General features: G+C 33.9%; 19 protein-coding genes and 2 long non-coding RNA genes across 42 annotated transcripts in view; 9 read left to right on the top strand and 12 right to left on the bottom strand.

The window, feature by feature from the left end:
- Window positions 1–2,993: 2,993 nt before the first annotated feature.
- Window positions 2,994–34,561, bottom strand: LOC105256391 (DDB1- and CUL4-associated factor 11). 2 transcript variants are annotated; one of them, XM_011266246.3, is made up of 10 exons: window positions 34,269–34,561; window positions 5,603–5,696; window positions 5,148–5,397; window positions 4,834–4,980; window positions 4,578–4,762; window positions 4,402–4,494; window positions 3,995–4,241; window positions 3,636–3,788; window positions 3,441–3,547; window positions 2,994–3,190 (listed from the first exon to the last, which is right to left on the bottom strand). In XM_011266246.3, exons 1-10 carry the CDS (start codon window positions 34,343–34,345, stop codon window positions 3,047–3,049), a joined length of 1,497 nt encoding a protein of 498 aa, XP_011264548.1. In that variant the 5' UTR covers window positions 34,346–34,561; the 3' UTR covers window positions 2,994–3,046. The 2 variants fall into 2 exon arrangements, with proteins under 2 accessions (XP_011264548.1, XP_011264547.1); XM_011266245.2 differs by lacking the exon at window positions 34,269–34,561 and adding an exon at window positions 6,413–6,559.
- LOC105256392 (SCY1-like protein 2) lies at window positions 13,141–31,433 on the top strand. 2 transcript variants are annotated; one of them, XM_025408075.1, is made up of 17 exons: window positions 13,141–13,692; window positions 17,063–17,281; window positions 18,715–18,849; window positions 19,498–19,728; window positions 21,433–21,553; window positions 22,089–22,172; window positions 23,153–23,298; window positions 24,011–24,256; window positions 25,053–25,198; window positions 25,300–25,450; window positions 26,038–26,278; window positions 26,837–27,005; window positions 27,447–27,628; window positions 28,076–28,129; window positions 28,284–28,525; window positions 29,615–29,761; window positions 30,668–31,433. In XM_025408075.1, the coding sequence occupies exons 2-17, from the start codon at window positions 17,129–17,131 to the stop codon at window positions 30,698–30,700; spliced, it is 2,481 nt and encodes an 826-aa protein (XP_025263860.1). In that variant the 5' UTR covers window positions 13,141–13,692; window positions 17,063–17,128; the 3' UTR covers window positions 30,701–31,433. The 2 variants fall into 2 exon arrangements, with proteins under 2 accessions (XP_025263860.1, XP_011264550.1); XM_011266248.3 differs by having other exon boundaries at window positions 29,615–29,874; window positions 30,668–30,747.
- Window positions 34,562–37,248: 2,687 nt separating the features above from the next.
- Window positions 37,249–39,087, bottom strand: LOC105256390. Its single transcript, XR_889590.3, has 2 exons — window positions 38,471–39,087; window positions 37,249–38,394 (listed from the first exon to the last, which is right to left on the bottom strand). It is a non-coding gene; the product is annotated as an uncharacterized LOC105256390 (long non-coding RNA).
- A 122-nt stretch (window positions 39,088–39,209) lies between these two features.
- On the bottom strand, window positions 39,210–41,114 carry LOC105256388. The gene is made up of 3 exons (XM_011266243.3): window positions 40,988–41,114; window positions 39,892–40,896; window positions 39,210–39,662 (listed from the first exon to the last, which is right to left on the bottom strand). The coding sequence occupies exon 2, from the start codon at window positions 40,891–40,893 to the stop codon at window positions 40,135–40,137; it is 759 nt and encodes a 252-aa protein (XP_011264545.1). The 5' UTR covers window positions 40,894–40,896; window positions 40,988–41,114; the 3' UTR covers window positions 39,210–39,662; window positions 39,892–40,134.
- A 161-nt stretch (window positions 41,115–41,275) lies between these two features.
- On the top strand, window positions 41,276–83,449 carry LOC105256387 (septin-7). 9 transcript variants are annotated; one of them, XM_011266242.3, is made up of 11 exons: window positions 41,276–41,601; window positions 45,356–45,357; window positions 69,272–69,743; window positions 71,732–71,939; window positions 72,040–72,292; window positions 72,515–72,704; window positions 73,036–73,201; window positions 74,122–74,163; window positions 75,926–76,061; window positions 76,339–76,502; window positions 78,056–80,801. In XM_011266242.3, the coding sequence occupies exons 1-11, from the start codon at window positions 41,589–41,591 to the stop codon at window positions 78,213–78,215; spliced, it is 1,806 nt and encodes a 601-aa protein (XP_011264544.2). In that variant the 5' UTR covers window positions 41,276–41,588; the 3' UTR covers window positions 78,216–80,801. The 9 variants fall into 9 exon arrangements, with proteins under 9 accessions (XP_011264544.2, XP_011264543.2, XP_025263989.1 ...); XM_011266241.3 differs by lacking the exon at window positions 41,276–41,601 and adding an exon at window positions 44,227–44,535; XM_025408204.1 differs by lacking the exon at window positions 41,276–41,601 and adding an exon at window positions 54,886–55,395 and having other exon boundaries at window positions 78,056–78,215.
- A 10,308-nt stretch (window positions 83,450–93,757) lies between these two features.
- Window positions 93,758–95,880, top strand: LOC105256385 (hydroxymethylglutaryl-CoA synthase 1). The gene has a single exon (XM_020029116.2). It carries the CDS (start codon window positions 94,457–94,459, stop codon window positions 95,822–95,824), a length of 1,368 nt encoding a protein of 455 aa, XP_019884675.2. The 5' UTR covers window positions 93,758–94,456; the 3' UTR covers window positions 95,825–95,880.
- A 653-nt stretch (window positions 95,881–96,533) lies between these two features.
- Window positions 96,534–101,595, bottom strand: LOC105256384 (ras-related protein Rab-43). Its single transcript, XM_011266232.3, has 5 exons — window positions 101,087–101,595; window positions 100,479–100,563; window positions 100,167–100,265; window positions 99,932–100,089; window positions 96,534–99,845 (listed from the first exon to the last, which is right to left on the bottom strand). The coding sequence occupies exons 1-5, from the start codon at window positions 101,303–101,305 to the stop codon at window positions 99,735–99,737; spliced, it is 672 nt and encodes a 223-aa protein (XP_011264534.1). The 5' UTR covers window positions 101,306–101,595; the 3' UTR covers window positions 96,534–99,734.
- A 325-nt stretch (window positions 101,596–101,920) lies between these two features.
- LOC105256383 (complement component 1 Q subcomponent-binding protein, mitochondrial) lies at window positions 101,921–104,326 on the bottom strand. The gene is made up of 5 exons (XM_011266231.3): window positions 103,974–104,326; window positions 103,224–103,374; window positions 102,943–103,145; window positions 102,615–102,703; window positions 101,921–102,164 (listed from the first exon to the last, which is right to left on the bottom strand). The coding sequence occupies exons 1-5, from the start codon at window positions 104,200–104,202 to the stop codon at window positions 102,015–102,017; spliced, it is 822 nt and encodes a 273-aa protein (XP_011264533.1). The 5' UTR covers window positions 104,203–104,326; the 3' UTR covers window positions 101,921–102,014.
- Window positions 104,327–105,487: 1,161 nt separating this feature from the next.
- LOC105256382 (replication protein A 70 kDa DNA-binding subunit) lies at window positions 105,488–110,324 on the top strand. The gene is made up of 13 exons (XM_011266230.3): window positions 105,488–105,660; window positions 105,729–105,776; window positions 106,071–106,276; window positions 106,364–106,518; window positions 106,633–106,723; window positions 106,816–106,978; window positions 107,081–107,285; window positions 107,716–107,828; window positions 107,907–108,073; window positions 108,943–109,177; window positions 109,541–109,624; window positions 109,706–109,900; window positions 110,051–110,324. Exons 1-13 carry the CDS (start codon window positions 105,616–105,618, stop codon window positions 110,171–110,173), a joined length of 1,830 nt encoding a protein of 609 aa, XP_011264532.2. The 5' UTR covers window positions 105,488–105,615; the 3' UTR covers window positions 110,174–110,324.
- Window positions 110,325–115,485: 5,161 nt separating this feature from the next.
- Window positions 115,486–157,336, bottom strand: LOC105256381 (synaptosomal-associated protein 25). 8 transcript variants are annotated; one of them, XM_025408023.1, is made up of 8 exons: window positions 157,207–157,324; window positions 156,171–156,567; window positions 148,004–148,261; window positions 147,264–147,305; window positions 128,371–128,419; window positions 123,631–123,748; window positions 122,829–123,102; window positions 115,486–117,160 (listed from the first exon to the last, which is right to left on the bottom strand). In XM_025408023.1, exons 3-8 carry the CDS (start codon window positions 148,103–148,105, stop codon window positions 117,098–117,100), a joined length of 648 nt encoding a protein of 215 aa, XP_025263808.1. In that variant the 5' UTR covers window positions 148,106–148,261; window positions 156,171–156,567; window positions 157,207–157,324; the 3' UTR covers window positions 115,486–117,097. The 8 variants fall into 8 exon arrangements, with proteins under 8 accessions (XP_025263808.1, XP_025263806.1, XP_025263804.1 ...); XM_025408021.1 differs by lacking the exon at window positions 128,371–128,419 and adding an exon at window positions 136,956–137,004 and having other exon boundaries at window positions 157,207–157,323; XM_025408025.1 differs by lacking the exon at window positions 115,486–117,160 and adding an exon at window positions 117,167–119,057 and having other exon boundaries at window positions 157,207–157,328.
- A 947-nt stretch (window positions 157,337–158,283) lies between these two features.
- On the bottom strand, window positions 158,284–162,862 carry LOC105256380 (zinc finger protein 2 homolog). 3 transcript variants are annotated; one of them, XM_011266227.2, is made up of 12 exons: window positions 162,522–162,862; window positions 162,245–162,446; window positions 161,745–161,807; window positions 161,580–161,654; window positions 161,246–161,328; window positions 161,000–161,138; window positions 160,624–160,924; window positions 160,259–160,361; window positions 159,913–160,176; window positions 159,299–159,620; window positions 158,727–159,070; window positions 158,284–158,629 (listed from the first exon to the last, which is right to left on the bottom strand). In XM_011266227.2, exons 2-12 carry the CDS (start codon window positions 162,255–162,257, stop codon window positions 158,381–158,383), a joined length of 1,956 nt encoding a protein of 651 aa, XP_011264529.1. In that variant the 5' UTR covers window positions 162,258–162,446; window positions 162,522–162,862; the 3' UTR covers window positions 158,284–158,380. The 3 variants fall into 3 exon arrangements, with proteins under 3 accessions (XP_011264529.1, XP_011264527.1, XP_025263931.1); XM_011266225.3 differs by having other exon boundaries at window positions 162,245–162,434; XM_025408146.1 differs by lacking the exons at window positions 161,246–161,328; window positions 162,245–162,446; window positions 162,522–162,862.
- A 550-nt stretch (window positions 162,863–163,412) lies between these two features.
- LOC105256379 (ataxin-7-like protein 3) lies at window positions 163,413–166,376 on the top strand. Of its 3 annotated transcripts, none has more exons than XM_011266222.3 (3): window positions 163,413–163,863; window positions 164,432–164,788; window positions 165,239–166,376. In XM_011266222.3, the coding sequence occupies exons 2-3, from the start codon at window positions 164,572–164,574 to the stop codon at window positions 166,072–166,074; spliced, it is 1,053 nt and encodes a 350-aa protein (XP_011264524.1). In that variant the 5' UTR covers window positions 163,413–163,863; window positions 164,432–164,571; the 3' UTR covers window positions 166,075–166,376. The 3 variants fall into 3 exon arrangements, with proteins under 3 accessions (XP_011264524.1, XP_025263941.1, XP_011264525.1); XM_025408156.1 differs by lacking the exon at window positions 163,413–163,863 and adding an exon at window positions 163,935–164,096; XM_011266223.3 differs by lacking the exon at window positions 163,413–163,863 and adding an exon at window positions 163,935–164,117.
- A 917-nt stretch (window positions 166,377–167,293) lies between these two features.
- Window positions 167,294–168,871, top strand: LOC105256377 (replication stress response regulator SDE2). Its single transcript, XM_011266221.3, has 3 exons — window positions 167,294–167,488; window positions 167,770–168,569; window positions 168,700–168,871. The coding sequence occupies exons 1-2, from the start codon at window positions 167,387–167,389 to the stop codon at window positions 168,559–168,561; spliced, it is 894 nt and encodes a 297-aa protein (XP_011264523.1). The 5' UTR covers window positions 167,294–167,386; the 3' UTR covers window positions 168,562–168,569; window positions 168,700–168,871.
- A 41-nt stretch (window positions 168,872–168,912) lies between these two features.
- Window positions 168,913–169,634, bottom strand: LOC112637759. The gene is made up of 3 exons (XM_025408165.1): window positions 169,536–169,634; window positions 169,393–169,450; window positions 168,913–169,168 (listed from the first exon to the last, which is right to left on the bottom strand). The coding sequence occupies exons 1-3, from the start codon at window positions 169,632–169,634 to the stop codon at window positions 168,960–168,962; spliced, it is 366 nt and encodes a 121-aa protein (XP_025263950.1). The 3' UTR covers window positions 168,913–168,959.
- Window positions 169,635–169,864: 230 nt separating this feature from the next.
- LOC105256415 lies at window positions 169,865–185,985 on the top strand. Its single transcript, XM_025407991.1, has 14 exons — window positions 169,865–170,086; window positions 170,354–170,420; window positions 170,826–171,063; window positions 171,377–171,567; window positions 172,024–172,122; window positions 172,424–172,736; window positions 175,584–175,648; window positions 177,320–177,724; window positions 177,854–178,563; window positions 182,786–182,867; window positions 183,169–183,344; window positions 184,309–184,639; window positions 184,876–185,150; window positions 185,575–185,985. The coding sequence occupies exons 1-14, from the start codon at window positions 170,069–170,071 to the stop codon at window positions 185,929–185,931; spliced, it is 3,327 nt and encodes a 1,108-aa protein (XP_025263776.1). The 5' UTR covers window positions 169,865–170,068; the 3' UTR covers window positions 185,932–185,985.
- Window positions 185,986–187,087: 1,102 nt separating this feature from the next.
- On the bottom strand, window positions 187,088–192,824 carry LOC105256414 (protein FAM161A). Its single transcript, XM_011266295.3, has 9 exons — window positions 192,606–192,824; window positions 191,160–191,730; window positions 190,625–190,831; window positions 190,244–190,408; window positions 189,524–189,742; window positions 188,862–189,110; window positions 188,143–188,265; window positions 187,911–188,055; window positions 187,088–187,514 (listed from the first exon to the last, which is right to left on the bottom strand). Exons 2-9 carry the CDS (start codon window positions 191,717–191,719, stop codon window positions 187,116–187,118), a joined length of 2,067 nt encoding a protein of 688 aa, XP_011264597.1. The 5' UTR covers window positions 191,720–191,730; window positions 192,606–192,824; the 3' UTR covers window positions 187,088–187,115.
- A 990-nt stretch (window positions 192,825–193,814) lies between these two features.
- On the bottom strand, window positions 193,815–198,451 carry LOC105256375 (transient receptor potential channel pyrexia). The gene is made up of 5 exons (XM_025408163.1): window positions 197,982–198,451; window positions 197,410–197,592; window positions 196,913–197,189; window positions 195,811–196,188; window positions 193,815–195,603 (listed from the first exon to the last, which is right to left on the bottom strand). The coding sequence occupies exons 1-5, from the start codon at window positions 198,293–198,295 to the stop codon at window positions 194,149–194,151; spliced, it is 2,607 nt and encodes an 868-aa protein (XP_025263948.1). The 5' UTR covers window positions 198,296–198,451; the 3' UTR covers window positions 193,815–194,148.
- Window positions 198,452–200,480: 2,029 nt separating this feature from the next.
- On the top strand, window positions 200,481–206,687 carry LOC105256376 (transient receptor potential channel pyrexia). The gene is given in 7 exon segments (XM_011266220.3): window positions 200,481–200,619; window positions 200,686–200,972; window positions 201,450–201,632; window positions 201,853–202,129; window positions 203,800–204,177; window positions 204,374–205,732; window positions 205,734–206,687. Coding segments are annotated over 7 exon segments (2,778 nt in total). The 5' UTR covers window positions 200,481–200,520; the 3' UTR covers window positions 205,929–206,687.
- Window positions 206,688–211,892: 5,205 nt separating this feature from the next.
- On the bottom strand, window positions 211,893–215,709 carry LOC112637732 (transient receptor potential channel pyrexia-like). The gene is given in 6 exon segments (XM_025407990.1): window positions 211,893–213,357; window positions 213,360–213,693; window positions 213,905–214,282; window positions 214,473–214,749; window positions 214,966–215,148; window positions 215,510–215,709. Coding segments are annotated over 6 exon segments (2,682 nt in total). The 3' UTR covers window positions 211,893–212,047.
- A 6,614-nt stretch (window positions 215,710–222,323) lies between these two features.
- Window positions 222,324–234,303, bottom strand: part of LOC109610364 — a 12,183-nt gene continuing 203 nt past the window's right edge. Inside the window, 11 exon segments of the mRNA XM_020029111.2 lie at window positions 222,324–224,447; window positions 224,658–225,035; window positions 225,236–225,521; window positions 225,721–225,903; window positions 226,268–226,569; window positions 226,639–226,827; window positions 230,561–232,189; window positions 232,389–232,766; window positions 232,976–233,252; window positions 233,457–233,630; window positions 234,015–234,303. The exon segment at window positions 234,015–234,303 is cut by the window's right edge and continues 37 nt beyond it. Of these exon segments, the coding sequence (XP_019884670.2) occupies window positions 222,897–224,447; window positions 224,658–225,035; window positions 225,236–225,521; window positions 225,721–225,903; window positions 226,268–226,569; window positions 226,639–226,827; window positions 230,561–232,189; window positions 232,389–232,766; window positions 232,976–233,252; window positions 233,457–233,630; window positions 234,015–234,303 (5,636 nt within the window). The 3' untranslated portion in view covers window positions 222,324–222,896.
- Window positions 226,880–230,255, top strand: LOC112637760. Its single transcript, XR_003122707.1, has 5 exons — window positions 226,880–227,323; window positions 228,177–228,263; window positions 228,340–228,403; window positions 229,129–229,314; window positions 229,981–230,255. It is a non-coding gene; the product is annotated as an uncharacterized LOC112637760 (long non-coding RNA).

The following is a 234,303-nucleotide window of genomic DNA, read 5'->3' as shown; positions in this document are numbered from 1 at the left end:
AATTAATGCGCTTATTGACCAGGTAAAGCTGGTGGAGGTATTCGAGTGTATTACATCATGCTGGTCCGACTGAACGTCATAGAATGATTATATCCCTTAAGATTCCTCTAATTAGTAATAATATCTTCTAATATAGTTAATAATAATATACTTTGCCAAAGAATACATCCCTTAAGAGATAATAAATCATAGTTAATTATATCCCCTAATATAGTTAATAATAATATACTTTACCAAAGTAAAATTTGCAGTTCCCAGACAGCAAAATATATACTTGCTATATAATGATAATTAATTGTTATAGATAATCGTCAAGTATATATATATATATATATATATATATATATATATACACATATATAACAATGTACCCTGATATGTTTCCCAGCCATTCATTCACCGAAAATTTGCCGTCTAATGAAATTACAGTCAGGCAATGTGCCCTTTTTTAAATGATTTTAAATGACAGAAACGGGTAAATAGCAACATATATACATTCTGCATACACATGCATTCGCATTTAAACACATTCACCAATACGTATGTATATATTATCCCTCCTACACTATTTCCTAATAGCGTATATCGCTCTTTAATCGCGTAGATCGTTCTGCATATCGAAATCGAACTTCCACCATTGCAATTAATTGCAATCGCATCTAAGGACCATACTATCTCATTTGTCTCAGGTTATCATTATCTGTATTCAATTATACACCGTTCTATCGAAAGATACGTTCCTGCAGGTCCGAAGTCCGAATTCTCAAGATTGTGTGATTCTACACAAAAACCATAAACAGGCGCGGACCCAAACAAACCGCTCATCGCAGTCAGTGCATTGACCTTACATCATAATTCTGCCGTTTGTAAATATCGTCTGTCAAATCGTACACATGATTTAAGAAAATAAATAATTCGAGGCAATTTAGATGATTCATTCTCTCTTCGGATATATCTTTTTATCTCAATCCTCTTTCTCGAGATAGCTTTATTCTTACATTTTGTCGTCGTAATTGCGATGGATAATTGAAAAAAAGAAAAAAAAACGGAAGAATTATAGCATAAATATGTCATCATTTAGAAATTAATGCAGTACCATTTATATCAATTCCTCTCACAGAGGTATGCATAAATCCGAATAAGTCTTGTGGAAAAATCTCATTCAAGGTTCTCTTGATATTAACACTCAAGGATCGTTCGGAAAATATATCGCCGCTTGTGTGTACTTCGTCTATTGACAATGGATTTCAATTTGACAAGTAAAACTGAAGACGAACAGAGTTTTTGGCGAGACGACACTTTCTTCAAATAATTTTCATAAATCATTCAATGTAAAAACATAGGAAAAAACGCATGTATGGCTTCTGCGTAATTTTTTTGTCCCGAGATAATTAGATTGCTGTACATTTAAAAGAAAAAAATCTTCTTCAGGTTCCAATAAATTGTGCAACGCAATAATAAAGATTCCCTCGCGTGCATTCAATAAATCTTAATATAGAAGACAATCTATAAAATTCTTCAGAGTATTAATCTATATTCGTGTTTTACTAGTATGAAAATATATATCAACGTATCCGTAAAAAGAAATAAAAAACTTTTCACGCGCATTCTTGCCAAATTCTCGTATCACAAATGTCCGCGTATAAATATAATCTAATATACATATAGTAAAATTAATTTTTGAAAAGAATATTTTTCAAAAGAAATTAACTTTAAAAATATTTTTGAAATTGTGCGTATGTGCGTATACAATTCTACATTGTGTAAGTGCAATAAAAAAATTATTTAAAAATTTTGAAATGATTCACAATGATATTAATATACAAAGTTATAATTAATAATCGGTATTGTATTAAATCAACATTATATTTTTTAGATAAAAATGTACATTAATTACGAGGGCTTAACAATCAGTTTAAAATTATGGATCGCCTAATTAGTCCCTTATTTTTTAGTAAAATTATTAATTAGTTAATTTTAAAAATTCCAGACATACAAAAACGGTTTTCTCTCTTATTACGTCATAATTTTGATAATTTTAAGCTAATTGTCTTCATACCCTGAGACAATTCTTATTTCAAAAATATATGTACAAATTAATACATTTATATTTAACATCGCAGTAAAATAATAATAAAAAAATCGCTTGTGTGTGCGTACTTTAGAGCTTTAGAATAATTATTGCGCAGTACAAAACGAAAGTGTTTTACGACATATTATTCTGCGTCAAAGATAATGCAAAATTTAACTTTAATCGAAATTGGAATATTGTGCGAAAGACAGTCGTATTTAATAATGAAAGCACTGAAGTTTGTACTTTTATCAGTAATATCGCATATTATAATCACGTGAATATTTCTTTATACAATGTGAAATGATAAAATAACTACTAATTATATAGTATTATCTTACTAATAGAGAGATCTTTTGCTTTTTCAACACAAAAATCATTCCTTCTCTTATTCTTGTGCGAGCAGAAGCTCGAACCTTTATTTGAATATCTAACCTGACATTAAGTAGCATTTAATAATATGCTAAAAATTGTGTTCTTCTTTATTTTCTTTCATTCATTTTTATACTTTCTCATCTCGACAAAAGAAGTTAGGAAAGCATGGAATTATTTTTAAAAAGATAATTCCATACTTTCCTAATTTCTTTGTCGAGATGAGAAAGTATAAAAAGATAATTCCATGCTATACCTAAAACTATTTTTTTTCAAAAATAATAGGTTTTGAAAAATAAGATTTACTGCTTCTCTCTATTAATATAAAATAATCAATCTTGAATATCTTTCTATTAATGAGATCTTGAATATCTTTCTATTAATGAGATAATAGTAATGTAAATTTCTAAAGATATGAGGAACATTTTGAAGATAATTTTAGTTTGACTCCAGTGCTATGTTCAAATATAATTTGAGCATAAAAATCACAATAACAGAAAAATGTAATGTAATTATTATGTAATATAATTAGAAAAAGAGTTATATATAATTAAATATATGTATAACAGAAAGTCTTACAAATGTTGATCAATTATATTAGAATTAGCATGCTCTTCTTTGTTCAGCTATTCTTTCACTTCGCCGTAACTGTGGGACATTATTAACCATTACTTCTTCATCCTCTTGATTATTCATATTGATATTCGTTTCATCCCTATCACTCCATTTAACTATTTTACCATCCCACTATGAAATATAATTATAAATAATAAATTTCACCATGATAATAGTTTATATCTTGAATAGTTATATATGTAATATTAAATATATATTAAATATAAGTTTTATGTAAATGTCCAGAAAATGAAACTCTCAAATAATATTGCAAAGAAACATTTTCCAATTTATTTTTTCGATTTAGTTTTTAGCAATAGTTGTAACTTTGTTTTTCTTTATTTTGAAAAAGATATCTTTGCAATGAGAGAGATTTACTTACAGATGAGGTATAGATGTTGTGATTATAAGGATGCCAGCTAACATCACGGACGCATCCCCTATGACCTCTTATATTGAGCACTATTTTGCCTGTTAGAAGATCGTATACTGAAATTAAAAAAAAGAAATCATGTAATATATATCAATATGCTCATGTACACAATGATTTTACATGATTAACAAGATCAAAACTTACTAATAAGTCGACCTCTCGAGTCTCCTGTGGAAATGTATTTTTGACCAGTTGTAATATTTGGTGAAAAACGACAACGTATTAGTGTTTTACGGACGCAATGACCGTAATATGTCATGACACTAGTGTCACCGTCTAAAACTTGTGGTTCTCGCACTGGAACAACAAAATACATATTTATTATATAATGATAATTGGTTATTACGCATATATTTGCGCATATATATGTGACAATTGTGGATAACAATCAATTATCATTAGAAGTAGCTTAAACATATCTAAATATAATTTGAAAATAAAAATAATGACTCTCCTAACAATTTTTTTTCTTTTTAATTTATATAGCTACAATAAATATTTACTTATTTCAGGCATACGCTGCCATCGGTAGTCCCAATGCTGACGATTGACAAACTGTCTAGCAATTTCTTCAGCTCTGTGACTGGAGCATTTGCGTATGTCCCATAACTTAATACTTTGATCTTTTGAATTGGATATCAAATATCGTCCATCACCACGTGAATCGATGTGCGTGATTCCATTATTATGGCCAACCAATACTCCAACGGGACGCGAATTTGTTTCGCTTATCAATCTCCTATCCCATACCTAAGTAAAAAGACATTGAAGACTAATATACAGAGACTTTTTGAATAATTGTAATTTTTTGGAACGAATATTTTAACGCGCTCAATCTCTCTCGCGATGCTTATGCTCAACTTATGTTACTATAGAAAAAAAGAAAGAAAAATTCTTGGGTCAATTATACCTTACATAATCCATCGTCACTGCCACTGTAGAAGATTTGTGAAATGTTGTCAGCAATAGCTACAGTATTTACATCTTTACTATGACCAGAAAACTGTAAAAATTAATGATCAATGTAAGGCCAATATAAAGAATCGCGAATACGCCTTCTTCTTTCTAGCTAATAATTCTACAAACCCGTAAAATTTGCCGATTACACTCGCGGTCATATATATAAATATATCCGTTATTGGCGCCACCGAAAATTTCTCTGCCATCGTATGAAAATACTATTGAGAACACACAAAATCGCCGATCTATCGGGCTTAACTGTAGCTTTTCCAAGGCCCAATTTCTGCATCCATGGAGAGAAACTTGATAAACTGTCAAAAATACAAAAAAAAAAAAAGAAATGCTTAAAAGCCCTAAACAAATATAATTCTAATATACTTACGACTTTCCGACCAGCTCGAGTATGCGATGTGTCTACCATCTGGAGAAAACGCTATGTCTAAAATACTCCAACCCACGTCGCATGCTTGGATTTCCTTGTATAGGTCAATTCTATCGCCACATGTATGATACATCTGCAATCGTTTATCTGCAAAGATTTGCACACTGAATATAAAGCAATCAATAAATCTTATTAAAGGTCATAAAATTGCAAGTGTAATTTTATGACTTTGCAAAGTTCAATCAACCATTTATATATGAAATGCATGAAACTTTTCACATAAAATAATACATGATAAGTAAAATAGAATTTACCTTGAGTAGCGGTGATAAAAAACTTCCCATCCTTGGAATATAAACCACAGAACACCTTAGAATTATAATTCTTTACTATACATGGTTTATTCGGTAAAAGACTATTTCTTAATCTACATTTTTCATTTGTCGTAAAACTATCAGGCTTAAGGGATCTTCTTTGTATCACAGGTATGATGGACACGTTCTGTTGGTCAGAACTATATGCTATCCCAGATGCCTGTCTGGTGATATAATTTATATCATTTTCCTAAAAAGCATCCCACAAAGTTACAAGTGCAAATTATACAAGATATGCAAGGTAATTGATATCAAGAATTGAAAAAAATATAAAAAGTAGTAATAAATATATATCAAGAAATTTGCTCCTGTTTTTTAAAAAAAAGAAAAAGAAGAATATTTTTCAAACAATATATTCAATAAAAAATAAAGTTATTCTATAGTAGATAACTCACCACTAGCCTGGTTGTATCTTGAACAAATCTCTGATTTGAGGTGTTCGCAACTTCATCTTCGGATTCATCAGACCTATCCTCTATATTGTTTGCACTGAGAAAGGGAAGATAATGATTTAAGATAGTATAATTATGTAATTGTGCAGTGTACATTCTGTGTTTCTAAATATGCACTATGAAGTAGCATAATAGTACGTGATACAGTGCACACCGAGAGTGAGAGACAATATAACTATGAGCATTTTTCAACAAACGACACATAGGATACAGTGAATCATTTCACCCTTGTTTACACTCGGCAATCAACAAGGATAAAGTGATACACTGTCTAAACTTATTTTTCTATAATCTGAGGGAAAAGTTATTTGAAGTTACTCCCACTCAGCAGATGAATGTCTATGAATCACTGATTTCTCGAAGATAAATTTGAAGATAATATTGTTTAGTAATATCAACAAAAGTGTCTCCCGAAGAAGTTAAAAATTCACAGAATTTGTTCTATCTATCTATCTATCTCTCTCTCTCTCTCTCTCTCTCTTTGCGCACGTCTTACCACTACTCGTACTACCTATGCTCGTAAGGTATAGAATAATATGCGTAGAGTATGGTGAATGGACCCTGATAGAGCCAATGTATAGAGTTCGATAGGAATAATTATCCGAAATATGTATGTCGCATGACACTGAGATTAGGTTAGGTCAGGTTACGATTGACAGGTGCAGCGTACGAATGTGACGCGAGACGCAGGCGAGGAAAGATCTTTCTTGTTTCTGTTCACAGACTCGATCAGCGATCAGGATCAATGATTACCGGCAGATGTAACCCAACAAGGCGACACACGCGATTCGAGGACGAGAATCGTAAAAGCACGTGCAATTCGCTATCATAGTACTAAGATGTGGTCAGCAAAATGGAAAAAGATACGGCGTGAAGATGGCTACTCCCTCTCCCTCTCTTTCTAACCAATATTAGAGCGTTGAATAGAAAGTGACAGATTGACCGTCTTCTTCACGTCCCATCCTTCTCTTTCGCTTTTACATATGGATAGTGCAGCTGGTGCCCTATGTCATGAGGGCGAGAGAGACAGGCTCGAGAGGTCAGGAAATAGCGCGCGCGAAAGAAGGATCGATGGTGAAAGTCTATACAAACGGACTTGCATAATACGTGCGATATATATATATATATATATATATATTTGTTTTCAGTCCGACAAAAAAAGTTTCTATTTATAAATTATTTATGTAGACATCACCCATAATTGCGATACATAATTGAACACAATATAAGACAACAAATCTGTGACTATGTCCCAAGGAGAACGAAAAAGTCAAAGTAATGTTAATTTGATGTCACATTAACTAAAACATCACATTTTAGTCAATTTGACATTAATATGACGTCAAATGATATTAATTTGACTTTTGTATCCTCCTTGAGGTTACACGTCATTCTTCATCGGGTTTAATAACAGCTGTTCTAAGGCTGGCCAATTACAATTATTCTATTCTTCAAAGGAACAGCTGATTGGCCAATCCCGGATGTATGAAGATATTAATGGCTATGAAAAGTTTTAAGGCACCTTTTCATGTTCGATGCTCGATACTCGATATTCATTTTCAGCGTCAAAGAACATCACATGACTAAAAATAAAGATAATTTATCATTTTTTGATCACTTGATGTCTTTTGAAAATGAGCGTCGAACGTTTCATGAATTTGTGCCTCGTATTTTTAAGGTTATAAATAAATCGACCAATCATAGTCAAGCATTTTCATAACGTAATAAAAATATTTGACTGTGATTGATCAATTTATGATCTTATGATTACGAATAAAATATTTTCATCTGTCATACGGCCTTAAAAAATGTATAAATATAATTTCTAATCGACTGAAGTTTAAAGTTGTGAGTTCTATAATAAGTGTGCTCCACTTGATGCTATTTTTGCTTCAAAATTTTCGCTTCTTCTTGATTGGTTTATTAAACGCTTCGAAGTTTCGCCAGAAATGTAGGTATCATATAATTCAAAACTTTAATGACTTCTACTAGTCGCTCTTTGAGTCGCGAATATTAGTATATGCAATTATGTATAAAAATAAACGGATATGACATAAAAACAGTTAAGTAACGAATAATGTTTATGAATATATTGCGATCAATTGCGATCATCAAATGGAACGCAACTTAAATAAATCTTTAATCGCGCGAAAAGCAAAGCGCGAAAGCAACATTAAAAATGTTCAAATAGCTAATCGCCTGCGTTCTATGTGAATATTATGCATGATTACAATAGACTTGGTCGCACTCTCTTTTAAGTGGCTTAAAAATATTAATAAAATGAGACAATAGAGAGTATGCAGTCTAGTTATATTTAAGTCTTTGATATTAAAAGACGCCATGTTTGAATATAAAAAACATGCGTTTTCTTTCTCTCTCTCTCATTTTCTCCATCTACATATATCCAATATATTCAGTATATATCGTACATATAAATAAATTGTTGATATTTAACAAGATAACAAGATAACAAATAACTCAAATATTTTGGAGTTATTTAGAACTCAACACCGTAAAAAATCCGCGAATATTGGCATCATTTTTCTAAATTTCTCGTTTTTTTTGTTTGATTTTTTTTTTAGTTTCTGCAAACGCAAAGTTGATTTTAAATCGTACAACCCACGCAACCTCGAAACAATTTCGTGATTTCGTGCAACGTTGAACTTCTCTTATTAATATAAATAAATTTTTATTTCGCGTATATATTTCGCTCGAATTTCGCGTATTGTATTTATCGGCATTCAAATATAAACTGTCGGTGATTTCGGGATTCGCGGTTTTTCATTATTAAACAATTTAATGCATTTGTCAACATTTATCTATCGCTAAAGTTCACCTTTTATAAATGTAGAACAATTTGTAATAATATTGCATAATAATTTGCAATAATTACAATTTCAGAAGCGATAAAATGTAGTTTTTTTCAACATCGGAATCCATATCCATTCAATTCAATTGATCAGTACATTCAGCTCGATTGAGAATTGCATGATGAGAACAACATATTGAAATTGGAAAATTCATGATCTTTAAAATAGCAAATCTTTGCTATTATATTTATAATTATTGATTTAATAATATTTCCATCGATTTAATTTCTATTTTTGGAGAAGTATCACGCTTGTGAACGATATGTAAATTTCATAATAATAATAATCATAATAATGAATCGTGTATGTGTAATATATTAATACATTAATACATTAATACATTAATGCATTATAATGTATTAATACATTAATTTTTTTGTCTCAAAATGTATTCTTTGAAAATGCATTTCGCGCAAATTGATTCTCTAATGCTTTTCGTCGCGATACTTTTTTTATCTGATTATTTTTTGCAATTTTTTCCATAATGATTTCATGAATTGCCCTTTCTATTATCTGTTATCGTAAAACAATATCTCGCGAGAACGCGTGCTCTTGAATCTTCCCGGGAAGACTTCGTTTCTGATTATGCAAATCGAATCGTATTTATTATCGCATATACTGCGGTAACTGGTTCAAACTTTAGAAACGTACTAGAAAGTTTAAGATAAAGGTAAAGGTCGCGAAAGACGGTTTGCTAAAAGATTACAGTTACAAGATAGTGATATTAAAAGAAATTTATGTGACGTGATGGGTGAATGTATAAATTTGTATTAAACTTATGACTTATACTTTAACATAATCCGGATTCTACGCAACAAGGCACCGGAAAATGATAATTAATTTGATACAACGATGCGGTTAATTTTGCGGTTAAGTAATTCACGGTCGGATCAATATTTCAATGCTATTATATTTTTATCGATATATCCGCACAGTTAATATTTCGACATTTGATAGCGAATGATAGCTTAATATAATATGCATTCTGTGTTTATTGCACGAAAATTCTTTTCTTAATTTTGCATAAATTTTTGTTTTTATTGTTGTTGTTTTAATTTTTATATTATTCTTTTTCAAAGATTTTTCCCTTGATTTGGCATCAGAATCTTTTAATAAAGCATCTCTGCATTCATGTTTTGAAGTTTAATTTACGAAACAAAGGAAAATGATAAATGCACTTTGTAATAAACAGATAAAGTCTTATTACTTAACTAAATTCATTACCGATTGCATGATTGTTGTTAGAAGAAAAAATAAATAAAACTGTTTTTTTATGCTTTATTTTATTTCTTTACAAGAGAAAATGTTGGGAAAATTAATTGTTGTGTGTATTTTAATTAAAAATAAAATATGATCGATTAAAAATGTGATGGGTCGCGTCATTTCGTTATCATACATATTACATAGGTAAATGGAAATTCAAATTTAATCATTTATAGAGTAAACAAGGATTTTGGGGGCGGAAAATTATTACCTCACGAGAACAAAAGGTTAAAGATTAATAGATTAAATAATTAGATATTTACTGTTGTCCAATAGACTAAGTCTATTATATTCAATAAATTAGATAATATCAGAGATGATTGTGGACATATAAATGAAGGCAAAATGAAAATTCTTCGTGATTTTTTCAACTCACGTTGCAACTCTTTTGTCCACGACCATTTGTTAAACGGAACATCTTAAAGCCGTAAAACAATTTTTTATCTTTTGCCAATTTAAAATCAATTTTCTAAAATTTTTAGATTTTAATAACTTTTTTCATAAATGATTGAGAAAAAAGGATTTATTTTCGCGAAAACCCTCAAACTTTGAAAAGCCAAATGGATAACGAAACTAAAATTTTTTAATAAATTTTATTAAATTTATTAAAGTACGAAAGAAATGAAATAAAACATAGTCTTTCTCAATCTTTTCCTTAAATATTGATTTCAGATTGTCTACTGAAGCTAAAATCTGTCATTAAAAATGTATTCAGTAATTTTGGGTGCTGATTTATTTTTTATATAGGGAAAGCAAATTTCGCTTTGGGAATCGCGTCTATCATCGTTCAATGATGCATCATCACTTTCGGCCTTGTCGATCACGGACGGGAGAATCCTAATAGCGTTAGCAAATATTGCGCCGCTATTTCCGATTGTCCTGCGCGTAATCGTATCTGTATAACGGTTCGATACGAGCGGAAGCGTCCGTTGCTACTGTCCGGACGTGAGCGTCCTGAAAATGGTACTTGCGATAATGCGTTTGATGCACGGTGAATTTGAATCGCGCCCTAATTTCATATTCATCGCAATAATTTACAGTATGGACTGCTCGTTCGTTAAAAATACCTTGTAATACGAATAATTTTCAAGAGCCCATCGAAAAAGCTCCCTCTCTCTCTTTCTCTAATCGCTAATTGCTTCAGAGAAATCACGGGATATTATTCTTCTTAATTTGAAGAGCGAACTTTACTTTTCCAGAAAATTTCAATTTAAGAGGTTGAATCCGATAAAACTTTCAATATTGATATTCGAAAATCGATGGCAAATAATGAGGTAGCTCGACGCTTTATACAGAAAGTGTAGGTGTCAAAAATCCGTCAATCCATGAATCTGTCTAAGAGACATATCGAAATATGTATTTAATTAATTTCGCTCTCTGTTTGTGGATGCTAATAATTGAGTCTCGAATTGTAAATATCGATGCTTCAGGCACTTACACCTACTTGATTATATAATTACAATTAATTCTATTTCAGAGCACGAGTACCACGAATCTAGCTTTGAGCAAGAAGTATACTATAAATATAAATTTCACTGGATGGCAAATATTTCAAGCAATAAAAAAATACGCGAACTTGTTACGAATATAATAATTAATGATTTATAATTTGATTTATAATATATTGAATACAATTGCACGGAAAAATCGATATTGCCAGTTTTTCGATTTTCGAATCGCGGAATATATTTTTTTTTTATTTACATGTATAACAAAGATAACTGAATTATTAAAAAGTGCGAGAAAAAAACAATGTATTTTTGATTCAACATCCCGCTACGTGGAATTTTGTTTTTCATATTCCTTTATAAAATGACTGCACTCGAATAATAATATTTCGTGCAATTGGTTTCTCTCCGCATAACTGTGCCCAATTGAATTACAATTGAAGCGAGCCGACATTGCGCTCGCGCGCACGATTAATTCGGGCGTGATTTTACGAGAGAGTCCGAAATCTCATTGGGACACAAATTTGCCGGCCGACACGCCGACAATCGTCAGAGAAAATGGGTTTGATATGGAGGAGATCCGATCGTGCCGGATGTACAATAGACGCCGCGACACAATAGCACGATTACGACGAAATTAGATCGGTCCATTGATTGGTTCGTTGACTCGCAGCAAACTTGCTACAATGCGGAGAGTTATAGATACGACCGTGACTCGTATTTCTGATGGAGCGGCGCGTGACGTCAGAGTATATACGCAACGAGATCCGAGGAGTTCAACGCAGGAACGGGATGAGCCCTTAATTTATGAGATCCATTTCGAGAACGCGATTTTGTAATATATTTCCGCAACTTTCAAATTGGCATCATTTTTTTGCGCCGCGCCTCTCTCATTCCTTCGCAAACCTTTTTAATTGCATCGCATCAACATTCCACATCCATAAAAAATCCAGAAAAGAAATTCAAAAACCTCACTCTAAATTTAATCGGCGCATTAAAATATTATGGAAATTTAATTTCGCAAAATCCCATTTTCTTTCGAATAAATTTTATAAAATTAATTAAAATTTAAAATTAATTAATAAAATTAACAAAAATCTTATTTCTTACATCAAAGCTATTTAAATCGCACATTCTCTTTTAATCTTTCCGACACGTTTCAAAGTCGCATCTCGACAATGACAAATGAAGCAAGGAAAAATCGAAAAATCGTGAGAGTTGTGAGTTTTTGGCGCAATCAAATGGAGTATTAAAGAAGGATCATTGGCTCGCTCTCGTCAGATTCGTCACTCAATTGATAGATAAATTAGAGTTGGATCAGCTAACCAATCAGTCAGCGGACAATCGCTCATCGTTATGTGACGTCTCGGGGGTAAAAAGGGTGGTCGAGTGTATTGATGGCAGGCGAGCAGACAGGCGGACAGGCAGATAGATAGGTAAATGGGTAAGGCAGTCGAGTAGGCAGGCATACAGATAGGTAGGTAGGTAGGCAGGCAGAAACGCAGGCAGAATGCAGGCAGGTTTTTTTCGACGCGAGGGAGGAAATCTCCCGCATCAATCCTCGTTCTCCTCGCCTTTCTCCCCCAATTCTTGCATCTCCCCCGCGCATATATCTAACACCTACCTACCTACTTTTCTACCTACCTCCCTACTACCTACCTACCTATCAACCTATCAACCTACCAACCTACCAACCTACCTACCCTGCAACCCAGACCTATAATTTCCAGGCAACGAGGAGGCCTACACTCTGAGCTCGGGAGCCGGGCGAGGACCTGCCAGGCGCCGGCGGAGAGCCAGGAGGCGGAGGGCGCGCGCGCACGCGCGTGATCCGTCAGCGACGACGTCGACGTCGCCGTCGACGGCGATACGCCGCCGCTGGAACGGCTACGGTGACAAGAGGGTTCGAAGAGGGGAAGGGGATGGAATGCGGGGAGAGGGGAGAAGGATCGCTGTTTACAGGATAACAGGATCCTCTTCTGCTCCGATCGCGCCAGTCCATCGTCGCGACGCACCATCGGCGCATCCCGTCGGCCGCGGCGCGGCGTCCACGACCACGCACACACACACAGGGGCACGCGCTGTCAGCGCGAGAGCTCGCCCCCTCCTCCCTCCCGCCCGCCCCGTCTGTCAACCCCGTGAGCGCGCGCGCGCGCGCGCGCGAGCCACGCGCGTCGCGTCCGTCTACTCGCTTGCGAGTTCGCGCCAATCTTGGATTACTAACCCGATTACTAACCTTCCCGCAGTCGCCGTCGCCGCCGCCGCCGCCGCCGCCGTCAGCGTCGTCATCGTGCTCGTCGTCGTCGTCGTCGTCGTCGTCGTCGCCGCCGCAACCGTCGCACCATACTGTGTCTCTTTTTCCGCTTCCTTATTCCTCCTCTTCTCGCGACAAAGAGAGAGCCTATGTACGGTGGTGTGCTATCGCGCGTTTCCCGATATCGTTCGGCAACAGGTGAGTCACACACTCTCGCGCTCCTCGTCCGCCTGTCTATCCGTCTACTGCCTTTTATTTGATTCTCCCGTATGCGTGGCATCGTTCGTACGTATCAGTGCGCGTTCGCATAATTATGTATATTACGCGTACGATAGTGCATTATCCGCTGCGAGCTCCTGGGGGTGTCGCGCGGGGTCGCGGGTCTTCCTTGCTATATCCGGATATCGCGTTATGGCTCCGTTTGCGATCGCGCTACCCGCGGGATTCGCGTTTCGCATTTGCGCGTAGAAGCGCAAACGGAGGAGTGCGCGAGAAGGATTACGCGCGGGACAGGGGCGAGATTGGGGTCACACCGGGAATCCGGCAGGATAACGCGCCGCACGTCGCCGCGGGGGGAGAGCCGAGCCTCCAAGATCGGGGGTGCGATTAGAGGGGTGCGCTTGCTAACGTTAACGGCTCGCGCGCTTATATCGATTCACCGGAGCGGATAACGCCCGTTAACGACGATCCGACGAAAACTTCTGGCCTTTCGAGATCGCGGTGGCGGGATTAAAACTGCCACCGCGTGCATTAATTGTCGAGAAGCGGAGAGAAGGGTTGTCCTCTCTTCCTCCCTTTCTCTCTCTTTTTCTGTCTCATCGTTTTCCCACGAAAGTGGAAGGAAGAATGAGAGACTAAAGCAAAGGACATTTATTTCAGAAATCATATTTCCTGCATGAGAGTCCTTTAAAGAAGAGAGACACTCAAAGGAGAAAGAAATATACTCCCTATCTTTTTTGATATATAATATGCTTGTTCCTCTTTTTCTTTTTCTCTCTCTCTCTCTTTTTCGTGATTTTATTTATACATAATTTATGTAACAAGCTCTTCATACTAGATTTTCAGTGCTTCCAACTCTGGAATCATATTTAAATCAGGATCAAGTATATTTATTAATAAAATTTGATTAATTAATAATAAGCGTGCATTCGCGCGATTAATCACGTGGTATGATAGACAAATTGACCGCGAAACGTTGATAAATTTCGACAAGTTCGATGTCTTTAAATTCTGTGTAATTAATTGCTCTGGAGAAAGAATCTTTCAACACTCTCGTCGTTTAGATAAACAAATACAACGTACACACACATGTCATTGTTCATGTTATTGTCACGTTTTTATTTGAAGATTAGTACGACAGTTTCGGAGGGTTTATATTTTCGCGTTGCTAAAAAAGCGATCTCTATTTTTATACAATGAAAAAGAGCGAAGATTAACTCTAGATATCCCTCGAACATTCAACATCTTAAAAATTAAATTTCATAGAGAGAAGAATTTCATATTTTTCGCAAAATTTATTTTTCACAAAATTTATATTTAAATGATTATTTATTATGAAATGCAGACAGTAAATGTCAGTTATAAAGAGATAAGAATATAAAATTTTCCCTTTTACTTTTTGATCATAAATACCTAACTATAATAAAAATATAATAGAAGATTCGCGTCCAGATCTTTATGCTCGCGTATTTCTAAGGTGTAGGCGTATAAGGAGCAATAAGTACGCGTCATTTATGTCATTTAGTGAACGAAACGATCGCAGAACGAATCCCTCTTTGCGAATTTTAATTAATTTCTGATATACACGTACGCGCGAGAAATTTTCGCACCGTTTTTTCGTCTCGAAATAAATATTATTTTTACGCAGAGTTATTTTGTATACAAGTATCAGACTCTCCGAGCTTTCAGCTCGAATATTGTGCTGATCTTTTTCGTTCTATGAGCGCTTTCGAATGATTGAACGTGAGTAATCGACAACGATTCATCGATTTTTCTTGAAAAAGTTTCTTCATCCTTTCTTGTTATATCCGAATATTCTGAAAACGACACGAAAAAGCTCGTATTTCTATTGTCGAGGAAATCCGACAACGATCTTCACTCCTACGCGAGAAGTGCGAATAATAACACCCAATATCTCTCCTTGCGAAGGACGAGAACGCTGAAAAGTCTCTCCGAATATCAAAATATAAATTTTAAAATTATGAAAAGAGAAGAGTTGTAAAAAATTCTATAGTGTCTTTTGCACAATTTCTTTTTTAAGAGAATTTATACTTTTCAAATAGATATAGAACTGGATAGTAAATATCAATTTAATGAGAGAGAGAGAGAGAGAAACATTTTTCTCTTTCTCTCTTCCATTCTTTTTTATTTAGTCACGTATGATTCAAGAGATTTCTTCTTTTTGAAAACGCTTATTTGATATTGTAAACATTTAATTTTATTTAATATTCCTTCTATTTATAATATATAAATGTTTAAAAAAAGCTTGAATATTTCTTCCTTGATAAAAATATAATTTGCTCAATTTTTGAGATTTAGTTGTGTGAATGTTTAGCTCGCGAACATTATATTTTGCTGCAAATCGCGGTTAATATTTTGCTGCAAATCGCAGAGGTGTTTCAATATTGAACTTACAAGTTCAATATTTACGAGGTTACTTAACATTCTCGGATGAAAAAACGAGTTTGCAAATTAAGCCGCAAGCCGTAAATAGGCAACAAAATCTCATTTCAGTTTAATTTTGAAACAGAACTTTCAATGTCGATAATTAAAAAGTTTCCATGATACTACCTTCAGGTACATAGATATACGCACAATTCACGATCCAAAGATTTCACAGGTATTTGGACATTCTGTGCAGCATATAATACCATCAAGAGAAAATTTAATTAATCATGAAGTACAGAGGCTTCCCGGATTAAATCCTCAAAAGAAAAAAAGAAAAAAAATCGATTATAATATATCGTAGAGTGCATCTTTTAGAAAGTTAAATAAAAGTAAATTTTATATCGTCATGATATATAAAAAGAGGAATATGTGAAAAAGCCAATCAATCGATTAAAAAATTTTGGATTTTTTTTAAACATTTGACATAAATTCCAAGTCCTACGAATCCACCTATTAATTTCTTCACTTCTCTTAATTTAAGACAAAATTTCTCTTAATTTTCTCGATTTAGAGAAATTTAAAAATTAAAAAGTCTCGACTCTCACCTTCCAAAATCAGAAATTCAACAATTTCTCTCTCATTGATATCTCATTGATATCTCTCATGATTTCTCTCGTCGATTTATAGAAATTTTTCACGCAGCAATGGTTATAAAATCAACTTAATTTTGGCGAATCTCTCGGCGATCTTTCTCATATTACACACGTAATATGAAATATAGAGAAATCTCGCGAATATGTACCACGGCGATATTCCATTGTCACGAACGTAGAGATTGTTTTCGCGATATTACGCTTCGGTCTTGCTCCCTTTTCCCTTGACTTGCCCTTTATCCCTCCGGCGAGTTATCCAACAATATCAAAGAGACTTAACGCGCTCAATATGAATTTTGGCTTGGCAGATAATAAACGGACGAGGTCGACGTTGATCCACTGAGGGGGTCTTCGCTTCCTGGTGCCGCATCATCATGTTCGCGAAATCCAGAGGCAGTAGCACGGCACCATGCGACCTGCTCCCCGATCCTATCCGCAACACGTATGAGATTGGCAAACAGTCTGCCACAGCCGGGCCGGAGAACGTCTGGCGTATCTACGACGGCTACCGGAAGAAGGACCGAATGGTAATGAAAAAAAAAAATCGGTCGGAAAAATGGGGAATTTGATAATACTTTGTTCCTTTAAATTAATTCGTATCAAATCACGAGAAGTCAATCATTTATAGAGAATAAAATGGAATGTTATCGCAGTTTCATCGTAAACCCTCCGAAAGATTTATTGAGAATAAAATGGGAATCCCCTTCTTTCTCTGTGGAAATAAAATGTTTATTGAAAAGTTCCGTTTCGACAGTAGAATGCTGTTCAGTATTTACCGATTGTATTCTTATATCGAAAGCTATTTTCCAGATATCAGAGAGCATAAAGATTGTAGAAGATTTATTTAGATATAGAGAATACATTGATATATTTATATATTAGTTTTTATAGAGTAAAATTTTTTTTCCAGAATTTTAAGAAACACATCTTTCCCGAATGGGATTAAAACTCTTTCTAAATTAAAAACAAACTTTGCAAAGTCAGCAAAAACTCCGCAATTTTTTTACATGAGACGAAAGTAAAACACAGTAAAAAATTGTGCGTCCATTTGTTAAAATTTTTTTGTGTTACCACGTATTGATTAGTAGTTTAATGTAATATTAACATACAGCTTATATGTTATTATTTTTATAACGTTTTCATGTGTTACATTTATGTCAACTTCATAACTTAACACTTTGTATATGTCTCTTAGAAATGAAATATTATTTTGAGTATTTTTAACATAATCATTTTAAACAATCAACATGTCTCAAAGTCAGTTTAACATTCTAAGAAAAGTTAAAATCTTCAAATAATCTTGAACTTTGACATACAAAAATAATCAAATTTACTAGAATCAAATGTTTCTATTACAAATAATTTTAATTAAAATAATTATTATATGTTAATGTTCTCAACATTTCTTACGAGCTATTGAAACTATTTTTTCATGTAATTTTCAATTAATTTGTATGTTATTTTTACATTACACTTAAAATCGCAATAACAAAAATAAATGTAAAGTATTGTGTCAATTATATAACGTTTTCAATTTGCCATTAAATAACATATGACGAATGAGTTACTTTAACTTAAAATTTAGAGTGGACTTTCTAGGACATGTGAAAAATGTTATGATTAAATTTTATTTTTTACTGTGTAATAATTGCATTAAATGGCTTAATTATCGTTAAGGACCGATCTCTTTCGAGATATGTCTCAACACCTTAATCGCGATTCAATCTCCAACGATAGTTTACTCTAGAGAGAGAGACACACACAAGGAGAGACGATTGAATCGCGGATTAGAGGTAATCCAATTCGAGAAATCGATTTTGAAAGCGATCGAACGGTTGAGAAGCGCGAGAACAAGATCAGTTCGTATCCGGGCGATTCTCACACTTCAATTCCGAAGATAAATTCTTGTGGCTACCGAGAGAGGAGTTCGCGCGAAAAAATGGCGATTGCTCGCTTGCAGGAGGTCTCAATCTTCCTGTTCGACAAGCGTTCCGTGGAGAAGCTGCACAAGCCGAAACGCAGGGAAACGGTCACGGACATCCTGCGCGCAGGTGCCACTCAGATGGAGCGATACTCGCATCCGAAGCTCCTGCAGGTACGTAAGCGACCCTCGCGTATTATATAGGCCAAGGCGAGGCGCGAGAACTTTTCCTCTCGTCCTCCCTTCTCGTCCGGGTATATTTCACGAGTCGACTATCAAACTGAAATGGTTTCGTCGAGAAGAGCGACAAGACGGACGATGTTTCTGTGCAAGTTTATTTTCCAGCTTCCACGCTTCTCTCTGACATAATGCAAGATAATTGACATAAGTATCGTCAGACTAGTTATGCAATTTTCTTTCTAATCCTTACATAAAAATATATATAAAAAATATGCGCGAGGAAATCAATCGAAGAAGCATAAAGAGGAATCGCGAGAGGAGTAGTTCCTTGAAAAGCTGCGAAGAAGACGATAACGAGGAAGCCAAAGAAATGCGATCTATCCCGCTTTCTTTCTAAAAGACGGGAATTTAAAATATGATATACACACACACTAATCACAAGTATTATGCACACGCATACACCCACACTGTCAAACGTAATTGGAAACGGAATCTATTTGGAAACGAAACGAATTTCGTCAATTTATTCCGAAAGGTTTTCGGTGGAAATGTATTAAATGCATATCAGCGCGTTTTTCATCTATTTTCAAGAGCTATTTACATTCGGTATAAATCGATGCGCTATATTTGATAATCACGTAGGCGTACAAAGTGGAGGAGTGCGCGGATACGCTGGCCTTCGCGTCGGAGCCGGTCCTGGCCAGCCTGGCGAACGTCCTGGCGTACAAGGAGCAATTGGCAAACACGCTTGCGGCGCAGTCCTCGGGGCCGATGGGCAAGCAAAACCACCCGCCGGCCACGAGCCATCATCGCTCGACCTTCGTCAAGGAGTACGAGCTACTCGAGCTGGAGGTCAAATACGGACTGTTGCAGGTAAATAGAACGCGTCCCGCGCGAAAACCTCTTCATAGAAAATTATTTTTTCTTTTTCAAAAAAAAATTGTCCTTACATTTTGCAGATATATATTTAATTATTTATCTAATGAAAAATCTCTCTCTCATAGATTGTAAACGCATGCTGATAAAAGTTTGCACTCAAAAAGCGCAATTTTATGACATGTATATTGAAAGTATATTAAAGGTAGAAACTCTATTTATCAAAGTACTTTTATATTTTCTCATGGTAAAAAATAAATATTTAAAAAATGTACTTGTATGTATTAAATTGTATGAAAATTATTAAAACAGAAAGAATTATCTCGAAAAATATTATTGATAAATTTTTTCCAGCATAAAAGATGAGTTAAAAGTCTTCAAACGCTTAAAATGCTTTTTATTGGTGGTCAATCGAAACAAAATAGAAATTCTATTTATGTGTGAAGTGCTCTTATATTTTTTCACAATAGTAAAAGTATATAAATAATAATAGATAAATAGTAGTTAAATGTTAGAAAAATATATTTGTATTAAATTATTAAGAAAAAGATTATATTGTCTATACAACATTTAGTAAAAAGACAAATTACGTAAAAAGAGAGACAATTTTCTGTTTAGAAAAAGAATGCTATCGGATGCAAACGCTCTGCTTTTTTTTTTGTTTACAGTATTTCCGGTAAATCAATTTCCGCGAATTTTATTTCTTTCATTTGCCTCTATTTTCACGATAGAGGAATAGACGATAATTACTTAATACTTTTCGTGGCTCTACAAATACGGGGCACCGATAATGGGGTTCGTCCATTAGCAGTTAAGTCGTTCTAAGCGTGTAAAACGAGACTAGGGGAATAACGAACTAACGTGGCGTGTTTTTAAGCTCTCCTTTCCGCCTACGCTGCTTCGTGTACGATATTTGTTTCTTTTTCGCTTTAGTCTCTCTAATATTTAATGGATATACGATCGTAATATAAGTTTTCAACAAAAAGGTATTCTTGCGTTATATTGTTACGCTGGAATGCGGTACGGGCATACATTGAACGTGAAATTAAATGTCAAATCGCGCGTCAAATTTGCGCGAAAATAATCGATTCCCTCAATTCGGAGCGGAAATTACGCGATCGATCTCTTTCGCGCGGAATAAAAGAGGCAGGTTTCGAAATGCACGAGTACGCATGCACGACCGTGACATTGTGCGTAAGCACAATCATAACGTAGACGCAATAACGGGGGTTGCGTTGCGGAAAATTAAGTCGAATCCCGACGCATGCGTTTACGGGGGGGAGAGGGAAAGGGTGATCAGAGCGAATTTTCTCAAAAACGAGTTTCTGGTTGTAACCACGAGAAATCAACTCCATCACGGTGCTACTACCACTGGCTCGACGTAGCTCTCATATAATAGAATGTATTACGAAGCTTAATAGAATACTTGATGCCCTTAACTCTCTTCAAACTGCAACTCAAGCTTGCGTCACCGTGTTACAGCAATCGCGTTTAGCAACGCGGTCTAACGACTCGGATCCACAATTATATCTTTAGCGAAAAGTAGATGAATTAAACTTGATTGAAACGTCGTCGAAAAATTATGTCAACATTTTTCGGGGCGAAAATAATGCTAAAATTATGTCATGTAGGAAAAAAAATAATAAATATCCTCGCAACCTCTGTAAACTTTGTAAACTTTTCTCACTTTTCTTTTGACAGATCACAGAGGCTCTCTTATTCCTTCATGGCAACTGTAAATTTCTTCATAGAAACGTTTGCCCGACGAGCATCATCATTACGAAGAGGGGCACGTGGAAGTTGTCGGGATTCGAGTTTCTCGGTGAGTCTGCAATCTTGTTATCCCTCGTATAAAAGATCAATTTCTTAATCAAAGTTTGGCCCTTTTTTGTCAATATCAGCAATACTTCACTTAATAAAGGAGAATAAAGGATAAGCGTCACATTGTGCTTTTTCTCAATTGCTCAATATTAAATATGATAAAATATGATTCCTTAATAAATAAATATATAATGAGAACAATTTATATATTTTATTTATATATTAATTATTTATATATTTATTATTAATTATTTATATATTTAATATTTTTATATAATTTATATATTTTACTTACAATTTATATATTTATATCATTAAATTAAATTAAATTAAAAATTATTAAATTAAAAATTTATATTATTGAGTTGAAGAAAATTTTGTTTTCATCAAGTTATCTTATATTTATTTATTATAGATTTTAGAGAATATAAAAAAAGCTAATTATTATAGAAATAATTGATACATCGGCCAGACTCTGATAGCAATAGATGGCATGATGCAGTTTATCACTTCAGAATGCGTTTCGCTCTTGTTAGATGCGGCCAAGGAGGTACCGATAACCGTGCAATCGTGGACGAAGCACATGCCGAAAATGACTCAGCCCAATCTCGATTATATAGGTGAGGTGTCGTGAATGGCCGTGTCGTTAACGTACGCCCACGCGCTGTTCCAGTAACGTTGTTTCGAGTCACTCAACTTTACTTAGTAAAATCAATGAGTTTATATTTTGTCGCCACTCAACGCGATTAAATGCATTCTCTCGAGCCTTCGCTTAAAACCGAGTAATTGATTTTCTTCGTAAATACAAGTGGCTCTTCTATAAATAGAAATCCTGAATATTACATCCTTATAAATAGGGATTTTTTTTTAATCTCTTTCAAATGAATGAAATTTCAAACATTTTTATGCAAGATAAAAATCTTCATGTCGAGAATATGCGTTTAGTATCACAAGCACAATTATTTACTTCCCCCCTCTCTCGTGTTTGCGCGCGCGACTCTCCTGTTAGATAAAGCAACTTGGTATTATACAATTGTATTTAACTTTGAATACGCGATGAAAACAGAAATCTAATTATACAGCCATTACAATAATGTAACGATCCCGCGTTTTGTAATTCGGTTGAATTGTACTGCTCGATGAATACATTCCGCTCGAACGTTTGTATATATGTATATCAGAGAATGGCAAAACAGATTATTACCGGACTCGATATTAATATTAAAAGGAACGAGAGGGAGGGGCGCAAGAGGGAAAATTGGAAGCCCCGGAAGCCAGTCGAGTTCATTATGGGGAAAGGGGATTTCTGTATTTATATACATATATACATAAAAAAGAGCGAGGCGGGGGAGGAGGATATGCGTGGGAAATAAGCTCGGTATCAATGGAATCGAATGTAACTGTTGAAAATTTTAATTCCGCACCTTTGCACCCCAAGGCTTTAGATTGTATGAAAATTCACATCGAAAAGTCACATTAAAAATTGCTGGCAGCAGTTTTCCGACTAACGCTCTCTCTCTCATTTGCATTGTTAATTATCCTTTCGCGTCTCGTCGACCTCGTCGACATCGAGTCTGTCTGTAAATGCAACACGTTGCAGCGCCGGAGGTGCAGCAGAAGAAGCTCGGCAGCTTTTCCAGCGACATGTACAGCTTCGGTATGACGATATGCGCGATCTACAATCAGGGCCGACCGTTGATACAGGCGAATCACAGCTGCTCGGATTATCTCAAGCAACTAGAGACTGTAAGTTAATTTGTCCGCAAGTCGGAAACGAGATGATTCTCTTAGGAATGTCGAGAAGGATCTCGCGGATATTCTTTGAAAGGATTTAACCTTCGGGACAGACAGAGAGATTTCCCTTCGCGAGGATTCTTCATCTCTCCGATTCTCGCATAAATAAATTTCAGTCTTTAGTTACATCTTTTTCCCTTTCTGAGTTTTCCACCGCAATTGCATAGCACAACTGCAATCGTATCATAGTTGGCTAATTGGAAAGTGAAAAAAAGCGCGTCTGCGTACAATTTATTTGCTGAAATTCCTTTTGCGAGATACCTATTTGTTTATATAAAAAATATTGATTTTATTCTATCCAATAGTTTCAAATTGCGTTTTTCGTTAGAACGACGTAGTATATTGTTTGTTGCCACGCTCTATACTTCAATTCACAATTTCATGCGATATTTCAATCGTCAAAAGAGTAGCTGCAATTTTCAAAAAAATTCTCGACACAAAAAATATTTAAAAAGCCATCGACTACCCGCATTATCGCACAGTCAATCCTTCTACTGTCCCGTAAATCAATATACGATAATTACACAGAGAGCAATATTGTTCCATAAAAAGCCCGATACATTTCACAAACATAATACACTTTTACTATAACATTCAAGTCTCCTAAAAAAATAACTCGTCGGATTAAACAAGTGTCGCGTTATTATTCCATCCCATCGATCAGCTCGACGATCAAGTCTCCGTCATCTTACCACTGGTACCGATACCCCTGCGAGAAGCCGTAACACGACTCATGCACAAGGATCCCGAGCAAAGGCCTACCGCGCAAATATTGACCATGATCAAGTTCTTCCGGGATCCGTTTGTGCATGCTCTACAGTTTCTCGACGTCAGCAAGATGAAGGACGTGTCGCAGAAGGAACACTTTTATACGACGACTCTGAGGGAACTGCTGCCCTACATGCCGAAGGTACGCGCGAATATTGCGGCATTAATTATTAATTAATCAGGAAGGACTTGCGGGGTGGGAAAAACTCCCGGGACGGGAAAACTGAATCTACAATCGCATTTACGTCATTGCAAGCATCCCAATTGCGTGTTTAATACGTGGGATTTTGATCAAAGATGCTTTAGAGTCTCTAATTTTTTAATCATGAGATACTTCCTTTTTATTCCCGACTGCTGCCAACGGTTGGCAAAGGAGGGGATATGCGTTTCACCGAGCTCGGTTCGGTTCTTACCGCTTTTCTCGATAATAATAACATAGTTCGGTGTCATCTTTTGCACATCAGTTTTTAATTAACCAAGAATGATTTAGAACATATAATTATCATTCTTTATTCTATTATTTTTCTTTATAATTTTTTACTCCCGACTGCTGTCAATCTACGGTTGACAAAAGACGAAGGGAATATGCGTTTCACCGAGCTCAGATCGGTTCTTATCGCTTTTCTCGATAATAATAACATAGTTCGGTATCATCTTTTGCACATCAGTTTTTAATTAACCAAGAATGATTTAGAACATATAATTATCATTCTTTATTCTATTATTTTTCTTTATAATTTTCTCAGTTCCTTTTACGATACAATCATGGAATGTACGAATGTTTTGATCTTGGGGAAATGGAAAAAAAATATAACACACAAAGGAAATTAGGAATTAGCTCTCCACACGTGGGAGTTGTAAATTCGACTTCGCTCGCTTCGAGAGTTACACCCTGATCGCGCACGTTTCCGCACGTGTCACGCGAACATTTTCCGCAGAAACTCTGGTATCAGCACATCTGGACGTATCTTCACGCGGAGCTGCAGACGCAGGAAGTGCTGTCGGCCGTGTTGCAACCTATGCTGTACATCGTTCAGAACAGCACCAAGGAGGAGTACGACCAGATCGTGTTCCCCACGCTCAAGTACGTACGTGAACGAGGGCGGAAATGAGCGCGAGACCGCGCGAGATAGGCACGTCTCGTCTCACACCTCCTCCATCTTTCTCCTTCTCTATCTTCCGCAGACCACTCTTCACCAATCGAAAGTCGATTCAGGGAACCGTGACTCTACTGGAGAATCTGCACATCATCCTGGAGAAGACGCCTCAGGAATACGAGCGCGAGGTCCTCTCGATGCTGTACATGTCCTTTGAGAATTCGACTATTCAAGTACGAGTGAGTAAACCATCAATTTCACGCAAGAGTTAGGAAAAGTAGAGATATCATCGAAAAATATGTTGGTCCAACTAAATTAAATTCAACTGCTAAACCAAAAATTCTGATATAATGTTTAAGAAATTAAAAAGGATTTATAATTTGATGTAAAAATTTTTACAAATTAAAAATTACAAATTAAAGCAAATTAAATTCAACTGCTAAACCAAAAATTCTGATATAATATTTAAGAAATTAAAAAGGATTCATAATTTGATGTAAAAATTTTTACAAATTAAAGCAAATTAAATTCAACCGCTAAACCAAAAATTCTGCTATAATGTTTAAGAAATTAAAAAGGATTTATAATTTGATGTAAAAATTTTTACAAATTAAAACAAATTAAATTCGACTGCTAAACCAAAAATTCTGATATATGAATATTTAAGAAATTAAAAAGGATTTATAATTTGATGTAAAAATTCTTAATTTCCTGAAAGTTTCTATTTGAAATCACGTATCGATTCAGGATCCTAAGAATCTTTTTATATATCTCTAAAAGATAATCCTTGTATTAATCACACGATTTTGTTTGGTTTATCTACTAGATGGCCGCGTTCGTGGCTGTATCGAACGTGACGAGTTATCTTGAGGACGACGCCATACGTAACGTGGTGCTCCCGAAGCTGTTGGACGCTTTCGAAAACAACTCTGCGGACGCGCGCGTATTGATGGACGTGGTGCCGCGCATCCTGAGCCGTCTCGAGAAGCAGAAGATCATCGACTGCATCCTACCGCTCCTCTGTAAAGTCAAACTGCAAGAGCCCGAGATCGTCGTGCGGGTTGTAAGTAAGTGAAGTAAAAGCGAGTATCACACACAAGCGTGGATCTAGTACTTTATACATCATTTAATAGAAGCCTTTCTCAATAATGATCATCAACTCGTGTATTTTACGAGATCAAAAAATGCATAATTAATTTCTTTAAAACGAGATAAAAAGAAGACACGTATCTCTCTTGCGTTTGTTTGCTTGGAATGAAAAGCGTTCGAAAAAATGATTCAAAGTTTTATTTTATTGTTATTATTTATCGAGGCAAACGCAGTTATTATTGATCATATGAAGCTCGGGTAAATATGCAATATTTAATAAAATGGATCTCGAAATGAATTGTCTGTTAGGAAGAAAAAAAATTGACCAGAGACCGTTTTAATCCGTAATGAAGTAAGGGAAAAGAGCCTGTTCTCGACAACGTGGAAAAGAAAAATAAAAAAATACAAACGAAAGGAAAGAAAAAGAAATAATAAATGATCTGTGTGGCAAAGAGACAGGTATCCTCATTTCGAGAAAGAAGGGAAAAACGGCATACAAACCCTAAGGCTAATCGCTCTCGTCCGTTCGTGTTTAGATATTTACAGGTTGATGCTCACCGACAAAAAGTACGGCTTGTCTGTCAATTGGATGGCGGCCCACGCGATGCCATCGTTGCTACCGCAAACCGTGAACCCGGCGTTGAATCTCGAGCAATTCATCCTGCTCCTCGAGGTGCTGCAGGACATGTTGAACAACATCGAGAGGCAAGCACAATTAACGCTAAGAGCGAAAGTTGTAATTAAAAGTGTCGGTTGAACGGGACAACAACAACGCGATTCTCCCTCTAATTATTATGAGAATAAACGGGAACAAACGAGCTCTTGTACACGCGTTTAATGGCGTGTGCGAAATAATTGCAGAATTTTCTCGTCGGAAAATTAATGCATAAAATTCATCCAAGTATTGATTAAAAAAAGCAAAAGCCGACTGACATTTTATCGCGATGCAGCTTGTTATTCCGCCGAAACAAGGATCTCATTCACGCCACTTAACTCAATTACGGATATTACTTGGTGTAATTAATAAATATCGCCGGCTATCAATTCATTAATATCGGGCATTTGTCGATACACGTATAATGCATCTGTAGAATTTATCGAGTAACAGCCCGAGCTCTCTTTCTCTCTCTCTTTCTGCCATTGTAGAAATCAGAGGAACAAATTGACGCTCGACAATCTATCGCTGCCGAGTCCGGACAAGTATCGACCCCTGCGACATCAGTACAGCACCGATAACGTGCACGTGCCGACGTTCAACATTCCGAATTTGCGTATCGAGCAACGCAAGACCTCGTCGGCCGAGGATATGGCCAGGAAGAATAGCATCGGTGCGAAAATATCCAGGGGATATCGAACGTCTCCTTTAATCGTCATCCGGAGTTTTTTACGCGCGAGCCTAAATTTCGCGCGATGAAAACTTTCGGAGCTCTCTCGTGCAGCCTTTAAATTTTCCAACTCCTAATACACTTAACTTAATGTTTCTTTCTCGAGTCATAATAGCTAAAAGTGTACTTTCGATGTTTTGTTTTACTACACTTTCTTTCACGGCGAAATAGCACTCTAGCGTGAAGGGTTTTCATAAATACTATTAAAACCGTGAACGGTAGTTTATATAATAAATTCTCCCCGTCTCTTGGTAGCGAGAGACGAGACCACGGGTAGAAGACAGAGGAGACACGAGTCCATTAACTTTATCTGATATTTATGATAACGATCCTCCAAGGGATCATGTGACCCGCGCTTGTGATGCTAAAAAGGTATTTCTTCGCACGCAGGTTCCATATCAACGGCGTCTGCGGAAAATATGGCGCGGAAAAGTTCGATGGCTAGTAAGTGGAAATATTGGTAGTTTTTTCAGGAGCCTCTTCTCCCCCTTCCCTTCAGCATGAAATATTAACGCGACCCTCGAGAGGGGGGAGGGGGCTTGATATGAGCCTCGAAAAGCGAGGGAGATCGATCTAACCGAATCGGATGGTCGTTTAGCGATGTTTGGCGGATGGTTCACCTCGTCGTCGGCCAACGATAACAACTTCCTGCGAGTGGGTAACACGTTCACGAGTAGACGCCTGTCAGACAACACCCTGATGACACCCAAGATACGGATAGCGCCGTCCTGCGCGAGTTCGCCGGGAGCGACGCCCGGAAGCGGCCTGCCGATCCGTCGACACTCCAGCACCGGTCCCCAAGAACGACGTGGATCCAATATTAATTTATCCCCGCCTACGGTACGTATGTGTGTTGTATACAGGGTGTCCCAGACTTAACGAATCAGTCGTTCCTGGGATCATTTGATTTTTTTTTTCAAACTACTGTCGCATCGAAGACACAATCGCGCTCACTGCAGAATCCCATTTTTTATTTTATGATTTTATGATTTTATGATTTTTATGATATTTTTTTTAATTTTTTGATCCCTCTATCGATATCGATATTATCGATGTATGTGGGCCTCTTGCGCTAGGAGAAGCCGATTGGTAATCTTTAATCTTTTGTAGCGTTGAAACTATGTCTTCCTCAACATTTTGGTATTAAGATTTTCGTTTCCAAATGATCTCAGGAATCTACCGTTAATTCGTTGAGTCTGGGACATCCTGTATACACATGTAAAAGTTGCCGCACGTATCATTTACCGCGCCTACTTTAATTCGCGGCGAAACGTATCGTTGACACGCGACGTAACGTGTAGTAAAGGGAAGGATAAGAATCGTAGTCTAGAGATAAAGAATGAATATACATGAGAATTAGCGACAGAGATGCTTGCAATCGTGAAACGCGGAGGCGTGTAATGATACTTCTAAGATGAATCAAATTGTAATCCTCTTCCTCCCACGATTTCAGAGAATCAAGTTTGCGCTGATTCTCTCGCGGAATTTTATCTATCGTTTAATGAGGCACATCGAGGTTTAAAACTAGTGTGACCCAGTGACATTTTTGCGTGAGCTTGGGAACAATCGGAAAGCTACCTGCCGCCTATAAAAGCGAATCCCCTCTATTGATCATGCCACGCGATGTAAAACAGAAATAAATCGGAGCCGTTAATTGATCGCCGCGCGGTATGCATATTAATGCGCCAAGTTAGCATGAGTAGAATCGTGACTTACACACAGAAGCTCCAAGAATGAGTCGGAAAAATCAATATCTCTCGTTTATTTCGCGTGTAATGCGACCTAATAATTAATCCCGCGAGGCTCAATGCCGAGTCGAACCTGTCAAATCGAATCTGTCAAATCGAATCTGTCAAATCGAATCTGTCAAATCGAATCTGTCAAGTGGAATCTGTCACGTGGAATCTGTCAAGTGGAACCTGTTCGCAGGGGGGCGGGATGCCGATCACAAGTAGCAGCGTGCCATATCTGCTCAGTACGAGCCTAAGCAGTATTCGTGGCTCGAGACGGCCGTCCGTATCCTCGACGTCGTCGCAGCAGGGGATCGGGCTACTGCAGCAGGTTGGCTCCAGCATGGTAAGACAACTACCCCCCATCTGCCTGAACCTGAACGGACCACCACCACCACCAACACTCTCTCCATCACTCCAGCTACCGGGACAGCATTCCCACTGACCCTCCGTTACAGTGTAAGGATATTCGCTAAGACTTTGCTCCGTTGCTTGCCGCTTTCTCTCTCTCTCTCTCTCTCTCTCTCTCTCTCTCTCTTTCTTTCTCCGTCTGATCACTCCCACACGCACCTTCTCCTTAGATTAGATTCTCTCTATTCTCGATTATATATAATTAGGGGAAACCGTCGCGAATATCGAAATATTGATCAAAGTTTTCTGCTCGTAATTGATGGTAATCAAATGCGAGTAAGTTCGGGAGGAATATCAAAGTTTCAAGTGTACGCGTTTTCTTAACGTACAACTAATTGTACTGTAATTATAAAGTTTAATAACTTGATATTCGTTTTGCGTTCTCTCTCTCTTTTTCTCTTTCTTTCTCCAAAAAATAACAAATTATAATTTCCCTTCTGACCTTATCATACCATGAATTAATTTTTCAACACGAGAGACGCAAAAAATACGTAAGAATGTTATTTTTCAGTCAAAATGAAAAATTTAAATTAACAACGGAAGAGATCTTAGATCCGGAGATTTTAATTCATATAAAAAAATTTAATATATATATAACAAAATTTTTATTATTTAATATATATAATAAAATTTTTATATAAAAATTTAATATATAATAAAATTTTTATATAAATTTTCTACGAGAGCGCTCATCCTGAACGAGATTTCTCCGAGGCCTGCGCTTTCTAAGATCGATCGTTAACGCGGTTCCTCTTTATTCTCGCGACGTGCCTCGCCAAACCGATACGAGAAACGGCGAAGCCGTAAAGGGATGTCCTCCCTTCTCTTTCCTCTGTTGCAGTACCAATTCTTCAATAGGCAGCCCGAAGCGTGAAGTGCCAACGATTGTCACTGAACAAAGATCGGACAAGATCGCGGTGGTTGTTGAGTCTCTAACTAGCGCGCACCGATCCACTCGCACGCTCGGTCAATCATAAGGAACGGAGAAGCGAGGAATCGCGGATTCTCGCGAGGACAGGTCAACGACGACGCCGATTCCCTTTTAATTAGCCTCGGGATCCGGGCAATAGACGCGAGCCCAGATCACGAATTAGTGAGACCATAGATGTAAAAAAAGAAAGAAGAGGCAAATTGCAGGTACGTAAAGGTGCAAGTTAATGAGAAAGCGATTCTCGCACGCATTCCAGCCACGCTCGTGCGAGATCTAATATACATACGTAGGTATATTCCTCGGCGGCCAAGATCGCGAATTGATGATCGCAAATTAATCCGGAAAGAGGGGGAGAGAAACTTCTCCTCTCTCTCTCACCGAGTTAATATTCGCACCGCATATGTTATCTTGCCGCCAGCATAGTGGCGACGAAGGATTCAGGGATATGCGGTTCTGGAGAGGACACGTGTAATGAGCGATGGACATACGGGGTGTATCAGAAGTCGCCAACTCTGAAAAATTGGCTCGATATTATAACGTTCGAAATTATCGATGTTGAGAGAATATTCGGATAATATTAACATTTTATCTGTACAATATTTTGTGTTTATTAGTTTCGTCCGTTCTTGTATATGTATATTGTAAGCACGTATAAAAGCGTACCACAAAAAATCAAAAACATATAATATATATATCTGCACGAATAACATGAAATATTTCTATATCATCTCGAATTTTTAAATAATTTTAAACAAAATAATAAACGTATAATTCGTATAATTTATAATAAAAAAAATTGTCAGATGCAAGAAAAAAGATTTTTGTTTTGAACAGTATTTAAAAACGTAATTTTTTAATACTGTTTGTATTGTATGCACAAGGCACTTGATAAAGTGTTAATATATATTAATATTTAAATATTTTATATACAATATCATCTAATACATGCAATATTTCATAATTAATGAAATCGATTATTAACATGAATTATTAATTACTATATACATATTTCTTGATTATTTTACCTCTATTGTTACATAATAACTCTCATAATAAATTTACAATTTTAAAAATTAAATTCTTGTCGCGCATTTGAAGCTTATATACCGTCCGATTCTGAACTTGATATATCTGGGTCAAACGTCAATAATGAACTCTATAAAGTGACATAAGATAACTCGAGACGAATGTGAATTGGGAGCTAAGAACATCACGAATTTACATTTCGTAAAAATTGGAAATATAGAACGCGACTTCTGAAACAACCTGCATATCGAGTCAGGAGACACTTCCTATAGAAATATGCACACAGTACCAAAGAAAAAAAAAGAAAAATACAAAAATTAATATACACATATATCTCTCTATCTTAGCCACGGAGAGACAAAGGAATAAATATTTTTCTCGTCGATATATATTTGTCTATGTAATAATCTATAAAAGTATCGTAATAACGACGTGTGCGCGAGTCTAGCCACACGTCAGAGTCGTCAATTGTTGCACTACACAATCACTAAATCTTAAGATAGCTTTTATAACTCAGGCGTAATCGGGTAACACACTTTAGCTCATTTTCGACGATCTGTAATTCGCGATAGAAAATTCGGCAGATTATTCTATTTATTATTTTTTATTATTATTCTATGTCGCGTGTAATAATAGAAAATTTGGAAGGATAAAATATGTATATTATACATATGTACATCGTATAATTTGCGGTATATAAAATAGATTTCTATCTCTTGAATTTTATCGTGAATTATAAATCGTCTCAAATGGGTTTCACGCACGTACGCACGAACGCACGCACATATGTATGTACGCAATCGATTGAGTTTTTTGCCATACATGATGTAACTGTGTCGCGGAACACGAAATCGCCCATTGAATTATTGCACACGCGATCCAAACTAATTATATACATATATATGTTAAGAAACAAAACTTTATTATTTACGATCGATGATAATTGTAAATTATTAACATGTTAAAAATAAAAGTAATAGGCCCAAAGTACTAAGGTTTACTAAGTGATAAAAATGATAAATAAGAATCGAAACGTGGTAATTATAGCGCAGAACAAGATTTTTATTTTTAATGTATCACAAAATATATATTCAATTTCGTTAAATAATATACATTAAATAAAACATTAAACGTTTTTTCATCCATTCATTTTCAACGTAATATTTTTATTGATATCAAAAGAATGTCGAATAATAAAAATAAAAATATTTTGACATGAAAATTGACATTAATATTATTATATTGAAGAGGATCAAAAAATGATCCGAAACATTTATATTCATATATATTCTTTAACGAAATTGTAAACAAAATATATTTATATATTGTAATATATTAAAAATAAAAAGTTTTTCTTGCGCCCCAATTATCGCGCTCTGCTCTTATTTGTCGTTTTTGGTCATATAGTAATAATTGTTTCATTATATTTTGTCTGTCCATCTTCGCGTATGCAAATGGACACGAGAAATGTATATACTTTCTGTTCAAAAAATATTTTTCTCGTTACTGTTAATTACATACGCGCGAAGAAATGAATAAAATTTCAGAATTCATATGCAACTTTATTTTTTCAATACTAGTTTATTAAAAACTCTCGCAATTAAATTTTATTTCTCGAATTTATATTCTTTCGAGAAATTATTATTTTCTGATACTTTTTTCGAAAAATTTCAACAATCAAGTGCTCGGACAATCTATATGTAATTATTTGTACATTAATTTGTAAATTAATTTCATAAATTGTAAATTAATCTTTTGGTTGTAAGCCAAAGTAATCTTTCAGCAAATACTTCTTCGCCCGCGCGACGTCGCTTTCTCCGCGTAAAAAACTGTTATTGTTAGATTGCGATTTTTTCACGTTGTGTATACGTATTTGGTTGCGTGCATGCGTGCGTGTGCGTGCGTTTGAAGGATTTTAGTAGCAATAAGATTTTAAGGACTTCTCGAGTAATAAGTTTCCTTTATTATCCTCGATGTGACATTACTTCTATGCGCGCACGCATCTTTTACTCTATCTCCCATTTTGTCTCTCACTAATTATCAATTTATCAGTCATGAAAAGTAGATTGACAAAGAGTAATTTAAATCTTAAACGTTTACACAGCGACGGATTAAACATTTTGGCGCCCCTAGGCAGCGTACATTTTGCCGCCCCTAATCCAAGGTATAGTCGCAGTGTCAGATGTAGAACCGGAAAGCAAAAAAAAAAAAAAAGTACAAAATATGTATCAATTTTCTGTTACCCCTGCATTAGCTGGTGAAAACATAATATATTTTTTAATATTTTCACGACCCCAGACAGAGGCGGCGAAAATTTTCTGTCTTTGAAAATTTGCCGCCCCCTCAAATTTGCCGCCCTAGGCAAATGCCTAGGTTTGCCTCTAGTGTTAATCCGTCGCTGCGTTTACAAAATATTTCGTTGGGCAGCTCTATTTGGCACCAACACGTCACAATATATACTTGTATGTAAATAAGATATACATACTAGTATATAAATCCTCCATGAAGAACATCCATACCCACATTATTCATAAGTAAGACGAAGTCCAACAAAAAATCCATAAGTAAGATGTCCAAAGAGAGTGTGTAGTTAACGATATGTGTGCATTCGCGCGCGACCGGTCACGTCGTCTAACAATAAAGAAACTAATCATCGGAACAAATTGATCGGAACTTTGGCGATTTTAATCTTCGAAGGACTACGTCCCTGTCTTTCGATTGCAAAACAAATATACACAGAGGTCATTATTCATACGTAGCGACCACCAGTGAGAAATGGTTGGAATCTACATCAATTCGACATCGATTCGATAAATCATTTGTCAAATCGATGTCGAATCGATGTCGAATTGATGTAGATTCGACCAACATTTTTCACTGGGTCCGATCCTTCGATGCTTGATTATAACTTCCGCGAATAATTGCTAGCAATCTCTTCGATCGTACTCGAATATTTTGATACAGAGGTTTTCGGAGAGTTCATGTCTATTTGCTGAACAAATATAATCTCGATTCTTATCGCGCGAAGTGAAAAATCGAGAGATCTCTCCGTACGAAGAATGGAAACGTTTCAAACAGTAAAAAATGAAACCTTTGAGAAGTGAAATTTTATGATTTTTTTGAATTTACTTCCCAAAATAATTTATATTAATAATTCTTCAAACGCTTGTTTATTGGAGCGTTAATTGTAAATTTAAATTGATAAGAATCATTCTAGGATCTTTATAAAAATCTCTCTCGCTCTCTTTTTCTTTTTCTAAACATAATTACCATAATTGCTCTATCCCTTCATTTTGCAGCTATATTATATCTGTAAGCAAATTATACACCAAAAGATGAACAGGAAAATATATTTCAATGTCCATATATTTTTAATGGACGTGTGTAAAACTGTAACCACAAAATTAATTCGCAATTAGATTTATCGTTTAATGAAAATATAAATTATAAAATTTATAAATTTCGATTTTGATCTGAGACTATATTTGTCTCTGTTTGTATTGCATATATAGAAAAAAAATCTTACAACGCGTTTAAGAGAAATATAGAACACATACACGTATATATAAAGATTAAAAGAAAGAAAAAGAAAGAAAAGAAAAAAGAACAAGAAAGAGAATTTATTTCCCAAATTATTTTAATATTGAAAATTCGAGGAATTTTTACTTCCCAAAATAATTCGTTTTAATCTTTTATTCTTTCAATGGACCATTAATCGTAAATTTAAATTGTTAAAAATCACTTTAGAATGAAAATCCTTCTCTCTTTCTTTTTTTAAAATTCTCTGTCTCTTTTTTTAAACATAATTATCTCTGCTCCATCGCAGCTACTTCTTCCTATGTCTTTAAACAAATTATACATCATATGATAAATGAAAGATTTTATTTTATATATATCTACAAAACATGTGTAACCACAAATATTCACTCGCACAATTAATTTTGTCGTCCAATGAAAATTAAACGTTAAATTTCGCTTAATTTAATCTGTCTCTCTTTTATACTACATATATACACGTAGAAAACCTTACAATATGTTTAAAATAAATATGGAGGTCATACGCGTGTATATAAACATTTAAAAAGAGAAAAAAAGAAAGAGAGAGAAAGAAAAGAGAGAAAAAAATATGCGAAAAAGAATCTATTTTTGAAGTTATTCAAAATTATTATTAGAATTTTGCAAAATTTACTTCCTAAAATAATTCATTTTTATTTGATACTTTCATGCTTTACATGAATATTAGACTTGATCATAAATTTTGTGTAAATTCCTTATTTGATTCCAATTAATTTTTAAATGCTTGTTCATCGAAACGTTAATTATAAATTCAAAGTGGTAAAATTCGCTCTAGCATAAAAATTCTTCTCATTCCCTCTCCTTTTCTTTCTTTCTCTCTAACTATAATAATTACTTTCGAGCTATGATTGGCAGCCTTTGCCAAGCGATGCTTATACAATAATGAGAAATAATAGCACAAACATTTCATCATTTATTTTATATACGATATATGTTTATAAAACGTGTTTAGTCAAGAATAAACATTCATTTGCGCAATTAATTTTGTTGTCTAATGTAAATTAAACAATATATAAACTTAATTTGATTTGATTCTATCTGTATGTGTTGCATACTAGAAGAAAATCTTAGTAGACTTAAAATAAATACATAAGTCGCACGCGTATAAGTAAACATTAAGAAAAAGAGAGAGAAAGATGGAAGAGAAGAAAACAGGAAAGTATATGATTAATAAATTGTACTGCGGTTATGTAATTTAATAAATCATATAATTTTTATAATTCATATTTTGATTAATTCGATTTTTAATTGTATATCTATGTTTATGTTACATAGAGAGAGAGAAGACTTTTATCCATATACATATACAGCGCGTTCAAAATAAACAAATATAGAAATTATTGGCACATTAAGGCATTGAGAGAAAAAGAAAAAGAAAGAGAGAGGGGAAAAAGAAGGAAAGAAATCATTTTTCAAATTGTTAAATATCGAGGAGTAAAATTCGATAAACATCAATTTGAAAAATAAGATTATTTTTTTAAATATAAAAGAGAGTAGATTCGAAAATCGGATTATATTCGTATTGGATTTTATATGTGCAAAATCCATTTTTTAATCTTTAATCCGGCGTGAACGATTTTCATTCTTCGCGCGAGAAACGTCAAAGTTTCATCAATCTCGTTCCAAACACTCATGGTCTACAGTAGTCTACACAATCCCAAAGAATCTCGTTTTTCGTGTGGTTACGATTCTAACTAATGGCATAAGAGATTATACAAAGTTAAGTGTCCTTAACGTTAAGCACACATTTGGAGAAAGTAACAAAACGAGGTCGAGAGACGTCGAGGACGCGGCCGCGGACTCGCTCTTTCGCTCTTCCACTTCTTCTTCTTACGTACTTTAAAACAGGCAGACAATGATAAAGAATAGAAAGATATCGAAGTGTGTTATTCTATCAACTACGGACAATCACGGACAATCATTTACACGTATCAAGATAGATGTGTGTGATACGCACGACACGTATTTCGTTTAAGTAGAGACGCGTTTGGACGAGAAAACCAAACTCGTGACTTTTATCGCCAAGTAAAATATAGCGATTTTAAATGCGAAATGATCGATAAGCGACGATTATCTGTCGAATAATCGCTGGACCAAGTATATACTACAAATGCTATTTTCATCATCATTAATTTCACACAAAGTTCGACGTTTGTCGTTCAAATTAAATGGCTACAAAAAGAAAAGATGTAGAAAATTGGTGCAATAATTTAAAGATATCTAAAGATGAAGATGCTTAAAGATCTTTCTTTCCAACTCTGAATCTTATGACTATGATTGTTGACAGATTTTCTTCGCCTTTCGAAATTTTCGAAATTGATCGAATTAGGAGAAGCTAGGTATTGTACTAAGTGACACTGCAGCTTGTCGATTTAATTCGATATTGCTCACTCGTCTCGCTCTCGTATTGCTGAAAATACAAACGCTTGCGATTGTCGTAATACCAGAATCGATCAACATTGCGCCCAGGGAGACATACAATCAAATTAATACACATTCTGATGTTGATCGACACTCATAGCTCGTCCGAACGCGCGTGCATTGAGAGAGACGGTTCTCCTACAGTACATATATATGTATACTATCGATTTTTAAGAGTATCAACGCACAAACTGTCCCGTATTATGCAAGGGGCGCGTTTAGGCGTCATAGAATGGGCTCGGGTCCTGTATCCTTCGATGATGTACGATTTATTTATGAATAGTTTGTAGTCTATAAAATGGAATTCTCTCGCAGATCGAGATAAACATTGCTAGTGGAATTTTTGCATTTTGGAAAAATCGAAATGCTATCATTTCAGAGTCCCCATTGAATTCTCGGGGCCCGAACATTATTCCGCAGGGCCTAAAAGCGTCGGGATAAACATGCCGTTATGGTACAACTATAATTATTTGTCCTTTTTCTTGATTGTACACTTTCCCTTTAGATATCTTCGAGACGATCTTCATTCATAGATTTTTAAAGACAATTTCGCTTTCGTGAAACTTCCCGTCTGTCGCATCTCGTTAAATCTTCTCTCGATCCGTCTCATCGTGCTATGAGAAGCGAAAAAAAAAATATCTCTATCTTTTTATCTCTTATTGGCTTTAATTATATCACAATAATACTTACGAGATGATCAATTAATTTATACGTATTGATTGAGAATCGACGATTAAAAAAACGTATATTATAAAACGCAGATTTCGAGAAATCCCGTTTTTAAATCAACACTCTTCCTCTTCTTATTCACTTCTTGTATTCTTACATCTATGATATAAAAATCGCTGAGGAATTTTTAGAGAAATCTTTGATCGAGACTTTAGAAGATGAAAAATTTTTTTACTCGGCATTTCTCTCAAACCGTCGAATTCTGTGAAAAAGAATCAGCAATGAAGAAAGTTGAAACTCAAGCCAGCTAACGCGCGTTCCGTATAATAATTACATGCAAAACTAAAGGGAAAGTACTTCCTAATTATATACAGACGACGGAATATTAACTCTTTGAGATCGGTCGTAGGATCGAGTACATTTTTGAAATCGCAGTGTTTCGTAATTAGTGTGTGGACGTAGAGGAAGAGAATTAAAAAAAATATATATACACACGCAGCACCTCCAGAATTTAAATCGATAAGAGATGTATAGATTAATATATAAATGTGTATAAATGAGAATATTTTTCAACGTAATTTGTCGGACGACTTTTTGGATGTGTGTTACGCTCGAAAAAAATACTTTGCGCACACGACAACCGATCCTAAAGGGTGTATCTTTGCTGTGTACCTCTGATTTGTACCAATTCGATCGGCTTTATTCCCCTCCCTCCCGTCCCGCGGAATCGATCACGCGCGGATAAGTATTTATCGGCGCGTTTCCTTAACGCGGATCACCGGATTATTGTCAGTATAGCGATTCTCTCGCGTAGTAAATGGAAAAAAAAACAACAAAAAAATACATCACCGGCGAGTGAAGTGCTCAACAGAATAATCCCCGTCAAGATTATGTGTTCAGAGAGGATACGTTATACTCTATACGACGTCATTAACGATAAGATAGCCTTCAGAGGTCTATATTCAGAGAATGATATAATCCTTCTACCAATTATACATATATATAGATATATATATATATAATTATAAATGTATATTTCATGTATTCGTTTTTAAAAATACAGTAAAACCACGTTGTGTCGACACAATGTTCGAACGATTATCTTGCACGTGATCTCGTACCTTTTCCGTCTGTTTAGACAAGAATATTTAATAGATTGCGACTTTGTTAAAAAATCAAATCATATCTGGAACGTTTATTATTCTTTAGCCATCTAAAAAAACAAAAATTAAATAATATACATCGCTGCATAATAATTATATATATTGTGGAAAGTATCGTATGTCATATATCTGATTTATATATGTATGTATTAAATATATGTATAAATCAGAGATTATATTGAATATATAATTGAATATATATATAATTCGTATTTCTTTTATTAGGAAAAATAATTTGTAAATTGTATATAATTATCTAATATAAAAATAGACACTTACAATAGACTGTGTTGGTTTTATTATGATGAAATTATTTCTTGTTGATATACAAGAACCTCTATAAATGCAATTGTTTATTACAGTTCTCAATTGTATCATAACGCATCCCTTAGTTGTCAATTGTATCATAACGCATACTTTCTTCATCTTTTATTGTATGTGAAAAAATGTCATGAGATAATAAGTTGCCCATCTTAATTTATCTTTTTAATTTTAAAATTTGTCTCAAACAATTAATAAATTTTATAATTGGGCAAGAGCTTTTCTCTTAGCGATGTCATAATATAATTTTACATATACTCTTGGAGAATACCTTGACATTTGTATTTTAGCTTTGATTAATGCTATTTCATCGGGCGTTAAAGAAGATAAAAGCCTTTGTATTGTAGGTGTTTTTTCGTATTGTTCAGCTTGTTTTTTAAGTCGAAGTAGTACTAATTTCTCAGCCATTAATTTCCGTCGTTTTCTTTTCAATGCTCTTTTTCTGCAACATAATTCAAATCTTTCCGTTGCTGGATTAGTTTGTTTTACATTAGGCTTATCCGGCAAAATTGGTTGCAGTTGTTTACGAAGATAAGATCCAGCGTCTTCTGGAATATCTTCGAATAATATAATTTCTGGCGTTACCATTCCTTGACTTTCCGTGTTCAAATTTTCAAGAAACATGCTCGTCTCTGCGTCCAATGTTTCCGATTCAGTCTTAATTTCCGATTCTATTGTACTAGAATTGCAATTATTAGCAGCAGGCTTGTTTGGTATGTTTAAAGAAGGCGCTCTGCCGCGCTTCAATTTTCTCACTCTAAACGTCACTAGATAATCATCATCGGCAAAGTGCCGATAGCACACGGCACATTTGCTTATCTGCTCATCGGTCAGATGTTGAATCTTCTCGGAGTATATTATGTTCTTCCATTTCTGGAAAAGGACTGGATTCTTGGGAATCTGGTGAGACGGGGCATCTCCGCCCGATGGGCATCCCAAGACGCAACATACTCTCCCCATAATCTAAAATAAAAACTATGTAGATTTCATCGATAATCGGAGATATTTATCACTTGAACATATCTATTGCTTTATCGTTCGATTAAACACTTACGTTAATCACAAGTATATATTTATCGCTCAAAAGTGTCTCCAAACAATTCAGTCTATAACCTCCAAATGCATCATTATCCTCGAAACCGCTTTTTCCCGGTTGTTACTCGTCACGTGACCGGCGTTTGTTTTCACGAAACGCGACAGATGGCGCCCGTGATTTTTCTCTCTCAAGTTGTCACTCGTCGCGTACGCCAGGGCGGCCAATCGCCGCGCCGCATTCGCGCGCATGCGCACGCGACGTCAGCGACACTCGAATCGCCGTGCGAGGTTGCTCTACGCGAATATTTGAAAAGTGCGAGCCGAATCGCGAGCGTCGCGGCCTCGAGTCCTCGGTCTCTGTCACGTCGCGTTTCCCTCCGCTCGCGTTCCCGGAGTGATCGCCGAAAAAGTGACCCTCGTCGCGTCGCGTCTCTCCTCGTCTCTCGCGTGGCATGCGAGGAAAAGGACGCCGGTAGAACGGACGGTTTACCCGCCTCGTCGTCCTCGTCGAGGAGCGCAGGATTATGATCGATGAGCTGTGACGGGATCCCGGTGGAAGGACCACGACGGCGACGACGAGGACGACGACGACGACGACGGCAAGGACGACGATAGCGACGATGCAGCGAAGTGGTAAGCGATGAACGGAATGTCAGGTCGACGGCAGGTGCGAGATACGCCGACACCATTTTGGGCGCCGTCGAAATTTCGCCGTCAATAAGGCGCGCCTGGTCGATACACGCCGCGGACCGACCTAACCTACCGATACGCCCCGCGTCTCAACTCATTACCGACAACCCTGATTAATTACGTCTCTCGTTAGTCTCTCTCCCTTTTGTCTCTCCCCCCCCCCTCCCCTTGTACGACATCTCCCTCGATCGCAAGAATTGAGTAAGAGATTGCTTTATTTTCGGAGCATCAATCTGATGCCATCAACGAGCGTCCGTCCTTTTCTCTCTCCTCGTTTCTGGAAGCTGTAATGTCCACTAATTGACCAGACGCGTGTAATTGACACTGAGAATTAATTTGACAGTAGTCTATTTACAGTTCGTATTTCTTTACGAGTTGTATTTATTTCTCTCTTTCTCTTGTACTGTGATTGGATTTTAACAGGTGTCTCGAGACAGGTGTCTTTCGGAGACTCTTTGTTTTCATTATATATTATTAATCATAACTTTCTATATTACTTATTACCAACATATTTCATATCTTTCTATATTAAGTATCAACGACTTTTTTTTGTATAAAAATATTATATCCATGAGTGGCTTCCCCAGGAGATAGCGTTTTAATTATCTTTTAATTATTTTTGCTATTGAAATTATTGCAGACAAAAAGTCGCGAAATAAATTGAATCGAATAATTTTAGCTAGTTGATACTTGATTCATTTACAATGGAAAATCGAAATAATTAACATTCCAATTAGCATCATATAAATATCTTAAAATTACCTAGAAAAACTTGAAAATAAACATTTTAAATAAAGCCTGAAAAAGAGCGATATTTATAGTTGCCTCTTGCATAAATTTTACTTATCTATACAAATGCGCATGCATATAACACATACATCAGCACGTGTGTGTGTGTAGACATAAAAGTTTTTTATTCATAAAAAAATTCTATGAATACTACTTTAAGAATTTGAATTGATTTTCTTTATTATTTCTTTGCAATATCGATTTCTCTTACTCATTCGTTCAACGAAGTACTAAAAAATTATTTCTATTTGTATAATATATTTCTCGCCCGATTAGTTTCCCATTAAGATAAGATTGTCATTGCCTGCTGTTGGTTCTGCATAGATAACGCTCCGCTATTTTCACGGACGCCTGTTCCCAATCAGTTATAAATCGGACATAAAAACCTACGCTTGACATATGTAGTATATTCATTACATATAATTCATCTCTGTAATATATATTTTATAATTATGTAATATGTGATTTATGCTATTACAATTTTTTACTGTAATGCGATTACATATAATATATATTGTAATTATATATTATAAATGATTCTCTCTTAAATATTTTTTTTTCTTACTTTTCATAAATATTCTTCAATATAAATACATAAATTAGTAAAATTATAAATGAAGAATAAATAATTATAAAATAATAAATAAACTAGTAAATAATAAATAAAGTAATAAATAAATAAATATACTAGATAAAATAATAAATAATAAATAAAATAATAAATAATTATAAAATAATAAATAAAGAATATTAATAAAATGAAAGAAATATGATGCGATAAAATATTAACGTAATTTCCCCTAGAGATATTACACATGTTAAAACAGTCGAGATTGACCTGACAGGCATCGCAGGGTTAAAGAATCAATTCTCTTAATCGATTAAGAGAATGCTGGGAGGGAATGCGGGAGAGGAGGAATGTAGGAGAGCGATGGTGGAAGGAAGAGCAACGTGTGCGAGGATGGCAGAAGAAGCGACTTCTTCGTCGCGCGCGAAAGAAGCTCCGGGCGATCGCGAATCGCCCGAGTCGATGTGCCTTTAGTGCGAATCGCGTATTCGACACGCGAAGACGCGATCATTCGCGTATCTCGTGGCATCCCATCGTCTTCCGCATCGTGCAAATAACGAGGCTATCGTCAGTTCTATTTTCTATTTCGCATCTTCCATTCCTTACGACGATTGGAACGATCGAAATTTGCGACAAGCTTCCGCGTCTCTTCGCGATAATCGAAGCGAGAATTTTAATTCGTATATCTCGAGATAAATGTAATAGATTCCATCGTTTCTGCATCCGTAGAATTCTCAAAGGCACGGATTTTCTTCGCGATAGACCCGTCTTGTCGAGCGCAAATTAAATTCTTAGATTTGTATCTAATCAATAATTTAAATTGTAAGTTGTGGAAATAATAATTATTGATTAATTAATTGTATTTATACAAGAATTTATAAAAAAAATTTAATAACTTTGCGCGACGCAGTTTATTTATACACATTTTATAGTTATACATTTACAGTTATAAAATATATATATATATATATATATTTACATACATTTTTACACATATATATTTTATACATTTTTATACATATTTTTTATTAAATGAAAATATATTACATAAAATAAATATATTGAATAAAAATTTTACAAATATAAAAAAATTTATATAAAAATAGTGCAAAAGAAAACATGAAATTTTTGAATTATTAAACCTATGAGTGGGCAGATCTTTCCTGTCAAGTGGCAGTCTAACGATTATTTATCAAATGTCAAATCAACGTTTTTCGACGATCGCGCATCTGATCGCTTGATCGAGACATTAATTAAACCACTATTCTTCGATTTCTTCGACTTGATATATCCGACATGCCTAGCCTAGCTGGTACATTGTATGTATCGCGCGATATTTAAAATCCAACCCCGGGAATCGCCGTACTTTTTGGAAAATCTATTTCCGTCGATGGCACCCCTCGGTGCAGCGCGCGTGGCCACGATTCGGACGATTCATCGCGATAGAATCCGACGATAAGACAGAGATATCAGACGGATAATCGGGATGGAGACTTCCACAATCGCTCTGCACGATTCACGTAAGAAACCTGCTCTTTTCGTATACCCCTTTTTCTTCTTTTTTTCTATTTTTTTTCTATCTTCACTTTGAAAATTATCGATTGATATTTTAAATATTATGAGGGCAAGAGAAAGAACTTTTTGAATATAATTTATTCCTGAGGCTTGATTTAAAAGAAAAATAAATAAATTGATCCCCAAAGATCATTATTTAATTTATAATATAATTATATAATATAATATAATATAATATAATATAATAATATTATATAATATAATATAATTATTTAATTTATAGTTTAGAAGAAAACCATTTTTTTAAACGCATTTTAGCAACGTGACACATTTTCGAGAAATATATAGATATTTTTTTTATAACATTTTTTTTTTATAAAAATTAGCAACCAATCATAATTAAAAGAAAATATTGATAGAAATGCGTATAATTGGACAAGATTATTATACTAAATAAAAAAACTAATAAAAAAACTACTTAAAAAAATATTCGATATTTATTTTATAAATAGACAATATTCAACAACGGACAGTTGTAATAAAAATGCCCCAATAGTAAACAAGCACAAAAAATACAATTCTAACGTAACATTTCCTCCCTTTCCTTTCGTGTCCCGGACGATCCTTGGTCTTTATCGTCCTTATCGCTAACCCGGGTCTCCTTTTCCTATCTATCTACCCCGCTTCCCTATCCATTTTTCTGGCTTGTTTCCGGTGCTGCACGGATGCTGGATGACCACATGGGCAACGTCGACGATGACAATGACGACTACGACAACGACGATAACGTCATCACCGTCACGGTCGCTTCGGACACCACGACAGCGGTGAGTCCCTCTGTCTGTCTCTCTCTTTCTTTCTCTCTCTCTTTCGCTCTGATAAGGCTAGTCGCATTCCGATCGTTGTACAAGTCGGCTTCGTGTTCGTAATATTAATACCGTGGTCGCGTGAGTTCAGTTTGCACGACGATCGCGCGGACCTCGAATCGATCGAACGAGTGTCACGGTGCGACAGAGAAATATTTCGCTAATTTTTCGACGAACGGAGTGTCAGTTCTACACAGTTCTACACGATAATCGCAAAACTGTCGAATGTGTATATCCGACATGGGCAGATTAGTTTAATATGTATGGAATTATTATTTATTTAATTGGAAATCTTTAATTCATCCATCAAAAACAGAATTTATATAAATTTACAAAGAAAAATTGTGTGTCTCTGTGAATATACACTAATCAACAATAAATAGGGAGCACTTTTTGAATCCTAAATATTGGACATTCTTTTTGAAGAATGTTGATTTCAAAGTCATGTAGCTCGGTCAAAAAAAATCGTAGGAAAATTTTTAAAAAAGCGTTTTGTAGGCAAAATGTTGCAGTTTATGGAATTTTAGTTGAAATTTTTTCTCGAGAAAATTTTTTTTATCAAGTTGCAACATGTTAAAAATATATAATTTTAAAGAACTAAACAGTGTGTTCTTTTTTAAAACGCAAAATAAAGAAGATAAAAAATTTTAAAAAACCATCAACTGCCGCGTTAAATTTGAAACTTCAAGCTTCAAAATGCTTTTTTAATTTTTTATCTACGATATGATTTTTTGATGAGTTTCAGCGGTTTGAAAATAGCTCAATTTTTAGAGTTCAAAAAGTGTTCTTTATTTTTTTTGACTAGTGTATAATTTTTATATTTTTATCTCGAAAACTTTTTTCAAAATATTTAATTTAGAAAAAAAAATATCATTGGAATTTTCGTGAGACGATTATCTATTTTTTGTCTTCCAGTCTTGTATTATAATCTTTTGTATCATCAATTTCTAAGGCAGAAGTTACAACACCGATGTTTTCCTACGACTCTTGGAGATAAGGAACAACTAATATATTAAGCGTAACATTATACAAAAAATTCTTCGTGTCTAACCAATAATTCAAACCAATAAACTGTATTGAAGTTTGAAACACAATGATTAATTTATAAGTTTGGTATAATTTTAATAAATTAATGATGCGATTTAACAATTTTTATACTTAATTTTTATTTTTATACTTAATTTTGTAATAAATATAAAAAAATTATATAAGCAATACAAGGATACAAATTTTCTAAAAATATTTTTGTCATATTCTCAATTATTTTATAAACTTTGAAATAATAAATATTTTCACAAAATTTAATTTACATTTTATCACAATCAAGCTACATAAAAAACAAATAAAGTTTGATGTATATTCAAAAGTTTCTTTTTTACACATAATAAAAAAACAATTCTATTAAGTTTCTTTATTTTACTGCACTGATACATTTATTATGTGCTAAAAGTAATAAATGTCGAAATTAACAATTTTCTGCATAATGTAATATGTAATTTCTGAATATTATATTATTATATGTAACAGAATGACCAGTAACATCCTATTGAATTGATCAATTTTTACTTTATTATTTTTTGTTATACTATTCTTCATCAGTAACTTGAGAGCAACGTCATAATTGTCAAAATCTTTCATCCATGAGCTTGTAAATGAAATAAGTTCATAAATGATTGCACATTTCACGAAAATTTACTAAGCTTTTATCTACACATATAATAGAGAGAATGGTAAAATATAACGTATCAAATTTCTTTACGAGCTTCTGATTTCACGGAACAGCAACTTATGAAATTTATCGTTCTGTCTCCAAACCGTAGAACAACATTCCGGTTTTGTACAGACGTGTCGACTTAAAGCTGCAAGTAGATAAAATTTCTATCCCGGTGGATTTTTACTAGCCAAGCCCGTTTCGTTATCAGTTTCGCGCCAACGATCAGGATCGATCGAATTGCGAGAAAATCGCTCTCGAGTAAATTTCTGATCGCGTTTCCGTGATCGAATCAACGCGATTTCTCTGGACACGATAGTGCGTTTCCTATACACGACGCGAACCGAGTTAGTCGAGCTAAACTATTGATGAAAGTGCGATATATATTGTGAATCAGCGAGTTACTATTTGACGATTGGCGAGCAATCGGATGAATGATGTCGGCGACGGACCCGTCGACGAGACGCCGTTTGAACCCGGCCGTTCTCGCCAGATATAATTGCCAAAAAAACAAGGAGTCTCAACAGGTAGTCGTAGTGTCATCATTCGCGTCACAATTTTTTTATTGATAATATACTAATAGAAAGACAGCTATCTTGTGCAAATGTTACATAAATATTATATAAATACTTGGAAATGTGACATTCTAGCACATACATTCGGAAATTTATCTGCACATGTATGTGTAATATATATATATATATATATATATATATATATATATATATATCAATTAATATTTATTAATTCGATTTATATATATATAATTATTTCAATTTTATATATATTGTATATTCGTATATATATTTTTAAAATTAAATTTGAACCTCAAAATAAGTAAATTATATAAAATATTACATATGTAGGGTGTTTCTTAATAAGTGTGAAAAATTTTAGGAGATGAGTATTGGCGAAAATTTTAGGAGATGAGTATTGGCGAAAATTAAGGCTTTTTCATATAAACATATACTCCTACATCTCTCCCTGTGGAGTTACATTTCTCCAAAAATGAGAGTAAAAAATTAGGTTTTTATTTTTTAGATTTTTATTATAATTTTGTTCCAATTTTCCCAACATTTACTCTAATTTTATTTTTATTTTAAAATTTAACTTCTCGTAATTCGAAACCTATACTACTTAGTACACGATAACGTATTTTTTTTTTCTTGAAAACTACTGATTTTATGAAAAAAATAAAAGAAATAAAAAAGTTTCTAAATAAATCAAACTTTTTAATGCATATGTTTAGATAATCATATTGCGACCCATTAAAAAGTTCTAATAAAATTAAATAGGGATTGCTAGCTTCATTCCTTTATAACAATACGGGAGACTGAAAAAAATATTGATAAATAACCTTTTTACTAGTAGAAAATATTCACCTAATTTCATTTCTTTGTTTCAAATTTTAGAAAAAAATAAAAACTTAATTTTTATCCCCATTTTTGGAGTGTAACTTCACTATATGTTTATATGAAAAACCCCCCTTTAATTTTCGATAAAGAATCATCTCTTAAAATTTTTCGCACTTATTAAGAAGCACCCTGTATATATACATAAAATCGAATTAATGGATATTAATTAATACACGAACTAATTGATATATATTATATATTTGGATTATATGATGCGTTGTTTATATTATATATTTGGATTATATGATGCGTTGTTTATATTATACATTTGGATTATATGATGCGTTGTTTGGCGAAGAAATGATTTCGAGAGAGTTTCCAGCCGACTTATTGCGACGCATTGTCGCGAGTTGCATTCCACTCGAGACGTCCTTTTATTCTTCGTCCGCCTCGTCCGTTCGAACGTGTACGTACGCACGTACGCAACGCGACACGCGTGGCTAACAGTTCGGTGCTCTTATTAGCTCGACGTCCAATTAAGGCCGCAATCGACATGCTGTCCGGGCATTTCGCTATGCGTACTTCCTAGTGGACGCGTTAGAATAACAAGCGCAAAGACAATGCGCTTGATCGCGGGAGCGTTGACATCGCGAAATCGAGACCGACGTGCTCGAATCACTTAAAGCTAATCGACGCACTCTCGTCGTTAGAAGTGGCGCGCGATCATGTTCCATTACAACGCGATGCGTGTTCGTTGACAGAGGAGCGATCGCCTGATAAGATCATCTCTGATCCTGCACTCCTTTCGAGTTTAATTCTCAGTCACGAAAGCACGCAAGATTCTCGTCAAAAGTTGTCAAGATCTAAATAAGTGTACATGCCAAATTACTGTTTAACTAATAGCTCAAATCTTCTCTCTTTATCTCTAATTTAGCCAATTAATTAGTTGTTGAAGAACTTATGAATTGCGTTTGTGAGCATGATTTCTATTCTGGATCTTGTTGTGGGAGTATTTATAGCTCAAGAGGCGTATTTAATATGTGAAAAATAACGAACACAATTTTTCCATCAGATATTTTTTTCAGAATATTATGAAGAGGTTTCTATTTTTCTCAGTCTCTTGTTACTATTATAACTTTTTTGTTATTATTATTATATGTAACTCCGTTATTGATGTCCTCTTGATATTTGATGCCAGGACGCACGTGTATGAATATCATATATCGAGGATATCTAATCAAAGTAATTCTAACCGCGGTAATTTAATACATAATATATCATTGCATTTTTAATCTCATTAATTGAATAAATTAAATTGTCGCACACCCAGACAGCACACATGTCCAAAAGACATTTAAAATATTTAAAGACGTCTTAACATCCTCTAGACGTTTTTAAGACATCTTTTGGTCTTTTTGTGCTGTCTGGGCACATATTTCTTGCACGCATTTTTCTAAATAATTGCACGACATGAATTTTACATTTTTGAATATTATAATTAAATATTTGTGAAAATATATAATTTTAATTATAATATTATATTTAAATATTTGTGAAAATTTAGTTTCGAGATGAATAATTTATTTATTTATTAATATAACAATGTATCTAAATACTATAACAATTTTCTACAACTGCATTCGTAACCAATTTGTTTACGTTTTAATAAAATTAATGAGTGTCTGCAAAATATGTCAAAGAACAAAATAATCCAAGTTATTACTTTATTAAATTTTAACAAAACACATTAATTTAAAGATGCCTTTAAATGATTTTGCTGCGTAAAGCAAAGAAAGTTGTCGACGAACGAAAGCAAGAGTGTTCGCTTCAAAGCCTTAGCAAAGGTCCAGTCAAGCGACTGAAAGGACGCGACACTACAATATCGACGCTGGGTGTCGATAGAGCTTCGCTCGCGCGCCGTCAGCGTCGAGCGCGCTGACTGATCTGCGCGAGTGACCGACGACGCGTGCGCCGTCGACGTCCGCGGCTGGCCGGCGCATGCGCGCTACGACCACGAATCGCGCCGCGGCGGCGCACAGCGTCTTCTCCCCCCTCTTTCGCTCTCTTTCCCCTCGCGGCAGCTGCGTCAGGCGTGGTCGCCGCAGTACGTACGAGTCGGTTGTAGGGAGTGTGTCGCGCGGATCGAGCTCTCGTCGAGGACGCGTTTAGTGCAATTTTGTGACGTTTCGTTGGTGCGGTGATCAATTATACGCGTCGCGTCGTCGCATTCGCGTCCTCCCTCTGTATTCGCGCGTGCGGGACGCGTGTAAAACGCGATGAACGGCCAAGTGAGAGTGAAAACGCGGCCACGCTCGACCGGCTCGCCGACGGCGTGAATCATCGGCAACGCCGGCTCCGACCCTCGGGAGCCCGCACACAGTGCGACGCACGTTATACAGTCCCCGTTTCTTTCCTTCTCGCTCCTTCGCGGGCGTGCGCGCGCGCGCGCGCGTGGTGTGTGTCTGTGTGTTTCCTCCGACGCGTTCTCTGTCCCGTCCTTCTTCTTTCATGCGAAAAAGACCTCGCGCTACCTACGCAGCGAACCTTAAGGTTTTTTAGTGTCGATCACAAAGGACATAGGTTAGTAGCTTGCTGCTCGTCTTGATTTTCATGCTCGGTGCATGTGCGACGGCCAGGTAGTGTTCTCGTTGGGAATCGCGTCGATATCGGTTCGGTAACTGGCTATTTCGAACATGAGAACTGGAGAGAAACGTTCCCTCTCCAGAAATTTTCTCGATATTTATTCTCGAGAACGAGGGAGATCGGGCGAACGGGCAGGCTATTGTTTCCGGTTAACGAAATATTGACTCCATTCAAACGTCAAGGACGGAAACCGGTGTAATTTCGATGAGTCGACGTTCCGATGGCGTGGACGCGCGAAAGTGACCTCTATGTTTACTTGCATGTCACAATGGAAACGCGGCATGGAATTTATTTCTTTCCTGTGTATTTATGTACACAGGAAAATTCATCGAAATTATGCCGCTCTCTCTTTCTAAACTGCAGCGAATCAGAGCTGCCCTGTTGCAACAGTCAAATTGATATTATTTATCTATTTAATTAATTCATATTTATTACAAAATTAATCTTAATTCATTTCAATATAATACTAATATTTTTGATTATTTTAAATATAATTCTAATCATTTTAATTAATTTACATTAAAATTTTGTATACAAAAATCCTTTTCAAATTTCTGAGAAATCTTTTTACATTAGAAAGAAATCTTAATTATTTATTTAATTTTGATTAAAATTTTCGTTAACCAGAAGAAGTAGCATGTCTCAATTTTGTCTCGTATTCATGGAGAGATCCTTTCTCTTTTCGATCGCGACCGATCATTGAAGTTAAACGATGGGAGTAATTTTTTTTATTCCGATTAATGTTCGATTTCTTTTATTTTGCAATACATTCCTAATATCGTAGTCATGCGAGTCGAAAGATACAGACAGTGTGAGTCAACATCGACCGATTATGCGTAAATAATCATTGCACATGAATTCGAGCGTGGAAGAATTTAAATACGAGGTGTATGTAAACAAAATTCACAATCTTTTTTAATATTGAATTGAGAATGCAGTCTCTGTAAAAGACACATAGTATATTTGCTTAATTAAGTTTGATAGTTGAGAATATTGAATATATTTACTATTACATTAAGTAGTTTTTATTGGCAATAAATTTTCATTAGAGTTAATTACATGCTTCGCATAAATCAATGGAATACGTTAGTATCTACGATATTCAATTTATCAATGATAAGTTTCTTGAAAAATTGAAAGATCTGTCTTTATATAGTCGATCTATAATTTGCGACAAAATTGAAGACAGAATTCTAATTTATATATTTGCAATGTATTAAAACATTTTTCGTAAAATATGTACAAATCAAAATATTAATATATTACATTGAAACATATAACATAATAAAATAATAAAATTATTAATAGAATTCTGTCTTGAATTTTATAATATTTTATAATATATAATATATGTATATTATATATTATATAATATTATATAAAATTATTTGCCTAAATTAATTAAATTAATTCCAGTAATTTATAATTAATTTAATTAAAATAATTTTTTATTACATGTTGAACTTTTTAAAAAAAATATTTATATAAAATGATATCTAATCTTTTGACAATATTTAAGGTTTGGAGAGATATATGGCTGCATTTCTAGTTCGATATCGAAAATATCAGTAACATTGCTTTCTCATGTTTCCTTGTCTTTGTGGATCGATTCCGAGTAATGCCACGTTTGTTCATACGAGATACGAAACCGAAACGAGAAACACCGCCTCCGTCGTCGCCCGATTATCCTCGCGGAATATAAGACAAGTATGGAACTAGTCTCGTTACGGAACACCATCTCTCTCGTGACGAGGATAAATAAAACCGCATCTGGTATCGACTTTCAATGTGTTCCGACGCCCCAATCGAGAGGCTTCTTTCTCTTCTTCTACCTGAAAACATTTTTGCCAGAGGAATCATTCGACTCAATCGCGCGCATTGAAAAGCTCACTTTTCAATACAGCCGGATATATTAAAGCTTCTTCATAATCTGATTTTTTCGCCGAGAAAAGTAGCCAATATTTTTACAAAACACTACAATTCTCATTTTTTTAGAATTAGATTTATAATTTATTACAAATTATATTATTTATTATAAAATTTATTATAAAAAATTTTATTATAAAATTGCGTGTGTATATATTTTAAAATATATACTATTTTTTTGTCAACAAATCAGATTACAAAGAAAAATAATAAAAAAATAAATACATATATAAATTCTCTATTTTTACGTATATTTATGACAAATTAATAATGATGCTATTCATTAATAAAACAAATTAATTTTACAAATAATACAATAGTATATTTAAATACGTACGTAAAAAAATGAGATTTATCTGTGAATTTCATCGTGAAATAGATTGATCACAGTTCATCGTGAAATAGATTGATTACAGTTTTCCATTATCGAACAAGAATCGGAATAACAACGTTATCTCGTACTTATAGGCTAGTTAAATAGGTTAGCTAAGCGTTTCTCAAATAAAGTTTCGCAGGAACAAATTAAAGCTCTTCTCGATTGGCGCGTTTAGTTTTGGAATGCACAGTCGATCTACAATTTACGCACGTTGGTGCATTTTATACGTCGTTTGAATCATCCTTGTGCATCGATTTTTTTTTTATGAACCTGGACTCTGTTTCATAAAACTGCATATCGATAATATGAGACATATATACTAGTGTTGTAACTAGTAATCCGAGAATATGACGTCTAGAGATTAAATATGTTTTATTTTTGTTATTATTGTATTTTACGCATTTATTTTTGATATTAAAATTAAGAGTCGCGTTTTTGTCAAAATTTCCTCATAATTTTTAATAATTTCCTAATAATTATATTTAGAAAAAATCATTAAGTGTTGCTTTTTAGAAGATAATAAATAAGATAATAAATAGATTAATAGATTAATCACATTCCAATTATAAAATTATAGATTCTTGTAAATTTAGAAATTTGTAAATATAACTTAACTATGACGTGAAACGTGTAATTAAAGATTAAAAAATAAACATAATTACTTTTTAGATTATCGATTTGATTATTCTGATTTAATAAAAGTAAAATAAAAAGGTAATATTTTTTACGCTCTGTTAAAAAAATATATAAAAAAATAAATAAAAAAATGTACAATTAATAAAGTAACGATTTTCTACCTGGATAATATTGCGAAAATTGCAGTTTTATGAAAAATCGAGACTTGCCAGTAACTCTTATATTCCACGATATTAATCCTTAAACCGAAATATCTCTAAGACTCGGTGATGAATTAATAATCTTTTTAACATAATGTGCGCATATATCGTCGTTACGCTATTATGTACACGCACCGGCAGGAATGGTGTCCCGCTATGCTTGTGTTGACGCTCACTGACGTCACACTCACACAAGCGAAGCACGTATGTACGCATGTACATTATATTATATAAAGAGAAAATTATAATTATTATTTAATTTAATAGAATGAATATGCCGGTGCACGCGGTTGAACCGCATTTTAACTCCGTTAAAAAAAGAAATGAAAAATATATCGACACCTTTCCTGCCGGTGCGTGTACACATAATGAATGAATGACATATCATAAATTATTCATATTATTTCTATGACATATCAATAAATTCATATTATTTCTATGACATTCATTTCAAAGAACGCAATCGAAACATTCCGAGTAGTCTCAGAGATCGCACGTTCGCTACCAGAATCATCCGATGAAAAATCCGACTCTGACAGATGACAGATGACATTACGCGCTCACGTGTCACCACACGTGTGTACATGACATAATTACACGAGAGCGAACCTGTTGACTATCTCTCCGATCTTTCGGTTCAAGGGTTAATAAGTCCCCCTCCGAGAGCCTCCCGGTGACGATCCTCCGTCGGAGAGACGAGAAAAGGAAGCCGGAGTAGCCCGCGTACGTCTGTAGCGGGGTGACGGAATGTCGGCCACGGAGAACCAGAACGGCACCGCGGGCGGCGCGCAGAGCAACGGCATCAAGACGCCGTCGGCGTCGTCGTCGTCGTCGACGGCGTCGTCCACGGCGTCGTCGGGCATCTCGCCGTCCGGGGGCCGCGGCCTGCCCAACAACAGCAACTCGTCCTTCCTCTACAGCAACAGCACGATGCTGAGCCGCGAGAAGGCGCGGCAAGTGCCGCCGCCGACCCTACCCAAGTATACCTCGAGCTTTAACGCCGGCTCGAACGGCGGTGGCGTCGGCACCGCCGCCGAGCGGCTCAGCAGGGACCGCGAGGCCGGCGGCAGCTACAGGCTCGCCAGCATGGACAGGCTGGCCATGCGACAGAGGCTACTGGACGGAGAGAAGGCGAACGGCGAGCCCATCTCGGTAAGCGCGATGCGAGGGCGAGTCGTCAAATATGCATACGGATTGTCCCGCGAAATCGGTAGCATCGATTGGGGTAGCGCGGTTGGGAGCTTCATTCGGTTCAGATCGGAGTTCTCTTTTCGAAGAGTTTAGGAAATTTTTTAGGATTGACAGAGAAGTCCATCCATCAGGGGGTGCAGGAAAAATCATATACCGCAAATTTCTCCTATCCTGGATTTTCCAAATAAACTATAAATATTATAGATATATAATATATTATAAAATGATTAATATATGTGATGTGGGAAAACCGTATATTTATATTATAAAATGATTAATATATGTGATGTGGGAAAACGTATATTTATATAATTTTAATATAAAAAGATATGTTTGCTTTAATTAATAAATCATCATTAGTCATATAATTTAAAGAAGAACAAAGTATAATAATAGTTTTTTTTTTATTTAAATTAATATGTGAAATATATTTTTAAAATAAAAAAATATAAATATCACTAAATTTTATATTAATTTTTAAGTTAATGAGAAAAATACACACAACAGAAAAATATTTAATTAGTGACAGAAAAATCTTTATCAATATAGATCTGGTTTCATATTTATCATTCAATATTTTGAAAAATTAATTTATATTATTTCCTACACCGATTTTTAATCTATTTCGGATTTTATTTTGGATAAAACTAAATTGGAAAATTAAATTGGAAAACTTTTAATTTTAATTGATTCCAAATTGGCTAACAGTTATGTAAATTGACAACAAAATTAATTATCATTTTTACGAAGAAATCTTTATATAGTACTTTCTATCACATTCTGGCATTCATATTTTTAGATTTTCTATTCGATTATCGTTTTTAAAAAATATCAGGAAAAATGAATTTTTGCCGGATTTTTCTGGTATATATCAGTTATTTTTAAATAGTATGGACTTTATCCAAAAATGGGGAATTTTTGAAATCTTGACTCCTTTAGAGATATATTCCGATATATACTTACTGATATACTACTTCTTGGAAGAATCTGACAATATTTGTACACGTAAAAATAGCATCATTTTGTGATAAGCTGTCAATCAATTATTAATAATTTCGTGATATGCTATCTTTTTCCTTATTTTTTTTAATAAATTGCTATAATATCATTGTAGATTAGATCTGTTACATCATGAAATCGTATATATAATGTTGTCAAAAGTAATCTGACTGAACTTAATTTTGTAAGTCTTATATGAAGAATTGATTTCGTAAGTCTTATTTGAAAAATTGATTTTCTAAATTATTTTATGATTTTGTTACGTAAGTGAATTTAATCCTTAGTTTGTCGGATGTTAAACGTGTTACAACATTTGTTTTCTGAAATTTTTTAAACATTTGCTTTTCCACTGAAATGATGATGACAGAGTCTCTGAAAGATATGCAGACATGATTGTTTTACTTGGAAATACTATTAAAATAATTCTTTTATATGTCTTTCGCAGAAAGTCATTTTCAGTTATATAAATTTATTATTACTCATGATTCAATTTTATTCTTTAAAAACAGAGTTTTTAAAGTAAATATATATATAGTGATATGTTTATTGATATGTCTAAGGACTTTCGATACTCCAACTTTTACGATAAAATTCTCGAGAAAGTACCCAAGAAATTTTCAATCAATTTTATCAAAACATCACTTGTCAAAGTATCATTACGGAGTACAATTCGTTTATACTGTTATATCACCGATAGTCTCCCAAATAAACTGACAGACGAAAGATGAAAGCTAAAATCTTACGAATCATAATTTTTTCCATCAAGTAAAGACGCACATACACAGTAAAAAATAAAATGTTAATCACAACATTTTTCACATGTCTCAGAAAGTCCACTCTAAATTTTAAATTAAAACTCATTCGTCGTATGTTACTTATTACAAACTTATAACTTATTACAAACTAAAACCGTTAAATAATTGACACAATACTTTACATTTATTTTTGTTATTGTGACTTTAAGTGTAATAGAAAAATAACATACAAATTAATTAAAAATTACATGAAAAAATAATTACAATAACTCGTAAGAATTGTTGTAGGATATTAACATATAATAGTAATTATTTCAGCTTAAATTATTTGTAATAGAATTTGATTTTAATAAATTGATTATTATGTATGTCAAAGTTCAAAATTATTTGAAGATTCACTTTAACTTTTCTTAGAATGCTAAACTGACTTTGAGACATGTTGATTGTTTAAAATGATTATGTTAAAAATACTCAAAATAATATTCCATTTCTATCACATTTCTAAGAGACGTATAGAAAGTGTTAAGTTATGAAGTTAACATAAATGTAACAGATGAAAACGTTATAAAAATAATAACATATCAGTTATATGTTTACATTAAAGTACTAATCAAAACGTACTAATCAAAACACAAGAAAATTTTAACACATGAATACGCAATTTTTTACTGTGTATAAATATTCATCGGCGTAGATTATGACGTGATCTCGATTTGAGAATCACTGTCGAGCAACACATGGCGAAGGAGGTAGACCTCCCTCGCCGATGCTTTTCGGGACCGAAGGGTGCGCTCGTAAGTCGAGGGTCTCACCCTCGTATGTGCGCCAATCGAAAAATACTTGTAATTCGTGAGTCATACATAAAGCAGAGACGAAAAGATACACTGTTAGCGTTGCGGCTTATAAGCGGCGCTACGTTGCTGACTCACTATGTGTACGCTTCGTATTTAAATCGTGAGAACGAGTTTTTCGTCGCTCTCGTACGTCTTATTGCGCTACGTTTATCACGCCAGTGTTTATCGAGAGGATCTTATGAAACGGGTCTGAAAGCTCTTACCAACTGATCGAATAGTGAAGAGAAATAAAATATATTAAAATGTAATCTTGAAATGAAATTGACGTCTCATTATATACGTATATATTTCGGACGATTTTATTTTTTTATATTTATTGTTGGAAATACGTCTGAAGGCTTTTACAAATAAAAATTACTAATCAAGCTATGAAGAGAAGCTGAAGTATGTATTGAAATATAATCTTGAAATGAAATTGACGTCCTATTTGGATCTTTATTTTTTTACATTTAATCGCTAAAAATTCTTTTTTTGAAATTAACTTTTTTTAACGATCTAACGATTGCGAATAAAAAACTTCTGACAAATTAAACTTTATAGGAGAAAATATAAATTTATTAGAATCTAAAGTTCAGAGAGAGAGAGAGAAAGAGAGAGTTATATTATAATAATATACACCATTTGAACTGAATGGATTGAAATTGGAAGTTGACGTGCAATAAATGATAATCTCGTTGGAACGTTTTCGAGTGTACTAGAGTTGTCAACCATGAAAATGATTTCGATTGAAAAAATAACTAGGAATGAATGAAAATGAGGAAACATAACGAAGTGACGAGAGGACACACAAGAATGCTAAAAGTGTCATTGAAACGTCTCGATCCCAAAAGAGGAAGATTGTCGAAGAGTTCTCTCGCGAGGGCTAATCGCTCTGACACATTTTTACGAACGGAGAAACACAATATATCCCTCCGATAACAACTTCTCCTCGACGAGCGAGAGATAAAGAAAAATACACACACTCGCGGGGAAAGGTCTCGAACAATCGCGCCATTCAAGTCTGCCGATATATCCGTACGAGTTATAAATTCTCCCTCTCTATCGTGACAGTCCGACTTTGTTCGTGGCAGAACGATGTTTTTTTTTTTATTCGACACCAAGCGTATTTCATGTCCATGCTTTATTGTTTCATGCTGCGATCTTTCGTTTTATACATGTTATATACCTAAAGTTATACACATGTTATATACATGTTATATATCCAAAGTTCTTTAATAATAATAATATAAAAAATTGTATAATTTATATTTATATAAGATGGTATTTATAAGATATATTTATTATTCTCTCTGAAATTAGTCCAGTATGAAAACTTGGTATACTCGAGTCATTAAGACGCATTGTCTCACAGTCAGATTTATGTATTATATTTGTGTATTTCATAATTATTTGCATCATTGAAATAATATATAGATTTAAAAAAGTATAGATCATATATATTATATATATATATATATATATATATATATATATATATATATATAGATTGAAAATAATATATACATTAAAAAAAAATTAATTTTATTTGCGAAACCTCTATCTTATTTTTTACTTTAAATAAACTTTAACATAATTTTATCTGATTTTTAATTGTAAATATTAAAGAAAGATAGAAGAATTAGAGAGATGATTGCACGACGGGATAGTGTATAATAATAATTAACTTTTTCTACGGAACAATCTTTTCTAGACGAGAGCTAATTATGAATCAATGATTAAGAGAGTTAATATGTCGCGGTTAAAGGATAATTGAACTACGTTCGCGAAACGACCTGGTAATTCATTCTTGAAAGTCTATTACGTCGTGAAAGAATGGCACGATTAAATATGAATAATCGCGAACGGGATCGCATCGCGGATCGTCATGCACTGCCCTTTTCGAGACAAAGGAAACGCGCTAATTACGGTGATCGTGTGTCCAGGTCGAGGACACGTGTGCAGCGCCTGACGCGACTGTCTTAAAGAGCGCCGCTCGTCTTTATTGTGCAATCGACATTGCGTGAAATGAAAGCGATGCATTGACTGCGTTCGCTTTGTACTCTTACGCGCTGTGAGCATCATTCTGTCTTTATTGCGCATCGAATATCAAACGAAGATAGAGCGATGCTTTCAGCGCTAAAACTGTCAAAACGAACCATTGTCGCGCCATTGTCGGATTGTGCACGTATTTTGTATTGTCTGATTTGTAAATGTTATATACTTGTTATATATTTGTTATATATTTATTATATGCTTGATATATACTTTCAGCGCCGCGTCGCTAACCCAATTCCGCTTCCCACAAAAGCGAAACTGTCCTTGCCCTGAATCCCTGGCTTTTCAATAATTAACGAATCTGAACTTTGGAATTTTCGGAATTTTATTGTTGAAACTTTGTAGAGAACTTTTGTTTAGAAAATAAAGCCGTGGAATATCCGCGCTATTTTTAGAATTCGAGAAACTGTAGAATAATAAATGCGCTAGAACTAGAAATAAAAAAGGGACGACTATTATAATCGAAATGCAACAATGGATCGACAAAAGAAGATCACTCCTTGATTAATTTATATTTAATTCTTGTAGAGAAAAATATATACTTTGGAATTATTTTTTTTTGTTTCTAACAGGGTTCTATTTGCAATAAAAAACATATATGCAAATATGCAAAAAATGAATAGAATTCTATCTTGAGAGAAAATTGTTTATTGAAGAGAATTAAAAAATTTTAGCCTAGCTATTGTAATATTTCTTATATTATTTTTCTATTCATTATTTTATTGTTTCGATTATCTAAAGCAGATTCTCTTTCTTGACATTCTGCATGCAAATATTATTACGGAAATATTCTCTCTCTTTCTCTCTCTCTCTCTCCATCCCGAGTACGACAGATATCCTTTGGATGCGCGCATAATCGAGTCGCTGCAACTCGATAACGACTGTCGTCGGCTGTCTTTTGCGCAAGAGAAAGCATCGGAAGCATATGCACCTTTCCCTCTCTCTTTCTCCCTCTCTTCCTCTCGTCAACGGGCGTTGCATAATGAATCGAATCCACGACTACAGTGGCCCAGATTTATGGCACATCGAGCGTTTATTCTCGTACGAGCGTTGAATTCTTCATGTTGCCGTGCAACACGGATAGAGAGAGAGGAAGAAGGATGATAATTGACACAAATGACGAACTCTTAGACGTAATGAAGCCTAAGTTGCCGCGAATAAGGACGCAAATCCGTCTCTTCCGCTTCCGCATCGAGTTCATCGAACCGGAAGATTCCCACGAAAGGTTTTTTTTTACGTCATTTTCGAGTCGCGGCTACTCGATTATGCGCGTATCGGGATGCTACCTGTCGTAATTCACGTGTAATTCCCGGGCTTTTGTTTCGAAATTGACTCGAAACGATCGATTATTTTCGATCATTGAGCGTTTTCTTGATCAATATGATCTTACGAGCCTTTGATGAACATCATTAATAGGGAATTATGAGGAAAAAATTGAAAAGAATTTTTTAATTGCTTGTGAAAAATAGACATTCATTTTTCTCTTCTGGGTAATCATTGAAGCATTAATTTTCTTGATCAAAAGCGTTATATACAGGGTGTTTTTATAAATATATACTTCTACATCCTTCCCTGAAGTGAAGTTACATTCCTTTAAAAAGGAGGTAAAAATTAGGTTTTTATTTTTTTCTCAAATTTGAAACAAGTTAAAGAAATGAAATTAGGTGGATATTTTCTACTAGTAAAGAGGTTATTTATTAATATTTTTTCAGCCTCTCGTATTGTTATAAGAGGATGAATCTAGCAACCCCTATTCAATTTTTTATTAGAAAAAATTTTAATTTTTATATGAATTTTATTAGAAAAATTTTTTATTAGAAAAAATTTTAATTTTTATATGACTTTTTAATGTTTATATGAAAAACTCCCCTTAATTTTCGAGAGAAGAATCATCTCTTAAAATTTTTCGCACTTATTAAGAAACACCCTGTATATGTATCTCGAGACTAATTTTCGCTAATTTCCAGATTGCACGATTCAGGACGCGCTATAAGCAGAAAATATCGTATCAACGGTTTTCTTCGAAGAGGCGGCTCGATCGATCAATTTCGTCCGAGGTTTAACGAGCATACATGTGCAATCAATACCGAGAGACGGTGTAATAATTTCGCGATTAATAAAGGGCTCTTAGAAAAGAGACCCCTCGCGATCGAATCGTCGATTACCTCATTAATATTAAAACGATTGGTTTTCTCTTTTCTCTCTCTGAAAAGAGAGAAGGAGAGAAGGCGCACACGTTCATTGGAATTTTATGGATACTTATTATACAGGCAAATCTATATTTACTTGACTAATCTCATATCACGGCGAAATTTACGAGAGTTCTTCCAACGTGTCGAAATGACATGATGCATTCTTCCAGAAAACGATTTTCCGTCGACAATAATTGGAGGCATTTAAGTCACTTTTATACACAGTAAAAAATTGCACATCCATGTGTTAAAATTTTCTTGTATTACTACGTTTTGAGTAGTACTTTAATGTAAAATTAACATACAACTGATATGTTACTATTTTTACAACTGATATGTTACTATTTTTTTTTCATGTGTTACATTTATGTCAACTTCATAACTTAACACTTTGTATATGTCTCTTAGAAATGAAATATTTATTTTGAATATTTTTAACATAATCATTTTAAACAATCAACATGTCTCAAAGTCAGTTTAACATTCTAAGAAAAGTTAAAATCTTCAAATAATCTTGAACTTTGACATACAAAATTAATCAAATTTACTAGAATCAAATGTTTCTATTACAAATAATTTTAGTTAAAATAATTGTTATATGTTAATGTTCTCAACATTTCTTACGAGTTATTGAAACTATTTTTTCATGTAATTTTTAATTAATTTGTATGTTATTTTTACATAACACTTAAAGTCACAATAACAAAAATAAATGTAAAGTATTGTGTCAATTATTTAATATTTTTAGTTTGTCAATAAATAACATACAATAAATTATTTTAACTTAAAATTTAGAATGAACTTTCTGGGACATGTGAAAAATGTTATAATTAATATTTTATTATTTACTGTTAACAATATCTGAACATAATTATACACATGTATACATTACATTATAATAATTATTCGTTATTTTACATAATTATTTACTCGTTCGTGAGAATATAAATGGCGAATAATATTATATCCGAGCAACTCCGAATACATTCCGGTATACGTAATTTAGCCTGGTAGTATCACCTGTCAGTATAGGCGTTAAACGTAGGTGTTACGGTATCATTTATTATCAGCTTCGCTCGAGTACACTCGCGTGTTTGTCCCCGTTTTAACAATTAATGGAGCTTACGATATATTCAGGCGCGTGGTTATAGTAACCAGGCTATTAAAAGAATACTCTTGCAAATCATTGTCATAGAAACGTTGCATAATTTCCTTTTTCTCCCCGATGATTGATTAGAAAGATAATGTCAAACGCGTTTGATCTTGAAAAAGATATACGATATAAAATATTTAATATTTAAAATAATATATAGATAATATTTAAAATATTTAATAAATATTTTAATTCGGCAAAGTTACATCTCTCGTAGAAGAAGCTAAGGAAAGGGAGAATGGATGAAGGGAGTATAAATATTTTTCATATATATTTATACTTGCTTGTTAAAAATTATATTGCACACTAATTATTGGAAATTTTGTCGCAATTAACGTCGTTAATGAAAATTAGACTCATTATCGTTTTCTTTTCTTTTTCTCTTCTGCTTGGTATAAAAAAATCTCGGTTCAAATGCCACGTCTCTCCAGGGACGTTAGCCATGCTCTTGTAGGTTTTTTTGCTCGCTCTTGAAAAATCAAGCAATTTAAAAATAATTCTATTAATTTTTATCCAAATATTCGCAAAGTATTATTTGCAATAATACTTTTTCGTGAATATCATCCTTTTTTTTGGCAAAACTGTCAATTTTCTTGTCTGCTCTAACATCTTAACCTAGCTACATCCCCCCCTCTCCTCTCCCTCCCTCTCTCTCTCTCTCTCTCTCTCTCTCTCTCTCTTCTTTTCTTTTTCTTCTTTGTTAAAAACAACGAGCACGTGCCGCCGTGCAAACATAACGCGGTCGTTAAGGTGAAAGTTCATTCGCCGCTGATCATCATCAGAGCGACGGGTGCGTCAAAGAAGATGAAAAGAAAAAGAGAGAGAGAGAGATTCCATACGAGGGAGGTTAACGAGACAAAAGCGTCGAGGTGCCTTACGATGCACTTTCCACGGAATCGATCTAATCGACTCACCACGACGACGACTCGCCACCACCCGGTGGAGAAGCGGTGGCGATGCCTGGTGGTGGAGAACCTCGCCGAGAGAGAGTATTGACCTACGACAGGGGTTCCCAAGTCTGGGAGCCGAAGTTGGGTCACGAAGAGGAAAGAAGAGGGATGCTCTCCTCTGGGTCGAGAGCGCAAGGGGGAGGATAATGACGATCGAAATTGGAACGAATCATCGGGAAACGAATATGCAAGAATCCTATTTTGAGAAAAGTACATCTTCGAAGCTCCTGTCTCTCGTTTCACGGAGTACGGTCTCGATCCTAATGGATCTGTGCACGATTACCTTGGAACGTACAAGAGATTGTTATCTTGATGTGCGCACTTCTGCAATCTTCTTGTTGCACGTGTTTACAGCTTTCGAACATTGATTTTTACACGACTGCTTTTATTTTAATATGTATCTTGCGGAGATACCGCGCGAGGGAAAATGTAGCTGCCCCAGAAATCGAGATAGTACAAACAGCGGATTGTATCTATCTCTCGGAAAGTTAATTTCAAACTTTCAACTTACTTACGAGAGTTAAAATCCCCCGAATGCCTCGTTCAAATCTTTTCGAGCTTTTTTCAACTCGATTGTACACACAATCTAATTGTGTCTTATCGAACAGAGATATTCACTAGTCTCTAACGTAAATAACATTAAATTCTCGTACGTGCGATACGCTCGCAGGAGAAACACCGAGATACTCCACCTCCTCGAGATTTCGTTGCACATTTTTCACCGGGAAAACATTTTCGAGTGTATTCGCGAAACCGAGTCGAAGTTTCCCTTTTTTTTTCCCTTCTGTACACGTGTGTTTTTATTGCACATGGTGTCCCGAAAGGCCGGTCTCTTCTCCGAAAGACTCGTCGCGAGCTTTATATTCCTGGCATGATGCTGCGATGCGCTGGACCGGTTTCTGTTGCTGCTGCTGCTGCCGCCTCTGATGGTCCCCCGTTTCCAACGTGCGCTCTGTGAACAGAACGGGCGAGGTAGCGCCAGCGGCACAGAATGCGCTCTTCCCCGCGGGGGATGACTCCCGGTGCACTATGTCATCGTTTCTCCCGACGAAACAATAATTACGAGCGACGTGTGTGCAGAGAGTGGCTCTCGGAGAGCCTGCGAGCCACGAAGATTGATCTCACACGCGCTGATTAGAATGCGATCGACGATGCGATAGCGCTGCTGTGAGATGTTCTTTATGCTAGACGCGGATGTGAATTATTTCTTCTTGTTTTTCGAAGCTAAGAGCTGCGCGAAAAAATAAGGCTTTTTTTAAACGATATTTTATTTAAAAATATTCTCTGTAAAATATGTGAATCCCATTGATTTGATTTGAAATTAAATTAATTTTGCAATGATTTTATTTCGTTATTTTTTATGTTAATAGTGCGGAAAAAATATACATGTTTTTCTGCTTGTCATTTTCGATTCGCTCGGCTCAAACACGTCGTTCGGCAAAATATGTGAATCCCATTGATTTGATTTGAAATTAAATTAATTTTGCAATGATTTTATTTTGTTATTTTTTATGTTAATAGTGCGGAAAAAATATGTTTTTCTGCTTGTCACATTCGATTCGCTCAGCCCAAACACATTGTTCGGCTTCACGATATCTCGCGAGATATCATCCGGCAGCTCGCTTCTACAACAAAACTGCGCACTTTAAACTACATGCTGCACTCCATTTGTCGCTTCCCGCCGTTCCTCTCGCGGCATCCGTGAAATGCTCTTAAAGCGCAATCGTTCGTACGTTGACTCCGTCGAGGGAGGCGTCCGATAAGCGAAAGAAAGAATTTTCACGCCTCGCGAGAAGATCTCTTTTTCTCACTCTCACATGTGATTTCTCTCGTGTTTTTCACGATTGTCTCCCGAATTCGGATGATGAGTCCAGTTTCCCAAAATTTCTCAAGTATGCCAAATTTTATCCGCACAGAAATGCTTCATAAATAACATATCTTGTAAAAGATTAAGAATTTATTTTTTCTTCGTTATTCTCGTGTGATAGTGATTATAAAATATTATCAATATTTCCTAAAATTTCTCAAGTATGCCAAATTTTATCCGCACAGAAATGCTTCATAAATAACATCTCTTGTAAAAGATTAAGAATTAATTTTTTCTTCGTTATTCTCGTGTGATAGTGATTATAAAATATTATCAATATTTCCTAAAATTTCTCAAGTATGCAAAATTTTATTCGCACAGAAATGCAATAAATAACATCTCTGTAAAAGATTACATTTATTTTTTTCTCGTTATTCTTGTGTGATAGTGATTATAAAGTATTATCTCTGGACGAGAAAAAACGCTTCGTGTCGAATAGAAAACATTTTCGAAAAATTGCACGCTCATGTGAAAGAGAGGAATGATTCAAGCTTTCCCCGATTATTCGGAGCGTGATATCAAACGGAAATGAAATAAAAATCTCGCAGAGGATTTTGTAAAAAATAGGCGCTACAATTTTCATAGCACGCGGAATATATCTCATTTCTATTTCTATGCATTTTTATTAAGATTGTAGAGCTCGATGAAAATGCAAATAAATGGCGATTGCGAAATCGGAAAGCAATGTGACTGGTGATTCAAGTTCATTAACAGGAACGTATCGACGCGGTAGAGGACGATGGTCTCTTGTCCGCCTTCCTTGACCTTACACACGTTATGTTCACCGCGTGTGCATTCAGATTATCCGATTCATTCGTATTCCACGATCGGCGTTCAAGTGTAACGGAACACGCGGCGTATCGCGGTTTCCTGTACCGTTCCCTTATACGTCTTGACACTCAAACGATCACCACTTAGGCTCTATATGACCAATTGTACGAAGGAAGAAAAGAGCTGGAGTAACATTAGCGGCATAGATTAAAGCTCTATTCAACAGAGATATCTTGAATTCTCTTTATGTGAAAATTAAAGTTGCCTGAGGCATTTTAAAATAAAAACAAATAAATAAAATAGAAATTTTAATACTATTATTAGTAGAAAATTTTAATTTTTCGTAGCATATAAATATTAATTATATATCAGGACAATTCAATTATATATATATTTATTAAATCAATCAATTATATATCTATTAAAATCTGGAGAAACATGGAAAATCTGGAAATCTCAGGAGTTTATTTTATTTCCCGTAGAAATCAGGGAATTCTCATGGAATTTTATTGAGACTCAATTTTTTTTTAAATTGTCTTTGGCAATTGTTTTAAATTGAAGCAATTTTCTTTCGCCAATAAATCAAGTTATGAATTATATGTTTAAAATTATATATATATATATATATATATACATTATATATATACATATCTTTGTTTAATATTCAATGTCTTAACAAAATATTGAATATGCAGTATATATTCCTTGTAATTTTTAGAGAAAAGAAAATATGCAAGTGAAAGATGTTTATCTTGCGAAAGTTATTCAATTTTTTTCAGTGTATTTGCAAATCTAATACTTGAAACTTAAATGGTTCTATGTTTCTTTCATATAAGTGAAAAGCATTAAAAAAACGCGTACAATGAAGAAACTTATTTTAGAAAGTTCGCATCAAAAATCTTTAAAATAACATTCTGTTTACCTGGGATTTTAAACAAAAATATCTGAAATAGGAGAATTTAAAGAATTTTTTTATCTAATTTGGAAATAGACATTTTAATGTGTAAATTTCAAATTAACTTTTTTAACTATGGCGCATTTTTTACCGCTTCAAATTAATCGATAAGCGAACAATTCCTGCTTTTTTTGTTGTCTGCCAACAAAATGAGACTTACCAATTCCTTTTTTTTAAATCTTAAAGCCATCTTGTATATCCTTGATGAAAAAGATGGATTGCTCGTTGCCGGTCTCCGAATAATGTTCGTTATTTAGAAATTCTGGCTACTTCCGGTTCGGAAGCGTAAGACACTGCGGTAGCGGAAGCCGTTCGACCGTCCGTCGTCGGCTGGCATTGCAATATCGATCGCTATTCCACGGCACGGCGATGAGATTTTATCGCTTCACGGTACTTTTGCGAATTTACGCGTTTCACGTACGAGTAATGTTACGGTCGAAGTAACTTATGGAATTGCCCGATGTATTTATGAAACGCAATTTAACTTTTCCTAAAAATAGAATAGTAGAATGCGAGAAATGTTCGTCTCCTCCGCGTTAGCATTTGAATTGAATTGAGACCGGAAGTCGATGAAACGATCGAAACGTGTCTCGATATATTTCTTCAATTTATGTAAATTTTCTTTATACTCTTATAAAGCTTCTAAGTTCTTAGTTTTATTTATTTATAATTTTTTATTAATTAATTAAATTTTTTGGAAATGTGTATGAAAAAAAATGTAACTAGAGTATAATAATTAGTGCAATTGAGAGAGAAATCTACTCGTTATAGAAAGATTCGTATATATATAAATATTTTTTCACTTTTAAAAAATTTATTATGCATATATTTCCAAAATTACATTTTATAAAAGCTAACATGTTCTCATATCATTCTCATCTAATTTTTGCATTTAAATATTATAATTAGAGCGGCTATAGAGAGATTGCACAGAAAGAGCAATCTTCTATTTCTTCTTTCTATCTATAAAAAAAATCATATATGTATATATCATTTTTCATGCTTTTAAAAAATTTATTATACAATTACATAATGATAAAAATTTATACGAATTAAAATGATTACTCATATAAAATTAAAATTATAATTTAAATATATACATTATAAATACAATAATAATTTAAATTATTATTAAAATTATTATTATAATGTACTTTGTATTATTGTGTCTGTATTATTGAAATTATTATTATAATGTACATATTTAAATTATAATATTAATTTTCATAATAATTTTAATTTATACAAATTACAATTTATTTTATATAAGTCTTTCGAAACTGACATATTCTTTTTTTTCTGCACAGATTCAGATGAAGCGCGAGCAATTCTTCAAGGGCGAGAGCGGGGGAATAATCTCGTCGCCGTCGGTGCCGTCGGTGCCGCCCCCGCAGCCGCCGACGCAGACCCCGGGCTCTCAGGTGAACAACTCTTCGTCGTCAGCGACGAACGCTACGACGGTCGGCGGTTTAACGTCACCGAACACGGCGCCGGTTTACTCGAGCGGTGTCATCACGGCGAAGCCGCGATTGCCGTCCACGGTCTCGACGGCGATCCCGAACGATCCCTCGGAGGACAGCAACAGGCGAGAGTGCGCCCGGACCGCCGTCTCCAGCGCCAAGGACGACAGCAACAAGGAGACCGGTCTGCATCATGCGCGACCCACGCCGCCCACCAAGCCCAAGGAACTCGACGGCTACGTCGGCTTCGCGAATCTGCCCAACCAGGTGTACAGGAAAGCCGTGAAGAAGGGTTTCGAGTTTACCCTCATGGTCGTAGGTCGGTAACGCGCGATTTAACACGAGAAGAAATATATAAGCGAAAGTTTTCAAAGACGCTGTTCTATTTCTCTCAATTTATTTTGTACAACGGGAAGGAAAATTTTGATAAGAGTAGTTTTAAGATAGTTCAAACTATTGTTTATTTTGTATTGGAAGGTGGAAATCATTTTTACGTTTCATAGTTGAAAATGATTTCTATACAAATGTCTAAACAATGCAATTTATATAAATATAAGAAGGCGGGAAATAATGAGGGACAGATGTAATTATCTCTGCGTTCTCGGGTGTTGCATTATTGACGTCGAGAAACGCGATCCTGGACATTGAAACGTTCATTATGCGGCAGCGGAAGAACAACGACCGTCTGTCTCGCTCGAGAGTCGCTCAGCCCGCGCAAAAGGACAAAGGGATCCGTTTCTTCGGCGGCAATGGCAATGGTATTTCCATTTCGTCCAGAGTATCATCTCGCGATGCAATCTCCCATCTGCCAAGCACGTGCTCTCCGAGTTCTCTCTCTCGTTCTTGGTTCTCCCTCGTTTGCCGGATCAAGGCTGTCGTCGAAGTTCAGCGGTTCTCACATTGAAACGAGTCCCTGAGGTCCGCTTTCTCGGAGCACGCCCGCTCTTTCATCGCTCGGCGAATATTTCTACGTCGCATTATTTATGCAAATGAATGGTACCGTCAGTCAGAAAGAGAGGGAGAGAGAGAGAGTAATTCGTGGCAATAACACATCTCGTAGTCGACGTCGACAACTTTGCCGATTGAAAAGAGCCATAAATCATTAATTGCAGCCTCTGCAGTGTCTACTGCTCTTAGATTTATCACCTTGCAAGCTTTCCTTAAGGCAGCGGTATAATTAAGGACTCTTTAACACGGCGAACTTGTCCAATTATATTTCTCGTGATAAATGAGTGAAGAGATTCTCCTGTATATATACGTGATACGATGTATCGGAGCAAGAAATATGTGCGAAAGATTTTAAGAATTCGACCGGTGTTCGAGGAGGAGAGCACGTTAATAAGAGCGTTGACTAAAATTGTCGACGTCCAGCCGATCGTCGTCTCGACCGGGACACGTACGCGCGGGTGTAAAAGAGTGTCATTGGGTCTGGGGAAATTTGAGAGCGCGGTTGCTGCGTGCGGAAAACGGGAGGGAGTGAACTATTATTAGATCCACGTATAAACGGAGCCGTTTCTCCGTAAATAGAGCAATTCAAGTTCTTACCCTTGGTTTAAAGGCGTAGGCGCGGTACTTCGCCTGGTTCAAGGTTTATGCGTCAAGAGGTCACGGTACGCCGTCAACATTTCATCTCGTTTCGGTGACCGTCCCCAAATTTATTTGGCCGCCAACAGAAATGTCGGACAGAAATGCCCGATCGTAAATACTCCGACTGAGATTAATGATCGCTGTCTCGATGGTGGAACATTAATAGCCGAGGAGTTATTTCGCCTTGAAGAGATTATGGTATTTTGGCGAATGAAATTTCCCCTGAAAATAGATATTTGTGAAACAATGCTTTCATGGAATGAAAAGTATATTCGACAAATTGTTTTTTAATCGAAATATTTTTACCATTATAGTGTTTCTGCAGTTGAGATTTTTTTTTAAATATTTCCGTAATTAAAATTGTACATTCCTGTAATTGTTTCATTAGATCTTCTCGTGAGGTATATTTTTCAGTTGTTGTAAAATGCATCAGATACTATAACAGTACAATTTTCAAGTTCAATTTTCTGAAATTTTGTTTATCTATAAGATAGATATTTATTTATTTATTTATAGAAAATAAATAAATAGATTTTAGTGATCTATATAGTTCTATATCAAAATATCGAAGCGTGGAAATGAGATACAAAGATATTGACAGATGAATGGGCAATCCCTAAACAATCCTAAAAAATTCAGTACAAAAACATATAATAATTGGAACAATTTATTCGATTAGACTCGAATGGAGTTGCTGAAATGTTTTTTCAATCTTTACAGGGGAATCAGGGCTCGGTAAATCGACTTTGATCAATTCCATGTTCCTGGCAGATATATACAGCGCTGAATATCCCGGACCCAGCCTCAGGATAAAAAAGACGGTCGCCGTGGAAACTAGCAAAGTGCTGTTGAAGGAAAACGGCGTCAATCTTACTCTCACGGTTGTCGATACCCCCGGTTTCGGTGACGCTGTCGACAACAGTAATTGGTATCTATAGAATAGATTCACCGATAAATTATGGTCAAATTTGTTCAAACTTTTGACTCTGGCTTATTTACTCTGTAACATCTTCATCTTTATTTCCCAGTTGGGTACCAGTAATCGACTACATCGAATCGAAGTACGAGGAATTTCTCAACGCAGAGTCCCGCGTGACGAGACGACAAATCCCGGATAGTCGGGTGCACTGCTGCCTCTATTTCGTCGCGCCCTCCGGCCATGGATTGAAACCTCTCGACGTGGAGTTTATGCAGCGTCTTCACGACAAAGTCAACATTATACCGGTTATTGCTAAGGCGGATACTATGACGCCGGATGAGTGTGCGCACTTCAAAAAACAGGTACAAAGCACATTCGAAGAAGAAAACAAAATATTCTTCATTTTTCCAGGATAAGAGACTAAAGTCAAACATCGTTTAAAAAATGACTTTAAATCGTTAAAATATTTTTTCTAATTTATAAAGAATTATAATGTAAAATATTCGAACAGTTAATTGTCTCTTATTAGATGTATATTTTCTCTTCTAAATTGATTCTATTATTGTCTTGATTCATTTTTCCAGATTTTGAATGAGATTGCGCAACACAAGATAAAGATCTACGAGTTTCCGGAGGTCGAGGAGGAGGAGGACAACAAATTTCACAAGTTATTAAGGGATAGAGTGCCGTTTGCTGTCGTGGGAGCGAATGCCGTCGTCGAACATGACGGCAAGAAAGTACGAGGTAGAAAATATCCGTGGGGAATTGCGGAAGGTATGTACAAGTTTGTGAGGTAAATTTTATTTGCTCGATTTTCGAGTCGCTACAATGGAGTAAACTTGTTTGTTGATAAATTAGCATTTAGATAATAATTGTTCAAGCCTAATTTTTACATTTTGAAATTTGAGATTTAAATATTTTTTTAGCTATGCTTTAATCTTTAAATGTTTGCTTATACATATATAGAGATACTTGTTTGTATATATTTGCTGCATTTATGCTGTTTATATCATTTGTAAAGTAAGTAGCATCCGGTGCTTTAGATAAATAAGAATCCATCATTTATTCCACATCTGTTTACAATCGGCGTTTTTTCTGTACATAGTCGAGAACCTGGAGCACTGCGATTTCATAGCGCTCCGAAACATGGTGGTAAGGACACATGTGCAGGACCTAAAAGACGTGACGAACAACGTGCACTATGAGAACTTTCGGTGTCGCACCTTGGCCGGTTTAGGTGCGGACGGCAAGCCAACAAAGGCCTCCAATAAGTAAGTAAATTCGTGTTGTGTGATTCGCGATTTTTTACGATTTCTCATATGTGAAGGAGGCATAATTAGAGCAGAATTTTGTCGAGGAGTAGATGTACTTTTATTCTATCGAAATAGACAAATCGGGCGTCACAATCTCCTTCTCAAGCAAATCGATTGGAAGCTTTAAATAAGATAGACCGATATAGAAATAAAATAAATGTGAAAGAAAACTGCAAGGTCGGTTCTATCTGTCTTAAGTCAGCTTGTGGCAATCGCCAAAATTAAATGACCCAAACGCATACATGTTCTAATACGACACTTATTTAGCCCCATATTATATATAATACGGTTCAATTTATTAATTCACCTGCCCCCAGTGGTGCAATGTTAATATTATTGCCGGATGCGATAAATATGACGGAACAATTTATCTTTTTTAGTCAGGTATTAACCACGCCATTACGACGCTCGCTTTTTCTATTCGAGCAAGGTTGTTTCGTTGAGTTTGATTTGAGCACGCAGTGTGTCTCGGCGAGCACTCGACTGTGTTATGCGTGATGAAATGATGGTTTATTTCGAGCTTCAGTATCACACCAATAACGATGCTTGCGAGTCGATTGCGTGTACTGTCCGAATCACATGCTTGTATCATACTTGTGTGTGTTTCTGTTTCTTCCATTACTTCCGTTCTGAAGAATTCAGAGAAAGGTTGTGCATGCAAACTATCGAAATGACCCCGAAATGGATCCCCCCTCGCGTTTCAATTGTCTCTTGCCATATCTCGATCTCGAGCGAGATCTGTATCCGTAGTAGACTAGACACAAAAACGCTGCCGAGGGAAGATAAAGCGGGGGGAAGGGTCAATTAAACACGTCAATTTAACCCCTCGACAGCGTGTCGCCCGTGCGAATTTTAATGATGAATTTCTTATTGGTCAGTTTGTGCCCTCCAGGAGTGATGAACAGTTTCATGATGGTGTGGTAAGTCCTTTAATAAGGCTCAAACGGATATACTATGGTTTTGTGTGCACAAGCCTTGTCGAGTTTCGAGACACTCTCGAAATCTCCAAGAGGACTCACTGTACGATTATATTATGAGAGATTGAGAATGTTGTTTGAGAAAACTTTCGAGTAAAATGTCTCTAATCCATCGTTGATCGTAGACTTTTTAAAAAAAGGTTTACGATTGAATTAAAATGTATTAAAGGAAATTTGAATAATAAGATGAGAATATTATAGAGTATATTAATTTAATTATTCTTTCAAATATATTGATTGTTTTAAAAATTACATCATCCACTTCCTCTCAATTACAGAATGTTATTGTATTTATGTTTTACAATTACAAAATTAAATGCATGTTCTTATTTAATTTATAAGATTGATAAACATTAAATGCTTCATCTGACGTAGTGAGTCCTCTGAAGAAATAACCAGCAAATTATTGTAGGTTCTTTAGAGAAAAAACAACTGGTAAATTAGATTTCCACATTGAATGTATAACACAATTTAGATCTGCTTGCCGTCTTTATATTTACTTTTACTTTTGCATTAATATTTAGCAACGTTGTAATAATAGTTCACTTAGAAAGAAATCGTATATATAGAGACAATTTTCATAATATCTGTTATGGCTTTATAGACTTCACTTCAATCTTTTAAATAAGAGCCCTGCTTTGTGTCGTACATAAATAAAAAGTAAAGTAAGAAATAAAATAAGAAATAAAATGCGGAAAAAGTCAGTATAGCGGAAATTAGCTTAAAAAAATAAAAATATTTGCATTAAAAATAAAAACATTCTCACATCATTTATATTTTTGTATTATTTACACTAAACGTAACTAGATGTGATAAAAGCATTACAAATAAAAGCATTCTCGCTACATCAATAGTATGCATGTACGTGACATGTATGTTGCATAAAGTTGGCAATTTCCGGAATGTAATCGTTTCTCACGGATTTAGAGCAATATTCTAATTGCTACGATAACAATCGGATTTAATAACGAGGAAAACCAATTATCGAGTTGTAATTTACGTAACATCGATGCAAATTCGGGCTCTACAATATTTATTCCTTAATTGATTGTACTTTCGTAGGAACTTATCGGCGATGAATTATCTATTCCATTTTATTTTTATTAAGAGAAATTATTTCTCTACTATTTTTTAATTATTTCTCATGATTCAAAATAAGATCAAAGATATTTGTACATTTTTTTCCGGAATAATCGTCGACTTTTCTACGATGATGTCATATCAGTTAAGAATTTATGTAGTATTTTATATTGTTACCTCTTTGCAGCACATTCTGTATAGTAATTGCTCATAACAATCCGGAAAAATTAATTCAATATTATATTGATATATTGATATATTTAATAACCTTTAAACTATTAATTTTATCTATATTTCAATATCTAACATATGATTGAAGTAACTAAATTAGATATTAGATATGTCCGCTTGAGACTTTTGTGGAATAACTTTAAGTGTTTCAATTGAACGTATAATTATCTTCTTTGAATAACTTGTCGAAACTTTAAAGCAAATCAAATTTAGAACTCTTGCTGTGAAGAGCTAATTTTATAAATGTGTAGTAGTGCGCTAATTAACGATTAGATAAGTTTCGAAGTCATCTAAATGTCACACGCGTCCCTCGTATTTGTATTCCCGATGATACGATTTCTTATTGACTCAATAACATGTACACTATAGTTTGGATCTGCTCGAATCTTTGTAGGAATCCGTTGGCACAGCTGGAAGAGGAGAAGCGTGAACATGATAATAAAATGAAGAAGATGGAAACGGAGATGGAGCAAGTCTTTGAGATGAAAGTGCGCGAGAAGAAGCAGAAATTGAAAGACTCCGAAGCGGAAGTAAGTGTAAAGTCATAATGACGTTATGTCATAATCGTAAGTTGAAGATTTTTTGAAATTCAAACTGTTTTGCTGAGTGTATATTATTTTATCGAAAAGAAGAAAAAGATTTAGGATAGATGAAAAATATAGTTCGTGTGCACTGTAATTTCTCACTCATTATTACTAAAATTATTTCGATCGGGATAAATTTTTTTGTAATTTTTATGGCATATTAAAAACGAAACGTAAAGAAAATTTAATAAATCGAGATACTTATGGAAAAATCTGCAAACAGTTACAGAAAAGGCACGAACAAATGCGACGTTCATTGGAGCAGCAAGTGCGAGAGCTGGATGAGAAGAGACGGGCGTTCGAGGCGGAAAAAACCGCCTGGGAGCAACAGACCGGTCAAACTATTGAAGAACTTCGTAGACGCAGTTTAGAGGCGAATTCGAAAGAGTAAGTAGTCTTTATCGATGAACGAGGAAGAGAAAGGAACCGAGAGATATTGCGTTTGATCGTTGTCTTTACATTGTTGCACTCTCACACGTTTATTTTTCCGTTGTGTCTCAAAGAGGATACATCTCGTTGTTTTTCGCACGATTTTTTTTCTCTTTTTTTTCTCAAGGCAGATATATTTTTATTCAGCTTCATATCTTTCTCCTTTATTTCTAGCGAGAGCTAAATTCTAACACGAACGAATATTAACGAAATAGTTGTATATCGCTTTCGAAGCTTAGCGCTGGTGATTTAGTATTTGGTTTTTGGAGTTGTTTGTATATTCAGCGCGGAAAGCACTCGACGCAATTAGAATCAGCTTGATAGCTTCCTTGTACACTGTACGTCACTATCGTATCTTCTTCGGGCTGTATGAGAGCATTTATAAAATATAGATTCGAGTGGACGAAATGTTTACATCATGAAAACACAAGTTGTCTCTCAAGATTATCTGATATTGATAATTTTATAAAATTGGATGAATTAAAATAACGGTGATAAATCGCTTTAAATGTGTCTTTAAGTGGACTTAAAGCAACTTTAATTTCCTTTAGAATTTGTTAATTAAAATGAACCGTAAAATTTGTAGTACAAGAAATTTTTGGAGAAAAAGATTCACATATATGATAACGAAAGAAGAATAGAAGAAACGATAGTAAGTGTGCACTGTACATACGCGGACCTCGCTCTCGCTGTAGTGTTCCTTAGTCGCTAATTCGTGTTTGGATATTTTAATGTTTGCAATTTTCAATAATTGTCGTTCACACCGCAATAATTTTTTATTCACGCTTTGATATCTACGATCCTTCACATCACGATCACTTCATGAAGCTTGCACCAATAACAGAATAATAATCGGTTACCGGCTCAATTTTTTTAAGATTCTTATTGAAGTGAATTTTCGTAATTTTATAATTTTCACGCGGTAATATATTGTCCGCACATGTACATATCATGACTTCCATACGTATAGTCATCTTGCATTTAACGCTAAATCAATTGGCTGTCTAATTTCACTTGGGAAAAAAATTATAAAAATGTGCATTAAATTTATTATTTATATTAAATATATTAAATTTAATATTTATATTAAATATTTTAAATTTAATATAGCGTCTCTCTATTTATTAACTTTGAAAAAAAAATACAAAAATACAAACGAATTATAAGAGACACCCATTAGATTTTCGTGCTGTTTGAATTCGAGATTTAACAGACATATTTAGCGTTAAACGCAACGTGATGATGCACCGCCGACGTTGCGTTGCATCGCTTCTCGCGGCAGATTAAAAAAGAGCGAGATGGCTCATTGTGCAAGGAACGTCGACGGTTTACCAGATTTAATGTACGCTTGTTGATCCAACCGCGCGTTTATTTTATGCTGAAAATCGCGCGCGCGATATTTTTACATTCGAGCTTGCGTCGGGATTTGGAAAGAAAAAAAAAAGAATAAGAGAAAGAAGCCCCGGTTTGTTTGTCTTTCTTGTATACCATATCGGGGTGTCCTGATCTAGGACGGGATCGATGTCCTCCGAGGGATCTGGCGGCGGCGGGGGTACGTTGAGGGGTTCCCGAGGGATAAGCAGCCTCCTTCGTCGTCACACGAGTTTCAAATCACCTCAAGACAGCCCCGCACAGATACAGCTTGTCATACAGCATCCTGAGCACCCCTAATAACGACCGTATCTCCCCCCAAAACCGCTCTCGAATGCGCTTGCGAGACTCGCTTTCGGGATCTGTCGCGCGTGTCTCCTTTCCTCGCGCTCAACCCTTATTTGGTTATTTGCAAAATCACTTTTCTTTTCATTGTAAGTGATAAAATCACTCGACAAGAATCCATCGGATCGACAAGGATAAAAATCGAAATATTTTACTCCACTCTCGAAGGCAATCAAAATGCTAGTTTAGAGAAGATCAAACAAGTCTCAAAAATAATATAAAGCGATATATAAACACATGCGATCCCTCGCGATTGCCCCCGAATAAGGGTTGAGAAATTGAGTTTTATCACACCCGAGAGGAAAGTAAGTACTGCTTATCTAAACGGTATTAATTTGTCAACGTTACTCTGATCAAATTTGACGATATTAAAACGAGCATTTATCTCGTCAAGGATAGATGGAAGTTTGGAAGATAACTCGCTCTTCAATCTGTTATGGCAGTTTTATTCATCATTTTTTCTCTTTTTGTTTTTCCCTTTTAAAGCTGCAAACTTGCGCAGCAAATTGCAAGAGAGCCGTCGAATCAATTATTTTAGCGGATTAATTTTTAGATTAAAAAAAAAAAAGAAAACGAAATTCGAGACTCGATCAGTTCTAAACGTCCATGTTTGCATTGGAGCCGAGAATCAAATGCGTGATAGGCGGCACTTACTCGTCTCTCGGCACGCGTGTGCGTGCGTCGTCCGACACATATCCAAAGCGACTGTATATTTCTAACGAGAGGCGTCCCATAAAGCCACGCATCACCGTAGATATCGACGCAAAAAAACGCGCGATCCGGTAAATCTCTGTTCGTTATTTTATATTCGTTCGTCTCTCGCGTTTCTAATCGCGCTTTCGATAACTTTGTGTTAAGACGGCGAGCATGTGTCAAGATATTGCGTACTCAAAGCAAGAAAAAGGATGGAAAATACGGGAATCGATGAAAAGGGAGATGTGTAATGTCGGACAAAGTTGAGATTGCTTTCTGCGAATATTTTTATCGTTGCGTAATTAATTAATTAATCATTCGTCGAGTTGAGCTCAAGATTGAGGTAGCGCTTTAATTTTTATTTAGAAATTAGTGACAGGAAAATTGCGATTAATCCTCGTTTTCGAAGGAGGATTGAATCGATTGTCCGGACGTTTTATTAAAAGCGAATCGATTAAAGAAGGGAGATTGTCCCGCAAGGCGAGGAGAATATGGATGTCGAAATTAGAAAGCTTGTCCGAGATAAATTTGATCTCAATTTTATCTCACGTTCAAGTCGATTACCCCCGTTTTCCGTGACATGCCGTCTCAACGAGATACGCAAATTCATTTCGCAAATTACGCGTCCTCGCGGCAAAATTATACATCCCAAGCGCGATTCTTGGAGCACGCCAGTTTATCCTTGCATTATCGCGATTATCGTGCATTTTCTTTGGCCGTAACGCGTCCGTTAGGTACAAAACACGTGGAATCTCGCGTTACGGTAAATTACGGTCGACAACATCCGTAGAGAGATAGGACGAACTATACTAAGCGTATATATTTAGCGATATGTACATTTTGCAATGTATTTTTGGCACGGACTTTGATAAACTTTTAGATTACATGTAAAAAAAAACAGGGGCGCAACAAAAAAAAAGAAGAATTATTCTCGGCGTCGTTTTTTGTACACTCGCCCAGGGCATACAATTTACACACATTGACATACATACTTTTACACGCACTTCGATCCTTTACCGCATCGCGTGCAGTAATTTACCCCCGCTCCCTTCCAGTGACACACTGTAATGTCTATGATTGCCTAGTTACATTTCCGACTATATTTACGTATTCGTATTGATCTAAAGTTCTCGTCTGAATGTTTTTAATGCGTTGGTGTTGGCGAAAGCGTGGCTTTATCGTTCTCTGTCGGGCAAATCTGAACGTATTTTTGTGTGCTATTTCTTATTTTATCCCACCGATTATTTCGCAAAATAGCGGAGACAAGTTGATTTGTCTTGTTGCGAAACTATAATTACAGGAGAGTTATAAAGAAAGTTCCTCTTTTTTTTTTTCTTAAATTATACGCATGTTTTCGTTGAGGAAAATTCACGAGACAAGTTTGTTTCTATCGCTCGTCGAATTAAATGCCTGATCAAGTAATAGTCTTGTGCGGTAAAGGGTCGATTTGATATACGAATATGACCACCTTGCATACACAAGTTGGGCGCGATCAGCAAAATCAAGCCAGTTTGTAAGACTCTGAGCAAGCTGTCGATCGATCTTATCCCAGTTCGACTCGCGCATTCGTTTCTTTTTGTTCCACTTTGTTCGCACAATGATAAACTGATCGAATCAAAAGTACACTCGAGTCATGGTTAAATTGCTTACACGATTCGCCGTTTCATTCCGATGAGAGATTCCCTCGAATTTTACGGGGGACGAAGGAAGAGAATAGAGACAGCTTGGTAGAGGATATATAACCGCCTATTACTAATAATTACTCACAAGCAGAGATTATACATTGTTAATTTCATGATTGATAATCCTTTTTTTTCGCAAATAAACGCAATGCTTACCTAAAACAATTACTAACCGTCTTCATTGCGATTTTTATGTAGCTTATCTTCGTATTCGAGGCGCTCGCGACGAGGGGAAAAGTGTGATTGTATCGTGGAAGGAGAGAAAATTAAACATGTCATTAATCCCTCGGAAGATGAACACAGTTTTGCCTCGTCGCCTTTTTTGTTATTTGTTACATATAATGTTTACGCTGTTTCGTCGTCGCATATTGTCATTTTGGAGCTGCTTTTCATTTTAATTCCAATCGTTAGCTTTATTTAACGAGACCTTGGAAATTTTTTTAGAATTCTTTAGAGAATCGAATTAAATGTTTAAACTAATATGAATAATCGCGTGTGTAAACATTATCAAATAGATCTGATAATTATATTATATTTTAGTTTCTTCTTTTTCTATTTTTTTTTTCGCGTTAACAAAGCGTCTTCTTTAAAATAGCCGATATGCTACGTTGTCGATACGCATATGTATCTATAATTTTGCATAAATGTCGTTAAGTTCAAGTTATTTTACACGTGCGAAAAAAAGTGAATACTCTATCCACTGCGGACGTACATAATAGGAAGATTGTGAAAATGAATTTCTTAGCGCATAATATTGGGACACACATGTGATTAGCATGTTGCTCTTTGGTCGCGTGTGCAATGGATGGGTTCGAAGCATGGTTTTCGCATGGATAGATTTTGTACTTGCAAAAAGATTATTTTTTGCATAACAGATACATTATAGATTCTTGTCCAGACTGTGTTCCCCTGAAAAAATAGAGCTTATGTATTTATATACTAATAAAAAAAAGTCGTAGGTTTCTTCTCGATGGCTACAAGAGACATCGAGTAGTCAAGTATGTATTTATTCTATAATTGTACATGCATTTTCCACGTATTTTCATTAGAATTATTATTACTTTAAGTTACTATTAATTTTCATAATCCTGTCGAGTAACTTTGATTTCGCAAACGAAGATGATCGAGAAGACATAAGTTTTCAAATATCGGCTCTGCATTTCATCAGAATCATTCCCATTCTTCCTCGTCTTTTCGTCGTCAAACACCCGGTATAATTTACCTATATGCAATAGTGTGCAATTCGGATATAAGCGTTCGATGATTCTCGGACCTCTCATTTTTAGCGAGCGCAAGCAATAGTTCGGGTGCTTGATATGGAAATTCTCCTTTCAGGGCTGTCGACGGTAAAGATAAGAAGAGCAAGAAGAAGGGCCTCTTCTAATCGATCTATAAAAGAGAAAGAGAGAGAGAGAGAGAAAGAGAGAATGGGCAGGAACGACCCAGCATCGCTTTAACTGATGACGAGTTAGATACAGCCAGTCAGCGATAAACTTGATTCGCGCGCGATACATATAAGGATCGGTGATTACGCGAAAATCTGGCGATTTCATCACATGTTTCACAAATGCTAAAATCGGAAGAAGAGCTGCTGAATTTTGGAAAACTCTATTTGCAACCATGGATCCATGCTTGGCTATTCTAGATATGTCTGAGGATCTGCGGATTTGAAAATCAGAATTCGCAAACATGAAGAATGGTTCCCGGTTCACAAAGATCTCCTTGGAATTTTGTGGCCAAGATTCTGTGGAAGAATGAAATTAAAAGTCTACAGAGTCCTGGACACATGAAACAAGCGTCTTCACTGCCGAGAGATATCGAAACAGAAGTTTACCTAAGAAAAATTGCAATAATTCAAAAAGGACGGCTGAAGCAAATTCTTATATAATACACCGACCTGGAACTCGAAGACTCGCGATGCCTAGTTTCCGTTCATACATAGAGTCGCCGATCCAAGAGTCCTGAATGCAAATTTGACTGATTGCCGATTAGCTGCGCCATTATTAATATTCAGAAGAGATATCATCGTTGAAGGAGATCGTGAAGGGCTGTCTAGATTACGCGAATGCCCTGCATCGGCGAGATGTCTGTTTCATTTTATTGTTCGCAATATATGCTTCGTGCAAATCTACAGACGGACAGAGAGAAAGAGAGAGAGGGAAAGAACGTTCTCCACGATGAAAAGGTGTGTCTGCCTATGCTTTTTTGCGCTTCCTACTAGCATTCAAGAGGAAAATAAAAAGAGAATGTGTGTATGTGTGTAGTATGTGTGTGTGTTTGAAGGGAAAAGAACAAAAAGGACGCATAGTCGTCCTTTCACGCTCATTCGCGACCATCATTTGCTTACAACAACAACTGTGTACAAAAGAAAAAAGAATCCATGTAGACGTAATTTTTTGGAGAACGTAACTTTCGTACTTTCCTCGATGCGAGTGTTAGCTCGTTAGCCATTTAAATCTATGTATCTTTCTGCGTAACACGAGAAATGTCATGTTCGCCGTCCTCCGCTGATCGCGATTACTGTTGTGCGTTAACGTACATATACAATTGGATAGAGTTTATAACTCATCATATCACTATCCTAGCTAGAATGAAAACAATCGACCATCTCGCGTCCTGGAATAGAGATGAGAACATTATGGATTTGTTTCTTCCAATGATGAAATCAATCGCCATGATTTTTACATATTAATTACTAATCTCAATTATTGTGATGATATCTCAATTATTGTGATGATATTAAAATTTATGATTTTGGATGATTCGTCTATTTGCTATCTATCAAAACAATCGTGATAAAATTATAATTTAATTTAACTTGTAATATTAAATCAAATAGTGTTTTAGATTTTATTGTATTTTTATTCTGTTACACTTTTCTTTCTTTTAGAATATTGAAGCAATGATAATTTTCAAGTGTCAGCACAAATTTAAAAGTTTCTACGAATTCAGTAACAAATAACATTCACACACAGTTAACATTTTTGAATTAATTTCAAATAATCTTTAATAAGATTTTAATTTAAAAGAGAAATGTGTGTGTTGAAACTTGCGTGGTTAAAAAATTGTGAAAAATTATGGCGATTATACTTAAATATTGGCTAAGCAAAAATTTATAATGTAAATTGAACAATTTCGCGTAGAGAGATTAGGAAAATTAGCTTTCTAAAAAAATCATTGAAATAAAAGTATCGAATTTTTATAACGTTATACAAAATTATACTTACGTTATTTCTCGGTTCCCGCAATATTTGGCTTGTTCAACTCTCAATTTTAGATAGCGTAGTAGTAAAATAGTAGGGAGGAAGAATGATATTCACGTGACTAGCATAATCATGTTGCAGAGGGAGGCTGAACATGATATCGCACAAAGCAGCGGCCATATATTATATATATAAATATATATATATATATTTATGTATAAATCTCAAGTGAGAGAGAAAACGTAATGTAAGTCTAATTCATGTATATGTACGCGTAAAACGTCGCGATAGACGCGACGGATCGATTATATATAATAAGAACGGATCATTGTATAAATATAGTAAATCTAGGTGTGTTATGAATACTGCGATTCGAGACGGTACGCTTCCTTCTTCTTCCTGTGTTTAGGTCAAAGTCACTCGAGACTCGGTCTTTTACCGCGCTTTTGAAGATCGTTACGGCGTAAAATTAATTCTGGGATCTTCATTAGAAGCCGAGTCACTTGCGGAACAGTGATTTCAGTATAATTGTACTGTATGATGTATTGTTCTGTATGATGCACAAAGCAAAAACTATTATTAAATCGCAGTAAAATTGTAATTTTCTTTTTCGACAAATATTTTCGTACAATTTTTTTCTTAACAAAAGTATTTATTTACTTTACCGAATTTACAATATTAGAAGTTAAACAAATATGAATTAAAGTTATGGATGTTTCTTTGAGGTTTCTCTTACTCCGACAAAGTGGTACTGAAAAATAATAGTAATCAAATTGTTGGCGTTTACACAATTGACGTTTACATTGGAATCGGAGGCGCGCATCGTCTGGAATCCGCCCATATTGATATGTTTAGGGGCTAAGCTACAAATTAAGTTACTTCTGTGCCAAGACGAGCGAGGGAATGAGAGCAATTTTTTAACATTGTAGCGAGCGGTCTCTTCAGTTACCGCGAGGTGTTCTTCACGGGAAGATTCCCCCTAGATGCGTTTGAAGGGTTCAAGGGATCACGTGCTCGCATTTAACCCCTCCAGTGGGTATTTCAAACGCACCCGATTTCGTTTCTAGTGGCCAGATGTTGTTAGATACTGGCGAATTCGCTTAATTGATGTCATAATTTATTCCATTGTTCGATCTCATGGAAAAGAGATTTGTTCCTTTTTAATTATACTCTTCCTAAAGACTTCCGTCTCTTCGAAATGTATTCATCTTACGTTAAATACGGAAGAAGAGGCGACTAAAGAGAACAGATCTCGAAGAAACGATCAGTACGGCCAGTAAAAATTGTCGATTATTATCTCAATTAATTTCTATTCGATGTCGTCATTTTATTTTATCGCACTAGACTTTTCTTCATCTTTCGGGGATGAAAAACGCGCGCGCGTGTGCTACATTCCTATTTTCTACGCATTTTTCTAAATAGACTCGCCGGCTCGAACGTTTACCGAGGATCTGGCCAATTAATCTCTCGTTGGTATACGTGCCGGGTGATTGAAAGTAAGAAAAAGCGAGTGGAGATGCGTTTATAACGCAAATAGGAATACAAAGATCCGAGCGAAAAACACGAAAAAGCAAAGATCCAAGCTGCACAAATCCAGGAATTGAAAATTAAATATGATTTGTTAAAAAAATTTCCTGTATCAAATGTGTTTTTAACAAAAAGATATTGACATTTTCGAATTCTAAATTTCGTATCAGCATAATACTGACGATGCAAAATATAATAGTGATGTTACATATCGATTAATTAATTGCAATAATTGCTGCTCCGGTTCTAAAAAATCTCAATATAATTAATTTCATGAAATATCGATGTTAATTGACGAAATAAAATTAAATTAAATTTCTCATTTAATATCTTATCAAAATTCTTTTTGAATAAATAAATATCAGATAAATTCTTATCAATGATGCGGAATTTCCTGGAGCGTTGTTGGAATTGCTTTGCATGTTTTTGCACGAATTAAGATAGTCGATTGTACTTAATTATCGCGCGAAATTTACAATCAAGACGAGCCGGATAAAGGACGTTACTTATAGGGCCATAACCGAAAACCAGATGGTCAAGCGACATTATTAATTACATGTATTTCTTAATGAACGATGCTTGTAATACGGTTACTCTTAGGGTTATTGTAAAGTAACTACTTTGTACGCGATAATCGATGTGATTACATTAGTTCCGGGAATAAAAGACGGAAAGAGAGAAAGAGAGGGCGGGGGAACGATGAGAGGAAAAGAGAAGGGTTGGCGAGAAAATAGATAAACAAAACAAATTATATATTTTACCGTTCCAGACGAAAACGAAAGCTGCCGCCGCTAATTGTAGATGTAATAACGACTCACTATTGTATCGCGACGAACACTTTAGAGAGAATATGTATCCAATAAATTATATATAAAACTATAATAAAAAAAAAACACCGGGTGATTTCGATCTCCCGCGAGTCTTCCCCTTCTGAATTTCATGAATTCAATTGACAATCGACAATCGATCTTCGTGGCAAGATAAGGGTCTTTTTGTTAGAATTATGAGTCCTTCATTCTATGAATAAACACGAAGAAGACGCTCGCTGATACAAGATAAGAATAATAATCGTAAGTATTTTATAACTATCAAACACGTGTACGTCATGGTGCAAGGTCTAATAGATTGAACTCTGCGTATTTTCATCAGCAAAGCAACTTTATATATAGTAAGTAAAAAATGCGTAGTAAAAGATATAGTCTGCGAGTATAATTTCTGTCACTTGATATTTACTTTTGTCATTCGATACTTTTATCGGAAAAAAATTATCTCCTCTTGCATAGATTATATTAATAATTATAACAAGAATTATTAAACAAGAATATACTAAAAAAAATTTATATTATTCACGACATACAAATAGTTTATAAAAAAGATGTATATAATTTCGCGTTATTTGACATAATCTTGAATATAATATATATAAATCTCTCTTATAACACGAAATTATAATAAAAGTTAAAAGAATTAGGAGTAAAAAAGAAATGCAAAAAAATTATATACAGGGTGTTCGGAAATTCAACCGACAAATTTTCAGAGATTGTCAGAGGCATAAGAATTATTTTTTTGCAAGTGAACCTGGAGTCGGAAATGTGTCATCGCTACGGCATGAAGTGTTCGAAAGAGCTGGGATCTCGAAATATCACAAACAAGAAAGAAGTTTTACAAAAAATTATCAGGAAAAACTTTATAACTTCAATAACTTTGAAATGGCTTACTTAAAATTAGTAAAATTACTAGTGCTTGTAGTGCTTTGAAAAGATCTCAAGAAGAGCTACAAGAATATGCAATAAAAAGTGGAGGGTTCCATTTCAAAAATTCAAGGTGGCCTTGTCGTGACCTTGGCGACGCCATCCAAGGTCAAACATATGGCGCCAGTAAATAGACTTTTTTATACCCTACAACTTTTGTTTGAAACAATTTTTTGTAAAACTTCTATTTATTACTTTTTTGTGATATTTCGTGGTCCCGACTCTTTCGAACACTCCGTATAGCAATGTAATGACACGTTTCCGACCCCAGATTCATTTGCAAAAAATGATTCTTATGTTACCCCCGACAATCTTTGAAAATTTGTCGGTTGAATTTCCGAACACCCTGTATAATATTTATCAAATATTTTTTTTTACATTTTAAACGATTTACATTAAACATGAGTAGAATGTCAAGATTACATGAATCGTGCGATTTATAAGAGAGATTTTTTTTATCGATAATGAAAGTCGAAGAAACTTGTGTAACTCGCGTCATCGAAGAAGGAATGTATTCGAGGAATTTCTTGTTCCGGCCTGCTTTTACTATTCCTCAATATGCGCTTTTAACAAAAGCCACGCCGAAATGGAACAGCGTGTATAACGGAAAGTGGAAAGCTATTAAATATTTATTTACATATCGTTCTCGACGCATATGCGTACACATAAATATATACATGTGACTGGACACGTGACCCACACATACGTTTTCTATTCACAGGCGAAATTTTTTTCGTCGATAATTATTTATCTTTCGTCTCCTTCCGAAAGAGACGTCAAAGAAGAAACGAAAATAAATAAGCTCATTGAATCGCTAAGATTTAGCATTATTGCTAAATATTTCTCGCATGCTTTTTTAACTGCGTCTTTTCAATATCGTTTAGCGAAAATTTGAACTATATATGTTAACTTTTTATCTTAAATTTAGATAATCAGGATTAAGTCTGTCGGAAATAGCTTGGAAATCTTAATAGTTTTACATTGACAGATATATACATAAAAGAAATTGATAGAGAAACAAATTTCAAATTTTTATTTTTATTCTTCAAGCTTTCAAAAAATGAACTTGTACAAAATTCTAGATAGAAAATAGATTAAATTTAATTAAAAGGAAGTTATAATTCTACCAGATTAGATTATAGTTTTATTCTTAGATTGTGATAAAGATATTTTCGATTAATTTAAATTATCGCTTTGCATGTTATTAAAATATTAAAGTATGAATTATATATATATATATATATATATATATATATATATATTATAATTTATACTTTAATATTTTAATAACAATATATATATATATATATATATATATATGAAATATTGTATATATATATATATATATATATATATATATAAAATATATATATAGTTACAATTTATTTAATCTTTTTTATTATTTGTCTATTTTAAAAGTTACGTATAATATATTAATAATTTCGTACTGAAAAGTTTAAAATTTATTTCTTCGTGGCGTCATAGACGAAATATAGTCTAACAATGGTAATTATTTTACGTATCATATTTCTTCAAGGTAAATAATACTTGCAAGATACACAATAATAGACTTGCAAAAATATTTATATGTGCTAATCTCCTTCGTTGATATTATAAACGCGCAATACGAGTAAATTTCCGTTCTCATAGAATCCCCTTCACTTTTACTTCTTTTAATGTCTAGTAGAAAGCTAAAATACATGAGATTTTCGTACAATATCGACTTATTATTTTTGAATATGCTTCGTAAAATTAGTCTGAGATTATCTAAATTGATTGTGATTTTTTTATTATCAATAATAAATATAAATTTACAAATAGCAAAATTTATACGCAAAATTTTAAATTTATTTTATATAATTCCTCTTTCCCCCGTCAGAAATATATGGTGACGTCGAACTAATTAAAATTGAAATTCTCAATTTTTTCGAATCAGCATTGAAATGGTATAAATTGTTAATAATCGATCGATTATATCTTCGATTGTCATTTCGATATAGTTTCAATTTTGAATCAATTAATTATATTGCAAATGCTTTTCTTTCTACAAATTAAAAGTCGTTTTCCATAATCTTATTTAGACTATAAGTAATAGTTAATGACGAAATCAAAAATAAAATTCTAATTTTATTAAATAAAAAACACTTATTAAATAGAAAAATAATAGTAATATAATAATAGTAATATAAATATTTATATAAAAAAATACATAATTTTACATATACAGGATATTAGAAAAAAGAATTCAGCATTCATATGGTAAATAGTGGACGCAAGAAAAGTCTTGGTACGCATAGGTCAAAAACTCATTGTTTCGGAAATAGAAACAATTTTGTATATGACTATAACTACTTTAGTGGCTTTTACGATATGAAAAAAGATAATTTTTTCAAATCCTTATTTTAATATTTATAGAAGAAAGAATTTAATATTTATATATTTTCCTATCAATGTACACTTGACATCTTCTTCTTACATAATTGCGAATTAAAATACGATGTCTACTGTCTACAATATGAATGCTGAATGTTTTTTTTAACACTTTGAATAATAAATAGAATTCTGTCTTAAATTCTGTCGCAAATGATTTATCTTGTAAGAAAAATTTTATAAAATCGAAAGAAAATATTATTTTAGATAATTAATTGTATATTATTCAATGAAAAAAATATTGCTGATTTATTATGAATACATAAAGTATTACATAAAATAAACATAATATATATTTATTTTCTTAACAAAAATATATTAAAAAAGTTACATAAAATTTAAATATGAATATAACAGTAAAATGAAAACGTATATTTCTTTAATTAATTATAAACTGAAATAAAAACTAAATATCACGTATTTATTGTATATTATTAGCAGAATCTACTGGTTTTAAATAATTATTGTCTGACACGCGCGGACAAAAAATTCTTTTTCATTTAAATTGCAATCTATTCGTCTTTTATCGAAACTTATTCATCTGTCAATTTGACGTTTTACTTTTCATTCATTTCGTTTGCATAAAAATTCTGAAGTATAATATATCTATTTTGAAAAATAAATTTCTGTTTAATGATAATATAACTATTAAATATTTCGTGATAAGAATTATTCAAAATTTGAACAGCATAGATAACAAAATTTTACAAACAAATATCTAGTTTTCAAGTCCAATAAAAAGTTCAATATTAACTTTGTGTTTTCTTCTTTGCACGTTTTTGCTGTTTTATAAAAAATAGTCGAATTTGCTTTTCCAATGACGGTAATGATTATATTTATGTTTGATTCTCATACATGAATTCATATATGTGCATATTTCTCACTTGTTTGTCGTCATCAACTGAATACCTTGATAAAAAATGCATTTTAAACTCGCTATTCTTGTTGAAATGTATTTACATTTCAACAAGAAACGCGAGTTTGAAACTTTTACCGATATAATTAAAAATCTAATTTGAAAAATGCATAAAGAAGCGAAATAGGATTACTATCTGAGAATATTTATGCGTAAAATAATCCCTGCATATAAAATAGGCTTTAAAAAAAAATAAACATAAGCATTTTTCTGTAAAGATTATTATTATTTAAAATAAAACGCGCTGAAAAAGATTACGTGATTTTTTCGAAAGAAATTCGAGAAATTTTTCTCTACGATTCGATGAAATTTTCATTTTTTTTTAACCAAAGTTGAGCTTTTTTTTTTTTTTATAAACTGAAGAGAAGTGAAGCGATAATCAAGTTGTTTCTGTCGACGACCAATAAAAATTATCGTTTAAATTTTATAACTCATAATATTTAATCTTGCCGGTGGTGTGCGAGTGTGTACGACCCGTCGTAAAATAAGTTATCTTACTGAAGGAACTAAGTGAAGCATATTATAACATCCGTTTTACATCAATAAAATATCGAATACGGCCAAGGGGCCGCGAGTGGCTGAGGCGACAAAATGGCTGCTATGTGAGATCGGGTTCAAATTCCGATAAGGTATAAAAATTTTATGCGATATTAGGGTATGAGATATACTCCAGCCACAAGTATTAGTTCAGCACAATATGTTTATTATTCCAGAGATATGACTATATCTACGCTATAATTTATATTTCAAATATTTCCATGAAATTTTCTTATACATTTTACAATTTCCTTATACATCTTTCCTTATACAATTCTATCGCCAAGTGCACGATTTATGTGCATCTGGTTAGGAATATATGTGAGGGAGATGTGAGAGATGGACAGACTTTTAAATGGCCGCTTATTGATCAAGTGGCTGAGGACGAATTATGTATAATCGGACCGAGAACTTTCCTCTTCTTTCTTTCTTTCTCCAGTAACACATAAGTCGAGTATCGGAGAGAGATCGAGCACATTAAAATATTCGCCAGAAAATAAAATTAAACGATTACGCAAAAAGATCTTTCTACATTAGTCTTCAACGTCTTCTTATCGGCTTAGATATGGGATAGAAGGATATTAAGGGGAATTGTTGGAGACGCAGAGATATAGAGATTAGTTCCGCTTATCGTTCTTCTATTCCATACCTAAGCATATATTATGGTCATTGCGTAAAACTCTAATACATTGTCGTTTTTTTAATATCATATTACAATGTTACAATTGGCTACAAAAAATTACTACAAAAAATTTATAGAAGAATCAGAGGTTGGCTTATCAGTAAGTTTTGACCTATCATATACAAAATCATTATGTAAATGAGCAACTTGATTTTACATATTTTCTTTTTTTTTAAATTCCAGTATATGATCTTTTAACGAGAAAAAAATAATGCTCAATATAAGAAGACATAATGGACCGAATCTTGTTGATATCGTTGGCATCCTTATATTCATAACATCTATACCTCATTTAAATGAGATATAGATATTGTGATAAGGAACCAGCTCACTAACTATCAAATATTCATCCATTATGTCTTGTTGTATCGAACACTATTTTTTCGTTAGAAGATCGTATACTGGATGATTGTGAGGATGACATTTAACATTACGAATGCATCTCCTAGTAAAGATAGGGATATACGTGACAGAAGAGGTCAGATGTCAATAAGCGCCAGAATTCATTCCTGGCAACGGCATCGAGGCACATCATGTGTGTAGAGCATTCACACACTTTTTAGCCCGATAAATAATTGCTAGAAAACAATATTTGCGGGCTAAATTATAAGGCGCAAGTGCCTTGGGAATCGAACTCGAGTTTTTCACTTTCTGAACAACTGCTCTGAACTACTGAGCTATTCAGACCTTACACCTATCGCTATTTAATACATATAGATATAGGATTCCAAATCCAGAGCGATATTGGAATCTCGCTCAATGAATGCAATGCTAATTGCCAGAGAGGTGGAATCCTTAGACGTCTGGCTGTCGACCTATCGGTAGAGGTATTCGTGTGTATTGCATGCTGGTTTCCAACTGGTCTTCCGTAAAATCAACGCTATAGAGCGACCACATTCTTCAAGATCCTTCTAATTAATAATAACAAACATTATGCCAAATAATGGCGGATGGACGCTGAACAGGTCGTAGTTGGTCTCCAGCACAAACTACATTTTCCTTGTGAAAACAAATTGAATTTATCGAAAAATTCAAGACATTTTGTTCATGAATCTCGTATTTGATATTCATATCCAGTGAGAAATGATATTTTGGGAACGGATTCAAAATAATTGTCGATCACAAGTTTTATATTTGTTATTTTATTTAAACATAAATAAAAAAATTTATTTCTAATATCATATAAAATTTCAATAAATAATGTCTTTCATTGCCTGCGTTTTATAAAAATATATTTTGTCAATCAACTGTATTATAAAAAAATTATAGAAAATATATTTTTAAAAATATATTATTTATTTAAAAATATACTATATTTCTAAAAATATATTATTATAAAAAATATATTTTTTGGCACTTTAATTACACTCGATTGCTAATATTTTATAGAAAAATTGTTAAAGTCTGATCGCGAAAGTCATGTTACATAAAAAAATTTTTAAAATTACTAAGATTACTAACTAATCACATTAATAATAAAATAATCGTCAGTTCATGACTAAAATATGACGTCAAAATAATATTATATGAAGACGTCAATATAAAGTCATGTAACAAATTATTTTAACGATATATAACCGGAAATGATCAGTTTGGAACGTCAAATTGACGTGTGATTGCTATCTGGAAAGTTATTTGAAATTGAGCGGTTAATAAAGTTCAATTGGGACTATTTCACAGGAATCCTTTGGAGAAATTGACACTTACTAGTGCAAGATAATAAAAGGGGAAAGATTTTGGCACATTTTATTAATCCACATTAATGACAAACATCGAATACAATGTGACGTAAAGAAAAATAAGAAAAGAAATCCAATTCATCTCGAGGGACATTTGGCGCGAAGGAAAAAAGTTTATATGATTTTTTCCCTTCCAATATCTTAATTTAAAATGATTATGACGGCAGACGACATGACATTATTCGTCACGACCCAATGACCCCGTTGATCCAATCCAATCTGCCCGTCGCGCCGAAATGACGTCGGAGATACACAACGTATGCATTTTCTGCATGTGAACATGCGGACCGTCCAATTCAGAAGTCACGCGAATCTCGACGTATCATCGTCGTCTATTGTACACATCCGTTTCAATTATTAGCAAGTTCTCGACGTAACAAGACGCACGGATTGTCATGTAAATTTAACGAATGAATCTACCATCGGCGAACCTTGCCCTTCTTTCGCCCCCTTTCCCTACCACCTCTCTACTCTTCCCCCCCTTGTACGCTTTTGACACAACTGACAATAAGACGCGGCGCGAGCGCACCGCGCATGCATTTCGCTCGCGACAGCTGGGCCGTCGACACTGACACGTGTCGCGTGGACCACGTGACTAGAGACGCGAGCGACGCGCTGGCCGACCGGCCGATCGACTTAACGGAACGGAGGACTCCAAAGCACGCAATCGAAAGTCACCCGACGACGGCAGCGGCGAACGACCGGAATTTTCACCGAGCCCCGAGTTTCACTTCTAACCTGAATACGACGCGTTTGCGCGCGCGCCTGTGTGTGTCCCCTCGTATCAACCGACGACTCGGCCAGCTCTGACGAGCTTAGGAGCGTCGAGGAGCCGTATATACGTACGTATGTGCGATTCGGAACGCAGGAATTCTGATTCGCGGACTAGTCGTGGACTTCAAGCCCGACAATTAATTCAGATCTCAGTCCTCTCGATAGGCGACCGCTCTTTCAGGTGATTACATAAACCTCCTCTCGCGAGGGAAACTGACGTTCGATCGCTCCCGATAATCTTCGACTCGAGGGTCCAACCGAGATGTGGCCGAAGGACGTGGGTATCCGGGCGCTGGAGGTGTACTTCCCGGCGCAGTACGTGGAGCAGACGGAGCTGGAGGCGCACGACGGCGTTTCCGCGGGCAAGTACACGGTCGGTCTCGGCCAGTCGCGGATGGGGTTCTGCGACGACCGCGAGGACATCAATTCGCTGTGCCTGACGGTGTCGCACCGGCTGCTGGAGCGTCACGGGATCGAGCCCCGGGACATCGGTCGACTCGAGGTGGGCACCGAGACTATCCTCGACAAGAGTAAGTCGGTCAAGTCCGTGCTGATGCAGCTGTTCGAGCCGCACGGCTGCACCGACGTCGAGGGCGCCGACACCACCAACGCCTGCTACGGCGGCACCGCCGCTCTCTTCAACGCCGTTGCCTGGGTGGAGAGCAGCGCCTGGGACGGCAGGCTCGCCCTGGTCGTCGCGGCCGACAACGCTGTGTACGAGGCGGGCAGCGCCAGGCCTACTGGCGGCGCGGGCGCGATCGCCATCCTGGTGGGTCCGGACGCGCCGCTCGTGTTCGACCGAGGCCTCCGCGCGTCCTGCATGCGGCACGCGTACGACTTCTACAAGCCGAATCTGCGCTCCGAGTACCCAACCGTGGACGGCAAGCTATCTATTAAGTGTTACTTGAGCGCTCTTGACAGCTGTTATCAGCTGTACTGCGACAAGGTCAGGGAGAGGGATCCCGTCAGCGAGCCCGTGACGTTGGCCAGCTTCGACGCGTTCCTCTTCCACTCGCCCTACTGCAAGCTCGTGCAGAAGTCCTTCGCCCGGCTGGCCTTCGTCGACTTCCTCAACACGCCCAAGGATCGGCTCGGCGACCGCTACAAGGACGCGGCGAGCTTCCACGCCAGCAAACTCGAGGACACCTACTTCGACCGGGACGTCGAGAAGGTTTTCGTGCAACTGAGCAAGGTGGACTTTGAGCAAAAGACCCGGCCCAGCTTGTTGTTGGCGAATCAGGTCGGAAATATGTACACCCCGTCGGTCTACTCCGGTTTAGTGTCGTTACTCATATCGAAGCCGATAAGTGAATTGGCCGGTAACAAGATCGGCGTGTTCTCCTACGGCTCGGGTCTCTGCTCCAGCATGTACTCGTTGACGGTGACGAGGGACACGCGGGACGGTTCCGGCCTGTCCAAGATCATCACTGCTCTCTCTTACGTCAAGCCGCAATTGGAGGGACGTCATCGCGTCTCCCCGGCGGATTATACCAGGGTGTTGGCGGCGAGGGAACATAATTGTCACATTGTGCCATTCACCCCGGAGAGTAGTATAGACAACATGTTTCCAGGAACGTATTACTTGACCCAGGTGGACGAAAAATACAGGAGAACTTATAAGAGAGTATGAAAACGGCCTATATGAACTAAAAGGTTTAGGGTTATTTATAGTAAAAAAAATATATATATATTAATATATATATTAATATATATATTAATATACATATTAATATATACTATATATATTTTTTCTTTTCACAAAAATATATCAAATAAAAGGCATAAGGTTTTGTTTGACACAAGCTTCAATTGCTGTTGCAGCAATTTTATAATATTGTCGGATGTGTCAGAAATGCCCTATCAAAAATTTATCCAATCTGAGTCTTCCTGATCTTTTTCTTGTTTATTATATATATATATTAATATTATTAATTTTGCCGCACATTAAAATGCGAATCTAATTATTGCGAATTATTTAATACGATTCCTAAACGCAATGACCCAAATAGCAATCGAATTTGTAATATTATTTAAGAATATAAATAACGCAGAGCTTGTTATACATACGTATATCAGATTATACAAACTATGTCACCTTTAATCGGGTTCAAATACGGGTAACATCCGTACTTTTAAGATTGGCCTATCACAACCATTTCTCTAAAGAATAAAATGATTATGATTGGCTACAATTGCCTTACATGTTATTGAACCCGATTAAGGATGACATGAATTGTAGTCATATATATATATATATATATATATATATATATATATATATATATATATACACATATACATCGTATCGGACAAAACATTAATAGAAAATTTCTTAGACGCTCTCCTTTATATAATTTTAATGAAAAATATTTTGATGAACAAATTTATCTGTGTATCTTGTTCGCTAATTTACACAGGGTAACTTTTATGCAACGTCAGTTGTTCCTTACATCGTCAATTACGCGAATATGCTTTTAAATATAATATATAATTCGCCGAAGCTTATCAATCATGTTATAGTTTGATGATATTTATATATCTATTTTTTTTATTATAATGGCATAATTGCATTGTGACATAGGAAGTAGCATTGCGCAAAGTGCCTTATACAGACTGTTATATATAATAGAGAAAAAATAGAGGAATTTTTTATACATTCGTGTACTTGTGTGCTATTTGCAGCTCGTTTAAAAAATATACGATATATAAGCTGAGATGTTATTTCACCTTTGGTACTGACATTTAAGATTCTTTATATTGTACAACTGCAATAGAAGCAGATTAACTATAGACATCTTAATTTTTATTAAATAATAATACATATACATGTGTATATATATAATAATTTATTAAAGGAAAATTAATTTTCCCCAGATTTATATATTTATATATCAGTTTGTATGTTTTTCAATGTGCGATCAATCTCTTCAAGTATATAAACGAATGTTAGGTTGAATTATGTCTTCTCTACCTCGTTTTATTTTTTTTGATTTATACGTCTGTTAAATCTGCAATAAAGTATTATCTTTATGCAATAAAACCAAATAAATATTATTATAGTTAGTATTCTGTATACTGAGAGTTTACACGATACGCATATGGCCTTATATTTGCAATTCATCATGTATGGCCTTATAATGTCATTTACATACGTATATGCTAGTCAGCATGTTCGTTTATACTGAAATAAACAACTTTGAAATAAAGAAAAAATGTTTTTAAAAAAACATTTTTTGAATTATTAATGTACATTTTCCTATCAGTCGAGTGAGATACTTATTAATAATTATCCCGAATGCAATAAAGGAATTGAGATTCTGAAATGAGAATTAACATATAAATAAAGAGTATAATAAAAAAATAAACTAATTTTCTGCTTAAAAAATATCTCGTAGAAAGTTACAGTTAGAGAATCTCAGTTTATTGTGATAAATATCAATATTTTAACATGCAATTTATCGAAAAAATTCGTTATGTATAAAATAGTATAATTAATGCGTACATTTTGTATAAAATCAATCGCATAATGTTTATTAATATGTAACAAAGCTGAAGCCAATTGATTGGTTGACAACAATCAATTTCTAAAAGACTTGCGACAAGTACAAAAACAATTTATTTATTACAAATTATAGAATTTTAACAATATATGATATTTCCGATGTATCAAACGCAATATAATAAAGTCTGTCATCAAAATCACAACAAAGCTATTATCATTACATTGCATATCATGTGTATCTTTTTTAGCGAAATATATATTTTCCAATTGTATTTATATATAATACAAAAGAGTTTAATTATTTTATGACAATTCTCTTTACACCACTTTACTTTGTATCATATATATTATATATAATTATATATAATATTCAAATGATATAAATTTATATCTCACATTATTTTCTGTTTTCGCATATAATTCAAGTGATAATTCTACCTAATTGATAGTGCAATGGAAGATGAGATTGCTTCTTATGTTTCGGGGAAATATTTTTATGTTATATGAAAGATCTATACAATGAGAGAGATATGTATGCATATTTATGCAAATTAACAAAGATCTTAAATTGTGAGAACACTTTTCGTACGTTTTGGCAATATTTGCGCATAAGGCAATAGAGATTTACGTCCTCCTGGATTACGTATGTTATTTTTTGACGTATTTTACTTTGATATATAAAATAATGATTTTGACTCCCAATGAGTATTATAATACGCACGTATGCACGTATACTTATGTGTAATATAAGTATTTTAAAAAATATACATTACAGTGATTTTTATTTAAGTGCTATTATAGAGATTCGTTATATTTGTTCGTTCATAAATAACACAACTGCGTCTGTCTAGTCACAAGACGCGTTCTATATTTGCATTCTCAATGCGCTAGCGGCGAGTGCAATCATTTAAATTGATCAAAGGCTGAGAACGAGACAACTACTTCTCAACGTGAAACGTGCGCTGAGAATGTATGACTAAGGATAAATATTTACAACCTTGTAATTCGAATGGGTGCTTGGCGATCGAGAAGCTAAACCTTCGCATTCGCCGTAACATTCATGCGAATAAATAAATTAAATAAATAAAGAAACAGGAAAGAATTGAATTATACTATTAACAATTTAATCTCTCGTGATATTCTCGATTGCACTTCGCTTATATCTGTGCGCTCGTTATGAGAGAACATGTGACATTTACTACGAATTTTTAAGGCACAAGGATGTTAAGGATCTCTTCAGGTTGTCACAATATTTGTAAAGTATCAATATGTACGTGCGTATATATAAATTTGTACCTGTGTTTGTTAAAACGAATATAAAAATATACTACAAACATGCTCTTTCTGGAACTATGAGCTTTTAGAGTAAAAAAATGAGCTATCCTATTTTAAAAATGATATCTTTAATATGAGATTTGTATCTTTCAGACTAGAAAAGCCAATGTTCGTTCTATTAAAATAAAAAGAGAATTTCTTTTGTGTAAATTTGGCATATAAATTTTCTTCTATATCATTAGAGTGACATTGATTGTTCTAGTTTCTGGAGATATATTTTAACTTGTATGTATAGTTATGAATAAGATAAAAGACAGTAACATTTTTGTAAGAAGTTTAAACAATAGGTGATTTTTGGCGTAACAGTGGCATACCAACCAAAATATATCAAATTCTACCAGAACATTTTCACGTTTGATAGTTTGTGATAGAAACTAGCAGTTTTAGTATCTAGCTGGTTGATGCAATGCTATACCAAGTAATGAAACATGGTATATGATGATTATGCACCAGAATAAACTCCGCCTCTATCAATAACAACCTTGGTACCAAACTGTCGCCAAAAATTGCCTTATGAATCTTTTATATACTGTGATTTCTAATTTTTCAATCTTAGAGAGTAGTAAAAAATTTATATTGTAACAATTTCTCACTAGATAATATATTTGTTCATCGACTGTCTTTTACCTTATTACTAAAACGTTTATGAATATCTGAGTCATCCAAAAACGGTACGCGTCGATGGAAAAGAAATATAAACGATTCAAAAGATTTTATAGCCTGGACAGCCTGAACAAGAAGACAGATCTCGTCCGGCACCTAGTTTCACTACATCGTCATCGTTCGCGCTAATCTGACGGTTATCGTGTCGTCTCTAAAAGCGTAATTTAGTCACAAATAAGTAAAGAAAGATAATATATTTAATTAATAACAAAATTATATAATAAAAGATAAATTTACCTTAAGTTCAGATGCCAGATAGAAAAAAATGGAATCTATATTTGTATTATCTTTGGCTGAGGTTTCCACTACGTGCAAAACTTCAGGCAGATATTCGCATAGAGCTTCAGCCTCTGCCTTCTGCACTTCTCGCAGATTTTCCAAGTCGCATTTGTTACCTGCAAAACAAGAAATATGCAGAATAATAACAGAAATGTTATTACAATATATTGTAATTTATATAAAATGATCATACCAACTAACACTAATAGTACATGTGACGATGAATATCTCCGGACTTCTTCCACCCAACGTTGCAAACTTAAAAATGTTGATCGCTTTGTAATATCGTAAACTAAAATATTCATAAAACAGTCTTAAAAAGATATCACATATCTTGTTTTTCAATAACAAAAAAAAAGCCATATAAAAAGAGGAAAATATTTGTTAATAATTTAACAAAACAATTAATGAATTGTATAAATTGATTTTTTTTTATAAAGATTAATACATTTAAAGCAAGAAATTATAGAATTTTGTGTATATGCATTATGATTTGTTTACATACCTACAATTACCCCATTTGCACATCTATAGTAACTTTGAGTTATCGTTCGGAATCTTTCTTGTCCCGCAGTATCCCAAATTTGTAGCTGTCAATAATAAAAAATCAAAAACTTCAATCATCATTAAATTCAATCAAATAAAAACAAACATCTATTGAGATTGTCTTATCTAATTTATTAGATGTATGTTTAACCGATAAGTTATTTTACAGAGAACATTATAAGCTTGCAAAAAATAAATTTAACATTTCAAAGAAAATATTGCTAGTTAATTGCTAAAGGCAATTTGAAGACATTAAAATTGAATTAAATATCCAAGATAAAATGGAACAAGATTTGTTTAAAAAAAAAGCTCATAGCAAAGATTTCTGTCTATAAAAACATTTTTTCCTTCCAAATCTTCTTTTTCAAATGAAAACAATAAGAAAAAGCAAGAAACCCGCATTTAAAAGTGGAGTTCAAAAGACAGTTCTCTGTTCTTGTTACTGTGCCAAATTGTTCTCCGTTCCCGTCAAAAAGCCGCTGAAAGTTAGCAAGTGACAAATGATTGATCAGATATCAGATCATAGATCAGAGGACGATTCGAGGAGGTTAAACTGGCGTCTCGCACCTTGATTCTCTTGCCGTCTATGAGGACGGTCTTCATGGTAAAGTCGACGCCGATGGTGTTGCCGTGACGTTCGACGAACGTGCCGGACCTGAAGCGCTGGACGACGCAGGTCTTGCCCGTGCCGCAGTCGCCGATCAGCACGATCTTGAACAGGTAGTCGAACCTCTCGTCGTCGTCGCTCGTGCTCACCATAAGATTGTCGGGATCGCGGCACGACATTCTCGTCAGGTCTCGCGCGATGACGACGACGATCACGGTGGACGGGCATCCGGGACTCTGCCGCTCCGTCTCAGCTGACTCTCTACGTCGTCACTCGCCGCCTCCGCGAGCTTTCCTTCTCCTAATTGCGTCTGATCGCGTCCATCTTGGTCCATCTTTCCGCCCCGCTGCGATTACGCCTCAGCGGCGAATCCTGGAACCGATAACCCCTCTTCTCTCCTTTTTTTCTTCCTCTTGATTGCATCTTTTTTTACTTACATTTGTATTTCTAGGACTTCTGAAAAGAAAATCTCTTCCCTCCTCTTTAAGAAATTATCCATAAAATAAATTAGTCATTCATGGAATAATGTGTTATGAATAATGAAGATGTACAATGGACTTTGATCAACTTATCTCATGATGCTAGAATAAGGAGTAGTCATATGCTTTTGGTATATGTTGAAATGAGCAAAAGCTAAAGGAATAAAAAGATACAAAGAATTCTATGATTCTCTGAAATATATTTTTAAATCTAATATTTTATATAATACTGTCTCGTGTAACAGGAAATTTTCTTTTCTTTTCTAAAAGAATAAAGGTCATATTATCATATTTTCAATGTATTTTTCTATTTCATTAGAATGTCATCAATACATTGTTTATTAACAATAAAGCGTACAACTATGATGACGTAGATCGCAAGAAAAATCTTAACATTAAAATCTTAGAATTATTTTCCCGATGTGAATTTTGACAAGCCCTCTAGCAAACTGACATATGCTGTGTGTTCATAACATGTGCTTAAGTCAATTAGCTTATCTGCAAACTCGTTCGAGATCCCTTTCTCTTCAAGATAGTTCATCAGTAGATCATACAGATACTGCAAAATAAACAGTGCTTTATCAATGATTCAATTATCTAATTTATTTTATTAATAAAAAACTGAATATGTACAATATAAATGTCTATGTAAATATTAAGATTAGTATTATTGAAGTAAACAAATCAATGAGATATTAAAACAATTGAAAGTCAATATTTTGAAATATCCTAAGAAATTATGTCCTTAATTAGTTTTTAATTTTACAAGAATATCTATGATTATGTTCACAGATTTATAATCAAGATAATTGTCATGCTTTGTATTTGATACTTGATTTAATATATTAGATATTTATTATTATATAAAATTGATTATTATTATTATATAAAATTATTATTATATAAAATTGATTATTATAATGTATTTAATTATTAATAACAATTATTTTAATATATAAATGTCTTATTCTAGAGAGTAAATGTCTCATGTTAGAATAATAATACTTACACCATCAAGGATCTCACCAGCCACAGAATACACTCTCTCACTGTGTTCTCCCTCGTACAATGTAATTTCATCAATGCCAAAAATGTCATCTGTAATAAAATATGTATTTATATAAGCATATAATGTTATAAAAAAAACAAGGAAATAAATACAATGAATTAAAGTGTTACACTTTCAAAATTTCATGAGTGATATCAAATCATAACACAATGTATGTACATGAAAGTGTTTTTATATACCAAAGAATAATTATCAAGATAACCAAAACAAAGGCCATCCTGTACTCAACACTTTGGAATAAAAAAATTATTACAGTAGATATACATACTGTAGCTATCATCAGCGCCTGATGCGCCAGGTTGGTTATTAAAGGAACATGTAAAGCCCAAAGTTTGATTGCCCCTAATTATATCTACTGTAAATGTCGGCTTGCTCTTCATTTCACCAAGCTCTACATCATCTTGACGTGGATCAACATCCGCTTCGGCGTCAGCATCCACCGTATGATTCACATTAAAGGAAATATGAATTCTGCAGAGGAATAATACAAGTCATATGAGTCTATATCTTAAATGCGAGACATATATCAAATATAATAAAAAATCTTACTTATCAGTGCCATCTTGTTTTTCAAGATTAACCTCAGCACCATTCAAAGATACTGCGAATCCATCTAATGTTGTTGGAATTGTCTTTAACTTTTGTGCCTTTTTCTCTGCTACTATTTCCTCGGCAAGAAATTCTACTAATTCTTTCTCCGCTAATAAAACAAAAATATAATTATTAAAAAAATAAATAAAAGTATATCCATATACTTTAGCGATTAATATATGAATGATATATTGTATAACATAAAATTTAGATATTTCTATTCTATTAAACAAAATATATATTTATTGATAATTTTAATTAAACACAATTAAAGTTTACAGCACATGAAGCATAAATTTAAATTTAAATTCCAAAAATGCGAGAAGCTTTGAAATATTCAAGAAATTAGGCAAAATTTATAATAAAGTAAATAAATATATATAATAAATATATATAATTAATATATAATAAATGTATAATAAATATATAATTTATGAAAGAGAAAACATAAGAAAATAAATATTATATCACAATAATCACAATTGTAAATTTATTGAAATATGTATAAAGAACTAATCCAAATTTGCCTCTAATTGAATTTATAAGTAGTTAATCGGTTCAAGTTATAATTTACCAATCTTGATCAAATTTACATTTGCAAGTTAAACATTTGTATTCAAAGCAACGCGGTAAATATGGACGACAGTCCCAAAGTCTGATCGAATTCCCGAAACCCTTCGTACGACATCTTCGTCAGCGAGTCGATACCTTTCGTATGCGATCTGCTGTAGCATCTGCGAGCGTGGAAGTCGTGCAACTTGAAGGAGGAGACGAGCGGCGTGATTTCGGCGGTTCGCCGACTCTCGCACATGTTCCATAGCGCTCTGACGGGTTGACCGGCGATGGACGACGACGACGACGACGACGTCGATGTCATCGACGAGAGCACGCCGCGTAGAGCCGAAGTGCGTACCGCGCTCCTTACAATACCATTCATGTTGACGGGAGATCGAACGCAGAGATGAAACAAGAAAACGATGTAATCAAGTGGAGGGAACGCTGCGTTCGGCTCGAGAGTGAAACGATTGCGTCACGCGGCTGTTCGCGACTCGACTTCCGGTTCGGCGGCAGGCAGCACGTGCGGCTTCCGTCTTTAGGCTAAAGCGCCGTCCACAATGGCAGTAGGATTAATGGATTAAAAATTGTAACTCAAGAAATTGACCAATCACAGTCGTAAATCGTAGGCAAATTGACCAATCATGGTTGGTTATTTTTGAAATAATCAACCATGATTGGTCAATTTGCCTACGACTTACGACTGTGATTGGTCAATTTCTTGAGTTACAATTTTTAATCCATTAATCTTATAAATTTTCAATATTTCACTTATGTATATTTTGTGAAAATGCAACTTGTCAAAATCTAACCTAGCTTACTGAATTTTGTTTCAGTGGTTGGAATCACTACTTAACTACTAGTTAAGCTAACTGGCCACTGTTGGAACGGGCCTAAGCCTTAAGAAATTGACCAATCACAGTCGAGTATTCTCTTCATACTCGACTGTGATTGGTCAATTTCTTAAGGCTTAGGGCTTAAATTATCTATTGTAGACCCGGCCTTACATTTGTTGTACGACAAATTTTTTGAGCACATTGATTGGCTGCGGGATCTACAATAGATAGTCCCGATCTACAATGGATAATTTAAGCCCTAAGCCTTAAGAAATCGACCAATCACAGCCGAGTATTCTTTTTATACTTGACTGTGATTGCTCAATCTTTTAAGGCTTAAGAAAATTCTGAAGCGATTGACCAATCAAAGAGAGCTTTCTAGGAAACATAGGGTATTTTCCGATTCACGCATGATGCGCATGAAGTGACAGAAAATGTATAATATGCGTGACATGAACTATACATTTTCTGTCATCTCATGCGCATCATGCGTGAATCGGAAAGTACCCATATTGGGTGCTTTCCATTTAGCGACACAAGTCGACACAAGCGTCATTCTATCTTTTTTCAATAAATAACAATAAACGAAGATAGAATGACACTTGTGTCGATTTGTGTCGCTAAATGGAAAGCACCTATTGTCGCATTGGTTGCGGTCGAGAAGACACTCTGGATGCTTTGAAGCGTTTGACCAATCAGGACAAAAGAAATAAAGATTTCTTTAATCTGATTGGTCAATCAAACGCTTCAAGCTTCACATGATTGGCTGTCCAATAAAAAACTTTGAATAAACTGTAGTAATGCTGAACCTTTCGCGGAGAGTTTGTGGAACGCAAACCTGTCAATTACGTCAAGATCGGACAATTAGGCGGGAAGCTCAGAGTATATACGCATATATCGTCGATACTCGGCCATTGAGAGACGCAAAAGACACGCAGTATCAAGAAATAATTGTCGAGATGATGTCAGCAAACATGTACGGCTTAACGGAAGGAGCGTTAGAGGTAAATTTGTCTGAAGTGTATCGTTATTATGTAGAATATTGTCTAACCGTGACATTTGATCGTTTTAGAAAATCATGAAAGGCGTAGATGTAGACAAGCCGGTATTTCAAATGTTGGTGAGTATTGAATAGCAATGGACAGTTCAAGGCTTGTTTCTTAACATGTTTTTATATATGAATAAAAAAAAATTAAAAAAAGCTGTAATACTTTAAAAATATAAATGTTATTTTTGTATAATATTGAACCAAAGAATCGTCATGTAATTAGGTTCTTACAAAGATTTATATGCAAGAAAGATTTCATGAAGCATTCTGCTTAGCTTTATTCTTAAGAATTCAGGAAAATATTTTAGACACGATCAGCTTTTAATTTTATGGAATTTAATCTTAACATTAATTCTAATTTTGCAGGGTTATAAAAAACTACCAAATAAAGATGGTACAATTGGTAATGATCGATATAGATTACTTGTTTCTGATGGAAAAAACATGAATTCGTTTACAATGTTGGCTACTCAATTAAATCACCTGATAGAAAATAATATTTTGACTGAATATGCAATCTGCAAAGTCTCAAACTATCATCTGTCTTCGGTGAACAGTGGTGGCAAAGAAAAGTATTTGTTGCATATTTTATATATTTTGTATACTAAAATGTATAAATAATACAAAAATCAAATATATATTTCTACTTATTTTATTAGACGTGTGATACTAATAATGGGTATCGAGGTAACAACTCCTGGCAGCAAAGTTGGATGTAAACTAGGAAATCCAACTAATATAGAGAGCAAGTCAGAAGCTGATTCAACTACAGCTGATAAATCTACTGGACAAACTACTGGACGTTATCAAACTAGTAATTACGTCATTATTATTTTCAAAGGAATAGTTATAAATATAATAGTTTATAAAGTGTATTTTATTTTTTCTTGACACTTGTTAAATATAAAATCTGGTTTGTTTGTAATAGATGGTACAGCTCAAAGAAGCAATTCAAATAATTACGGTTCTTCTGATATATCTACTACACCGATTGCAGCATTAAGTCCTTACCAAAACAAGTACGATAAAAAAAAAAATTCAATATTTAAATATATTTATAAAAAAATGTAAAAATATCCAAAGAAGAAAATCAATGATTGCTTATGTTTAGATGGGTGATTAAAGTTCGTGTGACTAATAAATCTCCAATCAGAACATGGAGCAATTCTCGTGGGGAGGGTAAAGTATTCTCTATGGATCTGATTGATGAGAGCGGCGAAATTCGATGCACCGCATTTAGAGATATGTGCGATAAATTCTATGATATGCTGGAGGTATACACACACATACACATAATTCTTATCACTAAAATTGATGAATCTTTTTTTTTAAATTTTACAAAGAATTGAGCTATACAGAATATTTTATTTGTACAGATTGGAAATGTATACTATATCTCCCGATGTCAGCTGAAGGCAGCGAATAAACAGTTCAACTCATTAAAAAATGATTATGAGATGACAATGACCAATGATACTGAGATCGTGCCATGTCACGAAAACATTGAAGACATACCGACATTGCAATTCAACTTTTGTTCTATAAGTCAAGTGGAAAACAAGGAAAGGAATGATATAATAGGTAATGTGCTTGTAGCATTTTATTAAATTTAATAATCTTATCTTTATTATTCTTATTAATTTTATTTAAGAATATTTATAGAAAATTATTTCGGTTTTGAAAATATTTCAATCACACCTTCAATTATTTTTGTGTAATTCACATCATTTGTTTAAGTTTCGTGTTTATATATGCTTATATATGTTTCAATAACTTTTCTGTTATTTTTCTAAAATTACTTAAATATAATAAATATTTTAATATAAAATATTTTACATTATTAGATGTTAATCACTTTTATATTATACTTTTAACTTTATATTAAAAAATTTTGTAGAATACGTTATAATAAATGATCTGCTAAATTTATGAAATAAGATTGATACATGACTATCAATTAATTTGGAAATTGTAATATTATATATATAATGGTGTGTTGTGTTTGTAACAGATGTATTGGGCGTTGTTACAACATTTAATGATGTGCAACATATCGTAAAGCGAAATACTGGTCAAGAATTTGTTAAGAGAGATATCAATATCGTCGACGACAGCAATGCGATGGTAAGCAATTTACTGAATGAGCATATTTCAATATTTTACTATTAGGAACGAATAAATAATTTTCTTTTTATATGTCAGGTAAGCGTTACGCTTTGGGGAAAACAGGCCGAAGATTTTGATGGTTCTAATAACCCGATCATAGCCATTAAAGGAGCACGCATTGGAGAGTTCAATGGCGGAAAGAATTTGTCCCTTTTAAATTCATCCACACTTGAAAAGGATCCAGATTTACCAGAAGCACATAGGTATATATATAAATACAAATTTAAATATTATAAAATGTACTTTAAAATAATTTACATTTTAAAAATAGCTTTATTAGCTATAATCTTTTGCTAACATTAATTTACTTATCACAATTTCCCAATTTTATTTAGATTTACTGTTTCCGAATTTCCCTTCAGTTTAGAGAGTTTATTAATATAGAATTTATATACATATATATATATATATATATATATATATATATATATATATATACAGGATGTCCCGAAACTATCGCTTCACTTCATATTTTAAAGGTAGATTCTCTGGCCAATTTAAAAACGATTTTTCCTCAATGAAAATGTCGAAGGAGATCATTATTTTTTGCATATTCCCAATTTTTATCATCATGTATCTTTCTAACTAAGCCTTAAATTAAAATTATATTAAAATAAACTCTACCTAAAATTAACTAAAGAATGTGACTTTATTAATATTTATTCCCATAAGGCTTAGTTTGCAAAAAATCCTTTATTTTCAATCATTTATAACTAGAAAAACTATTAGTGCCTCGACATTTTCGCTGAGGAAAAATCGTTTTTAAATTGGTCAGAGAATCTACCTTTAAAATATGAAGCGGTGGTTTTGGGACACCCTGTATATATTCTAAGTTAACAGGAGAAAAGTTTTATTTCGTATTAGTTGGAAATTTTATTTATTAAACCTCTATAAAATACTTTTAATATTAATTAATGTTAATTATATATAAATTACTATATTTATTTTAATTGATGCTCCTGAATTTTTCCAAGATAGTATATATTGTATTTGACAGTTTGAAAAATAAGATGTAGAGTACAGAATAATAATTTGTATATTATACATTACATGAGTACAACGTATATTTCAGATTGCGTGGGTGGTATACTACAGTCGGTCATTCGGAGAATGCTAAATCACTATCCAGAGTAGGTGGTGGTGGTGATTTCAATGCGCCATTACACACTTTCGAGGAGGCAACCGAAGCACGGTTGGGAGAGAAACTAAATATCCCAGATAGTTATACAGTGATGGCCACTATATGCTTAATTCGCGTAGAAAATTCTATTTACAAGGCATGTCCTGTAGAAAGTTGTAAGAAAAAGGTGAGTTATATGCAAAACATACTTGAAATTATAAAGTGGAAATTCTTAATTTTCTCTCTTTATATCTTTTTATTTTATAAATAATTTTATGTTTTGAAGAAATAATTTTAAACAACTTCCTCAAAATTATTATAATATTTTATATAATTGTTACATCATTTAGATAATGATGGAAAAAATAATGAAGATTTCCTAACAAAATATATATATTACTTAATTCTTTTATTAATTTTTTTTTTTTAGTATATTAAACTGTACATCTTTCTCAATATTTTATTAGATAACATTATTGTATATGAGATAATTAATAATAGGATAATAATAGGTTTACATGAATTATTATAAAATGCTATTCAATTTTAGTTAATTGATCAATCTACTGGAATATTCAGATGTGAGAAGTGTAATAGAGATTATCCGAATTTTGTATATCGCTTGCTAGCAAGTGTATGTATTGCTTTTTATTTAATATTTGATATTTTTAGAAATTTGTTTCATTTTTTTATAATTTCTTGAATAATTTCATAGATGAATATAGCGGATGCAACAGGCAGTCGCTGGATAACTGCCTTCAGCGAAGATGCCGAGAAGATATTAGGCATGTCAGCGCAAGAATTAGGAGAATTAAAGGAGAATGATAATGAAGCTTATATGCAAAAATTCGGCGACGCAAACTTCAAGAGATTCATGTTCAGTTTGAGGGCGAAATCAGAAGTTTTTCAGGTAAGTGATTCAACATTTTATCGTATTAGTATTTCATTACTTTTAATTCTAATTTATATAATAATTTTTTTTCTCATAACATTGATAACTTCTTTATGTAAGACAATTATTTTAACAAAAAAAACATTTTAAATTTTCTGTATTTTGCAGGATGAAATGAGAGTGAGACATACCTGTTCATCGGTGGCTCCGCTAAATTATAAGACTCATTTGACACATCTGATAGACAAAGTTTCTAAGCTGGTACACATCGAGAGACTGGAATCTAACTGAAGATGTCACGCATTTTGATACAAATAAGCTTATATTTTTGAAATTTATATGTGTATTTTAAAATACGATTATCTTAGTCTTAGGTATTACATTATTCTTTATTTTTATACAGATAATTGTTTATTTATAAATCGTCTGTTATGCGCGATAAAATATCTTTAACATATATAAACCGAAAATAATTTGAGTATATCAAAAATTATATTAAAATACTTTAATATTTCATTAATAATATTAATAATATTAATAATAATTAACCGATTATCAAGATTTTCAAAAATATATATAATTATTATGGGTGATAATGTATTATGGGTGCTGCACGATATCTGATTTATTTTGTTTACAGCACGTGTAAAATAAAGTTCTGATTTATCATTGTGTCATGAATATATAAACGTATATTTCAAGTATTCAACCACGATAGAATAGTCGGATACAAAGTGGATATTTAACGAATGGTAAGGCTTGTCATAAAACTGATCGATTTTGAATATCGAGGACAGATCCATTTATCGAAATTGCTGGACCGAATTCACGTCTCGATTTGATTTATCGAAAGACATTGAAGACGAATCGGCCGGTAGCAGTTTATCTTTTGTATATGCAGCATCTAGTTAAATCGCTTTAGAAAGTAATTAATGTTTTAAATATTTACATCAACGTATAAATTTGCTCAAATCTACATTTTATGCAAATTAATTTTTGCCACTTTCGAACTAAACAATTTGATTGCATAGAGGATAAAAGATTTATAAGAATTTGATTTATTATACTACAAATATATAGAAATTTTAATTCATAAAAAAAATCTTATTCCATTGAAAAAAAAATCTTATTCCATTCTTATAATTTTTGATAGCATAAATTCATGATTTTAACATCTTGATATCGTAGATCTTTAATTGAATTTTTAATAACATAGATTATTAAATTTGAATTTTTGATTTTGTAAATTTAATTATAAAATGGTTCATTTAATTTTTTCAGAGGACATTCAAATTCGTATAAACTATCTACTTGAAAAAAAAATATGACGGATCTCGAGGAAAAATTTGTCGTGAGCGACATACAATATTTGATGGTTTATTATTTGCCAAGAAGTAAAATACACAGGCATTTGTGTTATAATGATACCGCCGAGGAGAGAATTGTTTTCCCGGTTTTTTACGACGGTATCGTAAATACATCTAGCGACATTATAATCGGTACTAAAAAGAGAGAGAAGCTGGTCTCGTCCCGTCTCTTTTCCCTGCTCTCTTATTTAAATCAATAACTTTACAGTTTACAAATGTGTAACATTTTCCTTACACGCGATCTCCTCGTTCTCGTATCATTTCTCGCCAGTTTTATTCGTCGCCTTCGTTCTATTATTCGGATTAGTTCGAGTGCCTCGAAGACGACACCTTGCACGTCTTTGCACGGTGGTCCCAAGTATATTTGTCTCTCGCACTCGCGCTAAGTACACGAAGAGGTGACACCTCGCACCTCGTTTCTCCGAAGTAGGAACCGATCGACGGAACGAGTTCCAATGTCGACATACTTTAGAATCTTTAGATCGATTGTAATTGTCTAGGAATTCTTTAAGATCAAGGATCACAAAGAATGGATCTCTTGACGTAAAAGCTACTACTTTTTACTTAAAGATATTTTAAGATCATCGATTCTAATGCGATATTAAAAAGGGAAACGTAATTACGTATGTATAATGTATGATAAAGAATATTGTGTGCGATCAAATTTAATTTTAAAATTGATCGGAAATAGAAATTCAATTCGATCTCGTGCCACCGCGTCGATTCCCAAAAGTTTTACGCCTCTAGTCGCAAATCGAGGCCGCGTATCACATTGCCGGCAGTTCCACTGGAGCTCTTTCGATCTCCGCTATAAACGTAAACATCGAGGTACAATTGTCGCTTAGGAGGTATGGAATTATTCCATATTCGTGTACAGAGTATTCCTGGATCTGTCGACGAATGTTCCAGCTACAAAGATCTCTCTCTAACGCCAAATCGACAAGCAATATCGTCTATGTATCATTGATTCGATAATTCTTATTAAACAGAATATCTACTCGGATCTTGTAAAAAGAACCCCCGAAAATTTTCTGATTTTCCAAGTACTCGTGTTCGAACTTCCAAATAAAATTAAGAGAGATTTTAGATGCAACTTTGAAGTGAGCTTATTTATTGTATATTGAATAGTTCGAAAATTGAAGCGAAAATTTGAAATTGAAAAATAAAATTTTTCTGCAAAGCATTTGCATTGCATCTTTTATTATTAAGAATTATAAGGAAGATATATAAATTTGCGAGTACACGCGAATGTATGTATATGCTATTGATTGATTGCTATGATGGATGATTGATAGATTGCTGAATGTTCGCAATATGAGAACAAAGTTTTTGCTCTTTCTTTTAGGATAAATTTTAAAAAAATTCCCTGAGACTCGATAAAATTCCACGAGAATTCTTTGCAAGATAATACAAATTCTCTGGGAGAGACACCTTGTTAAAAATATGTCTCTTGAATGTATTTTTTAAGATGATAAGAAAATATTATTTTTCATTTATTATTTAAAGTAGAAGCGGAAAGAAAGTGTTTGATTAATGAAGACAATTAAATCTGTGACTGATATTAATTGGATTCATAAATTCTTCCGTCTTATTTTACTCCTTCGAAGATGTATCGGAAGATTTCGATCAAAAAATTAAACAATTTCAGAGAGAGAGAGAGAGAGAGAGGAGAGAGAGAGAGAGAGAAAGAGATGTCAAGGATAGCTCAAAGTGCAAAGTTGCATCTTGAAACAAACGCTCTCTCGCCGCTTTTGCTTCAATTTGGCTCCAATCGCTGCAAGGACGTTTCCGGCAGCCCCAGGAACACCCCTGTATCCCTTTACAAAGAGCGGTAATTTTTTTTTTATTACGTAACTTCTGGATTTTTTCCACTCTTCATGCACTCGCACATCGTTACTCTCGCCCCCCCCTCATTATTATTCTCTCGTTCGCGCGATCCGTTCTCTCACATGTACAAACATACGCACTCTTTCTTACCTCGTCCTCCTCTCCTTCCGTTAGTTTTTTTTAAATTATCGTGTGTGTCTCTCGTCTACCTACTTATTTACTTAATTGCCTGTCTATACATTATCTCTGCACGTATGTGTATGTGTGTGTGTAGGAGTGGAATGTTTAAAATGTACGCGTTACCACATAGACCTGTAGATTCGATATGACTTAATCGTTCGGGGGGGTGGGGAAGGGGTAAGGGGGAGGGGAAAGGGAGTCGGGAGAGGGCTAAAGTATGGGGGATCCCAAGTAGGATGGATAATACTCGTAAAATAAGTACGTAGTCTCGCAATACGCGGTGATAAACAGTAACGACGAAGTAACAAGTACAATATTGCTCGATCCCGTATTTATATATTTATACGTATATATATATATTTATATCTATATGTACTCGTTTGTTTATTTATAATATTTATATATATATATAATATGTAATAAAGATACTCTTTCTCTCTCTCTCACTCTCTCGCTCGATTAGAGTAACCTTTTTGCGACACTCGACTCTCGTCTACCAGGAGCTAATTTAAGAAAGGGCTCACCGCGCTCGCGCTCTACACGGCTATTATGTATATAAAAAAAAAAAAAAAATAATATGTATGCAAATAAATGACGTATGTAAGCGGCCGTTTCGTTTTTGGAACCGCGTTATTTGTTAAGCTAGATAGATTTCTGCTGCCCGACTCGGAATCGATTTTTCCTCGAAAATTGAGATTTTTCGGATCATTCGCGACATTCCTAACATTTAATATTTTTGTAATAAATTAAATTAATCGAAGAATATAATTACAATATAATTATTCGAAAGCTCCATCGGTGTCTTGATGCTTTCGCGTCGAGGAAAAATCCATTTCAAATTGACCAGAGAATCTGTCATTAATGGAATAAGATAGAAATGAGACACCCCTGTGTGTATATACGTCATCTATTTAGAAGTATTTATAATTTTTCTCGACATAAGTGATCACTATAGGCCTAATGATCTCACGTCGTGGTACAATCTCTCCCTCTCTCTCTCTCTCTCTTTCTTTCTCTCACATACACACATTCGGATTTTATATTTCGCTCTCTCTCTCTCTCTCTCTCTTTCTTTCAAACTTTCGCGAACCCTTTCACTCCTTTTAAAACACATGTTCGTCCGGCGAAACGTTCAAAGGGCATTTTTCTTCCTTTTTCGAGAGAAAGCAAAGGACAAGCAAAATCGAAAAGGCTACGTAGTTATTTGTGCTCAATCTTTACTGGCCGCGCCGCTCGAGAGAGATCGATATCCGTTTCTACGACTTATCATTCCCTTCGAAAATAGAGACATCGTTGAAAAAAAAACCGCTTATGTTGATTAATAATTATTGAGCGATAAATCGATCCCCTTTGCATTTCCAACAGCTAAAGAGAATAGCGTAAAACCGTGCTATAAGGGCCACGAGGGTGCAACTCTGAACTAAGACTGCTAGTTTACGGTGAATTAGGGGATTAGTAATTTACAAAATTGTCCAGAAACCTCAAGCCTCCCTGGAGGCGTACATTCATTAAATTCAAGTCAATAACAAGAACGCTACGTAAGAACCTTTTAAGAATTGTCCTTGGTCTGTAATAAAGATTCGTCAGGATCACGACGGGATAATTCAAGGTCGCTACAAGACGATCGCGGATATCGGCTCTCGAGCCGCAGCAGGCTTCTTCTCCTCCTCTCCTCGTCGTACGATTTAACAAGGTAGGTACGTCGCCCTCGTGTAAATACAGTAATGTACAATCTTTCGTTTTTTGGAGTTAAACCTTACTGTGATCTCGGCGCGATTGGCGCAAAAGGGTAGAATTGGGGAGGGGCGTGGGTGGGGAGGCGGGGACAAGGGGGATAACACCTACGCTCTACATTTGTCGAATTGTGAATTGAGTTTTTTTTAAAAACGACGAAAAAAGAAGACCTCGCTCTATCTACAGCTTTAGCGACTCCTATTAATCGTGTATGGCTGAACGCGTTCTCTTCGTTGCTTCGGTTATGTCTCGATATTCTTCTTCATCTTCTTCTTCTACCTTCTCTTCCTCGTCCTGCGCTCGTGCTCCTTCGTCCTCCGCACGCGATTCCACTCCCTTCCTCCTCCAAGTGTCACCGATCTTTCTCCTTGCGCCCTCCTCGCGCGCGGATCCAGATGGGACACCCGATAGATTCCGAAACGCTTTCGAGATTTCTCGAGATTGAGCTCGGGGGTTGTGTGTGTACATGTGTGCGTGTGTAATCGATCTTCTTTCTTTTTTTTGCCATGGAAGAGAAAGGAAAACAATGAGGTCCTTCGCGGGGAGAACTCGGGGGAATTCAAGAGAGGGAGATTAATATGTCGCTCTTCTCGCGTGCGTAATAGATAAAATATCAGCTATCGTTGAATACAGCTCTCTCTAGCGCAATTTATAATTGGAGAGCGATAAATATATAACGAGATAATAAATAAAGAGCTTACGTGTACAAGAGTATTAAGAATTTTCTCGTCAAAGAGGGAGATAAGTGTGATGAGTTTTGTACTGTGACACTGTTCCTTCCTCTCCTCCCGCCTTTTCGATATAATCCCGCTCCAGAATCGATTGAATCGAAGAGGAAAATTGATTAATCGTTGCACTGGTCGTGCGCACTTAATCTCCAATACGTGTACGTGTACATATATATATGTGTAACTAACGAGATATATATATATATATATTTTTTTTTCTTCTAATTTAAATTTTACGTTAAAGTTAACGTTAATCTTGTCGACAAAGAACGAAGCTGCTCGCTTTTAAACCGGAGATTAAATTTCACAGCTCCACTTTTTTAAACTATACGATACTCGACATTTCTGTCACGCTAGAGAAAAATTCCATCGGCACTTTGTTGTGATCGGTACAATGAAGCGCTGCTGGTCTTAAATTCTATATTTTAATGCTCGACTTTATATAATCGCCGATTTTTAATCGGCCTCGAGGCTCCAAATCTTCGAGGCTTCCTCGGCGGATTAATCGTCGCTATCGTAAAAAAAAATCAAAGAGCCCGGAGATTAAATTTCATTTATGGTTAACAAGCGTGTCTTCGGTCGAAAAGTGCATCGGATTTTTCGCGCACGTTAAATTAGGAAACAAATTTGACTGTGATCATCGAATTTCAACCCACAAATCAAATTTAATCTCCAAATCTGTGACTCGATCTCGCGACATTTGCAATCTCACGCGTTAACCCTAAACTTGCAGCAGAAATAAAAGGAAGTAAAACTGAAAGAAATATGAATTCGAAGGAAACACACACAATAGTACTCGTCAATGTGACAACAAATTCAGCGTTTATTTTTTACATAAGATTTTCCTGAGCTGCATCGTTTGTAAAGCGAGTCGCAATTAAAAAGATACACCTCCGAAGGAACACAAATAAAAATGATCGAAAAGATCAAAAGTTCATTTGACATGACAACGATACATTTAAACATCATCTCTGGTGCGTACAATCCACACGATTCTCATTTTAAAATTAAGGTAAAAAAAAAGCACTTCCGATTAACAAAAAGAAATAGAATTACGTATTTTCCTGCAGGATTTACTCAGTCAAGTTTAGGGTTAAGTATTTCGGCAACGTTAAGTATATTTCTTAAGCTTCTTTTCGTCTAGCTTGATGTTTCTCTTGGACGCGAATGAAGAGGCAACGAACGAAATGCGAATAAGATAAACTTGCAAACAATCGAGTGGACTGTCGAGTGTAAATTGTGCTGATTGTTGGTGGTGTCGGTGTTGTTCTTGTATTGTTGTTGTTGTTGTTGTTGTTGTTGCTGTCGGTGGTGGTAGTGGAGGGTGATGGTAGTGATGCTCGTGGCGGCTGACGGGGGTGGTCTGAGAGTACGGCCGCTTACTTGAGTAGCTGATGGGCTCGCTCGTTGGCCACCTGTATCCTCGTCTCGTTCGACTCGCCCTGCGTGTCAGAGAACAAGAAAAACAAAAACGCAATGTCGTATACGCGAGCTGTCGAGGACCGGTCGGTGTAAATCGTGGATTTGTCGGGGCTTGTTAAAAAAATGTCACCATTCCCGCGGACTCTAGGGTATCGCAGATATGGCTTGTTGAGAAAGAGTCGTCCAAGATTTCCGAAAAGAATCGACTTGAATAGCCTTTTCAATCATGAGACCATTAATTTTATTTACTGTAAAAATGTAATTTTAAAATAATACATTTTTAATTAATATAATTACATTTTTTACGAACTACCTCGCTGGAACAGTAGATTCGCTCCTTGTGATTTTCAAAAAACTATGGTTTTCCACGAAAATCTCGAAACGAAAATTTCTCAAATCTTGTGACAGTGATCGTGATAATTAAGTTCGACACGATCACACTTTTTTTCCGAAATTCGCACGCTGCTCTTCGTGTCAAGCGTGTTAACCCGATCGACCTCGTCAGGGAGCGTCGGGGCGAAAGCGTCGAGAACGGCTCGAACACAGGGTTCAAAGGGATCAACGAGAGGCAATTCCTCGTCGACATCGTCAATGGCGACGCTCATTCATGGCACAATCACAACGAGGATGACAACATGTGACGAGCGGCAACATTGTGACAACGTGTGTACGAGAGTGAGATGACACTGATCTCAGTGCGATGCTCCACCGCTCGATAGTCTTGGTCTAACTCATCAGCTTTCCTTGTCTTTCGATGTAAAATACATCCATCGAGAGAGAGATTAAATCTTTTAGATCCGTTTATCTGTTATTAATAGATTGAATACCGTTTGCAAAATACAAATTATTCCTATTTTTAGAAAATGACTGACGTAAAATAAAAAATGTTCCATGATTCCCAGTCTTAATTCTAATGACAAATTTGGGTTTGTCTTTTTCGTTAAAATGGAGGTATCATCATTAATATTTTTTATAATTGAATGGAAAGATTTGTCGCAAATTTATAAGACTTTCAAAAATGTAGATAAAGATGATAATTTTATTACGCGATCTCGCGCTTTAAACATCTCAAGTAGAGCATTTTCTTCCGAAAGCATTGTATACCATGATTATCGAGCGGATATTCACTGTATATCGTCGTTGTATCTTGACAAAAGCCTGGTAATGACTAGTAGTAATGACTAGTAGAAGTGGCGTGATTATTGATAGCGATAATTTTTTTTTTCGTTGTTGCACAGGTTGTTTTTGCAGATCGGATTGTGGAGACAACACGCGGGATTGGTATCCGAGCGACGACAAGAAGACAGCAGAAGGGGAGATGGTTGGGGGACAGGGGAGATTATTTGCAGAACTGGGAATATTCGTGCAATCTGACATTTTAACGTTTCAGCGACTGTAAACGTTATATATTCGAATAAAACTCGAACCATTCGTGCATCTCGATCATTTTCATAAATGAATATTACATTTGGAGGTAACATCGCGTCATAATTTTCAAATGGTAACACGCAATAATTCGTGTTGGAGATATAATTAACACATTTAACACAATTAATATTATTGAATAATTTCGAACAATGTAATTTGTAGCAATTAAATTACGCGTATCTTTCTTTAATTTAAATGCTCAATTTGATATTTATAACAATTTCGCTCCCCCTTCCCTCCCTCGCATCCAGAATAATCCCAGTCCCATGATCGTGTGTGTCAGGTCTCTAAATATGTATAGTACACAATATGTATAATTTTTCCCTTCTTTTTTTTTTTCTTTCGTTCGAGACGACATCTCATCGTGATATGCAACTTGGGGCTCGGAGGAGGCGGATACGTGGAGACAGAGAGAAGAGACGCATTTTACTTGAGCAGGGCGTGCGCACGTTGGTTCGCCACGGCTATCCTCGTTTCGTTCGACTCGCCCTGCGGATTATCAGTTTGGGTTTCGGTCATAGAGATGTGCGGCGTGGTTGCGAGTGGATGTGCGTGCATGTACGTGTACCTATGTATGTTTAATGCGGCTTCGTTCACCGGTGTAATGCACAATCTCTCGAGTCTTGCGGTTTTCGCACGAGGTTTAACTCTTTTCGTTATATAGGACCAGATTATCGGATTCAGATCCTATAGCAGATTATTGTGCTAAGCGGTCTCAATACGATATAATTAATATTATATAATAAGATTGAGCTTGTATTTTTGAAAAGAAATTGAGAATTTAATAATAAATAATTTTAAATTAAGTAAAAATAATTTTAAATATAATTTTAAATTAAGTAAAAATAATTTTAAAAATGATTTTAAATTAAAGAAATAATTGTAAAACTAATTTTAAATTAAGTAAAAATAATTTTAAAAATAATTTTAAATTCAGTAAAATTATAGAAAATTTTTTGGCTGTAATTAATAAAATGACTGTGATTAATAAAACTCTTTCTTTTCTACATTTGTTTATAATTTTTCGACTGATTAATCGTGATGGACTGTTCGAGATTGTACACCACTGTGACCCATTAAAAATCATAATCATATTTTTATAGAACACAGATTTTTATTCGATTAATATATAAATTATACAGATTCTTTTTTTCGCGAAAAAAGCAGATCAGGATCCAAATAAAATAATTTAGAATATTCGAAATTATGTTGAAGTTTTCAAATATGATTTTTAAAGGACTAATGATCCTCAAACGATCAATATTTATCGTCGATATCGATATAATGGTTATCGAAAGGAAAATACTGTGCCAGTGAGAAAAAATCCAACATTCAATACCGAAAGCGTTGGAAACAATCGAAGGAAAGAATAACACATAACAAAGAATCTAATAATAAGAAAAATGAGATGGAAGAAGAAGAAGAAAAATGAGTTCCTCTCGACGAGAGGAAATATAAATTTAATCTCAATAAATATCAGAGGTTGGAAGGTAAATGTCGATGCATAAAATATCGATTATTGAGTTGCGCGTTTAATTCGGGTTAATGCAAACGCTGTAAATGTCGTATATACGGCAAATGCGAGTTATAATGCGAGAAATAAAATCGATCGGGAATTCAATAATGACGCGTTGCAATAAATAGTGACAGATAATTATTGAGGTATCGTTACTGTATTTAATATTATGAATATGTATTATGAATATGTATTGATCGTTTGAGGAGCGTTTTATAGTCAGAGAATTCTGCCTCTCTTTTGTCTAGGACCTGCTACAGAGGGCTATGATAAAAATTCAAAAGTGAGAGTGCGCGGATTCTCAAGCGTTTTTATTTGAAGAAAAGGATACGTAATAAATTATCATGATGTAGTTAAAAAATAATAAATTTATAACTTGCTATATTTTACTGTTTATTTATAAGAGACATGTACTTCTACTTTCTCTAATGTGAATATTATTTCAATTTTAATAACAGAAATCTAATTCAATAATTGAATAAATTAATATTTTCCAGTTCTTTATGTTTAAATTATTACTTGATTAATTAATACAATATAAAAAAAGAGTTTCTATTTTTAGTTTTCTGTCAGGAATTTCTCTTGCATGAGAATCCACCATAAAAATACCATAGTTTTGAGAAAATCTCATGAAAAAGAGATAGAAAGAGATAGAGGTGGTGCAATATTTGAACATAGAAGGCAGGCTATACCGAGAGGATAACCGAGGAATAAAGTGTGCCCGCAGAATCTATCGAAAAGGTGCCGTAGAAAAAAGGGCGACGTCTAAGACGAGGCGGATCATGGCGGCTAAAATCGTGCGATGCGCTTGCGTAAGCATGCGTTGAAACGGAAATTGCTAGGATCGTTTTTCCTCTGGGACACCGATAGTAAAGTATCGCACTTTTGTAAGCCGTAATTTCGAGACTCGCCATCTTGAAACTTTAATCTTAAACAAGAAAATCGTAAGAGAGGGGAGAAAAAACCTTACAAATTTGTCGCTGCATTTCTGATGTAATTAAACAAAGTGAATAAAATTGCGTTAGAAAAAATTTCTGGATAACCAAACGATATACGATTAAAAGAATACGCTAATTGTTTTTTGTGTATCGTGTTAGCGACAAATATGATTTTATTATATTCGCAGCTAGGAACAAAGGATTTTAATTTTATTTATGTCTTTGACACTGTATCGTGTGTTATATTGTTTAGGATTAAAGTTTATCCCGAAATTGCAAATCAAAAGATTTCTTTGGCTTATTATTAAAAATGATGCATGTCGCTCTGTTTTTTAAACATTGTTTTTTTAAACCCTCGAGGGAGAAATGAAAAAAGACGCGAACGACGACGATGAGCGTTGTTGAAACACCTGCCCGAATTAGGATCACGTGATATACAAGGATAGGAGGGACAAAGAGAGAGGAAGGAAAAAAGGGAAGGCGGATGGACATAAAAAAAAGCGAAAGCAACGACGAACGTGATGTGCATCGCTCTGAGCCTGTGCATTGTGACATAGAGATTATATCGAGACACATGTTCATCAGCTTATCCCGTGTAATATATAGTCCAGTAAACATATGCAAATATAGATCGTAATATTAGATGCAATTAATTAAATTTCTATATATGTCCAATATATATATTTAGGGAATTAAATTAAAATAATAAAATTTTAATTAATTAAATATATATATTTAAGGAATATAATTTAAGGAATTAAATAATTAACTATTAAATTAAGATTTAATTTTCTTCGTGGAAAATTCAATATTAAAATTTAATTAGAGATATCAAAAAAGTAGGCTAGAATTTAATTACATTGTGAAAGCATGAAAAATTTCTCAAGTTTGTTAAACTTTGATTTAAGGAACTGAAGAGCTAAAGCTTGAAAAAACACTTTTGCAATTCAAATTTACAAGGACCCACCAAGGAATTTTTATTTTCCTTCTATTTTTCAATTTTTATATTCGAATCTCAAAAATTTTTAATTTGTTTACATTAATTTATTTTAATCAAGATTCTTTAAAATAATTGCTTGATTAAATTGCTCGATGTTTGCTGATGGTGTTATTGGCAGATGTGTACTGGACTTAAATAACCTCATCGACATATTGAATTACATCACAAAGACTATCGCTTGATATTATAAATTGACCGATTTAAAGTTTCACCCGATAGTCTTGTTCAATTAAGCATCAATCTGTTAAATTATTTGACATTCACAAACTGAAAGACAAAAGGTTCCTTGTGACATGATATAATAATGTAATCAAGAGAGATAATTTTGCCCTCTGTAATCTTTGCAAATTTATTATTTCAGATAATCTGATAATTACTCCGATAATTATTTTTATCAAAAGTAAAGAAAGACTGCATTCAAATATTACACTCTTATTTCAAATTCTTTGAGTTTTAAGATATCTCGTTTCCTCGACTAAAGACTTAATCCATTATGTCGATGAGCGCAAATTATCCAAATAATTTCTTTAGACTCTTGTCCAGCTGGAAAACGTGGAAATTCTCCCTATTCTCTTCAGAAAAAGTGAGAATAGAATTTCTTGAAAAGCTATCTAAGATATTTATTATTTATATTTTATTATTAAAATTTCTTCGTAAAAACATCTCCTCGTAATTTCTCTTTACTTTGCCACGAGAGGAGAGGAGACAATAGCTGGACAGGAGTACCTTTTATAGCCATGCCAAGTCGCTCGGCAATTACGGTGTGCAGCATGGACCGGTGGTGATGATGGTGCATTCCCACTCACCTTGCGATTAATCCTGTCGATCTGCCGGTTCTGATTCTCGAGCTCGCTGCCCATGTCGATCGCCATGTTCCTCAGGTTGCCGATCATCGTGTTCACCTGGCCCATGTTCTCCTCCATCTCCCCCTCCCGCGCATCGTTCGTGATCTTGGCGATGTAGCCGCTCTGGGGCCCGATGCCGTTGCGGTCGTCCATCACCCGCTGGGGCTGGTTGTTCACGACCTTGCCGTCGTCGTTGCCCTTCCACGTGCCCTCGTCCTCCTTAAAACTGGCGCCTCTGCGCGCACAAGATCGCGAGCGACGCGATTAAGTTCGGGTCTACCTCAGGGAATTTTGTCGGCTAACGTTTCGCGCGAATTTAATATAATATTCCGCGTTAATTTATGTAAACTTGCAATTTGCATTGCCAATTATTAAATTTTTCTCAATATCACGTCAATTTCACCTCGCAATTTTTGTAAATATTTGTCAACTTTGATACAGAAATCACCAAAGTTCGAAGCTTATAAACGATAATTTCATATCGATAGATATTTTTTTTCACAGACATTTTTTTTTAATTTAAATTTAATTTTTTACTACTTTTTAATCTTCATTATTCTTTTATTTCTTCAATTACTAGAATTATCTTTTAAATTTATTTCTTAGCTCATGTACGATCGGAAAATCGTGTAGATTATTAATAAACCTGACGAGAAAGCCAGTAAAGTGTGCAGAGCACTTTTCTGATATTTTTTTCCAGAAAGAAAGAGTGATAAATATATGTAAAAAAAGAGAGACGAGGGATAACTAAGTCATGTCATACTTGTTACAGGGAAGAACGCAAAGGCCGCAGCACTTTTCCATTCCGGTAAGATTCTTCTCGGCCTCTCTCATGTCGGCGTTAATCTGGTCCATGCCCTCCTCGATTCGATCCAGCTGTTCTGTTTTGCGGTACAAGGAATAAAACGTTAGTCAGCCGATAAAACGACTCTCAGTCGCGAAGACTCGAAGGGGAAAGGGCAACCACGCGAGAAAGATCGTTACCTCTAATTGGGAGCCGTAGCGAATGCTAAAAGCGAAACTAAACTAAGTCCGATCTAGAAAAGTGCCTACGACACTCCGTCGATTGATGTTTCACGTGATGTGTGTGTAATCAAGCTTCTCTAAAAGTTGAAACAGCTTTAACCCTTTGCGCGGTGGAAATCTTGATTCTAATCTCCTTATTTAATTATTTATTTTAATCTCTTAATTAATTATTTATAGGCTTCGCCAATTTAGCCTCGTTTGCTTTAATCTTTGTCGTTAGGCCGGTTTTAGATTTTTTTGTGTCACGACGTATTGTTCACGAAACGAAAAGCCATCGCGAAGAGTTAAAGCTCCGACACGTACAGCTGTACCAACTTGAAACTATCGGGAACGAACAACGTGATGTAATCAAGCAGTCGCCGATTAAAAAGGCAAACGAAAGCGCTGAATGTGCATTGCCCAATCCTCTTTCGCTAATTTAATCTCCTGTAGAGAGAGAAAGAGAGAGTGAGAGAGAAAGAAAGATAAGCGACGGTTCGTGTAAAACCCTCACCCAAAGGAAAGGGGCGCCCCATTTTTTAATTTACCAAATTTCCGCCCGTCTCTCTCGTTTCATTTCCGCGTAAACGCTGCTCATATCCCGGATCACAAAATCGAGAGTCTCGTGTTCCGCGCAAAAATTCAAGAGAAAATTTCCGCAAGTATGATTATACTCTTGGATCTTGCACAGACATTTATCGATGCGGACGCCCTTTACCCTTTCCTTTCAAGCGACTGCGTTCGATTTTATAGTCTACCTCGAAGGATCAATCGAGCGGGTGAAGATTTCTTGTCTTTTTTACAGAATTCTTTATTCTCAATGAATAAGAAATCGAATCATTTATTTGTATAGATGTTCAATTAATAAATATATATAAATTAACGATAATAAATATAGAAGAATTGATATAAAATCGTGTAATCGTTTATAAAATCAATAATTTATAGATTCTATCAAATATATTTTGTTCATTTATTAGGGAGAATTTTTAACAACGTGGAAGTTTTATTATCGCAAAATCAAAAATAATGAATAATTTAAATTTAATATTTTTGATAATTTCATTTTTCTAAATAATAATAAATAATTTTGTGTAAATTATTGTAAGAAAATCAATCTCTTTTTCTATACTTGGAATCGAGAAAAAATAATAAAAAATAGAAGAATGGATATAAAATCGTGTAATCTTTTCTAATTATAAAGTCAATAATTTATAGATTCTATCAAATATATTTTGTTCAATTATCAAAGAGAATTGTTAACAACGTGGAAATTTTATTATTGCAAAATCAAAAACAATGAATGATTTGATAATTTTTTTGATAATTGCATTTTCCTAAATAATAACAAATAATTTTGTGTAAATTATTATTAAAAAATCTATTTTTTTCTTCTGCACTCAGAATCGAGATAAAACAATAAAAGGTATGGGAAGCAATGTTTTTCGAGATCACTGGAATAAAGGTCTATCCTACAAAAAGAGAAGCATCCGCTCAATGGAACCTCCGAGCCTGCACAAAATAAAGTGCAACGAAAGCGCGGCAGTTAAGCGAAGAGTTTCCTCTTTGCTCGACGTTCCTGCATCGGGTGATTTTGTTCTGTTATGTGCCTACTGAATATGTACAGCGGGTTGGTTTCTCACGGTGGGTGGTGAAATTTTCTAGACTAAGTGTACAGGATATCCCGAAGTAGCTCTTATCATACTTTCTTGAGACTTAGAAAAACGACAAAAATTTAATACAATTTTTTTACCTTAAATTACAGTTTCTTATGGGTAAAGTTTACGTAAAATTTTACCTGCAAACTATTTATATTATCTGAAACTTAATTTGTTAAATTTTATTCCGATAGATAAATATATTACTGGATAAACTGAATAAAAGATAAATATATTACTGGATAAATTATATTGAAGGCGAATCGAGAAAGTCCAAAATAGTCAAACACATTTGATGAAAAACTATTTCGAGACACTCTGTATCTACGTTATACTTAAAGGTTTAACTACGGTATACGAAGTTTGCCTAAAAGTATACAAGCCCGGGTGAATAAGTACTCGTGTTCGGCTAATAATACATGTAGACATCGTTGTAACATGTAACGGGTGTCCGATCAGTATATGTATTTGGCTAAAAAGCGGAGGCTGGATTCGCGGCTGTTTAGTATCCTACCGACTTTTATTTCGAAGACGAAAAACACCGTGAGGGATGTTTGCGATCGGATAAATGTAAAAGTCGTAAAATCTCGATCACGTCTGTTGTCCGCTTTTGTCTTGTTTTCCTCTGTTTTTCTGTAAAGATTCGCACCGCACGATTTCTCGCCGAGAAAATCAAATGACATCGAAATTTTAATCTACATATATCGAGTGAATCCTTTTTTACATCGTTACCAATAAAAATTATGTCGATCACAGAATCTAAGTCAATCATTTTAACTATTTTATCTCTAATTTTGTTAATTATATATTTAATGCTTGACATTTGTGAAGATGAATTTAATGTTAAAAAATTTTAAAAACACCCAGAATCAAAAAATTAACAAGCAACAATTTATTATTATAGATATTTTTTTTAAATTAATTATTTTCCTAGATATCTGATCAACAGCTTTTTTTTATGCAAAGTAATTTCATCTAAAGATATCTATAATTCTATATTTCTTTGCATTCGTTTTATTTCTTCCTTTCTCGAAACTGTATAAATCTGTCTTATTTTAAGTATCGAAAAGACACTTTAAGTTACAATAAAAATTTATAAACACAAGGAAAAATTTTGCAGTGTACGAAAAATCGTCAGATGCGAACGAAGCCTGAGGGAATTTGAGTAAAAATCTCGAAGATGCGGAGAAAAGGAGCGGAGGATAAGAATGATTCAAAGGACTGGAAGAAGAAGGCGAGATAGAGAAAGAGAGAAATACAAGAAGGACGGAAAGTAAGTATCGTAGCAAGTATCGTAGCAGTATCAGTTACGTAGTGTGAAGGAGAAAGTAGTATAATATGCAGACACAGAGCAATGGCGAAGCTCGAGGAAGCTGAAGAAAGAGAGCGGAAGAGAACCAAAAAAGCACGAGAAAGTCAGAGTTAGCCGAAAAAGAAAGAGAAAAAAAATTGCTTGAGCGCTGAGAGCGAAATGTAAGTGAACGGTATAACGATGGCCGAGTGTTGCCGAGTGGTATGTGTATGTACATGTGTATGCATAGACAAGTACATACACATACATGCTATAAATAGTATACATAATATATCTCTCAATAACGGGGGCGTAGCGATAGGATATGAATGAAGCGATGCTTTCCTGGGTCTCTTTGAGACTCTTTCATGTGCATTTATTTTGCATGAGAGAGAGAGAGAGAGAGGGAGAGAGAAAGAGAGAGATTTCTTCTTCTAGCATAAGATCTATTAGCTACGCCCCTGATTGTTAAATAAGTAGTAGTGTTTTGATAGTGCACGCGATATTATCTCTCGGGAAAAGGGGAAAACGCGGATATAGCGAGGCCCATTTTTTGTCATCGGCAAATTTATTATCCCTTGTTATCTGATTTTCGATGGCTCGTATCTTTGTCGTCGATTGTCGGTGATTATAATTATTATCTTTGCATTTATCTTTGCATGCGTAATTGCAAGAAAAAACGAGGATCTTTAAGAGAAGCTAAAAAATTAATCGATATTATGTAACAAGAATGAAGAGAAAAGTTAGAGAAAAAAATCGAAAAGTAGATAATAGAATATGATAACACAGATGATGAAATATTGCTTTTCGATGAATCGAAAAGCAAATGAAATTGTCGGGAAATCAACTTCTGAACTTTGGAATCGAGGGTCCTGCTACCGATCCCCCTTCCCCCTTTCTTGGGACACTGTGCGAAATACGCGGCAATATTTCCGAGCGATGACACATGAACAGGTCCAAGGAAGATGCGCAGGAAAACTATACTTCCGTCCATCTTTCCGGCGGCATTGCGTTATCACTCTTTCTCGCGAAATATCGCCGCGTATTTTTCAAAAGGATAAGAAAAGTATTCGAGCGCGCCCTGTTCTCCATCTTGCGGCTATAGATCGGTTCGTGATTGTAAAAATAAAAAGGAGATTTTTTTTTTTAAATAAATAAACACAACCGCGTCGAATTAATCGGGAGTAATTAATTATTCGTATTAATCATCCCTTCGGATAAATTATTCATTTCTATATTATTTGAAATATTTTATCATATTTATAATATTTATATTTTAAACATTTTACAAGAGGGATCGCGAATATTTATAGCGACAAAATTGTGCGCGATGGACGAGTACTATTCTTATCCCTGGTATGCCATATACGTATATATACATATTTTTATATATGTGTATGTACAATTTGTAAAATTGATATTGGTATCGTCGGTTGTCGCTGCGGGGAGCGAAATCGCTTTTTGTATCTTTCGAGTATCTTTTCTCTTTCTTCTTCGCGACGGGATCTGTCTATTGTTTATGTTAGAGGCTAGAGTGGAAGTGGCTTACCGCCTTGCTCGTCCAGCATTACGAGGGATTTCATCCCGACCTCGTGGCTCTAAACAGGCAACCGACAGGCAATCAGCGGCGTGTTAAACATTGAGGAAAAGTTACATCGCCGTCAGGACGCTCCCTCGCCTCGCTCCGCGGTTTTCTTTCCCTCCCCGGAAAGAAAAAAGGTCCGGGGCCCTCCCCGTGATATTCGCCAGCATCAACGCGGGCAGAAACGAAGTTCGGGAGAGATATGAGAAAGATAATGACAGAAAAAGAGAGACAAAGAGAGAGGACGATGAGAGAATGTCGGAGCGGCGAGAGGGCGCGGACGACGAATTTTTTTTTCAGCCTCAATTAATTAATCTATTATGCATATTAGGGGATGGATGAATGGATGGACGGATGGACGGATGGACGGATGGAAATGTGACGATGTGACGTCAGCAAGTGGTTCAGTAATGACGATTGTGAAGGAAGGAATCGTAGGAAATGATGAGAGAACCAAGAGGTTCACCCTGTTGCTCTTTTCCAATTAATTCTTAAGGCGTTGGATGAATGAAAATGTAAAAATACTTAATTTATTATACATCAAAGGAAATGAATAAATGACGACGGGGTGAGTCTTGATGACTCGAACGCATTGATGGGAAATATTGAGAATTAGCATTAAACACACGTTCCTTATAATTATTTCTTCGTGAATTTCGGAGAATAGATGGAAACTTCGGTTATAAATGGTAAGTGAAAATGATACTATATTAAATATGGAAGTGAAAAATATTGAAATAAAATTAACGGGACAAATCTGCGCGGTATCAAGGATTATGATTCATGAACTCGAGGCTGATGATCTTTCGCATTCAGATATTTATATAAATACAATAAACATTTTCGTAAATTATACTATACTTATATAACAATACTTTTTATTATTATATAAGTAAGATTTTATGATATGCGAAAAGAAAATTATTCGGAGAAAAATATGCAAAGCTAGAGACAAGTTCTCAAATTTTAAATAAAAATTGTTTTAATAAAAAAAACCATAAAATTATTATTTATATAATTTTAAAACGGAAGTTATATAAAAAAAAAGAGAGACAAAGAATCCCCTTAAATTTATATTTCCATTAAATTTAAGTAGATGATTCGTTTAAATTAGAATAAATTTACAGCGCATATCTGTTTTCAAATAAATAATCTCACATTTCTGAATGCGAATGATTGCGTAAGAAAACAAATGAAGAATCTCATATTTCTGAGAGCGAATGATTACATTGACACACACCTGATGTGTGACGCATCCCGAAGAAGTAAATGAACACCAGAGCAGAGCAAAGCTAGAAAGGAAGTGGCGAAGGCAAAAAAGATAGAGAGACAAACAATCAAATATAGTCAAAGGTAAAAGGATAAACGAGACATCCCTCAACAGAAATGTCCCGTATACACGTAGTAGATCGATAGAACATCATGCCGTTGAAAGATACAGAATCGGATATCGGAATCAAGGATCGGGGGAAACAAGATCGGGATAACGAATGGAGTTTCGTCGGATGCTTTAAACACGACAGGAGCCTAAGAGCGATAATGTCATCGTCGTTCGAGTGGCTCGACATCATCGTCATGAATCAACCCAGACATCCGTTAGCGAGAGGATCGTTCTCGTCATCGCGGAATCTCCCATCATTTGCTAGATGACAGCCGAAACAGCGGATGGATCATTCGACAAAGAAGAGTAACGAAAATCGACTCGCATGGTCGGCACTGATTTGTCATCGAATTATCAAATATCGATTACATCATTAAAAATGCAAACAATGATATTCCGCATAAGATACCAAATTAAAAATATAAATTTTTCTTCTAATTCGCGAAAAAATATATCCATCAGTGAATGAGTAAAGAAATTAAAATTTTATGAATCTCTTCTTCGATTAAAATTTTTCGAATAATAACCTATTTATCATTTTGCAAAAATTATTTATTAAATACAATTAAATAATTAAATAAAAAAAAAGAGATTCTAGATTTATATAAGTATTAATTGGTATCGTAATATATCAAATTATTTTTCTGACAATCACACAATTTATTTATAATTTAAGAGCAAATACTCTTGCGAAAATGATTTCGATCGACCATTCGTAGCCGATTTATCGTTTTATATGATTTTTTGGACGTTTTTCAGCAAGCGGCACAGTGCATCGCTTCATCCTCGTTCGTTGCCGAATGTAAGCAAGGATGAAATGATTCACTGTGTTACACTGTGTCCTCTGTGTCGCTTGCTGAAAAACGCCCTTTGTCGGCACTCTGGTAATCACGCATCGGGAGCGCGCCCTTCCACGAAGGGAAACGCAAATTGACGTGGCTAACGAAGGGCGCGCACGTGTTACTTGGTTCTTCGCTTCGCGTATTTTCCCTCTTCTGTCACCTTTTTTCCTCTCATCCGTTTTTCTTTCCTCCTTATAATATGTATTATATCGAACTTGTCGCATCGCTCGCTCGTTCTTCGCAAAAGAGAGATAGAAATAGAGAGAGAGAGAGAAAGAGACAGTGACTTATTGTTGGTTTACTGAGAAACTGCTTACCGCCTTGGTGGTCTAACATCGTCAGAGTGTTTGCTCCGATCTCCTCAGTCTACGACAGGGTCATCAAGCCACATATTAACGGAAACGAAAGAATCGTTTTTCTCAGTAGATGGGTGTGAGAATTAACTGCGGAACAAAGTCACAGACAAAAAAGCAACAAAATAATGCGGGCACGTCCTGTCGATTCAAAAGCGACAATTTTGCGAAAGCAAACATTTTCCTTGAGATAATAGCTCATGGATGAAAATTAACTCTCTATATTTATCCCAATTTTTTATCGATAATATTACCTTGTTGCTATGAAAAAAAATATTTAGAAAATCGCGTTCTTCGACAAAACGTGCCGAACAAATTATAATATATTAAAGTAAAACAAAGAATAAAATATAATAATTAATAAAATAGTAATAACAAAATATAAAAATAATAATAACAATAATATTAAAAATAATAAAAAATAATAAAGACGATAATAAACGAGACAAAGATTCAGAGCTCACGATTATGTTATTGAGATATATGATCCTAAATCGCAACAATGTCAGTCATAATCGCTCGCTCACTCTTGACATAAATCAGCTGCAATTGTCATAGTGTTTAGCATTTTCAATCATCACATTTGCGATCAACTAAATTATTTAATAAGTATTATTTAGTTTTAACTAAATTATTTTTTTAATTCAAATCATTCGAGTATTTTCGGATCTTGCTCAATTTCGGAATAATAATTTCAAGAATTACTTAAGTCGGAGATTAATTTCTAACTAAATTGATCTAATAGATCAATTAATTTTTTAATTGATCGATTAGATCAATTTAGTTAGAAATTAATCTCCTTAAGTAATTCTTGAAAATCTTTCTTCGGGATAATCGCAATTACAATTTACCATTAATTGCAACTGATTTCTGCATTTATTACTTACGTTAGAAATTATAGGTGAAAAAGAAAGAGTAGAGAGATAACAACGATGACGAATACGACGCCGACAACATTAAGAATAATGACGATTGACGATGAGACGATTTAATGAAGCGGCTTGATAAAGATATCGACGAACAAGAGACGCCACTTTCTAACGGTTTGGAAAAAAATTTCTCCACGAATAACAAATAGACGCGAAAATAAATAGACTAAATACCTTAAACTACCTCCTTACATTTACTTTTTCAGATGAAATAATTTTTTTAAGAAACCGCAAAATATTTAAAAATAAAAGAGAGAGATGCAATGCATTAAAATTTCGATTTCATTGGAGAATTTTTGGCCGCGCTTATTCCAATAAATTTTATCCTAATTTTCGAATAAATTTTCTTCTAATTATCTTGACAAAATATTAGCATTGACAACTAGTAATAGAGAATCGCGACGATCATTGTTAATGCGTCTCTTGAGCGTCGTACGCTTTCGTTTTCAGACGAATAGACGCGAATTGACGAGAGAACGATGGCGCGGCGAGACGCCATTGACGATAATGATGGCGATAATTACATATCAGCAGAGGGGATCGCACTGTTAATTATTCTTGCCGTGCTAATCGACAATTAGTGCGATTGGCCGCCGAGCGGAGTTCCTTTGCGACGTTTCACTCTCACGTTTCTCGTTCATTCATCTCGTATCGAGCTCTTGTCTTTCAATTCTCGATACTCGATTCTCATATTTGTATATTGTTATTATTATTATTATTATTATTATTATTATTATTATTATTATTATTATTATTATTATTATTATTATCATCAAATATAGACTTTTTCCTAATAATATATACCGCATACGCATACATTTCGGCCAACGACTCGAAATTAAAGCGGGGGCAGTATCTACTTTGGTAAGACGACGGCCGACAGAGAGTAATTGCACGTTGAATGCACAGATTGCAAAACCAAGGAGAGATGGAAGTAGATAGATAAAAAGAGAGGAGATGACAGAGAGATGTATATCAGAGGTAAAAGAGGAGAGAAATGAAACAAGTTACGACAGACAAGACAGATAACTACTGTCGCAAGCGCGTTAACGGGTTATAGAGTGTACACTCTCGCGAGATATATCTACATTAGATAGACAAATACGTGTTAATATATATGTATATATATATATATATATACATATATAGAAAAAAATGTATATATGTATATGTAGTTATATATATATATATATATATATATATATATATATATATATAAGTAATATACGTAGACTGAAAGCGACACAGCTCTGTAAGCTTCGTTGGCTACTGGATAGTATTGAGTGTATAGTAGAGATTATTAAATATATACACACAGAATTACAGTAAATTCACAGAAATTACAGCGTGTGTCTTGTGAACTTGGGATCGATCGGGCTAATTGCGACACGAGCGCGAAGTCGCGACACTTTCAATGATTAACGAGGTAGATGACGAAAGTGATGCTGGAATCAATATTACCCCGTAATCGCTTTATGGCGACTAAATCACTTTATGATGTATTAAACGTCCAACTGATGACCGTAGCAATTGTTGGCCGATAATTGTGATGGCCGTGAGAGAGAAGTGATAATCTTTCATAATATTATCTTATATAACCAGCTTTACTACGCTAGAATAGATGATGCACATAAATTTTACAGCTTATTTATGTATTGCAAAGATTTCTATAAAATTCTTTTCTATAAAATCAGCCTTTTTAAAGAGCCGAATTTTTTAAACTGGCATTTTACAAGCAGCGCAGGCTTTTTGTAAAGAGCTGAATTTACACAAGCAATATATTGTACTTACTCAGATTATTATTTAGAACGTAATTTTTATTTATTTTATCACTATCCAAATTTTATAAATATAATAATGTGTATTTTCTTATTTATTTACAACAATATAATTTAGAGAGCGATAAAATAAATAATACTCTCGAATTATAAATATACTCCTGGACAAAATTAACGCATGATTTTTTTTCACTTTTTCTGTAAAATTTTTCATTAAAATTTAAATATCAGTTTGCGAAAGTGAGAAAAAAATTATACGTTAATTTTGTCCAGGAGTATATAATTACGTTCTAAATAATTCTAAAAATATATAATAATATATTTCTCTCTAAACATCGAAAACTGTCGCGATGTCCCAATTAACCCGGTATACGAAAGCAGATGCGATAACAGCGTTTGACAGATGAGAGGGCACTTAGCACGCTTCTAAATTTTGCCATATCGGCAAAGTGTGTGAGAGAGGACCGTGGGGGAAAAGTTCGAAGACACGATAAGGGCATTCCCACACGTCACATGCCATTATTGCACTTTGCTGCGCGCGATCGCATCCAGCGTGTCTCGTCTTTAGGACATAAGGTGTCTTAGATGTCTACACGAAGAAAGAGAGACAGAGAGAGAAAAAGGGCGCGAAAGGAAGGGCGAGTAAGTGTAAGTGTAAATAGCTACGTAGAGAGAAAAACGGCGGGATGGGCAGAAAATAAATACAAAACGATCACGATTGATTACACCATCTCAACAACAGCTGTTAATTGTACACGAGAGCAGATCGATCTCGTTAAGCGGTTCATACAGCATCCAACAGTTTGCGCGACCCACACGCACAGACGCACGCACGCACGCACACATAGAAAGAAAAAAAAAATAATGGAGAAAAATTGTTATTTTTATGTAAAAGACTTAAATATAAGAGGGGAAACACAATCCTCAATACGCGAGAAATCTATCTATAGATCGATAAAAAATATTAATAATAAAAATATATACATATCCTGATAAAAATACGGATAAAGAGGATATCACAAAATATAATATCTTGTTATATGAGTAAAATTAAAAATATTGATAAAAAATGGGCAAGGAAATTTAGTGTAATGCTTATGCAATGGCGTTCATGTTTGTTTATACAACGGAAATTCGCTTGTTGGATCGTGTACGAGCCGCTTCACGTCAACGCTGGCAAATAGCGACAGCGATAGCAGCAGCAGCGATGATTGATTTATTGATAGAGGCTCATTTTCACATTATGTATATAGCGAGCGTGATAATATTCCCTCTGTCACGTTATTACAGCACGTTTGCGAACCGTCCACGTCAATGGTGAAACGTAAAAATGAGCCTGAAACTAGTTCACGTCGTGATTGCACGAGCCGCGTATTGGATCGTAAAGTTTCGCACAAGTTTTATATGCGCTTCCACGAAATTTAAATTAAAATAGAAAATTCACATTTCAGTTTTCTCGACAAATTATGAAAACTACGAGGAGATTAAATGTGGAAAATTATATAAATTTTTAATTATATTTTTAACAAATTATCAGGATTTAATCCCTTGACAAAAGATTCAAATTGATTGACAAAGTTTCACAAAACTAGATATAAGCGAAAGCTTTTCACCAACGATCCAAGATACAGCCATAGTGTAATGGTACAAAGTAGTAATATCAGCAAAAAGTATCTCAGTGGTGTCAGTGATGGCGATGGTGTTGTAATCAGTAGTAATCGTAGTAAATCCGACACAGTATACAATTGCGATTGTGCAGTGGCAGTTGGCTGTCGGTCCCCTTAATTAAATTATTCGGACGCGAAACGATCTTTATCGTCCGATCTTCTCTATTCATGAGAGAATTGTTCCTGCCTCCTCAGGATTTATGAAAGTAAAAATGATTAGGATGGAATTAAAGCTCCGATCGAGCTCGTGTCACGTTAAAAGCATGACATTATATCGTTAAACCGCGTCAAAGCGTGTAATTTCAGGTGAATTAAATTAAGTGTAAATTAATCGATCAATTTTTGCATCCCAAGAATTGGCTTTCGCGTATAAAATGGGAACCATTTGAGTTGGAAAATCGACTTCCGAAGTTTCGTTGCCTGATATTTCACGCCAAAAAAATTCTCGCGTATTCGCGTCTGCAAAATCCGGAACTATTTGCAAACATTTGTCGAATTGGGACATCCGGCGCATATCGTACGACCGTAATTAACGGGGTGCGGGTTCGCGGGGGGTGGCAAGCCTATATCCGTAATATCTCGGGCCCGGTAGGACTGAGCATGTTAATGGACCAATTTCCGTCTCTGGTTAGCAGCTACAACCCGCGAGCGTTTTGAGCGTCGACTCTCGAGATTACTGCATTAACCCTTTCGGTCGCTTCATCGAGAAATCTTTGAGATTCATATCAAATACAGAGTGTAAATATTACTGAAATGTTTCTTTAAATTAATTAAATTTAATTAATCGATTAAATTTAAATTTTTCTTTAAATTAATTAAATTTAATTAATCGATTAAATTTAAATTTTTCTTTAAATTAATTAAATTTAATTAATCGATTAAATTTAAATTTTTCTTTAAATTAAGAATCTTTCCGCCAACCATATCATGACCGAAAGGGTCAGTGTTTAATCGTTATACCGTAGTCTACGTGTCTATGTGTGTGTCTAATTATTAACATGAGAATAATCACGTAGCGTATTTGAAAGATCTAGCGGAATTATTGGTTCTCTCGCAAATAGCAAACATAAATTGCGTTTATATAAGATGAAATCTACGGGATAACTTCGGCATGGAAGAAGGAAAAATGCGAGAATAATCTACATATCCTTAAATAGTTTCATTTCATTTAATAAATGTAACTTTTCGTAAGAAAGATAAAACGCATAGCAAAGAAGAAGAGAAAGAAGAGATCCTAGAATAATAGTAAAGATAAGCTCTTTTCATCGAATGTCAAAAATTAATTCTACGTTAGTAAAAAATCTATCTATGTCTATCACATTCAATTTGTGCGTAAGAGAAAATATCAAACTCATGTGAAACTCATTATTTTCCCGCAGTTTTCTCATCCCGGAAACCCCGTCGTGTGTATGCGTGTATGTGCGTATCATATGCGTATGGAGGAAGAGAAAGACACTCGGGGGCAACACTTGTGAGTACAGACGGTGTTAAGTCGTAAAAGTGTGCGATGACTACGAAAAACGAGTAATTTTCCTCGTTCCTTCACCTCCTACCCTCTCAATTTCGGTTATTACTTAATTGCTAACAAGCGAATTCACTCACCTCCCTGGTCGTCGAGTGCGACCAGAGTGCGGATGCCAGCCTCCTTGCTCTACGACAGACAGAGGCAGCACAACACAGACAACCACCACCAGTGTTAGAGAGCGAGAGATAGAGAGAAAGAGAGAGATAGACAGATAGAAAGAAAGAGCCGCGCATCTTTCTTCACTCTTTCTTCATATCTTTCTTTTAGTAAGTATAAAGTAGTAATATTAGTAGTATATATTAGTATAGTATATATATAGTTAGGTATATATATATATATAAAGGTATATATATAGAAAAAGAGGTATATATATATTATATGTAATGGATAAGTCGGTGGTGGATATTGGACAAGCATAAGATAAAAGGTGGATATTGTGGCCGGACATGTTGAGGTAGTGATGCACGTACAGAGTGGGAACAGAGTAAGAAGTATTCTCTTTCGAGGCCTCTCTCGTTTTTTTCCTTCCTTTTTTTTCACTTTCCTCGTGATATTTGATTTTTTTTTTCTCATTCTGTCTATCACGGACGATGTCGCGGCGCGCCCTCAAGCTCGCCTTGCGGCGTATTTTTATATTATATATCGATAAAACTGCCCGGGACGCAGAGACAGGTGGGCAAAGACGGGCGGGCAAGAGCGATTGTGAAGAAAGAAAGTATAATTCCGACCGGAGGTACCGTCAAACGCGGTACGAACGTGTTGGCATGTTGTTGCTTGTTGTTGATGTTGTTGTTGTTCCTGATGTTGTATCGGTCAATGGCGATGTTGTTGTTGATGTTGCTGTTGTTCATGTTGTTGTTGTTGTTGTTGTAGATGTTGTTCCTGTTGCTGTAATTGTTGTCGCCGTTGTTGTTGTTGTTGTTGTGCGTTTATATATTTTTTTGTTTTTATTTGGCAGATATCTTCCTTTGGACAAAAAGTGCGCGTTTTTTCATTCTTTTTTTTTGTTTCTTTTTTTTTGCAGTTTTTGCGATATTCTGAGTTTCGGCTGGACAGTTTTAATCTCCCGATCCTCGTCAATCGTTCCTGCGTACCTTCTCTCAGTCCAGAGAAGAGTCCAGGAAGGATCGAACGCGATCGAGCAGATCCACGACTGCAGTGTTATTTTTCTGGGCGGTAAAAATAGGAACTTTTTGGACACGCAGTAACGAAAAGAGCGGTATATAGTAGAGTGTGTAGGTAGGTAGGTAAAGGTACACTGCAGGATACAGAACAGAGTACGCTTCCATTGAATAAGATCCAATGCGCAAGGCAAGTCACAGGTCCTGCGAGCTCCCTTTGAGTCACGAATGTGCCATAGAATCGATCTGATTAACAAAAGAAAAAAAAGAATAATTCATTACGCCAAATAATTGTATCATCGCATCGAGTGGAATTTACAATATAGCAACCAAATGTACGTGTCTCTAAATTGAAAAAGGAGAAAAAATCTGAAGAACATAAGTGTAAAACTAAAATAAAATTCAAGAGTATAAAGCAACGTCACGTAGATACATTTATAAACATAATTATAACATTTATCAGTTTTAGATTCTTAAGCTCTGCAGTCAAATATGTATAATTCAGTTGCTCATAATCGACTTATTAATTATAATGATTAAAATGTAAAAGAGGGTTAATATAGAATCCGATAAAAAATTCCGGAGGCACTTCGAGACTCTAAAGGGTTGCAAGTACCTGAATAAATGCAAAGTAAAACACACACGCACACGTAATTAAAGTAGGATGGGAAAAGGGAGGGTGACGGGCAACGAATGAGCGAATGAATGAGTGAGCGAAGTGAATAAAACGGTTGATGAATCGAGAAGGAAAAAGGATAAGCGATTATGTATTTAACGTTCTTCTTTTTCTTATTTTTAACAGAGTCTTTAATTACAGGCCATATTTAGGCATTACATTTAATGCTAAATGCAGATATGCGATTTAAATTTTCTAACTTGTAAAAAGTATCGAATAAGTAAAATTCGAATTAGTTGCATTTAGGATTAAACAATGCGCTAAATAAAGGCGAGAATACAAAATAAATCTGTGGTGATTGGTCGATTTATTGACGATTTTTCAATCGCGAAAATTGCGATATATTTTTGTTCATGTTTTGCTCATTCGGCTTGAAATACAAGCGTGCATATTGGTATAAAAAAATATACATAAATAATGGAAGTGCGTAAGATTTTGAGAGAAAACGTGAAGAATGATAGTTGATAGTGACGAGCATGTAAAGTATGCGTAATCGCGGTCAATAAAATCTAGAAGTTTAAACGATAAGAAAAATGAATAGAAAAATAAATAAAAAGTATCTTTTTGTGTTCATTTAAAGTATTTAATTCTTTGCACTAAAATTAAAGTCTTATATTAGAGAATAAAATTCTACAATAAATTGGATATCAAATCCATTTTCTACTGATTGATTAATGACAACAAAGCGCTACAATATATATTGAGAAATACAAAGAATTAAATATCTCTCGAATGTCTCCTTTAAGAATCATAAAGTGTCCCAAAAAGAGATGCAGAGATATTAATTGTAACATTTTATTCTTATATAAATAAGATACATAAATAAAATTGCATGATCTTTCCTTAGCGAAGATTTAATAAAAATTAATTAATAAATAATTAAAAATAATATAACGTCAGGATTTAAGAAAACATCATAATCTGCAATTTTTCTTGATATATAAAATAAAATATGTAAATGAATAAAATTATAATCATAAATCATGTTAATAGCTAATCTTTTCAAAAGTCTATCTTTTAAAAATCGCTCATTGATTTAATCCTTTTTTTAAGATTATTTTTTTAAAGAATTTCAAGATTATGACAATTAACATTGTAACCATTATTGTTGTTAAGTAGAATAAAATTCTCGCCGAGGAAAGATCCATCACTACTTCTCCGATTTCTTTGCAAACTAAAATTTTTACGGGACAACCTGTATGCATGTACATATATGTATTATATGTATGTACGTATCTCGATGAAAAATATGTTTGTTTTGTATGAGAGCGTGAACTGATGTGCACTGAGTATTGATTATACTGAGCTTTGATGATCGCTTCTAAAAAGAGCGACAATACGATGCACTGAAAAGGGAAAATAGAGTGGCTTGCAGAGAGGGAAGAGGCAAACACACGCAAACAGCCAGGCAGCCAAAGCGAGCAGGCAACAAGATTTCGTTGATCGAAATACAAACTAGCGACGATAATATATGATTTATTCACAGAGAAGATACGTCCTTTTATCTTCTGTTATATAAATAATGCTATATCTCTGTTTAAGCGCGTGATAAAATTTTATCAAATTTATTCAGAACATTAAGCTTGCATTCGATAAAAAAGAGTAAAATTGCAAGTCTTATAAATTTTTATAATACTACGAGAAAAATTAAATTTGGGCCTTTTTAATGTAAATATGATTATTTAAAAAAAAGATAATATTATTGTATATCTTTCAAAAATTTAAAAGATCGCGTTTCTTTATTTCTACATTTTAACATTATAATTGCCGATAAAATAATTCGTCCGCAATTTTTACTTAATTTTTCACGTCTTATTTTTTTATTTTATACTTTTATAATCATTTCTAACAAAAAAAAGTGACAATTACATTACTTTTATCGCTTTAAATTCTAATTTGCGCGAAAGCCAATCAAATACAAAATTTGGAAAATTAATTATTATCTCTCATATATTTTTCCTAGATTTTTGTCGCTTACAACAAACAACTATTGCTACAACACATTAAACTCGAGCAGTCGCCGTTTATTTTATCGATTTACGAAATCTCGTGAAAAGCAGGCAGAGGCAATCGAAGCAGGCAAGTGTAGAAAATCGCGGATATCAAGGCAAGCGGAGATCACACACGGGCACACACCGCGCACACGTATACGAAAACACAAGTAAGTAACATCCACAGCAACGGACACAATATCGAGAGATAGCAGCAACAGCTTTGTTTTACGTATATACTGACGCAGCTTCCCTCCATCTTTCCTCTTTTCCTTATTCCATTCATATTTTATCCTTTTCGTTTTTCTCTCTTTTCGTCATTTTTCTCTTTCCGGGCGTCTCGTTCGGCCCATCGTTTCGGTAGGCGACACTCCTTGGGTGGCCCTCTCCTTTAGGGCGAAACCCTTCTCTCCCGATTCGACGATCTTGAAGAGCACTTTTCCGCGAGTCGATTTGCGCTTTAACCCTTTGCGTCGAGATGCAATCGCATTCTTAATCAAAATATTCTTTCAGATATATTGAAGAGAGATGACTATTATTTATACATGATACTTTTTTTTGAAAAGCTTTGATTGATATTAATTACTGTACATTTCGAAATCTCGAATCTTGATTTTAATAGCATTGGACTAATAAAAAAGAGATGCTTTCAAAATTCCCCATAAAATGAAGAATTACATAATATTTCAATCATCTTTGATTTTACCGTTCAAATAAATAGTGTAAAATTAAATATCGCATAATCAATGTTTATTTATCCTTACAACAATCTTCTAAAGATATGAATTTAATTTAATTCGGAACAATTAGAAGGAAATATAGCCTTTGAAACGTACTTATTTTTACAGAAGAGACTGCAAAGAGTTAAAGCGAAAAGTGAAATCGCGATTTTTATTCGTAAAAGAGAATTCTGTTTTTTGATTTTTTCGATTCTTTGTCACACACGAGCAGTCGAATTCTTCCCTCTGAACTTCGATGCTGTCTTGTCAAACATAATTCGCGTGCTGCGCTGGTATAACAATCATTATGGTACAATATGATACAATCCGGAATTGATTATATTTAATTAAAAAACACGATTTGATGCGACACGAATGTGCCTCGCATCCTCGTACACATCATTACAATTCTCCCCAAAAAAATCTCCCGTTCATTGAACTCTGATATTTTCCCGTTAAAATGGGAAAATATATGTATATATAAGATTATTGATATATACATGTGATGCTGATTAAAAAAAAGACATATATACAAGGAAAAGAAAGGGATTCGCAGATATGTATTAGAAGAAAAGATAAGATACGCTTATGTCACCTGCGTCGACGGTGCGTAAGCATAATTGCATGACGAAGAGAAATTTTCTCGTAATTGTAATAAATACTACCTCTAACGATTACATGTCACGTATTTCCGCCTAGTATTATTCCATAATTAATACTTATTAATAATTAATCATTGCTGTATCGTATTCAATCAAATACTTTATGCACACAGAATTCTCTATAGTATTTCTATAATATTATAAAATTATATTAGCCTTAATCGACAATTATCATGCTTGAAAATTAATATTAAATTAATATAAATATTTATATAAATTAATATAAATATTAGCAAAATTAATATAAATATTAGCAAAATTAATATAAATATAAGTGAAGTTTATTAATAAATAATGATGGATTTTAAATTTCACCTGGCGGAAAATTGTCACATAATAAGATGCATTTGTTCAACTTACAAAGATAAATTTGGCAGTTAAAAAAGAATCACAAACCGAAATTAATAAGAGAAACAAAGATGTGATAAAATCTGATCTTTCTAAGCGCGCAACTTGCATTATATAAGTAATTATTATTTCAATATATACAAGCTGCTAGATAAAATATGAAAAAAAAAACAAATATATTAGACAAGTTTTGAGTTATTTAAAAAATTCCGTATTTTTTCATTTAACATTTGCACGCCGATATAATTGTATAATTGTACATATACAAACCTTATTAATTTCGTTTATTAAAAAATATTTTTCCTCTCTAAAATAAATTTCTTCTTCAATATTTCGCTAAAAAAAAAAGAGCGAAATATATATGCTCAAGTCAAGTAAGAAAGGCGTCGCTCACACACCGTCGCGTAGGAGGCTTGCGCTAAAAAAAGGGGTCGCGAAAGAGATGCGGGCGGACCGCGAATTGATCAGCGTCCGATGAAAAAGGAAAGTTGACGATCGAGCCATACAAGAAAGAGAGATAAAAAGCGAACGAGATCAATCGCCGTCGCCACTTTCGACGTAAAGTCGTACGTAATACTCTCGCATTTCTCGCGTTCGATCTCTTCGGGGATTTTCTCGTCACCGTGTCGCCGAGAAAAGATAATACATAGCCAAGCGAGCAACCTCCGAGAACCGTTTTCCCATGGAAGTTTGCGACTTGACGATTCGTTGCCCCTGGTCGCGATCGAGATCGCTTATCACGCGTGACGTGACAATGATGACGCATTGTAAGTGTGTGTACGTACGCTTCTCTCGGCCGATGATGATTCGAGGGACGTCCTCGGTGCTCGGAAGAATGCGACATGTGCTTATTAGTGCAGCCACAGGTAGATAAGTAGCAGCGAGAGAGACTGAAATGGAACGACGCAAAGACCTCGGCGGATCATCTTTTCGAATCAAGTCACGTTCGGGCGATATGATTCTGCTTTTGTCTCGCGATATTATTTTTGTCAATTTTACAGAGAAACGAGCGTGAAGCTACCATGAGTTTACTTTTCGAGGATTTACGCAATATTACGCAATCGTAAAAATACAGAGTTTTTAGTCAAAAAGTATTGTATAGCTTCTAGATTGTATAAAAATTCGATCAAATTTACTATGGAAATATTAAATTTACAATAAACAATGTAGAATCGCGTGAAATACGATATTAATATATGTAAAATAATTATATTTCAAAAATATTACAACAATTAAAGCAACTTTTTAATATTTTTTTTCTTAAAATTCCAAACATGATTGCAGTAATTGTCAGTTAGTGTTGCAACAAAAATAATTGCGAACGCGATAAGATTAATTGTTAGAGAAACTGCAAGATAGGATAAGCTAGTTTAGTGGATCAGATCCCGGAAGCCAGTTGCGTGCATTCCTTCGACAAGTATAGTAAGTTAAAAGTAGTAGAAGAGAGTAAACATCATTGTTATGCATATGTATGTATGTGCACACACACATACATACACACGCACATATATATATATATATACACATAAAACAGTTACATAGAACCGTATTCGTATGCACGCGCACACACATATATATATGTATATGTAAGAAATAATAGTAGATATCGAAGGTAACGAGCATAGACAGCGAATAATTATGCATAGAAAGAGAATATGGAGAGAGCTGCAGAATGCAGATAAATATTTTTTTTTTCACGGTCGTGGCACGCGCGAACGTACGCAATAACGTCAAATTACACACAGGTAAATAAAGAAGAGCGTTATTAAATCAATAACGCGTGGTGGTATTTTCGTATATATCGTCACTTTCCAGATAATAATGCGAAAATTAAAAACTGTATAATTGTGTAATTTAATTTAATTCTGTAATTTAATTCCCTTGCCGAATCCAATTTTTATTATCATCGTCTCATTATCTCATCATCATTAATTTGAAAAATTCAATGAAAAATTTTATATTTTTACTTTTATATAAATGTATTTGATAACTCTTCTTCGAATTCTTTTAAATATGTAATTATGAAAGAAAATAATTAATTCGATACTTTATTTGAGATTCATTCAGCATTATCTCCTTCATATATTTATGTACAACGAATTTAAAATAAAATAAAAGCAATTAAAATACTTTCCGTTCAAACAATCGACTCTCAATTTTTTCAAGATTACTTTTTCAAGTACGTCATATTAGAAACAAAGCTATCAGAGCTGTATAGCACGCCGTTTTGCTATTTAATATCGTCATAAAAATTCTATCACATTAAATCGGTACTAAAAAGAAATTATTATTATCTCTAGCCATATTTATAATTCATCGAATTATTATTAAGCTATCACATAATTGAAAATGCAGAATTAAGATTATGTCTGGACAAAATATTAATTCTGATTTTATGTTATGACAAAAAAATTTTCCTCATAATTATGTACACAATATTAATACCCGAATTTTCATTATGTACACATAATATTAATTCCCGAATTTCTATTATGCACATAATTTTAATTCAGGAATTAAAATTATGTATATAAAATTACGTAAGCTATCATATTAATTCTAGTTCCCTGAATTTTAGCTTACGTAATTTATTAATTCCTACAATTATTATTATGCTATAATGTAACAAAAATACATTAATATTATCTTATGACATAAAAAAATAAATTAAAAATAATTTCATAATAATTACACGTAGACTGTATTTTTCTCTATGTTTTCTGATTTATGATGTTAAGACATAATAGAAATGTCTCCGAAAAACTATCTATTTCAGTTTAAATTAATTATTAAATTTTTATTTTAGATTAAGAAAATCTTTTAATAAATAACAAAACGGCATGCTATAGGACTGTATTCCGATATTCACTGCCAGTACTGAAAATCTATAGTTACGTCACGTATATTAGTAGATTTTTGTCAGTACTGTAGCCGGAGGCCCACGCAGATAAAGCGTGTTATATCGGAATGTAGCCGGAGGCTTTTATTGCATTACAGGCTCAGCTATCCTGATTTTGAATACTTCTTTTTGAGACATTAAACATGGATTTTTTTCTCCAGAAAAAATTCTGAATATAAATATCTAATTTTAAGAAGAATGTAAAGAATTTTAAATCTCGAGAAAAATTTCCGCTAAAATAAAATCTTAAACTTAATTATAAAATATTTTGTTATTTTCTCATTTTTCTTCATGTTTCTTTTTATCGTTAAGCATAATCATAAATAAAAAATTTATCATATTTAAAGAAAAATATTTAATTTTTGATTTTTCAAAGAGAAATAATTTTTAAAACACCTTATTCAATAAAATAAACTAGAAATAAACAGGTATATACACAAAACGATTCAGAATTTTTATCTTTTAAATGCGCTTAAATAAATTATAGAATTAAAATACTAATAAGATATAATGTACGATAGTAAAAGTGTTATTAAAAATTAAATTATGTTAATTGTGAAATGTTAGATTAGAAACGGTTAGTATTTACGTGAACTATTTAAATATGGATTTTTTATGGATTTAATCACGAATATCTCAAAAACAGTAATATTATTTTATATTTTTTCCTACTGAATTATAGTATTTATAATTAATTTAAATATTGTAAAAAATATTGCATAAAATTTTACTTTAGTAGAAAATGTCCTTACATAAATATATATATTTCATATTAACGAAAAATGTGGTACCTTTTTAAGTAAGCGCATAATCTGCATCACCATTTTAATCTCGTCAACTGAAACTCTAATAATTTTTTTTTGTGCACGTTCGCAACGAGCCTCGCCGTATTTTGGAGCACGTCGATGCGTCGTCTTACAAATTTCCGGTCTATTCTCCCTCGATTGATTCTTCTCCTTTTCCTTTCTCCTTTCATTTATTTCTTTCTCGCGATTCTTCACAAAATCGCAATCACAGGAATTCGTTGTCGCGAGACGCGCAAAGTAAATCCTCTCTATACGTTTTTTTTTTCTTTACAAGCTTGGGATCCGCAACACGTTCTCGAAATCGTCACCTCGGTATGGCACCAGAGCTGGACAAATACTACTTCGAAAAAACGCTTATCATCTTCGCTTATGGTCTCCACCTACATGCACCCTGTGTACGGTCCACACGAAGCTTTTTCTCTCCTCTGCGACTTGGACGCCGCTCTCGCCGGCGTGAATCTTACTAAAGCGGAATCGACGCGTCCGCAAGAACAATGCTTAACCGATCAAGTGACGCTATTAAGAATATTAATATCGTAACAAAAGTTGTACGATATTAAAAAATGAAATTTCAAGAGAATGCGAGATGTGGTCGAATAAAAGCAAAGATCTCTCCGGGAACTTTGCAAATTTAATTACACCCGTTAATTCTTCTACGAATCAAACTAGATTGTTCGAATTTCGTATTTGACTATTTTATGGTATAATAGCCAGTTCTAGGAAAGAATGAAATCGATCGAAAGACTCGCCACTTGACCGGTTGGCGATCGAAATAGTACTTTGCCCACCTCTCTCTGGCGCGACTCCTTTCCTCCTTGCTGCCATTTTCTTTATTTTTCTTTCTGTTTTCTAGCAGTTCCAAAGTTGAAATTTGAGCGAGCAGTGGCGCCCGTCTTGCCGCAGTAGCGCGCAACGATTCGTCGATGAAAATCGTTCCTAGTTTACGAGACAGACGGAGGGGAAAATTCGGGATTCGAAGAGTCCGAGGAATCGAACGGGGATCTAAACGAAGGGCGGGTTCACAGGAGGGCTGCTACACGGGATTCGGATAACGAGAAAGGGGTTGTTGATGCACCGACGCGGGATCTCGAGGACGATCGAGAGAGGATCGAGGGGTCGATGCGCAAATAAGGAGGGATTAATGATGAAAAGGACAGACTCACCTCCTCGCATAGTGCCAGCATACGCCTCGTGCTCTCCAGAGACTGAAACAGAAGTCAATTACGCCGGTTATACATCACGCGACCAATTCTCGTTGTCTGTGTCTCGCGGGCTTGAACATTTTTTTTTTTCCCAAGAGAACCATATTATTCGTTTTATTACCGGTTATATTTTCAGCTACATTATTTCCCGTGAAAAAGAAATGAGGCTAAGATAATTTTTTCAAAGCTGACAATTCTGCGCTTTTTAGAAATATGGCTTTTTTGAAGAGACTGATTCCATTAGTCATACATTTAACGTTCTCAAGAAATCTCAAACATTTTTGTAACATTCTCGTCTTTCTCAAAATAATTAATTTACGAGAACAAAGTTAATAAAAGGATGCAAGAGACGCGACATGAAATAAATTAATCACATTTTATATTGGCTATTATAAATAAATAAAAATATTATATTAAATTCTCAAAATTCAATTTTAAATTTGCCGAAAACTGTAATAAATCTGCCGGATATTTCAAATATATTGCGCCAAAAAAGCCTTATGTCGATTGTCGTGTTGTCATCGTCGCGAATAAATATCCTCGCGCAAAGCCTCGAAAATCAAGTTTGGCGAAATTACATCGATTTTAGCGCTGCGTCGTAAATCCTCGTGACTGTCACATCGCGCATATGTAGATATACACACGCACACATATGAATACATATATATATATATATACATATATATATACGTATCACTCACCTCATCCGTGGTCTGACCGGCCTTGAGCTGTAACTCCTGCAGTTCGGTGCGGGGCGGGCCGCCCTCGGCGGCCGCACCCGCCGCTGACGTCGGTGCAGGCATCGCCGGCTGATGGTCGGGTGCCCGACGAGACTAGATATCGGGCGACAGCCTTCCTCTTCCTCAGCGAGTGCCTTGCCTTCCCGTCTCTCGGCTCCTCGAGACACTGGCGACGACTATCCGCTTCCTAGCGATTCCGGATCAGTCGATCGGCGCAACCTGCAACCATGCGATCGACGCAAACGCGAGATCAGATCGAGATCCACCAGGAGATGGAAGAGGGAAAGGGGAAAAGTGTGCGATTGTGTCACTTCTGGACGAGTATCCCTACGTGAATATGCGCACGCTGGACGCGACGTTCGTCGAGAGCCTGACGGGAACGAAGAATCCTCGTGGAGTTTGAGAAACCACCCTCTCCCCTCTCGGCAACGACGAGGAGCAGAGTGGGAGTAACAATCGTCGAGCACCGTCTACGGGAAACTTTTTCGTCGGCGCGACCGCGAACGGTGAACCAGGCACAATGGACCAGCGAATGATCCGATCGCGGTCCCCTCGATCGGGACCACGAAGAGCCTCGAGGAGGACTATCGCTCTCGCGAGACAGCCGGAAGCGAGGGCAGCAATCGACGACGACGACGCCGGGGAGAGACTTTGCGAGATTCCGCGGGCGGATTCGCAGCTGTCGGTGTGTTTGTGCGTGGTGCACGTACACATACGCACACGAGTGCACACGTATACGTGCACGACGGGGCGGAAAATCAATACCCCCGACCGACCGACCGACCGACCGACCCACCGACGATGGCGTCGCGACGCGCAGACGCGACGCGACGCGGCATCTCCGTCACCGTCATCGTCGTCGTCGTCGTTCGTTTCCATCCACCCACCACCTGCATGGCTCCCTCAACGTCGACGTGGCCGGCGCGATCGGGATAAACGATCAGCTGGTCGGTAGGCTCGGGACTGGGTCAAGAATCAGAGACGCGTTTTCTGCGGCTCGTCGTTGAAGCGGAAAAGGGCAAAAGGACGTTTTTATAATAAGACTTTTTGGGGTTGTTTCTGGGGGAAGAAATCAGGGGAGAAGCGTTTTCGATGCTCTTTCAATCGGAGAAAAAAATACTTCAATTAAGTACTTGAATGTTTTTTCTTCTTTCTTTCTTTATAGAGAATATATTTCTTCTTCTTTTAGTTTTCTTTTTTTTCCATTCTTGGCATTTGAATAATAGTGATTTAATAATAATGGTAAGAAAATCTCGATTTTAGGTTTTTAATAAGCTATTTTAATTCTAGCTATTTTAATTTTTTAATATTGCTTCTTAATAAAAATACAAACGCCAGAAAAACCTTTTTGATATATTTAAATTGAGTTCCATCGAAACATAACTTTTTAATTTCTTTGGAAATTATCTGGAAAAAGAGAAAACATTTAAAAGATCGAAGTTATTGGAAATATCATATAAGATCGCAAAACTTTTTGTTTGTATCCAAAAGTTTGAAAAAAAGAGATTCTCTGATTGAAAACAAACACATAATCGATCAATTATAAAATAATTAATCCGGATAAGCAAAATTGAGTCGTTCATAATTATGCTCATAAAAAACGTTATTTCATATCAATCAATCAAATAGAATCCCGATATTTTAATTCACGAATGTTGAAAACCGCAAATATGCAAAAATTTATTTTTACATTCCAGATCACCTTAAATGTCGTTAAAATATTGTCTAACATCAAGATAAATAAACAAACATAGACAAATTATACACAGTAAAAAATTGTGCCTCCATATGTTAAAATTTTTTTCTGTTACCACGTTTTGATTAGTATTTTAATGTAAAATTAACATACAGCTTATATGTTATTATTATTATAACGTTTTCATGTGTTACATTTATGTCAACTTCATAATTTAATACTTTGTATATGTCTTTTAAAAATGGAATATTAGTTTGAGTATTTTTAATAATCATTTTAAACAATCACCATGTCTCAAAGTCAGTTTAACATTCTAAGAAAAGTTAAAATCTTCAAATAATCTTGAACTTTAACATACACAAAAGTAATTAAATTTACTAACATTAAATATTTCTATTACAAATAATTTAAGTTAAAATAATTACTATTATATGTTAATGTCCTCAACATTTCTCACGAGCTATTGTAAGTACTTTTTCATGTAATTTTTAATTAATTTGTACGTATGTTATTTTTACATTACATTTAAAGTCACAATATCAAAAATAAATGTAAAGTATTGTGTCAATTATTTAACAGTTTTAGTTTGTCAATAAATAATAGTAACATACGACGAATGAGTTATTTTAACTTAAAATTTAGAACGGATTTTCTGAGACATGTGAAAAATGTTATAATTAACATTTCATTTTTTACTGTGTATCTAAAATACTTCTCAAATATTCACAATTAGGATCTACTCGCAAAATCTCGTACAATGTCTGCCTGGAATAACCACATGACGCGATCTTGAGATTTTACGAGTATGAGGGAGACGAAAAATTATTTTCGCTCACCAAATGAAAACAGTTGCCGGAAGCGACGATGGAGGACAAAAATAATGGTGGCTCGCCTCTAATTACGCGCTCCATTAGTATAACTATACCAGTAACGGATAGCGACATGATTTATTCGCCGGTTCCGTCCTTGCCCTCGAGGAAGGAAGTTGGCAAGCTTCCAGGGTGAAAGGTATCCCGGCGTGCCACCACACACACGGTTTGTATGGCGAGTTGCTTCAAGATCACGGACAACGCAATCGAGACCCGGATGTGACCGTTTCGTCGTCGATAAAACCGTCCAGACGAGCGCATGCGATTGCGACGATGAACTCGGCTTATTTTCACGCAATTTCACGAGGAATTTCACAATTTGCCGTAAACAAATCCGAGCACTTTCGAAATAATGCGCTTCATTTATCTTAAGGTATAATAATAAACATTAGTATAATAATAAACATTTTAGTCTTCATTTTTTCATTTTTTCAAACAAAAGAATCAATTAAATTATTTTGAAAATTATTTTCAAATAATTAATTAAGAAATGATCTTCTTTTTTTCTCTCTATAAAGATTAAAAAATTGTATCCAAAGTATACTAATTTTATGTATGCTTATTATATATGGCTGAGTCGTTTCCTTTATTTTTCTCTATATCCTATAAATCAATTTTTTAATACCTTTTAAGAATTCTTTAATTCGTTAATTCTTCCTGAGGTTAATATTTTTTAAAGCTTTTTTAAAAGATTTATGTTTATCCTAATAAAAATTCTTTTGATAATTTTATTTCGTTTTTATCTTTTTTTCTAAATTAATCTAAATCGCTTGCAAATTACTCTCACTATGAAGAAAAATAAAAGAGAATGAATACAAACTATTTTTTTCACTGTGAAAAAAATAAAACAGAACGAAACAGAACTCATTTTCTACCTAACAATTATTTTCCGACATTTCATCTATATATGTTCTCTTTAACATAAATTATAATAATAGACAAACAAAGATGGTCGTAACAAGGTTGATAGTCTCTGGGATTCTTTCGTATAATTAATTTCATGTAATATAAACAAGAAAAAAAATTGTATTTAAATTTTGCAAGAAAAAAGAAATTATTCTCTCTCTCATTTCACAACCCTACGTTTTCGACGAGGCGGTTAGCTCTAAGGGTTACGATTAATTGGCGCGTAGGTCGTGACGTCACGAATGACGACGACGTTAGTCATGTAATGTAATCGCCCACGATATTCTCGTCTGGGTGCTTGCAAAATACGCAAGAGGAGTGGTGTAGGATACGTTAAATGACACGTGTGTACGGTCGATCGTGCCGCAGCATGCTATAACGATGCGGTGATGTGACTCTCTCTCCCTCTCTCTCTCTTTCATTCTTGCATCATTTCGCAGCTTGTTACTATGCTTGAAAGAGGAGTGAATTTCGCTAAACGCATAGATAGATAAGAAATTCGCGATAAAACGAAAAAAGTTTCCATTTGTCCACTTAATTTTTTTCAATTTCTCATGCGGAAAAAAGAAAATATAAAAAATAAAGTCTCAACGCAAAAAACAAGGTCATAACATGGAAAATGAAGAAAAATATGTCAATGTCACGAGATGAACTCTGTTGTGACAATCATATTATCACTATGGATATCGTTGCAGAAACCTGTTATTTTATTCTATCGAAATTTTGAGAAAAATGTTACTGTCAAATTAAAATGATGCAAGCGAAATACATAATATTACAATGAAAAAGTACGGTAAAAAATTGTGCGTCCATATATTAAAATTTTCTTGTGTTACCACGTTTTGATTAATACTTTAATATAAAATTAGCATACAAATTATATATAATTATTTTTATAACGTTTTCATGTGTTATATTTATGTCAACTTCATGACTTAACATTTTTTGTATATGTTTCTTAGAAATGGAATATTATTAACATAAATGGAGTATTTTTAACATAATCATTTTAAGCAATCAACATGTGTCTCAAAGTCAGTTTAACAAAAAAAAAGTTAAAATAAATCTTCAAATAATCTTGAACTTTGACATACAAAATAAAAAAATTTACTAAAATCAAATGTTTTTATTGCAAATAATTTAAGATAAATTATTTGCAAAATAATTGTTAAAATAATTATATGTATCTATTATATGTTAATGGCCTACAACAATTCTTACGAGTTATTATAACTATTTTTTCATGTAATTTTTAATTAAATTGTATGTTATTTTTACATTACTTAAAGTTATCATAACAAAAATAAATGTAAAGTATTGCGTCTATTATTTAACATTTTTAGTTTGTCAATAAATAACATACGACGAATGAGTTATTTTAACTTAAAATTTAGAGTGGACTTTCTGGGACCTATTAAAAATTGTTATAATTACATTTTATTTGTTAATGTGTGTATGAATTCGAATCTTAAAAAAAGATTCGCGTTGATACTTCAACGAGGCACTCATAATAGCAACATGATTCGTCATGCAATTGTGAGCAACAATAAGCGAAAAAGAACTCGAAACCTTGCTTCTCGCAGTTGAGAAGATTCTCTCGAACCTCGTGAAGTATTATAGAAGTATATAAAACGTCCTTGTGAGAGATATGGCAGATATTACTATAGGACTTTTTTAATTTTTCTCGCATCAGGTGACGAGCGATGAAACTTTATAGTATGTGTCTTCTTCTTTATTGCGCAATATTACTAGAGGCGAAGTTGTAGCAACGTGCATTTTGTCACGTGTTGATGCAATCGGATAAAGAATTACATGTTGTTCCGCATGGCTTATGCTACTTTAACTCTAAACTACCTTGATGTATTATCAAATATGATTAAATCAAATTCAATGCAAAATGAAACAAGTCAGCCATATCATTAATCATCGTTTGATCTACAAAACATAGTTTATGGCGTATCGTGCTAATACTATATCTTTAATATATTATTTTATATTTAATTGTAAAACGCATATAATTAATGCGATTTTTTTAAACATGAAAAGTTTATACCTGAAAAAAATATTTATATTACAATAAATAAATGCAATAATAATAAATAAAATAAAAGTAAAGTAAAATAAAGTGTCGAGGATAATGGCGAAAAATGTAACAAAGAATTTATCTAAGGAAAACTCGAATAAAATTATTACAACAATTATATTCGCGACGCATCCTGCCTCGCAATTTATCCTCTTCAACCACGCTAGACTACACAATAGCTTGTGACTCCTGTAGCGATATGTCGAAAGTGTTGCACAACTTTCGATGCCGGGATAGATACGGGAACATCGCTATAAATACAGGAGCATGGATGGGAAAATCAATATTTTTATACTCATTCATGTGCACGTGAGTCACTCACACTCGTATCATCCTCATAAGAACGACACGCGCGACACAACATTGGAAAAAAAAGTAACCGCAATCGGTTTTCAGATGTAATACAATAACATTCAGGATATATAAGTCCTTTAAACACATCACTTTCTCCGATTTATGAGCGTTTCATCCCGCACGCGTGAAGAAAAACAGCCAGTCAAAGAAAATACACAAAAAATATGATTTTTTTTGTAGAAAAGAATGTTATAAATTTCAAAAAATCAATGTAGCATCAGCGAAATTCGATTCGATTTGACCTTAATTTTTATATGCAGTCTTCTGAACTGAATAATAAATATAATTTATCAATGTTTCATATATACTAATCGTCTAATTGCTTTGCAATTATCTTTATCTTTTAATTACTAGTTCATTTTAATCAGCTTTCTCAGATTTTTTAACTTAAAAAAGTGAGTGTAAACAGGCCATGTTCAAACAAATAACTTGCGCATAATTAAGATAAGGATAATTCAATTTCTCAAAATGATGTGATTCATCGTTATTAAAATTCGAGATAAGATAAATTTTATAAACGATAATTAAAAATAGCTATCTTTAAATTACACCAAAAAATGTAAAAAAATATATCTATAATTATATATTTTTGTATATTTATTTATGCAAACGACATTCGAACAACATTTATCTTTACGATTTGGAATTAATTGATACCTTCAAATAAAAGTACATAAAAAGTCAGAAAACCAAATACAAAATCCAAATACCCAACAAATGTCAAACGCGATCGAACTTGATGAGTTTCATTAGCATTGCATATTGTAATTATCTCATGATATAAAGAAAAAAAATAAAAAAGGAAGGAAAAAATAAAGAAACAGAAATATTATAATATTAGATAAACAGCAAAATTTTCAGATTTGTAAATAATTTCGTAATTTATAAAAATAAATTAATTTCAAAAAAATCAAACTGTACACATGATTAAAAATTTTTTAAAAACTGCTCTGAATTTGCCTTTAAAATTGTTTAATGATATATTATACTTTGTACAAAATACAACTAAAAAATATAATCAATGTTTATTTATTCCACAATAAACATTCTAAATATAAATTTTAAATATAACTGGGGATGAGAATACTGCGATATGAATAGAAAAAAAATTATAAAATTAGAATATTAAAAAGATCATAAATCTAAGTATATATTCAATTTAAAAGGCTCTTTGGACCTAAACATTAAGAGAAAATAATTTTTAAATTAGGAAATGTATTTCTCATTACGTATATTAATCATTAATACATTAATCATTTTAAAGTTATTCGTGCACACTTATAATAATTATTCGATTAAGCGGGATTGAATTTAATTTCGATATCTCAATCGGAAATTCCAATCGGAAAATTGAACGGTATGTCTGGCGCATGTACAGGATACCCCAATATTTCTGGATTGTCTTGCACTGACAGATTTTCAATGAACCTAAAATCGATTCTATTAGCGCGTGCGGAAATTTCTTGCGAATATTAATAACGAATATATTAATTTTCGAAAAATAAAAGGCTTCAACTCTGTCTGTATTTGTGAAAATGATGGAATCCTTATTTTTATTAGGACGAAGATTAAATTCTATTTTAAGATATCAAATCCGAATTCTGAATTTAAAAGAGCGGTAAAAATTCTGAATTTAAACAACGGTAAAAAGAATAACTTTTTATTAAACTCGTCAAAAAAAGATAAAAATTTCAAATTTAAATGAAAAATCTTTCAAGAATAACATAGTGATCTTAGGGCGGGAGGATTACGTATTTACATATATTTGTAATCTTTAAATCTCTTCGCAGATCCCTCTGAAAAAATCTGTCGGGAATTTTTTCATCCCCGGGATTACGCAGTGAGACTTTGATTATTCGGAGGATTTTATTTTTTTCTCACGAATTTTTTTATCCGTACCGTATTACTCCGATCGCTACCAAAAAATTATAAACTATGTAAATTATAAAAATTATAAATTATGTAAGTTCGAAAACACGATTAATGTTTATTTTCGTGGTACGTTATCGATCTTTCCATAAACGCCCCACCGAAATCGGAATCTCCCGGAATCTCCGGGTCAGCAGGAGACGGATAATCGCGCGCTTAAAAAGGCAATGTATCACGCTCTATATATAACCGAATTAACTTATACACACATGGGGAACGTGCGCTCTCGAGAGAAACATGTTGTTAATCACCGGCGCTTCGCGCCGGAGCTGGCTGGTCATGCTCACTAACCTTGAGGCGGATCGATAAGCGGATGAGGCCTGGTATCTGTTAGCGACGAGCGCTGCAGGCAACCGGCTGTCACTGAGGCACCAACGGCGATGCCACGCAGAGCGGGTGGAGAAGAGAGACTCCGCACGATCACTTTGCGCGCACCGTCCGTCGCGTTACTCGTCCGGACCGCGAATGAGCGCGGCGAAGGGTGAAGTGCGACGCGAGCGGCGCGGCGTCACGTGATCTCCGGCCGTCAATGACGCGGACCAATGAGAAGCCGGCGCACGCGCATGGCAGGGGAAAGAGAAAGCCACCACTAGCGCGCGGGAAACGCGACGTTTCGAATGTCGACTTTCCTCCAGCTCGTGCTTCCTTATCCTTTTTGCATTTGAAATGAATTGTGCACGTATTTGGGCTTTTTTTAAAGAAAGGATAATAATATATTATATTGATGTAGTGGAAGAAAAAAAGGGACAGGGACATATAGGTTTTGAAAATAGAACTTTTTCTAAAATTAATTAGTTGCATCTATCTTCGACATTTAATTTGAATAATGAGAATTGGCATATCTATTTTAATTTACAACTCTCTGCATGGGTTACAATCGTCCGCTTAGTTTTATTTTCAAAATTCCTTTACAATTTTATAATAATAAGGCGTTTATTATGCGCGCATGCGCACGTCACATTCTTTCAATATAAATCTAACCTTGTATATAAATTCACTATATTTACATTTTTTTACATCTGTCAGAGTGGAAAAAAACAACTTCGTATTGCGAGAATTTTACTTTTCGGGAATGCTATGCGGAATAAAATTCTTTCCTAAAATTCGAAGGTGGATTTATTTCATTGCGCGTTTTTTCTCGTATTCCGAATTCGTGCAATCGAGAATCGCACATAAGACGACACAATTGTGTCGAAACGGCAGAAAATCGATACGACCTCGCATCGACACGCAACGTGCGCTGCATCGCGATTGTCGTGACGTTTGTAAAAGGTAAACACAGAATGAGAATACACGTGTATAATCACAATTGTAAACCCGTACTCACCGCCGGAAACGAAATCCGAAGCGTGCGAGTTGTCAGGATCCTCGATGAGAGTAATCGACAGTCGACGATGACTTCCCGTACGCCAAAGCGCAACCCGCTGCACTGACAACCGGAAGTCGGCCGCGAGTATCACGGAAGCCGCTCTCGACGTAATTCGAACGGTAACCATGGAGACGCAAGGCGGGAGAATGCGCGGGTAAAATGAAACGTCAGACTTAAATCGAGTTGTATACATATATATATTTCTTGTATTTATATAAAAAATGATATATCTAACACAGGTTTTCCCAGTTTTATTCATAGTGTTTAAAATATATATATAGTAAATAATAATACGATAGTAAAATATATGTTTTTATATATATATAATATACACACTCCTGGCTTTCTTCTCTCTCGTTTGAACAAATTCGATTAATTTCTCACATTTACAGCAGAAGAATAAAGAATAAGAATTTGAGTCTTACATAAAACTTAAGTATACATACACAAGCGCAACACTACATGCTTGAACATATTATATATATATATATATTTTATATATATTTTATGTATATTTTATATATAAAATATATATAAAATTTTATATATATATATATATTTTATATATATATATTTTATATATATTTTATTTAATTTATAATATATATATTTAAAATATATATTTAAAATATATATATTTTATATATATTTTATTTAATTTTATTTATATATATATTTTATATATATTTTATATATATAGTATAATTAACACAAGATAAGATACTGTTATTGTAAAAATATATCTATAAAGTTGCAATATAGAAAAAAATGAATAAGATTTATTTTAATAAGTATATAACGATAGTAACAATATTACCAGAAGAATAAGTCGTACAATATATATAGATTACTTCAATTCAAATAAAATTTCAAAATATTTATCAAGTGATTAAGAAAGTATGCATTAAATTATGGATGTAATGTAATACTAGCATATCTCGATAAATGAATTTGGAATAATTAAATAATTTCCCGCTTTTATTTTCTTTGTTGATTTATACGCATTATATGATTTATGTAAAAACGATAAATTTTTTTTTTAAATCTTGCGAGTTTTGGAATTATCTTAAAATATTTAGAGTTTAAAGAAAAATAAGCACTTTTCATATAATAATAACAAATATACTTTTTCCTAATCCTGTATTCCGTTAGATATCTCTAAAACATGGAGAATGACATCATCCACTGTTTTTGTCGTTAAAAGAGATTTCACCGTGTCATCTTTCACTGTGTCACTAACGACAGTAAACAGAAGCTTAACATTTTGTCGTAGTCTTTCGGTGAACATTACGTTAGACTCCGACGTTATCGGCTCGTGCCCACACCTTCTAATTACAGCTTCTAGAATATCTTGTATCGGAGCTTCTGGCCAACCAAATAGCTGTCAATATCGTTAAAATACAATCAATAAAAAATTTATTCGTTAATTAAGTCAAAGAGAAGACAATAATAGTAAAGTTTAAAGTAAGATCATGTACCTGTAATGTTTCCTCGTCAATAAGTATCCTCAAGAGATCTATGATGGCTTTCAACAACTCATCAGTAGAAAGTCTTCTGGATTCTCCGTTTTTCGTCTTGGTTGCGGCAATCGAAGCAATATTGTATAATTGTGTCTGCAGATGCTTTTTCTCGACCTCGTTCATCACATCCTCCAATAATTCTCGATGCTTGGCCCGAATATGTCGCATCAGACAATCTTGTCGGATGAATACTCTATTGCATTCGACGCACGATTGCGGTGGCTCGCGTCTATGGGTATTGAGATGAGCCTGCAACGACGACTTTGCCGAGAAGGCTTTCGGACATTTATCGCACTTGAATGCTGAAATGCAAAAAGAAAACAATTCATAAGTTACAAATATAATTAAATGAGATAAATATATTACAGACATGTATAGTGCGATTAAAATTGATATACAATTTTTTCATTTTTACTACATAAATGCGAATTATAAATATAACATCAATAAACAGAAATGCGATATAAATTTATAAAAATATATGTAATTTCCTCTTATATAAATATAAATAATATTGTCCGATTTCTTACGTTTGATGCCAGTGTGCAACAGCGCATGTTTCACCAAATCCTCCTTTCGCGTGAAGCCCTTATCGCAAACTTTACATGTAAAGGGGATGGCACCCTCGTGCACGAATTTCTTGTGAATATTTAAACGTGCTTTTCGGTTGAACGCCTTACCGCATACATCGCAATAGAAACCATTCTCTCCAGTATGGTGGAATATGTGTGCTCTTAATTGAGCTGCTTGTATGAACGATTTACCACAATACTGACACACATGTGGCTTTTCGCCTGTATGAGTCCGTTGATGACGGTTGAGTGTTTCGCGAGCGGCAAATTTTCTATGACACTGAAAACACGAATTTTTACGTCTATATTTGCATAAAAAATACATTAACAAGAATTGATTGTATTTGAAAATGCATTTCTTGTGTATTGAGAATATTCTTAATTAATGTCACTTTGAAAACTTACAGTAATATTTTTCCATCCATAATGCTAGCTAGATTGCAGTAATGTAATGAAATTTTATTATTTCTATATTTATTTACGCTCGAGAGAAGAATATGTAATATTAAAAATTTGTAAATATTTGTAAAAGCATCAATTTAATGAGAAATTGTGAAATAAAATATACTTACGAATTTACATTCGAATGGCTTCTCTCCAGTATGTACACGACGATGCTTTTTTAGCGCCAGCGACGACAGGAATGTTTTCGGACATAAATCACATGGAACTGGTCGCTCTCCTGTGTGCATACGTTCATGAACCAACAACTGTTGGCTCGTAAAGAATTCTTTTGGACAATATTTACATGGTTTTTTCTGCCGCTGAGGTGTTCCCGCGTGAGTACGCAAGTGTTCCCGCAAATTATCCTTACGTGTGAAAACTTTTTTGCAAACCTGCAATAAAAATGGTCATTCATATTACTTTTTATATATCTATCACATTTTTCAAAAATTATCAGTGAAAGTGTATACTTACTTGGCAACTGAATGTATTTAATATGTTACCGTGACAACCGGATTGCATAATGTGTCGATTTAAATGGTAGCTCCGAGAAAAATAAGTGTCGCAAGGTTCACATCTAAAAGATTGTAAAAATAAAAATTATGAAAAATAAATATAATATAGATAATAACAAAATGAAATAACAACTTTATAATGATATTTTATCTACAATTAAAGTTGTCAACTAATAAAGATGTAATATTTACTCAAAAAAGTAAAAATTATTTTTAATAAAATTATTAAAAGAAAAATTTAAATATTAGTATACACACAGAGTATTAGATTATTTTTTATAATCGATAACTAACAATAAAAAAAATAATTGTGTATAAACATACTTAAAAATTTTATGATCTCCATGCGTCGTATAACGATGTTTATTTAATGCTTTTTTATCACGGAAAGATGAACCACATTCATTGCACGTGCATGAATCGCACTTCCAGTGTATGACTATATCATGCCTCTCCAGAGACGACTTTTTCTTGAAACTGAGATTACAATGAGGACATTTAAATTCTCCGCCGCTATGCGCTGTCTTCAAATCTTCTGCACAACAATGACACTGTGTTTCTGGTACAGGTTTGATTACAGGTTGCATCTTTTCATTGTTATTTTTTTGACTCTTGGAATCTGAATCTAAAAATTAAATAAATTATAAGAGGAATTTGTAATGTGAAAACAAATGTTGTTTGATACATAACTATCACATACCATCATTTAAAGGATCATCCTCATCTTCTTCATCCTCTTCTTCTTCATCATCCGAATCATAATTTTCAATATCATTGAACTCCATGATATTAGTCGTGTCATCCTCCTCTCTGCACATGTCTAAATGCTCCTTCAACATCTGTGACAAAAAGGGTATATAAAAAGATAAAGAAATTAATAAGAACCAGATAAAGAAATCACAAATGTATAAAACAGATTAAAGAAAAAAATAAAACTGCCACTTACATCTTCAGATTGAAAGACACGGTGACATGTCACACACTCATAATCAGTTATAATTGATATAATCTGACCATTTTCTGAAATAACTGTTAACACAAAACAAATAAAATAGTAATGAAATAAATAATGTAATAAATGCAATGGAACAAAAATATTAATAAACTAAAATTTAGAAACTTTATAATACATATTGCTTGTAGACAATCATGTGAATATATTCAAATATACACAGAATGTCTCAATACAATGTATTTAAATAAGGAGAGTAGACTAAAGAATATACAATGTGTTTAATTTCTGGGATATTTTGTATATACATATATACAAATTAAATTACCTTTTACATCAGTTTGTGGCCTACAATCTACTAGTATACGCTGATCCTGTATCTGTATATCTGAGGTATTTGTTTCTGCAAAAATATAATGTATTAATAATAAAAGTTATTTTACAATGTTACACATATTATTACAGATATTTTTTTTAAATAATCTCAAATTACCAAATAAAATCTCTGTACCCTCAATCAGTACATCGTTAGGACATTCCTCTATCTTCACAATTTCTGCAAAAAATATATAGAATTTACATGTAAAATTTTATTAATTTTTAATATATTTTAATATACTCTTATATCTTCCGTAAAATGCAATTAAATTTTTGTGCTATTTTATGAGTATATTCCCATTTTAAATAATTTAAATATCACATACTCTTAAAAATAAAATCTAAATTATAAATTACATCTGTTAGATTTAAATGCGATATAAAATAAATAAAAATTGCACAAGTATCATTCATATAAATTACAATGCACGAAAAGTTACTTTGCTCTGTGTAATTATTTTGTAATATTTGTGCATCCAGCGGATAATTCTAGGACAACGAATTTCGCGAATGTATCGCACGCACAGTCCTTACGCTTGAGGCGACTTCATTAAACATGCACAACGCTGTCATATGTTGCGCAAGGAGTACATCTCGGAGTAATCGTGCACTCACCAATCTTCTCCATCGCTCCTCTTGTTGACGATTTCAGGAGCACGGCGGGAAAATCTGACGCTCCTTCCTTACTCGCGATCGCGAGAGAGATCCTTTTCCTCCTCGACGAGCCACCAACTTTCGCACGCTCACCGACTTTCCGATTTCGGTCACACTGCACTCGGTCGCTTCCGTTCCGGATTACGAGGACCTGCGGAGATACCTACGTTCTGAATTTCAGTTCGCTCGCTCTCGAGGATTGACAGGAGGGTAAAACCCCGAGTTAGAAACATCGTACCTGCGAAAGGGGAGAGATAACCAGCGAGCATCTGCCCCTGAAGGAACAGGCCCTTTCATCAATCTCGACGCCGCGCAAGATGGCCTATGTCAAGGGGCGCGTCGTCGCCTTCCAAGCGTCCGTCCGTCTGCTCCGGCGCTTTCTCCTTCTCTCTCGCTCTCTCTCTCTTTCTGTCGCCTTCTCTTTCTCGACGATGCGTCGTCATCAAGAACGTCAAGACGCTGATCCTCCCGGTGACGATTAAACGATGACGGCCCCACGATCGACAACCCGAGCTCGATCGGTCGGGATGAAAAGAGATCGCGACGTGCAACAAGTAACAATTTGTTGTTGCTATTCCGCCCTGCTCACTCGCTATTGGATGATGCGGCCAAGCGTCACAGCGGTGGACAGCCAATCAGCACGCTCGATAATCTAAAGTCTTTTTCTATTTACATATTTATCTTTCTACATTTTTTTTCTGCTCGTTTTCTGTTTATAAGATTTGTTTATTTTATTTTGAATACAAGGAAGGTACAAGAAGTGCCTTCAAAAATTTTCTATCTCTTTCTTTCTTTTCTGTCTACCTTCTAACGGTACAATCTGCTTATAACGGGTGTGATTGTATTTTGTACGCGGAGATTGTAATTTTGTACACGCGCGAGGGCGATTTAAATTTCATTCCTCCACTTTGATATCTCTTTGATATTTCTTTGTCGCAACCTTGACCTGAAGCTTTGGCCGTAAACGTGACTTGTTCATCCATCCTTCTTTCGTGTCACCTCAGCGGTGATAAACGAATTGTAGAATCAGCTGACGCCTCCACGTAAAATCACGTGTGCGCTTTAGGTCTTCTTTTTAATTCTAAATTTCTACACTTTCCTGTTCCTTCTTCCTTCTCGCGTCGAAACGCGAAGATACGTCAGCTGCGTTTCGAGGGCAGGAGATACGATTGACACAACAACAACGATAAATGATTAATCATAGGATTCAGGATCATACAATTAGTGATTAATATATTGAAATACGATTGATTCCGCTTTCTCGAAAGCGAGACAGGTTCACGCTTGGCAGCGGGAGGAGAGCAAAAGTGCTGCACCTGGGTGCATCTCCAGGGATTGACGCACGTGAATGAATGTAGTACACGCGCTCGTAGCTGTCATTGACCGAGCATCGTTTTCTCCGCCGATCCGTAGAATTGCGGGCGCGAGAGAAAAACGGGAAGGTGTTCCCGAGAACGCGCTGTTCGCGCCGTTCGATCCCCCCGATGTCGCTCACGCGAGAAGGGACACGTCGCGACGTGACGCGCATGTCATCGCGCAGCTGTCACCCGTAAACAACCCGTAACAGAGAGCGGTGTCAGGTATTCGAATAATCGTTTTGTATTTTTCTACCGCGGAAAATCGGAAGGACGTACTCGTTGAAGGACGTTCGACTGTCCGATCGTTTTTTTGCCGAACGATGTCTCGGCAAATAATCCTATATTATCGATCCGCTCTATTCTCTTCTAGGTTATACAGCTCTATTCTATAATATACAAGGTGTCCTGAAAATATCTTAATGATGTTCAGGGAATTTGCAAGTAGTATAATCTCGGTGAATTTAATTTTAAAGACTGTAAATATAATTGAGTGCTCCGAAAATGTCTCTTTGTTTTTTGTTATATTTTTATTATGAGTTATATTGCTTTGAACGTCTTGATTTTATTGACTTATTTTTTTTTATTTATATCAAATTTAACTTTTCTCCACAAGGAAAACTTTGTATTTGATACTGGAAAAAATTAAATTCCTTACTTATTATATTTCAATTTTTATAGAAAATTACATTTTTATAACATAATACATTTATTCACTTACAAAGACATTAATTCCATTGTTTCTTTGCTATTCTCAATTTTTGAAAAATATAAATATATTTCTAATCTTTAGATGTTTGGGAACTGTCAGAAACTGTTGGAACTCTGGAGTTGGTACGCTGCTCAATCAATGTCCTATCACTGACCATTTTAGATGTTTGTCCATCCGACATCTACATAGAAACAAGTGACTCGATCGTTTTTGAAACCAGGATGTCTGTTACCGAAGAGAGAATTCAAGAGCTAAATCGACGTTTCCTAGAATATATGAGCAAGCCAGAAAATGTTGAAACAGCTACAAAGGAGATTTATGAAGACTTGTTGGATGAGGTATTGATGGGTTTTGTTTTTGATGTGCATCGTACCACCAAGACTGGCAGTTCTGACGTCGAGGAAGGCATTCCCGATGACGAATCATATGCTATTGTTGGTACGTAAAATAAATATATATACAACTAACTTTACATTCGTTCATTTAAATTTGAACTATTGTGTATATTATTTTAAAGATTTAAAGAACATATCATTCAATTGTGTTAATCAAAATAATAAGATATATATAACTCCTTTTATAAAGAATATATCTCATAATTTTTTAGAGTTGTTTTATTTAATCATGGACACCTTTTTTATAATAGAAATACCTGCAAACGTTGGTTTTGTATTATTTGAAATATTAATGAATTTTATTTGAAATTTATATCAAAATATTAATATCAATTCATATCAATTACATACAGGATAATGCAGACGTTGATTATTATTACATATATCTTTTTATAATGCTACACAAGCTCAGCAAATTATTGATATTATAATTGAAAGTAATCTGATGTACACATATACATGTTACAATATTACAAATATATTTCTGTTTTAGATTCGCCTGGTCTAGATGTATTTGGTCAACATCCGGTGAAGAAATCGCAGGAGTGTAACTGTCCAAATTGTGAGCGCAGTGTGGCCGCGTGTATATTCGCTAATCATCTGGCAAAGTGCATAGGTATGGGCAGGAACAGTTCGCGTATCGCGTCGCTTCGTATCGCCAATAACTCCAAAGATTTGAATAATTACGGGGGTGTATTGAGCGACAACGACGACGACGTGGACTGGAGTCTGACCAACGACAGCGGTAGCAAACGTAAACGTCCGCGCAAGGATCGCAACGGCGTGAGTAAGCGTTCGGGCAAGCAGCAGAAGCAACAGGGAAACGCCGCTGGCGGAAGCGGTTCTTCGCAGAGAAACGGCGAGACCAATGCCATTGTCAGCGGCAGCGGTACCGTCCACAGCAGCAACGAGAACTCGCCGTCGAATTATGAGAACATGTCCCTCGTGGATAAGCGAGCGTTGCTTACGCAAATTTGCGGCGTTGTATCCGAACACACGAAGAAATTATGCACCAGATCGATTCGATGCCCACAGCATACTGACGATCAACGCAAGGAGGTACGTGCCAACCTCGACTCCAGTGGCGGTAGCAACAGCCAGGATAATCTTCACGTCGACGTGGACACGTACGAGGAGAGTGATGGCCAGAATCTGCGGGATACTTTAACGAGATGGGATCGGGAAGGTTCAAGTCACTCCAGTCCGGCCGACTCGGCTTCGACTACGTCTACCTCGTCGATCAGTCGGAAACGGGAGACCAAATCTAAGGGCAAGGGAAAGGCTTCGTCGAAACGCGATCGCGGTTCCCCGATCTCGCAAGGAGACTGAGGGGAGGGGAGACGGTATAAAATTATTCCTCGGTCTAGAATTATTTCTCGGCGGCAGAGAAATATTGTATGATAATGTTCCTATGTGCTGTATATAGCTTGAAGGAGGTCTAAGGAGGTCTTCTTCTAGAGATAATTACGAAGCCAGTTCGCATAATACTTAATCTTAAATATCTCCCAAGTGTTCTTTTATAATAATTATTTTTAAAAGATAAACAGCTGTGTGTGTGTGTAAGAGTTTCAACGAAAGACGCGCAAGATATATTAGTATCTTCGATCTGAACAAAATTGAATGTATTTAACATATATAAAGAATTTCTTTTTTAAGTAATATACATTCCTTTAAATTTTCATATTTCTAATAATTATGTTAATGATTGCAGCGAGCGTATTTTAAGAAAAAAAAAATTATTGTAAAATGACAGTAGCGTTTGAGTGATAAAGAAGTCTATTCTTTTTATCTTGTTTAATCAAACGCTTTTATTCCGACGAGTAGATTTTTAAATCTGGCAGATTCAAATTGTGAAATGTTGAAATTATTTTCGAGATTTTGCTATATTTTGTTTGATTTTAACTGCATTATAAAAATTTTTAAATTAGAATTTGGATTATTTGACTTTTTATTACTTGGTTCAGATTTTTTTAATAAAAAAAAAACGATTAAAGTCAAAAGTAGACAAGAGAAAATCTAATGTGGGGTTCACACTACGTCTGATATATACGATATTCGATATCCAATAGAAAACCTCCATTTCTAGATCTCAAAATATTGCTAGTTAGAATTACAAGCTCTTCTATTGGATATCGGACGCAATGTGACTTCTACATAAGGATGCCATTACATTTTTTCAGATGTATGCATATACAAAAAATTTGTCAAATGGTGAAATATGTTATCCTGATTCTTGATCTCGTGATATGCGTCCCAGGATTGTTCTCGGAAATGACTTTTCTCGCGCATGCATAAATTGCATTCATATGTGTGCAATGAATAAGCGGGAAAATCTTAATATTTTTAATTCTATTGATATATTTAATATAAAAAATAATATATGTTACAAATATAAAGGAATGTTTATAATTATTTAATATATATTTAAATGTATATTTTATTATTAGATTGATTTTTATAGCATTTTCAAATTTTTCTAGAAATAGAGGATTCAAGAACGATGAGAGCAGTTTTTTTTTCCCCCAATGAAGTCACGTGTTACGTTCAGTGCGCATGCGTGAGAAAAAGTGTCTGAGAACAACACTACGCACTGCGTCTTTGCACAAAAATTAATTAAAATAAGTGTAGGATTTGAAAGAAAATGTTGAACGTAAAAATCGCAGGAACACGTGTAAAATACGATTTTAATAGTGACATACCGATACCAGTGCATGAATTAAAACATCGAATCGAGGAAAAGATGGTAAGTTGTTGTTGTCTAACCTCCAACTATTTTCAAAAGATTTTTAAAATTTTTCTTTCAGAAACTTTTGATATGAACTTAATAGATATTTTAATTGATTTCATTGATACTTGATATTTTAATAGTCAATATTTCATAGTTGTTCATTCAAAATAACTGCTCTAACTCAATTCTCATTCATATATATATATGCAACAATGAATAATTATAATATATGTATTTATATATATTTATTACTTTTTTTTTGGAATATCATACATAGATCAATTATTGTTATTCAGGGGCTTTTACATGATCAATATTACATCATATATAATGGTCGACTTACACAAAAAGATGATATTTGCTCGAATGGTTATGCAATTATTGTTCCAAGACTATTGGGTGGCAAAGGTGGTTTTGGTTCCATGTTACGGGCGATAGGTGCACAGATAGAGAAAACCACGAATCGCGAGGCTTGCAGAGACCTAAGTGGACGCAGATTGCGCGATATAAACGAGGAAAAAAGGCTAAAGGCTTGGATCGAGAAACAGACCAAAAGATATGATGAGGCAGCGGAGCGCAAGAAGAAAAAACTTGAGAAACTGTGCGCCGAACCGAGACACGAATTCAAAGATCAACGCTATGAACAGGAGAGATCAGAGTTACCTGAGAAAGTTGAAGATGCGGTTGAAGAAGGTTTCAAAGCTGCTACATCAGGCATTAAAAGAAAATTGGAAAAAGATGATCAACCAAATAAACGCAAGACTATATTAGATTTCGAGATTGATTCTGATGAATTTGAAGATACCTCAGATGACAGTGATGACAGTGATGGAAATGACACATTAGTTACTAAAAAAAGCAAGACGAAGCAACAAACGTCAACTGACAGTGGAAATTCCAGTGATGATACTGGAAAAATTAGCGAAAGCACCGAGCAATTGAAAAGCGAAAAATACGAGTCGTCAATTGATAATGAAATAAACGATAAAGTCTCGAGTAATGAGTCAGTGGATGCAAAATGTAATGTTGATTCTACGGAGGGACCATCTGAAGACCAATATGTAGATAGAAAAGAAGCTGCTGTTTAGAAATAATAGTATGTAATAAAATAACATTAATTTTAAATAAAAAATATGATAAATTAATTAATATGATAAATTAATTAACTTTAAATTAAAGAAATAAAAAAAAATAAAGTAAGATTATTTTTTAATTATATTTTTTAGGCTTGAGCTGATTGTCTTACAGGATGACTATTATATTCCATCAAATTGAAATCCGTTTTCTGTGATAATTGCACTGCTACTAGAAATAAATAAAGCAGATCCAATAGAGGATTTCGATATATACATTAATATATAACATAAATTTAAAAATAAGAAATTAAGGAATTATGTTATCTTTTTTTTATTTTTACGATATAAATTATATTATAAATTATATTAAACAAATTTTTAACTTGAATGTGTTTGAAGATTTTTCGGATCTATCGACTAACAGTTTGTGATAAATTCCAAGCATTCATTTCTCCAGTGAGTTTTATTCCGATTGCGAATAAAATCGCTGATGCAATGATCGATCTTAAGAAATCATTCTCTTTCACCCATTGATAGAATTCCGTGATATATCTCGCGCCAATAAGGATAAAATTATCACTTTTTCTGTAGCTTTGCAAAGTTTTTAACAATTTTTTATCTGTAACATCTATTAAGAATTACACTTATAATTTATCAAATCAAAATAATGTAACCTATAATAACAAATTTAAACAGTAAATTGTATAAAATAAGATATTAGAAAATTTATAAAAAAACTAAAAAATTAAAATTTTACCCTGTTTTTCTAAATTGGGGACATTTGTATAATTTTTTTTAAGAAACGTTATATAAAGAGATTAAGATACATGTATCATTGCTTACATCTTGCTAAAATTCGTGGGCAAATACAAGGTTTACAACAAATTTTGCAAAACTTGTGCTGTAATGTCGATGAAATTGTCAGATCGCGTTTTTCTACATCAGTTTATTTTATAATCTTACATTTTATCTGAAGCGATATTTACCCTTTTAATGATTGGCACATCGTTATAAATTTTAAATTTCGTATGAATTTTCTGTAAATTCAAGGATGATAAAGATATAGAAGTTTTACCTAAAGCCATTTTATCAAATTCCGATAAACTTTTTTAGCATCTTGATTAATAGAATGTTTAATAGAATTCCACCTTTTGACAGCAAATTTGTATACAATAGACGTTCATATTTTATTTATTTGTAAAAATTTCACAAATATGCGCACTATTTTACGCACTTTTTCATGAGAATTTATAATTATTTTTTTCTACGTTTCGTGAAAAGATTTAGGAAGTCTATAAATCATAAGTTAGACTTAACATTATAAGTCTCATAGTGAGTGAATTATAAAGATCTATCGGCGAAGCTTTAATAAACGTTTTGATACGGTAGAGATAAGGTTGCACGTGTATACCTATAGAAGATTAAAGCGAATTAAGCGATAGCTACTGCTCGCAGTTAGAGTATAACATTTATCGGAAGGCAAGGATTCTGGTGTGCGCATAGTTTTTTTGTGTGTATAATGCTGCTGCGATTTTCGGTAAGAATAAATAATTCCGAAATATCAGATATTGACAAAATGATATAAAAGTTTACATAACAGTCATAAATCAATTTAGATATTTATAATTTTTTTGTTTATAATTTTATATGTGAAGAAGAATATTTCATAATAAATTGTATAGGTGCAATAAAAAAAATAAAAATTATTCCAAACAGGAAAGTATATATAATTTCTTACGTAATACTTTAAAATATTATGCAAAAATCCACTTTATTGCTTGTTTGCTTGCTTGTATGTTTTCAGCTTTCAGGCAGAATGCGATATTTATTACTATGGTGCTTTTTCTACGGTATTTCTATAGTATTTTCTAGTAAGTTTTCTATAATTAAAAATCAATGTGATATAGGAGCGGTCGTTCGTTAACTCATACATTGATAAATAAAAATAATTTAAATAAAAGTAGCAATTGTACTTTTTTTAACTACAATCTGCAGCACGTCCTACAAAAACAGGATATACAAAAAACTTTTATGTATTTTCTTCGCCGGAATATTTATAATTTATAATAATTTCATTATTATAAATTATAAATCATATAAACATAAATAAAATTTTTTTTGTAAATATTTGGATAAACCAAATTTTATTTCGAATAAATATAAGATTTATCTTTGACAATCCTTTCAAACTTGAAGCTTTTCTGGAAAAATTTCGAAATTGATTTCTATGAAAAGAGATATTATAGATATTAATAATTAATAAATTATTCGCGTAGCCGATGTAACGAGCCATCCTCATTGGTTGTTGCTGGAACACAGAAAATGCGGTAATTCCAACAGCGATCGCATTGTCGGTGGCAAAAATGCCAGCCTTGGCGCGTATCCTTGGATCGCAAGAATCGGATATAATAAACTTGGTACCCATGACGCATTAAGCTACAGATGCGGTGGGACCTTGATCAATCCACTGTACGTGGTCACCGCAGCTCACTGCGTGGTAAACCTGCCCGAAAAGTATGTAAACAATCGTTATGATTAAAAGAAGAAAAAAAGTATCTGAATTGATTAGGAGACTTCCCTTCAATCGTATAAATTAAAAGTTAAAAGATCTTTTTATTAGTTATTAAAGGATTATTTCGCGAAATAATAACTTCGCGAATAATAATTTATTAATAATAATAAAAATATCGAAGAACCATCAGATAGTTGTGGATTTTTAGAAATAAATATAATTTTTAACTTATTATAATTATTAATTAATAATTTATTTTAATTTTTATATATTACATGTAAAAATTGTGTAATATAAAAAACACATTTTTTTAAGTTACAAAGTCGGTGGAATCCGTCTGGGCGAGCACAACACTTTGACTGATCCCGATTGCGTACGCAAATTTTGCGCGGAGCCGGTGCAAGATTTCGTACCGAAATTAATAATCGCTCACGAAGATTATAATCAGCCGGTATTTAAGAATGATATAGCTCTAATACGATTAAACAAGCCGGCAATTTACAACGGTGAGTATATACATATAAATCAATCTTAATTAACTGATTAATTGATAACAAGTTTTGTCTTTGAAAAATTTCTCCCAAAAATAGAAAACAAAATAATTAGATTTTCTTCTTAATTTCCTTAACTTAAATTCGTTAAATTTAACGTTAATATTAAATAAATATTATATTTCTTCAATTAAATTTTATTGAATTATTCCGTAAAATATATCATGGAAATTGTGCTTTTGCCTAGTCACATTTTAAATAAAACATAATTTGAAAAATATGACTAACAAAATTCACTACATGTCAGAAAATGTTTCATTTACAAAGCTAATAAAAAAATTGCCGCGTATTATTCGAGGGATAAATCAGAGTGTTTCCCTTCATTTTCAAAAGTACTATCGCTTTTGTTGCTGAAACTAAATATTCTATAAATTATAATTAATCTATTTATTTATTTATTGCAATCTATAGAATTCGTGAGACCGATATGTATGATAAGCGGTGATCTTCTGATGAAGAGCTTCATCGGCGAAATAGCGGAAGTCGCCGGTTGGGGGATATACGATATCAGTAAGACACTTTAGTGAAATCTAAGCTAATATTATATAAATATTTTACATTTAATTTCTTCAGAGTTTGTTTCTTTATCTGCAACACTCTAAAGATCGTTTAAAAGTAAAAAATATATTCTTATAGGATGCAGTTTCTCTTCTTTCTTTTTTAGCCATGAAAAAGAACGAAGGTTTAAAATAAACCAAAATATTTTTTGAAAACTATTTGATGCAAATTCTTGCAATTCGCATTTTGATTAATTGACTCTCATACTTGCCTTTAATTTAAATTTTGAATTTCTTCATTTCATTGTCCTTAGACGACCCAAAAGCCAGCACGATCCTGCAGACGATCAAGTTACCAGTCGTCGAAATGGACAAGTGTGAGCAATCTTTCAGGAGCTTTACGCAGGTATCGGAACAGCAACAGATGTGCGTGGGTGGCATCTTGGGCGAGGACTCTTGCGGGGGTGATAGCGGCGGACCTCTAATGAAGGTACTGGATGGACCTAGATATTACTTGATCGGCATTGTCTCCTTCGGTGCAAAGGCTTGCGGTGCCTCCAAGACACCTGCCATCTACAGTAAAATCGCTGCATATATCACATGGATCCTACAACACATTTCTGCCTGAAATAACTCGGATTGTTCAAATCGTCCTAATTACAATGAAAACAAAATTCGAAATTAGTGTATACATCTTTTATTTTATCATGATAAAAAGAGAATCTTGTGTTTAGGATAGTTTTATTTAAGAGTGCAATTATTTTTATTTAGGATATCATCGCGATAATGAATTCGTCGAGAAAATATCTCGTATATATATTATATATAATTGATGAGAATTTTTGGCTTTAATTACTTTAATTGAACGAAACCTGCGCTTGTTATTAGATACATGATATATTAGAGAAATTATAATTAAATTATAGTTATAATTATTTATTTTATAATTAAATTATAATTAAATTATAATCTTGAATTGACGTGTAAATATATCAAAACACTTTAGCAATTTATAAAATTAAAGAGTCAACTGCATATGTAAAATTAAAGATTAATTAAGGGAATCGTGATATTTTGTTATATGCAGCCAATGAAAATCGAATAAAAATTGCAGAATTTTTCCATTCTGCAAGCGTGCAATCGCTTGGAATTAGCCTCGAAAATTAATTGTAAAAGACACATTCATTTAATCATTTAATTATTTATGGACTAATTGATTAGCAAGTTACATAGATGTAAATTAGATGTATAATTAAATGTAATAAATTAGATGGAATAAATTAAATGTTAAATTAGAGATGTTAGATATTAAATCTAATTCTATTATTAAAATATTACTTTTATAATTCGCGTCAATAAATTCATAAGATTCATCATACATTAATGTTGAATATATTAAGTCGGGATGTTCCCACCGCATATTCGCATTACATGATCTAGATTACATTCTATTACGCATGCAATTGTGGATTTTTTTTTTATTTCCTCACTTTCTGTAAGGATTGAATCATTTTTCCGCGGAAACGCTCGCAACCGCAACAATTAAATATGCGACAATAGTATTGGAAATATACAGAGTTTTAATCGTAAATCTAAAATGCTGGAATACTCGATGCAATCTTTTTCTGTATGTTTTGAAATGCTTCCTGTGTGGATTTTTAACATGTACGATAAAATTTCCCAGCATGAAGAGTTATATACCATAAAATGTTGAGCTATATGATTTAATGTTATTTAATGCGGTTTCAATTTAATGTTTTTAAAATGCAAGGACTTTACTTTACATTTTTATTTAATTGATAAATATACATGTTCATTCAAGATTTTTGTAAGCCATTGTATAACATAATTTGTATCATACCAATGTGAATTATGCGTTATGAGATAATACACGTGCATATCAAATTGATACTTCAACTCGGCCGAGAATTATTGACTTCATATAACGATATTGATAAAAAAACATGCATTATATTTACATTAATTTATAATATCCTTATCTATAATTAAAAGGTCAATTCCACGTGAAATCACCACTCGAAATCATGATTGATATAATTCAAGACGGCTTTTCCATGAATCCATAATTCATCATTAACACTATGAATTCATGAGTAAACAGATTCTTTTAAATCATCGTGTGTCGTGAAAGGAAGGAGAAAAATCAGAAAGGAAGGAGGAAAATTATTGAACTCACATAAATGTTAGGTCCCGTAAGATTTTCAAATCTTTCGAAATACGTTAATTTCTATTTCCTTTCTAATATGTTTCTCGTGTTAAAATTATGATAAATCGATAAAGAACTGAAATAAATTAATTGATAATTAGTTTATAAAATTTATATAATTTTTTTTTATAAATTTATATAAATTTTTTTAATAAAAATTACACAATTTTTAATAAAAATTTATATAAATAGTGAGTTATATAAATGTGTGTATAAAGTTATGTGTGTGTGTTACGTTATATATATAAAATTATAAACAGAAAAAATAAGTACTGTAATATTTTAACTATTTATTTTAACTACTACTGAAAAAACTACTACTTTCAAAAATTACTATTACTATATAAGTCTCTAAATGCTTTCTGACAAAAAGAAGCAAAGAGGAAATCTCCACCGACTTATAAATCAGGAACGGACTGGTTGCGGCATTTACGTAGGGAAAGTCCCAATCGATGATGTTGTGAAAATCATTATGATATCGAGACATCGACAATAATACAAATGATATTAATTTCGTATCGTTTTCAAACAAATCGCATCTGTCGCTGCGTTTCTAAATTAATTATTATAAAAAAAGAATGACAGTATTTAAAAAGAAAAGTATACAGTATATAATAAACGTAAAATAAATATAAAAGAGCTTATTAGAGAGAAGTAAAATTATGCGAAAGAACTTTATTCTCCTCAATATTTTTTTCCCTTTTCGAAACATACACTTTAATTGTGTGATAATTTTCCGATGATTTCTCGCATCTGTCGCTACGATTCTAAATTATATGAAAAAGAATGATAAAGAATAATAATAAAAGAATGATAATATAAAAAGAAAAATACACATCGTATAATAAACGTAAAATAAAATTCAATAAATATAAAAGAGGTTACTAGAGAGAAGTAAAATTATTCAAAAGGGATTTATTCTCCGCAATATTTTTTCTTCTCTTTTCGAAAAATACAATTAATTAATTGTGTGATAAAAGCACAAATTTTCCGATGATTTCTCGACTAGTCCGCCCCTGCTAATTAGCTAGACGAAGCCTCTTGACAATAGTAGTGGGGACAGTTGTTGACCCTGGCTCCGGTCACTCTATCATGGACGTCACCGTCAGTTGATGTCCTGGTCTTCGGCACAAAGACATAAAACGGAGAGAGCTGCGCGAGACTGAGCGAGTCCTCGCTGTCAAAGTGTGCTGTTATTATCTCTCGGAATTTTATTAATAATAACAAAGTTAATAAGGCTATTTGAGGATGTCGACGTCAATGTTGATGTTTCTCAAGTTGCTGGCATTGCTGATCGTCAGTATCAATGCTCGTAAGTAGATTTCTTAAAGAGTAAAATACAATAAGATATAGTAGGACAATGTTGGTTCAAGAAAAATAGCTAAAGATTTAGAGTTTATTTAATTTTTTTGCATATCTTTTCTTTAGAAAAATATTTTTTTTCTGGAAAAGATTGAAAATATGGTGAAGATGTCAGAAGATTTTGATTTTCCAGAAGGTTTTCTTAAACTTTTTACAGATGTTATTTGAATTGTCATTTGGACTAGTTATTTTGGCCTAAAAAAACAGAATAAAGAATGGTTCGAGTTGTTTCATCAAGGTTATTGATGATTTAATTAAATCAGTTTATAGTAAATAAAATTTTAAAAATAACAGGAATTTAATAAAGAATAGAGTTGCATTATTTGATATTACGTAGACCATCTTAAATCATCTCAATTCAGAAAAATAATTATCGCAATTTTTTTCTTATCGAGATATGACGTTGAAATTAATCATAATTGCAATTTACAAGTTATTATGTAAAATCTTTCAATTTACAGCAATTTATAGCATATGTGTTCATTTATAATTTATAAATTCAATATTTCTTTAACATACACAATTTTCGTCTTGTGTTTTTTTTCTATTTATTCTATTTTTTATTTTTTTTCTATCTCTTTTCTTATTCTATTTAGTCTGTGCATGATGAAAGAAAATAAAGTGTTTATCGTATCAAAGATCGATATTTATACCACATATATATACATATATATAACATCAACATATTGATCAAATATACCTGAAATATCAGTTGCTCAAATTTTGAATTATTAATGAAAGTTTAATCATCGCTGAACGTGATTATCCGGGTTCGCGACATTATTAGTATATTTATCAATTTATGACGCGCTTCTGTGAAAACAAAAATATCCCATTGATTTTCTCGTGTTGAACGCGGAATTATTTTGCGTTATATCATCGAATTAATGGTTAACGATAAGAGTGAGAAAATAGATATATTAACGGAGATGATGGAAGAGCATACATGGATCAGCTTTATTTAATTGATTTCGGTTTACAAATATTTCTCAGATTATTCAAAGTTATCATAGATTATAATATAATTTATAATAATTTATAATATAATTTATAATAATGTATAATATATAATAATATATAATAATATTATAATATTAATGTACGCACACACATATGTATGTGTTTATATTGTCATTAATAATAATTAATAATAATCAATTTTAGATTATTTATAAATAAATTTCGTAAATAATATTTATTTCACACACACACACATTTAATTTATTTATAATTAACTTATAAATAACATATCTAGTTAATCTCTGTAATTAATTCCTCATTATATATTAAAATATTGGATTATGCAAACAAAACTGGAAATTCTTGACGGATATCATGACAAAGATATTTAGATAGGTGACTAGAAGCTGTAGAACAACATGTGTTGATTAAAGATGTGATTATGCAAAACTATCAACATTCAATTCGCTTTTTGCGCAGGCCATTAAATGCGGAATCATTACTTTGTTAACTAAAGACGAAATTAACTTTTAATTCGTCTCATTAAAGTTACAATTGGATATGAAATAAAAAAAATTCATCCTAATGGTTCTAATATTGAAGCGCAATTGATCGTATATCTTTTATTTAAAAATAATTCTCCTCTTGATTTTTGAAACAGAAAGTTCGCAGACGGACTGCAGGGCTGAGGGCCAGGTGGGGGCGTGTATATCTGCGCGTGATTGCCCGATAGTCTCAACCATCCTGCAACAATCGCGCGATCAAGCGATCGCCTACCTGAGGCGCAATCACTGCGGCTTCGACGGCATGAATCCGCTGGTGTGCTGCATAGGCAACGCGAATGTCAACACCCGTCCGGGCGGCGGCGTGACAAATCCCGGATCCAACTCGGGATCGAATCCGCAGCCGTCCGTATCGCCACCCACCGAGAACACCCAAGTCGATCCATCCAGCAACCCTTTGCTGCCGAGCGACTGCGGCCGGGATCTGTCGCAGAAGATCGTGGGTGGCGAACGAACCGAGCTCGGCGAGTTCCCTTGGATGGTGCTGTTGGAGTATCAGAAACGTAAGTTTTGACAGAAAGAAAATCGATAGAGAGATGTCCAAAGATATAAATCAATTATATTGTAGAGAATCAATGCAATCAATATATCAAATGTATAAATCTTATACATCTTATTGAATGACATTACAGCTAACGGCAGGACGACAGCGTGCGGCGGTGTCCTGATCAACAAGCGCTACGTCCTCACTGCCGCCCATTGCATCAAGGGCAAGGATCTGCCGCCCACCTGGCGACTGATCAGCGTCCGTTTGGGCGAATACGACACCGACAGCGACTCGGACTGCGTGCCGGATGGCCAGGACAGCGTGGTGTGTGCCGACGACCCCGTCACCGTAGGAGTGGAGGAGCAAATCGCTCACGAGGAATACCAGCCGCAGTCGCGAGACCAACGCTACGACATCGCGCTGCTGCGTCTCAACCGAAACGTGGCGTCTACCACCTTCATCAAGCCCATCTGTCTGCCGTTCAACTCGTCGATCACCGGCAAACTCACCGTAGCTGGTTGGGGCAAAACGGAATCCCGTTCGGCGTCCAACGTCAAATTGAAACTGGCGTTGCCACTGGCGGACAAGAATGAGTGCAATCAGATCTACAGCAACGCCGGCGTCCGGCTGGGCTTCGGACAGATGTGCGCGGGTGGTCAGAAGGGCAAGGACTCGTGTCGGGGCGACTCGGGAGGTCCCCTCATGTCCGTGGAAAGGTCCGCTGATGGCACCGGTAGGTGGGTTGCCATGGGCGTCGTGTCTTTCGGACCGTCGCCCTGCGGCATGCAAGGTTGGCCCGGTGTCTATACTCGGGTGACAGACTTCGTCCCCTGGATCGTTAGTAAACTGAGACCTTAATATAAACATCTTGCTGCAGAGGAAATCTTGAAAAAGATTCTTTTGAGAGATTGAATTAGAGATGGAATTAAAATTATACGCAAAAAAACAACATTTCTGAGATCTGAATTGTCTTAATAGGATTAATTAGAACTCAATAAATATTCATCTTTACCTTATTAAAATAGAACAATATGTACAAAAATTTGTGTTCAAATATTCTTTGACAGAATTGATGAAGAAAATTGATCAGAATAAATTCTTAATTGTTATAAATATATATTAATAAGACAAATGTTATATGCGACATTGTAATTGTATAATGATGAAAATTTAATGTCTTTTTTATTGAATTTATATTTAGCATAAAGAATTGATGCAATAGCTTTAATCATATCGAAAAAATTAGACTGTATTGTATAATATCTCACAAATATACTCAATACTAGAAAGAAGTTTATAGCTAAGCAATGTTAATTGTTCATTTTATCTGCATTTATGATGATATTTATAACAACATTTTTAAATACTTTTACAAATTTTATTTAAATAAAGTGCAGTCTTTGTTTAGACTTAGAACAAGTTTTGCAATGGTAATAATCAATAAATTGATATCGTAGTATAAATATTTTTTGAATGTAAGAACATTAATGTGTATAATATTGAAAAAAATATTTTAAAAATTTTTAACAGTGCATTAATAAAAAGAAATAAAACTTTTCAAATGTATACTGAATTAATAATCAAGAGTTTTACTTCTTTATTTTTCTCCTACGCATTTTACATATTTTATATTTCACAATCTTATAATAATTTTTTTTTAACATTTATAAGATGTATTATATAAGGTGTATTAAAGAAATAATTCCTTATGTAAGTCGGAAATGTACAATAAAATATTTTTATGCTTTCGAGAAAACACAATTTTTGATCCTGTACACATATAATCATATTGTGATATCAAATCTTTGATGCGCTTTACATAAAAATCTATATATTTGAAAAATGTTACTATTATGTAATGTGTACCATTGTTAGTAGATTGCGAAATTACTTACAATATCCTTTCCTCTATTGACATAATTTTATTTATCTAATATAAAATAAAAACCAACATTAATTTCATGGTATTTGCATTTTCTTTCAAGGAAAACGACAAGAATTTGCAGTTAATATTATTGCAAGAAATTATGTTGACGATTACGTATATTTGTTATTTGTCCTGGGGTTATCAACGCATATGGGTCATTAAAGAAAGTGACCTCGATACGAGATTACAGTAATCTTTCTGCCTCGCAAATTGGAAATCATCAAGGCCTTTATGCAATAATGAAGATTAATCGAACGTTGCATTCTACCGTCAGTGATTAGCGTATAACTGTTGGAATAAAATTCAGAAAAAGAAAGTATATCAATTAATATAATTTATATATCTCATTTACAAAATATAAAACATTATTATTTTTAATTATTATTTTTTAAATTAACATTAAAGTTTATTTATTTTATAATGATTTATAATCACTTTTTTTTGTGATGATAAGTTATGTATTTTTGATGTGACATCTGTATGATTAAACAAATTTCATGTTTTTTTATTTATCGATTATAATAATGAGTTAGAAGATTGTACTATTTTTGAATAACAAGTAAATATAAAAAATATAAGAATGACAATATTTGCTAACTTTCCTCAATTAATACTGATTAAAATTAAGTTCTACAATCGACGCACGATCGAGCGTACGATGTCGATTGCGTAGCAATGTTACTGGGAATTCACAGCGATTATAGAGACGTCATCGATTCTCAGTTCTCTTATTGCGAAATAATTTGAAATTATCATCTCTTCCGGATCAAAATAATGTATTTTTAACATGTTAAATATATGTAGCATACTTCTCATAAGGTTATCATAATAGGATACTTTTAAAAAGTTTTTTTCTGTTTTTCCATTTTTTTCTAAATTAGCTATTAATTACATATGATATTTACTTGATATAATATTTACTTGATTTATAAAATTTTTACTTGATTTATAAATTTTTTACAATTAGTTATAAAGAGCTTGTAGAGAGAGAAAATAAATATATTACAAAGGTTTAATTATGTCATGATGTACATCAAAATAAGTTTATGTCGATGGTGACATTACAATAATACAGAAAAGATCAAAATATAGGTACGTTAAAGGCGAACGTTTCGATCGATTTTTCGATCCTCTTCAGCGCAAAAATATAATAATACATGAACAGCGAGTGAAATAAACGGAAAAAGAGTTAAAAATATGACCAAATAAAACGCATTAAATATGGTTGTCTGATAACGGCCCAATAAAATAATCGTCAATAAATAAAAATTTTTTAACTTGTAATTTTGTTTAGTTTTTATTTATTGACGATTATTTTATTGCGCCGTTATCAGACAACCATATTTAATGCGTTTTATTTGGTCATATTTTTAACTCTTTTTCCATTTATTTCACTCGCTGTTCATGTATTATTATATTTTTGCACTGAAGAGGATCGAAAAATCTATCGAAACGTTCGCCTTTAACGTACCTATATTTTGATCTTTTCTGTATTATTGTAATGTCACCGTCGACATAAACTTATTTTGATGTACATCATGACATAATTAAACCTTTGTAATATACTTATTTTCTCGCTCTACAAGCCCTTTATAACTAATTGTAATTTTGTATAAGTAGAGCCTCGATTACTTTTATTTTAAATTTTTTACATTACTTTATTAAAATAAATCATCACAACTTCTGTACAACTTTATTATGTAAATTCTAACAAGTGTTTGTTTTTCTGTATATTCGTATTAAAATAGTATTAAAGCAATATTGAGGACTATGAAAAAAAGAAAATAGACATAATTGCATAGAATTCATTGTTTCAACGGACGAAAAGAAACAGAGAAAAAGAATTTATTTACAGAAGAAACAAAAAAGAAAAGAAAGCATAAAACGTGGTTCGAATCTAAAGCAGAAAATCTTTTAAATTAAAGAAGAGGAAGAAGAGGAAGAAATCAGGTAAAAACGAGAATCGAAAATGAGAATAAAGTTCACTGCACTGCAAAATGTAAATAAAAAAATTAACTAAAAAGATTTGCCTATTTTTTTAACAAAAATTATTTAGTCTCAAAAAACAGGTTATCGAAAAATACATTTTAATCTCCAACCAGCTCTTCTTTTGTTCTTTTCCTTTTATATTTTCTTATTTTCACATGCATTTTGCCCCTTCGAGAAAAATTTTTTCGACTTTATTTTATCTTTTTTATTTCGAGTTAGAGTTTATTTATAGGCCGCATTAATTTCCTTTCAAAACGAGGAATGTTGACTGTACTTTGTTATTTTGATTTTTCATAAATAAAATTACTTCTCTTTTGACAAATTATGGCGATTAATTAAGAGATGATCAAATTCATATGAATACATATATCCGACTTTCTATAATTTAGAATCGAAACTTCAATGATAACACAATTTCTCGAAATTATATTAATATTAAGATAATTTACACATTCACAATTTTAAAGTAAATAAAATATATAATATAATATAAATAATAAGTAATATATCGTATAAAAAATAAACAATTGCCACAATTTTTTGAATTGAAATCACCAAGTTTTTCCTAATCAAATATCTTTTCAAATTTATTCGAAAATATAAATTTCCTCTCATTAATATTATTATCTTGAATAAAATGTTAACAGCACTAATGGGAGTGTAACGTCAATTTGTGGTAGCAAGTTCGAACCTTGAACGATAAGAATAAAAGGGACAATGATGGAATTTATCAAGAAAAGTTCCGACGTTTCCAACTTCCGCGAAATCATGCAAACCATAAACCGCGATACAACTCTCTATCGACAGCGAATCACGATCGACGTTCATCAGGACAATCGTCCCCACCAGTTTTCATTCTCCACCAGATTTATTAGACTCAGCAGGTAGCGGAGGAACTTAGTCGCTCACAACTCTCGCGGACGCATCCACGAGAGTTGGTTCCAATCGATTCCAAATTGATTTGATTACGCGACTTGGTGACAATCTCGAGGCTATAGATTAGTGCGAAGTGAGTGGGACTATCGCATTCTCTAACACGGAATGCGAGTTTTCTATTCAAAGAGCATCCAGATAACCTTGGGAGGGAAACGGAAAATCTCTGCCTTGCTTCAATCTGTGAAAAAAAGAAAAAGAGAGACGGATTTGTAAGAACAATAATAGCTGCAAGAATTAAATACTACAGAAATAATCATGAAATCCATCGGATTGTTCGTTCTTATCGCTATAACAATCACCAATGCACGTGAGTAATCTTTTGTATGTTGCTTTGAAAGGAGCTTTAATCGATTTTTTCTTTTTTTTAATAAAAAACTAACAAATTCCTGAATATATCTCGTATCAGCAGTACACATTTGATTAAATGCATCTTTAATTTTGACTTAAATTAATTATCTATTTTGAAATATTAGAAATTATATATTTTTTAATGCATATATATCTGAAAATATATCTTCTAAGTAAAGCCTAAGTTTCATGTTTAAAAAAATGTTATATTTAATTACAAAATTCTTGAATAATAATAATAGGAAAAGTTACTTTTGCAGAGGAGCATCAATGCTCCGATAGCCGTGCCACTTGCATCAATATTCGTAATTGTGCCAGTATTATAAATATTCTGAGGGATAGTCCGAGACCACTTTCGGCACAAGTTTTGCAAATGCTCAGAGATACTCAATGCGGCTTCCAGGGCAACGACCCGATGGTTTGTTGTGTGAATCAGGTAATTCTATTAAATTAATTTATTAAACGTGTCAAATAAAGAAATCAATTTAAAATAAAATTAAAAAGTCAACATTAAATTAAATTTGACTTGTAATAAATTGGAAAAAAATAGAACGAATAAAGATATCATTTGGTAGCCATAATTACAGGCAAAATATACATTTCCTGCGAATAAATTATTGCATAAATTAATTTTGTGATGAACTAATGAGATTCCGAAACCTTCGTCCGCTTTTGATTTATTGTTCTCTTTTATAATATTTAATATTTGATTTCTCTTTAATGATATTAATTTTTTTATAAATTGATAATATATTAGCAAATGATTCAACGAATCAAACTTCTCTTAATCGAACGTCAAAAATGTTGACATATTTTATCAGAAGTATTAATGCGTTTTGAATGAGTCTCTATCATTACATTTTTTTCACACACATATATCTATGGCACATTAAATTACATTTATATCGTTGCGTTGTGGCATTATTAATATGTCGATGTCATCGTTTCACAAGCCAAGTTTGTTAGTCTTCTAAAATAACGCAGAAACAGGTTTCTTCGACCTCGACTTTCCGTTTTATATCCCTATCACGTTTAGTAGGGGATTCTCCCGTTTAATCCATTCGTCGGAGTGAATAGTTCTGTTAATATTCCACGCAAAATGAATTGTAAATAAAATTGAAGACTGTATTGCAATTAAATTTTTTTCTGCCTTGATATGAAGAAAGATTCTAAATGATAATAAACTAAAGAAATTTTTACGTTCTTTTCATTTTTGAAGAAATCTAAAACTTCCGATAAAGCTTCCTGAATCGCAAAATTGTTGGTTACAACGTAAAATAGACGAGAATGTATGATCGATATTGACAAATAAATTAATAAAATAAATTAAAATAAATGCAAAATGAATTAAATTTAAACATATCTCTGTATTACTTATAACATTAAATATTAATTTTCAGCAACAAACTTTAATACAAGTACAAACACAACCGACAACATCAACCACAACAACGGTGAAACCCACAGAGGCACAGGAAACCGACGGCGTTATTCCTCCGCCGGATGTTACGAATCATCCAAACTTGCGTCTATTGGATCATCAAATATGCGGACCTATCACCACGCCAAGGGTGCTTGGTGGTAACAAGACCGGAGTCTTCGAGTATCCATGGATGGCATTAATTGCGTATGATACTGGAAGATCGACTCCGGAATTCCGTTGCGGCGGCACAATCATTTCCAATCGATATATCCTCACCGCCGCTCATTGCGTCACTCAACTTCCACCAGGTAAAGAGAGAAATTTTTATGAAAAAAATATAATTTTTTTTATAAACTAAACATTTATGAAACAATTAATTTAGAGAATAAAATTCAATTTAAAAAAATTTAATTTAAAATAAATAAAATAAATTTTCCGAAAAAAATATTTAAAACTATTTATTATCTCCAAGGTGAACATGTATTCGTTTTTTATTTATAATCAACGCAATTTTTTATTAACAATCAAAACTGTTACATTTCAGATATCAGATCATTAGCAGGCGTCAGGGTAGGAGATCACGATATAAACAAGGAACGTGATTGCGATTACGACGAGAACGGACTTGAGATCCAGTGCGCAGAGAGATATCAGGATTTCGCTGTGGAAAGTTTCTATTTTCATCCCGATTATACGCGAACAAAATTACAAAATGATATCGCGATTATTAAACTGAACGACTCTATAGACTTTAGGCCTCTGAGTGTCAAACCTATTTGTTTGCCATTCGGCTCTGCGGCAACAATAAATCAGAAAAAGGTGAGAAAATTTTTGAGAGATATATTTGCTTGTCCAAGCATACCAAACTAAAATCGAACCGAATTTAAAGATCTTTTACTTTCTGATGATTATCATTCTGAAATTCTATACATTGTCTTTTTTATTCATCTTTGTATCTAATGAAGCACATAACTTCTTTAATTAGACTGGAAAAATTAAAAAAGAAACTGTATACATTCATTTTGTTCCAAATCTACTTATCACTCGATATTTATGATTATAAACAATAAAAATAATATTTACTAAATAATATAGAGGAAGAAAATATCTCAAATTAAAATTAAAATCAAAGTCAAATTAAAATTCTCCATTAATTTTTTTTTATTTCTCTACTTTTTCGAAAGAATCGATTCTCTCTCTCTTCCAATTTCACATATCGAATCTTCTTATTTTTGATCGATAGATGATAGTGACCGGCTGGGGTGCGACGGAATCGGGCCCGCGCAGTCAGGATCTTCTCCAGGCGAAGCTGCCGTTGATGACCAACGAGCAATGCAAAAATGCGTACAAGCGGTCGACGCAAATCTGGTACAAGCAATTGTGCGCCGGTGGTTTACGCAATGTGGATTCCTGCTTCGGTGACAGTGGCGGGCCTCTGCAAGCCCTCGGTAAATACAATGGCAACACAATACGCACCATTCAACATGGCGTGGTCAGTTACGGAGTGAGGGAGTGCGGTACCGGGGGTATCCCGGGAGTCTACACCAGGGTCGCTTATTACATGGACTGGATCCTCGACACGATGACGGACTCAGATTGATCGTGACATTTGTTACGTTAAAAATTCATTCCAATAAAAACTATGGACATTGATTTTCTTCTGGTTCTCCGGAAAACATATTTCATCTTATAATATTTCATCTTATATTTCACCGTCCATAAAATACAATAGTTTGGATCGCGATGAAAACAAAAATTAAAACTCCATAGGATATACGATAATAGATAAGATTGATTTTGAAAAATTGCAGGACAAATAAAATTGCAACGATGAGAAGAGAATAAAATTTCAATGCTAAAGAAAGTTAATAATTAGAAAACATGGACATTTCTATTATTTAATATTTTTAAATAATAAAAATAATAATTTTTATTAATTGTTTTTTTATTTATTATTTTATTTTTTTAGAATTAAAAGATTATCTTACTATCGGTGCAATTTTATTTCATTAGAATCTCGTGTGAGAAACTCGTGAATCTCGTTTTGACTTAAGTTAAGATAATTCAAGATATGCTATACTTTTCAAGTGATGAGTGACTTGAATGAAAAGAGAGAAGAATGAGAGAGCGAGAGAAAGAGAGAAGGAGAGACAAAGAGAAGTTCTCTTATAGAGTCTTAATTATTATAGAGTAATAAATATTTTATTTTTCGTGCTGAACTGACTATGCATAATTATGACTTATGTGTGAATATGTCATGTTGTTTGTACTCTTTATAATATATCTTTTTTTTCATAAAAAAATGTGTTGCTTATATTCTGTGAAATACAATTCTCAACCAATCACAATGACATCAGACTTTCCAAAATTATCGCTTTCATTTTTATTCCAAAACGATCTGTTTTCGATTGACTTAGAATTAGTTTATCTTTTAAGATATATTAGATATTTAACTATAAATTATCAATAATTTATGAATTTTTACAAACAATTGTAAATAAAATAGTATATTTAAAAAAGTGCAAAAAGATTTAAGAATTTAAGAGATATATATTATAATAATGCAAAATAGATAAGCATATTAAAAATAGATAAATTATCATCCTCTGCTTAATTTTAATCGAATTTTCAAAAAGCTGAGGTATATATAATTTTATTATGAATATTACCTATATATTATAATGAATCAAATATGAATCAAATATGAATTTAAAATTCAGAATATCTTCAGAAGAATAAAGATATCAATTTAATTTACTTTTTGGCGATGACCTTGTCATCCTTTTATAATGCATCTTCGTGATCCTCGCTACGAGATCGCTCGTCGCTGCTCGTCGACTTCTCATTACGATCCTCGATCAGTTCCGCAGTTTCGTTGATCGATACCTTGAGCGGGCCACGATCGGCCTTTCTCTTCGACATTGAGCCTTCCGACTTGGCTGCTGATTTATCGGAGGAACCATGCGATGACTTTGATGACGATTGGCTTGAAGAAATTAGAGTACCGGAAGAGCTGGTCAATGATCCTGAATTCGGTCTATAGTTGCTGACAAAGCTCATGTACGAATCCAGACTGCTTGACATGGGTCTCTTCAGCGATTGCTTTTTCTTCTTCTTCTTCTTGCGGACGTTGTTCTTCGGTAAAGTTTTTTGTTGTTGCGCCATCGCAAGTGACTGGAAACTCTGTAAAGTTCATCGCATAAAGCGTAGTTTACACGACATTTTTGAAGAATTTTGCAAGTTCTATAAATGTCTTATAAATGTATAATCGATACTATTACTAAATTATTATTTTTTATTATTTTTTGTTATAAATTGTACGAATGTTATTAATTAAAAAATATATATTTTTCCTCTTATTTTATGTCAAATTTAATATAATAACAAAGTAATCAATAATATACTAATATTATTCTTCCTGAATAAAGTATGCTAATGCGTGCCAAACACAAATGAAATATTATCTGCGTAAAAGATGTTTCCTTGCCGGAGAAGACGTAATTGATGAATATTTTATTTATTTCCTTGATCCGGGAAGTAAAATCTCTATGATGACGTTCGCAAAAGAGCTCATTATACCTGGGAATGCCGTTCAAATAGAGTCGGTATTTGCGTCACGCGATCCAGCATCATTTCCATCTGCAGACGATGACGCTCGGCCTGCTCCCTCGCCTCGTCCCGACGAAGAGACGACCGTATATCCAGGTCCCTGTCGTGCTCGTGCCTTGTTTACGCGTTTATTGCATCAATGCCCGATCGTGAAAGTTATGGGATGAGATCTATACGGATCTATAGATTCGATTCTGCGTACCTAGCGGCAGACCTCAGGGCTCTCCACGCGGGCTTCCGGCCGATCAGCGTCTCCCTGAGCTTCAGTATCTGCTCCCGTCGTTTCTCCTCCATTCGTTCCCGTATCTCGCGCTCCAGTTTCTCTCTGCGACGAGTTTGCGATCGTCATTTACGCGTGTGAATTCCCCTCTGATTGAAGCAATCAGAAATATGCGGTCGGTATTTGAAAAATTAAACTTACAGATTCGGAAAAAATTCTATCAAGCAAGTTTCTGCGTTTCTATTACGTCAAAATAATACCTCTGTTTTTTGCGTATACGCAGAATTATGAAGAATTACTCTACTTATCAATAATTTTTCTCAAAAAAGTTCTTTTAAACGGTATTCTCGTGTGTATGTTTTTAATATTTCCTTATTTATTCCTAAATTAAAAAATCAGGAAATTTTGCCAAAATAAAACCCATTTAAAATTAATCGAGAAATAATATGTGTATTTCCTTATTTAATCGTCTCTTGAAACATAAATCATTCATGTAATTCAATCAAGATAATTAATTATTCATGATGTAATTAATTCACAATTAATTAATTTCTAACATCCTGAACGAAAGACAACCTTTTCTTTCTTTTTCATTAATCTTTCACGATATCCTAAAATTAATTTTAATTTTTCCCTCGATATCTCTTCATCTAATATTAATCTTGTCTAATGTATATTTTTTTCTGTCGCACAGATCGTACCGTGAAGCCTGACATCTCAAGATCGCGGCTAGATTGTTTCCGCGCGAGGACATCATGGACGTCATTGCGGATCTGGTTCCATCGGACATCGTCGTCGTCGTCGGAATCATCGACTCGTCGTCGTCCTTGTTGGACGCTATGTCCTGCAAATGTGCACACGCGGACTTGACACGCTCGCGTCTCGCCATCGACGGTGGCAAGGAAGAGGACTTCAGCAACTCGGCGGCTCTCACCCTTTTCTTTAGCTGTCTGGAATCGCGCGCGGAATTTTTACAATCTGAATCTAATCGTCTTTAACTCTCTTCGAGGAATCCTCAAGTGATCCTGCTAAGCAATTTAAGCTTCTTCAAAAAGGTACATTTTAAATATCTCCAAATCGTCTAAACTGTTTGAATCTTGTAACTATTTTTATTCGTTTGTAAATCAAAGATACGTAGATATCTACCTGAAAGGATAGGCAATATTTTCCGGACATTCGATTTAAATAACGGTGCTATTTTGCCTGTTTCGTGATGTTTGTATTTTCGAGAAAAAAAGAAAGGAAGAGAGTGAGAAAAAGAAGAGCGCGAGATGCAATAGAGATGCGCGTAAAAATGTCCATTTAAATATTTTTGCTGAATGAAAAATAATAAAAAATTCGGCAAAGCGGTCGAATAGCTGACCTGTAATATTCATCCTCGAGCATGCGATCGTAAACTTCAGTGCCGAACAAGTTTCTTGGCACTGGTTTGGCCTTGAAGCGCGAGGAACTGCTTTTGCTGGAGCGGAGCTCGGGACTAGACCTCGCCAGGGATCGCCAGGCACGACGATCGCACTCCAGCTTGAAAGGTCGCATCTGTGACAATAGATTCAGAGTACTTTCCTCGCGTACGATGCGACTCCTAGAAATCAGAAAGCATGACACTTTGGTTCCAATCAATCATTCATTGTTTCACATCACGCGTAACTTATTAATTTATTTTAATTTAAAACTAATAATAGATCAATTTATTATATTGGTGTATTTGAGAAAATACACCTGAAAAAATAGGAATCGAGGAGAAGAAATGGAGAAGAAATTTGTTTTTAATGGTGAATCTGTATTATATTTTAGGAGATAGTGAATGAGTTATAAATCAGCGATTAATTCAATCTTAACCTGCTTGAGAATTAAGCTTGAAAATGAAGAAAAAATATATATAAATATATAAATATATATAAATAAACTTTACAAATTATATATAAAATAAATAATATAAAATATATGAAAATGTTAAATTATATAATTAAATTTTCAGAATTAAAAAGAGTTGACCAAATAAGTACGATATTAATTCGCGGAAAATTAAAACGTTATGCATTCCTTTGTCTACATTACAAAATAATAATGTTACATGGCTAACCTTTCCTCTTTCTCGGCCATCAATTTGTCATAAAGCGGTATTTTAGACGTAATAGGAATCGGTCTGACTCGGCGTTTCTTTGAAGGACTCTGACTCTTTTTCGTGTTATCTTGATTTATGCGCTCGGCCGCTTCTATTTCCGTCATATATTTTTCCGCTTCTTCCCTGAAATAGAATAAAAACTATTATATTAATTTGCACTGATATACATACAAACAAGAAATAAAAAATATATTTTAAAAAATAGAAAAATGAAAATTAATTAATCTGTATGTTAATATCAAAACAAAAATGAAATGGAAGCTGCATTTATTAAAAATTATCTTTAAATATAGATATTTTTAGATATGTCTTAGAAAATTTTGTTATTAGAATACGCACCTCAATGTGAAGCTAAATGGTTTGGGCATGGTAGGATGCCATTCTTTCGAACTATTAGGTGGCAAGCTCTTCGTCTCGATACTGTCCTCGCCATCACTATCTACGCTATCGTCGCTTTTTGATCCACTCCAAGTACTCCAACTTTTATTTGCCGCAAATATCTCTTTGTTGCGCATTGTCTTCGTCTCCTTGTCCTTGTCTCTGCATCTGAAATCAATATCAATGAGTAATGATAATCCAATAAAATAATTTGATAAAATAAAAAAATGGTATTGGGAAAATCTCAATATATATATATATATATATATATATATATATATATATATATATATTTTTATTCTATTTCAGGGAAGAAGCGGAAAAATATATTATATATATATATATATATATATATATATATAATATATATAATATATATATATATATATATATATATATATATAATTTTTATAAATGATTTATATTAAAAATCCACTTATACATTGAAATCTTTAGCAATTGCTTTCTTTTCATTTTGCAATAATTAATTTATCACCTGTATGTTAACAGATCTTGATCCTCGGCAAGACCAGCAAAAGTGCCGGACGGAAAAAGTATCGGGCTGCTGGTCCTGGATTCTTCGAGGTAGCATTTTTTACCATTCAATTTAAGATCACTAGCGATGTCCGGCTTGACATCCTTCGACTTCAAGTTCTCGTTTCTTGTGATCGACAATCGCGACGGCGGCTTTTCCGCCGAATCGTCCAGTGAATTTCTCAAATTCTGAAGAAGCAACCGTTGCTTTCTCCTCAGATACTCGACCCTCTGCTTGAATTGCTCGTTTGACAGATGGTGTATCTGTCCATAGTCCGGTATACTCTTCATGAACTCCAGAAAGTTCTCCAGGGTATCGCGCGGACTCAACGACTCCGAATCTTCAGCAACGGCAGTCGGTTCGTTTTCGGCAAAGTTGATCTTTTTCACTTTCTCCGATCTTCGGTTCCTTGTCGATGACATTCGAGGACGTTCATACGAGGGAGTTGGTTGTCTGCTGTAAGGATCCACCGGTACCTTCACGCATGAATGGAAGAAGGATGTACCTCTGTGCTCCGTCATGGTTTACTGAACTGTGTACAATATAATACAAATGGTATGTAAATAATACACAGAGTACATTTTCTCTCTTAAATATTAATTAAAATATCATTATGATATATATTATACGTACTATCAGTACTACTATATATATTATACGTACTATCAGTACTAACTTTTGATAAATTTAATTAAAATAAATTAATTGAAATAAAATAATTGTAAATATCTTGAATAAAATAAATTAATTCAATTTAATTCATTTAAATATAGCATTGATAAAAAAAGATATATTTTTTAAATTTTATACAATAAATATTTTAAAGTTACTAATAAATCTAGCTGTTGCTTTTTTAGTATATTTCCTATTTAATTTAAAATCGAATTAATAATCATTTATTATCTTGATATTGATAATAATAAGAGAATAATAATAAAAATTAATATAACGTTAAAATTAATATATACGCCAAATTAATATAAAATTAAATGAAAAACGTAACATAATTTAAATAACTTACCAATGATAGGCATGTAATGCAATCATACAAAGTCATATAGCTACTTATAATCCAAAATAATATGACGTATAATAAGAATTTATGTGATGTCCAAAAACTCTTGGAAATATAAAACATAAAATTGTGAAAAATGAATTATACTAACTTTCCCAATCAATATGATAATTAAATTTGCAGATTGAGTATATTCATAACTTCACAAAATTATATCATTTAAATAAAATTAATATATACTTTTATTCTCTCTTTTTTTCTATTTACATGTGTCTTTCATGAATATATATTTTAATTGCTTGTAAAAAGTTAAAAGACATTTTCTCTTATAAGATCTCGACATTAAAGATTATTGTTACTCTCTCTCTGTGAAGCTCTTGGTTATTAATCACCTTTCTTAATTATCATTCGAATCATCAGCCGAATGCGACTTCTAGTTCGATCCTGAAGGGCAGAGAATTCGCGACCAGATGTTGAAAAGAAAATAACGACGTGCTAGCCGCTTCGACGACCATTACTACCTGCTGACTCGACCAGGAGAATCAATGCAACCTGGCCCGGCGTCGCCGTCGTCATGGTGAAGTCCATGAGGAAGTGCTAACGCCCTGCAACCAGTCCCCACCAAGAAATGAATGACATGCGAAGTAACTCGATCGATTCGCTTCGAGGGTTCAAGGTAAAACCTTCATAAATGTTATCGTTAGACATATATATACAAATATTGTTTTAATCCTTTTATATAATATAATTTTTATACATTACATTAAATTATTAAAAACATGAATGACCTGGCAAAATTTTTATATATTTGAAATAATATTCTGAATTAATCAATTATATATTATATATTATAAATATTAATCAATTATATATTAAAATTAAGTATCAAAGATCATACACGTGTAAAAAATTTCTCAATTAATTAATTTTGATATTCAGTTTAAATTAGTGTTTGACACTAACTTATCTTCATTAAATTGCCGGATAAAATTACTTTAATGATTTAATTAATATTAAACCCTTACCTAATTTAAAAAAACTTAAAGCTACGATAATAATATTTAATAATATTTCAAGCCTACTGTTGGCAAGCGGCCGGTGACAAATTGTAACAAATGAATAAGTTACATATATATAAGTTACATATATATGTATGTATATATATATATATATATATATATATATACATTTAAGAACCATTTTAATTTAGTCTTTTATTGTTCTACATATTACAAAAAATTGTTAATTTCTATTAATTAAATTTCAGTGTGATTTCTTTAATAGGTGTGGAATGCGTGTTCGGACGCTATAATAACATACAACAAGCATCACTTATCTGAAAAATTTGCATAGCTGAAAACGATTTGGTATTACAGTCAACATGCAATCATCAACATGCAACTTTCTCGGAAAGAGAATATGACTGTAATTTATGAATCTAAGATCACCGATGTAAAACTCCCCAAGACATCAACCGAATTCACTTGTACAGAGATGGAATCAGGAAAACGGTACACAGCTGGATTATTGGTAAATACAGAATAAAAAAATAACTTTAAATTTTATATAATTTATGATAAAATACATATATCTATATAAATCATATTGGAAATGACATGATTCGTTAAATCCATAATTGTTTTTGGATTGCCACAAATTACGTCGTTAAAATTTACATCTGAAGACATTTATTTTCGATGTGTTAGTTGCTTGCGTATATCACAGCTTTGCGTTCTATCTTGAATTTTAGATCCTGTTTCGATAGACCATCCGAGTCTCGGTTTCGCTTTTTTAAAGCAATTCAAATGTTCGACAATATAGAATATTTGGCAATGTTAATAATGTTATAAATGTATCGTCAAATCTGCTCTTGGACGATACTCTCTATCTTGTTCGTTAAGCTATCCAACTTGATACTGTCATGAAAATATTCCTTTAGCTAGTCCACGAATTCATCCGGTAGCTGTTGATTACTGTCATTGCTGTGCAACTTGCTGAGTCTTGCATGATTCGGTTTATTTGCGGTCTTCGTATGACAGAATGTTTTGGTATGGCGGAATGTTTCCGCGACGATGTGCTGCTGCAAAAAGTCGGTCGTGGCATATTTTGCTCGCCGGCCAGACAATACAACGAGTGAATGAGCTCTGGTGGTAGACGCTTTTCGCACGGATCATTCGGCCGAATATGGAAGACACAATGATTCGGCAACACTAATGTTTTCTCTCTGCACGCTTGTATTATTTTACACGCATGAATGTAATCAACCAACTTAGAGAACATATTTTCGAAATGACCTATTACCTCGACGTGATGCACCAATTGTTCGAGACTCGCGCGTGTACGTATATCCTGGATGTCCGACACAGCCAGACCAATCATTAGATTCATTAGTATCATTGTCACCAGGATAACGAAGCAAAGAAGCATAGCATGCGCGGTGCCAGGATACTTAAGATCGAAGAAAGCGTCCTCGAATTCCAACTCACCGGACATCATAATTATTACCTTAAGCATACTGATCACCGGATCCTCAAAGGACTTGTATTTGCCGTGCAGCACATTAAAGCTAAGAGAGAAGCCAATTATAAGACAAAAGTAGGCTGTGAGAAATTTGAAGAAATTGATGGACACTCGCTTAAACATTTGTACATAAAGGCCAAACATAGGAAAATAACCGATCACAATCATCAGCTCGATCCAGACCAGCAGAATGCCTACGGCAGCAATGTGTTGCCATGGTTCTGGCGAAATCAGTATGAGGCTGGATGCTACGATCACGCTCCACTGTAGCAGATTTTCCCAGCGTTTAATATAATAGCAAATACCACCATAGGTAATTTGAAAGACCTCTTTACTCGCGAGTATGCAAGTAAAACCTAATAATGGCCAGAAAAGAACACTGCTCAGTTGTTTATATGTCGAATATGTCGTGTAGACGAAGCTGGTAAAGAAAGCGACAAAGATTAAATGAAACAAAAAATTGAGCACGAAAAACTTACGAATACGCTTCCATTTTAGATGGAGAAAACTTTCGCATAATGGATGCTTTATCAAGCGACCTTGATCGACCTCCACAAGACAGAGCATCAGGTCCGTTTCGCTGCGACCGTCCAATGGAACCAATGGTCGAAAATCTATTCGCAATTTATAGTTCCTATCGCTAAGTTCGTCTAATGAGACTGCTTGATCGAGACAAGTCTTAAATTGCGATAACACCTTCGGAGTACGGCGTACGATGAAGCTAAGAGCGGTGTCGCCGTCTTTGGTACGCGCTGTTACGTCGCCACCTTTTGACAACAACATCATCACCATACGCGAGCTCTCGGTCATGGCCGCAATGTGCATCGGCGTGTAACCTAATTTGTCCGCCTTGTTAACTAATGCGCCTGCCTTTTTAACAAAAAAATAATTTTATTAATTCTATCGTTAGTATAAAAACCATTGTTTAAATTTAATTATTACATAAATAGAATTACTTAACGTAATTTATTAGAAAAAATTTATTTGTAACGTGAAACAATTAACTTCTTTTATTATTTTAATTTAAAAAAAGGACGTATTCTATTCACTGAGTTAAAGGAATTTTAATTTACAAACTTTTATTAAAATCTTGACCACTGCGCTGCTGTTCCGGGCACTTGAAACCGCAGCATGTAGAGGAGTGCGTCCTTCATTATCCTCTGCATTCACCTTTGCATCAGCGCTAATCAGCATGTCTATCGTCTTTACAGATTGGGCGACCGTTGCCAAGTGCATCGCCGTTTGACCACTCGAGTTTTTTGTCTCAGTTTTCGAGCCAGCTTTCAACAGTAATCTAGTGCATTTCGCGTTACCATTTTCCGCCGCCAAGTGTAGAGGCGTCGATTTCGTGATTTCTGTTTCCATTGTCACATCCGCTCTGTGATCCAATAGTAATTTGATGCAGTGAACATTGCCCAAACTAGCCGCCACATGCAAAGGCATCCTTCTATAAAACTGTCAACGAATCATAAATTAATTCATTGAAGATATCTCAGAATCTAAAAGAAATGCACTACCCTCCATAAGTTTGGAAACACTTTATAAAAGTATACAATATAAAGAAAATAACTTTAATTTCTTTGATATTTGCAGGATGCTATATCCTTCTTCTTGTAAAATAATAATATTCGCAATTCATATGGAATCTGACACGTCAGGACTATTTTTAACGATTGTAGTAATTTTTGTTATTTTTACAGAAACTAAAATCAAACTATACTCAAATGAGTTCTTATCACTCTGATGTATGTTTCTAATGCGCCCAAACATTACGGACATACCACTACAGTATCTGATATGCCGTAGTACGACTATTTGGCAGAACAAATCAACGCGCGAAATTTAACTCCGAGCAGTTCGGTGCTGTGTTATAATTATTCAACATATTTTCGGCATAAACAGGCATGACACTATTATTTAAACGTCTTACAATATATTCATATGAAAAATCTGCACGGATTGCTGCCATGCGATTGTTTATGTAAAATGCAAGGTGTTTCCAAACTTGTGGAGGGTAGTTTACGTTACTTTGGTGAGAAAGTAATTGTTTCTGCATAATTCGATGTATCAGATAATTAGTAGTTCGCCATTTTAATTTTAGACTAACAGCGATTTTTGGTTTATAATATTACTTCCCTACTAAATTTATGTTTAAATTGTGGTTGTGATGAAGAAGCACCTGGGGATTATTAGGAGAAGCACCTGCTTGCAGTAGAGCTTCGACGCAATTCACAGCATTGTTCAGCACGGCGTAGTAAAGTGGACTTCTTCCAGCATTCACATTTGCACCTGACTTGATCAAGCATGTAACAGTAGCAACGCAACCAGCTGCGGCAGCGCAATGCAACGGGGTGTATTTTTTCTCGAAATCCCACTTACGTGGATCAGCACCATGTTTCAATAGCTCTTTTACGATCTTCGTGGACATGGTACACGCTGCCAGATGTAGCGGTGTCCTGGAGATAGTGTAAATATATAATTGTAAATGTATAATTTTTATCAATGATTTATTATAATTACAGGCTTAATTGACTAATCAATCAAGGTATCTGATAATCTACTGCTAGCTAGTATAAACAGCTTCTATCATAATAGATGAATTATTGTTTTTAGAAGTTCAGCTTCAATTTTTTGATGATAAAATGTAGGCTTTTATATATTATAAATAATATAAACCTTCCATCATTGTCCCTCGTTGAAACTGGCACTCCTTTTTCTAACAAAGCCTTAACTATTTCTACATGACCCAGCCAGCTAGAAATCAGTAGACACGTGTTGGGCCATTTTGCAAGTAACTGTCCCCGAATCGTAATATTTGCTGCTCTATTTTCGTCAACCACTGTAGTCTTTTGTTTAATTCTGTATGTCAAGTTTTAAATTAATTATACTAGATAGTTAATTAACATATAATATGCTAAATTATGAAATCTAAAAAGATTAAATTTTATAATTAAAAATTGTATTATTTTACTTATATAAAGGATCTTAATATATGTAAAACAAATTAGTTAAATGAAATAAAATGATCAACGTAGAAATAGAATGATTTTTAACATCAGAAACAATTTTTATCAACAGAAATATATAACATCAAATAGAAATATACACACAATAAATAAATTATAAGAAGCATGACAAATTCTATTTAAAATTCTATTCTTCTACTTTTATCTATCTATTTATTTATTTTTATTCATTTTATCTTAATGCAACACGCATAAATTAGAAACGCTAATATCATTCCGTACTCATCTGTGGGCAAGGATGTGCTATGCTTGCGATCCTCACTTTTGTTGATAGTCACAGATTGAAATTCTTCCAGAACCTTTTGTAGAGCATCGCCATGAAGAGTAGGAATCACACATAAAGCTGTCTCACCTTCCGGAAGTTTCGATAATGCTACTTCGATCTCCTCCTTGCTCCAAGGTTGTTTCTGCGTCTCGTTTCTCGATTCGTCTTGTGATGCGTGACATATGATAGATTCCAAGCTGCCCTCGGAGTTGCTATATGCGCTCCCGCTCATCCAAATATTCCCATATATTATATTTAGAAATATTCCCATATTTCTAAATATAATCTACATGAAGATATAAAGAAATCGAAAAACCATTGATGATTGTTTTTTTCACTGACTTTTTTCATAACGTTGGATCTCTTGTTTTTGATAGTCTGTTTCCCCTGCGTTATTCCTCGTAGAAGTGACTTCTCAAAGGAGTGACTGTCGGAACAGAACTGCCGAAGAACTTCTCGAAGTTCTTACTGAAACTTTACAAAGTTATTTTTCTGTGGACTCGCATTATTATTAAGATACTCGGATCAAATAAATTGACATACATCACGGTCACATTGCAAGTTAATTTAGAAATTGATTTTGAGAAGTGACGTTCACAATTAATCGGCATTTGATTTCATACGCAACTCGAATGATGAGTGGCGACAAACTGCTTATGTTTGATTTAGATGCATTTCGTAGTAAAGTCTTGTACTTATTATTTCAATTATTATTGATCATAATAATTGAATATTTGATATAAAGTTTTATATAATGTAAAAATACATGAACCTTTGAAAAATTCAATAGTTCTCTACAACAATTCTCTATATCTGTTAATTTATATATAATTTATTTTTATGTTGGCTGTAAAAAATTTCATCAATTTTTTATTAAAACATTTCGAGTTATTAGTTTTCTAAAAAGCGAAAAACTATCAAATGCAAAGGATTAAATCAGCTCGACGCTATCAATCTACTAACAATGTTGATTCCGCGATTAACGCGCAATATACTGCTTCACAACAGGCAACGACGAAAATAGAAAAGAAGAAAATCTTCGAATACTTTTCCTATGGAATCCTTGCTTGGAACGATTATCAAGCGATGCGGTAGCGTCGTGACGCCAAGTACATAAGAAACAAGTCCAAGCATTGAGTTCCAAGCATTGAGTTGAGAGTCACTGCTCTCGACGCGGCGCTACCAAGTACCTTATTCGGAATTTCGCGTCAAGTAAATTTTCGGTTTAAGATATTTAATAAACTAAAGCCGTAATCAAAAATTTAACGATACTTTTATTATAAAATGTGAATATATGCTTTCGATTGCGACCTGTTTGAACAAAATCGGTGCAGTCAATCCTGAGAAACGATGATCGAATATCAGAATTGTGACATTTTTCGTTTTCCTTCATTTCCAGAGACTCACGTACATATGCTCGCACGCACACACGCAAAGCGAATTTGTCCCTCAAGCGGCGTTCACATCGCTGCGTATACGATTATTGCTTTGATATGTATGTACAATGCTTTAAGTGACAAAATCATATGTGTGCATGTGCGCACATACGTGTGATTAAAGTATAGTGCGGAATAGTGTAATATGTATGTGTACGTACGTATGAAAGATAAATTTATTAAAGTATAGTGCGGAATAGTGTAATATGTATGTGTACGTACGTATGAAATGTAAATTTATTAAAGTATAGTGCGGAATAGTATAACAAGGAATAGAAGTGACACGTTAAGGTTACTTGTTTAAAAAGACAGAAGAGAAGTGACATATTAAAAGTTATTATCAAGCGGCGCAGTAGCGTTTATTAAATATCTTAATCGAAAGTTTACTTGACGCGAAATTCCGGATAAGGTACTTGGTAGCGCCACGTCGAGAGCAGTGACTCTCAACTCAATGCTTGGAACTCAATGTTTGGACTTGTTTTTTATGTACTTGGCGTCGCGATGCTACCGCGTCGCTTGATAAAAAATTGATGAAATTTTTTACAGTCAACATAAAAATAAATTATATATAAGTTAACAGATATAGAGAATTGTTGTAAAGAACTATTGTATTTTTTGAAGGTTCATGTATTTTTATATTTATACGAAACTTTATATCAGATCTATGTTCAAATATTTATATATTGATATTCATTATTAATGAAATAATAAATAAAAAAAAAAAAAAAAGTACAAGGCTTTACTAGGAAATATGCCTAAATCAAACACAAACAGTTATTGTCACTTCTCACTCGCCATTCATGTTGCTATATCAATTGAATCAATTGAATTTGTAGGAACACATTGTAGTCATATTGATGACTTCAATGTATGTCAATTGACTTGAATGGGGCTTATTGTCACTTCTCACTCGCCATTCATGTTGCTGTATCAATCAAATCAATTTGTAGGAACACGCAATATGACTTCAATGTACGTCAATTGATTTGAACGGAGCATCTTTATAAGAATGCGAGTCCACAGAAAAATCACATTGTGAAGTTTCAATAAGTACTTCGAGATGTTCTTCGACAGTTCTGCTCCGGCAGTCACTCCTTTGATACGAAGAATAACGCAGGAGATAAAGACTATCAAAGACAAGAGATCCAACGTTAAAAAAGTCAGTAAAAAAAACAATCATCGATGGTTTTTCGATTTCTTATGTCTTCATGTATATTATATTTAGAAACCATATGGGAATATTTGGATGAACGGGAGAGCATATAGCAACTCCGAGGACAGCTTGAAATCTATCGAACAAGAAGACGAGTCGACGACGCAGAAACAACCTTGGAGCAAGGAGGAGATCGAAGTAGCATTATCGAATCTTCCGGAAGGAAATAAAGTTTTATCTCTGATTCCTACTCTTCATGGCGATGCTCTACAAAAGGTTCTGGAAGAATTTCAATGTGTGACTCTCAACAAAAGTGATGAGGATCGCAAGCATAGCAGCATACCGTTGTCCACAGATAAGTACGATATTAGCGTTTCTAATTTATGCGTGTTGCATTAAGATAAAATGAATAAAAATAAATAAATAAATAGATAAAGGTAGAAGAATAGAATTTTAAATAGAATTTGTCATGCTTCTTATAATTTATTTATTGTGTGTATATTTCTATTTGATGTTATATATTTCTGTTGATAAAAATTATTTCTGATGTTAAAAATCATTCTATTTCTACGTTAATCATTTTATTTCATTTAATCTATTTTACATATATTAAGATCCTTTATATAAGTAAAATAATAAAATTTTTAATTAGTAAAATAATAAAATTTTTAATTTATTCTTTTAAAATTTTTAATTAGTAAAATAATAAAATTTTTAATTTAATCTTTTTAGATATTATAATTTATTTTAAAATTTAATCTTTTTATATTTTATAATTTAGCATATTATATGTTAATTAACTATCTAGTATATTTAATTTAAAACTTGACATACAGAATTAAACAAAAGACTACAGTGGTTGACGAAAATAGAGCAGCAAATATTACGATTCGGGGACAATTACTTGCAAAATGGCCCAACACGTGTCTACTGATTTCTAGCTGGCTGGGTCATGTAGAAATAGTTAAGACTTTGTTAGAAAAAGGCGTGTCAGTTTCTACGAGGGACAATGATGGAAGGTTTATATCATTTATAATATATAAAAGTCTAAATTTTATCATCAAAAAATTGAAGCTGAACTTCTGAAAACAATAATTCATCTATTATGATAGAAGCTGTTTATACTAGCTAGCAGTAGATTATCAAATATCTTGATTGATTAGTCAATTAAGCCTGTAATTATAATAAATCATTGATAAAAATTATACATTTACAATTATATATTTATACTATCTCCAGGACACCGCTACATCTGGCAGCGTGTACCATGTCCACGAAGATCGTGGAAGAGCTATTGAAACATGGTGCAGATCCATGTGAGTGGGATTTCAAGAAAAAATACACCCCATTGCATTGCGCTGCCGCAGCTGGTTGCGTTGCTACTGTTACATGCTTGATCAAGTCAGGCGCAAATGTGAATGCTAGAAGAAGTCCACTTTATTACGCCGTGCTGAACAATGCTGTTGATTGCGTCGAAGCTCTACTGCAAGCAGGTGCTTCTCCTAATAATCCACAGGTGATTCTTCATCACACAATTTAAACATAAATTTAGTTAACTAACATTAATATTATTTAAACATTAATTTAAAATTATTAATATTATTTAAACATAAATTTAGTTAAATAACATTAATATTATAAACCAAAAATCGCTGTTAGTCTAAAATTAAAATGGCAAACTACTAATTATCTGATACATGGAATTACGCAGAAACAATTACTTTCTTATCAAAGTAACATAAACTACCCTCCATAAGTTTGGAAACACCTTGCAGTTTACATAAACAATCGCATGGCAGCAATCCGTGCAGATTTTTCATATGAATATATTGTAAGACGTTTATATAATTAAGTAATAGTGTCGCTATTAAATAATAGTGTCATGCCTGTTTATGCCGAAAATATGTTTAATAATTATAACGCAGCACCAAATCGGAGTTAAATTTCGCGCGTTGATTTGTTCTGCCAAATAGTGCTACTACGGCATATCAGATACTGTAGTGGTATGCCCGTAATGTTTAAGCGCATTAGAAACATAGATCAGAGTGATAAGAACTCATTTGAGTATAGTTTGATTTTAGTTTCTGTAAAAATAACAAAAATTACTACAATCGTTAAAAATGGTCCCGAAGTATCAGATTCCATATGAATTGCGAGTCAAGATTATTATTTTATCCTTCCAAAAAAAACCTTACAAAGGTAAAAAAAATACGCCAAGTACATAAAAAATATTCCACCTTGCATGCAACAAAACGTTTAATAAAAAAATACCCTTATAATAAATAATTTATAAAAATTTTCCCTCAAAAAATATATATAATTTTCCTAAAAAAAATCAAAACTAAATAGGAAATCAATGATTAATTAGCCAAGTACATTGAAGCAATTGATAGGGATTTGTAATTTGAAATATTTGTCACAAATTCAATCTTGCATTTATATGTTAGATTCTCAATAAAATAAAAATGATTTTCAAAATAAGTTCCAAGTAAATTTGGAACTAAAAAAATTAAGATCAAAACAACTTACAAAAACTTGACGTGCTCGGGTCACATTATGATACATATAATTTACAAAGTTTGCGAATTATATACCTATAATTAATTTCAATTATAGAAATATTAATGAATTATAATATGACCCAAGAGCACGCCAAGTTTTTGTAAGTTGTTTTGGTCTTAATTTTTTTAGTTCCAAATTTACTTGGAACTTATTTTGAAAATCATTTTTATTTTGTCGAGAATCTAATGTATAAATGCAAGATTGTATTTGTGACAAATATTTCAAATTACAAATCCCTATCAATTACTTTAATATATTTGGCTAATTAATCATTGATTTTATATTTAGTTTTGATTTTTTTAAGGAAAATTATATATATTTTTTTAGGGAAAATTTTTATAAATTATTTATTATAATGATATTTTTTTATTAAACGTTTTGTTGCATACAAGGTGGAATATTTTTTATGTACTTAGCGTAGGTTTTTTTATTTTTGTAAGGTTTTTTTTGGACCGCGTCGTTTGACAAGAAGATGGATATAGCATCCAGCAAATATCAAAGAAATTAAAGTTATTTTCTTTATAATGTATACTTTTATAAAATGTTTCCAAACTTATGGAGGGTAGTGTATTTCTTTTGGATTCTGAGATATCTTCAATGAATTAATTTATGATTCGTTGACAGTTTTATAGAAGGATGCCTTTGCATGTGGCGGCTAGTTTGGGCAATGTCCACTGCATCAAATTACTATTGGATCACGGCGCGGATGTGAGAATCAAAATGAGAACCACGAAATCGACGCCTCTACACTTGGCGGCGGAAAATGGTAACGCCAAATGCACTAGCTTACTGTTGAAAGCTGGCTCGAAAACTGAGACAAAAAACTCGAGTGGTCAAACGGCGATGCACTTGGCAACGATCGCCAAATCTGTAGAGACGATAAAGGAGTTGATCAGATTTGGCGCAAAGGTAGACGAAGAAGATAATGAAGGACGCACTCCTCTACATGCTGCGGTTGCAAGTGCTCGGCAAAGCAGTGAACTGGTCAAGACTTTAATAAATGTTTGTAAATGAAAATTACTTTAACTCTGAATAGAATACCTTCTTTTAATTAAAATAATAAAAAAATTAACTTCACTTTTTATATAAATTTTTTTAATAAATCACGTTAAGTAATTCCATTTATGTGATAAAAAAATTAAATAATTTTTTTTTATTCTAACGATAGAATTAATAAAATTATTTTTTTGTTAAAAAGGCAGGCGCATCAGTTAACAAGGCGGACAAATTCGGTTACACGCCACTGCACATCGCTGCTTTGAACGAGAGCTCGCGTACAGTGATGATGTTGTTGTCAAAAGGTGGCGACGTAACAGCGCGTACCAAAGACGGCATCACCGCTCTTAGCTTCATCGTACGCCGTACTCCGGAGGTGTTATCGCAACTTCCGACGCGTCTCGATCAATCAGTTTCATTACACTATCACGAACTTGGCGATATGGACTGTGAACTGCGAGTTGATTTTCGACCATTGATTCCATTGGGCGGTCGCAACGAAACGGATCTGATGCTCTGTCTGGTGGAGGTCGGTGTAGCTCACATGTTGAAGCACCCATTGTGCCAGAGTTTTCTCTATCTAAAATGGAAGCGTGTTCGCAAGTTTTTCCTGCTCAATTTCCTGTTCCATTTTATCTTCTTCGTTTTTTTCGTCAACTTCATCTGCGCGGCATATTTATGGCACAATGAACAGCTGAGCAATGTCCTCTTCTGGCCAGTATTAGGTTTTACCTGCATACTCGCGAGTAAAGAGCTTTTCCAAATTACTGTTTATGGTATTTACCATTATACTAAACGCTGGGGAAACTGGTTACAATGGAGCGTGATCGTGACATATAGCATCATCTTGATTTCTCCAGCGCGTCCATGGCAACATCACGTTGCTGCCATAGGTATTCTGTTGGCCTGGATCGAGCTGATAATTGTAATCGGTTATTTTCCCATGTTTGGCCTCTATATACAAATGCTTACGCGAGTGTCCATCAATTTCTTTAAATTATTTACAGCCTACGTTGTTCTCATAATCGGCTTCGCTTTTGGTTTTAATATGCTACACAACAATTACCAATCCTTTACTAATCCGCTGATTAGTATACTTAAGATGATTATTATGATGTCCGGTGAGCTGGAATTCGAAGACATCTGTCTTCTCTTTGATAAAGATCTTAAGTATCCTGGCTCGATGTATTTCATATTTTTTTGCTTCCTTCTCCTAGTGACAATTATACTAATGAATCTAATGATTGGTCTGGCTGTGTCGGATATCCAGGAGTTACGTAAACGCGCGAATCTCGAACGACTGGTGCATCACGTCGAGGTAATAGCTCATTTCGAAAATATGCTGTTCTCTAAGTTGTTTGATTACACTCATGCGTGTAAAATAATACAAGCGTGCAGAAAGAATACACTACTGTTATATTCATCGAATGATTGTGCCCTCTATATTCGGCCGAATGATCCACGCGAAAAGCATCTGCCACGAGAGCTCATTCAGTCGTTGTATCGTCTGGCCGGTGAGCAGAAAATGCGAGACGAGCGACTTCCTGCACATCATCATTCAAAAACATTATACCGCAAATATATCGAATCATGCGAGACTCAGCAGGACATACAGCAATGACAGTGACCAACAGCATCTGAACGAAATCATGGCCGAGCTAAAGAAATGCTCCCGTGACATCAGCATCACGTTATATAGCTTGACGTACAAGATAGAGAGTATAGTCCGAGATGCAAATTTGACGAAGCATTTATAACATTATTAACATTGCCTAATATTCTATATCGAACATTTGAATTGTTTTGAAAAAGCGAAACCGAGACTCGAATGGTCTACCAAAGCAGAATTTAAAATTCTCTGTAGGAACGCAAAAATGTGACATCCCCAAGCAACTAGCAAATCGAAAATAATTATAAATGTTTTCAAATGTAAATTTTAACAATCTAAATAATTACAAACGTTTTCAGATGCAAATTTTAACGACTTAATTCGTGACAATACAATTGTGGATTTAATGAACCATGTCATTTTCAAAATGATTTATATAGATATATGTGTGTTTATCAAACAAATTATATAAAATTTAGAGTTATTTTTTTATTCTGTACTTACCAGTGTAAGCGCCTAAGAATTTCAAATAAATTTAAGTTAGCCGGTACTAGCAAAAATAAATACTTATATATATTTATATATACATATACATGCGTATCTTAAGGAATACGTGCCTCACGCTATCCCTATGATAGCTCAGCACCACCTGTCGCGATAACCGAAAATTGGATTTCGATGATCGAGCAATTAGCGAAAGATTGTCTAACACTGCGTATCGTTACGAATTAGCGAAGAATCGTCTAACACTGCGCATTGATACGATTTTGGCGAAGGACTGCCGAGAGTGTCGTAGAACGTTCGTGAAGGATTGTCGAATGTATCGAGTTCATTTGTGTAATTTTATAGTTCGATAAATATGCTGTCGATCTTTGTATTAATAAATCAAACTATTAGTGAAAAAGTTTTTCTATACCAGTGAACATTTATTTCAACTCTCCCAATTTGAATAAACGGCTGCACCAGTAATCTAGCTAGTATACCGCTTTCCTGATTCCAGCTACAAAGGCAAATTCGATTGATGTCTTGGGGAGTTTTCATCGGTGATTTTAGATTCGTGAATCACAGTCACATTCTCTTTTTGAGAAAGTTGCATGTCGACTGCATGCAACTCCAGATTATTTTCAACTACGTATGCCAATTCCTCAGACAAGTGATCCTCGTTGAACGTTATCATAGCATCCAAACATGCGTTCTATATCTACTAAAAAAATTATACCTTTTGATAGAATTTTTAATTTCTTGTAATATGTAAAAGAGCAATAAAATAATAATAGGATCGTAAAAGTGGTTCTTAAATACAAAATACAATCAAAAAAATAATGAGAATAATTGTAACATAGAATCTTTTAAATATTATTTATATCAAAATAGAACATATATATAGTAAGCGCTCCACTGTCATCAATACATAAACTAATTCTAAAGGCAGAAGAGTGCACAAATATAATAGCCAAAATGTTTAGAAAACTCAGACTAGTTTTTGCATTGTGTGATATAAACAAATATAGTAAAAATTACTAAAAAGACATTCTATGATCCAATTATTTTCTAATTATGACATATTTAATGTAAAGATTTGTTATCTGCTACATATGTCATATCTTTTAAATTGGTAATTTCTATATAATATTAATTTATCGCACACTAACATTTTAATTCCTTGTTACAAATTACTCTAGCACATTAATAACTAAAAAAATTAAAACCAAAACAACTTACAAAAACTTGGCGTGCTCGGGCCATATTATAATTCACATATTTCTATAATTGAAATTAATTACAGGTATATAATTCGCAAACTTTCTAAAATTAGATGTATTATAATGTGATTCGAACACGCCAAGTTTTTATAAGTTGTTTTGGTCTTAATTTTTTTAGTTCCAAATTTACTTGGAACTTATTTTGAAAATCAATTTTATTTTGTCGAGAATCTAATATATAAATGTAAGATTGAATTTGTGACAAATATTTCAAATTACAAATCCCTATCAATTGCTTCAATATACTTGGCTAATTAATCATTGATTTCATATTTAGTTTTGATTTTTTTTAGGAAAATTATATATATTTTTTGAGGGAAAATTGTTATAAATTATTTATTATAAGGGTATTTTTTTATTAAACGTTTTGTTGCATACAAGATGGAATATTTTTTATGTATTTGGCGTATTTTTTTTACCTTTGTAAGGTTTTTTTTGGAAGGATTAAAACATTTCGAGTTATTAGTTTTCTAAAAAACGAAAAAACTATCAAATGCAAAGGATTAAATCAGCTCGATGTTATCAATCTACTAACAATGTTGATTCCGCGATTAACGCGTAATATACTGCTTCATAACAGCCAACGATGAAAATGGGAAAGTAGAAAATTTTCGAATAGAATAATGTTTTCCTATGGAATCCTTGGAACGATTATTTTATTATTTTACGATTATTTTATTATTGCTTGGAACGATTATTTTATTATTGATGATATCATTCGAACCAGTCATACCAGCACGTGTATTTTTTTAAGAAAGATTTTTAATTAATTGAAAGACACTAAAAAATATATTTTAAGAATCCATTTGTACAATGAAAAATGGTTGATTTATTTTCATTTCAAGTTCAGAGAAAAATTAAAGAAAGAAACAATCTGATTAAGAAAATGATAATTTTATACTATTTATATTTTAGTCATAAATTGTGTTGGCGATTCACTCAGAATGTCACCAAAGAATCGAGAAATCATAATCTCGAATTGAATTATATATATTATAACAAGATAGAAAAATGTATGAGAAAATCAAAAAGAAATTTTGCCTCTTTTTGAAACAACTGCTATTAATTTTCATCTGATTTTCCTCGAATAATGTAATATAAAAGTTCAAAAAACCTGAATCTACATTATTTTTTGGATTTTTATAAATAATGAAAAAGATTAATATCTGATTTAACTACGATGATATATAATTCCATCTATATTCTCGTACAGATTCTCTTAGTTCGTTTTGTTCGTGGCAATCGAGAGAGAGAAGAAACCGTTGTAAATTTTGGAAAAGGAGTTTATAAACAATGTGGCGAAACTATCCGAAAAACGATATCGTAAGCAGAATGCAGGCCTTTCACTAACTACTTGCAAATTTATTCCTGTAGACCGATATGCAATTGCCTCCGTAGCAAATCACTGCATACAATCACAGTATTGAAGGGGTAAGATAATTTGCAATATTAAGAGTGACATTTCGATTAAAGAAATATAGCTGAATGGATATACAGGGTGGATCAATAACTCTGTCCACCTGGAATATCTCCGTTATTTTTAGAGATACAAAAATGTTGTCCTTATAAAAATTGTACTTATAAAAGTTGTACCAAGAGAGCCGTAATGCTACTAATAACTTTTTTGTAGGTGGAGGCAAATCAGAGATTTCAAGGTCATCTCCATTTTTATTAAATGGAACCCCCTATTTCTTATTACATATTCTTGTAGCTTGCTTTAATTATTAAATTATTAAATTGTTAAGCTTATCAAATTTAAATTAATAATATAATGTTATTTTTTGTCATATTAATACAAGAGCTAAATTATAACAAGAGATTAATATGTAATAATTTAGTGTTGTATAAAAATTAACACTTTATTTTTGTAATGGATATATCGACAAGTGTAGCAGAGAAACAAATGTTTACGATAAATATGCCATAATTAGAAAATAATTAAATCATAGAATATTTATTACTGTTAGAGTCTAACGAAATAATTCTGCGCTATCAATTACATTATTTTATTTATTAATTCATTATGTTTAATAATTTATATTTTCAACTCGGTATTTGTTCTTCTGTCTGTATTTAGTCACAGCAATGTACGGCTTTAAACGAAGAATCCGTTACTCCTATCATATCATATAGATTCATAAATACAAGCGCGAAAGAAACTCATAGTCAGATCCTTGTTCCTCTTAGGACTTTGAATAATCCCTTTGCGCAACTCGACTTTCTCCTACCCTTCGGACTAGTGTTCGAGAGTTTTCTCTCGATCACCGCTGAATATCATTTTTGTTAATGGATTTTCGGTATTCCGATATCTTTAACTCCGGAAGGAGTGCGGTTCTAAGTGAAATCTTCTCGGAATGATTTCGCTCTAATACAAAAGAGATCTCAATCCAATCCCTTGCTAATTTGATAACCGCGTGCACGTAATAAACAGATCTATCATCAAATCATCTGATCGTCTGAGCATCGCATACAAGTAGTTTAAATTTATACGAAACACGTGTGATTATATCAAAGACAACAGAACTCGATATTGAATCTCAATATTATCAAAATTTCGCCAGCCTTATGTATGTGGAAAGTGCAATAAAATTTCATTAATAACTTTCTCAAAATTCTGCAGACTCAGTCAAAAGTGTCAACGGTTTCATTGTTCTCTCGGACCTCTGTTAATCATCTCTCTTTCCTTCGAATCACTCGTGACCTCGATTGTTTACGCGCTTCGCTAATCATCTCGCTATTTTTCACTCGATTTTTTAAAATTTTGGTCTGTTTTATCCCCTCTCTGTCTCTGTCGCTCCTCACCTTTCGCTATTTCTGAGCGAGACCGGCGAACTAGCATTCACGCGAATTTTCGAATTATTCTTGAACAAATATCTTTTCATTTTAATTTGAATTTTTAATTAAATTTCTATTATTTTTGTTTATTTACGCTATATGCGAGAGCTAATCTGATTTTTTCAAACATTTTGACTGTTACATTTGTGCAATCTTCTGTTTTTGCAACTAAATTTAAGTGTTAATAACAATTCTTTCTATGATCTTTTACGTATCTTATTTGTTTGAAGATTATTAGGAAGATTGAAAAGTTCTTTATATATTTTGTTTTAACATAAATAATATTCAAAAAATTCTGCATCATAATTATTGTCTTGACTCTCTTATTGTTAGTCGATTTTTCTCTTTGTTTAAATTTCTGATTGTACATTTAAGATACTTTTATCAGTCTTTTATTGTTCTACATATTACAAAAAATTGTTAATTCTATTTATGATCGCACGCACCCTTCGATTTGCGCGGGACCAAATTTAATATAATTTTTTAATTCGTCGGTCAGATGAATGCAGGAAAACGAATAGGGCTGGCACAGGTAGAATTAAGTTGCACAGAAGTTAGCCGATTATATAATTTTTAATGTGGATCACACGGAAGACGTGTACATTGACAATATTTGTAGTCGAACGAGAACAGATCATTTTCGTGAATATGGCAAGACTATTGTTTTGAACAATAATTCGGTACGATTTTAGAAGCCCACGGGAAGCGGAGACGAGCGGGGAGAGACGTACACTCGGAGCGCGAGAGACTCTATTCGCTCAAGAACGTTTTAACGTTCGGCGCTCGTTGTTTAGGTTTTCCTTTGATACATATAAAACATTATATTGATACATATCATAACACATTGATATATATGATATTCCTTTGATACATATGAAACATTGATACATATGAAACATATTGATACATATCATAAAACATTGATATTATATATGATATTCCTTTGATACATATTGATATATATGATATTCCTTTGAAACATTCCTTTGAAACATTTCCATTGATATATACGATATTCCTTTGAAACATTGATACATATGAAATGTTATACGAGACATTAAATTATCTTATTATGCCGAATTCTAAACAATTAATTAAATTTAAGTGTGATTTCTTTAATAGGTGTGGAAGGCGTGTTCGGACGCTGCGATAACTTTCAACGTACATCACTTATCTGAAGAATTTGCATAGCTGAAAACGATTTGGTGTCGTACGCAGTCAACATACAATTTTCTCAGAAAAAGACTGTGACTGTGATTCACAAATCTAGATCATCGATGTAAAACTCCTTAAGACATCAACCGAATTTGTCTCTGTAGCTGGAATCAAGAAAGCGATACACAGCTAGATTATTGGTAAGTACAGAATAAAAAAATAACTTTAAATTTTATATAATTTATGATAAATACACACATATATCTATATAAATCATTTTGGAAATAACATGGTTCATTAAATCCACAATTGTTTTTCGATTGCTACGAATTAAATCGTTAAAATTTATATCTGAAGACATTTATAATTATTTTCGATTTGTTAGTTGCTTTAGTGTATCATATCTTTGCATTGTTCCTTGAATTTTAGATTCTGCTTTGGTAGACCATTCGAGTTTCGCTTTTTTAAAACAATTCAAATGTTCAATATAGAATATTAGGCAACGTTAATAATGTTATAAATATATCGTCAAATCTCTATCTCGGTCTATATTCTCTATCTTGTTCGTCAAGCTATATAACCTGATACTGATGTCATGAGAGCATTTCTTTAGCTCGGCCACATTATGGGAGCATTTCTTTAGCTCGGCCATGATTTCGTTCAGATGCTGTTGGTTACTGTCATTGCTGTACGTCCTGCTGAGTCTCGCATGATTCGGTTTATTTGCGGTAATGTTTTTGAATGATGATGTGTAAAAAGTCGCTCGTCGTATTTTCTGCTCAAGGGCCAGACGATACAACGACTGAATGAGCTCTCGTGGTAGACGCTTGTCGCGCGGATCATTCATCCGAATATGTAGGGTATCAAGGGTACAATCATGCGATGGATACAACAGTAGTATATTCTTTCTGCACGCTTGTATTATTTTACACGCATGAGTGTAATCAAGCATATTTTCGAAACAAGCTATTACCTTGGCGTGACACACCAGTCGTTCGAGACCCGCGCGTCTATGTAACTTCTCCATATCCGTCGCAGCCAGACTAGTCTTTAGTTTTATTAGTGTCACTGCCACCAAGATAACGAACCCAAAAAATATTACATTAATCGCGTAAGAAATTTCAAGAAACTTATATAACCATTGAAGATATTCTTCAGAGAAAACCACCTTTGAATCCACATCTTCAGAGAAAACCACCTTTGGATCCATATCTTCAGAGAAAACCATCTTTAGATCCTTCTCTTCAGAGAAAACCATCTTTGGATCCATATTATCTGACTTTATTTTTATGTAAGACTTGACTACTAAATTTATTAAAACCTGAAAACTAAGAGCGAAGCCGGTTATAAGACTAACGAAGATTATACAAAATTTGATCAAATTGATGAACGCTCGCATACACATTTGTACGAACAATCTAAACGTGGGAAACCGATAGATCACAATCATCAGCAGAATCCAGGCCAAGAAAATACCTAGGGCCGAAACATGATATTGCCATAAACGCGCTGGAGGAATCAAGATGATGCTGGATGTCACGATCACGCTCCACTCTAGCCAGTTTTTCCAGCGTTTAATATAATAGCAAATACCATAGGTAATTTGAAAGAGGTTTTTACTCGCGAGTATGCAGGTAAAACCTAATATTGGCCAGAAAAGAACATTGCTCACTTTTATATTGCGCCAATATGTCGAATATGTCGTACAGACGAAGCCGGTGAAGAAAGTAACAAAGATTAAATGGAACAGAAGACTGAGCAGGAAAAACTTGCGAATACGCTTCCATTTTAGATAGAGAAAACTCTGGCACAATGGGTGTTTAGCATGTCACCTTGACCGGCCTCCACCAGACAGAGCAGAGTTTCGTTGCGACCGCCCAATGGAACCAATGGTCGAAAATCCACTCGCAGTTCACAGTCCATATCGCCAAGTTCGTGATAGTGTAATGAGACTGCTTGATCGAAACGCGTCGCCAGTTGCGATAACACCTCCGGAGTACGGGATACGATAAAGCTAAGAGCGGTGATGCCGTCCTTGGTACGCGCTGTTATGTCGCCTTCTGACAACAACATCCCCACTATGTGCGAGCTCTCGTTCAAAGCAGCGATGTGCAGCGGTGTGTAACCGCAATTGTCCGCCTTATTAACTGATGCGCCTGCCTTTTTAACAAAAAAAGATTTTTAACAAAAAATTGTATTAATTGTATTATTAGAATAAAAACTATTATTTTAATTTTTTTATTACATAAATGGAATTACTTAACGTAATTTATTTTAAAAAAATCTATTTAAAATGTGAAGTTAATTTTTTTATTATTTTAATTAAAAGAAGGTATTCTATTCAGAGTTAAAGTAATTTTCATTTACAAACATTTATTAAAGTCTTGACCAGTTCACTGCTTTGCCGAGCACTTGCAACCGCAGCATGTAGAGGAGTGCGTTCTTCATTATCCTCTGCATTCACCCTTGCACCAGCGCTAATCAACATGTCTATCGTCTCTACAGATTGGGCCAGCGTTGCCAAGTGCATCGCCGTTTGACCACTCGAGTTTGTTGTCTCAGTTTTTGAGCCGGCTTTCAACAGTAATCTAGTGCATTCCGCATTACCCTTTTTCGCCGCCAAGTGTAGGGGCGTCGATTTCGTGATTTCTGTTTCCATTGTCACATCCGCGCCGTGATCCAACAGTAATTTCATGCAGTGAACATTGCCCAAACTAGCCGCCACATGCAAAGGCATCTTTGTATAAACCTGTCAACGAATCGTAAATTAATTTATTGAAGATATCTCAGAATCCAAAAGAGATGCGTTACTTTGGTGAGAAAGTAATTTTTTCTGCATAATTCGCTTTATTAGATTTTAGCCTAACAGCAATTTTTGGTTTATAATATTACTTCCCCACTAAATTTAAGTTTAAATTATGATTGTAATGAAAAAGCACCTGTGGATTATTAGGACAAGCACCTGCTTGCAGTAGAGCTTCGACGCAATCCACAGCATTGTTCAGCACGGCGTAATAAAGTGGACTTCTTCTGGCATGCACATTTGCGCCTGACATGATCAAGCATTTAACAGTAGCAACGCAACCAGCTGCGGCAGCGCAATGCAACGGGGTGCATTTTTTCTTAAAATCCCACTCACATGGATCAGCACCATGTTTCAATAGCTCCTCCACGATCTCTGTGGACGTGGTACACGCAGCCAGATGTAGCGGTGTTCTAGAGATAGTGGAAATGTATAATTTTTATCAATAATTTATTATAATTACAGGTTTAATAGACTAATCAATCAAGGTATCTAATAAACTACTAGCTAGTATAAACTACTTCTATCATTATAGATGAATTATGATTTTTAAAAATTCAGCTTTAATTTTTTATGGTAAATTTTTTTGCATAATTCGCTCGACGTCTATATATTGCAAGTGATATAACCTTCCATCAGTGTCGCTTGTAGAAACTGGCACGCCTTTTTCTAACAAAGCCTTAACTATTTCTACATGACCCAGCCAGCTAGAAATCAGTAGACACGTATCCGGCCATTCTACAAGTAGTTGTCTCGCAGTCGTAATAGGCATTGCTCCATTTTCGTCAACCAATGTAGTATTTTGCTTAATTCTGCATGTCAAGTTTTAAATTAATTACACTAGATAATTAATTAACATGTAAAAGGCTAAATTATAAAGTATAAAAATATTAAATTTTATAATTAAAAATTTTATTAGTTTACTTACGTAAAGAATCTTATTATATGTAAAATATATTAGTTAAATAAAATGATGAATGTAGAAATAGAATGATTTTTAACAACAGAAATATATAACATCAAACAGAAATATACACACAATAAATTATAAGAAACATGACAAATTCTATTTAAAATTCTATTTTTTTATCTTTATTTATTTATTTATTTTTATTTATTTATTTTATCTTAATGCAATACACATAAATTAGAGACGTTAATATCATTCCGTACTCATCTGCGGATGTAGGCAACGATACATTATGCTTGTGATTTTCATTTTTTTTGAGAGTCACACATTGAAATTCTTCCAGAACCTTTTGTAGAGTATCGCCATGAAGAGTAGGAATCAGAGATGAAACTATATTGCCTCCCGGAAGATTCGATAATGCTACTTCGATCTCCTCCTTGCTCCAAGGTTGTTTCTGCGTCATCGACTCGTCATCTCGTTCGATAGATTCCAAGCTGTCCTCGGAGTTGCTATATGCTCTCCCGCTCATCTAAATATTCCAATATTCTAAATATAATCTATATGAAGACATAAAGAAATCGAAAAACCTTCGATGATTGTTTTTTCCATTGACCTTCTTCATAACGTTAAATCTCTTGTTTTCGATAGTCTGTATGCTCTGCGTTATTCCTCGTGTCAAAGGAGTGATTGCCGGAACAGAACTGCCGAAGAACCTCTCGAAGTTCTTACTAAGACAAAGTAACTATTTTTCTGTGGACTCGCATTCTTATAAAGATAACCGGATCAAATAAATTGACATATATTGCAGTCACATAGCGAATTGATATAGAAATTGATCTTTTGCACCTGAGAAGCGACTTTCACAATCAATCGTCACTTAATTTGATACATCAACTCGAATGGCGAGTGAGAGGCGACAATAACTGTATATGTTTGATTTAGGTGCACTTCGTAGTAAAGCCTTGTGCTTATTATTTCAACTATTATTCATTATAATAATTGAATATTCCATATAAAGTTTTGTATAATGTAAAAATACATGAACTTTTGAAAAATAATTCTCTACAATTTTGCATATCTGTTAATTTATATATGATTTATTTTTATGTTGGCTGTAAAAAATTCCATCACTTCTTTATAAAAACATTTTGTGTTATTTATTCTTTTTTTTATTTTTTTTTGTGTTTTTAATTTTTTAATTTTTTTTGGCTTTATCCCGATGAACATCATCTCATGGACGTTGTAATTTTAAGATATAATTAATAGCATTGATGTCATAATAAAATATATAAAGAGCATCTATTTGTACCTATTTGTTTTAGATGCATATCGTTAGTAATTCAACTGTGCGCAAAACGATGTATATGTTCTAACTGGCAACATAATTGTTGCAACTCTCAAACTGTCTGAGGTAATATTATCTTTAAGAGTTGCTCGTTGATATTGGAATTTCTTGAGAAATTATAATATTTATCAATCACTTTCAGCCTACGGAGAACATCGTCGCTTGGCAGAGGTTTCTTCCAATCGGATTTTATCACGTTACTTCCGGTAACTTGTTCTCCTACTTATTAAAATTTCCACGAATAAGGAATGACATATTAGTGGTAGATGGGTTTGTGTCTTTTTTAAACCATGTCATAAATTGTGTTGGCGATTGAGAAAGTCACCAAAGAATCGAGGAATCTTATAGCGAATTGATTCATATATATTATAACAAGATAAAAAAATATATGGGAAAATCAAAAAGAAAACTACCATTTTCTTTTTGAAATAACTGCTATTAATTTTCATCTGATTTTCCTCGAATAATGTAATATAAAAGTTCAAAAAACCTGAATCTAAGTACATTATTTTTTGGATTTTCGTAAACAATGAAAAAGATCAATACCTGATTTAGCCACGATGATATATAATTCTGTCTACATAATTCTCGTACAAATTCTCTCAGTTCGTTTTGTTCATGTCAATCGAGAGAGAGAAGAAACCGCTGAAAATTTTGGAAGGGGAGTTTATAAACAATGTGGCGAAACTATCCGAAAAACGATAGTGAGCAGAATGCAGGCATTTCACTAACTGCTTGCAAATCTGTCCCTGTAGACAGATATGCAATTCCCTCCGTAGCAGCAATCACCGCATACAATCACAGTGTTGAAGAGGTAAGATAATTTGCAATATTAAGAGTGACATCAATTTAAAAAATATAGCTGAATGGATATATATTATATATTAAAACGTGAATCAAATCTCAATAAAAATTATGACAATATATTCCTCAAAATTTATCTTAAAATAGAAATTGTATTGAAATTTCTTTATAATGATTTTATTATTATCATTGTAACAATTAAATATTTAATATTAAATTCTTGAATGTCGCCAGATAAGATAAAATAAAATAACGTAATTTAAATCGATTATACTGGCAATTTATTGGTTAAGTAAAGAATCACAACATTTTGACCATGGGTTTTGGTCTTTATCAAGTGAACTACAAAAATATTCAATATTATAAACAGTGATTAAATTACAATAAAATGTGAAAAAGGAGAAAAAAATTATTATGTACATACAATATCTTAGTTAACCAATATATAGTGAGAAAAGAGAAAATTGCTATGTTAGGATTCCGTCATGTCAACCTCCCGATCAAACACAAAAAGAAAGACTAAACAGCCTTTATTAATCTATCATAAATATTGTTTAAACTCTCAGTGTTCTTTTGTAAGTTAATCGTGTTGTCAAACTTTTTGATAAAAAACATTTCAGCAATTTCTCTCTTTCTCACATGTCTTTCATTGCGTAAAATAACTGGTATTGACCAATCCAAGTCATGATTAAATTCTAATTTGTTGTAAAATGGAGACTTTTATGAATAATCAATCTACGTATAAAAAATTGAATAAGGATCTGATCAAAAAATTAACTAATGAAATTAATACCATTATTAAATCTTGGCGAAGTAATAATTTAAGTAATGAGTCTACATATAAAAAATTACACTCTACTAATGGTAACTTGCCACGGTGTTATGGTTTGCCTAAGATTCACAAAACGGGTTCTCCACTACGTATTATTGTGTCACTTGGTAGTCTGTTATATAATGTCAATACATTCATGATATACTACAGATTTCGATTTTGGAACCTAAATCTCATATTAAGGATGGTTGGACTTTTGCCAAAAATTTGAAAGATAAATTTATTAATGATGACAATTTAATGATCTCACTTGATATTGCTGCATTATTTAATATTCCTAAAGATTTAGTTTTAAATGCTGTTACTAAACGTTGGAATTACATTGCTTCTAACACTAAATTTAATTGTCTCAGTTTTTATACGCGATAGAAACGGTTTTGGATTCCACGAGTTTTTCGTTTAATGGACAGTTTTATGAACAGACTTACTTTTTGGTACTTTTTGGTAGCCCTATGGGGTAGAGGTGTGCAAATCTGCTATCACTTCCGCTCGTTCCCGACTGCGAGACTGGATTCTCGAGACTCAGATTATCGGGGTAGAAATCTCCCACTCCATCTAATAGAGTATCGAGACTCAGGACTCGCTTGTTCCCGAGTCCTCCATTTTCAATAACAGCGCTCCCGATAATCTGAGTCTCGAGAATCCAGTCTCGCTGTCGGGAACGAGCGGGAGTGAGAACAGATTTGCACGCTTCTACTGTGGAGTCTCCCTTGTCATCTATTGTGGCAGATATCGTGATGGATGATTTGGAAACGCATTGTTTGAGTTTGTTGAGTTTCCGTTGTATTACAGATATGTTGATGACATTTTTACCATTGTTCCACGCTCAAAGATTGACGAGATTGTATCGACTTTCAACAATTATCATCAACGTTTAATATTTACACACGAAACTGAGTCCGATTTTTGCATTAGTTTTTTGGACACGACGGTTATTCGTTCGGGTGGTCGGCTTTTGACTGATTGGTATAGAAAACCTACTTGTTCTAATAGATACATTAATTTTCATGCTAAGCATCCGTTTAAATATAAAATGAACACCATTTATAATCTTGTCGACCACGCTATTTTATTATCAGACGTTCGATTTCATTTTAAGAATATTGACATTGTTAAACAGATTCTTTTTCCAACAATTGTTTTCCAACTCTGGTTATTAATCGTTACGTTAAAAAAAGACTTGATTTTTTAAAAACATCGTGATAATGTAAATATGAATATTAAAAGTGATAATGCAGCTACACCTTATTACATTTCTTTACCGTTTGTGGAGGGCTTGAGTGATGAGATCAGTTGCGTTTTTAGAAATGTTGGTCTTAATATTGTCTATAACGTACTTAAAAAACTGAATGCATTGATTAAACGTGGAAAAGATAGATTGTCTATTAATAGCAGGACTGAAGTTGTTTATAAATTAGACTGTAAAAATTGTAATAATATATATAGGCCAAACGAAAAGACATTTAGGCACTCATGTCAAGGAACATTGTTTAACAATAACATAAAATTGCACGAAAGCAATCTGTCTGTTATTAGCAAACATAAATTAGAATTGAACCATGACTTCGATTGGTCAATACCGGTTATTTTACACAATAAAAGACATGTGAGAAAGAGGGAAATTGCTGAAATATTTTTTATCAATAAGTTTGACAACACGATTAACTTACAAAAGGACACTAAAAGTTTAAACAATATTTATGATAGACTAATAAAGGCTGTTTAGTCTTTCTCTTTGTGTTTGATCGGGAGGTTGACATGACGGAATCCTGACATAGCGATTTCTTCTTTTCTCACTATATATTGGTTAACTAAGATATTGTATGTACATGATAATTTTTTTCTTCTTTTTGTTCACATTTTATTGTAATTTAATCACTGTTTATAATATTGAATATTTTTGTAGTTCACTTGAAAAGGATCAAAACCCATGGTCGAAACATTGTGATTCTTTACTAACCAATAAATTGCCAGTGTGGTCGATTTAAATTACGTTATTTTAATTAAATATTTTTTTTATTTTTCTGTTTAACATTGATATTTTCATTTGTAAAGAACGTGGCACATCGGAAACATCCATTCTTGCGATCAAAATGCGTATCTGACAATGAGTTTCAGCGACTTGACATTGCTGATGCAAATCTTCGTTGAGGCTGTCATGAACGACAGTCATCTCAATAATATACACTGTTTGTTATACGAGTACGAGTCAACATAATAATTTACCTATGATGCTCGTTAGCGATGCACTTCCCAGCAAACACAGAATATTGCAGCAACATTGATGCAATGTTGTAATATTGCCGCAATATTGCTGTAGTATTCTGTGTTTGCTGGGTTCATCGTCTTTATCAGTGCCTCGACTTATGTATAAAAAAATTATGATTTTATATTTCATAAGATAAAACTTTTATAAGCAAAAATTTTTCATGCAACGCATAATTTAAGATTTTGTACAATGGAAGAAAAAATAATTTCACTCATGATAGTAATTTAATATACGATTAATTTATAAATATTGTATCAATTTACATACTCGTATACTTGTAATGATTTTTAGTTGTTAATATCGATACTTGTTTATTGTAGGCTTGGTAACTCTATTTTGTTATAACATATTCCAAAACTTTTGTATAAGGCTTTGAAAGTAATTTATTTATTTCTTTTTCTTTTGAACTTCTTTCAATTGCACACTTTATATGCAATCAATAATTTTTTTTACATCCAAAAAAATACAGATATGACCATATCATATTTGTAAATATAATATAATATAATATTTACTCTTGTATTATCTGTTTGAAGTTAAACTTTGTATAACTTATCTTTAGCAGTCATAAACATATGTAACATTGGCTCTATTTATATTTTTAACTTATTTATATTTTTAAAAATTTATTTAATATAACTTATCTATCACATTGCTATCATAAAAATACAAGCATGTTATTCCCATTGCATCCGTGGTGTCCAAGAAAAATTATTCGACTGTTGTAGAAGACGAAGAAAAATATGACATTATTATCACCGGTGACGGCATGATTGGCGCAACATTAGCGTGCGCCATAAGTTAGCTCTTTTGTTATTGTTATCATATTGTCTTCACAATGAGAAAAAAGAACGAGTCTTATTAAAAATAATGTTATTAACGATTGACAGAATTATATTTGTATTTAGGCATTTTTCTTAAAATGATCTGTTCTTTTAAGTTGCATATTTTTGTCAAACTTTCTATGCAAAAGAAAAATGTATATACCTATATGCGTATATTTATTTCCAGAGAACAATCTCTCGAAGATTGCAAGGCAAGAAAGTCTTGCTATTGGAGAATAGTGCTAAATAAGTATATACACTACAGAAGCAATATACGAGTTGTCACTTTGAATCAGCAGACTTATACCTATTGTTGTCCAGCTTAGGAACATGGCAATACATAGAGAATATGATGTTCAGTGTGATCAATGCAGGTAGATGCTTAAGCTATTTTATTCCTGTTCTTACTATCTTTGAACTATTAAACTGTTAAGCTTATCAAATTTATATTAACAATATAATGTTATTTTATGTCATATTAATACAAAAGCTAAATTATAACAAGAAATTAATATGTAATAATTTAGATTTAGTGTATAAAAATTAACACTTTATTTTTGTAATGATGTATATATCGACAAGTATAGCAGAGACAAACAAATGTTTACGATAAATATGTCATAATTAGAAAATAATTAGATCATAGAATCTCTTTTTATTTTAATTTTAATTTTTAATTAAATTTCTATTATTTTTATTTATTTACACTATATAATGCGAAAGCTAATCTGATTTTTCCAAACATTTTGATTGTTACATTTGTGCAATCTTCTGTCTTTGCAACTAAATTTAAGTGTTAACAATTCTTTCTATGATCTTTTATATATCTTATTTGTTGAAGATGATTAGGAAGATTGAAATATTTCTTATATATTTTGTTTTAACATAAATAATATTCAAACAATTCTGCATTATAATTATTGTCTTGACTTTTTTATTGTTAGTCGGTTTTTCTTTTGGTTTAAATTTCTAATTGTACATTTAAGAATCACTTTTATCAGTCTTTTATTGTTCTACATATTACAAAAAATTATTAATTCTATTAATTAAATTTAAGTGTGATTTAACAGGTGTGGGACGCTATAATAACGTACAACGAGCATTACTTATCTGAGAAATTTACTAAAAATGATTTGGTGTTGCATGCAGTCAACATGCAACTTTCTCAGAAAGAGAATGTAACTGTGATTCACGAATCTAGATCATCGATGTAAAACTCTTTAAGACATTGGCCGAATTTGCCTCTGTACAGCTGTAATCAGGAAAGCAGTACGCAGCCAGAATACTGGTAATTACAAAATAAAAAAATAACAGTGCATTTTATATAATGATAAATACAATATGTATATAAATCATTTTAAAAATACATGATTCATTAGACCCATAGTTTTTTTTTGGTTTGTCAAAAATTAGGTCGCTAAGGTTTACATCTCAAGACATTGCTAGTTACTTGGACCTGTTGATTTATCACATTTTGCGTTCCTACCTTTAATTTTAGACTCTGTTCTGGCAGATCATCTAGTTTCGTGTTTTCAAAACAACTCTAACACTCGACGAGATTGAAAATTAAGCAGTGTCAATGTAAATGCACCGTCAGATCTAAATCTCGAGTGATAGTTTCCACCTTGTTCGTCAACCTATCCAACTTGGTACTAATGTTATACGAGCATCTCTTCAGCTCGGCCGCGAGTTCATTCAGCTGCTGTTGATTACTCTGGTTGCTGTACATCCTGCTGAGCCTCACATGATTCGATTCATTCGCGGCAACGTTTTGGGGTGGTGGCGCGCTGCCGCGGAAAGTCGTTCGTCGCGTTTTCCGCTCGCTGACCAGGCGATATACCGCCCGGATGAGCTCTCGCGGTAGACGTTTCTCGCGCGGATCATTCGGTCGAATATGCAGGGCGCAATGATACGGTGGATGTAGCAACAATGCGCCCCTCCTGCATGCTTGTATTATTTTGCACGCGGGAGTGTAATCGAGAAGCTTGGAGAACAGCATGTTTTCGACGTGAGCTACCAGCTCGGCGCGACGCACCAGTCGGTCGAGCCCGGCGCATCTGCGTAACTCCTGGATATCCGATACAGCCAGGCCAACCATTAGATTCGTGAGTATCACTGTCACCAGAATAACGAAGCTAAGGAGCATGAGATGCGCCGTGCCAGGATACTTGAGTGTTTTATCATTGAAGAAAACGTCCTCGAATTCTAGCTCACCAGACATCATAATCACCGTCTTGAGTAGACTAATCAGCGGATTAGTGAAGGATTTGTACTGGTCGTGCAGCACACTGAAGCCGAGAGAGAAGCCGACTATGAGGCAAATGTAGGCCGCGAGAAACTTGAAGAAATTGATGGATACTTGGGTAAACATTTGAACGTAGATGCCAAACATGGGAAAACGACCGACAACAATCATCAACTCGATCCAGGCCAGCAGAATACCCAGGGCGGCAATGTGATATTGCCATTCATCCGCTGGAGGAATCAGTATGAGGCTGGATGCCACGATCACGCTCCATTGCAGCCAGTTTTCCCAACGTTTAGCATAATAGCAAATACCATGGGCGATCTGGAAAATCTCTTTACTCGCGAGCACGCAGGTAAAACCTAGCACTGGCCAGAGAAGGATACTGCTCAGCTGTTTCTTGTGCCATAAATACGTCGCGCCGACGAAACCGGTGAAGAAAGCAACGAAGATTGAGTGAAACATGAGACTGAACAGGAAGAACTTGCGGATACGCAGCCATTTGAGATATAGAAAACTTTCGCATAACGGATGCTTTAACATGTGGCCTTTACCGACCTCTACTAGACAGAGCATCAGGTCCATTTCGCTGCGACCGCCCGGTACCAATGGTCGAAAATCTAATCGCAGTTCACAGTCCACGTCGCCCAGCTCGTGATCATGTAGAGAGATTGCTTGATCGAGACGCGTCATAAATCGCGATAACACATCCGGAGTACGGCGTATGATAAAGCTAAGAGCGGTGACGCCACCCTTAGTACGCGCAGTCACGTCGCCTCCTTTTGACAACAACATCACCACTGTATGCGAGCTCTCGTTCAAAGCAGCGATGTGCAGCGGCGTGTAACCGAATTTGTCCGCCTTGTTAACTGCAGCACCTGCCTTTTCAACAAAAAAAGAATCTTATTAATTCTATCATTACAGTAAAAAATCATTATTTAACATTTTTTATTAAATAAATAGAATTATTCAACTTAATTTGTTAGAAAAATTTCTATTTAAAATGTGACGCGATTAATTTTTTTATTATTTTAATTAAAAAATAGTATTTTACTCTATTCGGTGAGACAAAAGAATGTTCAATTTACAAACTTGTACTAAAGTCTTGACCAGTTCGCTGCCTCTCAGAGCCTTCGCAACCGCAGCATGTAAAGGGGTGCGTCCTTCATTGTCTTCTGCATTCACTTTTGCACCAGCACTAATCAACATGTCCATCGTCTCTACTGATTGGGCGAGCGTCGCCAAGTGCATCGCCGTCTGACCGCGCGAGTTTCTCGCCTCGCAGGTCGCGCCAGCGTTCAACAGTAACCTAGTGCATTCCGCACTACCTTCCTCAGCTGCCAAGTGTAGAGGCGTCGATCTTGCAATTCCCATTTGTACTCTTACATCTGCGCCGTGACTCAACAGCAACTTGGTGCAATGGACGTTGCCCAAATTAATCGCCACATGCAAAGGAGTTTCTGTGTAAACCTGCAAACGTAAATCGTAATTAATTAATCCCAGATATCTCGGAGACGAGAGATACGTTACTGTGGTGAGAAAGTAATTTCTGCATAATTTCTTCTGAATAACGATTGTAGTTCGCCACTTTAATTTTACATCAACGATTTTTGGTTTATAATATTACTTCCCCACTATATTATTCAAATTGTGGTTGTGTGGTGAAGCACCTGTGGATTATTAGGACAAGCACCTGCTTGCAATAGAGTTTCGACGCAATCCTCAGCGTTGTTCAGCACGGCGTAATGGAGCGGACTCCTGCTGGACAATCCGGCATCCACATCTGCGCCTGCTTTGATCAAGCATTTGACAGTGGCAACGCAACCAGTTGCGGCAGCGCAATGCAATGGAGTGCATTTTTTCCCGAGATCCCATTCATCTGGATTAGCGCCATGTTTCAATAGCTCTTCCACAATTTTGGTGGATCCGACGCTCGCTGCCAGATGTAACGGCGTTCTGAAGATAATAAAAATGTATAATTCCTAATGATTTGTTATAATTACAGACTTGATTGACTAATCAATCAAAGTGTTTGCCAAACTACAGCTAGTTAATATAAACTACATGATAGGTGAATTAGAGTTTTCAAAAGTTTAGCTAATTTTTAGGTGACAAATTTTTTAATGTCTGTCTATCATAAATCTATCATATGAACCTTCCATCGTTGTCACTCGTAAAAACTGGCGCGCCTTTGTCTAACAAAGCTTTGGCTATCTCTACATGACCTAGCCAGCTAGAAATCAGTAGACACGTGTCCGGCCATCCTGCAAGTAACTGTGCTGGAGTCGCAGCAGATGCTGCTCCGTTTTCGTTAGCCAATATAGTTTTTCGCATAAATCTGAACAAGCAAAGTTTTAAATTAAATTACACATTATTACTTCATTACATACGTATAAAATATTGAATCATAAAGTGTGAAAATATTAAATTTAAAAATTAAAAAGTTTATTATTCTACTTATATAAAATATCTTATTGTATATTGAAAATAGAATGATTATCAATGTAGAAATAAAATCATGAATTTTCAACATATCAATAGAAATATGTAATATCAAATAGAAATACATATATACATAACAAACTAATAATAAGCATGACAAATTCTATTTTTATTTTATTTTATTTTATTTGCATTTTTATTTTATTTATTTATTTTATCTTAATGCAACGCACTAAATTACAGATGCAATCATTCCGTACCCATTTGCGAACGTGTGCAACAAGAGCTTGCGATGCCTGCAATCCGCATTTTCGTCGAGAGTCAAACATTGAAATTCTTCCAGAACCTTTTCTAGAGCATCGTCGTGAAGAACGGGAATCAGAGATAGAGCTGCCTCACCTCCCGGAAGATTCGATAATGCCACTTCGACCTCCCCCTTGCTCCAAGGTTGTTCTTGCGTCATCGACGTGTTTCGGATGTGACACGTGACAGATTCCGAACTGTCCTCGGAGGAAATGCTGCCATTTTCTAACTCGTTCATCCAAATATCCTCAGGTTCTTCCTAAATGTAATATATATATGAGGACATAGAAGACTCAAAAGATCATCGATGATTATTTCTTTCACTGACCTCGTTGTTGATCACGATGGACCGCGTCTTATTGTTGGCAGTCTCTATCCTCGGTGCTTCTCGCGTCAAATGACTACCGGAGAATCTCTTGAAGAAGTTTGTTTTTCTGAGAATCGACATGGTCACATCTTTCTTTAAATTCGCACTCTTAAAAAAAAAGGTATCCAGGTAAAATAAATTGGCACACACACATTACGATCACATAACGAGTCGTAGAAATTAAATCACTTTGGTGCCATCCTCTACATATCAATAATAACAATCATGCGATTAACGCAATAAATGGATTCACAGTATGATTTTTTAGTCAAATGTTGATAATACGTGATGATGATTCGTAAACATCTCGTTAGATCGGTCGTTCGATTAATTTCCTCGGCGTTGAATTGATGACTTCCTGCCGCGCGCTCTTGCTCGCTAACACTGGGCACTTAGTCGACACTGTTCTGGCTCTCCGTATATTCACAGTATATACGCACGTGTTTATAAAACACATGTTATATATTTAGCTTCCATGAATCTCGTATTTCTCTCTTATTCTTCGCATTCTTTCAGCAGTGAAGTTAGAAAGAAAGAAAATCCAGACCGCAAATTCTTTTCCTGCGGAACCTTTGCCGGGAACGATGGTCTTATCATTCCGCGTTCATGGTCATTTCATGGACAAATATATACTGTGAAACGTTCGGTTTGTCAATGATATCATTTGAAACAGTTATACTAGCGTGTATATTTTTTTAAGAAAGATTTTTAATTAATTGAAAGACACGAAAAAATATATTTTAAAATTCTATTGGTGATATGACGAAAACGGTTGATTTATTTTCACTTCAAGAAGAGTTAAGAGAAAAGTTAAAGAAAAAGATAATTCGATTAGGATAAGAATGATAATTTTATATATTATTTATATTTTAATATTAAATATACATATTAATTATTATAATGTTTTATACATTTGGAAAGACTTACTTTCTGTATAGCAGTTACATAATTTTTCTCATAGAAGAATTATAAATCTGAAGAATTAAAAATCTTTAAAAAATAACGTTTTTTTCATTATTTTAGTGATATATAATAATAAGATATTAGTAACATTAAATATTTTTTTAATAATTTTTATATAAATATAAATATCAATTTTTAGGTAGAAAAATTAGTAATTTTGACGTCATTTTCATGTAATTTAACGTCAAAATGATTATTTTTGCTACTTGAGATGTATATTTTGCTATTGAAACATCGTGTCAGAATGTAATCTTTAGCAATAGTAGTTTGTGTATATAAATAGAACAGCATTATGTTTATTATTTGATGCATATTATCTCCGACATTTCTGTCGAAATTTTGAATTCTGGATCAGATCTGACTTCTATTTTCGTAACGTTTATTATAAATCGTTAAACACTCGTTTTTCACGACATGTGCCATTTTGGCGTTCGCCCGATGAATTTCATCTCATGACGTCGTCGGTAATTTTAAGATATAATTTATAGCATTGATGTCATAATAAAATAAATAAGGAGCATTAATATTTATTTTAGATGGATGTCGTTGGTAATTCGATAGTGTGAAAAACGACGTATGTGTCCTATCCAAACTGGCAGCACGATTGTTGTAAACTCTCCGAGGTAATATTATCTTTAAGAGATGCTCGTTGATATTTGAATTTCTTGAAAAATTATAATATTCATCAATCAATTTCAGTCCACGGAGAACATCGTCGCTTGGCAGAAGTTTCTTTCAACCGGACCTATCATCATTGCTTCCGGTAACTTGTTCTCCTGCTTAATAAAATTTCCGCGAATAGGGAATGACGTATATATTAGTAGTAGCTAGTTTTATGTATCTTTTAGGAATCATGCCATAAAATATGTGGGCGATTCGCTGAGAAATGAATCATCAAAGAATCGAAAAATCTAATGGCGAATTGAATTATATATATTATAACAAGATGTAAAAAAATATAGAGGAAAATGAAAGAAAACTACCATTCTCTTTGTGAAAATTACTGCTATTAATTTTCATCTGATTTTCCTTTGATAATGTAATATAAAAGTTCAAAAAGTCTCAACCTAAATATATTATTTTTTGGATTTTTATAAATGATGAGAAAGATTAATACCTGATTTATACCTATAGCCACGATGATATATAATTTTATCCATATCATTCTCGAACAGATTCTCTCAGTTCGCTTGTATGATTTGTAACAACCGAGAGAGCAATGGAATGGAAATATAGCCGAATGGATCATGTATTAAAATGCAAATCAAGTCTCAATGAAAATTATGACAACATATTTCTCAAAATTTATCTTAAAATGGAAATTATATCAAAATTTCTTTATTAAATTAAAAAATTGTTAACAGTTGACGGAATTGTAATCGTATTTAGGCATTTTTGTTAAAATAGTCTGCTCTTTCAAGTCGTCAAATGCTTTTTCTTAAACCTTTCGTGTGTGAAGAAGACTGGAAATATATATATTTATTTCAGGAAATAATCGAAGAGACTGGAAAGCAAGAAAGTCTTGCTGTTGGAGAGAAATATTAAACAAAAATATACATCACAGGAACAATAGTCCAATTGAGTTGTCGCTTTGAATCAACAGATTCGTTATCTAGCTTTGGAGCATGGCAACACATAGAAGCAGTACGATATTGTCCAGTACGATCAATGCAGGTAGTTCTTTAAGCTATTTTATTCTTTAAGCTATTTTTCCTGCTATCTTTGAATTATTAAATTATTATATATCAAGTTCATATTTATAATATAATGTTATTGTGCTAGATTAATATGTAACAAGAAATCATTAATACGTTAGCGCGACAAGTTAATATTATATAGAAATTAGCAATTTGAAAGATACGACATATGTAGCAGATTACAAATCTTTACATTACATATGTCATAATTAAAAAATAACTGGATCATAGAATGTCCTTTTATTAATTTTTACTATTTTTGTTTATACTACACAAGGCAAGAACTAGTCTGGGTTTTCTAAACATTTTGGCTATTATGTTTGTGCACTCTTCTGCCTCTGGAATTAGTTTAACTGTTGATGACAATTCTACCACATGATCTTTTTGTGTATCTCACTTGTTGAAAATGATTGGAAAGATTGAAGCGCTTACTATGTATATATTCTGTTTTGATCTAAATAATATTTAAAAGATGCTATGTTATAATTATTGTCCTATTTCTTATTAATCGATCCTAATTCTCATTACTTTTTTTATTGTACTTTGTATTTAAGAACCACTTTTATGATGCTATTATTATTTTATCGCTCTTTTACATATTACAAGAAATTAAAAATTCTATCAAAAGGTATAATTTTTTTAGTAGGTATGGAACGCATGTTCGGACACTATGATAAGTTTCAGCGAGGATCACTTGTCTGAGGAATTGGCATACATAGTTGAAAATGATCTGATGTTGTACGCTATCAACACACAACTTTCTCAGAAAAAGAATATGACTGTGATTTACGAATCTAAGATCACCGATATAAAACTCCACAAGAAGATATCAATCAAGATACCAATTTGCTCTATAGAGATGGAATCAGGAAAACGGTACATAAATGGATTACTGATAAGACAGAATAAAAGAAGAAGTACAGAATAAAAAAATAACTCTAAATTTTATATATAATTTATGATAATATACATATATCTGTATAAATCATTTTGGAAATAATATGGTTCATTAAATCCACAATTGTGTTTCGATTGCTATGAATTAGGTCGTTAAAATTTACATCTGAAAAGATTTATAATTATTTTCGATTTGCTAGTTGCTTGGCAATGTCACATTTTTGCGTTTCTACCTAGAATTTTAGATTCTGCTTTGGTAGAACATGCGAATCTCGGATTCGCTTTTTTAAAAGAATTCAAACGTTCGATGATATGGAATATTAGGCAATGTTAATAATGTTATTATATAAATGCATCGTCAAATCTGCATCTTGGACGATAATCTCTATCTGGTTCGTCAAGCTATTCAACCTGATACTGATGTCATGGGAATATTTCTTTAGCTCGACCACGTCATAGGAGCATTTCTTTAGCTCGGCCATGTCATAACAGCTTTTCTTTAGCTTGGCTACGAGTTCGATTAGTTGCTATTGATTACCGTCATTCCTGTACATCCTGTTGAATCTCACATAATTCAATTCATTCGCGGCGAAGTTTTGGGATGGTGGCGCGCCGCCGCGGAAAATTCCTCGTCGCATTTTCTTCTCAGCTGCCAGACGATATAACGACTGAATGAGCTCTCGTGGCAGACGATTTTCGTGCGGATCATTCAGCCGAATACGTAGGACACAATGATGCGGTGGATGCAACAATAGTATATTCTCTCTGCACGCTTGTATTATTTTACACGCGGGAGTGTAATCAAGCAATTTAGAGAACAGCATATTTTCGAAACGAGCTATTACCTCTGCTTGACGCACCAATTGTTCAAGACCCGCACGACTACGTAACTCCTGGATATCTGACACAGCCAGACCAATTATTTGATTCATTAGTATCACTGCCACCAGGATAACGAAGCAAAGAAACATAAAATGCGCCGTGCCAGAATACTCAAGTAGCGATTCATTAAAGAAAAAGTACTCGAATTCCAGCTCACCGATCGTCATAATCACCGACTTGAATAGACTGATCAGCGGATCAGTGAAAGATTTGTACTTGTCGTGCAGCACAATGAAGCCGAGAGAGAAACCGAATATGAGGCAAATATGGGCAGCGAGAAACTTGAAGAAATTGATGAATATTTCGGTAAACATTTGTACATAGAGGCCAAAGATGGGAAAATAACCGGTCACAATCATCAGCTCAAGCCAGGCCAGCAGAATACCTAGGGCAGCAACGTGATGTTGCCATGGACGCGCTGGAGGAATCAGTATAAGGCTGGATGCCACGATCACGCTCCATTGTAGCCAAGTTTCCCAACGTTTAATATAATAGTAAATATCAGAGCTAATTTGGAAGATCTCTTTACTCGCAAATAAGCAGATAATAGTTACTAATGGCCAGAAGAGGATTGCGCTCAGCTGTTTTTCATTCCACAAATATGTCGCGAAGACGAAGCTGGTAAAGAAAGCAACGAAAATTAAATGGAACAAAAAATTGAGCACGAAAAACTTACGAATACGCTTCCATTTTAGATAGAGAAAACTCTCGCACAATGGGTGTTTCAACATGCGACCTTGACCGACCTCCACCAGACAGAGCATTAGGTCCGTTTCGTTGCGACCGCCCAATGGAACCAATGGTCGAAAATCCACTCGCAGTTCACAGTCCATATCGCCAAGTTCGTGATAGTGTAATGAGACTGCTTGATCGAAACGCGTCGCCAGTTGCGATAACACCTCCGGAGTACGGGATACGATAAAGCTAAGAGCGGTGATGCCGTCCTTGGTACGCGCTGTTACGTCGCCACCTTTTGACAACAACATCATCACTGTACGCGAGCTCTCGTTCAAGGCCGCAATGTGCAGCGGCGTGTAACCGAATATGTCCGCCTTGTTAACTGATGCGCCTGCCTTTTTAACAAAAAAAAGAATTTTATTAATTCTATTGTTAGAATAAAAACCATTATTTAAATTTTTTATTACAAAAATGAGATTACTTAAAGTAATTTATTTAAAAAAATGTATTTAAAATGTGAAGTTAATTTTTTCATTATTTTAATTAAAAGAAGGTCTTCTATTCAGCGAGTTAAAGAAAATTTCATTTACAAACATTTATTAAAATCTTGACCAGTTCGCTGCTTTTCCAGGCAATTAGAACCGCAGCATGTAGAGGAGTGCGTCCTTTATTATCCTCTTCGTTCACTCTTGCGCTAAATCTAATCAACTTTTTCATCGTCTCTACAGATTGGGCGAGCGTAGCCAAGTGCATCGCCGTTTGACCATTCGAATTTTTTGTCTCAGTCTTTGCGCCGGCGTCCAACAGTAATTGAATGCATTCCGCGTTACCTTTTTCCGCCGCCAAGTGTAGAGGCGTCGATTTCCTGATTCCCATTTTGACTGTCACATCCGCGTTGTAGTCCAACAGCAACTTGATGCAATAGACATTGCCCAAAATAACCGCCACATGCAAAGGCATCTTTGTACAAACCTATGAACGAATCATAATTAATTCATTGAAGATATCTCAGAATCCCGAAGAGATTCGTTACTTTGGTGAGAAAGTAATTGTTTCTGCATAATTCGTTGTATCAGATAATTAGTAGTTCGCTATTTTAATTTTACAATAGTGATTTTTGGTTTATAATATTACTTCTTCAATAAATTTATGTTCAAATTATGACTGTGATGAAGAAGCACCTGTGGATTATTAGGAGAAGCACCTGCTTGCAGTAGAGCTTCGACGCAATCCACAGCATTGTTCAGCACGGCGTAATAAAGTGGACTTCTTCTGGCATGCACATTTGCGCCTGACATGATCAAGCATTTAACAGTAGCAACGCAACCAGCTGCGGCAGCGCAATGCAACGGGGTAAATTTTTTCTGGAAATCCCACTCACATGGATCAGCACCATGTTTCAATAGCTCCTCTACGATCTTCGTGGACGTGGTACACGCTGCCAGATGTAGCGATGTTCTGTAGATAGTGTAAATGTATAATTTTTATCAATGATTTATAATTACAGGCTTAATTGATTAATGAATCAAGGTATCGGATAATCTACTGCTAGCTAGTATAAACTATTTCTATCATAATACATGAATTATTGTTTTGAAAAATTTAGCTTCAATTTTTTTATGATAAATTTTTACACTTTTATATATTATAAATGATATAAACCTTCCGTCATTATCCCTCGTAGAAACTGGCACGCCTTTTTCTAACAAAACCTTAACTATTTCTATATGACCCAGCCAGCTAGAAATCAGTAGATACGTATTCGGCCATTCTGCGAGTAATTGTCCTGGAGTCGTAGCTTTATTTTCGTCAAACAATATATTCTTTTGTTCAGTTCTGCATGTAAATTTTTAGTCAATTATACTAGATAGTTAATTAACATATAAAATTAATAAATTTAAAAGTATAAAAATATTAAATTTTATAATTAAATATTTTATTATTTTATTTATATAAAATATCTTAATATATGTAAAATAGATTAGTTAAATAAAATGATCAACGTAGAAATATAATGATTTTTAACAACAGAAACAATTTTTATCAAGAGAAATATATAACATCAAATAGAAATATACACATAATAAATAAATTATAAGAAGCATGACAAATTCCATTTAAAATTCTACTTTTCTATCTTCATTTGTTTATATATTTTTATTTATTTATTTTATTTTAATGCAACACGCATAAATTAGAAATGCTAATATCATTCCGTACTCATCTGCAGACGTAGCCAACGATGTGCTATGCTTGCGATCCTCATTTTTGTTGAGAGTCACACATTGAAATTCTTCCAGAACTTTTTGTAGAGTATTGCCATGAAGAGTAGGAATCAAATATAAAGCTATGTCGCCTCCCGGAAGATTCGATAATGCTACTTCGATCTCCTCCATGCTCCATGGTTGTTTCTGCGTCGTTCGTTCGTTCGTCGACTCGTCTTGTGATGCTATATGATGTGATATGATAGATTCCAAGCTGCCCTCGGAACTGCTATATGTCCACAAGT

Source organism: Camponotus floridanus, unplaced genomic scaffold (assembly GCF_003227725.1).
Source record: "Camponotus floridanus strain SB8 unplaced genomic scaffold, Cflo_v7.5 scaffold2, whole genome shotgun sequence".
Lineage (NCBI taxonomy): Eukaryota > Metazoa > Arthropoda > Insecta > Hymenoptera > Formicidae > Camponotus > Camponotus floridanus.
The sequence above is the reverse complement of the archived record's forward strand: the minus strand, read 5'-3'. Positions and strand labels throughout refer to the sequence as shown.

Coding starts and splice junctions, on each gene's coding strand:
- LOC105256383 (XM_011266231.3), bottom strand. CDS start 104,202: ATGAATGGTATTGTAAGGAGCGCGGTACGCACTTCGGCTCTACGCGGC. Junction 103,375..103,973: donor CAGCAGATCGCATACGAAAG/GTATCGACTCGC, acceptor TTGTTTTATTAG/CGGAGAAAGAATTAGTAGAA. Junction 103,146..103,223: donor AAACAAGATGGCACTGATAA/GTAAGATTTTTT, acceptor ATTCCTCTGCAG/AATTCATATTTCCTTTAATG.
- LOC105256377 (XM_011266221.3), top strand. CDS start 167,387: ATGTTGAACGTAAAAATCGCAGGAACACGTGTAAAATACGATTTTAAT. Junction 167,489..167,769: donor ATCGAATCGAGGAAAAGATG/GTAAGTTGTTGT, acceptor ATTGTTATTCAG/GGGCTTTTACATGATCAATA.
- LOC105256388 (XM_011266243.3), bottom strand. CDS start 40,893: ATGGGGAGAGTATGTTGCGTCTTGGGATGCCCATCGGGCGGAGATGCC.
- LOC105256387 (XM_025408203.1), top strand. CDS start 54,991: ATGTCGGCCACGGAGAACCAGAACGGCACCGCGGGCGGCGCGCAGAGC. Junction 72,705..73,035: donor TCCGTGGGGAATTGCGGAAG/GTATGTACAAGT, acceptor TTCTGTACATAG/TCGAGAACCTGGAGCACTGC. Junction 74,164..75,925: donor AACAGTTTCATGATGGTGTG/GTAAGTCCTTTA, acceptor GAATCTTTGTAG/GAATCCGTTGGCACAGCTGG.
- LOC105256382 (XM_011266230.3), top strand. CDS start 105,616: ATGATGTCAGCAAACATGTACGGCTTAACGGAAGGAGCGTTAGAG. Junction 107,286..107,715: donor GGAAAGGAATGATATAATAG/GTAATGTGCTTG, acceptor TGTTTGTAACAG/ATGTATTGGGCGTTGTTACA. Junction 109,178..109,540: donor TAGAAAGTTGTAAGAAAAAG/GTGAGTTATATG, acceptor ATTCAATTTTAG/TTAATTGATCAATCTACTGG.
- LOC105256384 (XM_011266232.3), bottom strand. CDS start 101,305: ATGTCGTGCCGCGATCCCGACAATCTTATGGTGAGCACGAGCGACGAC. Junction 100,266..100,478: donor TGCAAATGGGGTAATTGTAG/GTATGTAAACAA, acceptor TGAATATTTTAG/TTTACGATATTACAAAGCGA. Junction 99,846..99,931: donor ATCTGGCATCTGAACTTAAG/GTAAATTTATCT, acceptor TTACGCTTTTAG/AGACGACACGATAACCGTCA.
- LOC105256414 (XM_011266295.3), bottom strand. CDS start 191,719: ATGACGGAGCACAGAGGTACATCCTTCTTCCATTCATGCGTGAAGGTA. Junction 189,743..190,243: donor ATGGCCGAGAAAGAGGAAAG/GTTAGCCATGTA, acceptor TCTGATTTCTAG/GAGTCGCATCGTACGCGAGG. Junction 187,515..187,910: donor TATTTGAACGGCATTCCCAG/GTATAATGAGCT, acceptor TGAACTTTACAG/AGTTTCCAGTCACTTGCGAT.
- LOC105256415 (XM_025407991.1), top strand. Junction 171,064..171,376: donor GTGGTAAACCTGCCCGAAAA/GTATGTAAACAA, acceptor CATTTTTTTAAG/TTACAAAGTCGGTGGAATCC. Junction 177,725..177,853: donor GCTGTTGGAGTATCAGAAAC/GTAAGTTTTGAC, acceptor ATGACATTACAG/CTAACGGCAGGACGACAGCG.
- LOC112637759 (XM_025408165.1), bottom strand. CDS start 169,634: ATGGCTTTAGGTAAAACTTCTATATCTTTATCATCCTTGAATTTACAG. Junction 169,451..169,535: donor ATGTGCCAATCATTAAAAGG/GTAAATATCGCT, acceptor TCGACATTACAG/CACAAGTTTTGCAAAATTTG. Junction 169,169..169,392: donor CCCACGAATTTTAGCAAGAT/GTAAGCAATGAT, acceptor TAGATGTTACAG/ATAAAAAATTGTTAAAAACT.
- LOC105256392 (XM_011266248.3), top strand. CDS start 17,129: ATGTTCGCGAAATCCAGAGGCAGTAGCACGGCACCATGCGACCTGCTC. Junction 17,282..18,714: donor ACCGGAAGAAGGACCGAATG/GTAATGAAAAAA, acceptor GCTCGCTTGCAG/GAGGTCTCAATCTTCCTGTT. Junction 28,130..28,283: donor GCGGAAAAGTTCGATGGCTA/GTAAGTGGAAAT, acceptor ATGGTCGTTTAG/CGATGTTTGGCGGATGGTTC.
- LOC105256380 (XM_011266227.2), bottom strand. Junction 161,329..161,579: donor GCCACAAACTGATGTAAAAG/GTAATTTAATTT, acceptor TTGTGTTAACAG/TTATTTCAGAAAATGGTCAG. Junction 161,139..161,245: donor GTGTCTTTCAATCTGAAGAT/GTAAGTGGCAGT, acceptor TTTTTGTCACAG/ATGTTGAAGGAGCATTTAGA.
- LOC105256379 (XM_011266222.3), top strand. CDS start 164,572: ATGTCTGTTACCGAAGAGAGAATTCAAGAGCTAAATCGACGTTTCCTA. Junction 164,789..165,238: donor CGAATCATATGCTATTGTTG/GTACGTAAAATA, acceptor TTTCTGTTTTAG/ATTCGCCTGGTCTAGATGTA.
- LOC105256381 (XM_025408019.1), bottom strand. CDS start 148,105: ATGCCTGCACCGACGTCAGCGGCGGGTGCGGCCGCCGAGGGCGGCCCG. Junction 130,993..147,263: donor TGCTGGCACTATGCGAGGAG/GTGAGTCTGTCC, acceptor ACCCTGTCGTAG/ACTGAGGAGATCGGAGCAAA. Junction 123,103..123,630: donor TGCGTTCTTCCCTGTAACAA/GTATGACATGAC, acceptor TTGTGCGCGCAG/AGGCGCCAGTTTTAAGGAGG.
- LOC105256391 (XM_011266246.3), bottom strand. CDS start 34,345: ATGGATTTTTTGTTGGACTTCGTCTTACTTATGAATAATGTGGGTATG. Junction 5,398..5,602: donor AAGATACAACCAGGCTAGTG/GTGAGTTATCTA, acceptor GATGCTTTTTAG/GAAAATGATATAAATTATAT. Junction 3,191..3,440: donor ACAACATCTATACCTCATCT/GTAAGTAAATCT, acceptor TATATTTCATAG/TGGGATGGTAAAATAGTTAA.
- LOC105256385 (XM_020029116.2), top strand. CDS start 94,457: ATGTGGCCGAAGGACGTGGGTATCCGGGCGCTGGAGGTGTACTTCCCG.
- LOC105256375 (XM_025408163.1), bottom strand. CDS start 198,295: ATGGGAATATTTCTAAATATAATATATGGGAATATTTGGATGAGCGGG. Junction 197,190..197,409: donor ACGAGGGACAATGATGGAAG/GTTTATATTATT, acceptor CACTATCTCCAG/GACACCGCTACATCTGGCAG. Junction 195,604..195,810: donor TGGTCAAGATTTTAATAAAA/GTTTGTAAATTA, acceptor TTTGTTAAAAAG/GCAGGCGCATTAGTTAACAA.